Here is a 267,723-nt window from a genome sequence, read left to right as displayed (position 1 = left end):
TGCCACACCACTCTGTCCTGGCACACTTCCTTTGCTTCCTTCACATTCATACATCTTCTCATGCACGCACGTCGATTATTCCGACTTTTCACATGACCACTTTCAAGAATTTGTTGTACTTAATCATGCCATGTCTTTCTCGGCCTTCCTCGACTTCTACAACCAGACACATTCGCATCATAAATCTTTTTAGCCGTTCTTTCATCATTCATTTGCTCCACATGACCGAACCATCGCAAAAGACCTTTCTTAATTTTGTCGATAATGCTTAACTCAGCCTTGCATTCTGCTCTAATTTCGACATTAGGGCACCTATCATACATTGTTTTTCCGCACATTCGCCTGAGGGATCGCATTTCAACAGCATTCAGTCTACTTTCGTCCCTTTTTTTCCAACTCCATGCTTCGCTTCCATACATTAGGGTTGGTACCAGAACTCCATTATGAACTGCTAATTTAGCCTCTTGCGATAAACACTTATTTGCTACGACAGACTTTAAGGCACCATTAACTCTGTTACCGGCACTAACCCTCCTTTCAATATCCTTATCCATATTTCCATCTCTAGTAAACATACTACCCAGATATACAAATTCTTCGACCTGTTTCAAACTATCTCCATTTACTACAAGCTGAAGTTCCTCATTCTGATATTCTGAATGAATTCTATCTATTTGTCCCTGATCTTTGACAAAGGCAACACAGGCTGTTCTACATACCACGATACAGAACCAACCTGCCAATGGTTATGCCAGTAGGTAGAGCAATCGTGTTATTCAATCATATCGCCTCGGATGTCGATATATTTCATGACAGTTGGATTACTCTTAGGAGGGCAATTTCCAAATTGTAATATGTGTGTCAATTTTACATGACTTTTTTTTCTCTTTTCTATTTAATAAATCCGATATGTATAGTTTGTAATGTCTTGAGAATTAATTGGATACTCTGTAATGTTCTCAATGTAACTAAAAAATAAATAAATGAAATAAAATAAATAAATGCAGTCATCAATAGACTTCACTCTCCAGGCAATGAGTACCAGGACGTTGGTGACTCATTTCACATGAAATTTAGTACATATAGAACGGCTCTTCTTCTTTATTTCATTGGTAATAGCTCTAGGTAACTATTTGTTACTATTGTTAAGAATTGTTTTAAACTTCTTAATTAGTGTTTTTTTTCTCTTTTTTCGTTTCTTTTCTTGAATTAATTTATAAGTACAAAATATTTATGTTCATCATTTTTTTTACATTTATATTTTCAAACATAAATATATACTATTTACCTAAGTATTAGTTTTAAATAATAATACATTAAATTTTTTTTTTTTTTAATGTTATTCAAAATTGTTTTCTTAGTTTTTTTTTAACTGGTTCACCGATAATTCTACCGATAATTCTATAACTGGTAATATTTTATTCTTTTATATAGTTTATCTTTTTTAGACTTAATTTGTTAATTAATAATATTGTTTTAAATGCTCTGTATTACTTATGCTTACATGTATGTATATTAAATTGTATTTGTAACTAATATGTAAAAGGCACTAAGTGCCGTTTATTTCAATAAAAAAAAAAAAAAAATTTCGATATGCAATTGTAAAATTTCCTAAATTTGCTTTTCAGAATAAATTACGTGAGTGCTAACTTTTCATATAATAGTGCTAATTTTATCAGAAAATGTCGGAATATGCTAATTTTAATGGGAAGATTGAGTTAGATGGATGGTTTATTTTTGCTAATTTAGCCTTGAACGAAGATTAATTTCGTAACTAAGGTAATTTAGGACGCTTGTGTGTAATGCACACACTGACGTTTGATAAAAAATCACGTTATTCCTTTATTAGAAATTCACATACATCAAATATACAAATTTAATATTGCGTTGTCCTCTACAATTTGAAAAAAATATAAAGCTTTAAATTAGTTGTGACGGAAGGGGAAAACATTTTTGAGAAGGGAATATGGAAGTATAGGCATTTACTAGGCTTATGACATGTCACTGGCTGGTTTAAGTGGCCACTTTACGCACTGTGTTCATAAGCCCTGTAAATGCCTAAACTTCTATAGTCCCTTCTCAAAAATGTTTTCCATCTCTGTTGCAACAAATTTAGATCTAAATAACTCCCTAGGGAGGAAATCCAGCCCGTCTACAAACATTTGGACATGCGCAAAACATTGTTGAATTAACTAACTGGTATAAGGAGAAGTCCGAAAATTGGAAAATTGTTTTCAGGCGTTGCCTAGTAGGTGAATTGGTTCGGCCGGATGAATCTCACCCACATTATATAGGTTTCAGCTTTTTTACTTCACGAAAGTCAACAGATGGAAGAGTTAAGGAAATCTGGCGTTTTTCTGCAAATTTAAAAATGAGAAGGAAAACAAAATTGTAAAGCAAAAAAAATATGTTGTACAAGATATTGAATTTGCTTTTACGTAATACGTATTATTTTATTTGATTACACGCCTTCAAAATGGAAAAAGTAAACTGCTCGCGATTTTTGCGCAGTGCCCGGTAAAAATTATTCACTAATTTATAGTAAAATAAAGAAGGAGAATACACTATTGACTAATTTGGTGTTGTGTCCTCTTTTTCTCTTCATTTGGAAAAAAACGGATACAACTTATTAACATTAACAAATTAGTCAATAATGTATTCTTCTTCATTATTTTTAGTCAAATTAATTAACAATTCATAGCATCTTCACCGTAAACTGCGCAAATATCGCGAGCAGCTTTATTCCTTCGATTAATCGCGAACTTAAGAAGGTGTCGGAAATGCTCACTTTTGTCTGTTGACATTTTATTTTGAAAGCTAGAAACATAGAATTATAATTCCAAATTCTATTGCTAACCAATTTTTTTTATGAAGCCTTTATTCTATAAAATACATATTATTACAATATTAATACATTGTAAAAAGAAAACAAAGTATCAAATCATATTTTGTCGCGATAAACTATTAAATAATAGTTTGTTATCAGGTGCTCAGACATTTGTTTTAATTAAAAATCAAATATAAGAGTACATACATAATATTGTACACATATATAAAATTATTAGTATTTATATGATTTTGTTTTTGATGCTTTGAAAAATAAAAATATTATTAAGAAGATAGAAAAGAAAAAAAAACTCAACAAAACTAGATAAATCGTTTATTATTTTTTTTAAAGTAGGATAATAGAGAAAATTAATATAATAAAAATTGAAGAATTACCATTTACTTGTATAAAGTTTAAACATAAGAAAAAAAAAAATGTAAATATATATACATGTATAAATAGTGGGTGCTCATAAATGTAACCAAAACAAGATAAAAAATAAAACAAATTAAATCGAAAATTTCCAATCATATCTACAGAAAATATAAATAGTAAAAACATAAATTTAAATCATATATGTAACGTAAAAGTAAACATAAAATCTAGCAGAACCGAAAATTTTATTGCGAATGACGAATTTTTACCGTTTTACTGGGGTTTTACTATTGGTTCTATTTTTAAATTTGTAAAAAAAACGACACACGTGCCTCCACTCGTTTGGGAGTGATTTTGGCTCTTAAAAGCAAGAATAAGAAGGTTAAAGAATGTTTAAGAATAAATAAAAAAATTAAAGAATTTATTATTTCATATTTATTCATGTGTAACTCGTTACCATAGATACAACACAAGCTGGCAGCTGTCGAAATGTTGAAAAATGTATACTGGAACCTCTGTTTACACGGGGGATACGTTGCACACAGTACCGTGTAAAAAAAGTGTACTAAAAAATAACAATAGGGTAGGTAGGAAGAATTTGCCTTATGGCAATATGTATGATGCCTGATTAATGAACTAAACGATTGATAAAGATAAGGTGATCGGTCTTACGCTTCTTAATATATGCCTCTTTTGTTACAGATATGAAGGTGGCAGCATTTGGGTTGCTGGTCATGTTGGCAATCTTGCCGGTGTGGTCAGAAGAAATCTATGACTATCCACAAGATGGTGAGAATTCAAATGTTTATGTATGCGTCGCCGCCAAATAGTTTAATCAGCCACTCAATTGGGCGGCTAGGCTCTTTATTAACCCTACAATGCCCAATGTAGACGATCTGCCACATACCGATAATCGGTGTATAAAAGTGATTTCAAACATGTTTATCACTCGGCGGCTAGTTAGTAATATTGTACACATACGAGCCATTATAATTTATTTTAAAAAGTCGCCACCAGGGTTACATTTTTCGATAAAATTTAAAACAAAAAGTCAGTTGCACGTATTCTGTCATTCGTTTTGTTCACGGGCAGTGTATACTTGTAATGCCGTATTAAATAGACTTCATGAACTCGGCGATAGTTATTCCCACGTATCTGATTTATTTTGTGTAGGGTATTGTTCCTATAGAACAAACCTTTTGAACTGTTTCAAAGATGCATTTCATATTTTACACAGTTTTTTGTTCACTTTGCCCAGCTGTATGAAACAGTACCTATGAATTTCTTGTTGCATTACTGTAGAATGTTTTATTATTTAAACTTTCTACTGAATATGCTGTATAATTTTGAGGTTATTTTTTTTTTTAATATAAGTCTTGTATAATTTTTAGGTTTATTTTTTTTTTTATAAATCTTGGGTGTAAGGAATTTTTTTTATTTTTATAAATATACATATATATATATATTAAGCCAAATATGTAGTATTATAAATGTTTGTAAAAGGCAGATTTGCCGTTTATGTTAATAAAAAATATTTAAAAAAATAATAATTTAGCAAAAGTTCAATTTCTTTGTTTTTTTTAAAGATTTGAAATTATAATTGTTTCCGCAACTTTTATTATTATATGAAAATATATTTATAAGAATCGTTATTTCTTATTTTCCTTACATTCTTGTATTTTTTAACTAAAATATGAAATTAAAACTGAAAAATTGAACTTTTTTTCTTAATTATTTTTCCCAGTTTTTGCACCAAAAAACAAACATAAAAATATGTTTTCAGTAAGAATTTTAAAAATTGGGCATTGAAGGGCTTAATGCCGGCATTTAATTAAATGGCTAACGGACGCTTAGCCGAAATGTTGAAAGCAACATTTAACGAAAAGGCTAAACATTGCCTACCCCATTTATTTTATTGCAACAATAACAACAGTTTTATTTTTAAATTTATTTTGTTAGGTTAGGTTAGGATAGGTTGGGTTAAGTTCAATTAAAAAATGATTTTTTTTACTAAACTCAGTCCTTCACATATTATTTTTTAAAAAACTTTAAAAATCTATCCTGATCAAGCCAGGCGACCTTTTTTTATGCCGTTTCCAAATGGCTAGCTTTCAACCAGCCATCCCATTGAACGTTGAGCTGTCTTAATTCGTTCCACGAACTACCCAACCATTCAATCAAATACCGGCATTTAATCAACAGCTAAGCCGCCCAATTGAGTGGCTGATTGAACTCTTTGGCGGCGACAAATTATACAATATGAAGGGTATTGGATATAAAGGATGAACGTCAAAAGAGGAAGTTGTGAGATATAATATTGCTTTTTCAAATTTTAAATATTACTTGCTATACCTGTTATTCTTTCTTTTTTCTTTGCTGCATTGACATGTTTTTGTACTTTTAATTACTTATATTATATATGTATATAAAATCAATATTAAAATATATATTGCTGCTCTTACTATAATGTGTCATTAATTTTGAAGATGTTTTTAAATTGACTTAAATTTATTTTCTTACGTAAAGATTCTTCTCAACGTTTCTTTGAATCTATTAAAATATGTTTGTGTATATTTATGTTTTTCCTTTTAAAAAAAACGATATTATTATTTTATTTTATTTTTAAATCTGAGCATGTTTTTCATTCTTTATTTTAATTCTTAAATTTTAATTACTTTTACAAATTTTCTTCATTTTTTAACTTTAATTTTAATTTTTAAACTTCTATTTATGTTTTCTTTCCTTCTCTTTTTTGTACTTTAATTAATAACTTCACATATAATTACTTTATAATATGGAAACTTGGTCACTGGTCCATTAGAGTTAAGTCTAACTGTGTAAAATATAAAACTATGTAACGGTACTGCATGTTTCCTTAATAAAAGAAAAAATAATAAAAATGTTTATAAGTTTTCAAACCTCTTGGATATTAAAATAAACTTTTAAGTAAAAGGGACCCGCTTAATGTAAATACCCTTTACTGTTTTATATCATCTAAAATTGTTTTTTATTAATATCACATTATCGCTTTATTTTCAATATTCAACTGGCATCCACCCTTTATCCCGTGTGCGCATTTTTTTCTTGTCCAATTATCTTGAAAAGTAGAGCCTTTAAGTCAAATTTTATTATACAGAAATGTAGATCGTGTGAACTGCGGTTGGACGCCAATAATAGTTTAACACACATGAAACTTGACATACATCTTATATATGAGGGCATAAAAAGCAAACTTAGAAACCTCCATTGAAGGAGTACTGAGATATTTGCGAAAAACTTTGAAAAAAGAATACGGAAATATAACGTTTTTTTAAAAAACATTTTTAAAGTAATAAAGGTCTATGAAATACTGTCCAGAAATTTTTTTGTTACTTACAGCATAAAAAATATTTTTAAATTTGTAATTTTGAATTCCCACAAAAACGATCATTCCATTGGCCACGCCCCTAATACGTCATAATTCATGTTTATTTATTCCTGGCCATTCAAATTCGTTTAGAACATTGTCACGAATCTTGACGTCACAACTATCAAGGCCAAACATGTCGCGTTTTTCTAGTGACGTATTTAAAAAAAAAAAAAAATCTAAGTGAAAACATTTCTCCACAACATTCATATTGATTTTAAAATACAATTAATTATTCTTAATCCATTTCAATATATTTTTATCGGTATTCGTAGTGTGTGATATTTTCCTATTTTGAGATTTCTAATTATGCTTCACTAACTCAATGGTGAATGCTATGTTTGCGGTGTCCAGGAGTAAAATTGAAATCTATTTTGCAAGATTTAGAGACAGTTTTGAATTACGCTATTATTTAGGTAGGTACGTTTTTAACTATTTTTCCGTTTTTGGTTGAGATTTCGAAGTTTGCTTCTAATACCCTTGTACCCTTCATATGCAAATACACAGGTCGGTTCCCATTTTTTACCGCAAATATTTACAACATTACTTATTATTTTAACTATTTTTTTTATTATTGTAGTGGTACTGCAAGAAATATTTTTTATGCAAAATTAATTTAAGTGTCTTCACTCGAGAAACCTGTTCAGAGGAATTCTAAGGAATCTCTTTTTTTTACTGGATAGAATTTAATAGACCGATATTACTTTAAAAATGATATTTCCCTATTGAAACAATGCTTTTGATATAAATTAAATAAAAGAAATAGGGACAAAAAAAGGCGATATTGGGAAGGAAAAGAAGAAAAGTAATTAGGAATGGTGGAGGATAAATGAAGGAAAGTACATAGGAGTATAAAACTGAATTTGATTTGATGACGAGAACTAGAGGAAAAGAAGACAAAATGTCCGTTCTCTGTTATTCTAATCTAATTTGATCGTTTTGTGAATGATATATTCATTTGATTTTATCCGTTGCTTTACTGTGAGAATGCCAATTTACTTATGCATTCTTTCTACATTTGAATATGATATTTGTTTTAAGAATTATCATCATTGCACTCTTGTAGAATTGGAATGTTTTTACTTTATCCTTAGTTATGTAAAAAAGTAACAATGATAGTAATTGCTTTGTAGAATAGCAATAGGCTCACCAATTACACTATGCAATAGTTTAAAATATAGAATACATATATTTTTTAAAGACGGTTGTATCGTCACAAAAATATACTTACAAGTAAAATTGAACTGTCTGAATACAAACATTAATTAACGTCTTTTTACAGCGAGTGTAAGACAGGCAAGACAAATACACGCTGACGAAATGGTCCAGAATATATTGCAGTGGCTTCAGGGTGTGTACAAACACAATAATAATAGAAAAGGTTGGTCACAGTAATTCACATTGATTTTTACTTACTATTCATACACAGCACAAGAAACCATGATACAGTTGAATAACACACTTAACTAGGATTGTTAATTATTGTCTTAATGAATTGTATGGTGTGGTGGGCAGGTGGTGTAACACGTATAGACAGGGTTCGCAGTGAGTATATCAGAGAATCGTTCAAAGCGCCACCGATAGCTGAAAAACTGAAAGAAAGCGGGATGAGATGATATGGTCGCGTCATGCGTAGAGATGAGGATTATTCAGTAAGAAGAGCGCTCAATATCCCAGCTAAAACTAGAGGCAGAAGCAGATCCCCAGCAACATGGTGGTCTTTTAATGCGAAGGAGTTGGCAGCACATAATGTTCCCATTGTGACTTTCAGGATAAAAGATCCTGATGCTTGCATATAAGGAGCCCCCGGCCCCGGATGAACTGGGATACAGAGGCAGGGAGAAGAAGAAGATTGTGGTACTGTGGAAACAGATCTTGGGTTTTGATTGCATAGTACTCCTAATTCCTTTGATTGAAAGCACTATTTGTTTAAGTTTCTTTGTGTGGACGATCTCGTAATACATTAAGATACAACCTGTCGCAGTTAACAAGATGAAATCAATTTTTATATTTAAAATATACATGTATATATGTAAGCATTGCACCAACTGTCACACCATATCCGCTCAGTCATACAGAAATAAATATTATGATTGTATTCTACTAAGAATATGGTACGCAATATTTTGCATTGGGTAACTCACATATTTTAACACTGCTTAAATAATTAAGATATATTTTTTTCTTCATGAACTATTTATTTGTCTTTGATATATGAAAAATATTTCAGTAATATAAATTTGCTTTGACTGTCTAACTAGGCTAAGTAACCCTGTTGTAAGACGGTCAAAAACATATTATTTTATTTACCAAAAACACAATATTATGTAATACATTGTGGGGTTTCTGGCACAAGTTGGTAATTTTTTTTTAAAAATGATATGTTTTGGAAATAAACATTTTCAATGTTTGTTACTTGTGACAAAATCAAATCAAAACATCAGAACCAGGTTGTAGTACCGTGACTAGTGCTGCAGACTCACAGATCAGAGGTCCTAGGTTCGAACTCACCCCAACTAGATTTCCATTTTCTAATAGTGAGTTATTTACAACTCGATGAAAATGGCCACCAAAATTGAAATATTTGAGCAAATTATAAGAAAGCTAATATTTGCCAGGGGTCTGCCTGCCCTGGTTCCGATGCAGTGCCCTATACACCTCCGGGTACAGATAGTAAAATGGTGATGAATCTATGTATATATTATGTCCAGTTGTCTGTCACTGTTCCTTAATAAAATAAATATTATTAATATCTATGTGTTAAAACATTGATAAATACGTACTAAAGTATGCTTTTTTTAACATCCACATGAAGTAATCATAAACATACCTAATTCTTCAAAATACAACATTATTAGATGTCCAATTCTTTATTATGGTACCGCAATCATAAATCATTTGAAGAAAAATATAATGTACTTAGAAAAGAATGTTATGTTTTTCAAGGAGACTTTGTCACTTACTTCAAGGTAATGTCCAATGACTATAAAAATGTGAATGGAGCATCATACTTAATCTAATCCTAAGTGCTAACAAAAGATTGAGTATGTAATTGACATTTGACATTTCATAAGAGTAATTTTCCTAATTGAGTATAAATGTTTACAGCTCGTCAAAACCTTGGGTATCTTCCTCCTGCGGGTCAAAATGCAGAGAGGCCGCGTCCATTCCGACCCCCGCCGTCTCAGAAGCCATACAGACCTTCAACATCTGTAACGTTCGAGCCTCCTACTGAAGGACCTACCAACGCCCCTTACCAACCGTCCGGATCAGGATTCTCTCCCGCAGGATCGTCGATTGCTCCTTATCCTCCATCGAGCCAGCAATATCCCGACTACAGCAATTCTGGTTATCCTTTACCCGGCCCATCTCCTCAGCCTCCTTTCATCAGTCCGAATCCAGATTATGACTACTCAAATCCAGATAGCAACAATGATAAGCCGGTGTCGACAAATACCCCGTACAATCCACCGAGCACTCCTGGATATAGACCGACTAATCCACCTACATACCCGACATCGACTTCGCAGCCAGAACAAACTTACGGAACAAGCCAGCCATCGTACAAACCTATTCCAACAGCACCACCTTCAAATCCTTCGTACAAGCCTATTCCAACTATTCCCCCACCTGGCCCGACTTATCAGCCCTCTACTCCAGGATACGGCCCGACCACAACTTACCAACCGAATACCATCCCCGATGATGATAATTCTCACCCTCCTCATATCCACGCTATTGACGTCAAATGCGCTAAAGACATGATGACCATAAATCTAGAATTCAACAAAGTATACAACGGAATCATCTACTCCAAAGGTTTCTACAATAACCCCAATTGCAGATATGTGCAAGAAAACTCCAATCAAATTAAATACTCTTTCACTCTCAGCCTAAACTCTTGCGGTACCGAATTCATCAATGGTTTTGATACCCAAGGAAAATCGTATTTAGAAAACGTACTGGTTCTTCAAAATGAAGCTGGAATTCAAGAAGTTTGGGATAGCATAAGAAGCGTACGTTGTCTCTGGGAAGGAAACATCAACAAACAATTGTCTGTTGCCTTAAGTGTTGGTATGCTTAACCAAGAGATTGTGACATTCAGCGGAGATACAGCCATGGCTAGTCTAGATATTCAAGTTGGCAAAGGACCATTCGCTCAGCCGGCTAATGGATTAGTAAAGATTGGAGAAACGATGACTCTTGTTATTTCTATCACAGGAGACCCGGCTTTCGATATTCAAGTTAAGGACTGCGTTGCTAGGGACGATAACTCTATCAACGTCGTACCTCTAACAGACGAAGATGGCTGCATCTTGAAGCCTAAATTATTTGGCGCATTCCAGAAAACGCGAGACACAGGAAATACAGGAGCTTCAATTCTTGCGTTTGCATTCTTCAATGCATTCAAATTTCCGGACGCGATGGATCTCATCATGGAATGTAATGTCGAACTATGCAAGACCAACTGCGAAGTGTGCACGGAGCCAAACCAAAGACTAGATCCAGGAAAGAGGCGAAGAAGAGATATCTATTCCGCGAATAATACCCTAGTAGATCCAGTCAGAGTAGGAAAATCTTTGAAGGTGATTTTGCCAGAAGACATTGCGTTTTCAGAACCTCTAGGAGTTTGCTTATCCTACTCAGGTTTCCTTTGGGGAGCTGCATTTATCCTAATAGTCCTCATCATCAGTTGCATATCAGCAGGATGCATGTGGCTCAAATTACAAAAACACGTTCATTGCAAAAACCACATGTAATTCATCACTTCACAACGAAAAGCACTTAATTTATAAAACGAATGAATGCAAATGTAGCGATTGAATCATCCATCAAAATCACCCCGAGACTTAATGAGGAATATCAGTGCTAAAAAAAATGATTTTGTAGAGAAGGTAAAAATTAGAGCATTTAATAAAAAAGACCTAATTTGAAATGTCACAGGTTCAGGTGAACCATTATTAACTAAATACAGCGATGTTATGTGTTGTGATACAAACGGGGTTCTCCTTTTAAATGTCAGGAAAACTCACCGACTTGAGCAACGTCGCGCGTGATGTAACTTCAAATTTACAAAATTAAAAAATATCAGAGCGATGATAATACGGTACGTAAAAAAAATTCTTTAGTTTGATAGCCTATTAACAAAGATTTTTTTTTTAAATCACTGAACTTCCACATTATCATAAAAGATTTAATTATATTCGAAGTACAATTAACGAAAGACAGAAAGTATAACCGAAGAGAAAAATCATTAAATTTATTTTTATTGTCGACAACTGATAAGTTAAAAATAACCTCAAAATGGTCAGTATAATATATGTATTTCAAATTACTGCTATATTTATTATTTATAATAACTACATCTTGTACTTAAAAAGCAGCATTTCATGTGTTTAAGACTGCCAATATATACAGTAAAATACAAGGAAAACATTTGTGCGCATTATGCTTATTTTTATCAATTATAATACATTGAGTGATTGCATTTACGTATAAACTTATGATGAGTTGTAAATAATTTGGTCAGTTACCAATAAATGTATATCACAGATTGAATGAACACTGAACCGTCTATGTTTTAGGATAAAGACAGTTTAATTAAACGGTTTACGAAGTAGAATGCTAAAATACACTGCCAGTAAATGAAAAACCAATTAGAATTAGAATTTCTACAGATAACAGATTAGATGACCAGACAGAGACATCAAATGTATATTTTATACTTTTATAAATACCTAATTGTTATCTGTCTGTATATATAGTTAAGTATTTTATTTTAGATGTAAACTGAAAATAAAAATGAAAAAAAAAAATGTCTTTCATTGATTTTAAGCTATTTTATTTATTTGCTTACTTTCCAAACAGTAGAAGATTTTACTCTATTTAATTGGCTGGATGCAGGCGAAAAAATTGTGCAAGCACAAAGGAACAGATTTAACAATGAAGAAGCTCAGTGCTATGGGAAATTGGATATAAGAATGTTTTCTTACACATGATAAAAGTTAAGAGCATTTAATAGTAGGGCGAAGTATCTTGAAAATGTTTGAAAAAATATTAAAAATTAACCACTTTGAATTACATCACAAGTTCTTCCGAATCAATCAATGATAGTGTTGTGATAGATTTCCAGAACTCACTGACCTGACGTCACTAGTGGAGTAATTTTAAAATTACAAAACTTTAAAAAGTCATAGCGCTGAGATATAAAAATACTAAAAAGCTTTTTGGCTTAGTTTAAAAGTCTATCAATAAATAAAATAAAAAAATAACAACACTGAACTTTTCTCTTTGATATTAGGCTTGTGTTATTTGTGAACGATTGAATTTTTATGATTCTGTCATTTACAAATATTTAATGATCGAATCATTCATACGAAAATATTGGATTCTCAAAATGATTTGATTATCTAAAAGATTTGAATCTCAAAAAGAACGATTATTGTGATCGAGTAAAACTTTGATCTACGGATCACTATAGCGAGCGATGAGCGGGACAGTGAATAAGAAAACATTTATTAAAGCGACAAGAAAAGTAAAGTATGGAGTATTAAATTTTTAGAACAGCCACCTGTAAAAAGGGTCCCACTTCATAGAAATAATATGTTAGGCACACATAGCAAATAAGTTTCTTCACTACTAAGAGCGAATGATCGTAGATTGCATTGTTGTCGCTCACGATCAGACCTGGTTAGGACTAAAAACGGTCCAGACTTTTAGCATAGTGCTATCAGTGATCTACAACAACAACAAAAGCAGGGGATAGAACGCCACATCACTCTATATTTGCATACAAATCTCGCTTCCTCTACATTCATACATTTTCTCGTGCACGCGCGCCGATTATTCTGACTTTTGACATGTCCATCTTCAAGTATTTGTTAGATTTGATCATGCCATGTCTTTCTCCGTCTTCCTCTATTTTTGCATCCATCAACATTCGCATCGTAGATCCTTTTAGCCGTTCTTTTGTTGTCCATTCGCTCTACATGTTCAAACCAGCGCAGAGCTCCTTTCTTGATTTTGTTGATAATGCTCGTCTCAGCCTTACATAATGTACGGATCTCAACATTTGTGCATCTATCATACATAGTTTTACCACACATTCACCTGAGAAATCGCATTTTGAAAGCATTCAGCCTACTTTCATCCCTGTTTTTCCGAGTCCATACTTCGCTCCCATACATCAGGTTCGGGACCAGGACTCCGTTGTGAACGGCTAATCTTTCCATATGCAGTGCAAAGTGATAGAACCAATTGACTCAACCATTTTGGGACCAATCTTTTCAAACGAACGAATGACACACGCCACTCTATCGTTCATTACGATTCGATCTAAAAATTATTCAGTGATAGAATCAATTGATTAGATCTTTTCAAAAAACAAATGACACACCCCTATTAGATATAAAAGCAGTTGCCCTAAGCTCGGTAGACCAGCTGTTTAAAGACCCGGGCTTGAGGGTGAGAAATAACTTACGGGGACCAGTGAGAATAAATCTAGACGGGCCGTAGTGACGTCAGGAGCTTATTTAGCATTAACCCCTATCAACAAGAATAGAATAGAGGGGTTGGATACCACTAAAGAATCTAGACAGTCATCAAAATCAAAATTGTTAAGACTCCATAAAAAATGTAAGTTAATGAAAATGTCCATATAAGTAAAGGTAAGTTTATTTTTGTTAATAGTACATCTCGAAACCGGCAGATATAAAGAAATCAGTGGTGCTACAGCCCGTTATGGGCCCTGACCTCCCCCAGAATCTGTCTCCATTCCTCCCTGCACCCTGCGGCTCTTCTTCAATTCGTCAGACCAATTACTCTAATGTCACTTTCCACATTATCCAGCTATCTTAATTTTGGTCTGCCTCTGCTTTGTCTGCCTTTTGGAGTGGCATAAATCTTTTTTGGGGTACGATTATCGTTCATTCTGTGCACATGGTCCAACCATTGTAATCTTCTTATTTTTATGAATTGTGCAATGTCGGGTTTGTCATACAGTGCCTCTAATTCATGATTAAACTGTCACCTCCACACCTCGTTTTGGTTGACAGCACCAAATATCTTCCTTAGTATTTTTCGTTAAAATACTACTACAATGTTTTCATCCTTTTTGGTCACAATCCCGCATTTGACACTATATGCAATGACCGGTCTGAGGAAAGTTTTTTATCAATGGTTTTAGTTTTTGTAGAGAGCAATTTGGATCCCAGGGCCCCGATTACAATAGGAAGTTAACAGAGGTATAAGGAAGAACGGATATTTGTGTATAAAAATGAGTATATTTGCATGAAAATTTAAAGCTTCCTTGTTAACCTATAATTGAACATGTTTAGAAGGAAAAAATGTATGCATATTCTGCTTTTCATACAGAAAACTTAATTTTACTTAGTAGATAAACTTGAAGATAAATGTTAACTTCCCATTGTAATCGGAGCCCTGATGTTTAAACAAGCCATAATAACATCTGTTTGCTGCCGATAGCCATGCTCCAATCTCGGTACCATAATTGTTATTATTAGTCATTTCAGTGGCTATACACATACTAATATTTACTGACATTAGCTCAAATTTATTTAAATTTAACAAAGTAAATGCTTAACATTAGTTATGCTTAAAATTAATATAAATAGCTAAAATTAAATTGACAGTAAAAAGGCTAAATGAGAAAGTTCAGTGCTAAGGGAAATTGAATACAAAAATGTTTCATTAAAGAAGTTACTCTAAAATATATGAAAAAATTAATAAAAATGAAATACTTTAAATTGAAATGATGGCACAAGTTCGTCAACCAACGAAGTGTTGTGATAGATTTCCGGTTTCTGAGTAGCCAACCCACCAATCAGGATAACTCACTGAAGAGAATGTCACATGCGGAGCAATAAAAAAAATTGAAAACTTCAATCAAAACAAAATCGTAGCAATAATAATACGATACATTAAGATAAAAATACAAAAAAATTGGCTTAGTTTGACAGCTCATTAACAAATAAAACCACTGAACTTTCTCATTACTGATGCGCTGTAAAGTGAGATTTTTATTACTAAAAAATGAGAGTAACTTTTTCATTTTGAATAAATTCAAAAACAACGTAGTAAGACAGGTGTTGTGTAAAATTATAAGGGTTATGTAGGATAGACGCCAAAAACGGACTTCAATATAAATTTGAACAACAATGATTCATGTTTACTTTGGGTAACACTGATTTCTAAACGTCATACAAGAGGGTTTTTGAAGCAAACGCCAGAATTTTTATGACACAGCAAAACATTCTGGAAAAGTTGCCAATGTACCCAATTACTAAACATGTGTTAAAAAAATATAAAAACTCTTACACAAATCAAAATGATTTAGTTTTAGGTGGCCATTGAACTTTGTTTTTCTTGTTATCTCTAAACTTGTATTTGGAGATTTTTGACTAATGAACAGGATGATCGATATCTAAAAATAAAACATGTAAAAAAATTATCTTAGTTTATATTAAGGGACATCTTTGTGTTCGATTCTTGCGAGAGCGACGAAACTCTTTTTCGTATTAAGATCGTGATACCCCACAGGACCCATTTCACAATCAGCGCAGCTAAGATATTTCATGTCATCTTTGGTCAGGCAAAAGCCGATGTTTTCAAATGTGAGCATGTCTTCTACTTCCCAAAAATCTAACAAGTCTTCGCATTCTGGATCCAGAAAGTTCTTTTTCTGTGTCATCAGCGGGAGATTTTTCTAGAAAGTAAACGCATAGCCATTTTAATAATGGGATAAGAATGAAAAAATAGAGAAATGCCTGTTGTAACCATTGAGATATAATATATGGAGACAACACTCCGTACAAATTCGAGCTAAAAAGTCGTCGAAAGGGAATGGCCAGCGAGGGATGCAAGAGTCATTATGTCGTATCATATCGACTTTGGCAAGCAAAACACGTAGTACAGTAAAAAGCACTGACTGTTTATATCAGTCTACTGGGAGTTTTATTCAAGCTGTTGCTTCCTTCCGCATACGCGTCACATTTGATTACCGTTTTACGACATATATGGAAAAATACACTTGTGAACGAAGGAGACTGGCAACTGGCAAAATCATGTGGTAAGGAAACTGGCAAAATCATAAGAACATTAGTACTGATAACATAATAATAAAACGTTTTTTAACATCGAAATATCTATTTTGAACAAATATTGATTAAGATGAAAACATTAATTATCGGTGAAAGATTATACCATTGCTTTTTCTGTCTTTTCGAGAACAATTTGCGCAGTGTCTTAGTGTACATGTAGGCATTATAGTAATTTAGAGGAGACACAAAAGTTCAAAAGTAGCCGAGGAATGCTCGCAACAGACTAAAGTCCGTTTTATTGAACACACCAATTGTCCGCAGGTTGAGGGACCATATTTCAAACGCTTATGCTTACTCTAGTTATATGCCTCAATGATTGTAACAGTGAAAGTACTCCCTCCACATACCCGTAAACTGTTATCAAAAGCATGTTTCTCATTTCCTAACAGGTGACAGGAAGGCCAAAAGACATTGGTGGTGGAAAGACGGCTATAGCTTACGTGAAACTGAAGTAATTATTTGGTAGGAGGAGATATTGTGTCCCTATAAAAAACAGACAGCAACAAAAGTGTCTGGGACACGTCACTTATGTAAAGGAAAAAAGATTTACTTTAAACTATGTAAACAATGGTACAATCGGAGGTTAAATATTAAAAAATAAATAAAGTTGAGTCTATATGAGTGTATCCTGTAAGAAAAAAGAAAATGTGTTATTTTAATTTTTATTTATTTATTGAAACCAACAGTCATAAACAATTGAACAACACATTCAAAGTACCTTGTAAAACAATACTAGACTAGATGAAAATAAAGAGAAAAAACCATTTCTAAATTATTGGATATCGAAAGTCGAAAATATGCACGCATACAAAAACATAAAAAGCATTAATCATCGCAAAATTGACAACATAACCTCAAATATAAACATATGATCAATAATACCGTAAAGGCAATGAAAACACACTAGGTATAAGAACAAGGAAAATGTATTCTTACTTCTTGAGATACGTAGGATGCAGATTTCGGCATAAGGATCTTGGATTTACAGTATTTACAAAGAACATGATTTTTGTTTTTGTCATTTTCGATTTCTGCCTCAAATTCAGCAGAAGGCATTGTATCTGATTTTTGCACGGTTCTCTACTATACAAATCAAACTTAGACTTTGATTATACCGTGCGTTGCCTTTAAATAAAATGAAATTTAATAAAATTCTGACCGGTGAGTTTGACAGTTATTCGATTTGACAATAGACAACAGGCAACAATACAACTATATAACCAGTATACAACATAGTAAAAAATATTCATAGAAGTTTGACAACTTTAACTTTACGTTGGTATGACTGGTGAAAAGTTATTATCGCGAATTTCGAATTGTGAGAACAATCGTGAATCATTTTTAAAATTTTGAACGTGTCAAATATTTTCTAACTTGGCAAAATCCTGTGAAATTTCAAGATAATAAAAGTATTTTCTTATTCATTTCATGGAATGAAATTATAAAAAAGTTTATTTGTGCATTATTTTTGTGTTTTTTTATAGACATAATTTATGCATTATTTTTTGTTTAAGAAAAATCTTTAAAAAAAACGACTTTTTTCAATATTAAAATGCAATTGTCTGGTTTAAAACACATGTCTTTGTAAGCTGTGCAGTTTCAAACAAAAGTTGTAAAAATAATCAAATATGTAATTATAAAAAATAAATTTAAAATGCAGTGTCGCGTGTACCTATAAAACCAATAAAAACTGAGCTTTATGAACGTCGTTGCTAATAGCATCAGAGTTTTTGAAAAAACCCACTCTGAAAGCTTTTTCTACCTTTAAGAAAATAAAGAAAAAACAGTTTTTCTTAAATTCCTCAGAAAGGTTCATTATGTAGCTCCACGACATAAATTATTTTACAATATATAGCTATTATTTGTTTTGAATTGGGTTGTTATTCCGTAATAGTGCTGTGTACTCACAAATCAAAGGTCCAGGGCTCAATTCTGACTCAACAACCCTGATTCCCATTCTTTCAGCTTAAGTTATTTATGACTTTTAGAATATGGTCTGAAAATATTTTAATTTGGTAAGTAATAATATACAATCACCATAATATGTATGAGTTAGAGCAGGCTTTGTAAATAAATGTAATATTTTTATATTTCAACACAAAGGAACAGGAATTTTAGATCCAGTTTGAAAATTTTTAGAAACAAATAAATTATGATTACGAGCTACATTCTAGAGAAGATCTATTGTGTTAAATTGCTTGTTGAAAAATGCCACGACATGAATGTGGATGTGTACACATGTTTCATAGACTTTGTGAAAGCATTTGATAAAGTATGGCACCAAGGACTAAGAGAATTTTTAAAATGAAACAATCTGGATTTTAGAAAAATAAGAATAATTGTTAACCTTTAAAGCTGCAGTGAAAGTGGATGATAAATTGACATCGGATATAGACATATGTCGTGGAGTCCGGCAAGGATGCATTCTGTCTCCTCTCCTTTTTAAAATGTACGCAAAAGCCATTTTAAGAGATGCACTAAGTGAACTATTCGACAGCGTTAGCATAAATGGACAAATTATAAATAATATCCGATACGCGGATGATACTGTCCTTCTAGCAGATAGCCACAGATATTATTGGACAAAGTACACACGGCTAGTTTGGATACAAGGCAAGAAATTAATATTTCCGAGATCCACCAACGAAAAATGGTTATTCTGAAAAAGCCACCAACTTTCTCAATGACTTTAAAAATTGGAGCGCAGGTTATTGAGCAAGTCCATCAATATATATTAACCGTGGCTTTATCCCACTGAGTTCCTCCAGGGTATGCTTGGTTACAGCAGTTTGAAGACTAGAGGGAATGTGTAACTACGCACTTCTTTCGATTGTTGCGCGGTATTATTGACAACCCTGAAATTATGCGGAGCCTTAGCTTTTATGTTCCGGATAATTACCTTAGACAGCGTCAGCATAGACTGTTTTACATTCCAATATACAGGACCAGCCTGCCAATGGTTATGCCTGTTGGAGGGGCTATTTCTATGTTGAACAGTATTACTTTGGACATTGACATTTTTCACGTCTCTGAGGGAGTTTTTTGTTACAAAATTCTCTTACTTTTTTAACATATTATTCTCTGGATATTTGTATACTTTTTATAAAAACCATTTATTTATTTCTATATGAATGACTCAAAATATTCCATTTTGTAATGTACATATATATGAATAAATAATATTGAAATATCAATATTTAGGATGCTGGCTGAATGATAAATGGGATCATTCACAAGAGATTAAAGTCAGCATAGAGATGGCGCGAGACTGCTTTTTCAGGACCTGACTAGGCGTGATCTTCTTTGCAGTAGAGATTTTAATTTAGACCTCCGAATGCGTATTGTACGATGTTACGTCTTCTAAGTCCTTTTTTAGGGTGTCGAAACGTGGACATTCATCCGAGCCAATTAAAAAAGATCGAAGCCTTTGAAATGTGGTGCTACAGGAGGATATTAAAAATCTCCTGGGTGGAATGAGTCCGAAACGATGACATTCTCCGACGGATGAAAAAAGATAAAGAGGTACTGAAGACAATAAAGAAAATAAAACTCAAGTACTTTGGGCATGTGATGAGAGGTGGAAAATACAACATTTACAAGTCATTCTACATGGAAGGATTGAAGGAAGACGCATCTCTTGACTAAAGAACTTGTGTAACTAGTTCCATTGCAGCATTCAGTCCTTGTTCAAGGCAGCTGCCAACAAAATGAGAATTGCTACGATGATATCCAACCTCCATCGGGGAGAGGAACGATAAGAAGACGAAGAAGGACGATTGGAGTGGGGTTTTGTAATTCTACAGTTCAATTATTGTTATTAAATAAAATGATTCATGAATTTGTAATTTATTGATATATTATGTAATAAAAAATGTACCAAATGAAAACAAAAAAATGTAAATAAAATTAATAAATATATATTTTTTTTAATGTGTAAAATATTCATAACGATTTTGTAGAAATCCATTATACAGGGAAATTTATGAACAAAACTTTTCTAGTGGTATATAAATAGTTTTCTACAAAATCTTTTAAATAGGACCATATATGAACAGTGATGGATATAATGGGATCTAAAGCACCCTGTCACTAGCATCTTTTCCACAAACCCCTTCCCCTCCCTTACCCACCCGCTTCCATGGTCCACTTCCGGGGTGTATGGCTTCATTGGTCAATTACATTTTCATTCTGAATTATTTTTTTTAAAATAAATCCATTTTTCCAAAAAAAATCGTTGTTTATTTCTTTGTTATTTATTTAGAAAAGAAGAAGTGTGGTAAAATCCAGTTTTGAATTAAAAAAATTACTGCCAACCCCAATCATCAATCCCTTTCCGCACCTAATGGTGCCTAGGGCACTGCATTGGTACACCTTTCGCAGCGTATCTTGATCATTTTTTTCAAGCTTCAATCACGCTTATCAGTTCATGGTTTACCTCTTCGTTCTAATTCTCAAGACACTCTCTTAATACCCATCCACAATTCCTCTTTCTTCTCTAACTCATATAGTGTCCATGCGGCTCGACTGTGGAATCATCTCCCACCCACCATCAAAGATGTTACTACATTATCTCTGTTTAGTCACGTCTGAAAAAACATCTCCTTTCTCTTTCTTGATCTCTCCTCCTTTCCTTTTTTTTTCTCTTTTTTTCCTTTTTTCCATTGAGTAATAGTTTTGATTTAAGGTAATTTATAAACAAATACGTTTATTTCTATTCTTATATATTTTTAGCTTTTTAATCTTTTTTTTTCTATTGAATATGTTCTGTAACATGAATTATAAAAATAAAACTTTTATTTTATTGGTTGGTTGGAAGAAATTGCCATTTGGCAATAAGCCCGCCAATGTACAAATAACATTATGTACAAAAGTTAAATAAATAAATAAGAAAAATCATTTTTGTTACATGAAGGAAAGATGATCAGTCTTACGCTTCAGGTGCCAGTCCAGGGACTACGAAATATTTTAGTGTTGAAACATCATTTTAAATTGATATTTCACATCAACCATGTCAGGAATCGAACCTGAGACCTCTTGCATGGCAGACAAACGCGCTGACCATTACACCACGACTATTTTTAAAAGCACATCATTAAAAATGTTTCTGTGAAGTTTCGCAGCATGGCCCTGAAAAGAATTGTGAAAGAATTTAGCTGTTTTCAAGGGAGATGAAAAACAAAAGAGAAATAAAAACGAATCTTATATTCAAATACCACTTTATTAAAACAAAGAATATTCAATTTACCTTAAACACAATAAAACCACATTGTTCACCTAAAATTAATAATTTGTTAGGATTAACACCATCCTGGATTATGTGATTGTTACAAAAATGACATAAAGTAAGGAACTACTAAATTCATACAGTTTTAAAGTTCTGGGAGTATTTTTACACGAGATATTTGAAAAAATAAAGAACGCATAGAATTATAACAGTCCAGAAACCGCGTATGCGCATTATACTGAAGCCGACTAAACTACTCGTAAATAAATAGTTTGACGTTTTGGTCATTAGCTACTCTCTGTAGACGTCGCTTAGTACGCAACTGCCGATTTAAATTCAATATCGCCATGTCGAGTCGTTTGTAAGTGTCAAAATAATGCTGGGATTAAAAGGGAACAGGGTGGGATCACATTGCATGTGTAAGTAGCGAATTCACAAATAATATTATTTAAGAATTTGATTATTTTACCTTCTGTCAGATTGTTAAATGAAACAAGGTGGACATTTTGTTAGTATTACCAGGGTAGTTGATTTTTTTACCCGGCTTTCTATTAATAAACCTTGGTATAATATAAAACGGTATTAATTTACTTACTTATTAAATGATAATTAAATGGTTTTTTTTACGTTTGCCTAATAAAATATCCTATTTTTTTAGTCCAGTCAATAAAATATTTTTCGTGGCAAAACATAACATAACATTCCACAAAATTATCTTATATTTGTGTCATGATAATATATTTTTCGCGGTCTGGTAACATTACGAGGCTACTTTTTGCATGCGCGCAGGGGGATATCAGACTTTTGGACACAGTGCGATATATGCAAACATGATTCTACCCGACTTTTGGTATATTATAATTCTATGGAAGAACATTTTGTGAGCAAAAAAAATGCAAATATATTTAAGACTTATAGAGTAAAAAATTCTAACGCCATTTTCAACATGTTATATTTAAAAACACTATAAGCCCTTTATTGGACACATATTGCGTTACAATATTTTTACTTTGTCAAAATGTTTGCAGACAAAAGACTGGATTAACCCCCCAGGGAGTCACTAAGATTAAAAAATTACAACAGGGATGGAGAGCATTTTAGAGAAGGGAATATGGAAGTCTAGGCATTTACAGGACTTATGACCTGTTCTTGGCTGGTTAAATTGAGTTTTGTTTTAAAAAAAAAAGTATTTTGTTTGCTAACATTTGCACAAACTCAAAATATTGAAATAAAACCAACTGGTCCAAGAAGTTTAAAAATTGGAAAATTATTTTCAGGCGTTGCATGTAAAATAATTTGATCAGATGAATCTCTTCAGGAATAAATATGTTCAAATATGGGCAGGATAGTGAATGTTACACAGTGTGTAAAGTGGCCATTTAAACCAGCCAATGACAGCTCATAAGCCCTGTAGATGCCTAGACTTCTATATTACCTTCTCAAAAATTTTCTTCATCTCTGCTGTAATATGTACAATTATACCAGTTAGTTTAATCAACAATATTGTTTGTAGACATGGCAGGATTATCATGTTATTTTCAGCTTTTTTACTTCATAAAAGTCAACAGATGGGAAAATCGAAGAAACAACGGAGACTGGTAAACCGTATGTAAAGTAGTCACTTAAACCAGTCAATATTGTAAAGGGTTACGGTCCCGTGGGTAGTGTCGTGGACTAGGAGGTCCGAGGTTAAAACCCTGCGTTTTCACAACTCGTTTTCCATTTTCTAACACGGTTATTTATGACTAAAATAAAATGGTCTAAATTTATTGCAACAGAGAGGGAAAACATTTTTGAGAAGATATATGGAAGTCAAGGTATTTACAAGGCTTATGACCTGTCATTGGATGTGTAACATTTACCATTCTGCCTATGTTTAAACATCCATATTTCCCCAACTCTTCCACCTGTTAACTTTTGTAAAGTAAAAGAGCTGAAATCTTTGTCATGTGGGTGAGATTCATCTGGTTGAATTAATTCGCCTACTAGACAACGCCTACAATTATTTTACTAACTGAATTAACTAACTGGTAAAAGAAGTATAAAAATGGTTTTCAGGCGTTGTCTAGTAGGTGAATTGGTTCAGCCGGATGAATTTCACTTACATGACGAAGGTTTCAGCACTTTTACTTCACAAAAGTAAACAGATGGAAGAGTTGGGGAAATGTGGATGTTTAAACATAGGCAGAATGGTGAATGTTACACAGTGTGTAGAGTGGCTAGTTAAACCAGCCAATTACAGGTCATAAACCCTGTAAATGCCTAGACTTCCATATTCCCTTCTCAAAAATGTTATCCCTTTCTGTTGCAACAAATTTAGGTATAAATAACTCCCTAGGGAGGAAACCCAGCCAATCTGCAAACATTCGGACACACTGAAAACATTGTTGAAAATAAAAAGGTCCATAAATTGAAATATTTGGATAAATCAGAAGCACGCATTTACATCTTTTTTTTAAATAAAAAAAAATTTAAATGCCTGGAATTTCATATTTCCTTTGCGAAAATGTTTTCCGTCCCTGATAAAATATCTAACTCGCAAAACAGGATACCCACAATTTGATAATGCCAGCATAAAAAAAGGTCATGTAAATTTTCAGTCATTGTTATTAATATGTTTTGCCTTTTTTGAGTGATTCAGCGCAGGTTGGATTTGTTCCAACCCTTCGCCTACCAGGAAACATCGGTAGTCATGCAATGGTAGCTGAAAGGTCGAAACGAATCCAAGCTATGGGATACATATTGATAAAGGTTTCGTAGTTCCGAATTTCTAGTATTTTTGAACAGATTTTACTGTATTGAATGTTGATGACGATGTTAACTTCATTTGTTCTATTGTCGACGCCATTTTTTCATTAAGAAGTCACAAATTTGAATAAATCTTTTCACACTCCCGAGAGTAACGGCGGCTTCCGCCCGGGCCAGGCTTCCTTGGCGTATTTCTTCTTCCTCGGCTCGTTGGACGGACCCTGGGATCCTTCCATGGAGATGTCTACAGATCTGTTGACGCTGGAGTTGGCGGTCATGTTGGCAGCTGAAGCTTCGTGCTCTGACAATTCCATACTCTCATATAGGTCAACGTCGGGGGCAGGATTCGGCAGAGATAGACCAAGCCTATAAGGAAACAGCAAAACATGAACATTATTTATTGGTACAACATTTTTTTATACATACACCTACAACGGAAAGGAACATAATATAGAAAGGCCTCTTCATTCACACTTTCAAAGCCCCCTCTCAATTTCAAATAATTTATGTATCGTGTTATCAGCGCTATGATTTTTAAGGTTTTGTATTTCTGAAATTACTCGGCGTGTGACGTCTCGAGTTTTATTACGTTTCTTCTCGGTCAGTTCAGCTGATTGGTCCGTTGACAAACTGGAAATCTTTTACAACCCTCTTATAATGTTTTGATTCATTCATATTCTTCTGATAGAAGAATCCTAACTGACCTAATATTACTTTTTAAGGTGATCAATTCATTAATTGACTGTCCAGATTTGCTGGAGTTGGTGTGTTTCCGTGTACCTGGTCGACATACCCGCCACAGATCTCCTTTTTGTTCTGCAAGTTCTAGGACCAACTATCACATGCACTCGCCTATCCCTAGGCTCCATAGATATGGCAATCAGTATGAGGACAAGGCTGATATATTTGGTTCTGGACTTGATAGTTATAAAACGAGTCTGATTTCTTTTTTTCTCTCGCAATATTATTCTTAAACTTTTCTATATATTTAAAAATGTTTTTCCTTTTTTTGTTTTTTCATATTTATGTATTTATTTCGTTAATATTTTTGGTTGCTTATGTGTATTTACCTACTTGTTACTATTGTTATAGTTATGCAATTTTATAATTTTTTGTTATGTTTTTATATATGTATTTTTTTTTTTTTTTTCATATTTACTCGTATGTTCAATATATGTTAAAGGCAATTTATGCCGTTTATGTAAAATAAATAAATAAATAAATAAATAATGTCGTTCAAAGCAGTTTGTATTTGTCAAATTATTTTTTAATATTTTTTACATACATTAACAAGAAACTTTGTCGCATAATTTCTGTACCTCAGAGGCAGATGGATGCAAATCCAGAATTTGATGAAATGACATTTCGATTTTCGTATCCAGTTTATGATCATGTCCATTGATTTCAAAGAAATGTAAGTCTTATAATGAATGAACCAATGGATTAAGATACTGAATATACAAATTAATGTTATAAATGATAAGAAATCAGTTTGAAAAAGTAGAATCTTCAGGCTTGTGGTGAACATTTATCATTTGGATTTGCATCCGTCTGCCTCTGAGGTACACATTTAACGCTCTAATTTTTACTGCACGCAAGATTTTTTTTTTGTATCCCCGTAGGACTGAAGTTCCTCATTGAATTTGATTTATAATTTGTTGTAAAGGAAACTCACCTTGCTCCAAACATGGACATGCTCCCCGATAATGTGAGGCCAACGTTAGTTTGCGGAGGCGGAAGGTCGTGGTACAGAACTGAGGGATGGAGATGTTTGGAGAGGTCTCGCAAGTGATGAGACTGGCTTACATCTGGAAAAAATACAAATTAATATTCGATTAAAAAATCCCATCATCATGCCTGTTCCCATAGGGGACTGCATTCGTACATCAAGCGCAGTGTTTATAGATAATTTTCATTACACAAAGGTATTCTATTCTTGCAAATGGGGGCCAGAGCTAAAAACGCTCCCGACGTACTGCGACCTGTGCAGATCTATTGTGTAATGTACAGTTTTAGACAGGTGTACAAATTCATAAATTTATGCAATTATTTGGTTAGTGTAGTAAGCCCAGAGATAATAAAGCACAAGCTTTGCTGGACAGTATTCAAATCGCTTCATGAAATGTCTCCAAGATACCCATCAAACCTATGTATTAGGGAAAATGCATGTCAAAGAAAATCTACTCTTATCATTTATCCAAACTCCAGCCATCCAGATTGGTAAATATCCAAAGCGTTGTCAGGAAATAAAAAATAAAAGAGATGTATTTAATTGTGTAATTAACTTTGCTGGACATATTTAAGTAAGTTTTTAATGTGAATCCAATTAGCTGGATAATTGGAATTTCACCGTACTAAGCAAAAATTAGAAATAATTTTGATAGTATTTACTTTCGTCTCCTGTGGAGAGCTTCATTCTCTTGGATCCCAGAGGTCCAGCTGTGGGCACGATGGTAGTCTTCACTAGGTTTCTAAAGCGGCCCACGCTGGGGTCTATGTCCTCGGGGTTAATGATGTCGACATCCTCATTGAAGGAAACCTCTCTCCGATGGCGTTTGGAGGGAGGCAGGTTGGAGGATGCGGCACTCGACGTTCGTTTGCCACTTACACCCTGAGAAATGTAATTCATTATAATAATAATCATCATCAACATCATCATTGTCAACATCGTCATCAACCTTTTCCACAATTGCATGATCACTCCCTAATTAGGAAGTTCAGTGGTTTTTTACGTATTTTTTTATTTGTCAATATTGCTACGAGTTTCACAATTTTAAGTATGTATATCGACCGTGAACTGCTATACCTCTTAACTTGCATTTTTACATATTATTATTTTATGTTATTATATATATGAATTATGTTATTATTTTGTATTTATGTATAAATTATTTTACAATTAGATATTTCGATTACAATAATTTGTACCATTATTAGAAAGCCAAATATTTAAATACATAAGTTTTTAAAAAAAGGAGGGTTTTTCTTGGACCGAAACAAATGGAAGTCAGAAGGCGCTAAGTCTGAACTGTATGGCGGGTGGAGCAGAACTTCCCATCCGCTCTTTTCCAAACAGTTTTTAACGGGTTGAGCAATATGTGGCTGAGCATTGTCATATTGGAAAATCAATGTCTTGTGTCTGGTCTCCCATTCTGGCCGTTTCTCCTTCAATGCTCTCTTTAAACAAATCAGTTGTTTTCGGTACAGCTCTCCAGTAATGGTTTCACCGGGTTTTAGAAGCTCATAATACACAACTCCCTTCTGGTCTTCATCTCCAAACTTTTTCGGCTCTCCAGGCCGCTCTTTGTCTTTGACATCAAAATTGCCACTTTTAAAGCGTTGAAATCACTCAAAACACTGTGATTTTGCAAGAGCATGTTTGCCATACAATTCCACGAGCAAACAATGACTTTTGGCTTCAGTTTTCTTTGCAAAAAAGCGACTCAGCAAAATTTTCCGCAAATGCTGTTTTTTTCACCAATTTTCTAAATTTCCCCTGATCGAAAAAAATATGATGGGCATAAGCAAATCAAACACTGTTAACTGATTTTGACAGCTTATGAATAGAGCTTCAAAATTACGTGTATGTCAATGATTTGCTACAGCACATACACAAGTATTGACATCTAGTGGCAAATTCCGTTTTGTAAGTTATAGACCTAATAATAACGTATACACTGTATAACTGCTAATGTGGACATCATAATATGTATGTAAGATTTATAAACTTAATATGTATCTTACATTTTATTAATTTTAACTATGTTGTACGATTTGGACAAATTGGCTATGGCTGTTATAAATAGATAAAGCGCCGACTATCAACATGAGCCAGTGACGTATTTTGAGATACCAGCAATGAAAAAAATAACTCATCGCATGTTAGTTTCGGCAGGTACCAATTGAATACAACTTAAATTCATATACATTAGAATTTTAAAATATAAAAGAATTTTAATACAAATTTTGCCTTACCTTCATTGTATCCGAAGGATCATCAGTTGATATACCCAACATGGATATTCTTCTGTTATGAGCCGTATTGAATTCTGTTAAATTCTGCGGAAGAAAAAACAAAATTCAATGAAATTGATGAAATTTTTATTTTGAAGCTTCTTTTTGCAGATTTAAAATGGCTATCCATGTTTGCTGAACTGATACTGCCAGATGTTTTGAGGACCGTCTGCAACTCACAAATAACCAACATAGATAAATTATTTGTAATTTAAATATTTTTCACGTAGGATTCATTGAATTCAGTTCAGTGCCAAAAATCGGCATTTATTATAGAAAATAATACAAGTATACAACAAACTACATTAAAAAAAACCTTTTAAATTTCCCACTGTCCAATTATTTAAGAATTTAGGGTTTTAGATATAAAATCTTTACTTAAAAAGAATTGTTTACTTCAAATCTATAAAGACAATATAAATAGTAGTGTTTCTACGTCACAAAAAGTGAGTAAGCGACCTAGAACATTTGGTAACATCTTAATTCCTAAATTAAAAAAAACTACAGCACATCATTATACTTAAGTGGGAATATTTTTCTTTAATGGAATAGACAAAGGAAATAAAAAGTGCAGTCCGGAATACAACATATTTAGAAAGAAGTCAAAAGTTATATTCATAATTCTTTTTTGTTTAGCACTGATTAAAACGCAGTTTTTTTTTTGTAATTTATGTTATACTGAAAATATTTACTAATTTAAAATAAAATAAACACATTATTGTAAGACGTCACTCCCTATTTTGTACACAATTTTTTTATATTTTATGTAATGGGAAACGTTCATGTAAATATATGTATTAAATTTGTATTTAGTTGTAATATTACATACTTATATTTTTTATCTGAATAAACCAAAAAAAAAGTACTAAAAAATGTTCTGCAAAACAGTGACAAAAATATCTAATAAAATTAATCAATATGCAAACATATTAGACACCGTCTATCCTCAGTAGGTGTTTGTAAATACCTGTTCTGAGGTAGGCAGCATTTACATATTTTTTGTAAAATACGGCATTGATCTAGAATTTTAATTTTAGTCTGAATAATATCTAAAGATAATAAAGACTTAAAAAAAAATATATGGAAATCTGATAAAAAAAATAAATTTTTAATTTTTATTTTTTTTTATTTTATTAGGGAAATCAACAGTTCTACATACATATTTTTAGTAAACAAACAGATATAGTGTATAAACTCAGAACCAATAACAGATTTCCACATAGTATACAAAGTTAGTAAAGAATATATATATTACATATCAAATAAATACAAACAATTTATACATATAAAAATGTTATTTTCAAGTACTCAATAATCAAAGATTTTTTAAATATTAATTTTAAGAACATTAAGTTACTGTAAATTGGGCGGGATAAGGACAAGAATGCTTGAAGAGAGGATAAGGAGGGGGGGGGGGGGAGATGTACATATTTATTATTATAATGTCTACTAAGTTACATAATACATTTTTAGTTTAAATTTTAAATCTGACAGAGTGATGTTTGTATAATCTATATTTTTAAATTTTGTATTGTACATTGAAAAAGTCCTACGAAAAAAAGCATTTTTAACATACGATGTCTTATTTGTTGGTACATGAAACAGGTGGTACCGTCTACAAATCCTGGCTGGCACATGTATTCTTATTAAAACAAGCAGCTCTGTACAGTCAACCATTCCTGTCACAATTTTGTAAAGCAGTAGTTGGTCCGCACACACTCTGCGGTATTGTAGAGAAATGATTCCATGGAAGGTGGAGGCAGTGAGAGTAGATACATAAGAAATACCGGTTTTGTATTTAAGGTACTTTATAAATTTGTTTTGAATATTTTCTATTCTACTTATATATATGGCATACTGGGGATTCCATATCTGAGAGGCGTATTCCAAATGGCTTCTGACAAATGTATAATATAATGAAATAAGGGCCTTTGGATTATCAAAGTGTTTACTCATTCGAATTATGAAACCTAACATGCTCAATGCTTTGGAGGTAATTTTATTGATATGCGATTCAAAAAGTAGTTTTGAGTCTAAAACAATCCCAAGATCTTTAATTTCGTGCTTTCTCATTAGTACATTATTGTTTAGTTTGTAATCAAAATTAAGAATTTTTCTTTTCCTTGTGAATGTAATACAGACACATTTATTTATATTCAAAAACAGTTTATTTTCAATACAATAGTCAGTTAGACGATTAAGATCGTCTTGAATCATTAGGCAATCTTCTTGAGATTTAACTTTAGCGTATATTTTCATATCATCGGCATAAAGAAGAAATTTTGAATAACGAAAGCAAACATCAATGTCATTTATATATATAAGAAATAATAGGGGACCGAGTAGACTTCCCTGGGGAACACCAGAGGAGATTTCTGCCCAGTCAGATTTATACCCACCAATTACTACCGATTGACATCGATTACTAATATATGATATCAGCCAGCGCAGAAGATCACCATGTATACCTATAGCCAAAAGTTTGCGTGTTAAGACTGAATGGTCAACTTTGTCAAAGGCTTTGCTGTAGTCAGTATATATAGCATCAGTTTGGAAACCACTTTCCATTGTGTTTAAAATATCATTTGTAAATAAAGTAAGGTTTGTAACGGTCGAGCGTCCGGAGAAAAAGCCATGTTGTTGAGGACAGATATAGGATTTTACTGCATGGAATAATTTTTCATAAATATTTTTTTCAAATAATTTAGCAAATGTCGATAGTATTGAAATTGGCCTATAGTTGTTTGCGTCATTTTTTGATCCAGATTTAAATATGGGTGTGATGTTTGCTTTCAGAAAATATTAAAATCTTACAAAAATGAACGAAGTCTCAGAGTTTACGATGTCTAAAATCACACCAGAATGGTGAATATTACACAGGGTGTAGAGTGGCCACAAAACCAGCCAATGAATAGTCATAAGCCCCGTAAATGTCAGGACTTCTATATTCTCTTCTCTAAAATTTTCTCCCTCTGTTGTAATATGTTAATCTTAATAACTTTCCAGGGCGTGAAATCCAGTCCACGTCTACAAATATTCAGACAAACTCCAAATATTGATGACACATAATTACTTACATCCATTTCAGTCTGAGTTTCGGGAAGTCCGAGAAGAACACCTTCGGAGTCAGCTGCAGGAATATCTTCCATAATACTTCTATTGTTACCGGATGGCCGTTCCCTAGAAATACATCAAATCCATGAAGACATTTACTGTTTAATTTATTATTACTTGAACTAATCGAGGACAGTTTTCACAAAGTCATATATATACCAAAAAAACAAAATGTGTTTTTTTGACGGAAATCGATTCTTCTATATGAGATCTATCAATTGGAGAAATAAAATTTTAGCAAAACGACACATGTGTGAAGTTGCAGTGAGTTGAATTGGATTGAATTATCATTTGATTGTGTAATAATATGAAAATATTTCAGTAATAACATACCTTAACCGTATATGCAAGCATATAAAATTAAACAAAAATCTGTTAATAATGATATCACGCCAAGGTTAATTAATATGTTATATTCCTAACACAAATAAACTTTTCTTTACATTTCTATCACAAAATATGTAGATATATCATTTTGTGAAAATTTGGAATGCTAGGATTTTTTAAAATGATTTTATTCTATATTGTTGAGTTGCAGAATTCTTGAAAAATAGTGTTTTAATTTTTGTTAAAATCCTAGTAGTTATTTTTTTATCATAAAAAAAGCTTTCTTCTGAAAACATGACTTTTTGTAGATATTTAGCTTTGTGAAAATGGTCCTTAATTATGCTAACCCAAATCCGCTTAGTGGGGGCACTGATTTTACTCATATTCTTGTATGGGGGAGAGCCATAGATCATGAAGGCCCAAGAAAGGCAGATGATATATGCCTTCGAAGTGTGGTGTAGGCTAAACTACATACCATATTTTTCGAACCATAGGACGCACTTTTTACTCTAAAAAATTCAATAAAACATTGGGGTGCATCTTATAGTCTGATGCGTCTTATCGTCCAAAATATTTTTTTTTTCCAAAAATTAATAGATAAATTTTAGGGTGTGTCTTATGGTCCAATGCGTCTTATTGTCCGCATAATACGGTAGCTAAAGATGGCTCCTGCAACGGTAACCGAAACATCGGAACGTATCGAATCTACAAGGGATCACCAAAAAAAGACATTACATATTGATAACAGCAACTGTGAAAATCTACACACCTATTTAGTCTGAGAAAGGCAGAGGATAAAAGGCTTCAAAAAGTGATGCTGCAGACGTATGCTTTGAATACCCTGGACCGCGAGAAGGACAAATATATTTTTCTTAAAAGAGCAAAACATAAATGATAGACTATCCTCCATCTGTTTAAAGTGCGTCCTCCAGTTTTTCGGACACATCGCCAGTAGAATGATGAATGAATTATTGGAGCGATGTAGACGAGATACAAAGAGGGACGATGGTTACGACCCTCAACAATGAGGAGAACGATGCACATGATGAATTATCTAAGCCAAAACATTTTTTTTTTTTTCGTATTTTCAAAACCAGTAAATTTAAAAAATCAATACCACCTGATCGAGGCATAGAAGCGAACTTCCCCTAATGATGTGCGACTTGAAGTACGCAGACGATGCGGTTCTTCTTGAAAAGTCTATTGGTGATCTTAAGGAAATTGTTGACAAACTGCAGAAAAACTCCGCTCATCTGGGTGTTAATATTATTAATACCAAAAAGACACAGATTATGTGCTACAAATCCTGTCCTGACCCTGATCAGCCTCTCTATAATAATGAGCAGATGATCGAGAAAGTTCACATAACTGAGGATGGAAGCAAGCATGTCGCCTAGGAATTGCTTGAATAACTTTTAATACGATGTGTGCTATCAGGAACTTTGGTCTATACTGGGTCAAAACAAAATGGTGATTATTCAACTCTTGTATAATGCCAGTGTTCCTAAATGGGTGCAAATCTTGGCACCTTACTAAAACTCAAAACACCAAACTTCTGAGTTTTGAAAGTAAGTGCTTGAGGAGAATATTAGGCAAAAGGTGGTACGATTTCATAACTAGCATTGAAGTTCAAGAACGGACGAAGCAGCGTCCTATAACTAGCGTTTTGAGGGTGTGGCGGTGGACCTGACTTGGACACGTGCTGCGCATGCCTCAGACGAACCTAAACCCAAGTTGCCTCTTCTTTACATTTGCGGGCTCCCGCTATCCTGGAAGACCGTCGATGACCATCTTTTGGCTTTATTCGACGGGATTGACATGGGAGGGGTGAGAGTACTGGCTAGCGATAGGGTGTTCTGGATCTGTCTGGTGATATCCATATGCTCCACTTAGGAGCGATGTGGAAAAAGAAGAAGGTGAAGTTGTTAAAGCGTTTGATTTTATGTGGGCCTATGTTGATAATAATAGATGGGTCCGGTAATTAGTAATGCTTTAAGTGGCCGACGTATATTTATTCTAATAAAACACAAAGTTAGTGCTTCAAATATTAATTTTAAATAAATGAATACCTGATAACATAATTTCTTGTAGAAGCCCCAAAATGAAAAATGGAGTCTATGGGAAGTTGGGTTGGTTTGTTGGATTCTAATCTCATCTGTCCGATAAAGGTACCGTGCGCTAGAAGATAAAATAACATACAAGTATCGTAGTTATTTATTGTAGTATGTAGTTTATTATACGAATAATAACTCATTTACTTACTGCTTCCCAGGTCCACTAAAAAAGCACGATTTAAATGTTTATGATACACAAAGGCCGAATGGACCCTGGAGCAACTGGCATGATCTATACAGAAATCATTCATCTGAGGATTCCTTCCAAAGAGATAGCATTTCTTCTCGTCCAGCATTAGTTTTTGTATCAACTTGTCGCCTTTCAAAACATCCAAATGAAGCCCAGTCGGTGGCTTACCCGCCCTGAATAACACAAAATCTTAATGAAACAGTGCTAAGATTAAAAATAGTTGATACTAGTAGGAACGAGATTTTACCAGTTTGGAACGTCGTAATGATTTGCCATGTTGAAATGGTTTATTTATTTATTTTCATCGTTTAATATAATAAAACTCGTAAAATTAACCCAATACCCCGCAACTCGGTTTGACGTTTTCAACTGAATGTTGCCAGCTAGTTATTCTTGCCAGTTTAAAAATATTAAATAAATTACGGTTTTTCCAACGTACTTACCTATTTGGTTAAGCATAAAATCGTAACTGTGAACCAAAATTAGAATAATGAAATAAATGTATATTGGTAAAATACCTACCTCTAGCCAGTGTGGAGTTTCGATAATATTGTTTCCTTAGTTTCATAACCAATTTGTAAATTTTACTAAAGAAAATTTAACAAATTAAAGTGATTGCGTAAACATATTTAAGAAAACCAAAATGTACTCTGTATTTATTTTAAAAAGTGGTCCCTGACGTTGGAAATGACTTTTTTGCAGTGGTACTCTGAGAAATAATAATCAGAGTAGTTTTATTTTGTCTTCTATCATGGGTTTTCTGAAGGAGTCGAGTTTATTTAACCGGGTGGGTCCCGTTATTTGGCGACGGACATTCGCTATTTGCCCTCTCACTATCTGCATGTCACTGATAAGATGGTAATGTCAGTGATCACGTTGCTCGGAGCCCATCCCGTAATTTGAACTATTTTATGGCAAAAGCGCGTACAACTTTCGCTCAGAGAAATTTATTTTTTGTGTCCCCAAGAGTGTTCAATGTCCTGAATGGACATGTTAAGTTTTGTTAAGTTAAGTTAAGTTAAACAAAACAAAACCCATCTTCAAGAGAAGTGTAAAAGTTTGGATTTTGTCTAAGAGAAGAGACCATTGCAGGGGACTGCTGTAAAGCATTGCATAGATTTATATATACTACTATTAAGCATGTTGTCCAGATGCTTATTGAAATTAATGTTTCTGTAATAATTTTTATTTTAAGTATTCTTGAATATTTTGCATGCTTCCATTTTCTATTTTGTTGTATCCCAACTCAACACAGGGCTCTTGGTCTCACAGAGCTAATAATATATTATGAATCTTTTTGGAATATGTATTTTTATACGAATAAAGAAAATTTAAAAAAACAATTAAAAAAACACCGCTCTTGGATGCTAGTGAGCAAGACTTGTTAGTTACTAGTATTGCTGCTGATGTTACGCAGTTTGGCTTTTCGTGACACTTTGTATTATTTTTATTATTTTTATTATTTATTATCATTTCATATCGATAAAATTAAAAATTTATACGAAGTTTTACCCTGTTCTAAGACAGTAAAAAAAATCAGTAATTAATACACAGAAAAAACAAAGAAAGGCAGTAGACACAGTGAAAATATAATGAAAAACATAGTTTATGATTCATATCATTAATTGTAGTGCTTTCACACTTTTAGATTACGCAGACAGGGTATAGTCTAAGCTTATAACCGAGTTGGACAGTTTAAATCCGCGCTGTGCCAGCGGGTGTTCTGCAAGACATCGGACCCTCCCGTAAAATACAAAGTTTAAAAAAATAATGTAGAAGTATACCTTTTAACCAGGCATACCCCATCACGTTAATACTAACCATTAGGACCCCTAGAAAATATAATGATAATCTATTTATTTATTAATTCCCAAAGAGCTTTTACATACATTATAAACAATTTACAAATATAAAAAACCAACGAAAATACTAGAAAATAAATTATAATTTAAAAAAATTAAGAATAATTTAATCTTGAAGTTTGATAAAGTTACAGCAAACCAATTTTTTTTTTGGTTATTAATGTGTTTGTTTTCGAGAGAGTGAATTCTCGGGAACATAGAAATTTATGTATTTTTATTATGCATAATATGAATTTAATATGTATTTAAATATGTTTAATAAGGCATGTTTCAAAATTATGTAAAATGTCTCCCTCGACACGGGACAACCCAGCGAGAGAACGTTATCATTAATGTAAAAAAAGTAATTCATGCATTGTAAAAGAACAAATAAATAAATACAAATCAGGAACATCTAAAAGATTATTTACAACTTTACACAAAAAAAAACAGATCATTATTATTCTTCTATCAATAATTTTAAATAAATTCAATTTAGACAAGAAAAGATTAATTTAGTTTAAAATTTATGAATCAGATAAATTTATGCAGGATTTTTTAAATTTTGAGGAATAACGAGGAAAAACGTAAAATTTGATATGTATTATTATTATCAAAATGATTATTCAGATCAATTATAATATAATGTGATATATCAATAAACTAGATACATCAGAACATATATTTTTTACACATAAAATTTAAAAAAATTGAATAATTACTAGTATGTACATACACGGTCCATTTGGTGGTTAAATGGTCAGTACGATTGCCTGTCATGCTAGAGGTCTCTGTTTTGATTCCAAACATGGTTGACATGATTTTTTTTATTTAAAAAGGTGTTCTTACACTGCAAAATTTCATAATCCCTAGTCTGGCACATGGAGCGTGGAATTAAACATCTTACCTTCATGTAACAAAAAATGGTACAAATACGCTGCCATTGACGTACCAACGCGGTGCCCTATGCACGATTATATACGAAAAGGGGAATTAAAAGGATGATTAAATACTAGGCACCCACGACAGAAGAGTAATAGGTAGGATAGGTACCTACCCATCAATATAAATAAAACAATGTATTTTTCGGCAATGTACTCGTTTATTTAAAATTACCCGTATACAGTATTTTTTATATTTACGTAAATTTAAACAAAAAATAGTAGGTGTCAATGAGGATGTTTAGTGTTACGTAAATTGGATACAAAAATGTTTTTTTATACGCTGTAAAAATTAGAGCATTTAGTTGTACGGCGAAGTTTTTCGTAAATGTGTTAAAAAAAAAACTACGGCATAGGTTCTTTGGCATCAACCAATGATAGAACGTTGTGATAGATTTCCGGTTTCCGGGAAACCGACTCATCAATCAGCAGAACTCGCCGCAAGATCATGTGACGTCATGGGTGGAGTAATTTAAAAATAACAAAACTTCGAAAAATCAAAGCGCTGATAATACAATACATAGAAATACAAAAAAATATTTTTATTTGATTTGGATAGTCTATTAAAAAAAACAATAAAAAAAACTACCGAACTTCCCCATTGTATAGAATGTGCGGCAAACAGTCAAAATTCACGTCATATGTATTCTTCCTTTTATTTATTTATTAATTTACACGCCCCACGGGCTTTTACATTTATTAAAAATACATTTAAGTGCAGGATTGAAACATAAGTATGTAAATTTCGTTAAAATTAAAGATAACATAAAGTAAACTAAAAGATACAATAATAAGTAAAAATAAGGAAATGTACCAATATAAGTATTTGGGTAGGTATATAGAAAGATATTTACATATAAAAACATACACACATACATACACATGCATACATACACATAAGCCCCATAGATGCCTAGACTTCTGTATTACCTTCTCCTAAATGTTCTTCATCTCTGTTGTAATAGGTTAATAAAAACAGCTCCCCAGGGAGTTGAATCCAGTCCTTGCCTACATAAATTTGAACATACTCAAAATATTGTTGATAAATCCACCTGGTCCATGAAGAAGTACAGAAATTGAAAAAATAACATTTTCAGGCGTTGCCTAGTATGTAGGTGAAATAATTCAATCAGATGAATCTCACCCGCATAAATAAAGGTTTCAGCTCTTTAAATTCACAAACATCAACAGATGAAAGAATTGAAGGAATATAGATGTTCGAATATAGGCAGAATGGGGAATGTTACACAGTGTGTAAAGTGGCCACTTAAACCAGCCATTGACAGGTCATAGGCCCTGTAGATGCGTAGACTTCCATATTACTTTCTCTTAAATGTTCTTCATCTCTGTTGTAATATGTTAAAATATATATATATATATATATTTAAATATACATTTTTATAGAGATACATGAAAAAAATAGTAAATAAAGAACAGTTTTAAGAAATTTTATACATATTAATTTATAACCTTTTGAATAATTAACCTATAATTATATAAAGACAGACGAAATATATCAATTTCACCATACTCGTTACCTAGCCGGTGTAGTCTGGTATTGGTGAATTTTAATAATAATTATGACTGCCAGGAGATTAAAAAAATAACTTAAAAAAACACTGAACTTTGAAAAGAAAATTGTAATTTTACATTTTTACATTTACAGGTATTTTTTTTCGTATTGCATATACCTAGACACTTATATATTGATTGATGTATTATTTAATTAATTTAATCTCTTGTGTTTTTTTGAAAAACGATTTTTTCGTTATTTTAAATCACATAAAAATATTCTTATAATGACTAATAATAACAATGTACATATATTTCAACAATGTTTTGAGTACATCCAAATGTTTGCAGACTGGCTGAATTTTCTCCCTAGGGAGTTATTTAGATCTTAATTTGTTGCGACAGGAAGGGAAAACATTTTAAAGAGGGGATTATGGAGGTCTAGGCATTTACAAGGCTTGCGACCTGTCATTGGTTGATTTAAGTGGCCACTTTACACGGTGTAACATTCACCATTCTGCCCATTTTCAGACATCCACATTCTCGTAACTATTCCATCTGTTGACTTTTGAGAAGCAAAAGAGCTGAAACCTTTATCTTGTGAGTGAGATTCGTCGGGCTGAACCAATTCACCTACTAGGCAACGCCTGAAAAATGTTTTCCCTCTCTGTTGCGATAAATTTAGATCTAAAAATCCAGCCAGTCTGCAAACATTTGGACATACTCAAAAAAATGTTGAATCAAATTTCTTTTCAGTATTGCTCACTTTTTTATATAAAAATTCGACCTTCTAGCCCCTCCGCTTCCCAACCCCCTCACACATTTTTCAACATATCGCCAAGTACTATAACTTAATTTTAGTGCATGTTCGGACATGTTGGTGTTTGGATCCTCTTTAACTCTGCATGTAATTTATGTATTTTTTCGTAAATACTATGTACACTTTATATACATATACAATAAATATACATATAAGGGCGGGCATATTGCCTTAAGGCAATTTCTTCCTACCTACCCAAACCGTTCAGTTTGAGAAAATTATAAACAACAATTTTATACAAAAATTAAAAACAAAGATTTACAAAATAAAAATATATTAAAAAAAAACGTATACTATGAAGAGAGGAGAGGGGATGGGAAGGAAAGAAGAAGGATAAAGTAACAATTTAAATATTTAGGTAGTGACATTTTAATCTTGACTTAAATGTAAATAAAGAACGTCTCTAACATTAGTGGGTAGATTATTCCACAATCGAGCGGCTACTACTGTGAAAGAGGAGGCAAGAAAATTAGAGCGATGTCAGGGTATTAAAAGGGTTCTCTTGTTACTAGAACGAAGTGATAGTCCGTGTTGTGAAAGAGGTTGGATGAGCTCTCTCAGATAAACAGGCGAAGTGGGATTATTAAAAATATTGTGAAGAAGTGATAGAATGTTAATGTTTCTTCTATGCCTGATACTGAGCCAGTGTAGTTGCGTGCGATACTCGGTTATGTGGTTAAATTTGCGAAGATCTAAGATATAACGAATACAAATATTCTGCAACCGTTCTAAATTATAATAATAAAGAACTCACACGAGAGGTAGTATCATACATGTCAATATAGTGCACGTAATTGGTAAAATAAACCAAAGTAGGGAAGAAAATGCCGAACACTCCTCTAACGGAACGGAAGGCCTGTTGACTGCTGCCAACAGGCCGGCTTCTCCTGAAGAGTTTTAAGTGGTTTCCTCTCCACATGAGCAAATGCTGAGAAGTTCCCGATTGGTCTACATAAGTATATCCCTCCTGATCCTAACAGTTTAGATAAATTTAAAGAAATTTAATTGCAGAAAAATCCACCTTTATATATAAACCTTGTATATTATAAGCAAGGTAAATAATAAAACAACTCCCATATAAAAAAAAATATAAAGAAAACTGTTCTAAATTATCAAGTAATTCAGAGTTAGCATCTGGATAGCATATATCCGCATATTCAAGGAGTGGAAGAAGTAAGCTATGGACTAATGTTTGCTTAACATTAATTGGTAAGAAATTCTGTGATCTTTTAAGTATATTACTTGAATGTATACTACGGTGATGGTAGATGTGAAAGTGTATTTTAGTATTTGCATGTTGGTGTAGCGAGTGTCCTGACGAAGAGACGGGTACGTCTCGAAACCGGTAGACATAAAAAGTAGGAAAGTGGTTACATACTAATATTTACTTAAATTAATAATTTTGTAATTATAAAATTTATTTGTTTACGATTTTATTTTTTTCTTAATTACTATACTTTGTACTGGTTACTGTTTATATGGCCGGTTGGGTATTGTACTATACACGCAATCATGCTCGAATAATGATATCATTATTTTTATTACATTTATCATTTATAATATATTCCCTTTTCCAGAATTTGCAGGATTTCATCTTGGGTTTTCCCTTTAGTTTCAGGCAGAAAGATAAACGAGAGTATCCCAGTAATAAAAGACATTATGGCAAAGAAGAAGAAGACGTTTGCTATTCCAAAAATGGAGACGCTCGGAGAGAATAGCATCATCAATCCGAATCCAGAAACCCACATGAATACCATTACGATGGTGTTAGCCAAATCTCTGACCTGCAAAAAAAAAAAACGTCATTGCAACTCTCAGTTATCTGGAGTGCTATCCTGAATCTTCTCGCGGAGGTAGAAAATATTTCTATCGTATTTAACGTCTGTCTGAGAAAATTCAGAATAGCACACCGCACACCTGATTATATTTTTAGACAGAACATAAAAAAACGATAAAATTGACATGCAAAGAACAATTGACATGAAATTGGATACAAAAATGTTTTCTTACACGTGGTAAAAATTTGAGTTATTAAATGCACGGGGAAGTATCTCGAAAATGTACGAAAAATTAATAAATACCGCGTGTTTAAAATAGACAATATATTATAGTGTTGTCATGGAAGTAATCACGAACAGATTTCCGATTTCCAGGGTAGCCTTTTTTTTACGTTTAGCGGGTACAAATTATAACTGTGCGGGATTCAACTTTTAAATACCAAAGACAAAAACAAATTGTTAGTCGTTTCTACAAATTAATCTGATCATGTTGAATGACGTCGTAGAATGCCCGCAAGTCAGCGGTTCGTAAAATAAACGTCAGTTAAACCCGTGTATTTTTCGCTTCTTGTCAGTTACGTTTGATTTATTTATTATTTATTTCCTTTATAAACAAAGATTAATAATAAAAATAATGTGACCTCACTGGGGTTAATCGTGCCGGGGACACTTAATATACTTTAAAAAATATTTTTACATGTGAGAATAAACATAAAAGACTTAATACACAGAGAAAATTAACAAAATATTCGGACAGTTTCTAACACTACGTATATAAGTTTATATTTAATTTATGTCCGCCATTATTATTTTTATCATAAAACGTACAATAAAAGAACAAAAACATATCATAAACTGTACATTTGTGGAGCAGTTTATTCAATATTGGTTTGGGTGAACGAGACAATCCATTTTACTTCTACGCAGCTCCACTATCCATCTCCACTATCCATTTTTTTATAGCCCTTTTGAAATTTTCATTTCTAATTGTTTTAATAGACTGTGGAAGTAGGTTATAGATTTTAATTACATAAATCCCTTTGCTCAGATGACTTTGCGTGTTTTGATTGGTCACCGACCAGAACTCCTGACGTCACGCGGGCGGTGTAATTTCGGTGGGAATTTTAAGAATGAATTAATTACATAATTTAAAAAACAATAATATTCTTAAAAAACATTAAACTTTCTCGTTGGGAAGAAATTAATCAAATTATGTACAAATGTTGCACTTTGGGCCTTTGGTTGTGGATTATATTTGTTGCGATCGAAAGCTCTAAATGATGTTTAAAATGTTAAAAGTAAACAGAGTTTTCAACGATTAATTTAGTACTCATGTAAAATTAAAGAAACAATTATCACAAATTAGAAAATAAAGCTAGAGTTTTGCTTTGGATATTTTATGATGGGAGGGAAGTAGGTTCCTACGAAATCACAAGGAATGTTTCTGAAGGAAAACGCAGCGAACGAAGAAGATTTAGCTCCTGGCTTTAAAAAAATCTATTGTATCCACCGTGGCTCCAAATTCTTGTTTAGAGCGGCTGTCTTTTGCCACTATAAAAAGAAGGAACACATCTGAATGGAAATAAAAAATCAAAGCATTTATTTGAGATCATACCTCGGCTGCAAAATATTCTGTCAGAAATACAAATACGATTGGAGAAGGTCCTGCATTGTACGTGATAACAGATACGGTCAAGGCAATTAAAGCTATCCAAGCCATCCAATCGGGAGCATAATCATTTGAAGAGATGTAGAAAAATACTCCAAGAATTAGTTCTCCAACAGCAACGATAAAACAAGACCCAATTTGAAGAACCTGAAAGAAGTTAAGACGTCAAATCAGGAATGTATGTATAACATAATATTATGACTTAATCAGTTTGACTTGCTTACTCTTCTTCCCACGAAATCCATCATAAGGGTGCCTAATGTGCAACCTATCATCAATATCACAGAATAGATAATAGAACAGATGTCTGAAGATATCTTGAGGTGGACAGCGTCGAAAACAACGCTAGCATATACTGATATTGCAGAAAGCCCCATGAAAGTTTGACATGCTATCTGAGCCAAGCAGATGATCAATCCTCGAACTGCGGCTCTCGAAGAAACTGGAAATAAACATAGTTTTTATTTAAATATCATTTAAAGAATTATTAAACCAATTTAACAACAACAAGAAGAAGAAGTTTCAATTGTACCTTGAGTTATATCATCATTATTTGATTCAATAATCACATCGTTGTCACTTTTTTTTTGTGACACGATCAGTCTTTCGCTTCAAGTACCAGTTTCTAGGTTTTTAGACTGCAGTAATTCATAGTCCCTGGACTATAAAATATTGGTGAATAAAATCACATTTCAATGGATGTCATCCTTATCGGAAATTGAAAACTCTTGCTAGTATGCAAACGCACTAACCATAGACCACAAAGCGAACGGTAGCAAGTATAACACTTTAGAATGTCGGGCATAATTCAATGAATAATTTCTTATTTCTATAAACTTTCAGGCTTGATCAGATGGCTTCGAAGATAAATGACGATTTGTAATTCATATCAGTCAAATATGTTGTCAACTTAAGCACTGAATCATTAGTTTCAGTGATGAAAAATAGCAAGTACAGAAAAAAACGCACTCACACAAGAGTTTCCAAGAGTTTTTTTTTCGAAATGCTTGTTCTAATTCTTCTGGTGTTATACCACCCGGGTATTTCTTTTGAATTAATACTGGATGCTGTTGATTTTTAATTGTAATCCATTCCATTTCTCTCGCTAAGTCATCTTTAGTTGGTTCATATGCTGAAACAGAAAAATACGCAAATAAGATATTTTTTAAAGATTTAATTCCAAAAATATTATAGCTCGTGGTATTTATGTACGCACCAGTATCTAATGGTTCTGCTCCACGAAGCTGTCTTGCAAGGCTCACCAGTTCCATTCGAACATCTGCTCCATTTAGAGGAATTTTCCTTAGCCAAGCAACAGCCCTGGCAGCTGCCTAAAAAAAACCAAATGATCAGTCGTGTGAAACGTGTTTTAATTGCAAATATGAATAAGCTCACCCGATCATCAAATAATTAAAAAAAAGTTAATTAAAAAAGCACTAGGCAAATGAAATTTATTACTGATCATAATGTTTGGATAGTTTTTAACAAATTTTTCACAAACAAGATATTTAAAAAATATTTATTTTATTTATTTGTTTATGAATGAAATCATACAGTCTTTATATAAAATAAGGTACAAAAGAACAATTAAAAAAAGTTAGACCAATAACAGATTTCACACTAATTCATTATGAATGCAGGAGGAGAAGAGAAAAATAATTGAATTCTAAAAAAGTAAAAATAAAAATATTAAATAAAAACTACATAAAAAGGAGAAGACATTGTATAGCTTTTCTACTTTCCTCCCTTTCTCTCTGCTTCCATGAACATTTAAATTTATTTGTAAAAATTCACAACCAACAATAAATTATTAGATGCAGGTAGTAGATGTAAGTAAGTATAAATTAAGAGTTGAAATCAAAAGTTAAAATTGAAATTAAAAGTAACAGTAAAAATTAAAATGAAAAGTTTAAATTAAAATTAAGTTAAAAGTTTAAATTAAAAGTTAAAATTAAGAATTAAAATTAAAAAGTTATATTGAAAGATAAAATTAAAAATCAAATTAAAAGTTAAAAGTCAAGCAGGAGATAAATTTAAAATGTCTTTAACAGATCTGATAAAAATATGGTATTTACAATGTAGTATGTCGATGTCACTAAAACTGTCATTATAGGTAATCTGTATTTTTCGTAGAGTGCTATTTTTTAAATAATTAGTCATTGAGTTAGGAATGTCGAAGAGTACAGATTGACGAGTTCTACGGACAGGGACTCGATATGAAATGCCTTTAACAATTTTTGGGCTATCAATTACGTTATCGACAATTTTGTAGAGAAAGCTCATATCCAACATGGTACGGTACGCCGAGTTGCGAGATTTTGAACCTTGTGAAAATTAGCGGACTCAGTCCTACTTGAAAATGAAACATTATTTTTGAAATCTAATTGTCTAAAAAAATAGTTTTGAATATGTTCAATACGATTTTTGTAAGTATTTTATTGAGGATTCCAAATCGGCGAACCAAACTCGAGGACACTACGTACATATGAAAAAAAATAATTTCTTAATGCGTCAGTTCTTGTGAAAGGTTTGGTTAATCGTATGGCAAACCCTAACATTTTGTAAGCTTTTTCTACAGTATTTTCTATATGTTTGTTAAATGTAAGTTTACTATCAAGTACAACACCAAGGTCACGGACTTCCGTAGAAGAATTTATAGTTAACTCGTTGATTTTATATGAATAATATTTTTTTTTAGAACGAATGCGGAAAAAAAAAAAATTGCTGACGCTTTTTAGTGTTAATAAACAATCTGGTTTTAATGCAATATGTGTTTAATGCATTAAAGTCTTCTTGAAGATTTATACTCATGCATTCGAATGTATTTTAAAACTATGCCTTTGTTAATGCGAATGCTACTTAGATTATCATCGGTAATTACATTGCGTTGGGTATAATCTAAATTAAATGAACTGTGTACGCTTGTTTCTCTATTAGAATTAAAGTATTTACAGAATGATTCACATACGTCATAACAATTTTCAATAGTTTCACCAGCATAAGTCATTACTTTATGATAATATTCGATTAAATAATCGATACCAGGTGAGATCACAATAATTAAATGCGATTTTTTCTCAAGCTGGGTGTTCTATGCTGTAATTAACCACTAAAATTGGACCTCTCAGCCAGCTGTACAATTTTATTTATCAAAATTAAGAGGACATTGGAAATAAATAATTGATTATCTTACTTCTTCATCACCCTTCTTCAGCCTGAATAATGGCGTTTCTGGCATAAACCAAAAAGCCACCATGGACAAAATAGGCGGAGCGAGTTGAATCGCGTTCAGGATATCATACGGAAGTATAGCACCTAGCACGTAAGATGCGAATACTCCAAAGCTGTACTGCACAACTATTATTGATGAGATTGCTCCTCTTGCACGAGGCTCACAAATTTCACTGACGTACAAAGTAGGCAAAGCTAGAGCACCCGCGCCTCCGATACCAATAAAAAACTGAGAAATTAGGATAGCATTGCTCGTCGAGCCGTACATTTTGATGAGAGCAGCCACCTGGAAGTATTAAAAATTAAAAATAATGAAACTACACAAAATTGAAATTATAAAACGAAATAGTTTGATTAAAGAATTGACATTATTTAAAATTATAATATGTAACCACCAACAGCCATTGGGATTCCAGCTGTGTAAACGGAGGGTTTTCTTCCTTTTGTCTTGGCTACGTAATTAAATATAGGTTGTCCGATGAGTGCACCGAGACAGAGCAAACCGCCTGCCCATGCTACTTCTAATTCCGTCATGGGAAACTCAAGTGGACCGCCATCCTTCTTCTGCAGGTCATCTAAAACTGGAGATAGCCAACCCAGGGAACAGCCAAAGGCAAAAACGCCAAGATTACCTGATAAAAACATTAAGGAATTAAGCTTTTTGTAAAAGCATGAAGTTAAAATATCAAAAATTATTCAATTGCTTACAAATAAATGAAGCTATGATTTGATTTTGTAGACTTGTTTTGATTGGGTTGGTTGGAAGAAATCCATCTTCCATTTTAAATTCATCCATAGTTTGAGAAGTATTTTTGCAATAGCTTCCGTCACTGCGACATTATAATCTGGAAAACTTATAATTTTGCGTATATTAATTGAAAACACAAAACAAATAAAAATTTCTTACGGAATATATTGACTACTCTTCACTAAATTTCAGCTTGAGTCCACTCTACTTGAGCCGCACGTTGAAAATAACACGAATGTTTAAGATAGAAATGAAGAATAGCCATTTTTTATTGCAGCTAATATAACTTCTAAAACAGATAAGAAAAAGATATTACTTGATGATTTTGTGTCTTAACTGTAAATCAACAGTGAAAATTTTAGTAATGTAACAGCTGTTCTTTTTCCCCATAGTTATGGGAAAAAGGAAACCAAAATGACATAAACAGACTACAACGAGAGCGAAATAAAATATTAAAGTTGGTACATGATCTCCCTTATCTAACACCAAACTAAAGGACTGTTCAAAAAAACTAAGCAATTAAACGTAACAAAACGTTTATGGTTATAAATATATTCCAAAGTCCTTAAAATGTAACATGATAAGAATGACAGTTGTCAGTAAAAGTGACGACATAACTTTGTAGGCCTCCGTGGTGTAGTGGTCAAGACGCTTGACTCACACACGAAAGGTTCCGGGTTCGATTCCCAGTGAGAACACAAAAAATTAAATGTGATTTTTCTCAAGCCTGGGTGTTCTGTGATGTAATTCACCACTGTAATTGGGCCTCCTGGCCTGTTGTGGTGCAAAAATAAATAAATAAATAAAAAAAAGGAGTTATTTATATTGACACACGAAAAATAATTTGTATCTGGCGTGTTAATTTATTTTTTATTACAATGCTTGAAACATAAATCAACATTAATGTATAAAATCAGATTTAAAACAAAAAAAAAACTAAAATAAACCTAATTATTAACGACGTTCTTACAAGGTTACATCATTTTGCAAAAACGTTAGAGATGAGACAAATTGATCGAATAAAAAAATTATTCGTTTGATGTTGGTCATGAAAAAAGTATAAATGTCTCATTTTTTGGTGAATAATTGTGTTAAAAACACTATACTACGCTTGTTTTTGGGTTTTTTATTTAAATTTTTGGAATCAGAGTTTCATGATTGCATGATATAACTGATAAAATCGATTTGATCAGTAATTAGTAATTTCCCATCACTAATGAAATTAGTTTGACCGCTGTCATTCTAATCAAGCTTTATTTTAAGTACTATAGTTAGAATCTCAAAAGTTTATTCATAAATTAGCCACCAATTTAATTGTAGCCAAAGAACAAAAACTTTAAAATGAAATAGTTAGAGGCACGGACGCCATACGAGAATATCAGAGTAATATAATTGGTAATATTATAAAACGAGACACGGACGAACAGTCGAGATTAAAAAACCAGTAGCTCAATCACAAATAAATATCGACGTGCCAATAATCGTCGTGATAACAATTTCTCACTATGGTTGTTTATCGTATTCGCGATTGCAATGGAACATCCGTGAACACCTAATATTAAATATCAAAATATTTACGTTTCGTGACGTATAATCCTGCTGCGCAATCACATATTTGAATTTCACCGGTGTAAATAAGGAAAATATTCCGAAACTCCTATATTTATTTATTATTTATCATGCTATTCATTGCATGATACTAACCGGACCAAACCAAACAAAAGTCTAAGACAATCTTTACAAAAGGTGTTAAAAATATTATTTTTACAACAGAGCAAGAATTCAAAACGAGAAAGACGTTTAATTATTATTGTTTCCAATCGAAAAAAATATACATGTGAACTTTAGCTAAATACCTGATCAAAACCGTACGTAACCTACCCATAATAGAAGTACAAATCAAAGCAATTAGACAATATACACTTCCGTAGAGACATCAAAGTAAATAATCATAAAATGATGTTATCAACTTACACGGATCTATTTTGTAAATACGCCGGGGAATTCCGATGTCAGAAGTTGTGTTAGAGAAGGCGCAAAATTTACTAAAGGTATTTCTGGAGTCGACATCGTTAAATTCAATCCAAATGCAAATACTGAGAGTACACAGGTACACAGAATGAGATAAAACAATTGAACCATTGCCTTGGTGTAAAATGAGATTTATGAAATCTGATAGTACACTCTTCTGAAACAAAACAAAAATTTAGTACGTTTTTGGGTTTGAAATACATGCAATCAAATATTTCTTGAAAAATCTTAGAAAAAATGTAAATTGGCGTACCTAGGTACTCGTATAGTTGTTCAAAAAGTGTTAGAGTGTTTACATCTATACTCTAAGTCGTCAACATCATGATTGCGTACTCTAGTTAGTACTTTTTATAAATTACGAGCTGAACCCGGCAATGCTTTGCTATGCTAAATTTGAGAACTTGCTAAATAGATTAAATGAACACAATCGAAAGTTTGATTTCAATTACTGTATTAAGTCCAAATTAGATATGTATGTATACATGATTATTTTTGTTTTTCGGTTTAGATAAATAATTGTGAGGACAGAGAATTTTGATAAATAGGTGTTGAAACATTGTTTTCCTGTCACTGTCTCGCAAATGCCTCCCCGATACTGTGCGAAAAAGACATCTGCATGTCCGACCTTTTGTTAGAATATACAAAATCGACGTTTCGCTCTACCGTTTTCCGCACCTCAAAACTGAACCGATTTTGTTATTTTTTTAGACAGAGTATCAGAATAAAATTTTCTGAATTGATATGTTTAACGTTTTTCAAAAATAGTTATATTTGTATACCGTGCGCCGTGCGCCCGAAGACTGCAGATAAAACTGTGCTTTTTTACGGGTTCGAATGGTTCTAGTTCCCATAATAAGTCTTTTTTTTAAAATCGAAACAATATAGGAACACGCCAATTGTAAATATCTATTATGGGTAAAAAAGAGCTCTGGGCTGGTTTGAACATGTAGAGCGAATGGACAACGAAAGAACGGCTGAAATATTTACTATGCGAAGGTTCATGTATGGAGAAATAGAGGAAGACCAAGAAAGACATGGCATGACCAAATCCAACAAATATTTGATGATGGATACGGCAAAAGTCGGAATAATCGGCGCGCGTGCGTGAGAAGATCTAATAATGTAGAGGAAGCGAGATCTGAATGCAAAGATAGAGTGATGTGGCGTTCTATCCTCTCTCCATACCTTCTCGGAGAAACGGCATGATAGTTTGTTGTTGTTGTTGTTATTGGAAAAAAAAACATTTCTCTAATGCCATAATTCAGAGAGAAAATACGTGAATCCATTTAAATGAAAAAAAGTCGGACCGCGTTTCCTCCATACTTTCAAAACTTTACTAAAAAATCTTGAGTAAAACATAAAAAAGATGTTGTAACGATTCATTGGTAAGTAGGTACTTGTTTATGATTGAATTTCAAATTTTATTCAAATATTGAATTTAAATAGGTACCTAAGTACTTGTTTATGTTTGAATTCCAAAACATAAAATAATAAATTATTTTCAAATAAAGAATTCTTTTAGCAAATGTCAAACTCTGCTCAGGGATGCACTTGAGTCAAGAATGCGATTCTCGAAAATGTATAGAATGTCTTTTGATATTGTTTTAGTATTACCAAAAATCCAGTAAAAAAAATAAATGGATATAAATTATAGGGAATTTCAGGAAATAATCTGATTGTGATCCATAAAAAATGAATATTGTTTGTAAACATTAAAAAAACAGCTTTTTTTATCCACAAAAAAATAACTTCCATCCATTTTTTTTATATCCGTATTCTCGGCGATTAAGAAAAAAACATTAACGCTCGTAACTTTTTTTATACTTAATAAATTGAAGATTTTATGAGCTAACCTTTTCGCGGCGAAGATGTACATTTATCTAAAAACCGCACGTAAATCGGTCCGGTAGTTATTGGGTCCATCGAGGACAACCATTCAAAGATTGCTTTATATATATATATATATATGGACATTTTATTCTGCCGAAAAGAAAAAGAACAACAAAATATATCACCCTCAATATTATCAATATGAGAATTCATTCAGTTAACATGATTCGAGATCTAGGAATAACTCTTAACTCACGCTTTTTATTTTTCTCTCATTTTGTAAATATCAAAGAAAAATACCTAATAAGATGTTAGGATTTATATTCAGAATATGTAAACCTTTTCAATCTGTATCATCGATAATTTGTTTATAAAATTAATTAGTTCGTAGTAATTTGGAATTTGGATCTGTAGTCTAGTCACCACATTACATAACTCACATTAATTTAACTGAATCGCAAAAAAAATATTTGTATCCAAACATTTAAATGTAACCTGTGTAGAACCCTTCAGTCTTATGATCAGCGCCTAGAACATTTCGGACTAGATAAATTGGAATTTAGGAGACAGATTTTAGACTTGATGTATCTTTATAAAATAATTCATTGTAATGTTGATTCTACATTTTGTTTAGGGAATGAACACCTGAATGTCCCCAGTCGGCGTTTGAGTTCGTACACATAATTTTATCTTCCAACCTTCAATAACAATATGGCGCACTTTAATGCATTATCACGTATGTTAAGATTGTATAATTATGTAGAAAGTAATGCTGATATTGATATCTTTAACGATACATATGATAATTATAGAAAAACTGTAACGCAATTTATAAAATCAAAGAGTCACTTATGTTAGTTAGGTAAAATAATTTGTAATAACTTTTATAACACAATAGAATTCAATTAAGCTAGCCAATTAAAAAAATATCTATGGTGAACTTTTTTATTTTTTATTTATGCATGCTGTGTTCACATATAATTGATGAACAGTATCTAAAATAAAAATTAGCGATTATTATACCAATGTCGTATGTATTGTTTATTGTTTGAGAACCAAAATAAATAAAATAAAAGCATAATAAGAATAATTTATTTTTCCTCGGTGGAGGCTATAATAAAAATGGTACGTATCAAATTATGGAGTCACTCAACTTTTACACAGTTTACTGTATTCCATCGTTAAAAAAGCAGTTCCTAATAGTAAGTTCCTTTTTATACAAAATAATGTTCCCTCACTGGGGTGTCCCGTGCCGAGGAAAACATTTTACAAAATGTGAAAAAACATGTCCAAGATTAGCTATTTAACAAAGTTAACATAGTAATAACAATAAAAAAACGTAATAAATATTTATTTATTTATACTTTTACATTGTTTGTATTCTTTTTTTTAATACATAATAATGTTCTCTCACTGCCGAGGGAAACATTTTACAAAATGTGAAACATGCCTAAGATTATCTATTTAACAAAGTTAATATAATGATAACAATAAAAAAAACGTTATTAATCTAATTAACATAATAAACAATAAAAAACTAAAATAATCATAAAAAACATAACTAATTTATATAGACCAATAGAACAAATTTCATAAACAGTACACACATTTTACCTATTTGGCTTGATCCACTCATCGATCCGTGCGCAACCCACCTCCACTATGCATTTTTTAATAGCAATTTTATATTGTGAGAACTTACTAATTGTCCTTATGGATAATGGAAGTAGATTGTACACTTAAACCGAGTAGTAGGCCAATCCTCTTTGACCGAAGGTTGTATTTATTTTTTTGCAGCATCAGGGTGAAGTATCTAGTAACTCTTGTATTTGTAACGGAAGGTAGAGAATAGTGTTCACGTGCGTATAGTAACAAAGCTTTTTCATGAAGTTGTTTTATAGATTTTACATTAAGATTTTCAAATATACCAAGAGAGCTAGTTCTGATTGGGACTCGTAAGATAATTTTTATTAAAGCCTTTTGTGCAATTATTATTTGCTTAATCAGTGTGTCATTTGCACTTCCCCATCCAATTATCCCATATTCCAAAACTGATTGAGTTATTGCGTAATATATCTTCACAAGTTCTTTTAGGCTAATTATATTTCTTACAGTTTTAAAAAAGTATATTTGCTTTTTCAATTTATTATTTATATGATCAATTTGATTAGTTCATCTTAAATTCCCATCTATATAAATTCCCAAATATTTAATTGAGTCTACCCTGTCCAACAATTTACAAATACATTCAATATTCGAAATTTGATTACTATAATTACAGCTGTGAATAGGGAAAGATTTGGATTACATATAGTTTTATTATTAATTTTAAATGTTATGTATTTCGTTTTCCAGTGATTTAGTGTTAGATAATTTGAGTGTAACCATTTGTTTTACTAAGTTTAAGTCATTTTCAGCTTTTCTAAATACAATATCCCATGAGCTTCCTTGATATAGTAGCACAGTATCATCAACAAAGCAAATTATAGAGCCTTTTATAGATAAATTACAAATATCATTTATATATAGATAAGAAACAAAATTGGTCCAAGTATGCTTCCTTGAGGGACGCCAAATGAAATTACGGTTTGGTCGCTAGATTTATTATTAATCTTTACTATTTGCTTTCTGTTTTTCATGTAACTCTCGAACAGTTCCAGTCCCTTATTAAGGATTCCTATATTCCTAAGTTTTTCAAAAAGTATGTCGTGTTTAATAGTATCGAAGGCCTTGCATAAATCGAGGAAAATACCTATACATTTTTCTCCTTTGTCAAGATTATCATTTATGTAGCTCGTTATTTATATAATTTATGTACTGTACAGATTTATTAAGGCGCTGCCGGTTCGAGGAATTCTGTGGTTCTGTATCATTTTGGAACAAAGAAAAAGTAATGAAATCTAAAACATACAAGAACATTAATTGTAATGTAATATAGATATATACATAATACGAGATTCACACACAATGAAGGTTTAGTGGTTTTAAAGACAAGCAACAAATATGGAAAATGAGCACTATGTGGTTAAAGTTGTGTTCAATTTGTTGCCAAACGGTTCTAAAACATACAAGAACATTAATAGTAATGTAATATAGATATATACATAATACGAGATTTACACACAATGAAGGTTTGGTGGTTTTAAAGACAAGCAACAAATATGGAAAATGAGCACTATGTGGTTAAAGTTGTGTTCAATTTGTTGCCAAACGGCCAAAATGGCACTTCCAAGCATTGAGGTACTATATTTCTATAACTAGAGTAAACATGAGCGTTCGAAATGTATGTTCCCTAAACCTGCGGATAGTTAGCATATAATGTTTGATAGAACGGACTTTAGTCTGTTGTGAGAGTTCCCTGGCTACTTTTCTCCTCGCAATTACTAAATGCCTGTATGTGCGCTAAGATACTGCACAGATCTGGAAAAGCGATGGTATAACCATCACCGGTAAGTAATGTTTTTATCCATTTAAAATAGCTATTTTAATGTTAAAAAGCGTATTATTAATATTTTACCAGCAATCTCCTGTCTTTGTCCTGCTCAGTTACTCGGGCGTATGGTGAAACGATAAACAAAGGTGAAGCGTATGCGGAAGGGAGCGACATAATGAATAGAACTTATAGTAGACCGATGTAAACAGTCCGTGCTTTTTACTGAACTACTTATTTTGCTTGTAAAAGTCGACGTATTATGACGTGACGATACTTGCTCCCTCCGCTGGTCATTCCTTTCCTTTGGGGAAAACTTTTTAGCTCGGATTTGTATGGAGTGTTGTCTCTATATATTATATCTCAATGCAACCATGAGAGACAATGGCGATATAAGAGGAGTTGGTATATAAATATAGACTATATATTTAAAAAACATATTTTAAAAAAGCTTTATACCTTTTATGTAAATATTTTTATTTTAATTTTTGGTATTCATGTTTTGTATTTCTTTTTTTATTATTAAACGTTCGCGTATTTTGAAAATATATTCGTAAAAATAATATTTCTATTTTATTTTATTTTATTTGGGAAATAAACAGTTCTACAATTGTAAATACATATTTATAGTAAACAAACAGGTATAGTGTATAAACTCAGAACTAATAACAGATTTCCACAAAGTATACAAAGTTAGTAAAGAAAATATATTACATATTAAATAAATGCATATAAGTTTATACATATAAGAGAGGATAAGGAGGGGAAGGGAGATGTACATATTTATTATAATAATGTCTACTAAGTTACATAATGCATTTTCAGTGTAAATTTTAAATCTGACAGAGTGATGTTTGTGTAATCTATATCTTTTGTATTGTACACTGTCCTACGAAAAAAAGCATTTTTAACATACGATGTTTTACTTATTGGTACATCAAACAGGTGGTACCGTCTACAAATCCTGGCTGGCACATGTATTGTTATTAAACTAAGTAGTTCTGTACAGTCAATTATTCCTGTCATAATTTTGTAAAGCAGTAGTTGGTCCGCACACACTCTGCGGTATTGTAGAGAAGTGATTCCATGGTAGGTGGAGGCAGTGAGAGTTGGTACTAAGAAATACCGGTTTTGTATTTTAGGTACTTTATCAATTTGTTTTGAATATTTTCTATTTTTTTATATATATGGCATACAGGGGATTCCATATCTGAGATGCGTATTCCAAATGACTTCTGACAAACGTATAATATAATGAAATTAGGGCCTTTGGATTATGAATGTGTTTACTCATTCGAATTATGAAACCTAACATGCTCAATGTTTTGGAGGTAATTTTATTGATATGCGATTCAAAAAGTAGTTTCGAGTCTAAAACAATTCCAAGATCTTTAATTTCGTGCTTTCTCATTAGTACATTATTGTTTAGTTTGTAATAAAAATTAAAAATTTTTCTTTTCCTTGTGAATTTAACACAGACACATTTAAATTACTGTATAAATAATGTAATTACATTTTTTTATAAAAATGATCGTCACCGACAAGCCATATAAATTCCCTTGGTGAGTCTTGTAATAAATATACAGGGTGTTCATTAAACCCTGTCACATCCGAAACCACGACGATCAGTAATGAGCAAGAAGACATAATGGCACATCAAAATATTTTTTTACAGCGTACAGGGAAAAAAGGGCAAATTCAATGCAGTAAAAAATATCATTTATGTAAATATTAAAAAGAAGAGGACCTAGAATCGATCCTTGGGGAGCTCCTGAGGGGGCACATTTAAATAAAGATACAAACCCAGCTACAACTACGGCTTGAAGTCTTTTTTCTATGTAAGAGCAAAACCATCTATGTAGATCACCGTGAATTCCAATCAGTTTTTATTTTTCTTTAAGAACCGTGTGACAAACTTTGTCGAATGTTTTGGAAAAATCCGTGTATAAAACGTCAACCTCTGTTCTTTTGTCCATATTTTTATGAACGTAGTCAGTAAAATGCACTAAATTGGTTAAAAAAGATCTTCCACGAACAAAACCATGTTGATTGATGTTTAAATATTGTTTAATCGCGGGATACACCTGATCGTAAACGATAGATTTAAACATTTTACTAAATACCGAAAGAATGGATATTGGCCTAGAGTTATTTATTTCATTTTTATACCCTGACTTGTGTCTAGGTATTATTAATGCCCTTTTCCATTGTTTCGGGAATATGCCTTCACGAATATACCATTTAAACAATATTGCCAGTGGTAAAGCCAAAGATTTAGCGCAATTTTTGGCGAATACAGTGGAAATTTTATCACTTCCAGCACCTTTACTGACATTAAGATAACTAAGGTATTTAATAAAAAAAAAATCACAAACATTAACATAATTTATACACTGTGAGTTATTTTCTGGTCTTGTATTGTCTGGTATATGATTTTGGTTATGATTATTGAATGTGGAATAAAAGTATTCGAAGAATTTTTCACATATGTTTATACCTTCTTCAACCATTTTTCCGCAATAACGCATTGTTTTGTAATCGACAATACAAACGCACTTTTGACGGGCGGCATCAACCGGCAAATTTTTGCGTACGCATTTAATTTGTCTCAGCTGGTAGAAGCATGAACCTATCGTTCTACTAATTTAAGCGTCAAGAGAAAGATCAGAATAAGTAAGACTCCCAGTAGTTTAACGGTGGGTAAAGCGGTACACCCTAAATCGGGTAGTGCCGTATCCTGAATCAAATTCTGTCGTCTGGCTGAAGCCACCCATAGTTGTTCCGTTTTTGATGAGTTTAACGTTAGTTTGTTTTCAGCTATCTAGATTCCCATTTTCTTAACGCATCCATCAATAAAATTACTAAGCTCAAAGGGGCGACATTTCTAAGGTTAGGAATACCTTTCTTCTCCCTGGCTCCGTCCCAACTCACTGTATTCATGGTATATTTGAGTCAGTTCTCCTCGACCTCATACTAGGTCCTTCTGTCCCGGACGATGTCCCTCAGGCTAAGTCTCTACATCTGGTTATTTCTTTGCACTACCCACGAATCCTTCGGTCTTCTTCTAGTTGTTATTCAAGGAAGATCCATGGAGATCACCTGGTTCACAATATGATCAGATGATGTGCGTCCAACGTGCCCATACCATTTCGATTGCTTTTCCTCCATCATACTGTTGATGTTTTGCGACACCTAAGCTTCCACGAGCGCGTGTGTAAAATAACAATAAAAGAATAGCGAAATAATTATTTTCATTAATCGTTTATCGTTTTCTTAATCAGCTAATTAGTCTCTAAAAATACTAACGCCTTTTGTTCGGAAAACTTTGTGAACTTTCAATAGTTTGTTGCGGCTTCTTCAGAAGGAACACGCTGCGTTTTTCTTGTCAAAATGGCGGCGATGTCGCTAGGACTTTTCCCGCGTGTTTCAGGAAAAAAGAGAAAGTTAAAGATGAGCCCAAACGCACACACGGACGAGAAGAAGAAGAAAACCACGTGGTCTCCAAAATACTGAAAGAAAATATGACAAATAATAATGTAAAAATAAACAAAACAAAACACATGAGCCAATTTACAAAATAGTTATCTTTACCAGACGCCACAACAAAGGGCAATCTTGTACATATATTTGGTATTTTAATACTTAATCAGTATCTTATTATATAAACAAAAGACGAGTGATACTTTAATCCAAAAAATTGGAATTATCACTTGTCTTTTATTTATATAATAAATTACAATGAACTTCCATAAAGAGGGTTCACTTGCAAACTTAAATGTTTCAATCAGTATTGTTAAATCAGGACCGTCCAGTGTGTCATTTGCCATTTTATAAAAAAATGATAGTGTCGTAAAGAATTATTCGCTTAGATAGGGACGATAAGTTTAAAATGCAAAAATCTTAGTCAATCAGCAAGCTTATTATGTCACAATTTAGTTCGTTCATCGTATATTGATCTCACTCGGACGCAATGAAAACCGTATTTCCCTCTCATGCGATATTAATGAATTTACGAATAGAATAAGTTGCAGAAAAAAGCCACTGTTTTGCTGAAATTTGGAAGCCTTTTACTTATCTGTTTAATTTGGTGATTCAACAGAAATACATAAATCAAGAAAAGACTACTAATAACACTAAAGAAAAAGTAATAATAAGCCTCCAACAATAATTATAGGACGACGAAGATAGTGACATAAAACTAAAAACTCTCCTATCGTGAACACATTGATAATATTGTAAACAAATCTCTCAAACTTCTCGGTTTTATCAATAGAGTGACGGCGGACTTAAAAAATATTGATACCATCAAAACTCTTTATTGCTAACTAGTTCGACCCCATCTAGAATACGCTTCTCCTATTTGGTCTCCATTCTACAGGACTCATATTGACCATATCGAGTCTGTCCAACACCGTTTTTTAAGAAAAGTGGCATGGTTGCTCGGATTACAAAGGGGTAATTATTCTTATTTTGAAATAGAGCAATCTCTTAATCTGTCTTCATCGGAGAGACGTAGAACTGAGATGGACCTTATATGCATTTTCAAAATACTTAATGCTTTAAGTGATGTCCCATCTCTGTTGCAATCAATTTCTTTTCATGTTCCCAACCGTGTCACCAGAAGTCAAAATCTGCTATTTATAAAATCTTCTAAGAGCAACTTTGGTTTTTATGCTCCAATGCCCAGAATGTGTAGACTAGTCAATTCATCACACGACTTGGAATTTTTTGGGATAGATCTTCCGGCTTTTCGTAGATCTCTTCGCGACTAAACAGTGTGGGATGAAGTTGGATTGGCATGGTTTAGCTCAAATTTTTTGGTCTTTCGTTTTTTGTTAATATATCGTTTACTATTATTGTTTTGCCCTTGTTTGTCTTTGCTAAATAGTTTTATCTTCTTTTTGTTCAGCTTCTTGCATTATGTTTCTTCATGTAACTGTTGTAATTAGCTTAGACCGTATATATATAATAAATAAATAAATAGCCATAAACATTTTATTATAATAAAAGTAATATTTGTTAATTCAGATTGATTCCGGAGTGTTATCTTTTAACATATTGAAAAGGGAAATATCACGTTTTATATTTACATTTTGAAAGTAATAAAGGTATGAAATGCTGTCCAGTAAAAAATATTTTTAAATTTACAATTTTTAATTCGCACAAAAAACCGTAATTCTGTTGGCCACGCCCCTAATACGTCACGATTCATGTTTATTTGTTCCTGGCTATTAAAATTAGTTTAGAACATTATCACGAATCTTGACGTCACAACAATCCAGGCCAAACACGTCCTGTTTTTCAAAAATATATATAAAAATAAAATATATAAAAACATGAAGATTAATGGGTCCTTATATATTTGAATTAATGTTTTTTTCTTATATTACAAAACCTAATTGCGTTATATTATTTACTTTCTTTTTAATGGTATTTTAGGTAAATTGTTTTAATAAGTGGCAAATTTAAGGGGTCATTGACCCAATGGATATTAGGGAGAGTTGCCACTGACCACAACCCTATTATTTTCACTAATAAATGAGACTTAACTGCAAAAAGTTTTGAAGATTACTAAATATATGGCTGTTCTGACTTATATAATTATAAAAGACTGATTAGAATACTTATTTTTTCTTCTATTCCATTTTTAAAAACATCCAAAATTAATGTACCTACTCGTATTCAATTAAATTTAAGATCAGCTGGTAATTTTGCAGAATTAATTTTTAGGTCGGCGTTTCTAGTTCGAAAAGCAGTAAATGGCCAGTAATGTCTATTTCATTTAGTTGAGTAGAACCTATTGGCATATTAACCCTAAGAAAGAAAGACCTTTACTTAATTACTAAATAAAAATAGGGTTTCTAGCCAAAAACGTCTTTTCATTGCAGTATAACACATTTTCTTGTATTTTTTTTACTAAAAAGAAAACGGAATTGTTAATTTTTAAATGTCTAACGTAAAATTTATTAAAATTAATATATAATAATAATTATGGATATATTATGTTAATAAAATTTGTATAAAACCACTCACCGACTTATCTGTCTACTGGTTTCGAGACGTTTCGAGACGTAACCCGTCTCTTCTGTGTCTAACCTGCATGTCGACTTTATATTTTTGCAAATCTACTATGGTGAAGGTGTGTAGTGGTATTTGCATGTTGGTGTAGTGTTGTTGTCCTGACGAAGAGACGGATTACGTCTCGAAACCGGTAGACAGATAAGTCGGTGAGTGGTTTAATACAAATTTTATTAACATAGTATTAAAATGTTGGACCACAAAGTTAATGCTTTGAATATTGATAATATAATTATAGATAACTTATATAGCGCCATTTTCGTAAAATAATACCTCAAGGACGCTTTACGAAGTGATTATATAAAGGTATAAATTTAATTTTAACTGTTTAATTTAATAAATATAATGTATATTGTCACCACATGTTACGGATTTTTCAAATGATTTAGAGAACAAGTTAGTTTTAAGATTTTCCGAAAAATCACTTATCTCTTACAGCCTCGCACCTCTGCTGGGAGAGCATTCCATGCCATAGGGCCTGCGACCGCTAATGCGCGTTCACTGAATTTAGTGCGCTGTTTGCGTAGAGGTAAAATAACTTTTCCTTTCGACGTTGATGTAGCTGATCTAAGCGTAAGACGTCTGTCAGCTAGTTCATCTGGAATGCCGAGTTCCCTAAGATATTCTGGAGCAGAGTTGTGCAGTGACTTATATATAAGCCAACTGAGTTTGTATTCCACCCTCTGTGGTAAACGCGGCCAGTGTAATTCCCGAAGTACTGGAGTGATATGACTGAACTTAGAGATTCCAAAAATAAGCCTCGCTGCGGCATTCAATACAGACTGTAAGCGAGTCATTTTATTTATTGGTTCATATATTTTGTTAAGGCAAACCATTATACATACTCTCGCATAATAATATACTTAATTTTTGCAGTATTTTTCACACAGCGAATTTTTCAATTTCCGAGTTATGAAATATTTATTTTCTCCGTTTTTGGTTGATGTAAACAAATATTTTTATTAAACGTTGATTCGGACGAGAAAGAGATAAAACAATTCATTCGGAGGAGAAAAGGATTTTCAGGAAGTTCAAAATAAATAAAATAGTTTTTTACCTCCACAGCGACTCCGAAAAATTGTAGCAAAATAAAACCGGTACTCCATATTACTACAGCTAGTAATGATCCGGCCACTCCGCGTGTCTAAAAATAAAACAAATAATGTTCGATAAAAACGATAAACAACATAATATATTTTCCTATTATTTTATTCACTCGATTCTTTTAAAGATTAGAATCGAATAACTTCATTCTGTGTTCTGGCGATTGAATAATTTATTTATTTACTTAAAGGTAGTTTATTTAAGTCCCAACTCAAGGGACTAAAAGCCCTGTGTTGAAATGGGACGGACAATTAGTTGACACATACACATGAGTATATCACCACAAATATTACTTAGGATCAGAAACACAACACAAATAAAAAACAAAAATACGGTACATCAATATGGTACACAATAAACTCAAACATTAGGAAAAATTATCATTTATAATTTTTTTTATTTTTATTATTTTATTATAAATTTTCTATTTCATTATTACCTATAAAAATAGTAGCCACTTTATGTTAATGTTAACTTATTCTCAACTTTACTTTGATTTATTTATATATAGAACATAATATTTCACAAAACGGACTATCTCTTCGTTCTAGTAACGAGAGAACCCTTTTAATACCCTGTCATCGCTCTAATTTTCTTGCCTCCTCTTTCAGAGTAGTAGCCGCTCGATTGTGGAATAATCTACTCACTAATGTTAGAGACGCCCCTTCTTCATTTACATTTAAGTCAATATTGAAATGTCACTATCTAAATATTTAAATTGTTCCTTTATCCTTCTTATTTCCTTCCCATCCCCTCTCCTCTCTTCATAGTATAGTGTTAATTTATTTTTTTTTGTTAATCTTTGCATTTGATTTTGTATAAAATTGTAAGATTCAATATGTCCATGTATTTATAATTTTCTCAAACTTAACGGTTTGGGTAGGTAGGAAGATATTGCCTTAAGGTAATATGCCCGCCCTTATATGTATATAAAGTGTCAAATAAATTAATAAATAAGATTTTCTCACGTTAATTGTTATCTTTTACTTGTCATCTAAGATTATATGTTATGTTTCTTTTTTATATTAACTCAGTGAAAACCAAATGCCGTCTATATAACGCCTGCATAACACCTGTTCTCCTCTACGGATGCGGATCGTGGCACCTCACTAGGGCCCAAAGCAGCAACGAGACTTTGTGAGGAATGAAGTAACAAGAGAACGGACGCAGCAAACTCCGGTGACAACTGTCATCAAGCGGAAGCGATACGGTTGGCTTGGCCAAGTTCTGCGAATGCCTCCTGAGAGCCTTAACCACGCTTGCCTACTTTACAAGGCATCAGGTTCTCGACGTCCTGGACGTCCACTGCTGACTGTTTGTCAGCAGTTCATGTCAGAGCTACGGGATGCGAACCTGATTTAGGAGGATGCACAGGAGCTAGCAGCCGACAGAGATCCTTGGAGTATCTTTGTGGATACCATATGCTCCAACTAGGGAGCGGAAATGGAATAATGAAATATTTTTGACTCTTTTGTATTTTTAAAATATATTTTACATTCACTTATTTATTTAGTTTTAATTATTCTACTTTATTTAATATTATATAATTCACTGCTGTGATTATTTCTGTACAACTTTTTATTGTAAAAGATTTTTTGAACCGTTAAAATATAAATAAATTCATCAAGTAGTTTCCCAATCAAATCCCTCACACTAAGGAAAATCCAATTCTTAAATCTTCTCGTAATAATTGTTTTTGTCCTTGAGAGCTTAATACGCTCTTCCAAAATATTGAATACTCTCGGTGCGATACAGGTGAGATATCTCTGAGCAAAAGTTGTACAAGTTTTGAGCATGACATGATTCGTGCTCTAGGAAAATCTTGTACGAATATTTTGCTATTTTTGCTTGAGGCCCAGATCTTGTCCAGGGTACGTATTCTGACGGGAAGTTAAAATTTATCTTTAATTTTATCTACAAAGTAAAATTGAGTTTTCTGTATAAAAAATATGATAGAGAGAATAGAACGCCATATAACTCTGTCTTTGCATTCATACTTCTGCTACATTCATACATCTTCTCATGCACGCACGCCGATTATTCCTACTCCTGACATGTCCATCGTCAAGTATTTAATGTACTTGATCGCGCCATGTCTTTCTTGGTTTTCCTTGTTTTCTGCATCCATCAACATTTGCATCGTAGATCCTTTTAGCCGTTATTTCGCTGTCCATTCGCTCTACATGTCCAAACCAACGCAGCGCCCCTTTCTTGATTCTGTCGATAACGATGTCTCAGTCTTAAGCTAGGGTTTCCTAGGACAGCGGTGCCCGTATTTTAACGGCCGTAGTGAACGGTGATGCAGTGGACAGCCGTCGTAAAGGTGACTAGAGTGTGGTTTTCTAGGAAAACGTTGTTATTAACACCATTTAGCACCGTTTTCCTAGGAAACCACTCTCTAATCACCTTTACGACGGCTGTCCACTGCATCACCGTTCACTACGGCCGTTAAAATACGGGCACCGCTGTCCTAGGAAACCCTAGCTTTACATAGTTCACGGATCTCGACATTTGGGCACCTATCACACATCGTTTTACCATTCGTCTGAGGGGTCGAATTTCGACAGCATTTAACCTACTTTCATCATTATTTTTCCAATCGCATACTTCACTCCCATACATTAGAGTTGGCACCAGAACTCCATTGTGAAGTGCTAGTTTTGCTTCCTGTGATAAACATTTGTTTGCCAAATAGTACACCGTTCACCCAGAAAATTAAAATATTTGAGTAAATAATAATAACTGAAAATATTCATATAATTGGAAAAATCTTACTTTATCGGCGAACAGCTCCATGATGGATATGTAGTTGACAGATCCCAGACCACAAAAATGAGCAAATACGGTGATACACAGGACTACAATTGGAACATAACCGAGCGCTGCTCCAGATGCTGATATGTCCACTCCTTGGGACTGAAGTAACTGGAATGCTCCTAAAATTGCCATGCTGATTGCCAGAACTGAGCAGGATATACCAATAATTGCCTGAAATAATATGATATCAACATGAGGTTTAATTTTACTCTTAAAAGACTGTGGTAAATAATTTATTTGCGCTCAGTGATGTAGCATTGTGTTACCACAAGCAAAATACGGAATATTCTAAAGATCCGATATTGAAAAAAAAAACACGGAGACATGCTTTTTTCTAGATAATTTATAAAAATAAATATATAATTAAGCCCCGTAATAGTAAAACAAATTTAAAATCACAAATAGGCCGTGTTATTAAATTCGTGCGCCCCCATCATTACATGTGTTTTTTATAGGCATGTAAAATCTATTCCTCGGCACGGACACCCCAAGTAATGGATTATCAGGATAGAAAAAGAGTAAAAAAATATTTGAATAACATGTAAAAAAATAAATTTAACAGGTGAGCGTCCCTGTCGTGACGGGCTTTAAAATTATTTCATAAAGAAAATATTTTACAAAGTAAATAAAATAATAATAAAATAACAATTTTTTTGTAAAATGGTTTTAAATAATAATTATTGCAAAACGAAATCCATCTCTAAACACGAGCATCTGAAATGTGAACATATAAAATTATGATATCTGAACACATTGATAATATTGTAAACAAAATTCTCAAACTTCTTGGTTTTATCAATATGATGAGGACGGACTTCAAAAATATTAATACCATCAAAACTCTCTACTGCTCACGAGATCGACCCCATCTAGAATAATCTTGTCCAATTTGGTATCCATATCAGGTCTGTTCAACACGTTTTCTAAGAAAAGTGGCATGGTTGCTCGGTTTGCAAAGGGGTAATTATTTATGTTTTGAAACAGAGCAATCTCTCGATCTGTCTTCATTGGAGAAACATATAATGGAGATGGAGCTCATATGGATTTTCAAAATAATTGCTGCTATAAGTGATGTCTCATCTCTGTTGCCATCAATTTCTTTTCATGTTCCCAACCGTATCACCTTAAGTCAAAATTAGCTATTATTTTATTCTTTTAAGAGCATCTTTCATTTTTTGTCTCAATGTCCAGATTTAGGTTGGTAAATTCGTCACACAAGTTAGGATTCTTTGGAATAGATCTTCCGGCTTTTCGTAGGTCTCTTCGTCATTGACACAGTGTGGGATGAATAGGGATTGGAATCAGTTAGCTCGAAATTTTATAGGTTGATCGTGTTTTTAAATATATTGTATGCCATTATTTTATTCCCTTGTCTCTCTCTACTTCTTTTGCCTTCATGAGGTCTCCATTCAACTTCCTTATAAGTCCATTTTTGGTCTTTCAATCTAGCAACAAGTATCGCAAATTACCATTTAAGCTTAGCCAATATTTCGACTACGTCCATTACTTCCGACCTTTTCCGTATCTCGGTGTTTCTTATCTGGTCATAGAGTTTTATAAGTACCATGGCTCTTTCATGTTGCTCTGTGCTACTAAGAGCTTCCTTATAGATGAGTATGATCATTTAGAGTTGCACGATCAGGTTAGAAAACGAAGTTAGTCGTAAATTTTATAGCAGTTTGCACTCACTTTAAAGATTGCATAATTTAAGCCAACATTACAAACAACAAAGTGAGGGTCGAAGTGTGTGCATGAGGTATGCATTAAGATGTGAAAGTGAGGGTAAGAAAGTGCGTACGAGTATATGTGAATCAGTATAAATTTTGTCTGAAAAAATTAGTGCATAAGTTAGTATTTGTAAACATTATAAAAATTGCAAAGTTAAGACATTCTTCTTCTTCTCATTTGCCGCTCCTACCGGAGGTTGGCGACCAACATTCTGAATTCATCACAATTCTGGGTCAGTCTAATCAGCGCTGCTGCATCTGGCACACGGGACCACTGTCTGAGATTGCTCTTGAGAGCCATTATGCTATTTTCCGTCCCGCCTGCTATCTATCTTTCCTTCCATATCAAGTTGGAGAAGGGCATACTTCTCAATGCGGAATATGTGACCAAAATATGAGGCTTTTCTTCTTTTAACAGTGGTCAGTAACTCCCTCTCTTTGTTTGTAATGCTTAACACCGTTTCATTGGAGACACGATCAGTCCATGATATTCAAAGCATTCTTCTGCATAACCAAATTTTGAAGGCCTCAATTTTGTTCATCGCTGAAACTAAAAAAGTCCAACCCTCCACTTCATACAGCAACACTGGCAATACATAAGCTTTTTTGCTCTCCATCTTGTACTTAGTCTCAGATCTTGGTTGCACAAGAGTTTCTGCATTTTATAGAAGGTTGATCTCGCAATTTCAATTCTGGTCTTTATTTCAGAATCCGTATTCCACTCATCATTTAGCCAGTATCCGAAATATTTAAAACAGGTAGCCGGTTCGATTTCATTACCATCTATAGTGAAATGGATGTTTATGAAAACTTTGTAAGAATAATTTTTAAATAGAGTAGAGTATGTAAACGCACATAAACAATGTGAAATATCAACAAGAACATAAAGACTAGCATCATGTATTAATTTTAGAGCTCGCATTTTGAAATTCATTTTATTACAAGTGGAGAGGTCAAAGCGCACAAGTGGAGAGTTCTGGGCATAGTTTGTAGGAACGGATGGTACATGGAATTAACAATTAGATTTGTGACGAGAACGGTGTAGCCAGAATTTTTAATAGAATTTTCTGGATTTTTTGCAAATGCGGCTCTTTAGATCTCGCGGTGCGGTATGTTTTTTGAGTTTGACTTCTGGCAGGTTAAGATTAATAATATGTTTACCTTTCTCGGTATGCTGTCTGCAATGATCGGAGGCAGCATGCTCCCAACAACCATCACGCTTCCATAGATGATGGATCCAGTGGTGACCGAAATCCCTCCACCAGATCTGCTGATGACGGTGTTGGCGTACGACAGAACAGCAAACACGCCGCTGAATGTCTGCACTGACATCATCACCACCGCCAAATATAAAGCCTTCTTCGCTGCAGCATCCCCAACTGCGAGGAATCAATAATAAAAAAAATACAATTTTCACCAGAAAGAAATTGGTGTCGAGGGTTTGATACCCGCCAATTGCAGAAAAAAAAACTGAAATGTTTGGGTAAATCATAACAGTACAGGTACGAATTTTTTTTAAAACTCCGTATTTATTTATTTCATTTTATTTTTATTTTATTTTATTTGGGATTTTTACAGCTATTACATAAACAAAATAAGTAGAAAAATCCTTACAATGCTAAAGCCAATTAAAAAAATCCACTGTAAATATAATGACACATAATATATAAGAAAAGAAGTTAAGTAATTGTATTTGTGTGACGTTTGTATTCATGTGTATGTGAATGTGTGTATGCGTGAATGAATGAGGGAGAGGATACATGTGCGTGTGGGAATGAATGAGGGAGAGGGTGCGTGTGTGTGGGTGCGTAAGTATAAAAAAATAATAGTTTAAAACTTGTAAATTGTATTAAAAATGGTACAATAAAGAGCTGAGTAAAAAGTTAGAAACCTTTTTGTTGAAATTTAAATGACGAAATGATATAAATTGTATTTTTTTTTTAAAGTATGTTAAATTTCAAAACCGTATTATGAAAACAAGAAAAAAGCATTTTATTTTAAAATTTAACTGATACACATCGAATGAATAATGTGCGACGAGTCAGATCAGTCAGTCAGTAAAAAGACATTACCATCTCGGTAAGTGGTTAAATATAATTATATTTACCATTACCCGATTCGTTGTTATAATTAAAGAAATGACTTATCTATATGAATAAAAATCATGCCTTTTAGCATGCTTTCCTATTTCGAGATAACTGACACTATCATTAATACTACTCTCGACTCAATGCACAGTAACATAAAGCCAGCTTTCATTGGAGACATCCATCGGTACAGTACTCGATCAAAAAACAATATATATATTGGATCTGTGAAGTCTACGAAGTTTGGTACTAGATCTTTACAATACATAGGTTTCAAGGAATTTAATAAATTACCACAAAAATTTAAAGTACCTATTTCAAAATATAGAAACAGGGGATTGCGATTTGAAGAATTATTTTTTCCAGAAGTACTTTGAATAAATAATGTTAGTTTATAGAAAATGCGCATCTTGAACATATACCTTTTAATATTTCACCGTTTTTGCTTGTATATGTAATTTTTAATACTATTTAAATGTTATTTGTGTTTTTTTCTTTTTATATACTTTTTTTGGCTTGTATACATAATTTCAATTTTTTCAACGTTTTTGATAAAAAAAATTAACCTGTACTGGGTGTGCGCATATTTTGTTAATTAAAAAAAATGATTTTATTTTGTACTAGTTCAGTATGTATATATACATCCATGTAATTTTTAAACTTTTTCAATTTTCTTTCCCAGATTGCATAATGTAAACATTATTTTGAATTTATTTCCATGCCTAGTATTCTGTTTATTCTGTTATTTTCAAGTATTTTTCATACCCTTTTTAATTTGTAGTATATCATAATTTTAATTTTTCTGCTTTTGTTAAATAATATTATAGTTTAAAATTTAAAAACGTCTCTAAAAAAATTATTATCTGTATGTCCCTAAATGAGTTTTTTTTTAAAAAACTCCTTGGGAATATTGTATATAATTATGTATAATATGTTTTCAATATAATAAAAAAAAAATATAAAAAAAAATATTCGATTCGGGTTGTGGTCTCGTGGTAGTATCGTGAACTAACGGGCCAAAGGTCCGAGGTTTAAATCCCTCTCTAAAAAAACTCGATTTCCCTTTTCCAGCACTAGTTATTTACGACATTTAGGAAATGGTTAAAAATTTTAATATTTTAGTGAATAATAAGAACTCGAGAAATTTTTTTTTCATAAAAAAGATAATGTCGGCTTCATGGTGTAGTGTTCAGCGCATTTTGTTTACCGTGCAAGAGGCCTCGGGTATGATTCCCGACATGGTTGATATAAAATATTTATTTAAAAAGGTTTTTTAAGACTAATCATCTCACCTGTATGTAAAAAAAATGGTCATAATACGCTGCGATTGGTGCCATATGCACCAGTGCCCTTTGCACCATTAGGTGCGGAAAGGGAATGAGGATGATGATGATTTTTTTATTTTTTTATTTAATGTTAACGCTGTTGATGTCACGTGTCATTGAACAGAAATAAGTTTCAGCGTTGCCACTGAATCTTAATATCTACTTCTAAAAATACCTATATTTAATAAAACAAGATTAAAATATCGAAATTGACTTCCTTACCTAACACATGATTGTTTTAATCCATTTGTTCAAACTTCCCTTTAAGTTTTAGTTCAATGCATAAAAATGTTTGCCAATAACTTGAACTCCTTAAGAACTTACAAAATTGTTTCAATGATGCTGGCTTTACAGCTCCAGCCTGTTCTTTTTTTAGTCTTTCCAATCCTTCTTCCGCAAATCTTCCATTAGTTCCTAGTAACCACCTCAGAGCATTCATTGCTTCCTAAAATAAAATGACGATGTTTGTTATCATGCGACTGTGAGAGAACGAAGAAATCAAATAATGTACGTAGTAACTTTCGGTGATAAGCTAAGGATCGCATACTGCAAATGCCGTCTGAGAGCTTGAAACCCTTGCCTACTTTACAAGGTATAAAATTCAAATCAAAATGAATTCGTTTTTCCAAAATAACATTACAAATAATAAAATATTTAAGGCGTTATATTGGAATAACAAATATTAAACCAGGAACTCTTGAGCGATGGTTCGACATTATTAAGTTAATAGTTCCACCGCTGTGAAAGATGTCGATCTCCGAAGTGATAATGTTCAGCTGCCTGACTGCTCTTCCAATCGGCATAACCAGAGGCAGGTTGGTTCTGTATGTAAACTATGTACGAAAGATGAACAAATAATTTATTTATTTATTTAACTTTTTGTACATAATGTTATTTGTACATTGGCGGGCTTATTGCCAAATGGCAATTTCTTCTTACCAACCAATATAATAAAAGTTTTATTTTTATAATTCAAGTTACAGAACATATTCAATAGAAAAAAAAGATTAAAAAGCATAAAATATATAAAAATAGAAATAAACGTATTTGTTTATGAATTACCTTAAATCAAAATTATTACTCAATGGGAAAAAGGAAAAAAGAGGAAAGAGGAAAGGAAAAGAGATTAAGGAAGAGAAAGGAGATGTTTCTTCAGACGTGATTTAAACAGAGATAATGTAGTGACATCTTTGATGGTGGATGGGAGATGATTCCACAGTCGAGCCGCATGGACACTATATGAGTTAGAGAAGAAAGAGGAATTGTGGATGGGTATTAAGAGAGTGCCTTGAGAATTAGAACGAAGAAGTAAACCATGAACTGATAAGCGTTGAAATTTTTCACGCAGCTATATAGGAGGAGTTATCGCAGTCAATAGTCAACGCGTGTATAATCTCTAAGTCAACGCTCGTGTCGGTTTGTTTTTTGTTTTCTTCGTAAATAATTACAGTTCATTGCCGAAAAATCGGCGTTTATTGTAAAAAATAATACAATACATTGCATTCGCAAAATAGTAAAATTGAATTACAAACAATTACCATGGCGACTGGTTTTGTTGACATTTGGTTTGCCAACCGCCGACTAAATGCAATAAATAGCATGATAAATTGTGAACAAACAATTAAAACTTTATATAACTTAATAATTTGGTTTTAAAAACAGTTCTGAAATTTATTATATAAATAAAACACGAGTGATACTTTAATCCACAAATTTGGAATTTTTTTACAATAATAATTCCTTGGCTAATTTGTTGGTAAATACTAAAGACAAAGAAGATAAGTTTTCCAACTCAGGAACTTACCTTCTTAATTGTAACAACTGTAAAAATACATGCTACGTAGGCCAAACGGGTAGAGCCTTTAAAACACGCATAAAAGAGCACATACAATCATGGTCTAGTAATAAAGATAATTCAAATTTTGCCAATCATTTAATAGAAAATAAACATTCCTTCGAATTAAAAAATAATGTAAAAACAATTCATATTGCACCTAAAGGCCATAAACTTGACAAATTAGAAATTCTCGAAATTAATAGATTAAAATATAAACCCGACGTAGAATTACTTAATGAACAGATAACACATGTGCATTCTCCATTACTTTACCCATTGTAATAAAATTTTACTAATGACTTTTTACCCTTTGTTTTTCAGAAATCATTATTTACAAAACCACACTCACGAAGGATGGGACACCAAAAATAAAATAATATACTTAAACTCATTAAAATAACATCATATCAATTCATTAGTTAACCCAAAGAAAATTTGTTGATAATGATCCTTAAGATAAAAATAACTTTATTTAATTTACTTACATATAACTTTGAATTATCTATCCTTACCTCTGTTCTGTATAAATACATTTAACTCTTTAATAAAGATACCAGTCTCGAAGATGTCGCGAAAGCGATGAAACCGGTCACTGGATATTCAAAATTTGTGGATTAAAGTATCTCTCGTGTTTTATTCATAAAATAAATTACAATGAACTTCCATCAAGAATTTTCACTTACAAACTTAAATGTTTCAGTTTTGGAATATTTTCCATATTTACACCGGTGAAATTAAAATATGTGATAGCGTTGCAGGATTATGCGTCGCGTAACGTAAACATTTTGACATTTAATATTAGGTGTTGCCAAGGTTGAAGTGTGACGATGTTTTTTTTATTTTTATTATTAATAAAACATATAATACAAAAAGTACATATTATACTCCTAGGAGTTATTAAAGAAACTCATTTGGGACCGTACATGAGAATTTTTTTTTTTTTACAATACATAATATTATACAAATTAATACATCCGAAATTGAAAGAAAACATTATTGTATAAGAAACATATAACACCATCTTATATAAACTACAATAATAATTATCAATATCAAAAAGATTAAAGAAATATGTTTTAATTGCGACACTTCTGGAATTTTAATTCAGCTTTTCGTGTCTTAGCTCATCAGGCAGTTTATTATATTCGGAATGGCCAATATTTTCCAAGGACCTCTGCCAAACTTTGTTGAGCGAAACTTAGACACATGAAGATTCTCTGAATAACGCGTATTGTAATTATGAATATTATGACCAAATGTGTATTTTAAATTTGAGTGAGCAGAAAAGTTGATGATATTTAAAATAGTATTGGTCATGTCATGCAGTGGCATTACCTTCAAAGGAAGTATCTTTGTTTGTCGATAGATATCCTTGACATGGGAATCCCATTTTAGTTCAAGAACGTTTCTTCTAAGAAAGAGCTCTAGCTCTGTTCTGAAGAACTTGTATTTCCGAGATCTGATTTTTGCTGGCAAAACCCCATATGCATGATAAATAAGATAGGTGAGAATGAATCATAGCGTAGTAGACGGCAAACAAAATGGAATGAGGAAGCAAGCCTCGAAGTCTATGCAATACGCCAGTGATTGCGAATACGATAAACAACTACGGTGAGAAATTGTTATCACGTCGCTTATTAGCACGTCGATAGTCATTTGTGATTGAAGATATGCATCGGTAACTAAAGTCAACTTTACAATAAGTTTCGTGCAACACAAGAGTATAATAAAAAAACTTTGATGTGTTCTTCTTTGATCTGATGATTCCATCTCGTGGGTACTTCTACTAATACTGTTTTGAAGTACGGAATGGCAAACTAAAAACACAACATAAATTACCTTATCGTCTCCTCGAAGTACAAGATATCCAGGTGTTTCTGGCATAAACCAAAATAACGGAAAGAAGGCAGCTGATATACAGATGTATATTATTATAACGTTGTTGAATGATACCCATGCACCGATTATATAGGAAAACAAGATGCCAAAGGCATTGGTCATCACCATCAGGCCAGCTAAAAAAAGACAAGAAAACAATACAAGAACTCAATAAGGTACATAAACGCTGATTGAAAAATATATGGATATTTTTAAAGAAATGGCTATAAATAGTAAAATTAAAATAAAAAATTTACAAAAGAGATAAAGCTCATTTTAGAGAAGGTAATATAGAAGTCTAGGCATTTACAGGGCTTGTGGCCTGTCATTGTCTGGTTTAAGTGGCCACTTTTCACACGGTGTAACATTCACCATTCCGCCCATATTTGAACATCTATATTCCTTCAATTCTCTTATCTGTTGATGTTTTTGAAGTTAAATAATTAAAACCTTTATTTGCGTGGGTGAGATTAATTTGATTGAATTATTTCACCTACATAAGCAACGCCTGAAAATCTTATTTTTTAAATTTCTGTATTTCTTAATAGACCAGGTGGATTTATCAACAATATTTTGAGTTTGTCCAAATTTTTGTAGACGAGGACTGGATTCAACTCCCTGGGGTCAATATTAACATATTACAACAGAGATGAAGAACATTTAAGAGAAGGTAATTTAGAAGTCTAGGCATTTACAGGGATTGTGATCTGTCATTGACTGGTTTAAATGGCCACTTTACACACTGTTTTACCATTTACCATTCTGCCCACATTTGAACATGTATATTCCTTCAATTCTTTCATATTTTGATGTTTGTGAAGTTAAAGAGCTGAAACCTTCATCTTCATCTCTGTTGTAATATGTTAATATTAACAGCTCCCCAGAGAGAAAAGCCAGTCCTTGTCAACAAAAATTTGGACAAAGTCAAAATATTGTCGATGGTAAAAAAATTTATTAGTAATTAAAACAGATCAGCAGGAAACAGTTGTCTGTCTTCAACACCTGTCACATGCAATAACATTTGTATACCAACTATTACCCATTTAATATTTACAATTATTTTCACTACTTCGGGTCAAACAATTCAGTTTTTGTTGTTCGGAGGAATGGAAATACAAAAAAAAACTGTTATTTTAAATAATGCTACAAGAATCACACAAAATATAATAATATCCATTCAAACATTTCGGTTATTGAGGAAAAAAACTGCATTAGGGAAGAAAACTTCCTTTAAAATAATGCTACCAGCACCATACAAAATATTCAAACTTATTTTGGGTATTGTATTTATAACAGCTTCACTGTACTCTACTGTTTTTTTTCCATTCAATTAATTTATTTTAAATAAAACAAATACATTACAAACATGTATTCAATACGTACATATTATAAAAAAGAAAAAATACATGAAAAAGACTCATGTCAAAGTATTAGGAGAATCCTGCTCCGGAAAACCCCTTCGGATACATGGAACAGATCAATATCCAGAGCGATGTTGTTCAGCATAGCGGTAGCCCTTCCAACAGGCATAACTATAGGCAGGTTGGTCCTGCATATCGGAATATGAAACAATCTATGCTGACGCTGTCTTAGGTAATTATCAGGAACATACAAACCAATGCTCATCATAATCTCAGAAAAATCTATTATACCGCGCAACAATCGATAAAAATGTGTATTTAAATACACATTCCTTCTAGTCTCTAAACTGTTTAGCCAAGCATACTCTGAAAAAACTCAGTCGGGTAGAGCCAAGAATAATACCCGCACTCTGTCATGTAGAGATATCTCAGAAACTTCTTTTGGATTTTCTCTATCATTAGGGAGTACTTCAGTTCATGTGGCACCCAAATCATCGAGCCACTCTCGAGTTTACTTCGCACCAAAGAGTTGTAAAGAGTTCTCAGTACGCGGATATTTTCGAAAACCCTGGCAGTACGCAGAACAAATCCTAACATTTTCAATCCATTTCCACTGATTGTCTCTATGTGTTCATGAAATGTCAGGGTGCTCACAAATCTAACGCCCAGATCCTTAACATTCGATGTTCGTATCAGATTCTGGTCATTTATTTTAGTTTATACCATGCACATGCACAGGTTGAGTCAATCATATTATATGCAGTGAGTTGTTACAGGCTAACATTCAAAACGCATGCAAATATGATAAAAAATTTACAAATTAGATTCCCAAAAATGTTAGCTTGTAAAACCTACACGATGACTTGTCAAAATGGCTACGAAGTCTTTTCCCAATGAGTAAAGTTTTGACCGTACAAAGTATGATATGGTATCGCCTGGTAACAGAGGACATTATAGATTTCTACAAAACGCCGATATCCTATAAGTATGAAACGCGTCAAAAAGTGAAAGGAATTTTTACGGAAAAAAGAGCTCTAAATGCGCATGGAGAGAGGACCGGGAGCTTTATGCTGGAAAGATGTGACATTTTGTCACCCACTCGACAATAGTCGATTGGGCATTTCGATTACTTTGTCATAATCTTCTTTCTGTGCCATATCAGGTCTCCCCGACGTTGGCAATCACTCTAGAGTAGGCATTCCGGTCCTGCGCCAACTGGAACAGCGCCTCGACCCCACGCACTCCCGTCCAGTCGCGGATGTTTCTCAGCCAGGACATCTGTCGCCTTCCAACCCCACGATCCCTCGATCTTTCCCATCATAATAAGCTGTAGAAGCGTATATTTGCTTCCGCGCATAATATGGCCCAGATATGCGAGTTTTCTCTGTTTTATTGAGGACAGTAGTTCTTTTTCGGCACTGGCTCGTCTCAACACCTCCACGTTGGTCACTAAATCTGTCCACGGGATTTTCAGCATTCTCCGGTGAAGCCACATTTCAAAAGCCTCTAATCGGTTCATGGAGTTCACCTTGAGAGTCCATGTTTCAACCCCGTAGAGCAGTATTGACCACACATAGCACTTGACCATCCTCTGTCTCAGTTTTAAATTAAGGCTATCACTGCAGAAGAATGATTTCATGCCATTGAATACTGATCGTGCTATTTCTATTCTGCATCTAATTTCCTTATCCGGATCCAGATCAGAAGTGATTTGACTGCCGAGGTATTTAAAGTTAGTCACTCTCTCTATTGTTTGACCATTTATTCGCAATACAGCATTATTGTGAGGGTTTCGGCTAAACACTATCATCTTTGTTTTGGCCACATTGATGTTCAAGCCCATTACTCTACCAGCTTCGTCAATTTTATTAAGAAGTTCTTGAAGGACACATGCGTTGTCAGCCAGGATAACGGTATTGTCAGCATATCGGATGTTATTGACAATTTCGCCGTTAATTCTTATTCCCTTTCTGACATCAGAGAGAGCATTCTTAAATATCTTGTTCGAGTATAAGTTAAAAAGTAAGGGCGATAATATGCAGCCTTGTCTCACTCCACGCTTAATTGTAATATCTCTCGTTACATTGCGACCTAATCTTATCACAGCTGTCTGCTGCCAGTAAAGGTTCTTTATGAAATTAACATCCTTGTCATCCAGCTGGCATTCCTGTAACAGTTTCAGTAATTCTGAATGCTTTACTCTGTCGAATGCCTTCTCGTAGTCAATAAAGCAAGCAAAAACGTCTTTTCGCTGATCTCGACATTTTTGTAGAAGGACATTCATTCCAAATAGTGCTTCACGTGTACCAAAAGCTTTCCTAAATCCAAACTGGGCATTGTCCAAATCCTGTTCACATTTGCCTCTTATTCGTCATAATGCATTCTTTAAATATGCTTTTTGCTATACAACATACATTATTTTTTTTATTATAACTTTAAATATGTTTCTTACTATGTATTCTGTTTTTATTTCGCAATTTACTGAGTTTCAAAATATTTTTATAGACATATTTATATATTTTCATGGTTTTTTTTTTTTTTACTTTGTTTTCACTGCATTTATTACTTTTTTTTATAATTTATTTTTTTTGCTACGTTTTTTTTACTACATTTTTACTATGTATTTACTACATTTTTACTATGTTTTTACTACAATTTTACTATGTTTTTATTACATTTTACTATGTTTTACCACATTTTTTACCATGTTTTTACTCCATTTTTTACTTTGTTTTTCACTTTGTCCTGTATCTTTATATCTGTTTCTATAAATTGATTACTGTTTTTTATATTTTTTGACTGTTTTAGAACGGGGTAAATAACTTTAGTTAGACAGTCAAAGCAACTTTACATAAATTATAATTTTGTGTATGTAATATAATGATAATAAATAAATAAATGCTATACTTGAAAACCCTCCGATAATTTAATTACAAACACGAATGAGAAAGTGGCAAAACTAACAAATCCGTATTTATCTATGGCCTATGGCTCTCCTGCCACATGTAAACTTTTATTATTTCTTGTCAGACTTCTTCCGTTGAATGTTTTGTGTATGGAATATTATGAAAATATATATGAAAATGTTTTACTGAGACACTGCAACATTTAAAATTAATATTTACCTTCAACGTAAAGCACATCTACATGTTATTAGAAATATTTCGTATGCATTTAATGGATTTTAAAAACATATTAATTTTTATTTTATTTTAATTTAATTTTATAAACATAAACGGCAAATCTGCCTTTTACAAACATTTATAATATTAACATATTAGGCTTAATACTTTTAAAAAAAAATGAATTGCCTTTTCCCAAGATTTATAAAAAAATAATTAAACCAAAAATTATACAAGATTTATATTTTAAAAATTAACCTAATAATTATACAACATATTCAGTAGAAAGTTTAAATAATAAAACTTTCTACAGTAAAACAACAAGAACATTATAAGTACTGTTTCACACAGCTAGGCAAAGTGAACAAAAAACTGTAAATATATATATTATGAAATGCATGAATAAATAAATATAATTACCATTCACCATCTTTGAAAAAGTTCAAAAGGTTTGTTCTATAGGAACAATACCCTACACTAAATATATCAGATACGTGGGAATAACTATTGCCGAGTTCATGAAGTCTATTTAATACGGCATTACAAGTATACACTGTCCGTGAATTGTTGCTATAAAACGGTGGCACCTGTCTAGTTATTCTTCCAGGCACCCTGAAGTTGATGAGAGATAATAGTTCAGGGCAATCCCATATTGAATTTACAATTTTCAAGCAAAATAAGAAATAAAAATGTGTATTTATGAAATGCGTATTTGCCAATACTACAATGCAATTTGATATAATAGTAAAAAATAAAAAAAACAAGTATTTAGTAATAAAAATAAACAAGTAAGTATTTTTTTAATTTTTGGAATCAAATTGTCAATAATAGTTTGACGAGCAGCTACAAATAAACTTGATATTGTGGACTTGTAAGATAGTAAAGAATTGGACAGAATGTCTGCAGCCGTTCCATAAGTGTTACCTAACCTATGCAGTCTCGGTATCAATGAATTGTTTTGTTGGTTGGAAGAAGTACTGGAGCAACGAAACAATAAAGTACTCCTAGTATTGACAGCAGGTGGTCTAAAATTAATCAATTCAAGTATTTTTGGTGCGTCAAAAAGAGAGTTTACAATTTTATACAGTACAATGAGATCATTAATAGTTCTTCTTTACCTAAGTGTGAATGTATTTTTTGTTAATAAGACATGATTATTATTGGCCACGCCCCTAATACGTAACGATTCATGTTAATTTTGAACTTTGTTCCTAACCTAAATGAAAACATTTCTCCAGAATATCCAAACTGATGTTTAAAATACAATTAATTAGTTATAATTCAATTCATATGTTTTTATCGGTATTTGTAGTATGTGATATTTCCCTACTGTTGACAACGACAGGTATTGCATTGAATACAAAATTGATTATATCTATGAAAAAAAACGGATTTTACAGTAAAGTCGTGGACTTAAAATAAATGTGGAGAAAGGCAAAAACGTTAAAATAGACAAGCACCTTTACCTAATGAAGCTTTGAGACGTGGCTCAGCAGATTCGTTATTATATATAGACACAACTGTGATCGACCCGGCAGCTCCTATTCCAGCAAAAAACCTGGCGACGAGGATGTACCAGAAATTTTGTGCAGCGACCATTAGAATCCAACCAATCTAAAAGAGAAAAAATAAAAATGAAGTGTCATTTTTCAGATAAAACCATCGCAATTGTAGCATTATACCGAAGGAATCTTGACAATTATACTTCTTACGAATAGTGTACTCGATAATTGTAAAGTTTCTGTAGCTAAATCACAAATAACTATTGACGTGCTTAAAAACATGCTAAGCATTTGAGCGATCACAATGAACAGTAATGAACGTCAACAATGTTTTAAATATGTCCAAATGCTTGCAGACTGGCTGGATTTTCTCCTTAGGGAGTTGTTCATATTTAAATTTGTTGCAGGTCATAAGCCCTGTATATGCCTAGACTCCCATTTCACCTTCTCAAAAACCTTTTCCCTCTCTGCTGCAACAAATTTAAATATGAACAACTCTCTAAGGATAAAATTCAGCCAGTCTGCAAGCATTTGGACATTCTCAAAATATTGTTGAATTAACTACCTGGTAAAAGAAGACGTATACAAAATTGGAAAATTGTTTTCAGGCGTTGCCTACTAGGTGAATTGGTTCAGCTGGATGAATCTCACCCGCATGATAAAGGTTTCAGCTCTTTCACTTCACAAAAGTCAACAGATGGAAGAGTTGAGGAAATGTGGATGTTCAAACATGGGCAGAATGGTGAATGTTGCACAGTGTAAAGTGGCCACTTAAACCAGCCAATGACAGGTCATAATCCCTGTAAATGCCTCGACTTCCATATTACCTTCTCAAAAATGTTTTCCCTCTTTGTGAAATAAATTTAAAGCTTTAATAATACTTGAGTTATCGAATTAAAATAGGTATATGGGGTATTCGAATCCCCCCTTCGGTCCAGCTAGGTTAAATTGTATAGTCTGATGTGCGACTTGATTAAGTTGAAGTAGGAAATAAACTTAAAATCTCTCTTTTCAATCCGTGCCTCATGTCTGAGGATGGAAATTTCGCCTGACTCCAGGCATGGCTCGTCTGCGAACAGTCTCCCTCCATCTGGAACGGTCTTGTGCTCTTCTATGGGCATTCGTCAGTGATGATTCTTATGATTCAGTGACTAGGTTGCTCCATCTTGTCGGTTGACGTTCATGTGATCTTGTCCCTTCGACATTTCCCAGGAGAATAGGTTTCTCCAAACTACCGGAGTTCCCCCTGGGAATATGTCCAAAGAACTGCAGGATTCTTTTCTCGCACATGCGTGTAAGTTTTTCTTCTATGTCCAGTTCCTGGAGTAAAGATGCATTTGTACGTCTGGCCATTCACGGAATCCGCAGCATTCACCGCCAATATCACATTTCAAAACCTTTGATTTTTTTATTTTCAGATTCCCTCAGTGTCCAACACTTCACACCGTACATGAACACTAAGAAAACCAAGGCCTTCACCAGTCTCTTTTTGGTGTTAATGGTGAATATTAAAATAAACCATGTTTATTACATGATTAAGGAACTAATCTTTTCGTGGTTTGTATTCATGATGGGCACCTGAGTCAAGTATTTTTTAAAGAAATCGTTATTAACAATCCAACTTAATCAAAAATACAAAATGGATATAGATTTTTGTAACTGAATGTAATACAAGTAAATTAACACAGTTATCGCTGCCATTCTTGTAATTACAATATGGTCACGAAGAAGAATGTCAATTTTCGATATAATTCTTTCATGAAATTTCCAAAACTTATAAGGAGAGCAGTTGAGTTTAATAAAATTAAAATCGTGGTTTACAAAATTGAAAAATTTTAATGTGTTATTTGTTGATGTCAAGAAACATTGTTTTTTAGTATGAGCGAAACCGATTAGAAGATCCAAGGTCTTAAGTACGGTTTTCGGAAGAAGAGCTTTCACTGTACATATAAATTCCCGGTCTGTAATAGTACAGATGATAAGAAGAGATAGAAAAATTGTTAAATTGAAGAAAGAAAATAAATTATCCGTATTAACAAAACTGTTGTTTAAACTTACAAGAAACGCTGAGCCGACTCCATAAGCAGCCATTTTGCGTCCTTTGGCATCAGCTAGGAGGCCATGGAATGCTGAACTGACTAGAGCACCGATGCAATAAGCACCACCAACCCATCCTAAAAAGAAAAAAAAATACTCGAAATGAATTGTCACTTTCCTTTTTACCACTGTGCCATGTTAAGATCTTTGCTAAGGGTTTGCCAGCATTGTATTGATAATTTGATGTTCAAAGACTTTTGGAAGACAAAGTGTTTTGGAATGCAAATTGTTGTTGGTGTTCGGTTGCATTAGGGAATTTGATGAATGCTTCCAAGGTGCGATGTGGTCAAGTGTGGCTGTTTTTTTTGTTTGTATTATTAATGTTTTCTTTCGAATTTTTCTTTTCTTTCCTTTCGAAGCGGGATCTGGGAAGTATGGTCGCGGTCCCAATTTGGAACTATCACCGTATTCCTCCACTATCGTACGAGGAAACTAGAATGAGGTGAATGTACTCTGACTACGTGGGTTTAATTGACCACAAATTGACGACAATGCAGCGATGAGTGCAATGAACGCTTTTAAAGTTTAGAAGTATGTTATTTTCGCGGTTTGATTGTAAAGAAATATGAAATTTTGGCCAATTTTTTAATAGAAAAATAGATAATAAATGTACGAACTGAAGACACTGTGCATAAATATGCACAGTTTCTAGAAAGAACAGGCGCTTTCATTGTATTCTCTTTCAATATAATATGGTATTAATAATTGTTATAATGAGATGATATTATGTATCTGTTTAGGGAGTTGTTCATTATAAGGTATCTCATAATTTCAAAGAAATTTTCGCTAACAACAGAGAAATATTACGATATTTATTTTTTACATTTGTAAAGTAATAAGAGACTATGAAAAACTGCCGAAAAAAAAAATTTTGCTTATTAGTAGCATAAAAAATATTTTTACATTTGTAATTTTGAATTCCCGCAAAAACGGTCATTGCATTGGCCACGGCCCTAGTATGTCACGATTCATGTTAATTTTCAACTATGTTCCTAACCGTTTAAGTTGTTATAGAACGTCGTCATGAACCTTGACGTCACAAATATCAATGCCAAACATGTCGCGTTTTTCTAATGACATATTTTTTTACAATTTATTTTTTAAAGTTATAAACGAAAACTTTTTTCCACAATATTCATGATTTTGAAAAAACAATTATTTTAATTCCAATATATATATTTTAATCGTAGTATGTGATATTTTCCTATCATATTCCGGCGCCTTCAACATCATCGGAACAGATGTCAAGGAACAATGTCTTATCGCACAAATTTTACACGTGGACAATGGTCGGTTCCTGGGATAGAACTTAAGTTTAGAGACATTTCGGTGCGACATAATTTTTACACACCGGTTTATTTTACACACATGGAACACATTAATCAATTAGATTTTAACATTGACTATAATGTTCTAAGGAGGTATATTTTCAATTATTTTTCTTACTGGGGGAATTTAGTTCATTCATGTCATTTGTTTGTTCTTTCTATTGTTCTAATTCTTAATCTTATCCTAGACTAGTACCTGAAGCGTAAGACTGATCACCTTATCTTCATGTAACAAAAATGATCAAGATACGCTGCGATTGGTGCACCAATGCAGTGTCCTATGCACGATTCGGTGCGGAAAGGGAATGATGATGATGAATTCTTAAAGCACCCTCTTAATACCCATCCACAATTCCTCTTTCTTCTCTAACTCATAAAGTGTCCATGCGGCTCGACTGTGGAATCATCTCTCATCCACCATCAAAAATGTTACTACAGAATCTCTGTTTAAATCACGTCTGAAGAAACATCTCCTTTCTCTTCCTTAATCTCTCCTCCTTGCAACTTTACTCTTAATTTCTTTTTCCCAATGAGTAGTAGTCTTTTTTTTTTTAAAGGAAACATTTAAATTCTTAATCTTTACCCAAATATTTAGATTTTTGGAGCCATTTTCACTGAGTTGTAAATAACTCACTATTAGAAAATGGGAATCAAGTTGGGGTAGAGTGGGATTTGAACCTCAGACTTCTAATCCGTGAGTCCGCAACACCAGCCACGTGACCACAACCCGATTCATATTGATATTGATTTAAGGTATTTTTTTTATTATTACGCGGTCCTGCCCGAATGTTGGCTTGCCTGCTATTACATTGGAAAAGACTTTTCACTGATAAGTAGGTACATTAGTAGGTACTTATTTACATTTGAATTCCAAAACTAAAATTTTTAATATTCAAATATAGTAGGTAGCTAGGTACTTGTTTATGGTTGAATATCAAAACATAAAATCATTAATTTTTAAATATAGATTTTTTGCAAATGTCAAACTCGGCTCTTTTCACCAACAGGGGTGGACTTTATTCAGGAATGCGATTTTAAAAAATGAATTGAATGTCAGTAAATTATTTAAGTTTTAAAAAATCTCCAGTTAAAATAAATAAAGGGGAATAAATTATAAGGCATGTAAGGAAATAATCTTATTGGGATCCATAAAAAGCAAATGTTGTTCGTAAGCATCCTAAAACCAACTTTTTTTAAATACAAAAAAACAACATCTTTCCATTATTTTTTGTACGAGCATTCTCGTCAACAACCCTGGTAGGTTGATGAAAAAATATTTGTGCTTCTAACTTTTTTTTTACTTATTCGATTGAAAATTTTAATGTCTACGAACACGCGGAGCGCAAAGATCTACATTTCTTTGAAAACCACACGTAAACAACTATTAATAAAAAAAATAATAACTATTAAAATCACACTTAACAAATCGGAAGCAGGGTACTTTTGTAAATGAAAAAAAAGGAACATACAAATAGTAAATTTTGGAGTCCCACAAGGATCTATTTTGGGTCCACTATTATATATTTTATATATTAATGACTTATTACTGTAAAATTTTAAAGGAAAACTTATTATATATGCCGATGACATTGAACTATTTTATAAAAATCAAACAGACGTATTAACAAACAATGACATAAACGAAGACCTAACTATGTTGACTAAATGGACAAACACAAACATACTTACACTTAATGAAAAACAACGCTTTATTATCCATTTTGAATCTTGAAAAAAACGTCATAAAGTAGATGTTTTCATAAATAATAAACGACCGACTGAAATTGAGCATGTTAAATACCTAAGACTAACAATAGACAGACAATTGGCATGGACAATTCATATCAACAATTTAGTTAGCAAAGTGGCGACATTATCGAGTCTTTTTTTAAAATTAAAAACTTTGTTCCAAAACCGGAAAAAATTCTAATGTACGAAGCCTATGTGAAAACTAACTTATGTTATATGCAACTACTATGGAGAACAGGAAATCAAAAAGACATAAACACACTACAAAGACAGCAAAATAAAATATTAAAGTTAGTATATGACCTACCCTATCTAACAGCAACTAAAGAACTTTTTAAACAAACCAAACAATTTAATGTAACTGAACTTTTTAAACTAGAATCCTTCAAATTTATTCATAAATTAACCACTGATGTAATTGTAGACAAAGAATTAAAACTGAAAAAAAACTTTAGTAAACATGAACACAATACGAGAATATCAGAAAAATATCATATACAACCTTCTAAAACGACAAAAGGACAATCGAAACTATTATAACATGGACTGAAATTATACAATAAACTACCAGACAAAACTAAACAAAAGACTCAGACAACCTTTACAAAAGATGTTAAAAATATTATTACCAACAGTAGAACATGAATCTTAAAAGTAAAAATATTTTTTTTAATGTATGTAACCCGTAAGGGTTTGTCAATGATAAATTTAAAATAAAAAAAATATCGGGTAAGCCGTTTAGGAGGAGTTCAGTGGCACGTACAGAAGAATTATATACATAAAGATACAATTATTTCTATTTTTGTACGTCTTTAGCTTTTTTATTTTTATTTTCAATTGAAGATGATTTGCGACTTGAATTATAAAAATTAAACTTTTATTTTATAGGTTGATTGGAAGAAATTGCCGTTCGGCTATGAGCCCGCCAATGCACAATTGACATTATGTACAAAAAGTTAAATGAAAAAAATAATAAAAATATATGTAAATATGCAATGTGTTATTTTTTATGATATTTTGTTGTAAAAGTACATTATTATTGTCCCAACTGAACTCGCGGAGTTGGGACTTGTCCACAAAAATAAAAATAAAAGTGGAAAAAAAATAATTAAATAAATATATTTTTCTACCTATGCTTTCTGGTGATACGGGTCCTGACGCAAGGACTCCTTCTTGAAGTTGTGGAACGGCAGCTGATGTCCAAGCTGCAGTGTTTCCATAGATAAAGGCTAGCATACTACCTGAAAAAATATTGACTAAATGGGAAGTTCAGTGCTATGGAAAATAGCACGCGATAAAAATGAGAGCATGCAATAATGAGGAAGTTCAGTGGTTTTAAAGTTTCGTATTTTTTTAATTACTCCGCGTGTGACGTCTCAAGTTCTCTTTCCCTTCTTGTCGGCGAGTTCTGCTGATTGGTCAGCTGACTTACCGTAAACCGGAAATCTGTCACAACTCTCTTATCATCAGTTGATTCGGTAGGGTAGCGTATGACCACTTGTCAGCTCTCCGGCTATCCCTATGCAGAAAATTACGTCAGTCGCTTGTTCCGTTGCGACGTTAAGGAAGAATTCATTTTTTTACTTTAGAAACAGAATAAAAATGTTACTTCGCCATAGACTAACGAATTGTCGTCTATTTGCATGGCAATAGTTGGAGGACCGGCAATCGATACAGGCTACATTTTACACCGAAAAAATACATGATTCCACTTGGAAAATTGCTAATTAATTAAGTAAGTTCTTCTTATACCACGCGAACGAAGCCACAGGTAAAAGCAAGTCATTTATAAGTAAAAAATATGTAATCAATTGTTTTCTTGCTGGATAGTAATGGTAGATTTAAATTACTCTTCAAAAAATGGTTAAAAAAGGACTTACATATTAACGCGGCCAAATATTGGTTGAATATATTAGCTTTTCCTTTTTGCGGAACGAGGATCCCATTTTCAATGTTTTCTTTGTACATTTCAGTACTAATGTGTCATTGCTTTTATTTCATTTGATAATATTTACTTCAGTACATATAAAGGCGACGCAATTTTGCCAACGAAATAACAGCGACTGAAATAAAATGTAAGATTTTTATCATATATTATTTGGTTTATTCAAGTCGGAAGTTTGAATAGTAATATGAGGCAAGGTGGAGGCAAACCAAATAGTTAAGATAATACTCAAATAAATTCATTATTTGAATACGTATTTAAAAATAAACTCGTACTAAATAATCAACGGCAAACGTTATTTATTTTGGCAAATTACATGAGACCTTTAAGTAGTTACACAATGAATTATTTATTCCGAGAGATAGTGGAATCCGTTTACACCCCGTGTCATTGGGTAAAACCGGATACCGCATTTTGTTCAGGGAGGTGCGTACAATGAGGAGACAAGCAAACATAGTAACGCCACTCTTAAAGACATTCTGGATACTGACACTCTCAGAAGTGTGTACTTTGCTCTGTTTCAATCCACGGCAACTTATGGAATAGTTGGCTGGGGGGGTTGTGCGGCATCCATTTTTAAGCCGCTCATAATTTCACAGAAATTATAATTGAGAATAATGTTCCGGCGCCCTCCAACATACCCGTCAGAACAGCTGTTCCAATACGTGAAGGTGCTGGATATGAGACAACTGTACCTAAAAGAAGCACTACACACTTCTGGCCAAACAATAAGGAGAGGTCTCAGCAAAATATACGTACTTATGTCACACCCAAAACCCGTATGACTTTTGCTCAGAGACATCTATCATTTATCGCACCGAGTGTTCAATATTTTAGAAGAACGTATTAAGCTCTCAAGGACAAAATTATTTTCAAGAAAGAAGTTTAGGACTGGATTTTCCTTAGTGGGAGGAATTTGAGTGGGAAACTCCTTGATGATTTTGCGAATGTTTGAGTTTACTGTTTACCATATTGCGCCATTTATATGTTTTTAAAAATATTTTTTAATATTTTTTTTTTATGTTTCTAATCCTATATTTGTGGTGATATACTCATGTGTTTATGTCATATAATTGCTCGTCTCATCTCAACACAGGACTTTTAGTCCCATGGAGTTGGGAGTTATTGTTTCAAATAATGTATGTACAATGAAATTATTTATGTAAATAAATAAATCGATTCAATCGCATCGATATTCTTCGTTTGGTTCACGTGTACCACTAAAATAAGTGTTTTATTTTATTAAATTTACTATGGTTTTTTTATTAAGTTATAACCTGTTAAGCCTCTTCTTGAGAGGCTTGTCAGCAGATGAGAAATAGGATATAGAAGAAAGTTACGAAAAATATACCACAACACTACAATATGGACTTCTTACTAAAGCTGTCACCAAAATTCTGTGGAAAGAGTCTAAAAAAATTCTTAAGGTACATTAATATTAAACTTGAAATTAGTCATGCATTTTTAAATTATGATTTTTTATTAAAAACATAAAATTTGTAAAAAATTAGCGATAGAAAAAAAAATGAGACTTTTCAAATTTATTCAAAATTGTAAATTCAATATAGGATTGCTTCAGGGTGCCTGGAAGAGTGACTAGACAGCAGTGGTAAATTGTGATTTTATTTATATGTAAGCTACAAAAAAACATATTTGTACCTACATAGGATGTACACAATATAATATAAGTAATATAAACTATAAATTGATATTTTTCTGTGGTTCTGTGTAATGCAATAACTCTCATCAGTGAAATCCATTTTAAAGATGTAACTTCGTGATATATTATAATATATAGATATATCATCCATTACTTTAATCTATAATTAATTAAAAAATAAATAAAAATACCACCATGGATTCAGTCGATATTAGGTATTCAATTGAAGTGTCAACTGGCCGAATCGTCCTAGTATTTAATAGTGCTAAAAACGGCCGCGTAGAGCGCTATATGTCCTGCAATATGACGCATGAAAGTAGTTTTGGTGTTATGTCAAAAGTACCATCTCAAAGAAAAATAGTCCTTAAGAAACAATGTTTTCAAAATCAAGAATCTTCAAATAATTTATGCAATCTGCAAGTTTAATCTAGGAGAAAAAACCCGCACTGGGGTTAAGACATTAAAAATTTAGTATACTTATTTGTATGAAAAAATAAGCTCGAATAATCGGTTAGTTTCTTAGCTCACCTCAGGCGCTGGGCGCGCTATATTAAATTTTATATTTATATTAGGATAAAATACAAACGGTGGAAACGATTTAAAATAAATGGTAATTATTATGGTTAGTCAAATGTAATGGTAAGCTGCGCATAATCGCTTTTTTACACGGTTCACCCCTCTTAGACAGGTGCCATCATTTTATAGCAACAATTCACGGACAGTGTATACTTGTAATGCCGTATTAAATAGACTCCAGGAACACGGCAATAGTTATTCCCACGTATCTGAAATATTTAGTGTAGGGTATTGTTCTTAAAGAACAAATCTATTCAACTTTTAAAAGATGGTGAATGGTAAATTAACCTCTAGTATAATGATTATATTTATGAAACATTGCATTATTATTTTTTTGTTATATTAATCCTTTAAAATATTTTATAATCTATTTTTATTTTTACATTTATTTTTAAACTGTTTTAAACTTCTTTTGAATGTGTTATATAATTTTAAGTTTTAATTTTTTTTTCTAAATCTTGGGTAAAAAGTATTGTTTCGTTAATTAAACCAAATATGTTTTAATTTTAATTTATGTAAAAGGTTTTTCTGCCGTATATGTTAATAAAATAAAATAAAACACCCATACAAATTGAGAAAAAATCTTTCTTGGATTTATTTCTTGCAACTGGCGGGATCGAACCCGCGACGCTAGTTTCACAGTTGGCTTATGGTCTTATCAACTGCGCCACGACGCCTGTCACAAACAATGAAAAATACATGTCGTTGGTATAATAATCACAATTTGTTGTGATTAGATATTGTTCATAAATTATATGTAAACACATCACGAACAAATTAGTAAAAAAAGGTTAAATGTATTAACAAATTTCAACAGAGATGGAGAACATTTTAAAGGGAGGAATATGGAAGTCTGTCATTGGCTGGTTTAAGTTACTTTAACCAGCCAACGACAGAACATAAGCCCTGTAAATGCCTATACTTCCATATTCCCTCCTGTAAAATGTTCTCAATCTCTGTCGTAATTTGTCAATCTTAATGGCTCCCTAGGGGGTGAAATCCAGTTGTTTGTCTACCAACATTTAGACAAACTCAAAGTATTGTAATAAAACTATCTAGGCCAATAAGAAGTTTAAAAATTGTAAAATTGTAAAATTGTTTTCAGGCGTTGCTTAGTATGTGAAATAATTCGATCAAATGAATCTCTTCACAACGATTTCAGCTCTATTACTCCACTAAAATCAACAGATGGAAGAAAATAGATGTTCAAATATGGGCAGAATGGTAAATGTTACACAGTGTGTAAAGTGGCCGCCTAAACCAGCCATTGACAGGTCATAAGCCCTGTAGATGCCTAGACTTCTATATTACCTTCTCTTAAATGTTCTTCATCTCTGTTGTAATAGGTTAATATAAACAGCTCCCCAGGGAGTTGAATCCAGTCCTTGTCTACAAAAATTTGGACAGACTCAAAATATTGTTGATAAATCCACCTGGTCCATGAAGAAGTATAGAAATTTAAAAAAATAACATTTTCAGGCGTTGTCTAGTATGTAGGTGAAATAATTCAATTAGATGAATCTCACCCGCATAAATAAAGGTTTCAGCTCTTTAACTTCACAAACATCAACAGATGAAAGAATTAAAGGAATATAGATGTTCAAATATGGGCAGAATGGTGAATGTTACACAGTGTGTAAAGTGACCACTTAAACCAGCCAATGACAGGTCATAAGCCCTGTAGATGCCTAGACTTCTATATCACCTTTTCTGAAATGTTCTTCATCTCTGTTGTAATATGTTAATGTTATCAGCTCCCCAGGGAGTCGAATCCAGTCATTGTCTACAAAAATTTGGACAAACTCAAAATATTGTCCATATACCTATGTTACATACCTATGTACATTTTCTTATTTTTACTTATTATTGTATCTTTTAGCTTTTCTTATGTTATCTTTCATTTCAACTAAATTTGCACACTTATGTTTCACTGCTGCACTTGAATGTAATTTCTAATATATGTAAAAGCCCGTAGGGCGTGTAAATTAATAAATAAATAAATTTATTAAATAAATAAAAGACGAGTGATACTTTAATCCACAAATTTGGAATATCCAGTGACCGGTTTCATCGCTTTCGCGACATCTTCGAGACTGGTATCTTTATTAAGGAGTTCAATGTATTTATACAAAACAGAGGTAAGGATAGATAATTCAAAATTATATGAAAGAAAATTTAATAAAGTTATTTTTATCTTAAGGATCATTATCAAATTTTTTTTTGGGTTATCTAATGAGTTGATTTTTATTTATTTCATTTTATTAGGGAAATCAACAGTTCTACATACATATTTTTAGTAAACAAACAGATATAGTGTATAAACTCAGAACTAATAACAGATTTCCACATAGTATACAAAGTTAGTAAAGAAAATATATTACATATCAAATAAATACATACAATTTATACATTCAAAAATGTTATTTTCATGTACCCAATAATCAAAGATTTTTAAATATTAATTTTAAGAACATTAAGTTACTGTAAATTGGGCTGGATTTGGACAAGAATGCTTGAAGAGAGGATAAGGAGGGGAGGGGAGATGTACATATTTATTAATATAATGTCTACTAAGTTACATAGTACATTTTTAGTGTAAATTATAATGGTATTTTAATGAGTTTAAGTATTTTATTTTTCGTGCCCCATCCTTCGTGAGTGTGATTTTTGTCAATTATAATTTCTGAAACACAGAAGGTAAAAAGTCATCAGTAAAAATACATTACAATGGGTAAAGTAATTGAAAATGCACTTGTGTTATCTGTTCATTAAGTAATTCTGCTACGGGTTTATTTTTTAATCTATTAATTTCTAGAATTTCTAGTTTGTCAAGTTTATGGTCTTTAGGTACAATGTGAATTATTTTTACATTATTTTTAAATTTAAGGAATGCTCATTTTCTATTAAATGATTGGCAAAATTTGAATTATCTTTATTACTAGACCATGATTGTATGTGCTCTTTTATGCGTGTTTTAATGGCTCTACCCGTTTGGCCTACGTAGCATGTATTTTTACAGTCGTTACAATTTTGAATTATCCGTCCTTACCTCTGTTTTGTATAAATACTTTGAACTCCTTAATAAAGATACCAGTATCGAAGATGTCGCAAAAGCGATGAAACCGCTCACTGGATATTCCAAATTTAAGTATCACTCGTCTTTTATTTATATTATAAATTACAATGAACTTCCATCAAGATTTTTCACTTACAAACTTAAACCAAGATATTTGATTTGGTATTAATCTTGAAATACTCATTTTTCACTACACATCAGTAGAAATTTATTTTTGTTGAATTTTTTAATGCAACTGAAATATTTAAATTGTAGACTCAACTGGCAAAAAATTACGGGCGATTGTTTTTTTAGTAAACAGTTTGATTTAACATTTTTAATATGCTTTAAATTAATTAGTTTTGCACGAGTATCATTTTTTGGGTACATATTTTTAAGCCCATAAGCGGATACGCAAATTTAATGGAAAAGATGCCACAAATGATGACAAGTCTGTGACAAAGTCTAAAAAAAGTAACAAATATATCTTCTAATATCTCAATGTCACTGTTTGCGTTGGAAAAGCATATTTGTATAAAGATTTAAGATTTCCTTATCGGAAAATCATCCCACAAACTTATGGAGGTTAAAGGTTCAGATGTAAAAAAAAATACACAAATTTAAGGTCTGTTGTTAATTTATTTGTTTTAAAAAAAATCGTTTCTATTCAGTAACATATTCTGATATATTAAATTTATCACTACCTAACTACGTAAATAAAATTATGAATTGGTATATTCTTGGCAAAAAAAGGAAGGCAACTTAAATACATAGGGTTAAAATCTCCGAGTAATAATTCGTCAACCTATAGAGAAGCCCTATCACTATGTTTCATAGAACGCAAGCGATGATGGTTAGCAACAAATTGGCGGCCATTTTGTTTTGTTTGATAACATACGCGTAAGGGTTCTATCTGATGCTTTTGTCGCTGTGCTTGTAAATAAATGGATATTTGTGATAAAATAAATATAAATCGACAATGGTGAATTGTTGCAGTAATTTGGTTACAACAATAGGAGCGTCAAGGTGTTAAAGGAGTCAGTTTCCACAGGTAATTGATTTAGAATATTTTCCTATGATTTACATTGATTTTTGGCATTTATTGTCCCGACACGTGTACTATGTTGCTTAAAAACTTTCCTTGTATCAACATATTTACTTCAGATCCTATTTTTTTCAATTTAGGGGATACATTTGTGAATTGAAGTATGTTAACTGTTGATAATGACAGTTAATTACGGGCAATATGTCGGGGCCGCACTCGGCATCCATATAAAGTTTGAGTCTTTATCGAGTAGAGGTCGATTCAAATTTTACTCGAAAATAGCAACGTTAACCTTGAAATCGTTTCTAAAATGACATGTCCAAGTTTCAGACTCGTTGTTTCGGAAATGTGACGGACAAACAAAAAAACTCAACACAGGACCATGGAGTTGGAATTTATGTCTCAATAAATGTAACATAAGTATATTGTAAATAAAACGAATAAATAAAAAAAAGTAAACAGACACGTATTTTCAGTTTTATAAAATAAATATAGGCGAACTATAGAAAAATAAATCGGAATAACCCTGCAATAATAAATACACAGGTACATATTTAAAAGTATTTACAATCAAAATTAATATCCATTTGGCGATTCTCGACCTGAGTACGGCCAATTGTTTTGCTGCGAACTGTGGCTAACTTAATACCCAATAGTCATAGAATGGTTTTCCTACGTTTGGGCTCCTCTATAGCTTGGCGCATTATTACTCCGAGATTTGACTAGTATAAATGATTTTTAAAGTACCGTAAGATTTTTCTAGTGCTATGGATGTTTTTTGAGAATTGAAAAATGCCGTTTTTGTGATCAATACCATTTTTAGAAGGAGAATGAAGGCGTTCTGGCTGTTTTTAGCAGAACACATAATTGACCTTACTGCATCCGATAACATCAATATCTAATTTTTTCAGAATTGTGGTCTGTTTTCCGCATAACTACGTTCATCAATACTTATGTTAAGTAATAAAAAAATATATTACATACATTATAACTATTTTAACCCCACTTATTTAAGTGACTCTTTTTTACCAAGAATATATGCATAACTTGGTTTTTGTAGTTGAGTAGCGATAAATAAAATATATCAAAATATGTTACTAAAAAGAACCTAGATTAAAAAAAATATAAAAAAAACTAGCAGACCCAACAGACGTTGTCCTGCCCGAACGTTGGCAAAAGACTTTTCATTGATAAGTAGGTACCTAGATACTTGTTTGTGATTAAATTCCAAAACTAAAAATTGTCGAGATTAAAAAAAAAACGAATTTAAGTAGGTTCTTGTTTATGGTTGCATTCCAAAACATAAAATATTTTTTTTTTCAAATATGGCATTCTTTTTGCAAACGTCAAACTCCGGTCGTCTCATCAACAAAGGGGTGTATTTAATGGGAAATATGATTTTTTTAAATGCTTTAAATTTAATTTTATTTTAGTGTTACCAAAAATCCAAAAAACAGAAATAAATGGGTAGAAATCATAATGAATTTAAAGAAAGAATCTGATTGAGATCCACAAAACACAAATGCTGTTTGTAAACATTCATAAACAAACTTTTTTTATACGCAAAAAAACAATATCTTTCCATTTTTTTTCAAACGCATTCTCCTCGAATGCAAGCCTGGTAGATTGATGAATAAAACATTTATGCTCCTAACTTCTTTTTTACATATTCGATTGAGATTTTTAATATCTACGAACACGCACTGCGCAAAGATCTATATTTCTCTGAAAACCGCACGTAAATCGGTTAAGCCGTTTAGGAGTACGGTGACATCACACGTACAGAGGAATTATATATAAAGATAACCAACGGTACTTCACTGTGCAAACCTCCACAAGTTTGTGTGACGACAAAAAAGTCTGTGTTTCTTTTATAAATTAATATATTATTTCATATAAGTTGTTCAATAAAACTTATTTAACTCAACGCGTTTTGTGTATTTTGAAAAAAATACAAAAAATAATAATGCTTAAAATTCACTTAACTTTTACCGATGCAACTTTTCTTAGACGGTATTCTAGAATCACGTTTCACTGAATTGAATTTGATGGAAAGTAATAAATAATAAAAATGATTTTATACAGTTTGTCACTTTCGATACAGGTTTACAAACTGCAATTTGGAATTAATTCAGACTTAATAATAAATAAAAACAATATGAAACCTTACGCGTGAGTAGACTTTTTGCGACTGAATCCAATCTTGTACTTATTACGAGTATGTCACAGTTTAATAATACCAATTACTGGCGTCACAAGATAGTTAATATTTCCATCTGACTATTTGACACATAGGTTCAAATGTCAAGTTTATGGTCAACAAAACTATGGAACTAGTTAATGGAACTCAAATAAAGACATTGATGTACGGTGGTTTTTAAACTGTGGATTGAAAAACAACTGTTAAACCCCACGGGGTCGCGAAGGCTTGCTTGGGGGTCGTGGTTGCAAGCAAGGCAAACATAAATCTGCGCTGACTCAGAAAAGGGGCATAGGTCCGGTTCTTTGCCAAATTGAGTTATTTATATAATTTGATACTCCACTTACAGATACACAAGTAAAATAAAGAAAAGTAAAATATCCTCATCATACCCTGCTGTCAACACTAGGAGTACTTTATTGTTTCATTGCTGGTGTACTTCTTCCAACCAACAAAACAATTCATTGATACCGAGACTGCATAGGTTAGGTAACACTTATGGAACGGCTGCGGACATTCTGTCCAATTCTTTACTATCTTATAAGTCCACAATATCAAGTTTATTTGTAGCTGCTCGTCAAACTATTATTGAAAATTCAATTCCGAAAATTAAAAAAATACTTACTTGTTTATTTTTATTACTAAAAACTTATTATTTATTTTTTACTATTATATCAAATTGCATTGTAGTATTGGCAAATACGCATTTCATATTTACATATTTTTATTTTTTCCTTTTTCGCGATAGTAAATGCTTGCTTGTTTATTAATTTAACTTAAATTTGTCTTTCTTGCTTACCGTAACATTTTTTTTACTGTGTTTGCTTTATAGAATTTATTTAATAAGCTTTGCGTTTTTTGTTTATATGCGTACTGTTTTTTCTTGCATACCTTTGTTATTATTGTTTTTTTTTTACTTTGTAAAACTTTTTATTATATCCTTTCTAACTAATTTTACATATTTTTTCTGTATATTCTGTGTTTATTATTTAGTATGTTAGCATGTTTTTTTTTTTATTTTTTGTAAATGCCTTTTGGGCGTTAATGAACAAAATAAATAAATAAATTAATTAAAGTCACCATGGTTGTTCAACATATGCATCGATAACTGTATGAAAGAACTGAAAGATTTAAGAATGGGAGCAAAAATGACTGGTATAACTGTTAACTGTCTTCTGTATGTGGATGATGCCGTGCTTCTTGCTAGCAGCAAAGAAGAACTGCAATTCTTGGTAACAAAAGTCTACGATGTATGCAAGAAAAGCGATTTGCTTATGAATGTTGATAAATCGAAAGTGGTGGTTTTTAAAAGGGATGAAAACATAACTAAATGGGAGATCGGCGTGAACGGAGATATTCTGAATCAGGTAGAAGATTTTGTGTACCTGGGAAGTATGTTTACTAGGGACGGAAAGGCCGAGAAAGATATTGAAAGGAGGGTGAGTGCCGGGAACAGGGTAAATGGTGCACTAAAATCTACTTTGGCAAACAAATGTTTATCGTAGGAGGCTAAACTAGCAGTTCACAGCGGAGTTCTAGTGCCAACTCTAATGTATGGAATTGGAAAAATAATGATAAAAGTAGGTTGAATGCTGTCGAAATGCCATCCCTCAGGTGAATGTGTGGTAAAACGATGTATGATAGGTGCACAAATGTCGAGATCCGTGAAGTGTGCAAGGCTGAGACATGCATTATTGACAGAATCAAGAAAGGGGTGCTGCGAAAGTTTGGACATGTAGAGCGAAAGGACAGCGAAAGGACGGCTAAAAGGATCTACGATGCAAATGTTTATGAATGCAGAAAACGAGGAAGACCGAGAAAGACATGGCACGATCAAGTCCATCAAATACTTGAAGATGGACATGTCAAAAGTAGGAATAATCGGCGTGCGTGCATGAGAAGATGTATGAATATAGAGGAAGCGAGGTCTGTATGCCAAGATAGAGTGTTATGGCGTTCTATCCTCTCTGCCTACCCTTACGGGGAGACGGCGTGATGGTTTGTTTGTTTGTTTGAAATAAATACCGATTAAAAAGCGAATTTTCATTTGGGCTTAAGTCAATATTTGTAAAATAGTATCAAATAGAATAGATCTGACTCGAGTCGTGTTTTCTCACAAATATTTTGATCAAATTTGTAGCACAGGATGTGATCACTAGTAGACTTGTGCCCGCAGTGCAACGCAATAATATCAATCTATAGCACAATTTGTTTCTTTGGTCGATCGGCTTCCAATATGAAATTTTAACATCAAACCTGAATCTTCCGACTTCGTAGGGTGATCGTTGCAGCTTGCAGCATACTTCATGTTATTACAAGAAAAATTCCAAGATAACGCAGTGCCGAAGATGTCTAGGGCCAAAAAAATAGCTCCGTAATTACGTGATGAGAAAAAAATTAAAAGGTTCAGTGAGTAAAGTAATGATACATAATCCCCGTCACACGTCGAGCTCTCTATTTCATGTGCCAGCGGCTCGTACGAACTATGCCCAGAACTCTCCACTTATACGTTTTGCTAGTGAATATAATTTGAACTTTCCCCTTATTGATCCATTTGATTGTAAAAAAATAACATTTAAAATGCGCGTCTTAAAACATACTTTTTTGTCTTATACTTAGTTTCAATAATAAAGTCTTATTTTATCTTATTTTATTTTATTATATTTTATCTCTAATTCTTAATATTTTATATATATTTATTTTTTCGACACTTGACACTTGTGCAATATTTACACACATGTCCACCCTCATTCCAATATTTTTTTATTTTTTTTTATTTAAATCTTAAAGTAGGGCACACATATCACACATATTGTTATGTGTGTTCTAATAATAACATTGCAAATATATTTAATTTATAAATTGTTTATCACATATGTCCTGACCATTATTTTAAATTTTGATATGTTTTTTTCTTCATAAATATTTTTTTCCATTTCGTAATACTTTTTAATTGCTTTAAATAAAATTAAATTTTGTGACTTTGCCTTTTTCCTAAATGGAAGTCTAATTTTGTTCTTTTCTCTAGTATTGTGATCGTGTTCATGCTGGTTCCGATCATTTTTTTTCCAAAATTCTGTTTTTTTATTAGAGTTTATAATTTTATGAACAAATATCATTGTATTGTAAAATATTCTTTGTTTATATGTTAATAATTTCATTTCATTTACCATCGACTTTACCCTCGTATATCTGTTTTTTTTCAAAATGATTCCAAAGGCGTTATTTTGTAATACAGTTAGTTTATCTATGTTTTTTTTGTTTGATAAAAATAAAATTCTACTACAGTAGTTAACGTGTGGTTCAATAATTGCTTAACACAATTGCTTCAATATAACACCCACTCACCCACCCTCTCACTCACTTACACTCACACAAACACACTAGTATGTATTGTACGTGTATTTAATGTATTTCTGTGGATATCTGTCATTGGTTTTATTCTCTGTATATTTTATTTGTTATATTTTTGTTACATGTATTACTGTTGATATCCCCAATAAATTAAATGTCGGTAAGTATGTCAGTAAGAGCAGAGGAAGGTTGAAAGCCGAGTGAACGCAATTGAAATGCGATTTCTTAGACAAATGCGTGGGAAATCAATGTATGACAGGGTTACGAATTATGAAACCTGGCGAGAGTGTAAATTTGAGTGTCAGGTATAATTGATAAAATTAAGAATACATTTCTGAGATGGTTCGGTCATGAAGGACGAATGGATGGCGAAAGAATGGTAAAACAGGTGTATATGGCGAGAATGAACGGTAACGTGGGACGAACACGACCAAAAAAGACGTGGCATGTTCAGATAAACCAAAACCTTATGTCTGGTCTTGTCAAAAGCAGACAGATCCAAAGGGCGTGTATGACAAGATGTATTTATTTATTTATTTATTTATTTAGTCTTTCACAGTTTTAAAATGTACAGAGTTTATTTGTTTCAGGTCCCGACTAGCTAGGAAATTCCTGTGTTTAGGAAGGACCTTATTTTATTCATGTGTTTTTTTTATTTTTAATTTCATTAAATGATGCTTAATAAGTTCAAAGAATAATAATAACAATATAAAAAATCAATATAAATTTAAATTAGAAAACATGCAAGTAATAATAATAAAAATTGAATCATAAAAATAGATTAGAAAATATGCCATTAATAGTAAATAAATGAGACACAATTATTATAAATTATAAAACATACCGATAATAATAAAAATTGAACCACAAATACACATTATAATATATAAAATGAGTAATTAAGAAATTAAACAAAAATATAAATTGGAAAACATACCGATAATAATAAAAATTGAAGAACAAAAATAAATTACAGAATATACCATTTATATTTTTTTTTAAAAATAAGATACGGTTAAAATACTAGTTTTAAAAAGAAAAAAAAAACATATTTAAATGAATAAACATAAAAAGTAAAAATGAAATATACATAAAAATGTGATGTATGAATGTGGAAGAAGCTAGAAATGTATGCCAGGATAGACGTGTGTGGGGGTCCATTCTCTCTGCCTAGCCCCATGGGAAATGGCGTGATGGTAGTAGTATCAGTAATACAGCAAAGGGCAGAACCCTCGAGAAAAAATTCCAGTGAGCTTGAGAAAGAATAGATAAGTCGGTGGTCAGATGGCAAAAAGGAACATTTGTAATTCTTTAAAATGTTCAGGAGAGCTGAAATACGTCTCAATTTCAAGACTTTAATCCTAAACTAAAATATTTAAGTGTGGCTTACAATATTTGAGTTTGTCCAAATGTTCATAGACAAAAGACTGGATTTCACCCCCTCGGGGGTCATTAAGATTAACAAATTACAACAGGGATGGAGAATACCTTAAATAAGCGAATGTGGAAGTCAAGGCATTTACAGGGCTTATGACCTTTTTAAGGACATATAGAAAATTATTATGAAGAAAAGTAGAAAGACACAATGGTATAACGTAGACTCGGTGGGAGTGGAAGCGGGAGAGAAGTGTTTAAATTTGAATTTGATTCAGTGATCGTTTGAAAGAAGACAACTTGTTATTAAAGAAAAAATCAAGACTGGTATGTTTGTTGGCAGACCTAAGAATTTTGGGAATAAGATAATGAAAACCACAATTAGTTCTATGGTTATTAGTAAGGGGGATGTTAAAAATAATATTTATCTTCTTTTCTGTTTAGATCGGTTGATCCGTTATCGGCTGGAGGGTGATTCCTGAGATGCTGAGTTCCAGTTGTCCTTCCACTCTTTGGTGGTCTTCCAGTCAGACGGCGACCAGTTGGGATTTCATAAACCACGGTATTGAGGATTCTAGCGCTGTCCATTCTATCAACGCAATCTCTCCAGAATATCGCAAATCCGTCTAATTTCTTGATTCCGGATTCTGTCCCTTAGGAGTTTCCCTGCTATTGCCCTTAGTACTTTCATCTCTGACGTTCTGAGCAGATTTTTTGTTCTCGCCGCATCTCGTCACACCCGTCTCTACTGCATACATCATGATTGGTCTGACACACGTTTTGTATATACGGACAATGCTTCCAATCCACATGTGTTTATTGCGGCTTACGATATTTTACAATTGATTCTTTAAATTTCTTTAATTTATTTGCTTTATTAAGTGAGTTCATAATTTCTCAAGAACAGAATTTTTTAAATCAATTTGAAATTTTTCGATTCTTTTCATTTCTTTAATTTCTTCAGGTAACTCACTGTACAACTTCAATCTCTTGGTCTATGAGTTTTTAGTCTCCGTTTTTCTCTTCATTGGTAATCTTTTATTTATCCCTATGCTTCATATGTAAGATATTTCTGGTTATATTTGACTATACGAGTAGCTCTGTTACTGTACGCAAAAAAACATTATTCTCTACCTTCCATAACTCATTTCACAAATACAAGAGTTACTAGATACTCCACCCTGATGCTGCAAAAACAACTCAAAATCAATACAAGTTTCGTTCAAAGAGGATAAGCCTACTACTCGGTTAAAGTGTACAATCTACTTCCATTGCCCACAAGGACAATTAGTAAGTAATCTTAATATTGAATAGCTATTGAGAAATGGATACTGGAGGTGGGTTGCGCACGGATCTATGAGTGGATCAAGCCAAATAGATAAAACATTGTTGCCTGATTATGACATTTGTCTGCAAGATTAAATGAATTTGTTATGTTTTTTACGATGATAATTAGATTAGTTAGAATAATTACGTTTTTATTTTCTTATTTGTTTATTTTTTTATTTATTTAATACCATAATTATACATTTTTAAAATTAAAAAAAAAATTCACTTGTTATATTTTTACTAAAACTAAAATCCCACCAAGCCACTTTTTGTAGCTTGTTGGTGGTGTTAAATAACTAATTTAAGGCATATTTCATTATATTTATTGTAAAATGTTTCCCTCAGCATGGGACACTCTAGTGAGGAAGCATTATTCTGAATTAAAAAAAAAAACAAAATTGTAAAAGTTTAAATAAATAAACACATTTATTTCCCCTTATTATTTTACGCATAAAAATACATTATACTTTATTTGTTGTTTTATCTATGGTTAGTTTGATTTTATGGTAGGATTTTGGATTTGTGAACAGAATAATGGCACTACGTCGCCACAGAAAAATTGATGGTTGTATTTTTTAGAGCGAAATTTGAAGGGCCGGCAATCGATGCAGGCTACTTTGATCGGGTTGTGGTCCTGTGGCTAGTGTCTCGGACTCACGGACCAAAGGTCCATGGTTCGAATTCCACCCTACCCCAACTCTATTCCATTATCTAATAGTGAGTTATTTACAACTCGTTGAAAATGGCCTTCAAAATTAAATATTTGGGTAAATCATAAGAACGCTCTTTTATAAAAAAAACAAAAAAAAAAACTTTTTATTTCGAATAACTATATCATCAGCAAAATATAATCCTCTATTTTGAGGCTTGTCAGCAGGTGGGATAGAGGGGATATGGAAGGAGGTTATGAAAAATACACCACAACACCCAGACCGATTGAAGAAAAATCTTTCTTGGATTTTTTTCTTGCAACTGGCGGATTGAACCCGCGACGCCAGTTTCACAGTTGGCCGTCTTACTAACTGTGCCACGGCGCCTGCAACAAAATATATATTCTTCTTATGCATTAATTCATATTTCATAAAATAATTTATGCATATTTGATTGCTATAAATTTCCTTCGAATCATTTTGGTTATTATTTGTTAAATGACAAGTTTGAATGTAGTATGAAGCATGTGGACAAACGTGTGTTATTTCAGATGGCCAAAACAAATATCAGTATTTGTTCTACAATAGCGGAGTAATTATTTATGCGTCAAAAATACACAATTAAATGATAACAGAATCAAAATTTCAGAATGGTTTTATAATACCTTAATCAATTTGATCACGTCAAGATATTTGTAAGTTGTGAAGCACACGTGATTACCTAGACAAAATATCAATACCACAGGAGTAGAAAATTAACAATTCTGCCACCCTAAACAAAATCAACGCACTTGCATGAAAGGAAAATCCTAGAAAAATGGGTTAATTTTGTTTTTGGTTTAATGCAGTGTATGCAAGGGAAGCGATTTGCTGATGAATGTCGATAAATCGAATGTGATGGTTTTTGAAAGAAATGAAAGTATGACTAAATGTGAAATCGCCGTGAATGGGATTGTTCTAAAACAGTTAGAGGAATTTGTGTATCTGGGAAATATGTTTACTAGGGATGAACTGACTGAGAAAGATATTGAAAGGATGGTGAGTGCCGGAAACAGAGTGAACGGTGCACTTAAATCAACCTTGGCAAACAAATGTTTGTCGCAAGAGGCAAAATTAGCATTTCGCAAAGGAGTCGCGGTCCCGACCCTGATGTATGGGAGCTAAGTATGGACTTGAAAAGCAGGGATGAAAGTCGGCTGAATGCTGTCGAAATGCGATCTCTCAGGCGAATGTGTAGTAAAACTATGTACGAAAGATGCACAAATCATTTATTTATTTGTCTAACTTTTTGTACATAATGTTATTTGTACATTGGCGGGCTTATTGCCAAATGGTAATTTCTTCCAACCAACCAATAAAATAAAAGTTTTATTTTTATAATTCAAGTTACAGAACATATTCAATAGAAAAAAAAGATTAAAAAGCATAAAATATATAAAAATAGAAATAAACGTATTTGTTTATAAATTACCTTAAATCAAAACTATTACTCAATGGGAAAAAGGAAAAAAGCGGAAAGAGGAAAAAGGAAAGGAGGAGAGATTGAGGAAGAGAAAGGAGATGTTTCTTCAGACGTGATTTAAACAGAGATAATGTAGTAACATGTTTGATGATGGATGGGAGATGATTCCACAGTTGAGCCGCATGGACACTATATGAGTTAGAGAAGAAAGAGGAATTTTGGATGGATATTAAGAGAGTGCCTTGAGAATTAGAACGAAGAGGTAAACGAACTGATAAGCGTTGAAATTTTTCACGAAGGTATATAGGAGCGTTAGGACTATGAAGTACATTGAACAGAAGTGAGAGGGAGTGATAGTCTCTCCGCTGTCTAATTTTGAGCCATTTCAGTTGCCTACGATGATCAGAAATGTGGTCATATTTCCTAAGACCAAAAATGTACCTTATGCATGTATTCTGAAGTCGTTCAAGTTTATCGAGTTGCTCACAGCTTAAATCAGTCATGGAAACATCAGCGTAATCTAGAATGAGTATTAGTAATGCTTGTACAAGGGTGCATTTAGTATTAATGGGTAAGAATTGTTGCAACCTTCTTAGTGAGTGTAGACGGAAAAATATTTTGCGGCTTAATTCATTAGTAGTAAATGAAAATATGAAGTTCTGCTGTAGAAAAAAACAATGAACTAATTGCATGATGTGATAATGTCTAAACAAATAGGTAGAGAATGAAAGTTGTGGTAACTTACATGTTATAGCAGCTACGTATTGATGTGGTCATATAATCAGAAATGTGGTCATATTTTGCAGGTCTTGAACTGATAAGCGTTAAAAAAAATTACGCAGGCATATAGGAGCATTAGGACTATGAAGTACATTTAACAGAAGTGAGAGGGAGTGATAGTCTCTCCGCTGTCTAATTTTGAGCCATTTCAGTTGCCTACGATAATCAGAAATGTGGTCATATTTCCTAAGACCAAAAAAGTACCTTATGCATGTATTCTGAAGTCGTTCAAGTTTATCGAGTTGCTCACAGCTTAAATCAGTCATGGAAACATCAGCGTATGTAAGGCTGTAAGGCGTATATTAAGAAATCATTAATAAACCAACAATATGTTCATATACCACTGATTTTCTCAAATTGAACGGTTTGGGTAGGTAGGAAGAAATTGCCTTTAGGCAATAAGCCCGGCCTTATGCATATGTTTGTAAACCGTATATGCATAAAAAGGTTTTCAGGGCCAGACCGCGAAACTTTTTTCCAAAAAATCATTTTAATTTATTTTTTTCTCATCTCAAAACGGAGTGAATCTTTTATTTCTCAGAAAAGCATCCCTTCCGCAAACCCTACCACTTCCTGACAAAAAATTGCGATAAAAACGTATTTGACCAACGAAGTGATACGCACCAGACGCGAAAAGGGAAGCGGCTGGGTAGGAGGGGTAGGGGTTTGTGGAGAATGACTAAAAGAAAAAAAAAATAAAGCTTACCATGATGAATGTTCCTCTGAAGTTTCGTGGTCTGGCCCCGAAAAACCATATACAAGGTGTTTCAATAAATAAACAATAGAATACCTTTAACCCTTTAACCGAGGAAGTTATTAAAATTGGTGGATACCTTAAAAATATGAGGTATCAATCACCATCTTGAGAAGGAAATATAAAGTGTAGCAATTTAAAAGGTATATTTATTTATTTTATTTTATTGATTTAATCATACATTTCATATTTTACAAAATGGCATAAAAACACTGTTTTCAGTAGGAATAGGCTCAGGATGTGAAGTGTCAGCAAGCTAGAAATAAGCTTAAAATCAAAAAGAATGAAGCAACATTATTTTGGTGGCAGCACTTTTAGATATGCTATTCCGGGAAGTTTATTAAATTTGGGAATGGTCAATATTTTCTTGAGGCTTTTCGCCGAACTTTTATAATCGAAATTTGGATGCCTCAAGATGTTTTGAGTTTTGTGTATTGTGGTTGTGAATATCATGATTAAATGTGTATTTGAAATTTGTGTTGGCAGAATCCATTAAAATATTAAAAATCGTGTTGGTGATGACATGCAGTGGCATCACCTTGAAAGGAAGTATTTTTTTCTGTCGGTAAATATCCTAACCATAGGAATCACATTTCAGTCCAAGAATGATTGATTCTCAGAGCTCTGTTCTGAAAAACTTGTATTTCCGAGATCTGATTGTTGCTGGTAAAACCTCATACATGATAGATAGGATAGATATGATAGGTGGGAATGTATCATAGCGTAGTAGATAGCAAACAAAGCATTTTCTTTTGCTATTGTTTGATGTGTATTTTAAGCATCGTGATGTTTTTTAAATATCAAGTAATTGAAATTGGAAGCATGTGATTTTTTAAAGATAAATTATTTGTTATAATTACTTATATCTATTAACAAAAAAAAAGAAACATAGTTTTTTGTTAACCTGTGCATTATGAACTAAATATTATACTTAAACTAAGTTGTTTTTGACAATCCTCGATGGAATTCCATTGTAATTATATAATTATTTAAAATAAAATATAAGTTATAATTTTAAATATACTTACTATTTGTGATGGTAGAAACGCTAATTGGTCAAATAAATAAGTGAAAAAGTACCAAGTACCAAGTACCATTAATTTTTAACTCATATTTAAGTACAAGTTATTATACAGAGTGGCTGGAGAAGAAGAAGAAGTGCTACTCGTGTCGTCATTTTATCTCTAACAGTTATTTTTTGTTAGTTTACACACTTTCTATCATAATTATCCTTGGGAATTTTCCACTTCAGTATTTTTAAAGGCTGATTTCAGCGAGTAAAAGCCTATTAAGTCCTACGTTTTTTACATTATTCCAAAAGTTTAAAGTAAAGCGCAGTTTTAAACGTTACTCAAAAAATAAGAAATTGCATTTTTAGATTTTTTATTTTAAGCTGAAAGCCTTAAGTCTGATTTTATTGAACTTGAATTCGGCATTTTAGGTCAAAACTTCTGTAGCTTCCATTAATGTTACGAAGCTGATTATTTTATGAGTAAAAGTACATTTAAAAGAAACCTGAAAAAAGCTTTCAGGAATTAAAAAAAAAAAAAAACCGATCCGGTCAAAAATTTTCAAAAAAATCATAATTCTAAAATTACGCGAAATCGCGGAACGGATAATTCGGATACACATCAATATGAGGCACCTACATATACATATTATATCGACGATCCTTGTGTATACTATCGAAATTTAATTTTGCGAGGTTTACAGGAGAGCAAAAACAAACCTTGATATATTTTTAAAAAGCTATCACATACGGTAGAATTGCCAAACACGTGTCTATCGACATATAAGTCCTTAATTGAGTTAAAGTTACTCCTGGAAAAGTATTTAATTTGTATTATATGATTTATTAACGGAATTAACGTATTAATTAAGTACCTGATCAAAATATTTGGCAACTAACGTTATTTTTTTAATCTCCTGGCAGTCAAAATTATTATTACAATTCACCAATACCTAGACTACACCGGCTAGGTAACGAATATGGTGAAGTTGATATATTTCGTCTGTCTTTATATAATTATAGGTTAAGTATTCAAAAGGTTATAAATTAAAATGTAGAAAATTTCTTAATACTAATCACTTTACTTTATTTACTATATTTTTGCATGTATCTCTATAATAATGTATATACCTATTTATATGTATATATATATTATATATAGAAACTAAGAGGGGTAGGGGGGAGTCTGACACTGCGCCGCGCTCCCCCCACTTCTCCCCTGCAGAAGTAAGCAACCATTTGTTTTTATAAATATTTTCTTTGTTCTAAATATTTTTTTAAATATGCTAATATGTCTTCTTGCCCATACTGATCATTGTGGTTTCGGATGTGACAGGGTTTAAAGAACACCCTGTATATATGTAAACATGCATGTATGTATGTATACATGTGCATGTGTATGTATGTGTGTTTGTTTTTATATGTAAGTATATTGATTATATTTTTTTATACTCATATACCTATGTTGGTACATTTCTTTATTTTTACTTTTTTTATTTTTTTTATTTAATGCACAAAATACATAATTTTACATAGACACCATTACATGTTTTTTATGTCCCGACTTGTTAGAAAATTTCGTGTTAAGTCGGGGCTCTTATTTTTGCAACAATCAAGACCCCAGCTGACGTCTTTGATCTGCAGTTAGATCTCGACCGTCTAGAGGATTACTGCAACTCCAACTGCTTTGACCTTAATCCTTCTAAGTGTTCAGTTATTACATTTAGTCGCAAAGTATTTTTTTTACGTACTAACTATGTGCTAAAGGGTCAAAACCTCCAACGCTCATTATGTGTAAAGGATCTAGGTGTCTTCCATGATAGTAAATTACTTTTTGACGCCCATGTTGACAGCATCATAAAAAAGTCATCGCGTGCGCTTGGCTTTGTTATGCGTAGCTCTACGTCGTTCACTATGGCAAAGACACTTAAAATCCTTTACTGTACATTAGTGCGAAGCAACTTAGAATATGCATCACAAATATGGAATCCTATGTACAATGTGCAGATATCACGCATTGAAAATATTCAAAAAAAATCGCAAAGTTCATGTGTTTCCGGTTGAAACTTGAGTTTAAATCTGACCAGTATATTCATATATGTAAAAAAACATCACCTACTGCCTCTGCAAAAACGTCGTGAAATAGCGGATATTATTTATTTACTTAAAATTGCCTCTGGTTCAATTGACTGTCCTGAACTACTTTGCAAACTTTCTATCAATGTTCCTTCCAAAGTTTTAAGAAATAACCCTCTTCTTCACATACCTCTTGTTTCATCTAATTATAGGCAAAATTCATATTTATGGCAAACTTTTAATAATTTTAATGTAATAAATAAATCATTTAACGTAGATTTATTTGCAAATAATCTTAATGACGTACGGCGTTTGCTTTCGAAATAACTCGTAGTATTTTTTCTTTTCTTTTAAATTTACATTTAATTACTTTTCATTTTATGTTCGAGAATCTTCTTTAACTTACTGTGATATTACTTGTGAAAACCTGTAATTGGCTTATTTGTTATTTGTTTTGTTGTATAAATATGAGGTAATTATAGCTGTTGGTTATCCAAATAAATAAAATAAAATATTAAAACAATATACAGGTAATCTAAACAATATGCAAAATAATCAAAACAATATACAAAATAATAATAGAAAAATATACAAAATAAAAGTAGAAAAATAAAAATAATAAAAATTTATAATACATGTCGAAAATGGAATCAAAAGTTATAAAATAATACGTATGACAGTGATGACATACACATATACGATATACGTATATGGATAATAATGAAAACAGCAGCGATGTTATGCATTTATTCCCGAAACAATCTCAAACAGTGGTCTCTACCCCTCGAGACTATACTTATTATTATATTAATTGGTTTTATTATGTTATCTTTAATTTTAACTAAATATACATACTTATGTTTCACTGCTGCACATAAATGTATTTCTAATAAATGTAAAAGCCCGTAGGGCGTGTACATTTATAAATAAATAAATAAAAAATACAAAATAAAACTTAGGTTATTTACTTCGCGATGTGTTTCGTTTGTGCAAACATTTGAGTAAAAGATAAGAAGTCTAAGGTCTGAAAAACTCGCAGTTTTTGTTCCTGTTAGTAGGAATTATATCTTTATTAGCAATCATGTATATAATTTTGTTTTGCTTTCTTAATCAATGATGTTAATGTTAATGTTTTTACTGTTTGTGTTAGGAATTAATGGAAATACAATTTACATTGCGATATTGCGTAATTTTTCGTATCCAAACAAAAGTGTCTCAGGTTTAAGTGACCGGCCGTTGATTATGAAAATATATAAAAAAATATCGACTTTAATGATGTGTTTATAAACTAGTAATTTTTAATCAATATGTTTCTTTTTTGGGTGATACCATTGCAGGAGCCATCTTCAGGTTAAACTCAGGTTTTGTATAAAAAAGTATGTGTTATTTGTAACATTCCGCAGTCGACAGTAGGCACATTCCGTGTCATTTTTGTGCCCCTCATATTTTTTTATGTTATTTGACTGTTTGTGTATTTCAATTTGTTTTTTTTTTTTATTCATCATTATCATTCCATGTCCGCTCACTAGTTGGAGCATATGGTGTCCACAAATAGCCTCCATGCATCCTATCGGCTGCTAGCTCCGGCGCTCCCTCCCAGGTCGGGTTCGCGTCCCGTAGTTCTGACATGATCTGCCGACGAACAGTCGGCAGAGGACGTCCAGGACGTCGAGAACCTGATGACTTGTAAAGTAGGCCAGCGTGGTTAAGGCTCTCAGGAGGCATCCGCAGTATATGGCCAGGCCAACCGTATCGCCTCCGCTTGATGACAGTAGTCACCGGAGTTTGCTGTGTCCCTTCTCTTATTACTTAATTCCTCACCAAGTTTGGATAAAAATTATCTCAAGATATCGGTTTGATAATACCTACCAGATTGTCCAAATTTTTGTAGACAAACTCAAAATATTGTTGATAAATCCACCTGGTCCATGAAGAAGTATAGAAATTGAAAAATAAAAATTTCAGGCTTTGCCTAGTATGTAGGTGATATAATTCAATTAGATGAATCTCACCCGCATAAATAAAGGTTTCAGCTCTTTAACTCCACAAACATCAACAGATGAAAGAATTTAAGTAATATAGTTGTTCAAATATGGGCAGAATGGTGAATGTTACACAGTGTGTAAAGTGGCCACTTAAACCAGCCAATGACAGGTCATAAGCCCTGTAGATGCCTTGACTTCTATATTACCTTCTTTAAAATGTTCTTCATCTCTGTTGTAATATGTTGAATCCAGTCCTTGTCTACAAAAATTTGGACAAACTCAAAATATTGTTGATAAAATGTTGTAATAACTTTTAAGAAAAGAATCATTCGATGGCTAATATATGTCGGCCTTGTTGTGGTCATAATGGTCAGCGCATTTGCCTACCATGCAAGAAGTCTCCGGTTCGATTCCCGACATGGTTGATGTGAAACATTTATTAAAAAGGGTGTTTTTACTCTAGAATATTTTCATAGTCCCTGTACTGGTACCTGAAGCGTAAGCGACCTTACCTTCGTGTAACAAAATTGATCGAGATACGCTGCGATTGGTGTAACAATGCAGTGCCCTATGCACCATTAGGTGTGGAAAGGGAATGATGATGATGGATATAAGCCTAAAAGGCGTTTAAAATGTAAATATAACAATTTTATTTTTAATTTTTTTTATGGATTGTTTAAAGGATGGCAAGCGGATGTATGATTTGTATAATGTATTGCTTGCTATCTTATTTCAGTTTTTATGTACATATTATTACTTGTTACTTTATTACTATTTGTTGCTATATTATTGTTGTTAACATACCTATGTGCAAATATTTTTCTGTCCCAAAATGAGTTTGTTGTAACTCCTGGGAGTACAAAAAAAAATTGTATGATTTAATGAATAAAAAAAAAAAAAATAAATAAGTATGTAAAAAGGCTTTATATTGATTATTATTTTATGTTAACAGTGGACTATTTAAATTTTCGTAAATTTATTTTGTGTGAAAAATACATATGCTTTTAGTTCTTAACAATGTTTAGAAAAATTTTTAAATTTATATAATTTCTTTAAGTTTTTCCTTTTATATTTTCTGTTCATGTTTACCTTCATAAAATAAAAATAAAAAAATCAAACCACCGCACACCCAAGATTCTTCTGGGCCCCCTTTTCTCAAAACTCACTATTTTGGGCCCCAGTGAGGTGCCATGATTCGCATCCGTAGAGGAGAAAATGTGTTATGCAGGCGTAACTAGTACATAAACACATATTTTTTCTACAAAACACACAGTTTACCCCGAAGATGGCTCCTGCAATGGTAGCCGGAACATCGAAGCGAATCCAGCGTACACGGTATCACCCCAAAAATATACATATTGATAACAGTGAAAATCGAGGTACTTATTTAACAAGCACGTTGATATTTTTCCCTTAATACTGAAGCTAATAATATGAAAAATATTATAAAGCCCATTGAAAAAGAATAAAAAAGTGTAATTATTTATTCATTTCAAATGACTTTTGGCTTTTTAGGCAGTGCCGTTGTGAGGCCATAATAATAAACATAAAAAAATAAACTAATCAAAAATAAATAATACTTAGAAGCTAATAATATGAAAAATATTATAAAGCCCATTGAAAAAGAATAAAAAAGTGTAATTATTTATTCATTTCAAATGACTTTTGGCTTTTTAGGCAGTGCCGTTGTGAGGCCATAATAATAAACATAAAAAAATAAACTAATCAAAAATAAATAATACTTAGAAGCTAATAATATGAAAAATATTATAAAGCCCATTGAAAAAGAATAAAAAAGTGTAATTATTTATTCATTTCAAATGACTTTTGGCTTTTTAGGCAGTGCCGTTGTGAGGCCATAATAATAAACATAAAAAAATAAACTAATCAAAAATAAATAATACTTAGAAGCTAATAATATGAAAAATATTATAAAGCCCATTGAAAAAGAATAAAAAAGTGTAATTATTTATTCATTTCAAATGACTTTTGGCTTTTTAGGCAGTGCCGTTGTGAGGCCATAATAATAAACATAAAAAAATAAACTAATCAAAAATATATAATACTTAAGTACATGTAAAATAATTAATATCAATAATATTTTTTCTGTCATTTACTTACGCATAGTGAATTTTTATTGATTTAACCGATTTAACGTAGTAAATCGAATGAATAATTATTAACTGTCAGAAGTATTCTTTTTGAGACAAAAATATTGATGCATGAAGGACGTCGCGTCGCTTGAGGTATTTTTGATAAAACTTCTTACAAATAACGTGTTTTGGACACCATATATTTTATTTAGCTATTTTCATTTATTTCACAGTTTTGTAAAGTACAAAGGTTCTTTGTTTTAAGTCCTAACTAGCTAGGACATTTCTGTGCTAAGGCGGGACAATAATAATATTGAAAAATAAAAATTAAACGGATGAATTAGAAATCAAAAATTGAAGCATAAATATAAATAAAAACATATCGCAAATGATATCGGTAAATCAATCGCAGTGTATCTTGATATTTTTTGCAACATAAAGGTAAGATGATTGATCAGGTGTACGCTTCAGGTACCAGTCCAGGGACTATGAAATATTCTAGTGTAAACACACATTCAAAAATAAGTATTTCATGTCAACCACGTCGGGAATCAAAACCGAGACCTCTTACATGGTAGGCAAACGCGCTGATCACTGCACCACGAGGCCGGCAAAAACATATACCATTAATTAAAAAAAGAAACATAAATATAAACACTAATATTTTCGGAGTTTTTTGGTTGTCAAAATAATGTGGAATAAAAATTATAATATTAAATCTTGTATAACCATAGTATACAGGTTTGGAATAGCGCTGGTCAACTCATGTTCTTACTTAAGCTAGGGTTTCCTAGGACAGCGGTGCCCGTATTTTAACGGCCGTAGTGAACGGTGATGCAGTGGACAGCCGTCGTAAAGGTGATTAGAGAGTGGTTTCCTAGGAAAACGGTGTTAAATGGTGTTGATAACACCGTTTTCCTAGAAAATCACACTCTAGTCACCTTTACGACGGCTGTCCACTGCATCACCGTTCACTACGGCCGTAAAAATACGGGCACCGCTGTCCTAGGAAACCCTAGCTTTACAGTTCATTTTCTCAAGAATTTGTTTCTTTAAACCACCAATCATTAAGATGACATTTTTTGCTCTCATCTTTATTTTTCAGTATTCAAAAAATAGCATTTTGGTATGGATGACTTTAATAATGTGCCAGTAATAATCCATAAAAAAGAAACACCAGACGTTTTTCATCAATACGTAGCTGCTATAACATGTAAGTTACCACAACTTTCATTCTCTACCTATTTGCTTAGACATTATCACATCATGCAATTAGTTCTTTGTTTTTTTCTACTGCAGAACTTCATATTTTGATTTACTACTAATGAATTAAGCCGCAAAATATTTTTCAGTCTACACTCACTAAGCAGGTTGCGAAAATTCTTACCCATTAATACTAAATGCACCCTTGTACAAGCATTACTAATACTCATTCTAGATTACGCTGATGTTTCCATGACTGATTTAAGCTGTGAGCAACTCGATAAACTTGAACGACTTCAGAATATATGCATAAGGTACATTTTTGGTCTAAGGAAATATGACCACATTTCTGATTATGGTAGGCAACTGAAATGGCTCAAAATTAGACAGCGGAGAGACTATCGCTCCCTCTCACTTCTTTTAAATGTACTTCATAGTCCTAATGCTCCTATATGCCTGCGTAATTTTTTTTAACGCTTATCAGTTCAAGACCTGCAATTCTTGGTAATAAAAATCTACGATGTATGCAAGAAAAGCGATTTGCAAATGCATGTTGATAAATCGAAAGTGATGGTTTTTGAAAGGGATGGAAATATAACCAAATGTGAAATCAGGGTGAACGGAGATATACTGAATTAGGTAGAAGAATTTGTGTATCGGGGAAGTATTTTTACTAGGGATGGAAAGACTCAGAAAGATATTAAAAAATTATTAAAATGGACAAACAAAAACTTCTTAACACTAAATGCCAAGAAATGCAATATAATACATTTCAAAACACAAAAGAAGAACCATAACATGAACATCAAAATAAAAAACGAAACTCTTAAAGAACTAGAACATGTGACTTACCTAGGACTCACAATGGACAGACAATTAAAATGGACAAAACACGTAGACGGACTCACTAAATTAATGGCATCACTACATAGCCTCATCTACAAAATTAAAGATTTTATACCGAGAAAGGAAAAAATTATGATGTACGAATTATGAACCTTTATTGTTGCGAAGAGATTCATCTGACTAAATAATTTCACATACAGTCCGTACGTCAGATGAATCTCTTCGCAACAATAAAGGTTTCAGCTCTTTAACTTCAATAAAATAAAAAAATGGAAGAAATGAAGAAATATGGATGTTCAAACATAGGCAAAATGGTGAATGTTACACAGTGTGTGAAGTGGCCACTTAAACCAGCCAATGACAGGTCATAAGCCCTGTAGATGCCTAGACTTCCATATTCCCTTTTCTAAGGTGTTCTTCATCCCTGTTGTAATTTGTTGATCCTATATATGTTTTGCAGCCATTTTATAAAGGATGGCTAAACACTCCAAAAACCGATTGGAAAAGCTGATTAAAAACGGTTTTATTATCTATTAGGCAGCATGTTGGCTATGATGTACGGGCACTCCGTAGGATGGAGTTCCGCCGCCGTACTTCAACTTCAAGATGGTATTCTTCCAGAAGGACCGGTTTCACAGTCTAACATAGGTAACTCTCTACCCCTTGTGATTTGTTCGTGCATCCCATTCTGTATTTCAGGACCAGTATACCAATTGTGTAAGAACACTAAACTTGTAGAGACATGTTATCATATCCCCTTGTTTTTAAATAATTAATATTTTAATAAGTGGACGTAGTTTTTGCTTCTGCTGGTCGTGTTCTGCTCTTTTGTGGTAATGTCTCGATGTTGTGTTGGACCGACTCCATATACGAGGTATATCCAGAAAGAAAGTTCCAATTGTATTTCTTGTCATCGCATCGCAGCGCTGACGATGCAGTTCTGTTAGCAAGCAGCAAGGCTGATTTGCAGCAAATAGTCTCTAGAATGTATGATGTATGCCTGGAGAGCGAATTGGCGATGAACGAAAGTAAGTCAAAAGTGATGGTATTTGAAAGGGATAGCGAGGTTACTGACTGCATAATAAATGTAAACAATGAATGTCTCGAGCAAGTAGAAGAATTCGTGTATCTGGGAAGCATGTTTTCAAGAGATGAAAGAGTAGAAAAAGATGTTGAAAGAAGAGTGAATGCGGGCAACAAAATGAACGGAGCACTAAGCACAGTAATTTCTAATAAAAATATGTCAATCGAAGCTAAACTGGAAATGCACAACGGAGTTTTAGTCCCAACACTTATGTATGGAAGTGAAATATGGAACTGGCAGAGGAAGGATGAAAGCCGAGTGAACGCGGTTGAAATGCGATCTCTTAGACGAATGTGTGGGAAATCAATGTATAACAGGGTTACGAATGATGAAATCAGGCAAGAGTGTAAATCTGAGACAAGTATAATTGATAAGATTAAGAAAGGGTCTCTGAGATGGTTTGGTCACGTAGAACGAATGTACGACGAAAGAATGGTAAAACAAGTATATATGGCGAAAATGAACGGCAACGTTAGACGAGGACGACCAAGGAAGACGTGGCATGATCAAATAAACCAAAATCTTAAGTCTGGTCATGTCAAAAGCAGACAGAGCCGAAGGGCATGTATGACAAGATGTATAAATCTGGAAGAGGCTAGGATTGTATGCCAGGATAGACGTGTGTGGCGGTCCATTATCTCTGCCTACCCCTACGGGGAAATGGCGTGATGGTAGTAGTAGTAGTAGTAGTAATAGTAGTCATCACAGCGCTGCGGTCGCGTAGTACTTACTTATTGAAAAGAAGTTGACGCCAGTACGATTAATAGTGGCTGAGTGTTGTATGCGCTTCGGGATGCTTGTTTAAAATGACGATTTTTTTTTTAAATCCCACTGCTTGGGAGATAAGGAAGAGACGTTTCAGCATACCTCATTCACTGCTTAACAACTGTTCTTCATGTGCATTTTCTGTTATCTTTGAGGTTTGTTTAATTATGTTTCCGGTTGGAACAAGTTCATGACATGTATTTGTAAAATCTAGTTTAGAAGTAGTTATTAAACTAATTTAAATAAGAATGCCTTTCATAAACGTGATATAACCTTTTCAGGTTGGGTTGGGGGGGCTCTTTGCCTGGGTGCATTAGTGTCTTCTCCTTTCCATGGTTTACTGGCTGATGTCAAAGGAAGGAAATTTGCTTCATACCTTGTTGCACTTTCATTCCTTGTAAGTTTTATTCTTTCTACTTTATCAGCTTGACTGTGAAATCTTCTGCCATCCAGTAAAAAAATGTTTCTACAGCATCACTGTTAGAATTTTCAATTAATTAGTTTATCATGTCTAAAGACACATTTCTAATCCATTCCGTTAATATTTAAACAAACACTATGATTGAAGATCTTGGCAGAAAAACAACAAATGACCAAAATTTTATCAAACTGTTTTATTGCCTTAATATTATCTAGTGCCTACCCTCTTTCCGATACAAGTTTATAAATAAGGTCAAAACAGGCAATATCCACTAACTCCTAGATAAAAATATCGTGTTTGTGGAAAAACAACAAAATGGCCTTCACGATTTGTTTAAAAAGAGCATTTTTCTTTCGAACTGTCATTTTTAGTGTGCAGTTTGAAAGTGAACGTTCAATTTAAGGCTATTTTGTACTAAAGCTGAATTGTTTAATTTAAAATGGATGTTTTGAGTGTGCAAGTATCTCAGAAACCTAAAAAAAGGGTTGTTAATGAGTGTAAAAAATAAAACAATAAGATTTGCAAAGTAAAAGGATTGACGTATAGTAAATTAGTCAAGCCAGAATCATCGGATTTTTAAGAAATGAAAGATTCCTTGATTTGGAAAAAACTTTGAGTTAAGCAAAATCAGAAAATACAAAATAGACAAAGATAGAGGGGACGAAGTTCTTGCCAAGCAAAACTTTATGGTCAATGGGACTCATTTTCAGTCTGAAACAAAAATCCCCGACAAATAACACTAAAGCCAGCATACACTGGCTTGGTACCTATAAAGGTCGCAAAAAAAAAAAAAAACGATTTGATAATATTGACAAAATATTTACAAAATCCTGAAAGTAAAATATTTTATGAAAATTTAATAAGTGATAATGATGTGCAAGACGGCATTGAAGTGGATAGTAAAGGTGTTAGCGATTAGTTTTTAAATCATTTGTTTTACAATTTTTCTTTTTTCTCTTTTCCTTTTTTAATAATTTTGTTCTTTTAATAAATTTTCATCGTCCATGTAATACAAATCAGTGTTTTATTCCTCCTCAATACACACCGCAAGTTAAATTTTAATGCTTGATTAGATAAATTAAGCATTTTCCTATTTTTTTAACAAGATTAGTGCATTTTTTATCCACCAATTTGGTGGAAAGACAATAAATGTGCCTAATTTTTGGAAAACAACAAATGTCACACTATAATTTTCTTATGTATTTTCAATTTGAAAGAGATATTGAGAAAAATGAAACGTTTTTTTATGTTTTTATTGTAAAGCCCACATGTGAGCCCGGTACAAATGGATGAACATATCTGCTGGCGTGCTCATACTAATGAATTAAGCCGCAAAATATTTTTCAGTCTACACTCACTAAGAAGGTTGCAAAAATTCTTACCCATTAGTACTAAATGCACCCTTGTACAAGCATTACTACTACCCATTCTAGATTACGCTGATGTTTCCATGACTGATTTAAGCTGTGAGCAACTCGATAAACTTGAACGACTTCAGAATACATGCATAAGGTACATTTTTGGTCTTAGGAAATATGACCACATTTCTGACTATCGTAGGCAACTGAAATGGCTCAAAATTAGACAGCGGAGAGACTATCACTCCCTCTCACTTCTGTACAATGTACTTCATAGTCCTAACGCTCCTATGTACCTGCGTGAAAAATTTCAACGCTTGCCAGTTCATGGTTTACCTCTTCGTTCTAATTCTCTAGGCACTCTCTTAATACCCATCCACAATTCCTCTTTCTTCTCTAACTCATATACTGTCCATGCGGCTCGACTGTAGAATCATCTCCCATCCACCATCAAAGATGTTACTTCCTTAATCTTTCCTCCTTTCCTTTTTCTTCTTTCCTCTTTTTTCCATTTTTCCCATTGAGTAATTGTTTTGATTTAAGGTACTTTATAAACAAATACGTTTATTTCTTTTTTTATATATCTTTAGCTTTTTAATATTTTTTTCTATTGAATCTGTAACTTGAATTATAAAAATAAACTTTTATTTTATTGGTTGGTTGGAAGAAATTGCCATTTGGCAATAAGCCCACCAATGTACAAATAACATTATGTACAAAAAGTTAAATAACATAAATACATTCAAAGCGCGCGCTGCTTTCCCGTGAATGGCTCCATGGCAACTAAAAATTCCACAAAATAGCGTATCTAACGCTACCCTTCGCACCGCGCCCGCCCTACGTATTAATAAAAAAATGACGAAACAAACCACGAACACAGTTAAAGCCCACCCTGTATATACTTCCAGAAATCAGCTTATAGAAATATTTCTTAAGAAATATTTGACGACGAGATTCGAGGGTGTTATAATCCAGCATCCCTGCTAAAAATAATGATGGATACAAGATTGGATATTTTTTTTCTTTAAAGATAAAAGTATCGCAAAAAATTGATTTTGAATCTTCTCTATTCCGAGGATGTGGTTTAATTCAGAAGAAAGGAATATGTATTTTGTTGAAGATTTTTTTTCCTTGCAGGTTAATTGGATTATCATGTATACCGCACAAAATTTGTGGTCAGTTCTGATAGCCAGATTTTTTGCTGGGATCGGAGCTGCGGGATCCATTACTGTAGTATCTATTTATAATAATGAAATTGCGGAACCGAGATTGAAGTCCACTTTAGGTAAATCAAAATTAAATATGGTAAGGAAATTATTTTTGAAAAAATAAGATAAACTTCTTTTCAAACAGTCAAAATAACAACAATCGATAAACACACATTAAAATCCATTTAAGTAAGTATGAAAATAGTCGTCATACAGTCATACATAAACAAACAATTTTATGTGTAACATACGTAATATATTTAAATAAATAAAATTGATTTGTATGAATAAATAAAATAAATAAATCCGCATTTAAAAACGACTTTTTGAAAGACACAAAAAATACTAAATTATTATTTTTCTTCTTCAGCCTTCTATCCTCTATTGCTGGATATAGATTTCTTTCATATCCTTCCATATCCTAATTTTTGCCTCCCACAGAGGCTATATCGCCGGACCATCATTTTTGAAGTCTTCCAACGCCTCTCTTATTCTCCCAAGGTCTCCATCTTAAAATTTTAGGGGTCCATCTTGTGGGATCTTTTCTCGCAACATGTCCTGCTCATTGCCACTTCAATCTTGTTAAGCGATCTACTATTTTGTTTCTAATTTTCTCATATCTTATTCTGTCGCTTAAGTTAATTCCAAGCATGGATCTTTCCATGAAATAGATTATTTAAATACATAAATTAATTGAATAGCTGCACTGTTCTAAAAAGGCTAAAATGAACAAACGTTTTAAATTGTAAGTAACAAAAAACAAATGTTACCAGGTTTGGGATACGATTTTTGCCATTGTAGAACAAAGATACGTTGGCTAGAAGTAATAATTTCATCTCGATGAAACATTCATTAATCGTAATTTTAACGCATTTTGTAATATTTTTCAGGCAGTTTGATGACGCTAGTATATACATCTGGAATTTTATGTGGCTATATGCTGGGAGCCTGGGTTTCTTACGACTACGTTATCCTTATTTACCTTTGTGTAAGTCTTATCTTCTTGCCAGTTTGGTGGTTCATGCCAGAATCACCTGCCTACTTAGTTCTAAATGGAAATGATAAGGTTTGTCATTAAGTTGTTGATCAATCTACACCAGTGGTCGGCAAACCGGGGCGCGCGAGCCACACGCGGCTCTTTAGTATAATAATATATAAGTTCGTAAAATAAACCTATCCTAAAAAATTGTGTCCCACCGAAAAGTTTTTAGACTAAGTGGGTAACTACTTGTATTATTTTTCTAAAAATGTCAAATAAATGCTGTTCTGCAGCACTGAAACTAAAAAAATGAAACTCAGTAAAATTGCTTCAATTTCAACACTGCAGATGGAGCTAAAAGTATGACGGTAATGAGAAAACGATTTGTTTATATTTTGAAAGAAATAAGATACTTGTTTGCTATTGCATTATTCATAAAAAAGAAAAAAAAATCAGACATTCCCAGAAAAAGTTGCAATGTTTTAAATTAGTGGTCAAGAAATCAAGATCATCAACATTATTGTTGCTAAGGCTTTTTGTCATCGCTAATTTAAAGATTTTTTTGGTAAATACGCAGATCTTCTGCTGCATAATGAGGTACGTTGTTTTTCAAGAAGAAACGCTTTTTAACGAAAATAAATTTGGCTCTCAAATGGTCCTGCTGATCTTTGGCTCTTTCGACTAATAAGTTTGCCGACCACTGGCCTAGATAAATGATATTGTTATAGAAAAAGCGTTCTTATTACTTGTGATAATATTTTAGGAAGCATTGCTGGTTCTTGAATGGCTTTTAGGACCCCAGGGTGGATTCGCAGAAAGCTCTTTTGAAAGATTGAAGATGGAACAAGGTGGAGCAGTTAAAACAGTTTCAATCAAAGAATTTTGTATGTAACCGTTGTCTTTTTTGTATCCAATCATATTTGGTTCGTAGATCATATGAACGGACCAATCCTTAGCCATTCTTGTCAGATGTCAAAATGTAAAATAGTTTACATTTTTTTCCAAGAGGGAAAAATGACACACGAGAATTGATATTTTCAAAATCAAAATTGATGTCGAGGAAAAATGTTAATATTCATAATTTAAACAAAATATGTCTCAACAATGTTTGAGTATGTCCAAATGCTTGCAGACTGGCTGGCTTTCCTCCCTAGGGAGTTGTTTATATTTCAATTTAATTTAATAGAGTGGGAAAACATTTTTGAGAAGAGAATATGGAAGTCTAGGCATTTACAGGGCGACCTGTCATTGGCTGGTTTATGTGCCCACTTTACACACTGTGTAACATTCACCATTCTGCCCATGTTTGAACATCCATATAATAATAAAATAAAAAAAACACATTTCGTCAATTCTTCCATCTGTTGACTTTTGTGAAGTAAAAGAGCTGAAACTTTTATCACGTGGGTGAGATTCATCCGGCTGAACTAAATCACCTACTAGGCAACGCCTGAAAGCAGTTTTTAAATAAACTTTAAAAAAATATATCTCCACAAAAACGCGACATGTTTGGTATTGAAATTAGGGAATTAAGTATGACGTTTTTTTTAAAAAACTATTTTATAATCATAATGGTCTATAAAATACGGTCATGTACAAAAAAAAAATTGCTACTCATTAGAAGCATAAAAAATATTTTTAAACTTGAAATTTGAAATTCCGTCGCAAACGGTCCGTTGGATTGGCCACGCCCCTAATACGTCACGATTCGTGTAAATTTCGAACTTTGTTTGTGACCGTTTAAATTTAAATATGTAGAAAATCGGCACGAATTTTGAGATCACAATTGTCAAGGTCAAACATGTCTTGCATGTAGTAAGGACATATTTCCTAATAATTTATTTTTTAATTTTATGTATAAAACATTTTTCCACAATGATTTTGAGAATACAATTAGTTTTTCTAAATCCATTTCATATGTTTTTATCGCTATTGTACGTGATTTATTTATTTTGTTTATTTTTTTACACCACAACAGACCAGGAGGTCCAGACGCACAGAATCGTATTTTTCATCCGCCTTTTCTGGTGATGAATGTGGGAAAGAATTAAAAAGATGTTACATTCATCCATTTATTCCAATCCACTAACTAATATTTCATTTGAGTTGTTTTTAATTTACCTCCCGGATTGAGTAGGCAACACTAACCACAGGACTTGGGAACAGTTCAGTTTAGTACATATCATCTAGTTACATTAGATTTTTAAGGTCCTGTATTATATTCACCACGTAATAATTACACATCGAACATCAGCATCGTTTCTTCTGTCATCTCCAACGGGTGTAGAACCTTCCTTTATCAACATATTACAAAATCTTACAGAAGTATTACTATTTACAATCACTGCTTCAATTTTGCAATCCATATTTACTGCTCTTTTTAATGATTGTTTTTCTAGATATTTATCATTTCAAAACTAAATTCCAGGTCAAAACCCTGCAGCCAGAAAAGCGACATTCTACGCGAATGTCATGTTGGTAGTTCAGTGCTTTAGCGGTGTTTTCGCCTTCCACTCTTATGCTGGGGGGATCTTTAGCAGAGCTGGTGATGGAATATCTCCTACTACTGGTACTCTGTTGTATGGAAGTTTATTGGTGGCTGGAGGCATGGTTCCACCTTTGATTGCCGACAGAATACCAAGAAAAGTAAGAAAGTCTGATTTCATTTAATTACTGAACGTAATGTAATTTGTTCAACTCTTGTATAATACTAGTACCAATATATACATGGATATAAATTTTGGCACCTTACTAAAACTTAAAACACCAAATTTTCAAGTTTTGATAGTAAGTGCTTAAAGAAAAATATAAGGTGGTGACGATCTTTCTGCTTTATTTGGTTGCATTAAGGAAAGCGATATTCACGTGGGAGGAGGCAAGAGTGCTGGTTGGTGATAGATTCTTCTGGAGACATCTGTCCATGATGATGTCGTTATGCTCTAGTACGGATATAGAATAAACAGTCAAGCAGTTGGTGCAGAAATTGAAGAAGAATTTCAAGTTTTGATCTTGCGGTGCCGGGGTTTTTAATAAGTTCTGAGCTCTGTATCAATTGAATATTTTTTATGAATACAATAAAAATATGAATTCTACGTTATCATAACTACGACTATTGCTGCTATATAATCAAAACATCGGTTATATGATAATTATTATATTAATTATCATATAACCGATGTTTTGATTATATAGCAGCAAAAACGCTTTGGAATTATAATATTTCCTGGCGAACATTCTTGCAATTTGGCTGTTACCCTAAAGATTTTTTTACGCATTTCTCTTAGATGATTATTTATGAGTTTTATTAACTCAGTAATTAAATGGCCATTTTTTGGTATAAAGTGCTCTGGTACCCGTTTGAATATTTTTTTATTGACCTATTTTGTCTTATTTTGGAAAATTAAATTACATACAAATTATGTGAGTAGTTATAATCTGGTTGATACATCTGTCATTTATGAATATACTTATTTTATCTGGAGGAACAATATTGTCATTTTGTTTACGATTTTTACTAACTTCGTTAAAATTTTAACTGAATGCCTAATGCATTTGTTTGTGTAAAATTTTAGGTTCTCCTGTGTACTTCTTGTGCTGTTTTGGGTATAGCATTGGCAATTTTAGGCGCATTTCTGTATCTTCAGTCTCGTGGAATGATTGTCGCGGAACCAGGATCTATTGTTGGTCTTATACCAGCATTGGCATTGTCAACTGGAGCATTCTTTTACTATACTGGAATGGGATCCATTATATACGTGGCCATTATGGAGCTTTTTACAGATGAGGTAATCAAGAGTCAAAGTTTGTTTATATTTTCAAAATGTGTATATTTCAACACTATGGTTAACTGTGTCCTTGGAAAGATAATGACTTCTTCTGGACCTTAAAACGACTCTTCAAAAGGACGGAAATCTCATCGAGAAGTTTTTTTATTGATTTTGGTAATATTTTTGATAAACTGCGTCATATTTTGCAATATTTTGAGAATATCCCAATTTCACTAAAAAAGCACCGAATTCAATCAATGAAAGAATATATTAAAATTAACGGATATCTTAATAGAAGGTATCCGTCACCTTTTTGAGAAAGGATTATGACATTAAGCTTATGACCTATCGTTGATAGGCTTAGGTGATCATGCATTATCTATTTGTCTATATTTAACAATCCAAAGTTTAGACATTTTTCTATTTTTTGATTTAAGTTTGTTTCATTTTACCTCACCATTCTGCCCTGTATTTGAACATACAATTTTTTTCAACTCTTCCATCTGTTGGCTTTTGTGAAGAAAAAACGCTGAAACCTATATTGACGTAGATTCGATTCATCTGGCTGAATTATTTTTCTTACAAGACAAGGTCTAAAAAAATGAATGCGGTTTGGTAAATTCAACCTAATTCATTGTTTTGGGTATAATGTTATAACATAACATAATAATTTAACGCTTAATTTTCAGTATGTCAAATGCGAAAAAAAATAATTTACAAATTAACTAGTCTTTCACTGTTGCCAACCTTCATCGAGCTTAAATCGGTTGATTATGAATAATAAATCAACAAAACAGTTTCACAATTTTTTTTAACTGCTACTTGTGAGGAGTCTCGCTGCAAAAAAAAGTTATTAAAGAAAAAAATGGATAAGGGGGTGGTCACGATTTTTTATTTATTTAACTTTTTGTCCATAATTTGATTTGTATGTTGGCGGGCTTATTGCCAAATGGCAATTTCTTCCAACCAACCAATAAAATAAAAGTTTTATTTTTATAATTCTAGTTACAGAACATATTCAATAGAAAAAAAAGATTGAATAGCCAAAGATATATAAAAATAGAAATAAACGTATTTGTTCATAAATTATTTTAAATCAAAACTATTACTCGATGGGAATAAGGATAAAAGCGGAAAAACGAAAGGAGGAGAGATTTGGGAAGAGAAAGGAGATGTTTCTTCAGACGTGATTTAAACAGAGATAATGTAGTAACATCTTTGATGGTGGATGGGAGATGATTCCACAGTCAAGCCGCATGGACACTATATGAGTTGGAGAAGAAAGAGGAATTGTGGATATGTATTAAGAGAGTGCCTTGAGAATTAGAACAAAGAGGTTAACCATGAACTAATAAGCGTTGAAATTTTTCAACGTTTTTTGCCACACTTCTCTTAAAATGGTTTATTTACAAAACTGTTTCGCATATCACATTCCTGTAAGATTCTGTAGAATCTGTAGGATTTGATTGTTGAGGGTTATTAAACCTCCCACCCCAGTAAGAGATTGACAGAAGACACCAGATGCTGCTTAATGCGTATTTAATACATAGCGAATAAATCTGGAATTATGTCGCGCGAGTGTTACGGCAATGAAGAGTTGAACTGGCTGCACTTAAACTTGGAACTGAGTGACTGCATTGAGCTGACTCCTCAGGCTGGCTGGGCTGACCGGGCGTTACCACGACCTATGGTCTCTTTATATACCACATTCCTTTGTTCTTCATTTACCCATGGTGTAAATGTACTGCAGAACGTTGCTATTATCTAGATGGACGTTTTCTGTGCAATAATGTTGGTTTGACATAACATGTTGTATTGGATTCAATAGAAAACGCTGAGTTTGTTCTTGAAGCCGTTACACTATATTTAAGTAGCTCAATCACAAATAACTATCGACCTGCTTAAAAACATACTAAGCATTTCAGCGATCGCAATGAACAATAATGAACATGCTTAAGTTATCGCAGTCATAAGTCAACGCGTGTGTAGTCTCTAAATCAACGCTCGTGTCGGTTTTTCTCGTAAATAAATACAGTTTACTAGTGAAAAATCGGCGTTCACTGTAAAAAATAATATAATATATTGCATTTGCAAAATAGTAAGATGTATCGAATACAAAAAAGTGAAAATTAAATTACAATTACTGTGGCGACTGCTTTTCTTGACATTTGGCTTGCCAACTGCCGGCTAAATGCAATAAATTGCATGACAAATAATTAGTAAATAAATAAATAAAAATAGTAGTTTTGGAATATTTTCCATATTTACCCCGGTAAAATTCAAATACGTGATTGCGCAGCAGGATTATACGATATTGCATTGCGATCGCGAATACGATAAACAACCATGGTGAGAAATTGTTATCAAGTCGCTTATTAGCACGTCGATAGTTATTTGTGATTGAGCTAAAAGTGAAATTGTTTAGCACATGTTTGTGTCATTAATCAATGGACAAAACTAGAAACTAGTAGAATTGCCAGCGCTGCTTTAGTGGGTAGATAAGCTTCAGAATAGCACCCGGCTGATATTTCGAACGCAATCATTGCGCGGTATAGTGTGGTTTTACGTACCAAATACGCGTTATAGCGCGCTGTACATGCGTTCGAAATACCAGCACAGGCAAGACCTAACATGACTTGACATTATAATATATGTTGGTAAGCCGAACGGGTGTTTTAAAATTATAAATATCTACAATATTTGAGGTTAATTTTAATTGTTTCCATTTTTGCATTTAAGACACGTGGTGTTGCCGGAGCAATATGTGCTATTACTATTTGGAGTACAGCATTTATCTTACTTCAATTTTTTGGCGTAGCTGTTGAGGTAAAAACTTTGTTATATTTATTATTAAATTCACTTAATTGTTTAAATTTATTTTTAGTTATTATTATTCGATTTACTAATATTTTTAGTTATTATTATTTGATTTATTTATTTAACTTTTTGTACATAATGTTATTTGTACATTGGCGGGCTTATTGCCAAATGCCAATTTCTTCCAACCAACCAATAAAATAAAAGTTTTATTTTTATAATTCAAGTTAAAGAACATATTCAATAGGAAAAAAAAAGATTAAAAAGTTAAAAATATATAAAAATAGAAATAAACGTATTTGTTTATAAATTACCTTAAATCAAAACTATTACTCAATGGGAAAAAGGAAAAAAGCGGAAAGAGGAAAAAGGAAAGGAGGAGAGATTAAGGAAGAGAAAGGAGATGTTTCTTCAGACGTGATTTAAACAGAGATAATGTAGTAATGTCTTTGATTACGGTTTAGCTTTAAATTATTAACGATATCTCTGTCACAGGAGGCAAAACTAGCAGTCCTCGATGTTCTAGTGCCAACCCTAATGTTTGGGACTGAAGTATCGAATTGAGAAATAATTATGAAAGTAGGTTGAATGCTGTTGAAATGCTATTTTTCACGTAAAGGTGTGGTCAGACTAGTCCTAAAACTAATCCTATTTAAAACTCTCAACTCACTCTTTGACGTGTCTGAACTACTGAGCTCACTCAAATTAATTCTTCCAAGAAGCCTCAGACAAAACTTAATTTTTCATACCGATAACCATAGAACTAACTATGGATTTCATTCCCAGAAGTGCCCAGAATTCTTAGGTCTACCAACAAACATACTAGTCTTGATTTTTTCTTTGATAACAAGTTGTCTTCTATCAAACGATCACTGAATTCAATTCAATTATAAACACCTTTCTCCCGCTTCCACTCCCACCAAGTCTACGTTATACCATTGTGTCTTTCTACTTTTCTTCATAATAATTTTCTATATGTCCTTAAAAAGGTCATAAGCCCTGTAATTGCCTTGACTTCCACATTCGCTTATTTAAGGTATTCTCCACCCCTGTTGTAATTTGTTAATCTTAATGACCCCCGAGGGGGTGAAATCCAGTCTTTTGTCCATGAACATTTGGACAAACTCAAATATTGTAAGCCACACTAAAATATTTTAGTTTAGGATTAAAGTCTTGAAATTGAGACGTATTTCAGCTCTCCTGAACATTAAAAAAAATACAGATGTTCCCTTTGGCCATCTGACTACCAACTTACATTTTCTAATAAATGTACTGAAATGTTGCAGGATGACTTTAATATTTTACGAATTTGGTGTCATGATGCGGGTCTTTTAATAAATGCCAAAAAAAATCAATTAATGCATGTTAGATCGCCACACGCCAAAACAAATATGTTACCTATTGTAAAAACTCATAATTTTGAATGCCTTCATAACTCTACCTTTGATAGAGCTTGCTTATGCGATAAATTAAAAATTGTGAATGAATATGTTTATTTAGGTTTAACTATTGATAACTTTTTTAAGTGGAATATTCATGTTATGAAAACATGCAAACGGTTAAGATCTGTAGTTAGTCAACTACACAAATTAAAGTTTTTAGTTCCTCTCTCCACACTTAGATTAGTATATTTTTATTTATATGTATTTGTATAAGTCTACTATATACCATTGTGTCTTTCTACATTTTTTCTTATTCATAAATTTAATAAAAACATATAGTAGGCAGAGAGGATAGAACGCCACATCTTCGCACACAGATTTCGATTATTCCGAAATTTAACGCGTCCATCTTCCAGTATTTTTTGGATTTTTTTTATACGCCTCCACTCGTTTGCGAGTGATTTTGATTTTTTTAAAATTTTTTTTTTGGATTTGGTTATGCCATGTTTTACCACACATTCTCCTGAGAGATCGCATTTCAACAGCATTCAGCCTATTTTCATCCTTGTTTTTCTCACTTTATTTGGAATGACAATAATTATTTAGTATTGTCATTTCAAATAATACGAGTATGCGATAAACAAGTCAAATATGATATATATATATATTTTTTATATAAAACATTTCCGCTCAACCCGGGTTTTTACCCAAAGAGCTGAAATGCTATCCACCTTATAAAAGTGTGTGTTTTTTATGTTGCAATAAACAATATTGTGAAGTAGTGACAGAATGTGAAAGATTCGTTTTAGCCTGATACTGAGAAAATGTAGTCGCGTGCTGTATTCGGTAAGAAAAAAATGGAACAGTTACTAACCAAATGTTAATACAGAATTTTCTATGTCTACCGGTTTCGATACGTACCCGTCTCTTCGTCAGGACCCTCGCGTCACTCACACTAACAGACTAACACACCCATCCGTTTCTTATCATTATGAGACTCGGAGTTCCAGTAGCGATCTGATTTCCCAACAAATAGTTAGAACTTCTTTTGCACAGACACAATACTCTTACAAAGGATAAAAGCTATAGTGAAATTGGTCGCGGAGAGTCTGAGGGGTTGATGGCTGTTAGAGGGTTAAGACATGCCCTTATTCGAATTGTTTATTGAATTTTTGAGATCTTTATTACTTTGTACTTGGTTTTTTAGTGCTTTTTTCCCCATGTATTTTACTATATTTTGTATTATGTTTTTGACCGTGTTTTTATGTTTTTTTTACAATGTTTATTAAAGCGTTTTTTACTATGTTTTTTATCGCGTTTTTAAAAATGTTTGTCCTATGTTTTTTTCTACGTATTTAAATATGTTTTTTTCCATGTTTTGTACTATGTTTTTGAATATGCTTTTTTCGTGTTTTTTATACGTTTTTTACTATTTTTAATAATACGTTTTTTTACTATGTTTTTACTTCTATTCTAATAAATACTTGTTTTTTACTATGTATGATTATAAGTTTCTTACGTTGCTTTTTTTACTATTTCAATAAATAAAAAAATGCCATTTTTTAACTACTATGCTTATTAAAATATCTGTTTTATTATGTTTTGAAATATGTTTTTTGCCATGTTTTTTTAATAAGCTAATTAATATTTTTTTTTGCTATTTTTGTAAATATGTTTTTTTACTATGTTTTTATTATGTTTACTACCCTTTTCAAAACATATTGTTTTCAATTGGTTTTTTGTTTGTTTTGATTATTGTTTTAATATTTTGCCTGCCTTAGAACGGGGTAAATAACCCTAGTTCAGTCATTGCAATCCTTTTGTATAATTTTATGAAAATAAAATGATAATAAATGAAACTAAAAAAATGCATATCAGGGTTACCTATTTAATGTATGTAGTTTCAAATCAGTTCGTTGGTGTTTTTTTGTGCAACAATTATGGTGAAGCTGTATAGTGGCATTTTCATGTTAGTTTAATTGGTGTCCGGACGAAAAGACAGCTACGTCTCGAAATGGGTATACTTAAGAAGTTCGGCAAGTGGTAATATACAAATATTTAATAACATTTTGAAAAGTGTTTGCGATCACAAAGATAATAGTATAAATAGTTATTAATTTTATTTTTTTATTAGGAGTTCGGAGACCATACAGTTTTCTTTTTCTTCTCTGCTGTGAGTATCTTTGGGATGCTGTTCATCTGTGTTTTTGTTCCCGAAACGCGCGGGAAAAGCGTCGAAGAGATGGCGGCCATTTTGGGAAACAGAAAATAAAAATCAACATTTCTTTATGTATGTCCAAATGTCTGTAGACAGGCTGGATTTCAATCCCTAGAGAGTCTTAAGATCTAAATTTAAAGCAACAGGAAGGTAACTAACACAACGTGTAACATTTGCCATTCTGCCTATGTTTAAAGATGCAAAGTTATAAAGGTTAATGTTAAAGTTTATGTTGGCCACTTGAACCAGCCAATGAAGGTCATAAGCCCCGTAAATACCTAGACTTTCCTCCCTGTCGCAATAAATTCATAAAATAAAAAAATAAAAAAATAAAATGAGTATATGAATGATGGAAGACTGTATATTTATTTAATATTCAAACCCGCTGTCCTATTAATATTAATTACAGAGTACCCACCACATGGCACAATCACTTTAATCTAATTTCAATGGACACTGGATTAATGGTTCTTTATGTTGAAAATAAAAATTTTAAATTTGACAATTTGGAAATCTTAGAAATGAAAAAAGTGATTTATAATGAAAAAACTAACTAAAAAACCAAATAAACCATAGGGTCAAAGTACCAGTAAATGACCATTGGTTAATAAAACACAATATTTTATTTACAATTCTTAGAGAATCTTAAAGAATTGCTCCACGAGTCCAGTCAAAAAACTTTTAACACTAGATACTATGACAAAAGCAGTAGGCGGACACATCTTTTGGTAAGAAACAAATATACCAGTTTTGAACTGTAAATTGTCAAAAGGTAATGGTGCGTCTTCCCGTTATTGTTCTGAGATTGATAGTGTTTTTATAGGAAAGGTAAGTGTTTTATTTGATGCTATTTCTTATGCAATTCTTTGAATATATACATATTCTAATGTGTTAGGATATTTATAATGTTATGATGTAACTAAATCTGAGTATAATTTTTACTGGGGTAGGTAGTGGTCGATTACTGGTGATTCTGCTATTTTTTTAGAGTAATATTAATTATAATTGCAATACTCGTATTTCAATAAAAAGTAAAAGTACTTAGAAAAATTAATGGGTTTTTTATTGTTTTCTTTTATTTTGTACGCTTAAATAATGAAATTCATACCTATAATGTGGATTTCACTACAAGCTCAACCTAAAACGATCATTCATTGGTGCTTTGACCCTATTTCCTTTAGTCCACTTCTGTCTAGTTTTGAGCGCATCCATCTCAAATTATGCTTTCCATACTTATAAGACAAAAAAACTCGATTTATTACTTCCATTCAAAGCACAATATTGATAGAATAATATGGGACAGAATTTTTCAGTTAAGTATACCTTGATAAAGAAAATTGTATAGCTTTAAAAATAAAAGTAGAAAATTAAAAAAAGTGATTAAAAACAAAGTTGTTTTGTTTATTTTATGACAATATAAACGTATGTTTGAAGAGCCATCTTTCTTCAATTTATGTCAACAGATTGAAGAAGTATTAATGTTCGAATCGGTAGAATTGCAAATATTACATAGTGCGTAAAGTGATCACTACTGCCAGCCAGTAAAAATAGTTTCTTTACTCGGAGAAGTCAGACATGGAAGTGATGTCCTATTTCTTTGTTATCAACTTCTTTTCATGTTCCCAACCGTGTCACCCGAACTAAAAATCTGCTTTTCATCAAATCTTCTAAAAGCAACTTTTTTTTTATGCCCCAATGTCCAGAATGTGTAGATTAGGCAATTCGTCACACAACTTGGAATTCTTCGGGATATATATTTCGGTTTTTCGTAGATCTCTTGATGTGTATTGGCAAGGGTTATATTATGTTAATCGTGTTTTTAAATATATTTATACTACAGGGTGGGCCTTAACTGTGTTTGCAGTTTGTTTCGTTATTTTTTTTATTAATACTTAGAGCGGGCGCGGTGCGAAGGGTAGCGTTAGATGCGCTATTTTGTGGAATTTTTAGTCGCCATTGAGCCATTCACGGGAAAGCAGCGCGCGTTTTGTGATCGCGCATATTACATAAACAATTATTCCGTGACGATTTCGAGCCGAATTTACCGGGCTCACTTCGGTTTACGAGACATTAGTCAAGCACCAAGCGCAAAGTCTGTTCGGGAAATAATCAAAACGTTTAAGACAACCGGTTCAACAGTAAGAATAAAGAATGTTGGCCACCCGAAGTCAGCTAGGATACCAAAAGTTATTCAGCATGTTAGTTAATCAGTAAGGGAAAATCCGCAACAATCAACTCGAAAGAGAAGTCAAGCCTTAAACAACAAGACGACCACTATACGAAGAATTTTAACGCCACTGAAGAATGTTGAAGCCGAATGATACATAGTTTCAACCGTTTGAAGGAGATATTTCCGGGAACTCATTTCACGAGGAGGAGCCATCGAATGGCTTCCACGGAGCCCGGATCTCAGCCCATGTGATTATTTTTTTACAGGGATACTTAAAATCAAGAGTCTATGAAGACAATCCAACAACAATAAATCAGTTAAAACAAAAAATCGTACGGGAAATTAACGCCATCCCACTGGAAACTTTACAACGTATTTTTTTGAGAATTTTCGAATCCATAACAATGTAAACAAGTTGGTGGAACTCACTTGGACAATATAATTTTTAAACTTAAATGTAATTAAAATTTCCATTTATTGTTGTTTCTGAAAAAATAAATAAAACATCTGAAAGTTCGACAATTATAAAATTTTTGGTAATTGAAACTAGGCATACATTTAAGGCCCACCCTATATTATTTAATTTCGTTTGTTTGTCTTTGCTACATAGTTTTATCAGGGCCCGGACAGGATTTGTTGCACATAATCTGAGTCTTTTTTGTATTAATATTAAGACCCAGACGAGTCAAGTTTTCCGGAAGTTTGTCAACAATTTCCCGAAAGAGAGTCATCATTATTCCCTTTCCGCACCCGATGGTGCATAGGATACTGCATTGGTACATCAACCGCAGCGTGTTTTGATATTTTTTGTTAGACGTACATTGTTTAAGCGGACATAAAATAATGAGGAAGTAGACAGCAATTTTTACGTAATTTCCACACATTTCAATAAAAAATCCATTAAAATCGACAACAGTTAAGACAATTACTAGCTACAGATGATTTAGCATCAAAAGGTACTTAATATGGGAAATAACTAATATTTTATGCTAATTCAATTTTTTTAAATTTTAATGTGCGAGTTATTTGAATAATTGCAAACGTTTTCTATTCATACAGAATCATTAGAATCAAAATTTTACATCGATTAAATTTACACAAACTCGTCAGAGAAGGGGTTAAAATGATAACATATATTATAGATGTTCATTTTTATATATATATGTAATTCCTCTGTACGTGTAATGTCACCGTACTCCTCCTAAACGGCTTTACCGATTTACGTGCGGTTTTCAGAGAAATATAGATCTTTGCGCTGTGCGTGTTCGTAGATATTAAAATCTTTAATCGAATATGTAAAAAAAGAAGTTAGGAGCATTAATGTTTTATTCATCGATCTACCAGGGTTACATTTGAGGAGAAGGCAATTGTTTTTTGTGGATCTCAATCAGATTCTTTAGTTAAATTCCTTATAATTTTTACCCATTTATTTCTTTTTATTGGATTTTTGGTAACACTAAAATAATATTAATTTCAAAACATTAATAAAAATCGTATTCCTACATAAGTACACCCCTTTGTTGGTGAGACGACCGGAGTTTGACGTTTGCAAAAAGAAAGCTATATTTAAAAAAATATATATTTTATGTTTTGGAATTCAACCACAAACAAGTACCAACTTAAATGTAATATTTGAATATTAACTAATTTTTGTTTTGGAATTTGATCACAAGCAAGTACCTAGGTACCTGCTTATCAAAAAAGTATTTTCCCAAGGCAAGCCAACGTTCGGGCAGGACAACGTCTGTTGAGTCATCTAGTATATATATATATATGAAGACACGAGTGGATAAAGGTGTTATGTGACTAAAACAAAAATGAGATATCTGGGGTTAAAGTTTAGAACACCAGTGCAATAAATTTTAGATAAAGTTACACCTTTATTCGCTCTCAGAATCGTTTTTCTGCTACTTTTTGACTGTGTAGTTATTCTGATTACTAGAGGTAAGAGCAGAACTAGCAAGCTCAAGACGTCACAGCAACCTGTGAACATCAATTGTGACAGGTTCCCGTGAATAGTTCTCGTCCTCTTAACCATGCTTGCCTAGTGCCTACTTTACAAGGCATCCGATTCTCGAAGTCCTGAACGTCCACTGCTGACTGTTCATCGGTAGTTTATGTCAGAACTTCGGGACGAGAACCTGACTTGAGATGACGCAAAGAAGTTGGCAGCCGACAGAGATGCATGGCAGCTCTTGGTGGGTACCATATGCTCCAACTTAGGAGCGGAGATGGAATGAATGAATGAATGGATGAATGGATGAGTAAACACTTTGATAATCCAAAGGCCCTATTTTCATTATATTATACGTTTGTCAGAAGCCATTAGGAATACGCATCTCAGATATGGAATCCCCAGTATCCCATATATTAAACAAGAATTGAAAGTATTCAAAACAAATTTATAAAGTACCTAAAATACAAAACCGGTATTTCTTATGTATCAACTCTCACTGCTTCCACCTACCATGGAATCACTTCTCTACAATACTGCAGAGTGTGTGCGGACCAACTACTGCTTCACAAAATTATGACAGGAATAGTTGACTGTACAGAATTATTTAGTGTAATGACAATACATGTGCCAGCCAGGATACAAATCCTACGTCTACAAAGACTGTACCACCTGTTTCATGTACCAATAAGTAAAACATCGTACGTTTAAAATGCCTGATAGAGTTAGGAATCCGTTATTATTTGTTTGTAATATTATGTACCTTTGAATGCATAAATTAGTGAACGAAGACTAAGGTCATATAATAATGGACAGAGGATCGAGAAAGTTGACAGCTTTAAATGCTTGGGAGTTCACAAAACTGAGGATGGAAGCGTGCACAAAGAGCTCGCAACCCGACCACTAACTGATGGAGCAACTTTTAACATGATGCGTGTTGTCTGGAACTCTAGTCTATACTCGGTCAAAACGAAATGCTAATTAGTCATCTTTTGTAAAATGCCAGTACTCCTATATGGATGCGAATCTTGGCACCTTACCAAAGCTCAGAACGCCAAACTTCTAAGTTTTGAGTGTAAATACTTGAGGAGAATACAGGGCATAAGGTGGTTCGCTTTTATAACTTACATTGAAGTCCGAGAATGGACGCAGCAGCCTTCTATGACGAACGTCTTGAGGATACAGCGGTGGACCTGGCTTGGACACGTGCTGCGCATGCCTCAGGAGAGCCAAAACCTAAGTTGTCTCTTCTTCAAACCTGCGTGATCGCGCCTTCCTGAAAGGCCGTCGAAGACGATCTTTCGAATTTATTCGGTGGAACTAAGGGGCGCTGGATTGGCGATAAGGTCTCCTGGAGGCAATGGTGATGTCCACATGCTCCATTTAAGAGCGGACGTGGAAAAGAAGAAGAAGGTAATGTACAATGCGTGTTATATTAATTAAAAATTAAAAGGTTTTACGTGAAATAAATCTTATGAAAACTTAGGTACATTTATAACGCAATACTAACATACGTATGCCCCCATCTTCAATATTGCATTGCTATCTGGCCCTGATTATACATAGAATATTAATAAATTCAAGAGTGTTTACAAACAATTCCTGAAACAAGTAGAATTCAAATTTCATTTGCATTTTCGAAATTATATAGCTTCATTAAAATTTCATAACCTTGATTCATTAACACACAGAAGAGATATTTTCGAACAGATCCTGCTTTACAAAATTTTTAATAATAAATTTGATTCCCCAGAACCAATTCATCTACTTGCTTACCGTGTCCCCTCTAGACCAACTAGACAGTCTGATATTTTCTATATTCGTAGTATTAAAACTAACCATCGGAAACATTCTACCACCCCCCATATATGTGAAGCTGAAGCATTTTACAAGATTTTTTTTCAAAGCCTTGATATATTAATATTAATAAGTTGTTCGAGGAATTCGATAGATAAGATATAATTACATATATCTAGAATAATTATGTTAGTGAAAGGAAATTATTCGACCAAATCCCAAAAAGGAACACTTCCACACTACCAGAAGTAAAACTAAAGGATGGGTCATAGGGTCTACTACAAACTCTGAGTTCGGACAAAGAAACTTCAGGTTTCTGGGCCCCAAAATATTAAATATGTTACCCGAACATTACAAAATCATCACCCGAATTCTATTAAATAAATTTGTAATAAAATGGTTACTGGATTTAAGTAGAGAAAAATCGGAAAACTTGTAAAATAATAAATGGTACATTTATTGTATAACTTAATAATAAATAAACTAGTAAGTAGTCATGTTATTGTTTATTTTTGTCATAAAAATGTCTGCCTTAAAACAGGTTGTACCTAGTTAGGCAGACTAGACATAATCCAGAGAAATCTATAACCTAAGTATGTGTGTAGTAGATAAAGAAATTGTATTTTTTTGTTAATAAATATCATATTATTATTAATATTATTCACTCCATATATTAAGTACAGAATAGAACTAATAGATTCAGAATAACAGAGAATATACGGTTTGTCTATTTTCTTGCTCTTAATCACTAAATCAAATGCAATTTTCCACTCCTACTTTCCTTCAATCATCCTTCACCACTCCTCATCAATATCCTTATTTCCTTCCCACTATCTCCTTGTTTTGTGCATTTTTCTTTTATTTTAATATATCGTATATTTATTATTTATAGTTTAAACTGCCGTCGCTTTCTAGTAGTATAATTGAGTAAATACATATTATTGGATGGCAAGCCCTACTATGTTTACATTTTTTATAGCTTTTGTTTATATTTATTTAACCTATTTGTATTGAAAATAAATAAAATAAAATAAAAAATAATACTTTTGATGCATCAACTGACTTAAACCTCCCTGTTGTTCTGACAACAATGGTCTTTGTAGCTTCATCAACCATCTCATTTATAGAAGGAACAAACGGTAATTTATTATCAAATATGATAACCCAGATAATTAGTTCTCTGTACAATGATTATGTCAAGGTCGTTTTATTGATTATCGATGGATAAGGAACGTTCAAACAAGATTATAGATTATTATAATTTCACATGCATTGGAGCATAATGGATATAAGAAGAAACAAATTGACAACATTATTAAATCGCAAGGGACAAAGAAGAACAAGGAAGAAGATATTACCAGAGGGACTGCATACCTGCCATATGTACAGAATGTAACTGACAGGATAGCCAAAGTGCTGAAGAAACGAAATATTGCAACAACGTTTGGGACTGTGGGAAAAATAAAAGACCATTTAGTAAACCCAAAAGATAAAAATCCTCTGGAAACTGAAGCCGTGTACAAACTAAGTTGCCAAGGGTTGATGTGTATATTGGACAAACAGGGCGCACAGCAAAGAAGAGAATTGACGAACACAAAAGAGCGTGTAAACTTGGGCATCCAGACAAATCCGCAATAGCGGAACACTTTATAGACACAGGACATTTTTTCGCCTTTGAACCAAAAATTCTACATAAACCTAGTAATTATAGTGCACGAATAATAAAAGAGGCAATTGAAATACACAGACATCCAGATAATATAAACAATGACGACGGGCTTAAATTAAATTCAACATGGTTCCCAGCACTACATATGACAAAAACGAATAGATATGTGCCTACTGCCGGCTGCGACACAGTACAAATTACTAGTACATAAACATAATTATTCTTTCCTACAAAACTAGAAATGTGCCTACTGCTGACTGTGACACGGTACAAATACTAGTACATAAACACATACATTTCTTTATAAAACACACAGTTTTCCCTGAAGATGGCTCCTGCAATGGTAGCCGAAACGTCGGATCAAATCCAACATACACGGTATCACCCAAAAAAGATACATAATAAAGATTATAGATGTTCAAATATGATTATAAATGGATTCTGGATGATCAGACATGAGTATGAAGAGATCCTGGAAGATCAAACATGATTGTTTGGAAGTGAGGGCTTGTGACCTGTATTTTTTTTTTTTTTTTTAAAGAAATATTTGCGTTCTTATGAGTTACCCTAATATTCCATTTTATGAGCCATTTTGAACGAGTTGTAAATAGCTTACTAGTAGAAAATGGGAATCGTGTTGGGGTGGAGTGGGATTTGAACCACATACCTTTGATCCATGAGTCTGAGACACTAGCCACAGGACCACAACCCATTGGCTGGTTTGAGTGGCCACTTTACACACTGTGTAACTTTCACTTTTCTGCCCGTTTTTTCTGTGCCTAGACAGCGCCCATAATGATAATGAAATGTTTTAGGTAATGCTTATAATCGCAATAATATTCGAAATGAAAATCGTAATTTTTGGTTTTACTAGTTCGTATTTATTTCATAATCTGAGTGTGGCCATTTATGACACAAAGGGTAGCCGCATGCAAAAAATAAAAATCTACAAATTGACCACTATCTAGAGAGTAGAAAAGATTAAAAATTGCACCCCGGGGCTGGTATTCTAAACGCTCTCGTACTATCGTGGCCGTATTATATTGTGTATTGACATACAAAAAAAACGAGAAAAAACGGTTTTCTTGAGCCACGAGAGTGGTTCAGAATAGCACCCCTGGGCCCCGATTACAATGGGAAGTTAACAGAGTTATCTTCGACTGTCTATAAAGAAAAAGCGAAATTTGTGGACGAAAACGAGTATATTTGCATTAACATTTAAAGTATCTTCGTCAGTAACCTATAATTGAACATGTTTAGAAGAAAAAAATGAATGCATATGCTGCTTTTCATACAGAAAACTTAATTTTACTTTGAAGATAAATATATGAATAGTGTCAATTTTTTTTTCTAAACATGTTCAATTACAGGTAACCTACGAAGATACTTTGAATTTGAATACAAATATACACATTTCCGTACAAAAATATCGATGTTAGTTTTTACCGTCTCAATATGTGTCTACCGATAAAGATAGCGTTCATAATCGCGTTGCAGAACTTTTACCTGAGAGCAGCTTTCACGTCGAAATCACTCGGCCAGGGTAGTGGTTATATTTCACACAAAATACTGTATTTTTCATCCACCGGGACATAGAAATTGAGGGGTTACAGCAATCAATATAATTTCGCAATATTTTTTTTTTTTATTATAATTTTTTTTTTCACGCCCATAAGACTTTTACATACATGAAAGTTTTACAAAATATAAATGTATAAACAACATTAAATTAAAAAAATACAATGTAAAGCAACAAAAGATAGAACAGTGTTAAGAAGTAAGAAGTAAAGTTGGTATAAAAAAAGAGGATGAGTATATAAACAACATAGATTTAAAAAAAAAAACACAATCTAAAGAAATAAAATATAGGAACAGTGTTAAGAAGTATAGTTGGTATAAAAATAAAAAGATGAGTGTATTAACAACATGAATTTAAAAAAAATACAATATAAAGTAATAAAATATAGAATGTGTTTAAAAGTTAAGTTGGTTTAAAAAAAAAATTGGTAATCTTTTGTTTTATTAAAAATATTAGGACATAAAATTACAATAAAAAACTTTGTTTTTAACCACTTGATATAAATCAAATTACAGACCGGTTTCAAAGATAAATATCAAGTTATTATGTTAATAAAAGACAACTTATACTTGAATTAACAAATCTGGAATAACCAGTGACCGGTTTCATCGCTTTCGCGACATCTATATTATAAAATTCAATGTCATACAAAAACAGTAAAGACTGAGAAATCAAAATTACATATAAATTTATTTTTTAAAAGACATATGAACGTTCTTATCTTTTACCCAAACATTTCTATTTTGGTGGCCATTTTCAACCCGCTGTAAATAACTCACTATTTTAACATGCACATCAAAGGTTAGAGTGGGGTTCGAACCTCGGACCTCTGATCTAATTTTTGCTTGTTGATGTTTTGTAATTTATTATTAATTTAACAATGTTAGAGTGTGTCCTAATGATTGGTGGCTGGATTTCCTCCCTAGGGAGTTATTCATATTCAAGTTTGTTGCAACAGAGAGGGAAAACACTATTGAGAAGGGAATATGGAAATGTGGATGTTTAAACATGGGCAGAATGGTGAATGTTACACAGTGTATAAAGTGGCCACTTAAACCTGCCAATGGCAGCGATATGTTAAGACCACCATAAGTGCTGCAATATAAAGTTTTATTTTATGTTTATATTTATGTTTATTGTTATATTTATGTTTATTGTTATATTTTTGTTTATATTTACATTTATGTTCATGTTTATATGTTTATATGGTAGAATTGGCTCTGCACTTTATAGCCATTTTTCTGGAATAAAAATTTAAAAAAAAATTTAAAAAAAATGACAGGTCATAAGCCCTGTAAATGTCTAGACTTCCATATTCCCTTCTCAACAGTGTTTTTCCTCTCTGTTGCATAACTTTAAATATGAATAACTCCATAGAGAGGAAATACAGCCAGTCTGCAAGCATTTGGACATACTCAAACATTGTTGAATTAACTACCTGGTAAACAAAGTATAAAAATTGGAAAATTGTTTTCAGGCGTTGCCTAGTAGGCGAATTGGTTCAACCGGATGAATCTCACCCATGTAATAAAGGTTTCAGCTCCTTTACTTCACAAAAGTCAACAGATGGAAGAGTTGAGGAAATGTGGATGTTTGAACATGGGCAGAATGGTGAATGTTACACAGTGTGTAAAGTGGCCACTTAAATCAGCCAATGACAGATCATAAGCCCTGTAAATGCCTAGACTTCTAAATTTCCGTCTCAATAGTGTTTTCCCTCTCTGTTTCAATAAATTTTAATATAATTAGTTTCTTTAATAATCTTCGACCAAGAATTTTCACTATCAAACTTGAATGTTTAATGAAGCAATCGTTAGAAACGATGTTTTGTACGTTTAATTTAATTATGTAATGCTTCAAATATAAATTTTATATTGGGTTTTTGGTTCATGTCTAAAAAAATATATATAATGAGGAACTTCAGCCCTACGGGAAATTGGATACAAAAAATGTTTTCTTACGCGGGGTAAAAATAAGAGCATTAAATTGTACGGCAAAGTTTCTTGAAAATGTACAGAAAAAATAATGAAAAATATTTTGATAAAAACGCACTACTTTAAATGACGTCACTGGTTCATGTGAATCAACCTATGATCTGAGAGCTACGGAAGATTTCCGGTCTGCTTGTCGCTTCTGGACCAATAGGAAGAACTGAATGAGAATAAGCGGAAATGAACCTCTGACGTCACACGCGGAGTTATTTCAGATATACAAAACTTTAAAAAATCGTAGCGCCGATAATACGATATGTAAAAATTAAAAAAAAAAATTTTTGACTTAGTTTAACAGTCTATTAACAAATAAAAAATTTGAAAAAAACCACTCAACTTCCTCATTACCATATAATCTTCGACCAAGAATTTTCACTAACAATCTTGAATGTTTAATGAAGCAATCGTTAAAAACGATGTTTTGTGCGTTAAATTTAATTATGTAATGCTTCAAATATAAATTTTATATTAGGTTTTTGGTTCATGTCGAAAAAAATATATATAATTACCAACCATAAGCATACACAAAACACTTGCCACCAGATGAGTATTTGTGAATTTTCTTGGCAAACATTAGTACCATGTAAGCGGTCGCATGAGCCACATCGTAGATATTAAGAAACTGGATTAAATTAATAATATTAATACTAAAACAAAATGACGCGTGAATATAATACGGAGATAAAAAAAGAAAAGATCAAGTACAAATTTCCGATCCATCAAATTTTCGCGGCTTTTGTATGTAAGTATAAAAATCGTTATTGTGAAAAATCTCGTTTGACAATATGTGAAGTGTTGGTGATAATTTTATTGTGTTGCAATGTCAAGCTTATTCTTCGTGGAAAAAGCGTGTGTAAAGTTATTGCGACGAATATTTCTGTCTTCTTTTTCTTTTTTCGGTGGCTTGTCGGATCTGCCCGATGTTGGCGATCACTGCAGCGAAAGCATTTCTGTACTGCGATATTTTTATATTCCGCAGCCAGGACGACTGCTTACTGATGTAACTGATAAACGATGACCAGCGTGGTTTCCCATTGCCTCTCGGTGTATTTTTCTGTCGGGGTTACCTTCCCTTAGCTGGTTGGTTCTGGTTCGGAGGTGCCAGAAACTCGCCTTTCATCCTATCGCTATCTGCTGTGATCACACCGCTATCCCTTTGCCCAGGGTCCGCGACGTGAACGCTAACGAGCTGGACTAGTCAGTAGTGTTGCCGGTGGAATACAAATGGGCGTAGAAAGCATTTAAAAGAATCACACCCTCCAACAAGATGTGACTCATGGCGACCCTACTGACAGTTTGAACCGCAAATAATTCTATATGTTATGAATATTTGTATCGAAACAAATGGCAGAATAAAGTTCGACGATTGATTTAGCGCAGCGTGTACGCCACATACCACCCACCACATCTAAGATATAATTTTTACATGTCTTCACTTTCTTTACCTCTTAAAAGGCTGTGCTACGAAATTCCTTTACACACGGTGATGTAGTATCATGTTGCCTCAACCAAAAGACAGAATATTTTAAAGTTCAGGCGTTAAAAAAAAAACAGACGTACTTTGACAAATTACACATTACACTTTTTCATAAATTATCAGAAGGTTGTTTTTACACCAGAATATTTAATTGTTTCTGGACTGGTACCTGAAGCGTAAGACTCATCATCTTATTTATTTATTTATTGACGGACTTATGCAATCTATTCTAACATTGGTAAATACAATTTCTTGTAATAAATACAGGTACTAATCAAATGAAATCCAACTAAATAATATTAAAGCTAGCTTTATCTTAGTGATTTTTTAAATCTATAAAGACTTACACCAAAAAATACCAGATCTTGTCTCGAGTTTACAACATGACACAATCGAGACATTGGTGCATGCAAGCCATAGTTTGTGCTGTGTTGATCAAGGAACAGCACATTATTATTTCGCAACCAGTGGATTGGAACATTGGATGCCGCTTGTTCCAGTAACGATGGTACATCAATTAAGCCATTTAGTAAATTAAACATAAATATGAAGTCAATGTTATTTCTACCTTTATGTAAAAAAATATATTGAGATACTTGGCAATTGGTATACCAATGCAGTTCCCTATGCACCATTAGATGCGGAAAGGGAATGATGATAATTTTTCGAAATTTTAATATAATTTAGACAATGATTTTTTTAAATCATTAAAACACCGGTCATATAACTGGCGTGCACTCACTGCCAATAATTAACCGATTGAACAAATTACTTCTTTTGTTTTTGTATCTTTCACACAAACACCGGCCACAGAGCAGCGTTTCTGTCTTCCTTGTTATAAGTCCTATTCTCATGCTCTTTCTAATACAGTAAAACAGATTTATTGAGAGATTGGCATAATTTTCATTCGTAGTAAGTACAGATATTTTTTGTATTATAATTCGGCATATTAATGCAAATTTTGCTTTCCAAATCCAATGTGAAAATGTCTTTTTGAAAATTACAACTTCATCAATTAAATAAATGAGAGAGATATATTACGTCTTGTATTATATTATGTAGACTCGTGTTTAACCACAGCCACAAGAGTTAAGAAATACACTTTATGTTTCTCAACATACCAAAACGTTCAATACGTATCTTTTTTGGGTAATCCGTGTAAGTTGGATTCGTTCCGACGTTCGTTCATCTTCAAGGTAAACTGTTTGTTTTGTAGAAAAAATATGGGTTTATGCACTAGTAATTTGTACCGTGTCGCAGTCGGCAGCAGACACATTACATGTGATTTTTGTAGTTTGTAGTGCCGGGTACATGTTCTTGACAAGGCGAAGTACATCATTTTTTTGTGGCGAAGCCTCTTTAAATTTTGCTTAGATTTTTTCCTTTATATTTATGCACGAAAGGAATATCGTTAGACGAGATTTTTCTGTTTATTTAATAGTATGATTTGGTTTGTGTCCAGGGAGATACAGAAAACTACAATAACAGTTTGTGATGATGATGTTGATGATGATGATGCTGCTGCTGCTGATGATTCTGATGAGGTGATGATGCTGATAATGATGTGATGATGACGTTGATGATGATGAGGATAATGATGATGAATGATGCTTTTGATGATGATGATTGATGAAAATGAAGATGAAGATGATGATGATCATAGTAATAATGATGACGATGATGATGACAATGATTATAAATGTGAAGATGATGAAGATGAAAATGATGATGATGATACTTTTGATAATGATTATTGATGATGATGATGATGATGATGATGATGATGATGATGATGATGATGATGATGATAATGATGATAAAGATGGAGTTGATGATGATTATAAAAATTATGATGATGAAGATGATGAAAATGAAAATAATGCTTTTGGTGATGATGATTGATAATAATGATGATGACGATGAAGATGAAGATGATGATGATTGTAAAAATGATGATGATGATGATTATGATGATGATTGATGATAATGATGATGTAGATGAAGATGAAGATGACGATGATTATAAAAATGATGATGATGATGATGATGATTATGATGATGATTGATGATAATGATGATGATGATGATGATGATGATTATGATGATGAAAATGACAGCAATACGTAAATAGGATTTATGCAAAAAAGTACTGACAGTTTTTGAACGACCTACTCGAATTAATCTCCGACAAACGCGTGGTCTGTCTCAAAAATGAAGATTTCTATTTGAAATATTTTGGTCAAACGTCTTTGAAAGTCAATAATTCATGTGCCAAGTTCCTTAATTTAGTTTCTTGGCAATAAGCCATAGTCTTTCATCTAGGAGTATGCTCAAGTGCAAGTTCAATGTCTTTTACAAACTTAATCACAACTAAAGCATTAACTTTGTAGTCAAACATTTCAATAAATGTTAGTAAATATTAGTACAACCACTTCGGACTTTTCTACGTCGACCGGTTTCGTCATTTTTTTGTTTTACAATAACCCGCAAATCCCACTACACACATTCATCATACATAATACAATAGTTGTGCGAAAACATAAATTTTACATGCTGATATGACACATGCTAACACCATAAAACACATAAAAAGCTAACACCAACGTACACTGATTGCTGATTATACATGCACCTTGGATTCAGCTTCTAATATCATGTATCCTAAAATAATATTAGTTTTATATTTTCGTACATCTACTGTATAAAATAAATAAATTAAATGTATTCTGGGATTTGCATGTTAGTTTAATTAGTGTCCTGACGAAGAGACGGGTACGTCCTGAAAACGGAAAATAAACAAGTCTGCAAGTGGTATAAACAAATAATTCTTTATTTATTTAAACACTTACATTATATACAAAAAACAGTTCACATACATATGCATCAGGGTGGGCATACAAATGAATTTTTTTCACGAAGTGAAAATTGACTAAATATCTACACTATACTATGAAGAGAGGAGAGGGTAAAGAGGGAGAGAAAGAAGGAGGAAAAAAAAAACTTAAATATTCAGGAAGTGACATTTCATACGTGATTTAAATGTAAATAAACAGGGGCGTCTCTGACATTAGTGGGTAGATTTTTCCATAACCGAGCAGCTACTACTGTGAAAGAGAAAGCAAAAAATTAGATCGGTGAATGGGTATTACAATATTTATTAATATATTAATCATTCCCTTTCCGCACCAAACGGTGCATAGGGCACTGCATTGGTATGCAAATCGCAGCGTATCTTGATTATTTTAGTTACTTTATGGTAAGATGATCAGTCTTGCGTTTCAGGTGCCAGCCCAGGGACTATGAAATATATTAGTGCAAAACCACTTTTTTAAATAAAAACTTCATGTTAACCATGTCGGGAATCGAACCCGAGACCTCTCGCATGGTTGCATGGTTGAAAGGTAGGCAAACGCGCCGACCACTACACCGCGAGGCAGTGGATAGATTAGCAATAGGAAGTATAATTGTTTTTAATTTCCTTTCCCGAGAGGCATGCATGAGTGCCATCCTGTCTGATATTTTATAAATATAAAAAATTATTGCAACAGAGAGGGAAAACATTTTTGAGAACGGAATATGGATGTTTAGGCGAAAAAATATTTTTGCAATGTAAAAAAATCACAATTTATTTTATATTAAATAAATTAGGGTCAATAAAAAACAGCAGAGTAAAAAAAACTTGTTCCTTTAAAATCAATGTGGATATTGTGGAGAAATGTTTTCATACATAATATAAAAATATATATATATATATATAAATACGTCACTAGAAAAACGCGACATGTTTGGCCTTGATATTTGTGACGTCAAGATTCATGACAATGTTATTAACAAATTTGAATGGTCAGGAACAAATAAACATGAGTCGTGACGTATTAGGGGCGTGGCGTGGTAAAAGAGCTGAAACCTTTATTTATGCGGTGAGCTTCGTGTAATTTAATTATTTCACCTACATACTAGGCAACGCCTAAAAATATCTTTTTTTAAATTTCTATACATCTTCATTTTCTTCTTTCAATTATTTAGTGATCGTTTAAATCTTTGTACACCTAAACAAAAAAAGTCCAGATCTTGTCTTGAGTCAAAAATAATAATTAAATAATATAATAATAAGGATAACAAGAATTAAGGCCATAGTTTGCTCGATGCTGATCGATGAATTGTTTCGCAACCTATGAGTCCCAGTGTATTTGTGTGTTAATACTCGTAAATGTTTGTAAAATAATTTTTAATTTTGGTATTGTTTAATAATATGCATGCTTCCACTTTTTGTTATATTTGTATTATTTATTTATTTGTTTTATCTAGGAGTTGCTTTATTATTTACCTTGCTTATAATATACAAGGTTTATATTTCAAAAGTAGATTTTTCTGCAATTAAATTTCTTTAAATTTATATAAACTGTTGGGATGAGGAGGTATATACTAATGTGGGCCAATCAGGAACTTCTCAGCATTTGCTCACGTGGAGAGGAAACCACTCAAAACTCTTCAGAAGAAGCCGGCCCGTTGGCAGCAGTCAACAGGCCTTCCGTTCCACTAGAGAAGTGTTCGGCATTTTCTTCCCTACTTTGGTTTATTTTACCAATTTCCTGCACTATATTGACCATGTATGATAGTACCTCTCGTGTGAGTTCTTTATATTTTTTGTTATATTGTTACCAAACTCAACACAGGGCTTTAGGCCTCATAGAGTTAGGTATATGGTTGATTTTATTTTTGTAATATATGTATTTGGATGAATACAAAAATATAAATAAAAGTGAATATATAAATTATTGGAAATACTAAAAAATAAAATTTTATATGTGGGTATATGTATATGTGTATGTGTGTATATGTATATATATGTATGCATTTGTTTGTATGTATATGTGTATGTATCAATATGTGTATACTAGTAAGTTTATATTTTATTGGTCTGTTTTTTATTTTAACTTGTAAATTATTATAACAACAACAACAACAAACCATCACAATGTTTCTTCTTTTGACATGTCCATCTTCAAGTAGTTGATGGACTTGATCGTGCCATGTCTTTCTCGGTCTTCCTCGTTTTCTGCATCCATCAACATTCGCATCGTAGATCCTTTTAGCCGTTCTTTCGCTGTCCATTCGCTCTACATGTCTAAACTAACGCAGCACCCCTTTCTTGTTTCTGTCGATAATATATGTCTCAGCCTTACACCGTTCACGGATTTCGACATTTGTGCACCTATCATACATCGTTTTACCACACATTCGCCCGAGGGATCGCATTTCGGCAGCATTTAATCTACTTTCATTAAATTATTTTTATGTATTAAAATGTAGTTTGGAACAAAGTATGTGCTCTTGTTAGCTGGGCAAAGTGTACCAAAAAATGTATGTAATAAGATAAAATGTATTAAAAAAAAGAAAAAAAAAAAAAAGAATTAAATTGTTTCTACCTGTTTTTTTTTTCAGGTAACTTAGGTTCGTTCAACAGTGGCATGGGCATCGGGTGGCTGTCTCCAGCCATTCCTCAGATGAAGGCCGGGGAAAATGCTGACCAGCTCACCCCCGCCCTGATCTCGTGGCTGGCTGCTATGTTCCCTCTAGCCTCGCTGGTCTGCACACCCTTAACCGCCCTTATAGCGGAGGCGCTTGGCAGGAAGGCGTGTGCCATGGCAGCGGGAGTACCCTTTGCGGTGAGGATATTTCAGTGCCTTTTGTGTTGAAGCTCTTTTTTTAAGTTCTCAGATACCCAATCAAGGGATACAATATACTAAATGTAAAAACAGATTCATAAATTTTAATTTAATATATTTTAAACAAAATACAACTGAGACGGCGAACATTTTGAAGAAGATGGATTAAAAAATATTCTATCGGCATTAAAATAATATATATATATATATATTATTACTTATTTAAAAATAGAAATATATATATATATTGCTTTAATTTTTTTAAAACCAACTTAACTTTAAAACACAGTTCTATATTTTATTACAGTATATTGTATTTTTTTTTTAAAATTTATGTTGTTAATACACTCATCTTTTTATTTTTATACCAACTATACTTCTTAACACTGTTCCTTTATTTTGTTCCTTTATTTTATTTCTTTATATTGTGTTTTTTTTAAAATCTATGCTGTTTATATACTCATCTTCTTTTTTTATACCAACTTTACTTCTTAACACCGTTCTATCTTTTGTTGCTTTATATTGTATTTTTTAAATTTAATGTTGTTTATATACTTATATTTTGTAAAATTTTCATGTATGTAAAAGCCTTATGGGCGTGAAAAAAAATAAATAAAAATAATAATAATAATAATTACTGGTGATATAAATTTAAACATTGCAAACTATTATTCTTCAAATAATGATAAAGATATTTATTTATTTTATTTTTATTTGATTTATTTGGATAACCAACAGCTATAATTATTTTTTATATATACAACACAACAAATAACAAATAAGCCAATGACAGGTTTTCACAAGTAGCATCACAGTAAGTTGAAAAAAATTCTCGAACATAAAATGAATAGTAATTTAATGTAAATTCAAAAGAAAAGAAAAAATACTACGAATTATTTCGAAAGCAAACGCCGTACCCCATTAAGATTATTTTCAAATAAATCTAAATTAATTGATTTATTTATTACATTAAAATTATTAATAGTTCGCCATAAATATGAATTTTGCCAATAATTAGATGAAATAAATGCATACGCAAAAATTTGCCGGTTGATGCCGCCCGTCAATTAATAAATGCGTTTGTAGTGTCCAGAGTCGATTATTGTAATGGTATCTATGCAGGTCTACCAATGAACAAAATGACTCGCCTACAATCTGTATTAAATGCCGCAGCGAGACTTATTTTCGGAATCTCTAAGTTCAGTCATATCACTCCACTACTTCGGGAACTACACTGGCTACGTTTTCCACAGAGGGTCGAATAAAACTCTGTTGGCTTATGTATAAGTCACTGCACAACTCGGCTCCGGAATATCTAAGGGAACTATGCATTCCAGATGAACTAGCTGACAGGCGTCTCACGCTTAGATCAGCTACGTCTACGGCGAGAGGAAAAGTTATTATACCTCTACGCAAACAGCGCACTAAATTTAGTGAGCGCGCATTTGCGGTCGCAGGCCCTATGGCATGGAATGCTCTCCCAGCAGAGGTGCGAGGCTGTGAAAGTGAAGTGATGTTTCGGAAAAAACTTAAAACCCACTTGTTCTCTAAATCATTTGAATAAATCCGTAGCACGTGACAACAAAATAAATTGTTTTAATTAAATTACAAATTTAAAAGCTTCAATTAAATTAATTTAACAATAGAATTACCATGTGAAGCGCCCTTGAGGTATTTTATTACGAAAATGGCGCTATACAAGTTATCCATAATAATAATAATAATAATAATAAACAAGAGGTACGTGAAGAAGAAGGTTATTTCTTAAAACTTTGGAAGGAACATTGATAGAAAGTTTGCATAGTACGAGTAGTTTAGGACAGTCGATTGAACCACAGGCAATTTTTAGCAAATAAATTATTTCCGCTATTATTCGGAGAGATTATTGTTAGCAGAGTTAAATTATTTTTCATGTATAAATTCATTTACTAGAAATATTCGAGGTCTGGATCATGTATTCACAAATATTGCTGACTTTGAAAATATTATTTCTGTAGTTATTTATACAACAATAACGGACCATTTTTCTTGTATTTTAAATTATAATTATACGATAGAAGAAAAATTACAGACCTTTAAAATTTATTCAAAATTGTAAATTCAATATGGGATTACCCTGAGCTATTATCTCTCATCAACTTCAGGGTGCCTGCAAGAATGACTAGACCGGTGCCACCGTTTTGTAGCAACAATTCACGGACAGTGTATACTTGTAATGCCGTATTGAACAGACTTCATGAAATCGGCAATAGTTATTCCCACGTATCTGATATATCTACATATCAGTGATAAAGGATCCCGGGGTATTTTTTGATGAAAAATTGTCTTTTGTATATCATGTCAATGAAATTTCAAGCGAGGCATTAAAAATGTTGGGCTTTATTTTGAGAAATACGAAAAACTTCAAGTCCATCCGATCATTGAAAATATTATACTGTTCTCTTGTAAGAAGTAATTTAGATTTTAATTCATCAATATGGCCACCCTGCTATAATGTTCATGTTTATAATATAGAAAACATTCAACATAAATTTCTACGATATATAAACTACAAACTAAACATTCCAATTCAAAATGTGAATTATGACTATTTATTAACACTGCTTAACCTAACAACACTTTCTGAAAGAAGAACTATTAATGATCTCATTGTACTGCATAAAATTGTAAACTCTCTTTTTGACGCACCAAAAATACTTGAATTGATCAATTTTAGAGTACCTGCTGTCAACACTAGGAGTACTTTATTGTTTCATTGCTCCAGTACTTCTTCCAACCAACAAAACAATTCATTGATACCGAGACTGCATAGGTTAGGTAACACTTATGGAACGGCTGCAGACATTCTGTCCAATTCTTTACCATCTTATAAGTCCACAATATCAAGTTTATTTGTAGCTGCTCGTCAAACCATTATTGACAATTCAATTTCATAAATTAAAAAAAAATACTTGTTTATTTTTATTACCTTATACTTGTTTTTTATTTTTCCATTATATCAAATTGCACTGTAGTATTGGCAAATACGCATTTCATAGATACATATTTTTATTTCTTATTTTTTCGTGATAATATATGCTTGCTTGTTTATTAATTTAACCTAAAAATGTCTTTCTTGCTTACCTTAACACTTTATTTATTATTTGCCTTACAGAATTTATTTCATAAGCTTATATCTTTGCATTTTTTGTTTATATGCTTACTGTTTTTTCTTGCATATCTTTGTTATTATTGTTTTTTTTTTTTTACTTTGTAAAACTTTTTATCATATTCTTTCTAACTAATTTCACATATTTTTTCTGTATATTCTGTTTATTTTTTAGTATGTTAGCATGTAATTCATTTTTATTTTTTGTAAATGCCTTTTGGGCGTTAATGAACAAAATAAATAAATATCTCGTGTAGGGTATTGTTCCTATAGAACAAACCTTTTGAACTTTTTCAAAGATGGTGAATGGTAATTATATTTATTTATTCATGCATTTCATAATATATACTGCCTCTGAGGTATAGAAATATCTGTAACTTAGAGGCAGACGGATGTAAATCCAAACGTCAAATGTTCAACAACGGCCTAAAGAATCTACTTTCTCTAAGTGATTTCTAATAATTTATAATGTTAATTTGTATTTTCAGTATCTTAATACATTGGTTCTTTTATTATTAGACATACATTTCTTTAAAATCAATGGACACGAGCATAAACTGGATACGAAAATCGAAATGTCATTTCATCAAATTCTGGATTTGCATCCGTCTGCCTCTGACGTACAGATTTATAATCCCAACTTTTGAAGCGAATAAAAATTTAGCTATTTTGACATCGCGCTTTTTACCATTATCATTGGGTAAAATATATTTTTTAAATCGACTTATGTTTTCCAGATAAACGCCATTATAATTATCATCACAGACAACATCTACTGCCTCCTCGTAGGGCGTTTTTTCGTGGGTGTCGGAGTTGCCTTCGCCATAGGAAATATTCCGACTTATACGGGAGAAACTGCCGAACCGAGAATCCGAGGGGCTTTAGGCTCACTGCTGACACTAACGCTTACTCTTGGTATGACTACGTCTTATGTCGTCGGAGGATTCGTCTCCTACAGAGCGGCAGCGATGGTGATGCTGGCCACAGCTCTTCTCAGCACTCTTCTATTCCTGATGGCTCCGGAGACACCGGCATGGCTGGTGAAAAAAGGGAAGATGGAGGTATTTAATTTAATTTATTCGAGATATTTTCCTTATTTCTACCTGAATTGATAATACAGTATTATATCAGAAGCGTGTGGTGAAAATTTTGATTCGGTCAACAGTCACTTGGTACTATGTACATTGATAAAATATGTACCTACAAGTAAGATAATATTTAGTTTTATATAAATTATCTTTACAATGTATAATATTTGACAGCCTGAAGAGGGTGAAAGCGCTAATTGGTCGAACAAATGAGTGAAAGTGTACTAAATATTTGGAATTAGTAACTGAAATATGTCTTAAATAAAATAAATAAAACAACTTGGTTTTTAACCACTAATTTTTATTTTTCGTAACTATTTACGTAAACCTTGACAAAGAAGCTTGTTTGCTTTGAAACCGGTCGGTGAAAAATAAAAATAAGTGGTTAAAAACTAAGTTGTTTTATTTATTTTATTATAATGAATAGCCACAAAGTTAGTGCTTGAAATATAAACCTTATATTAATTGACTACTTTATGAAGTACCGTTTTTGTGGTAAATCACCTTAAAAGCACTTTACAATTTTGGACTTATATTTAGATATATTAGAACTTACATTGATACTTTTGATAACTTTATAAAAAAATATAAGTCATTTAAGTTTGTAAGTGAAAATTCTTGATGGAAGTTCATTGTAATTTATTATTTTCATTTATTTTTGCACCACTACAGGCCAGTAGGCCCAATTACAGTGGTGAATTACATCACAGAACACCCAGGCTTGAGAAAAATTCATTTTTGATTTTTGTGTTCTCACCGGGAATCGAACCCGGAACCTTCCGAGCGTGAGTCAAGCGTCTTGACCACTACACCACGGAGGCCGCCAATTACATAAATAAAAGACGAGTGATACTTTAATCCACAAATTTGGAATATCTAGTGACCGGTTTCATCGCTTTCGCGACATCTCCGAGACTGGTATCAAGGAGTTCAATGTATTTATACAAAACAGAGGTGAGGATACATAATTCAAAATTATATGAAAGTAAATTTAAAAAAGTTATTTTTATCTTAAGGATCATTATCAATTTTTTTTTCTTTGGGTTAACAAATGAGTTTATATAATGCTATTTTAATGAGATTAAGTATGGGACACTAAAAATAAAATAAAATACTTAAACTCATTAAAATAGCATTATATCAACTCATTTGTTAACCCAAAGAAAAAATGTTGATAATGATCCTTTAGATAAAAATAACTTTATTTAATTTACTTTCATATAACTTTGAATTATCTATCCTTACCTCTGTTTCGTATAAATACATTGAACTATTTAATAAAGATACCAGTCTCGAAGATGTCGCGAAAGCGATGAAACCGGTCGCTGGATATTCCAAATTTGTGGATTAAAGTATCACTCGTCTTTTATTTATATAATAAATCGAAATATAAGTAATTACATCATTATCTTCTTTATATAAATATAATTCCTCTGTACGTGTGATGTCACCGTACTCCTCCAACAGCTTTACAGTATATAACAGTATACAACAGTTACAGTTACAAATATCAACAAAAAACATCAAACATCCTTGTCTTTCAAACTTTTATTTATTTTCATTAATGTTCATAATGTAGACGTTTGACATTACTAGATTTAGGGCCGGTTGCATCGACAAAAGTTATGTTAAAGTCAGGGCTAAAGTCAAATAAAAGTTACTTTTATGTCAAAATGCGTTGCATAAAAAAAAGTTAACTAAATATTAACAAAAAAGTTACTTTTATTTGACCGGCCGCCAGGGGACCGTTTAAAGTTAAATGCGATCTGCCATCTGTCAAAAAAGCGTCGGGAGTGTTGAAATCTATTGATCGATCTGTGAAAAGTTGCACAAAATGTCAATTTTATCTGATTTTTCGTCTTCCGATGACGAATTTATCATCGAGTATATTCTAAACCTAAAAAAAAAACTGTTCAAACCACAAACGGACCATTTTTTGTGGGAAGAGTCCTACTTTATCGCCAAATTTCGAATGTCAAAAAAGTGAATAACTTATAATTATTTGAATTTTTAATTGTTCACTATTTTTCAAAACACAGGACTTGATCATCAGCGGCGTGGTGTAAAATAAACCTTAATCATGACTGTATTGAAATGTTGTTTATTTATTTTTAAACAGAGTTAGATTGAGGTCAGCTAACTCTTTCTGGGCATTTAAGGCTGCAATAGTTGCCCGAAAAATGTCCTTTTTTTGCTCTACTTCTAGAGTAAAAAGTTCTTCATTTTGTTTTAGCTTTTGCTCTTTTAATTTTTTATCTAGTTCAAAAAGGACGATGTCCCTTTTGTTCTTTTCTTCTCCGAATGCGCAGTGTTGCTTCGCCCTTTCGCACACACTGAAAATTGGAACGAAATTTAAACGTTTGTGCCCAAAGACGCGTCGCGGGGCATGTGTATTGCTACATGTAAATAAACAAGTTCGTGCTTGCGCAAAAATCCCAACAATTTTTAGGGTGAAACTTGAACCTTTACAGTGGCAACATTCTTAACTTTAACTTAACTGAAATAATGTTGATGCAACGGAATTTTTCAGTTACCAGATTTTGAGCCTTAACTAAGTTTAAATATTTAACTTTAAACTAAATTTATACCAACTTTGATGCAACCGGCCCTTAATGATTTTGATCAACCTGTATTTCTTAGTAGTTTATATTTTGTCTGATCAATTGGAATCAATGTTGGATTGGAATATCTATAGGAAGTTGACTTATTTCAGAGAGCAGCTAAATCAATAGCTTGGCTGCGAAGAGTCGACACAAAGCATCCGGAGGTGCAGAACGAAATGGATAGACTTCTGGAAGCAGCGAAGCACGCACCAACATCTCGGCTAAAAGCTGCTAAGCAACTTTGTAAGTTTAGGAGTAGATTTTTTTCTATGCTATTTCACATTTAAATCGAGTTTGGCGAATCAAGTACCTAACCGGGTGGAACTTTTTTATTTAGAATAAAAAAAAATAGAATTTTTGACGATTGTCAAATTAATGTAGCCGACTGAAGTCAACTGTGAGATGTTTGGAGATACTACAAGATAAGCTTGATTTTTGTCAATCATTATTCTTATAGGCGGGGGTCAGTGCTATGCAAGACGCTGACGTCACGCGACCTGTGAAGATTTATTGTGACGTGACGGGTCCCCGTGAATAGTTCTCGCCCTCCAAGCCCAGGCCTATAAAGAGCCTGGCTACTGTGTGGAAGGCGAGAGATCTCATTTTGATCAATCTTCCCCTTCAAGCCAAGATCCGTTAAGTATCGGGCAATTAGATAGAAGGCGAGCTCTTTACTATCCTCGGGTTTAACCAGTGGTCCCCAGAGGATGAGGCTCCTTTTATGATGTAAAGCATCACATTCGTATATATTGTTCATAGGTGTTTCCTCATCTGCACTGCAGAACTTACATCTAGAAGTTTCGGAAAGGTTCATTTTAGCAAAGTGTTTGCCCAATCTGCAGAGCCCTGGGCGGGCTCTAGTGATAACCCTCAGATTTCGGCTGAGCTTAATTAGGTCAAAAGCAAACCTTTCTGAGTACTCTTTTATCAGTTCCTTCGTATGGTGCTAACCAGGTACTTTTTGGAGTTTTAACCATGGTCATTATATTATTTCGCCGATACGTAGCCATCAAATACCCTTAATATTTGACGATAGTCACAAGTCGGTGACAAATAATTTCAACAGTGGAAATTAGTCCGCCATTTAATCATATACATGTTTTCGTTTTCATGTATTGTATGTAGATATGATGTTTATTATAGTTAATAATTATTTTTTATTATTTTTATTTTTTTACCGACGTATGTGAAGGCACTTTAGGTTAATCATATTTCTATGTTTGAATAGTGTTCGTGAAGCCAGTTCGCCGCGGGTTCCTCTTCAGCGTGATGGCGATCTGCATCCAGGGCTGGATGGGCATGATAGCAGTCCATAGCTACTCCGTCTCTATCTTTCTGGAGAGTGGGGCTGCTAAACTGACTGCGGAAGGAGCAGCAGCGGTCTATGGGTGCATCCAAATCTTGGGAGCCTTGTTTGTCACATCGCTGATAGAGCGAGCTGGACGAAAGGTATGATTTGACTGATACCCTTTAACATCCTCACCGTTTTTCTGTCACATCTCAGTTAAGTCATTCGTTTGTCCATTACGTTCATTTTCCTTTCAGGCATGGCTGCGGTCTCACTGTATTCCTTCATCTAGGAACTGGTGCTACAACTGTATATTTCATTAAAATCATCAATATCTGAGACAATATTTATTGTAAAAATGCACTTATAATCAGTAAAATAATGCAAAAAAATACTATATGTATAATGAGAGTGATTTCTTAAAGTAAAATTGTTATTTTTCTATAAATAATATCATACATGATATTTTTTACTCTAGCCTTAAATTTAAAAATTCTTCAAATTTATATTTATCCCACCCATTTCCAAAAAAACATACCCAAAAAAAGTCAGCACAGTCAAACTTTAATTTTTGGGATCAATGAGTGCCAGATTTGATTGCTTTTGAAATAATACTTGTTATACCGTATTAAACAGACTTCGTGAACTCGGCAATAGTTATTCCCATGTATCTGATATATTTAGTGTAGGGTATTGTTCCTATGGAACAAACCTTTTGAACCTTTTAAAAGATGGTGAATGGTAATTAAATTTATTTATTTATGCATTTCATAATATATACAGTTTTTTGTTCACTTTGCCCAGCTGTATGAAACAGTACATATAATTTTCTTGTTGTTTTACTGTAGAATGTTTTATTTATTAAATTTGTTTTTTACATTTATTCTTGAATTATTTCAACTTTCTACTGAATACACTGTATAATTTTTAGGTTCATTTTTTTAAATATAAATCTTTTATAATTTTTAGGTTTAATTTTTTTTATAAATCTTATGTTTAAAAAAAATAAAAATATTTAGCCAAATATGTTATTATTATAAATTTTTGTAAAAGGCAGATTTGCCGTTTATATTAATAAAATAAAATACAGTGGATTGGAATGACATTCAAAGCTTATTTAAATATTTCCAGCAAAGTTAATTTTTGCTTTGACGCAGAAACTCGTCTACGAGCAGTGAGGGCACGCGAGGAACGCTTTTTGTTTTCTGATAACGATGCGTAAATTTAGCAATCCGGATAACTGGAGTTTGGAAACGGAGTCCTACTTAACATTTATGAATAAAATGTGCAACACTTATTCTAGTTATATATGTATATATTACTTATATAGCGCCATTTTCGTAATAAAATACTTCAAGGGCGCTTTACAAAGTGCATTTAAAAATAAATGAATTTAATTAATAAAATGTTATTAAATATTGGTATATAACCACTTACCAACTTTTCTATGTCTACCGGTTTCGAGACGTACCCGTCTCTTCGTCAGGACACCAATTAAACCAACATGCAAAACCCTCTATACACCTTCACCATAGTTGTTGCACAAACATATAAAACCAAAACGACATGCATTTTAATAATATTTTCATAATTAAATCGGTGCATGTGCTTATTAAAATTCATGTCCTGTTAGTTTTGTATTTTAGTGCAACAACACTGGGAAGGTGTATAGTGGGTTTTGCATGTTGGTTTGATTATTAGTGTTCTGACGAAACCGGTAGACATAGAAAAGTCAGTAAGTGGTTATAAACAAATATTTAATATATTATTTATATTTAAAGCATTAACTTTGTGGTCAAACATTTTACTAAATGTTATTAAATATTTGTATATTACTACTTACCGACTTTTCTATGTCTACCGGTTTCGAGACCATACAAGCAAAAACGGTAAAATATTAAGAGTTATATACTAGTTCGTTAGTTACTCAGATACCAACATAATATTAAAATTCCTAAATTCCATACAAGTCATGGTCAAAATAGCTTTGTCTTTAAAGGTGTAAAAAATTATAACAATCTTCCCAATAAACTAAAAACTATTAAAAATAATATACCAATAAATAAATTTAAAGTTAATCTAAAGAAATTTTTGAACACGTGTAAAATCAACAACTAACTTTAATTAGTATGAATGTATTATTGTTTTATATTTTTTCTTTATAAATACTATGTTTTTTTTCTTTTTCATGTACTCGTATTGAAAATTATATAAACTCCTATAGATAAACAACTAAAACAGTGTAAGTCACTTTCCAAGCACAAGAGTTAGTCTCTTTTTTTGGAGAGTTACAGTGATAACATTTCCATGATGTGTTAAAGTAGATATGTTTAGGATTTTACAAAAACATGTACTTTTTATGAAATTTATTATTCATAATAATGTTTATTTTTTCTTACTTTTATTTATTAAAATCATTTTTACTAAATTAAAAAAATAATTAAAATTAAATATGTTCAAGATCAACTAACTTCTGGAAAAAATAATTCTTCAATGTTTTTATTATTATAATGAAAATGCAGTTTCACCAAGGAATGTCAGTAGAAAAACTCAATCTATTACAGTAGATTGAGTTGTATAAGCATGTTTTTTAAAATCCCATTTGACTATCAGCTCGAAACAAATTCGATCAAAACTTTTTTATTTTTTAGGTCCTTATGTCTTGCTCGTGCCTCTGTGTTGGAGTCTGCATGATCACCATGGGAACATTTCTTCACCTCCAGACCCTCGGGTTCGACCTCAGCCTTGTACCCTGGATTCCAGTTGTTGCTCTGTCCCTCTGCGTGTTCACGTATACTATCGGAGCTGGTTCTGTTCCATTCATTCTTATGTCAGACCTACTAACAAACGAAGTAAGACATATTTTAGTTATTTTTATTTTGTTTTATTCGAAACTTCAACAAGTAAGCATTAGTATAATTCTTTGTACATATCCTCAATTATAAAACTCCACCATCTTTCATAAATTATATAAAATAAGCGTGTAGGTCAATGAAATAAATTTGAGTAATAATAATAAAATTATTTATTGATGCTGCATTTTCAAATGGCTTGGATATTCTGTGGTTGATTCTTTTTAACAATATTGAAATGATTGGAAAAAGTTAAATGTGAGTTAAAAGTAATTTTAAAATCTCAAATTGTGCTAACTGAATTACGGTTAATATTATTAATGCTATAAGTAAAACAGCTTTGAGTCCCTTTTCTTTTAAACGTTATTTTGTGGCATTTTTAATACATAATAAGCAAGACAAGAAATAAGCAACTCCCATAAAAAAGAGCATTTAGGTGCATATCATTCAGTTCACACCTTTTATGAGCATGAATATGAGAGGAATCAAGATCCTTTTGAAGTATTGCGTGGTCAAATGTTGGTTCAATTTTCTGAAATGTTTTAAAGTTATCAGCAGAAAAGATAATTACACTCAAACAGGGAACCAAGATCGTTAATAAATTTTCAGATTAATGCTTTGTGTCAGAGTTAATGGTGATAATTCAAATATATTTATGCTAATATTTATTATATTTTATCTGGGTTCTTTTCTTCAAATAAGATATCATCCAATTTCTGAAATTAGAAAGAAATCTGTATTTACAGCAAAACTTTGGCAAAACATGAAATAATACAAATATGTTTAATATTCCTTTTGCAAAGCTTACTTCTTCTTCTTAGGATATATGTATATATATTTATATATATATATATATATATTAATTTCCCATACACACCACTATTCTCAAACTAAATAAACGCCCTTGAAATAAAAAAATATTTTTTAAAACTATAAAAGGTTGAGCGGTGAGCCCTCTCACTCCACACTTCAACAAACACAAAATGCTTCTTGACATAAAGGCTTGATTTAACACCTTCAAATGAATTTAATGTAGGTAGACAGTGTTAAAACATTTAAGTTCGTAAGTGAAAATTCTTGATGGAAGTTCATTGTAATTTATTATAGAAATAAAAGACAAGTGATACTTTATTTATTTTTAAGAAACAAACAGTCGACAATGATATAATAACATTAAAAAAAATACAGTTTAAAGACAGACCAGCAAAGTTTCTTAAATAAAAATCATGCATATTATTAAATTGTGTTACAACAAAAATGTGTTTATGTGTATTTGTATGAGAGTAAGTGTAGATGTGTGTTTATGTGTATTAGTGTGGGAGTAAGTGTTTAGGTGTGTGCATCATTAAATAGTAAGTGGGATCGTATCGCAACCAGAAATAATAAGTCTTAATTTATTTTTAAATAAATTAAGGGGTATGTAAAATATATTAACAGATAAAAAAAACATTAAAGTTAGAGCAAGAACGATAGAGGAAAGAGTGTTGTGCATAGTTAGTGCTACAGACTGGCAGATGGAATAAATACGTATTTCTTGTCCTGCGAATGGGGACATTAAGATTAACTTTGGAGAGTAGGTTAAAAGAGTCTACTTTATTATTTAATAATTTATGTAAATAGCATAATTCAGGTACAGTGCGTCTATTTTCAAGGGTAAAAAATCCATTTTGTTTGGCAGATTGGCTGTATGTGCAAAGCGTTTTATTGTTTTTATAATCTAGGTATTTTTAAAAATTTCGTTGAACATTTTCAATCCTTTCTATGTTTGTTATGTATTGTGGGCTCCACACAACGGATGCAAACTCCAATCTACTGCGTACAAAAGTGTTGTATGCAGTTTTTCATGTATTTGGTTTTTTAAAAGGCTTAGAAATTCTTCAAATGAAGCCCAGCATTTGGTAAGCTTTTTCAACAATATAATTTTTATGAGACCCGAACAGCAATCTATTATCAAAAATAACTCCTACGTCTCTAATCTCGCTACATCAAAGATAATATTTACTCAAAGATATAGCGAAAGCGGTCACTGGACATTCCTTATTTGTGGATTGAAGTAGTACTCGTCTTTTATTTCTATAATAAAAGACAGTGTTAACATTATAAAATAGGATAATTTATTTTGAAATTATGCTAAGAAAAAGGGCACATAAGAATTCGGAAACCAGTCAGCAATGAATTAAATGATAATTCATTGAAAATGCTTTAATTTTCATTTTTTAAATCAACTTCGAATAATCTGGATGAAAAAGAATCATAGATAATTTCTGCTGTTCCTGTTCACTTGCTTGCTTGAAATATTTGCTTGTGCAAGAAACACTTATCCTCAGAACTTTCATATCTTTCAGGTCCGAAGCGTCGCTGGGATGGTGGTTGTTCAGGTCCTCTTTCTCAACACCTTCATCGTTCTTCGCTTCTATGGACCAGTTGCGGCAGCCTTTGGAAGCTACACCATCTTCTATTTCTTCGGAGTATCAGCAATAGTCGGCGGATTCGTGACGATGCTGCTACTTCCAGAAACGAAAGGAAAATCAACGCAAGAAATACAGGATTATCTGAATAGATAATTTAGTCGATTTAAATAAATATTTATGTAATTCTACTGACGAAAGGGTAACTAAAAGACAATGTATGGATGGATGCGATTGCATGATTTGTGCAATAAAATTAAATATAATAATATGATTAGGCAAAAATGATGTCACAGAACCATATTCTTATAAATATTTATTTTTACTTATGTATTATTTTTATTTTATTAAAAAAAAATGTACACACAATAATCTTAAAATAAGTCCAGGTGAATTGTAAGTATACAACTAGTCAGCAGGTTATTATATACTGCTTCGATTGTTTCATACTTAACCTAGATAAATAATAATTTATGATTATATTATTACAAATGGAAACTATCATTAATACAAAAACTTTTTTATTACTCATTTAAGATTAAAATGAAAAACCACTAAAAACCATTCAATCTAAGACAAAAAAAATCTACCCGGAAACAAGGTCTGGTCTATTTTAGTGATTATATAAATCAAGAAAGAATTACACCAAACAAGTCCAGATCTTGCGTCAAGTTTACGATACAATCGAGACATTGTAAGCTATAGTTTTTGCTGTGCTGATCGAGGAACAACGCATTATTATGTATGTCTTCTGAGGGTCTTCACACTTGCCCACATTTTAAGAGTCTCGAGTCGGGACGTCTACTGCTGACAGTTCATATTTGAGAACAACAAGACGCTGATCTGACTCGCTAGATAGAGATATATGATGCCATAAGCTTCATCAGGTAGCTGGTAGCAGATATGGGATAAATTATAATAATCATTAAATTATTACTTTAGCAAGGATATCTGCTTGGACGAAAGCGCACTATGTCAATGAAGAATACGTAAAAACTGGATCAATAAGTTTTATTGATGCTCAGAAAATACGTTTTAATGTCTGCTGAAAATGATGATAATTTTTTTGCAAAATAGCAAAAAAAAATTACAACTCGCCTATTTGCTTAAGAGTTGGCGTATCTGCTCTGGTGATTTTCCCTTTGTTTCCTGAAGCAGAAGGATCGTCAGGAGACCGCCCACAGCAGAGCTGGATCCGAAGAAGAAGAAAACCGTATGGCTTCCAAAGTACGCCACAGCTGGAGCGAAGAATCGAAGGGTCAGAAAAGTGTTGAAGAGAGAGACTTGGATGGAGAACATTGTAGCAACTCCCCTAACCTGGAATTAGAAGAGCTGAAATTACAAACAGCCTAAGACCTCTTTGTCGGTTGTTGACCTTTTCGCACTCTTCCACGTTAGGCCTGCTTCTGACGATTGAGACAAAAATTGTCGACGGAGATCATTCAGAACTAGAGAAGCTAAAGACATGAACAATTTTGGGAGCAAGCTTTTGGGAGGCATCTCGTATACCGGACGTTATAAAGATATTTTTTTCAGAAGAGAACATGAAAGTCACTGAATTTCAAAGGCTTAACCCGCTGTTGGCCGTATTGGCAATCAAGAAATTTGAAGTTTGTGAAGTGAACAAAAATAAAATTTATTGCAACAGAGAGGGAAAACATTATTAAGAAGGGAATACGGAAGTCTAGGAATTTACAGGGCTTATGACCTGTCGTTGGCTGGTTTAAGTGACTACTTTACGCACTGTATAGCTATTACAATATTTTTAGTTTGTCCAAATGTTCGTAGACAAAATACTGGATTTCACCCCCTCGGGAGTCATTAAGATTAACAAATTACAACAGGGATAGAGAATACCTCAAAAAAGGGAATATAGAAGACTATGCATTTACAGGGCTTATGACCTGTCATTGGCTTAAATCAACAAATGGAAGAATTGAAGAAATATGGATGTTCAAACATGGCAAAATGGAGAATGTTACACAGTGTGTAAAGTGGCCACTTAAACCAGCCAATGACAGGTCATAAGCCCTGTAAATGCCAAGACTTCATATTCCCTTATTTAAGGTATTCTCCATACCTGTTGTAATTCGTTACTCTGTGTAACATTCACCATTCTGCCCATGTTTAAACATAACTTCACAAAAGTCAACAGATGGAAGAGTTGAGGAAACGTGGATGTTTAAACATGGGCAGAATGGTGAATGTTACACAGTGTGTAAAGTGGTCATTTAAACCAACCAATGGCAGGTCATAAGCCCTATAAATGCCTAGATTTCCACATTCCCTTCTCAATAATGTTTTTCCTTTTCTGTTGCAATAAATTTAAATATGAATAACTCCCTAGGGAGGAAATCCAGCCAGTCTGCAAGCATTTGGACACACTTAAACATTGTTGAACAAAATTAAGTTATCGCTTTAAATTTCTCAAATATTAAATCCAGTTAGTATCAATTTGAAATCGTAGGGTACTCAAATAGTAAGTCTAAAAATATAAAAAAAAGCTGAAATAACAATAGAAATTTTAGAAAAATAAGTAAAGGTACAAGCTCAATTAAAAAAATTAGATTAAATTTATTTTTGTTTAAAATAATGTAAGCTTTTACCTCATTAGCTAGAAGATCTGAGACCAAGATAAAGGGAATTGATCCAGCTCCAATAGTATAAGTGAAGACACAAAGAGTCAAAGAGACCACTGGAAGCCATTGGACCATGCTGAGATCTACTCCCTGAGATTTCAAATAAAAGTACGCCCCCATACTGTACATGCAAACAGAAACACTGAGGCTGGAAGCTGCCATCAATACCTGGAGAGAAAATAAATGCAAAGAATATCATTCAGAAATTCTTAGACACTACTCATACAGTCAGAAACGTTTATTCTGAAAAATCGACACTCTCAACGAGTCTCATCTTATTTTATGTACGCTTTAGTAAAGTTAAAGTTTAGTTTTATAATTTATTTTGTAATATATATATTTGCCACTGTTTTGATATACTGTTGTGTTCACATATGACCCGGAAGTTTGAGAACTACGCTCAAGATATTGGTATTTTTTTTCTTCCTAACGTTGGTAGGCTGTCATAGACACCTGTTTTTTTTAACGCAATCTTTCATGCAGTTAATATAAAGCGAGATGTGGGACTTTGTAAGTTGTAGATGTAGCTGATCTAAGCGTAAGACGTCTGTCAGCTAGTTCATCTGGAATGCAGAGCTCCCTTAGATATTCTGGAGCAGATTTGTGCAGTGACTTATACATAAGCCAACAGAGTTTGTATTCCACCCTCTGTAGAAAATGTAGCCAGTGTAATTTCCGAAGTAGTGGAGTGATTTGACTGAACTTAGAAATTTTAAAAATAAGTCTCGCTGCGGCATTCAATACAGACTGTAGGAGGTGAGTCATTGGTAGACATGCATGTTGATTTGATTGATATCCTAACGAAGAGGCGGGTAAGTCTCGAAACCGGACATAGAAAAGTCGGTAAGTGGGTATATACAAATATTTCACAACATTTAGTAAAATATTTGACCACAAAGTTAGGTCTTTAAATATGAGTAAAATTCAATCAAATATTTTTGTAAAGCCATTACTCACCTTTCTTCCGGCGTGTTCCACCAATGTGGTAACCGAAATTGCTCCCAGGATTTGTATGCAGCCGTACACGGTAGCTGCTTCTTCAGCAGTCAGGTCTGCAGCACCACTTTCCAGGAATATGGAGACGGAATAGCTGTGGACTGCTATCATGCCCATCCAACTCTGGATGAAGAGCATCATGAGGCAAAGAAGAAAACCACGGCGAAGAGGCTTAGACAAAACTAAAAAAATATCATACGAAAGTTGTGATTAATAAAATCAATCGTTATATCATGGCATTTCATCGTCCTATAGAATAGATGTTCGGGAGCTGATTTGTGGTTATAATGAAAAATATATTCCCGGATTACATTGTAGTTATTTATTAAGTAAAGTAACACACTGGTTACATCCTATACTTCGTACAAAAGGATTTTACAATGACAATTTACAGCAAACACTGATGAAGAACTCGCGGCCAGGCGACACGAACGGTTGAGATAAAATTTAGTGAATTCTTTCGATTCGCGGTGTTATGTAGAATCGTGCAGACTGATGTTGCAGCGAACTACGCGTCGCGGGCCAAAGTAGGATTCGGGCCAGCCAAATTTACGGCTGTTGGTATTGATAAAAGTGTTTTCTACGGCCGCGAGAGCGTTCCAAATATCACTCCGGGCGCTGCATTAGCTCAGTGCTGCAGAATAGCATTTGTCTGGTATTTTTAGTAACATATTAAAATGAATTAACCACTAAGTTTTACTGATGGAGATCATGTGAACGTAGTTATGCAGAAAGCAGCCAGCCATAGAAAAGTGAAACTGAGATAATAGCACTTTTGTGAAAAGGGTAAATAATCGAATCTACACAACAGTTGGAATGTTTTTCGACTTTCAAAAATGATAAACAATAAAAACATTAGTTTTTTTTACAACAAACAAGAATGCAATTATGTATTTGACCAGTTATATTGATTTTTAATGTACCGTAAGATTTTTCTAGTTTTGTGGGTCTTTTCTGCAAATTTAGAAATGCCATTTTTGAGATTAACACCATTTTTAAAAGGTGATTTTTATAGTTTTTTGTATGTAAGCGGTTTGGCAGTTATTAAGAACATAGAATTGACCTTAATGCACCCGATAACATCAATATCTCATTTTTACAAAATTGTATTGCTTTCTGCATAACTACGTTCATGTATGGATGATACGAGGCTTACGAAAATCATAAAGTCTGAAAACCCCTTGCAGCAGACGACTACCAGAAAGGCCGCCAAAAAGATGGAAGTACAGTTGGATGTCATTATCCGAGGACAGGCCGCCATCACAAATAGGTCATATGACCTAAACCAACAGGAAAAAAAAGAAGCAGAAGAAGACCCACTAAGTCTAAAGACCTTTGCTGGGACACAATTTTATAGTACAGGTTTTTTTACACTTTTTTTTAATTATAAACATGAATTTAAGTGTATTTTAAGTAATTTGTAACTCGGGGAATGACCAGGGAAATTTTAGTATTTAATCTAGTGTTGTGAGAGTGGGAAACTTTTTTGTTATTATTCATTAATAATGTTTGGATAATTTATATAGCGCCATTTTTGTGAAAATCACCTTAAGGGCGCTGTACAATAAATAAATATCCCAACACGTCTTGCCGATGCAGAGCGCATGAACGGTTGGGATTCTGGTTCCTCGTCTCCAATTATGATATAATACAATTGTGATATATAAGAGCTAGATAACAGAACGTCTTGCAGCTACAGAGCGCATGGACAATAAGACATAGAAATTACACCATCAATTGTAATAGAAAATGAAAAACTTAATGAAGTCACTGAAATTAAATATTGAGGTGTAATGTTGGATTCAAAACTTACATTTCACCAAAACGCTAAGATGGTAATGAATAAGATTGCAAAAAAAATATCTATTTTGGGAAGGATCAGAAAATTTATTGATAAGGACTCTTGCAAAACCATTTACAAAGCAATTATTGAACCACATGTTAACTACTGTAGTAGCATTTTATTTTTATCAAACAAAGAAAACATAGATAAACTAACTGTATTACAAAATAAAGCCTTTAGAATCATTTTGAAAAAAAACAGATACACGAGGGTAAAGTCGATGGTAAATGAAATGAAATTATTAACATATAAACAAAGAATATTTTACAATACAATGATATTTGTTCATAAAATTATAAACTCCAATAAAAAAACAGAATTTTGGAAAAAAATTGATCGGAACCAGCATGAACACGATCACAATACTAGAGAAAAGAACAAAATTAGACTTCCATTTAGGAAAAAGGCAAAGTCACAAAATTCAGTTTTATTTAAAGCAATTAAAAAGTATGAAAGTATGACGAAATGGAAAAAAATATTTATGAAGAAAAAAACATATGAAAATTTAAAATAATGGTCAAGACATATGTGATAAACAATTTATAAATTAAATATATTTGCAATGTTATTATTAGAACACACATAACAATATGTATGATATGTGTGCCCTACTTTAAGATTTAAATAAAAAATTTAAAAAAAAATCTAGCCCCTTTTTACATTTTTATTTTCAAATTTTTTATTTGACTATGAAGTTTAGAGTTTAAGTTATATTTTAAAAACAAAATAAAATTCAAATTTATAAAATTAGAATTTAGATAACAACAAGTCTTGCAGCTTCAAAACGCGTCGAGAAATGGAATTCCAACAACATAAGAATGATTTTAAAAAGTTAATAATAAAAAATAATTTTAAGAAACGCAATAATAATACATTGCGCAAAGAACTAGTAAGTATTTTATTTTTATTTTTTTATTTATTAATTACATTAAACATACATTTGTTAAGGACAGAGACACAGTTTATAGCGACACAATCAGGAACGACCCATGTCTGTGAACTTGCTCCGACTCGCTGAAAAATCGGTGTTGAGTCGGGGCACTTGTAATGCATTCATAACCATACATTCACACACATATATATTCGCACACACATATTCATATTATATTTTATACATATATATAGGTATATATACATAAGTATGGCAATTAACTGAACATGTAACAGCACAAAAAGTAAAATATAAAAAACTAAACAAAGATACATTCCTTAACTTATTATTAAGGTTAACAAGACAATAGACAATACTCAAACTCATCCCTGTTTTATTTTGGTGTGCAGTAAACAGGATCTATTGTCTTTTTCCTAGTAAATAACTGTAAAAACACTTGGTTCACATTTGGCTGTTCCCTGGGAGATGATAGTAGAAACGCATCTGTGTGCGTAGTAGTGTAGAGTGTAGGTACCAAGGAATATATCCTTTGTACAAGTATGTTCATGCTACAGGCGCTAGTCTAGGGAAAGTGAAATAGTGCAGTTTGTAACCCGGGACCTCAAAAAAAGTGTCATTGTTTGTAAGAGTTCTTCTGGTAGAGTTTTTGAAGATTTGTCAAAGATAACAACTATTATGTGTTTTGTGGTATAGTCATATCATCATCATTTTCATAATTACTTTTCAGTACCTAATGGTGCATAGGGCAATGCATTGGTACACCAATCGCAGCGTATTTTTAATATTTATTTATTTATTTTATATATACGGCAAAAGCCAATTACAACAGTTACATGAAGAAACATAAATGCAAGAAACTGAACAAAAGAACATAAAACTATTTAGCATAGACAAACAAGGGCAAAACAATAATTGTATACAATATATTAAAAAAAACGAAAGACCTAAAACTTTGAGCTAAACCAAGCCAATCCAACTTCATCCCACACTGTTTAGTCGCGAAGAGATCTACGAAAAGAAGGAAGATCTATCCCAAAAAATTCCAAGTCGTGTGATGAATTGACTAATCTACACATTCTGGACATTGAGCCATAAAAACCAAAGTTGCTCTTAGAAGATTTTATAAATAGCAGATTTTGACTTCTGGTGACACGGTTGGGATTTCTTCTCAGAATTTCCCCTTAGCTTTGCTAAACGCTGTATAAAACAAAATACGCAGCAGCGTTGGGAGGATCATTACCGCGCTTCTTCTACAGGTAAAATCACTAAACCCAACGCTGGCTGATGCAGCAAACTTCCGTCATCATCACCAAAGTACTTTCGAAACGACCCAAATTTTTACCGTACACGGAGCAGGTTTAAAATAAGGAATGATGACTATTGTCCATGCGATGATATTTCTTCACAGAGTATGGAACATCTGTTATTTCAGTGCCCATTTTTCAGTTTGCAACGCCATAGTCTTGAAGCAGAATGCAGGAAATATGGAATATCCTTAACAGATATCCACACTGTAGTTAAAAGTAGTTATCATGCGCCATTGTTCTTGAACTTTGCAACAATGGTGATTGGACTCATAAAGGTAATAAACCAAAATCAGTGATCGAACATCCCATTTCCAAGACAAACAAAAACTTTTTTTTTCCGAGTACCTTAGCCTTGTACATGACACGTAAGGCTACTAAATACAGGGGTCCAAATATATATAAAAAAAAGAAAAAAAGACACGGTTGGGAACATGAAAAGAAATTGATTGCAACAGAGATGGGACATCACTTAAAGCATTAAGTAGATATTATAGATATATTTTGTTACACAAGGGTAAGATGTCTTACCCTTATACCAGTCCAGCATGCGCGGTCCGTTCATATATTGGATGGAACCAATGCTTCCCCAAAAAATTGACCTCTAAATTTTTTATTATTTGATCAAATCAGCTATACGAGTAAGTAAACTAATTCTTTGAATAACCACAAGAAATATTTTATTATTGGTTTGTTGTCTTGATCGAAGCCATCTGAGAATGTTTATTCATCAATAACGTCCAAAAATTTGCGACAACTCCACACACATTATAGTAGTAATGCGCGAACTGGTATAAATTGTAAAATACACCGCGCTTTGTCTGATTCTGGACTATGGAAGTACGCAAGCACTCTAGTTCCTTTGGGGCGGGACGTCAGTACCAAATTTTACAAGCCCGCGCATGCATGCAGATCTCAGATCTTGAATGTTTTTGGAACCAATCCTAACAAACACATCCAGGTTCATTTTCTATGCATTGTGACGATTTCTAACAAATAAGGCACTTAAATCGGTTGAAACGACGGCATTTTAATGTTAAACTATGACATATGACTATTTTAGCACCTAATTTTAATTTTTGTGTTAGTAGAAGGTACAAATGTTACCTATGTTTGAATATACCTAGGACCAAATGACTGCCTCCTTAATCGAAAACTTCACCGCACGCTTCTGCAGTCCAGGTATTATGAAATATTCTAGTATGAAATACTTCTATATCAATCATGTTTGGAATCGAATCCGAGATCTCTTGCATGGTAGCCAAACACGCTGACAATTACACCACGCCGATATAGTCATATAGACCAACCAAAATTAACTTCTCTAGATTCGAGTCCCCCAGTTAAAAAAACTTACACTGTTTTTCTGACATAATAAACGTTCTTATAAACATACCCAATTGTTTTGCTGCTTGAAGTTTTGACGGAGATACAACGTTTACTTCGTTTTTAAGCTTTTCCAGCTCTTTTTGTACTGAAGGATCCTGAATATCGTATATTCTCCAAAGCCATGAAATTGACTTTGCCGCACTCTGTTGAATCGAAAAAAATAGATAGTACATAAGAATAAGGGCTGATTATGATGTATGTGACCCAAAATTTCAGTTTTTCAATTAATGTATTTATAATTCCAATAATTTTTTTAGGTTAAATAAACATAATATAAAGTCAAGCCTTATTATGTCGTGTCTGTTTAGTGAAGTCATCACGTGGTTTCCAATGTTGATTTAAAATTAATGGCTAACATAATTTTTCAAGTAGTCAGGTAAGTCATTGTAGTGTTAAAGTTCGTCTATGGTATTTTTGACTCTTCTGCATTTTTCTTTGCTTTTTTATTGTGGTAGTGTTGTTGGCTGGTAATACTGAAGGAAAATTAATGAAGGCATTACATAACCGTTATTAATAATAATAATGCCTTTATTTATAACGGTTTTTTTTAACTTTACCCCATTCTCAGAGAGCGGTAAAGACCTTTTTGATAAAGCTTACAGTTGTCATTATTGAGAACAAAGCAAATAGTAATTGTGAAAAACAAAAACTTGAAAACAAAATCTTACCTCGTATTGTTTATTTCGTACTAACCAAGCTGGTGTTTCTGGTACAAAAAAGAACAGAACTATATTCAACACCCCACAAATTAGCATTAGCATTGCACCAGCGTAGTATGAGATAAATCCTCCAACAATATAAGATAAGGTGATTCCAATTGTGTAGAAAATAGTTAAGCCAGCTCCCAATACACCCCGAACCCTGGTTTCTGATATCTCTCCAATGAAGGTTGGGATGTTGATCAATGACAAGGCTATGCCAAAACCCATGATAAATCGTCCTATCAAAAGGTGGTAGATGTTGTTAGAAGAGAGAATTATAATGCTGTTGACCTACGTTAAAAAACAATCAATTATAAACGTTGTTCATTCAACAATATTTTAAAACCAAATTTTTCTCGAAATTGTCATAATTAGCAAGATACAGGTACTGATGGATTAACTTACGGCAAATGGCACTCCCGTTATCAAACCACACGCTTTTCTTCCTCTAGCTTCCATCAGCCATGTAGCTAGAGGTGTGCAGGCCAGAGCGGCTAAAGGGAATATCCCTGCCATCCAGTAGGCTAAAGTATTAGCCTCTTCAGAATCCAGGGTAGAGAGTAATCCACCCGGAGCCAACATTTGGGGTAGAGCGGGGGATAACCACCCGATTCCCATACCAGAGTTCAATGAAGCTAAATTACCTTGAATAATAAATAAATGCATAAGGTAGTTTTGATAACATATGAACACATTGCAAGTAAAATATATCCCCATGTATTTTCTACCAATATGTAATAATTTTTATTTTATTTTTGTTTTTCTTTCTCTTCTTAATTCATTTTTATTTTTTGCTCCTTTCTTTGTGTAAAATGCATTTCTGTCTTCATATTTAAAAATGCACTTCTGTTCTTTCCACTTTTATACTAATATGTAAAGAAGATATTTTTGAAATTTTTCTTTTTCTTCTAAAAATCATTTATATATTTTTTGCTACTTCTTTGTAAAATACATGTCTGTTTTTATTTGTATATATGTAAGTAAAAACATGTAAAAGCCTAAAAGGCGTTTGAATAAATAAATAAATAGTTAAAATAAACCAACTGATAAAATAGCCAAACATTTTGTATTCAAAATTTTAACTCATGAGCTTTTTGACTATTTAAAAAAATTAAAGATGACATTTTGGTCTCTATCCGAACATTATTTTCTCTTAAATGAATCTTAAGGAATAAATCATTGAATTTTTCCTTCGGTTGTATTGGAAATGTCAACCGTTCCTGTAGAAGATTGAGGAATCGTCGATGAAACAATTTGTTTGCCAGAAGTCATCGATGAAATCAGAAAAAATAATTAAATGCGTCGCCTCATCCAGTCAGTTGTTTATAACTCGTTAAACACAAACTGAAATATTTGACAAAATCAGAAAACCAAAAATATTTCTTAAAAACAAAATTCAGCTACTAAACTATTAACAAACTTGAGTAAAGCTCATCACAAAATGATGAAATTGGAAATATAAACTTTCTTACAAATCATTGCCGCAAATATTTGGTTAAATGGAAATTTGAGTTTCTTGGCATTGCTTGTATCTTCCCCGGTATCCACGTGAGCTTTCATTTTCACTTTTTCTGCAGCTTTACAGGAAACTATATAATTTAAAAAATATTTTGTCTACGGCAAAACTGTGTTCGTTTGAGTCAAACTTATTTTACAGCTCCACTAGTCATTTTCAAGAATGAGATTGAACTGAGATTTCCCCAGACAATATACTATATACAATTAGACAATTATTCTTATCTGTAAAGTAGGCAGGTAATGCTGCTTAGTAAGTTGCACATCTTCCTTATCTTGTCTTATTACACTATTGACATCATAAAGATAGTCAGTGGCATGGTAATTGTCTGTTACATTATGTCATTGACATACATTTCATATGGCATAGATGTAAGTATATTTAAATGTTTTAAAAATTAAAAACAAAACTTCTTTTTGCAGTGCCTTGTCAGGTCCCCCTAACTTTGGCGATCACTACAGCAAAAGCATCACGGTCCTACGCTACTCTTATATTCCGCAGCCAGGACAACTGCTCATTGGATGCACTCGTTATAGTGATTCCTGGGAAAAGATGACCAGAGCGATTTCCCGTTGCCTTCTCTGGTGGATTTTTCTGTCGGGGTTACCTTCCCTTAGCTGGTGGATTCTGGTTTAAAAGCGTCGGAAACTCGCCTTTCATCCTCTCGTTATCTGCTGTGATCAAACCGTTATAAGTGTGATCCCATTGCCCAGGGTTCGCGATGTGGACGCTAACGAGTTGGACTAGTCAGAAGTGTTGCCGGTGGAATGCAATTGGGCGTTTGCAGCATTTTATAGAATCACACCCTCCAGACAGAACCCGAAAGAAACGAAACGCTTAGAGAATGATTGAATGAACAGTCCTAAGTCAAAGTTTATGAATTTCAAGTAAGAATGTCATTGTTATCACAGTTAAAAACTGAATAAATAGCAAAAAAATTGATCAATAACTTTCACTGACCCCGATAATATAAAGTTTTAAAATTTTACATTTTTCCCGAAAATGACCCCAAAAATCCTTATTTTAATAAGCATTTAATGATGGCAAAGTAATGTTTTTTTAATTGGTCTGTGAAAAAATAATTTGATCTGATAAAAACGGGCAGCATACAAATAACTGATGTTCTCTTATGAACTATGTTTTTTGACTTAGACCACTCTGAAAAACACTCTTCAATTTCACTTTAAATGTACCTTTTTACCAATCAGTACTTTCACATTGGTAAGTGTATTGAACTTCAATGTATGCACACAAAATTTTCTAAAATATGTACAACAGACAGTTTGGGAAAAATAAATTATATCTCATTTTTTATATAAATTAAATTCTTATAAATCAAATTGACAGTGTTCATTAAACACTCAAGAAAAACAGTTTAACCTGCAAATAAAAAAATGTTCATTAAAAACATTTTTTTTCAAAAAGCGTATTCGCGTAAAAAAAATTAAGCCCAACGGGTGAAACTATTCGAATATTTTGAGATTATCTAATTTTTTTTAGACAAGAACTAAATTAAATCCCCTTAGAAGTGATTAATGTATATAAAAAAAGATACAAAATATTTTATCAAAGGAATGTAGAAGTTTTTGGAAGAATTGCTAAAAACTTTTTACATTCGCCTTAGAAGACGTTTTCAAGACGCTAATTTGGAATAATAAAGGCATAAAAATAGATGGTTAGTAATTAAATCACCTCCGTTTTGCAGTCGGTATAGTAATGATAAGTGAAGAGGATAATGAACTAGACACTAAGGTAAATGAATTATGAAAAATTAATATTTAGAAAAATATGTACTGGAAATAAAACTATTGGTGCTGCTGATGTGCACCTTCGGCACAAAACCAAATTGGAAAAATTAAATCAAATTGGAGAGCTGCCCAGACGAATCGAGTTAAGTTGGGCTAGTTTTGGAAAGGTGAAACACGTTTTCAAAAATAAGGAAATCCCAAATAATCTGATGGCCAAAGTCTACTACTTTTGTGTTCTGCTGATGAGAACATACGGTCTTGAAACCATGTCACTCGCTGCCAGAAGTGTTCATAAAATTAAGTACGCACTCAGCAGTCTTTAGAAAGACGAATGTTTGACGTCTCCTTAAGAGACCGAATAAGAATGAGGAGATAAGACGTACAAAGGTGACCGATATTGCAGAGAGCGTAGGAAGACAAAAATGACGGTGGGCGGGCATGTGGCTAGACAAGAAGTTGATGGGTTGACCCCCAGAATACTAAATTGGAAACAAAACAAAAAGAAAGTAGGGAGACCACAGATGAGATGGACCAACGACATCTCTGAACTCGTAGGACATAAATGAAAACACAAAAAAACACAGCCCAGGACCGAAAAACACAGAAAAAATTGAAAGAGTCCTATTCCAGCAGTGGAGAGAAACGGACTGATAAATAGAAGATGAAGATGGAATAATTGATGGAATATAATTGTTCAAACGGGCATAATGGTGAATGTTACACAGTGTTTAAAGTGGCTACATAAATCAGCCAATGACCGGTCATAACCTTTAGAGCTAATGACCTGTTCTAGAATTAATTTTGGGTCTGAGAAAAGGGAAGATGTTTCGTAGGAAAGAGTTTATCGTAACAAAACTCAATTTTGCTAGTTTTAATAACGAAGTGACGACGCCTTTGAAAATTACTGTCTCATATTGACTATAAACAGTAGAATTTCCACGGAAGAAAACAGTAAAAAATTTGTTAAACATGCATTATAATATTATATATATTTACAGAGTAAATTAAATAAATTATGTAATTTACAATGTCAGATAGGTGACAAAAGGTAAATGAGTTTCAATCATCGCCATCGTGCATACGACACTGCGTTAGTAAATCAAATTGATCATTTTATACATGAAGGCAACGTGATTAGTCATATGGTTTACAGGTTTAGCGGGCGAAACACCCACCCAAGCTTTTATTTAACAATCAGATCAGTCTAGTAAAAACAAAAGTCAAAACCAAATGTAAACCAAATATGTATTCTCTCTCCATGGGCCACTGACCACAGCAAAATGCTATTTCATCAGGACAATGCTCCAGTACACAAGACGTTAATGTCAATGGCTGCTATTCATGATGCTGGGTTTGAATTGTCCGAACACCCTTTATATTCACCTCATTTGACCCCCGTGGTTATTCCCAAAACTCAAGAAATATTTGCGTGGAAAGAAGTTTTTGACGACAATGACATCGTGAGCGATGTAGATGAGCGGTTGCCAGGGGTTGGACAAATGTACTACCAGGAAGCTTTGGAAATGTTGGAGCATTGCTGGGAGAAGTGCATACAAATCGTTAAAAGGGAATACGTCGAAAAATAGGAAACAACAATTTTTACTGATCTTATGCTTTTTTTATACTGCATTTGTAATATAATATTAATTATAAGATGGTTTGATTTTATTTTCATCATTGAAGTCCGAAAATGAAAACAGCAGCCTCCTATTACTAGTGACTTGACGGTGCGGTGGTAGACCTGGATTGGACATGTGCTGCGAATGCCTCAGGATAGCATTAAACTGTTGCCTCTTCCTTCACACCTGTGGGCTCCCACCATCCTGGGAAGCCGCCGATGACGATCTTTCGGCATAATTCTGCGGAACTTAAGAGCGCGTGATTGACGTGGGAGGAGGCAAAAGTTCCAGCTGGTGATAGGGTTTTCTGGAGGCGTTTGGTGATGTCAAATGTTTCATGTTTGAAAAAAGAAAAAAATGATTTACCAGTGGGGATGAATTAGACAAAAGCGCTCGTTGGCAATTAAACAAAACATTGAAATTTCGTTGTCATTTTTATTAAAAAGGAGTTATCAAGAAATATCAAATTTCAACAAATAAGGAATGAACATTAATTCAAATCTAATGTTTCCTGAATTTTGTGATTTTGATAATATTATGTAGGACGTTGATGTATGTTTTTGTTTTAATCCATGTTAAATGCTGAAATGATTTTTTTGTATAGGATATTTTTGGGTTGCATTTGGCATCAGATTTGCAAAATTGTCAGTTCTCGTAGTATCAAGAGATAATCGAAGAGGTTTGCTTTCAACATTGTGAAACTGTGCCAAAACCAAGTAAGGATTATCACTAAAGCCCTTTTAGAGCCCTGCAAATTGAACAAACACCTTGCAGGATGAACCTTTTGAAAACTTCTAGATGTAAGTTTTGCAGTACAGATGATGAAAAACCTACACATCATTTATGTGAATGTGATATTTGAAATCACACCAGAAGCCGCGTCCTCGAGGAACCACTGGTTAAACCTGAGGATGTTAAATTGCTCGCCTCCCTACTTAATAGTCTGAGCCTAGGAGGACCTAGGTTTGGAGGGGGAGATTTAGCAATATGAAAACACTCAACCTCCGCGCTTGGAGAGCGAGCAACAATTTATGGGGATCCGTCATAAAAGATTAACACAGGTTGCAGTATCGTTAGATACTTATATAGCACTGACCCCCATTTTTAAGAATAACAATACATAATTTATTTCTTTTTCTTTTTTTTTAGTTGACTAACGAACTGGAGGGTTGATTTGTATATAAAATACAATAATGTTAATTGAAAAAGTTGAACCCAGTTTTATTTGTCAACAATAATTTTTATATTCTCATAATACTGATTTTTTTAAAATTTAGGTTTTTCCTAGTACCCAGGTAAAATGATTATGTAAAATCTCATCCACATATAAAAATAATTTTGGATTTTTAATTCCTCCTATTTGCTGAGTATTCTCTGAATTTCTTCCGTAGACTTGCCCTTGGTTTCTGGCAGCAGGAGGATAGTCAACAAGCCCCCGATGGCAGAACACGAGCCGAAGAAGAAGAAGACAATGTGGATGCCGAAGTAGATCGCTGCAGGGGAGAAGAAGCGAAGCGTGAGGAAGCTGTTAAACATGGAGATCTGAACGACGAACATGGTGGCAAATCCGCGAACCTGAAAAGAGAAAATCAATCAAATTAATATTTCAAGCTATGCGTCACTTTGCAATTTCGTGTCTGGGCAAGTGAAAAATAAGTTATGTGAATGAAACAAACACACAACTCTGGACATGTGTTTTGGAATCAACTGCTGCTATGAAATAAAAATCCCGAAAATGAAAAGGCTGCCTTGTAATGTAGCCGATCGTGCCTTTGCCCGAGTCATGGGTTTAATTTTTTGCAAGTTCGAAGTATAATATTTGTTTTGAGTATGTCCAAATGTCTGTAGGCAGGCTGAATTTCCTCCCTAGGCAGTTATTTAATCTAAATTGCTTGCAAACCAGAGTATAAAGTGGCCACTTAGACCAGCCAATGACAGGCAATAAGCCCAGTGAATGCCTAGACTTATGGAATATGGATATGGTAATCTGGATATGGTAATCTAGAAAATATGATGGATTCCCTTCTCAAAAATGTTTTCCCCTCTGTTGCAATTAAATTTTATCTAAAATATTTCTTCTTATCTCACCACATTGATAAAGGTCTCAGTTTTTTTGCTTCACTTGCCCACTGCCGCAAAAAAGAAGTTCAAACATAAAGGTTGGAAGAAACCCAGTACAAGGTAGGTAATTGCATTAATTTGTATTGGAGTTCGGTGACAAAGTAACTAAAGATAACACATAGCAACGCCAAAATCCCGTGAACCTGCGAAACGCAATACTCTAACTATCTGGCGAGTGACACAACCAAAGGGAAAGAATACACATGCACCACTTATGCAGATAATATATTTAATTTTGATGAAAAAATCTCACCTCGTTGGTCAAAAGATCTGACAAAAGAACGAATGGAATAGAGGCAGCGCCAACAGTATAAGTATAAACACAAAGAGTCAAGGAGGCTACTGGAACCCATTGAACCATAGTCAGATCGACTTCCTGGGATTGCAGGTAAAAATATGTTCCCATACTGAACATAAAAAATGCCACACAAAGACTGGAACCAACCATCAGTATCTGAAAATATACAAAGTCATCTGGGATAAAGCAATGCTTAATATTCGCATTAAAGTATATGACCAAATACAACATTACTTGACGACAGACACCTCAAAAGTTGGAATAATTGGAATGCGTGTATGAGAATAAGCGTGTGTTAAGTACAGAAATAGATTTTTATGATAACAACTATTCTTCTTCTAGTGCCTTGCCGGGTCCCCACGACGTAAGCGATCACTACAGCGAAAGCATATGTATCTGTCCTGCGCTAATTTTACATTTCGCAGCCAGGACGATTGCTTATTGATGTACTCGCCGTAGTGATTCTTGGGAAAAGATGACCAGAGTGGTTTCCCGTTGCCTTCTCTGGTGGATTTTCTGTCGGGGTTACTTTCCCTTAGCTGGTTGGTTTTGGTTTTTAGGCGCCAAAAACTCGCCTTTCATCCTCTCATCCTTTCGTTATCTGCTGTGATTACATCGTTATGAGTGTGATCCCATTGCCCAGGGTTCGCGACGTGGACGCTAACGAGTTGGACTAGTCAGTAGTGTTGCCGGTGGAATGCAACTGGGCGTTCGCAGCATTTTATAGAATCACATCCTCCAGCAAAATGTGACTCACTGCGACCCTACTGACAGCTCGAACCCCAACTTACAACTCTTACAAGAATGTAAATATCTGATCCAACCCATATCCTAATTTTCTACATCATTGGCTGTCCGTTCTTTATAAGTGTTGGTCCTATATTAGTTCTGTGAGCAAGTCACATGTCGTTTTTGAAGTGTTATTCTGTTAAGTTTATTATTTTATCTACATCTGCATAATTTTGAACGAAGTGAGCAAGTAAGTAGTGTAATCTGAATGGCCACAAACATATATTTTTTCATCAAGATCAACACGATAAGATAAAAAGTGATCCGTTTAAGAAAAGCAAGAGGAAGAGTTATACTGTGAGTATGATCCATTTTATGCAATCCACACTTTGACAGATAGATGGTTTGTTTGTTTGTTATTCTGAACTTTGGGTTTGCTGGAAGTTTTTGGTAGCGTCTCAATGCTTTTCCTAGGAGCAAATGTGAAAAACGAATAGAAGAAGATAGCTCAAAAGTTGCTTGGCAATGAGTAGATTTGCAAAAGGATCGTTCTTTGTCAAATTACCATATGAAATAAAATAACATAAAACAAGACCTGTAAAATGATGGTGGTCTGGTTTATTCCAGAGTAAAAATTAAATTGTTAAAATCGTATTAATATAAATGATTCTCACCTTCCTTCCTGCCTGTTCCACTAAGAAAGTTGCAGAAATGGCTCCCATGATTTGTATGGATCCATAAATTGATGCTGCTCCTTCTGGAGTCAAATTGGCAGTTCCACTCTGCATGAAGATGGTGACAGAGTAGCTGTGGACTGCTATCATACCCATTAAGCTTTGAATGGTCAAGGTCATGACGGAAAGAAGAAACCCGCGCCGAAGGGGCTTAGAGTGAACTGAAAATATGCGAACACACTAAAATACACTATAAAATTGAATTTTTTATATAAATCTATATTATTTTATTATTAACGTTAATCACGTCTCCTCGAGTTGTTATAAAATGGGATTCACTGTAAGTTAACTCATTAAAAGTGATTTCAAATATTTTTTTAGTGAAATTCAATATTATTATTATTTGAAGCATCAACTTTGTGGCCAGTATATTTATTGAATTAAATACTTTGTTATGAAACCACTGAAATTTATTTTAGAGCACAGATCTTTACAGGGGGGCAATTACAAACGCTATATTCATCGACAAATACCAGGACGGTATATTTAACCTCTCTACTATCTCTATCTACCTCGGTATGCTCTACAAAATTGTTATTTCTGACGTCATATGATCAAATTTACTTAATAAGTGACGCTGAAACTTTACTTCGCGCTTCTTACTAAATGAAAAAATAAAGTTCTTCTCTTTCGTATTTTAAAAAAGCTTCTGTGATTAGTTCTGTGAAGTGGTCAGTTCAAAGCGATTGTAAACTCCAATGAATTCCAATCCAAGCCAAATCTGCTATTTTGAAATTAATTTTTTACATGACGTTTCTAAATTCCTAAGACGGTATGCTCAACTTTTTGTATGTATTTATCTACCGAGGTATTACAAAGCTGGCTATTTCGGCATATACTTACTCTTAGGAAGATAGTGAAAAAGGTGGAAAAAATGTAAGAACTAAATTGATTTTTATGGTAGCTATGTTTTTACGGCTAGATGCTTGTAAATGTTGTTAAAGGCAGCGTCTAGCCATATTATTTCTGCATTTCGATTAAAAATTGAAAATATAATATGTAAGAATTAAATTTTGACTTTAAAATTGACTTATTTCTACTTCGTATTTTAAATACGCCTTTAAAAAAAACTGGCCACCTCCTCCTCCTCTAAAACCTTTGTTGATGCGGTGAGATTCATCTTATTGATTGTACATGAAAATATTTGTCATAATTTACACTTCTTTTTGGACTATCTTCATGTTATATGTTAATATAAACAGCTCCCTAGGGGGTTCAATCCAGATACAGATTTTTTATAAACTCAAAACATTGTTTAAATAATAAATTGTAAGTTAATATTTACAAATAACCCCTTAGATACTTTTCTATGCCCAAAGGTTTTAAGACATGCCCGTCTCTTCGTCAGGACAATAATTCACTAACAGAGATCTTTCCTTACTCATTTGTTTTGCAGACTGTAGTTTTGAAGAAGGTTCATCGTTTGCTGAATCTTGAAGGATTTTCATTTCCTTTTGTACTATGGGATCATTGACATCAATTTTTCGTAGCCACGCAATAGATTTTATTGCTTCCTGTGAAATTTAAAAAACATAACTTTTTACAAAATAGGTACCAGTAAACTTGAACGACTTCAGATTGCATGCATAAGGTACATTTTTGGTCTTAGAAAATATGACCACATTTCTGATTATCGTAGGCAACTGAAATGGCTCAAAATTTGACAGCGGAGACACTCTCACTTCTGTTCAATGTACTTCATAGTCCTAACGCTCCTATATACCCGCGTGAAAATTTTCAACGTTAATCAATTTATGATTTACCTCTTCGTTCTAATTCTCAAAGCACTCTCTTAGTACCCATCCACAATTTCTCCTTCTTCTCTAACTCATATAGTGTCCATGCAGCTCGACTGTGGAATCATCTCCCATCCACCATCAAAGATGTTACTACATTATCTCTGTTTAAATCACGTCTGAAGAAACATCTCCTTTCTCTTTCTTAATCTCTCCTCCTTTCCTCTTCCTCTTTTTTCCTTTTTCCCAGTGAGTAATAGTTTTGATTTAAGGTAATTCACAAACAAAGGCGTTTATTTATATTTTTAAATATCTTTAGCTTTTTAATCTTTATTTTCGATTAAATATGTTTTGTAACTTGAATTATAAAAATAAAACTGTTATTTTATTGGTTGGTTGAAAGAAATATCCATTTGGCAATAAGCCCGCTAATATACAAATAACATTATCTACAAAAAATTAAATTTAATAAAATGATCAACACCACCGTATCCCATTCCATACTGTTTTTTCAATTAAATTCGTGTACTGAAATTTTACATCACTTTAATATTATTTTTTTACTACTTTTGATTTAAAATCTTCTCTTAATATTGCTTTTTAAAATTTTAAGAAATACTCGAAATAATGTTTTTTTTTTGTCTCTGTCCATGTTACTATATTTTTTTATTAATTTTTTAATTGTCTTTTAAAAATAAAACATTGCTTTCCTGTATTTTTTTATTATTTTAAAACATTTAAAAAAAGAAAACTGTAATTTGTTTTCTTTTTATTTATTTTATTGTTGCTTCTCACCTGTTCTTTTTTCAATTCTTAAAAATATTTTTTGTTTCTTTTTGAAAATGTTTTTTGCGTTTGATAATATTTAGTTATGTAAATACTGATTAGATACTTTTAACATAATTTTTTTACTCGTTGTTTTTGGGTTACTTTAAATAGGGTTTTTTCTTGTCATTACTTTGAGCGTGTTTTTGATTGGATATTTTTAATGATTTAAATTTTTATCTTTAAACTGTTTTCAGTTTCGATTTTTTCCGTCATAATATTGCCAATATCAAAATTCAAATTCAAATTTGATTGTTCATTTCTATGTTTTTTGCCGATGTCTAAAACATTACTTTTTATCTGTCAAGCCCAAACTAGCTACGTTATGGTTTTAAATACAAACGAGTATTATACATTAATTACAATACTTGATATAAATTAAAGTACTTGCCAATTTTGAATTATTCAAACTTAAAGTTTTAAAGCATTGTTAGGCGATTGCGGGCAATTGTTACATTATATAGACAAAAAACGGATAGGTCTATTTTATTGCGCAACATAATAATATATTTCTCGACAAATTTCAAAAGGCAGTAAAATTTTGTGTTTCATAATACATTTAAACCATCCACTGAAATTACATTTATGTCCTGATTTGATCTGAGAATATTGATTTCTCCTCATTTAACGCCGGCCCAAGTCAAATGTAACGAGGGGCTCGCGCGAGCCCCTCCGAGCCCCCTGCAGCTCACCCCTGCTTCTAAGTATTAATCGCAATAAAAATATTATAAACACATCTCACCTCGACTTGTCCATTCCTTACTAACCAAGAAGGAGTCTCTGGTACAAAGAAGAATAGAACCAAGTTCAAGATCCCGAAAATCAGCATCGTTAAAGCACAAGCCTGGTACGATATAAATCCTCCAATGATATAGGAGAGAGTTAATCCAACTGTATAGCCCAGGGTCATGGCAGCACTGAGGACTCCTCGAACTCTTGTTTCGGAAATCTCTCCAACGAAGGTAGGGGTGTTGATCAGTCCAAAGGCTATACCGCAGCCCATGATTAATCGTCCAATGAGAATATGATAGGCGTTGTTGGTAACGATGATGATTATGCTGTTAACCTGGAGACAAAAAAAATGCAAGATAATTTCATTGGCTTAGATTATTCAGCCGTTTACCTCTCTAGCATTTCAATACCTTGAATTAGAACCTATACTGTTTATTTTGTATGTGAATAATATTGAGAAACATGAAAACGAATGTGGAATTAGACTTTTTGCAGATGATACTTTGATTACGTCACGGAAAATAGTCTGTTTGACTGTGTGAATGTAATGCAGAGAGAATTAAATATTATTTCCCACAGTAATTGAACAAGAAATTGATTGATTTCAGCCTTCCTTAGGTGATACTGACTGGAAATAAAAAAAAGCAATGTTTAATGACACCCGTAGCTCAATCATAAATAACTATCGACGAGCTAATAAGCGATGTGATAACAATTTTTCACCATGGTTGTTTATCTTATTTGCGATCACAATGCAACATCTGTGAACACTTAATATTAAATGTCAAAATATTTACGTTTCGCGACGTATAATTCTGCTGTGCAATCACATATCTGAATTTCACCGGTGTAAATATGGAAAATATTCAAAAATTGCTATTTTCATTTATTTATTGTTGTTTTTCGTGCTATTTATTGCATGTAGCCGTCGGTTGGCGAGCCAAGTGTTAAGAAAAGCAGTCGCCATATTATTTGTAATTTGATTTTCACTTTCTTGTATTCTATACTCCTTACTATTTCGCAAATGCAATAAATTGTATTATTTTTTATAGAAAACGCCGATTTTTCGCGAATGAACTGTATTTTATTTACGAGAAAATAAAAAAAGCCATCGACACGAGCGTTGACTTAGAGATTACACACGCGTTGACTTATGACTGCGATAACTTAAGCACGTTCATTATTCGAAGAAGTATAGATATTTAAAAAAATGTTTTATTTTGTTTAGTCGCAGTGAATTTTTCCGATGGAGGGCACGTCGCGAGGCAAAAGGCAAAGACAGTCGGTGGGCACAGTCGAGGCGGAGAACGGGAAAGCGGTCTCCCTTTTACGCCGGGACCATTGAAGTAAGCGGCCAGCGACGAACCAGCACAATAATATATAATATACGTTGTATCGGTCTTTTTTAGACCTGCAACACATTTATCAACATTTTTTTCATATCATTTTCCACAAATCCCATTCAATATTTGCCGCGGTATCGCTAAGGCCACATCCGAAAGCGAATTTTTGTCTTTATTGACGGTCCATCATTTGTAATGTAATGTATTTATTAATAAAGCTGTAAAGGAAACCGCAACAGCTAGTTTTAGCTTGCATTATACTCAGTATGTAAAAAAAACAGTTACAATTTTACAAGTTATTAAATTCAGACACATTTGATTCCTACGTTCCCTTTTTCTTTAAACGTATTTTCCATTCTTCTTAATTTAATTTTAACATACAATTTTTACCGCGTTGACAAACGCTGTGATGCCATAAGAAAAATTGGCAAAGAATTCGCACGACAGAAGTAATATAAACCAAAAAGAACTATAGAACTCGAAGGTTTTAATATTATATTAACCATATAATTAATAATAGTCCAGAAACCGCATACGCACATCAAACAGAAGGCGACTCAACTACTCATAAATGAGAAGGTGTACGTTTTGACCAATTGGTTTCATTCTAGACGTCGCTCAGTACGCAACTCCTGATTTGAATTCAACTATGCCGTGTTGTGTCCTTTTGAAGTTTAGAAATACTGCTAGGATCTTAAAGAAACAGGATACAATCACATTTCATCTGTAATTTGCAAATTAATGTGTATAAAACAAATGCATTACTTAAAAATTGAATTATTTTTCCACCTGTCAGATTGTCGAAGAAACAAAACGGAAATTTCGTTAGTGTTGCCAGGGTAGTAAATTTTTTTACCCTACTTTGCTCATCTAATAAAAAAACTAATGAAAATTAGACCTCGGATTAAAAAACGCCGTGGGGGACATTTGAACGACATTATCTTTAAAACATCAAATATTATTTAACATGATATAAAAATATCCGTTTTATGTCAAATAAAATTTGTTTAAAATTTTAAGTTCAAATTTAGTTAATTCAATTACTCTTATGAGAGGCCTCTTTACTTATCTAATCTATTGTGTCAATCAATGTTTCCGCATGCACAATAAAATTTTAGAGAAATTAACAGACTACTTCTTTTTACCTTACATTTGTGTTATGATTTTTTTTTCCCATCAAGCAACATTACCCGGTGACTTCACGAATACGCGCGGCGAAAGTAAGCCGGAGTGAGGGAATTATTGGACACAGTCCGATGTATTCAAATATGATTCTACGCTCCTTCTGGACTATTCTTAATTCTATGATACTAACCATAAAAGGTATAGCAGTCAAAATCCCGCAGAATTGTCTTCCTCTGGTCTCCATCACAACTGTGACCAGAGGTGTGCTGATCAGGGCTGCCAGAGGGAAGATTCCTGCTATCCAGTATGCCAGGGTATTGGCTTCATCAGGTTCCAAGGTGGTCAGGAGACCTCCGTCGGCTCTCATCTGGGGAATGGCAGTGGACACCCATCCGATGCCCAGCCCCGAGTTTATAGCCGCTAAGTTACCTGGTCAATTAAGAAGATAACAGTTGCACACAAAATTGCAATGGGAAACATGTGAGACGATCATATAACTGTAACCGATGTTGCTGACATGCACAAATATAAAACTAGTTAACAACAACACTACTATATCAATATAGCCAAATACCAAATACGGGACAGTTAAAAATGTGGACTTATCTGACTTTAAATTATTTTAATTTTTTTTAAATTTAAAAAAACTTTATTCATGTTACATGGATTACTTGGTTACATAGGTAAAATTATTTAACGAGTCATATTTGTTAACAAAATGCGTATGGATTTTATTGAATAGTAACATAATTAACGATAAATTCATATTAAAATTTAATCTACGGAAAAAATTAACTCATCTGAAACTTTACTTTAATATATATATATGCATATTTTTTTTAAATAAATTTTTGCGTTCTTATGATTTACCCAAATATTAAATTTTGAGTGCCATTTTCAACGAGTTGTAAATAAATAGGTGCGAAGGTTTTCACGGTCACTGTTATCAATATTATGTATCTTTTAATCTTATAAAACTGTGTTTTCCCTAAAGATGGCTCCTGCAATGGTAGCCGAAACGTCGGATCAAATCCAACATACACGGTATCACCCAAAAAAGATACCTAATATTGAGTTGTAAATAACTCACTATTAGAAAATGGGAATCAAGTTGGGGTAGAGTAAGTTTCGAACCACGAACCTTTGGTTCGTGAATCCGAGACACTAGCCACAGGACAACAACCCGACCTTAGATGGAATATAATCTTTGGAATCTTCAGACGAGGAACCATAAACTTAATACTTTATTTATTTTTTTGTTCCCAGTCTTGATAAAAATCGCATTTAAATTTGTGTGTTTGCACAGGGAATTGAACCTGGAACTTCCCACTAAACCACGAAATGTTTTTTATCACTTTTTATACATGAAGTTTTAACGAGATTTTTTTTTTCAAATTCATGTCCCATTTTTGTGGAAACACCCTGCATACGAGGCTCATCCACAAAATATGGTAACAAAGGCCCCTGAGGTCGCGGGAAGTTTTGTTCCAAAGTTGGCGCACCTGCGTTTAGGGGATCCTTATTAAAAAAAATAATAACATATTATGGTAGGTATGTTAATGCATATGCGTTTATGTTTATAAAATGCATTTGTTCTATGTACACTAATACAATCACCAAAAAATAAATCATAGAGTAAAACAACAACCAACCAATTAATCAAATTTTCGATTGCCATTTTCTCCGCGGGTGTAACGTGTTCATTTAATTAAACAGCGTTGGGTATAAAAAAGCAGATTATAAATATTTTTCCAATATATCAGAATACATATAATAATGAATTATTTTGCAATATATCATATTTATACAATACCGTATTGGAGAGACATAGGCAATGTATCATATTGTGTCTCTTTGTAACTCTGTTGGCTTATGTATAAGTCACTGCACAACTCTGCTCCGGAATATCTAAGGGAACTATGCATTTCAGATGAATGGCTGACAGGCGTCTCACGCTTAGATCAACTACGTCTACGGCGAGAGGAAACGTTATCATACCTCTACGCAAACAGCGCACTAAATTTAGTGAACGCGCATTTGCGGTCGCAGGCCCTATGGCATGGAATGCTCTCCCAGCAGAGGCGCGAGGCTGTGAAAGTGAAGTGATGTTTCGGAAAAAACTTAAAACCCACTTGTTCTCTAAATCATTTGAATAAATCCGTAGCACGTGACAACAAAATAAATTGTTTTAATTAAATTACAAATTTAAAAGCTTCAATTAAATTAATTTAACAATAGAATCACCATGTAAAGCGCCCTTGAGGTATTTTATTACGAAAATGGCGCTATGTAAGTTATCCATAATAATAATAATGTGTTGCTGCTTAGTTTCTTCGACCCTGGGACTGTAAAACAATGTCTACCTTTTCGCGAAAAAGATTTAATTTATTTAAACTATTTGACGTTATGTTTTAAGGGTGAATCCTGGGATAAACAAAAAGGATAAAGACTTACGATTTCCTCCCTTTGGCACTGGTCCAGAACACTACTGTTTCTGATTGCATAAAATCAATTTTACGTTTCGTTTAAATTTGGGTAATTCAACAATGTGTTCTATGTTATATTTTATCCATCTATTTTACTATCCTTCTGAGTGTACGAATCTAGAAGTAAAAGGAGCCGGCCTTGCAATCGCTCAGTAGATAAATACAGATGATCGTTAAGCATACCGTCTTGGTTATTGTCAAAGTGGTATAAAAATCATGTTCCAGCGTGCGTTTTTTGCTTGAGTTGGGATTTATTGGCGTAAATAATCGCTTTGATGTGGGCTCTTTAAGCCTATTCTAAATATAAATGAGAACTATTTTAAATGTTTATGAAGTAAGGAAGGCGGACTAAGTTTTTGGAGTCATTCATTGGTTGGACTCGATTATATGACGTCAAAGCAACAGGCTGGTAGAACATTCCGAGGTCAATTCAGATAGTACAGAAGTTAAGTCGATATGTACAGATGAAGATAGCGTTTATTATCGAGGCCCTGAGACAATGAAATTCTGCCATGTAGAACAACCTTAAAAAACGATTTTTGACATCCACTCAGCCCGGAATCAAACCATGGACCTCAAAAAAGGCTGACCTACCTCCACTCAATTGCCACCGTCAGGATTTTTACCCGAGAGTAGCCTTTGAGTCGAATTCGATTCAGGCTTGATTTCACAGACAAAACCGTATTTTTCCTCCGCCTGATCACATACATAAAACAACTTTAATATTTTTTAAAAAATCTCACACACTAACGCCGCAAAGCATTGATTGGTCGGAAATTTTGGTTTTTCATTTTCTTTGTTTTCACTTTTTTCGTTTTGCATTTTTTCACTCGTTTCCCGCAAAATCCAATAGTATAAAATAGCGATATGCTATCAGTAACCTTGCTTCAACAATGCGAGAAGAAAAAATACTATTTGTCTTAAATATGCCAAAACTTACACCAGTGGCGCTCTTAAATTTAACGCTAAAGCGGAATAAGTAAAGATAATGTATAATGCCTGCGGGCGCTACCCCCTACCGTTACCACACCATAATGTTACAACTTGCATCTATCTTGATACGGGTTTACCTACATAGATAGATGCAACAAAAAAATATATATTGGAAATATACAATGCATATTTAATTGCGAAACTTTTGAACACAGTTCGATGTATCAGATGAACACAGTTCGATGTATCAAAATTACACTATCTATTAAAGTTTTTAAAATCTTTTTAAAATGTTTTGCCATTTTTAAAAATGTATGAAAAGATGCCTGAATGTATGAAGAGTGAAAATAGTTTAAATGAATGTAAAATAAAATGTTACAGTATTGTGGGAATTAATGGAATTAGAGTAATTTTTGTCATTTTTTATGTAAAACAACACTCATTTGTCAATTTGACAGTTGTTAAGCGCCAAAAATTATGACTTATAGTTAATAACATTAATCCTCTGGGAGCTAATATTGGAGCTTCTGATGTTTGTGAAGTTAAAGAGAAAAAAATAACATTTTCAGGCGTTGCCTAGTATGTAGGTGAAACAATTCAATCCGATGAATCTCACCTGCATAAATAAAGGTTTCAGCTCTTTAACTTCACAAACATTAACAGATGAAAGAATTGAAGGAATATAGATGTTCAAATATAGGCAGAATGGTGAATGTTACACAGTGTGTAAAGTGGCCACTTAAACCAGCCATTGACAGGTCATAAGCCCTGTAGATGCCTAGACTTCCATATTACCTTTTCTTAGATTTTCTTCATCTCTGTTGTAATATGTTAATTATTATTTTAATTGAAATATTTTCACGACACGCCAATTTAATGAGATAAACAGAGTAAAATTCTAGTAAATCTATCATAAACAAATAAAGAATCACGGTGATAAACAGAATGTAAATTTATTAATAATTTTATTTGAGTTAAAAAATAGATAAGATTGTCTAGTAACCGCAGTAGAAGTTAAAAAAACTGATCGACATTGTCATTTTAAGGATTGGTAATAGCAGATATAACATTAAAAAGGAATGAAATGTTACAGTAAAATTTGCCTTTCAAAGTATTAAACAGGTTCGGTTCAACAAACAATAGAATTATAAATAAATATATATATATTTTATTTAATACACAATACGCCATTCTTTTATAGCACGATTATATATTTTTTACGTCCCGACTTGTTAGAAAAATCCGTGACAAGTCGGGACTCTTCTGTACTAAAATCAATACATTTATACATCAATATACAAAATACGTAAAAGATTTATGCATGCCAAATAATACAAATACAATACAGATAAGTAATTTAATAAAACATTGCGTAGAAAGGTATATCATATATTATTTATTGTTTCAGGATTTACTTTGTGGAAAAACATTTTGAAATTATTTAAAATAAAACACTTTGTAAATTTACCACACAAAGTTTAATACATTAAAACACGACTAGTTTCGGTAATCAGTATTACCCATCCTCAGGTGTAAATATAAACTAAACTAAAATATGTACATACACAGATTAATACTTAGGTACTGTTAAGGTCGCCGGAAGGGGGAAGGCAATGTGAGGTGGAGGGGGGGGGTTTCCAAATTATGGGGAATATTGATAGCAGGGATGATGAATTTTGAAATATAATATTATTAATTAAAGTTTTCTCTGAATTCAAATTTTTATGTATTTCAATATTTTCTAAATTGTTCATTATGATCCCTTTATTTATGATCGTATTCAAAAGTTTACTTCATTCACACAATATTAAGCAGAGTTTGACATTGGCAAAAAGAATTCCATACTTGAAAATGAATTATTTTTTGTTTTGGAATTCCACCATAAACCAGTACCTAGGTACCTACTTATCAATGAAAAATCTTTTTCCTTTAATCCAGACAGTTTTTGCACGCTTCCGCAATAATGTCAGGCATTTTTCATTTAATTTCTTTTGGTTTCGAGTTAAATGTCAAGCTCGCGTCAAAACCCGGCTGGCGGTTAAATAATGACTAAATTCAGGTTGGGCGTGAGTTGAGAGTCATAATTTAAGAGGTGTCAGGGTAAAACGTTGTCTGACTTTTCCTTATTTACATGTATTCCCGTATTGTATCCCTTTATTATGGCACTAGAGCAGTGATTTTTGCATGAGGACTCTTAGCAAATCACACGAGGAGATAAAACAAAAATCAAACCCTTATTATGAATGTGTAAATAACAAAAAAATACAAAATTAAATAACATGTGTTCTTATTGCATTATTAATCTGGTCATATAAATTCTTATGTTCGCGTGTATGTCACTGAACTCTTCCCAAACGGCTAGACCGATTTCGATTAATTTTTTTATGTGTATTTGAGTGGGTCCATAAAAGGTTTAAATTCACAATTGGACCTGGTATGTGGCGCTGCATTCTCAATGTAAAATGTCACTCAAAGTCCTTAAAATGTAGCTTGATTAGAATGACACCTGTCAAACTAATTTCATTAGTGATGGGAAATCACTTATCACTGATCAAATCGATTTTATCAGTTATTTCATGCAATCATGAAACCCTGTTTCCGAAAATTAAATAATAAAAAAAACAAGCTTATTATAGTGTGATTAACACAATTACTCACCAAAAAATGAGACATTTATAATTTTTTCATGAACAAAAAAACATGATTTTTTTTTCGATCAATTTACATTGATCAATTGGTCCCATCTCTAACGTTTTTGCAAAATGATGTAACCTTGTAAGAACGTCGTTAATAATTATGTTTATTTTAGTTTTAAAGCTGATTATAAAGCTGATTGTTTTCCCGAGATGATGAGGCCAACTGAACATAGTTAGTTATGCAGAAAGCAGCCAGCCATAGTAAAATGAAACTTAGATAATAGCACTTTTTTGAAAATAGAGTAATCAAATCTACACAACAGTTGGAATGTTTTTTACAGACAAATTATACTCGTAAGTTATGCATACATGTATTTTTTTAAGCTACAAAAAAAAGGTAATAAGTGCATTGTGTTCGTTTTAATGATATTAAAAGCTGGCTGACCACACAACAAACAGAAAACCTTTGTTAAACTGTGATGTACGTTGTATTATATTTATATTCAGGTACTTAATTGTAAAAAATAATTCATTTGTTATTATAACTTTCAAAATTATTTAACTATGTGTTAAATTAATTCCGGTGAATATTTGAGCCTGGCTGAGCACATTACCAAAAATATGCATTTTACAGAAAACAGCCGATAATATTGAACGCGATACCTCATACAAACTTCGAATGTGTGAAGTGACATTCTGTATTTTTATTAAAGTTGTGTTTTTTTTGGAGCTTTATTTACAGTTATGAATTTTTATAATTAAATACGAATGTATTATTTATTTAGGATATCTGCATTTTTGGAGACATTAATTTTTTCATCAGCATCTGGGATTTTTCCAGTGCTGTGGGCTGTGGGTGTTTTCTGCAAATTGTGACATGTCGTTTTTGTGATCAACTTCTGTTATAAATTTTGGTATTCCGGTTTTGTATTTATTTTTTATCTTATAATTGCGATATCACATCCTTCTTTTTTGCTTTTTTTGCATCTTTCTAAATATTATTTGAAAACATAAATTATATGTATATTTTTCGCTCATTATATTTAAGTTAGTAGTAATTATTATTATACAACTATGTAGTGTTATATGTTTTGATGTAAAGGATCTTTACCGACATTCCATATTAATTGGCTTGCTGAGTCCTGTAAAAAAATGCATTGAAATGTCATTTTGTGTGTAAATTAATAAATTTAAAAAAAAAAAACAGTACTTTTAAAAGGTGATTATTATGTTTTTTTGTATGAAAGCGGCCTGGCTGTTTTAAGCAGAACATAAAAATGATCTAACAGCATCCAAAAACAATTTTATCTTATTTTTCCGAAATTGTGGACTATCTGCTTTCTTTATAACTACGTTCAACTGTCCTTCATCTCTTAGCTGGCCTTTTAGGCGGACGTTGTCCATATAGAATTCCATTGCCAGTAGCATGCAAAAGTCTGTCACTGCTCATTCTGCTCACATGGACCCTCCAGTACCTTCGACTAGCTCTGCTCCGTCTCACAATATTCTTCATTTTACACTTGCCTCTTATTCAGTATTAAGGTTACCAAAAACGTAAATAATATTTTCTCTAAAATACGTTTTAAAAATTAAGTAAAAAAAGCCGCTTAGGATCATGTAGAATGGAGAAAAAAGGTCACGTGTTTTGTGCAAACCACTAGATTAGAGGAAGGTAAAGAGGAAATTGTAAAAAAATAATATTTGAAAACGAATGTGTTTATTGACAAAAATAATAATAGTTTACATCCTTTAAATTAAGCAAGTTATGTTCTTTTTGCCATCTGAGTCTATAAAAATCACAGCTTGAAATTTCCAGCATCAGTGTACATTACCTGCTCAGCATTTTCTGTATTTCTTCAGTTGATTTTCCTTTGGTTTCTGGTAAGAGCAAGATGATTAGAAGACCTCCGATAGCAGAACTTATGCCGAAGAAGTAAAACACAGTGTGGGTGCCGAAGTATGCCATGGCGGGAGCAAAGAATCGGAGTAGTATAAAGGTGTTGAAGAGGTAAATTTGGACAACGAACATAGTGGCGACACTTCGGACCTGGAAATGAAAGTATTTAAAAATTGTAAGACGAAATAAATAAATGACTACTGTTTGCTTTGACAGGATTTCAGATTGTTAGGATACACTTTTGGGATTTAAGAGTTGAAAAAGGTATTGTCAAATATATTGTAATAGAATTTTGAAAGACTGTTTATTCAGAGTGGCGATGACAGTCTTTGCTATTTGTCAGAGGTGTTGATTGTTTGGTAATGAAACCATTCTTTTTGGATCCATAATTGAACACAAATTATTGAGACTATCTTCAACCTTAACTACATATCAATCATGAATTTTAATACGTTTTTTATTTGCTTTCCTTTCTTTTTCATTCTTATTCCTGTTAATGTTTTCTCTTCTTAATCTTGCAATCGATTTTTTTTTACCAAAAAATAGTATTATTCAAAAATTCCTTCAAGAAACATTTTGAAATATCAAAAGTGCGAGTGGCTAGATTGGGTATAAAATTGCAAAAACTAGTGAAATACCAAGAGGGTACTTGTTTAAGTTTTTTTTAATGATAGCGTTTAAACTTACCTCATTGGTAAAAAGGTCTGCCATTAAAACAAAGGGTACAGATGCAGCTCCAACAGTATAAGTATAAACACAGAGTGTAAGGGAGACTACTGGAAGCCATTGGACCATACTTAGATCCACTCCTTGGGACTGCAAATGGAAGTACGTTCCCATACTTATCATAAACACGGCAACGCAAAGACTAGAACCAGCCATCAAAATCTGGAATAAATAACAAGGATTACTTTATAAATTTTTCATCATTCCCCTATCCACATTTAATGGTGCATAGAATCAATCACTGAATCATTACAGGTTGTCCACCAAATACCGCATCTGAGGACCTAAGTCTCCTTGGCGGTGACGATTTCCAATGTTAAATTGATCGTTGCCGAACAAGAAGAGCTGTCCGTAGAAGCTCTATGTCATCCGGTAGTTTTAGCGTCTTTATGCTGAAAGAAGGGAATACGGAAGTACTTTACATGTGCTTTATTGGATTGAGGAAAAAAGAGAAGGGAATTCTTCACTAAAAGGGATTTAATTGATTAGACATGGTAAGAAAACTTTTTGGAAGCCTAGAAATTATTTTTGGAAGCCAACAGATCTTTATCAGTATACCAAATGGTAAACATAATATTACATTCGTGTTAAAGATGTTCGGTAAACACTGCATTTATTTTAATAATGCAGTACCTTAACCTCCATCTTGTGAAGAAAAGGGTACGTTTGATGACCTTATCATAGCTAACCGAGTAGTATTAAAATTATAAGGACTCCAACAATTTCTTACTTTTCTTCCAGCATGTTCCACCAATGACGTAACAGACACTGCTCCCGTGATCTGGATGCATCCATAAATTATAGCTGCCCCTTCAGCTGTTAGATTAGCAGTTCCACTTTGTAGGAAAATTGTGACGGAATAACTGTGAACCGCTATCATCCCCATGAAGCTCTGAATGGTCAATCCCATAACGCTGAGGAGAAAACCACGACGAACTGGCTTCGAGTGGACTAAAATAAAAATAAAGCGCAAACATTATCATCAATTTACTATCTGCACCAAATGCAACAATCAGCCTTACGCTTTGGGTGTTAGTAGGATCTAAATCAGAAAATTTACTTCCACTCTGCAAGGAATCAAACCTAGGACCTCAAAAGTGGACCTGTCTCCACTCGATTAACTTTTTTAGATTGATTACCCGAGAGAAGTCACCGAGTCAAAAACTCTTGTCAAAGTTTCTGGTTCTACTTCACATACAAAGGATTGTTCTTCTTCCACCTCGAAACACAATATAATAAAATTTGGGAGTCGCACTTCTCCAAGAAGAGCGACTGTCAGTCAACCCTTGTTGGAATAGTCGAACTGTCGTCTTGATGGTATAATTTTATGACAAATACAACAAATGGTTTACACCAAGGAGAAATTCACTTACTTATCTGTTTCAGGGCCTGTAGTTTCGAAGGAGATTCAATTTCTGCTGCATCTTTTAATTTAGCCAACTCTTTCAGGACTATGGGATCATTGACATTTGTTCTTCTTAGCCAAGCAAAGGATTTAGCTGCTCTCTACAAAAAAAGATATATAATTTACTGACTTTTAAACAAACAAACCATCACGCCGTTTCCCCGTAAAGGTAGGCAGAGAGGATAAAACACCACATCTCTTTATCTTTGCTCCTCGCTTCTCTCTCTCTCTCTCGCTTCCTCTAGATTTATACATCTCGCTTCCTATAGATACCTACATATTCTCATGAACCCGCGCCAATTGTTCCGAATTTTGACATGTCCATCTTCAAGTATTTGTTGGATTTGGTCATGCCACGTCTTTCTCGGTCTTCCTTTATTTCTGCATCCATCGACAATCGACATTGCATTGTAAATATTTTTAGCCGTTCTTTCGCTGTCCATTCGCTTTACATGTCCAAACCAGCGCAGAGCTCCTTTCATATTGAGACTCTCATCTTTAATTCGGAAGCTTTTAGGTATTTTCTTATCGAATTCAGAAGCTTTAGGATAATCTCGTTTCTAATAATTGAATGGTTTTCAGAGACTACTATCCCGAATTGGAAAGCTACAAAAAAAACTCTGATTTCAGATTGAAATCATTTTGACTCTTACCTCAAATTTTCCATGGCGCACTAACCAAGATGGCGTTTCTGGCACCAAAAAGAATAGAAATATGTTCAAAAGCCCGAATGCCAGCATCATCACGGCGCTGGCGTAATACGAAACGAACCCTCCGACGATGTAGGAAAGAGTTATTCCAATTGTGAAGTTCAGAGCCATTGACGCTCCGAGGACTCCTCTTACTCTTGGTTCACAGATTTCTCCGATAAAGGTTGGGCTGTTGATTAATCCAAAAGATATTCCGATACCCATCACAAACCTTCCAAGTAAAATTAGGTAAGCGTTGTTAGAAATCAGGATAATAATACTGTTTACCTGGAATCAAAAACTTTTATGAAAGAAATGAAAATAGGAAGAAAAAAGTACGAATCAACAAAATAAAAAAAAACTCATAAAAATAAGACACAACAATAAAACAGTAATGTCTTTATAGAGATATGGGCACGCACTCACGCAATCATTTCAACCGCGAGCAACACCGCGCAAGGCACACCGAAACTGCTTGACGCCGTCACGATCGAGGCACGCCAGAATCTCCGTGTCCCTCGTCGACTTCAGTTCGTTTAGCGTTTTGCTCTTATTCATTCAGTGTTGTGAATTATTTAATCGCTTTTTGTATAATCTTGTATTTATCTATTATTTTTTAAACATCAGAACAATATAAGTGAACTCTTCATTTAATTTCACGCAATCTTACAACGAAACAGCGGTAAGTCAAATCAACCATTTCATTCCAACAAGAGTTCACTGCAGAGATTTTAATATTTGTAAAATTAAATACAAAAACTTTTTTTTTAAATTTTGGCGTTATCATAGGCTCCAAGCTCTATGGAAAATAAGGGCAATGAGGGATTTTAGCTCACAATATTTTGAAGAGATTTCAATACTTAGGCATTAAAAAATTGCATATATACACTTTTACAGGTGAAATACAATCAATGATGAATCTCATTGAGATAGAAAAAGTGAATCTAATTGAGATATAAAAGAGATACAAAAGTTCATTTAGAAATCTTATAACCTGTCCTTGAATAAAATAAAAAAAAGGTATGACCCGCAGGCCTCAATCAGAACTAATCAATGTTTTGCATACCTTAATTGACTCAAATACTAAAAACTGACACCCCCTTAACTCAGTCTTACGATGTTTGATACAGAAGCATGGATGCAATTTATGGATTTCATATTCTTCAATGGGGATTTAAAATGGAATTGACTATTGGATTTGTATGTAAAAACCAATGTTAATATAGTAATACCCAAAAATCACCTTGTGCAAACTAAGAGTATCATTAAAACGCTAGTTTCATAAAAGTTTGAAACGTGGACACTAACAGAAAAGTTTGCTGATATGCTGGACATTTTTGAGAAGAGAATTGCGTAAAATCCTATTTATTTATTTATTTATTTGACACTTTATATACATATACATTAAATATACATATAAGGGCGGGCATATTTATTTATTTTATTTATTTATTTTATTTTATTTGGGATTTTCACAGCTATTACATAAACAAAATAATTAGAAAAATCTTAACAATACTAAAGCCAATTAAAAAAATCCACTGTAAATATAATGACACATAATATATAAGAAAAGAAGTTTAGTAATTGTATTTGTGTGACGTTTGTATTCATGTGTATGTGAATGTGTGTATGCGTGAATGAATGAGGGAGAGGGTGCGTGTGTATGGGTGCCGAAGTATGAATATAATATATTTGCTTAAAACTTGTAAATTGTATTAAAAATGGTACAATAAAGAGCTTAGTAAAAAGTTAGAAACCTTTTTGTTAAAATTCAAATGACGAAATGATATAAATTGTTTTTTTTTTTTAAGTATGTTAAATTTCAAAACCGTATTCTGAAAAAAAAAAAAGCATTTTATTTTTTAATTTAACTGATACACATCGAATAAATAATGTGCGACGAGTCCTATACAATACAGTAGGTAACCACAAAATGCAGTAAATACGAAATAATGACAACAATAAAATAAGGTTTGACAATACGCGAACGTTGATTCAAAACGAACACACAAATGCATATTATATGCACCTACATAATATATAAATAAGAATAACATATAAGTTGTTGCCTTAAGGCAATTTCTTCCTACCTACCCAAACCGTTCAGTTTGAGAAAATTATAAATACATGGACATATTGAATCTTACAATTTTATACAAAAATTAAAAGAAAAGATTAACAAAAATAAATATGTATATAAATAAAAAAAAATAACACTATACTTTGAAGAAAGGAGAGGGGGTGGGAAGGAAAGAAGAAGTATAAAGGAACAATTTAAATATTTCGATAGTGACATTTCAATCTTGACTTAAATGTAAATAATGAAGGGGCGTCTCTAACATTAGTGGGTAGATTATTCCACAATCGAGCGGCTACTACTGTGAAAGAGGAGGCAAAAAAATTAGAGCGATGACAGGGTATTAAAAGGGTTCTCTCGTTACTAATCCTGGGTCCCGTGAACAATTTAGCTGTACAAAATATTATATAAAACTCTCAAGCTCTCTGTATACATTCGAAGAAATGGCTGAGGTAACCAAATCACGGATATCTCAAAGAATCTTAGATGGGCAACTTGAGGCAAAAAAATGTCGGCAGATGAGACTGCAATAAGAATATAAAAAAGTCTAAATCCCAACTCTTAGAAGTATCTAACTGGAGAGTTGCAGCGGATGAAAGAAGGAGTTGGAAGCGAATCGGAAGTTGAAGAAGGCCAAAAAACAATATGGAATGTAGTTCCATTGAATAAGAAAAATTATACAACATTATTTTGGTACGTGTATTTGTACATACACAAATCTGGATTTCTCCCAAGGGGGAGTAGGTATATATTTTTATTTATATATAAATAAAAATATATACCTACTCCCCCTTGGGAGAAATCCAGATTTGTGTATGTACAAATACACGTACCAAAATAATGTTGTGTAATAAGATCTGGTCAAATATTTGACTTATATATATAAGTAAAAATAAATTGCAGAGTCATCTGCAGGCGATTACTAGTACTTAATTTAACTCGGAAGAGTCTTAACTACATAAAATAAAGTAATCTGCTAATTAAAATACTTAACTTCAATATCAATACATAGATGGCGCTCCAACTCGCTTGTGAATGGTTTCTCGTTTAGCAACATATATACAAAAATCAAAAATGTTACCTGTGTGGATATTCGCTAATAAGCGAAATGGGGAATGTTGTAGTACCTACTTAAAGTGGCCACTTAACCCAGCCAATGACAGGTCATAATCCCTGTAAACGCTCGAATATCCATAATCCTGAATTTAGAAAAAAAAATTCTACCTCATCTCTGTAGGGATATAAATAAAAAAAAATAAAAATTATAACTATTTTATCTTACCGTAAATGGAATAGCTGTCAATATACCACAAAACTTTCGTCCCAGAACTTCTATCATAAATGTAACTAGAGGTGTGCTGACCAAAGCTGCCAGGGGATAGATTCCTGCTATCCAGTAAGCCAGGGTATTCGCTTCACCAGGTTCTAAGGTAGTCAAGATTCCACCATCAGCTTTCATCTGGGGAATTGCTGTAGACAACCATCCGATACCTATTCCAGTTTGGAATGATGCCAAATTACCTGGAGGGTGACAAGTAAATAAATAAAAATATCAAGTAATACAATTCTTCAAAATAAATTCTGTTTAATAATATTTTTAATGTGTTAAAATCGTGGACAAATATTCATTTCTTAAATTTTGTTATTTAAAAAAAAGTTTTGTAATTTAGAAATTGTAAAGCGTTCATTTTCGATTCTCAAACATATAATAAAACGAAAATTCCACGAAACATATTAATAGAGAAGCACCACTTTTTTTGCAATTTAAAATAAATGAAGGCATTTGAAATATTGCAGAGTAAAAAGAAAATTTACACTTACAATTTAAAATTTCCACGAAAACAGTTACGATTCAGTATTTCGAACTTTGTGACATTGTGAATGTTTGAAAGCATTTCTTCCCAATATCCATATGAATTTTTAAAATACAATATTTTTTTCTAAATCCGTTTCTCGTATTTTAATAGGTATTTGCAGAATGTTATATTTCCTTTTCTCAAAACAAATGAACCAGCCAGGAGAGCTGTCAAACTAAAAAAAAATTTTTTTTGTCCAATACGGACTACTAACATAAGCAGAAAAAAATGTGTGTACTTAGGGATAGCTTTAATTATAAACCTCTTCGCTTTTTAATTTCTTTTTTATTTTTCGGGAATGTATAAGTAAAAAAATCTTGTATACTTGAATGAACACCCGTGCGGAAAGGGTAAATGAAGAAATTTGGGGAAAGCATTGTGGAGTCCCGGTATTTACAAAGTTTTTGAACGGGTCATAGTCTATTTAGTGAAAGCTCTCACCCCACATACCAAAACGAGAGCTTTTCTATCGGTTTCGCTCATACTAAAAACATTTTTATCAACAAATAAGTACAAAAAACAAGCAAACAAACCATCACGCCGTTTCCCCGTAAGGGTAGGCAGAGAGGATAGAACGCCACAACACTCTATCTTTGCATACAGATCTCGCTTCCTCTACATTCATACATCTTCTCATGCACGCGCGCCGATTATTCCGACTTTTGACATGTCTATCTTTAAGTATTTGTTGGATTTGGTCATGCCATGTCTTTCTCGGTCTTCCAAAATTTCTGCATCCATCAACATTTGCATTGTAAATATTCTTAGCCGTTCTCTCGCTGTCCATTCGTTCTACATGTCCTAACCAGCGCAGAGCTCCTTTCTTGATTTTGTCGATAATGCTTGTCTCAGCCTTACATAATGTACGGATCTCAACTTTTGTGCATCTATCGTACATAGTTTTACCACGCATTTGCCTGAGAGATCGCATTTCGACAGCATCCAGCCTACTTTCATCCCTGTTTTTCCAAGTCCATACTTCGCTCCCATACATCAGGGACGGGACCAGGACTCCGTTGTGAACTGCTAATTTTGCCTCTTGTGACAAGCATTTATTTGCCAAGGTCGATTTAAGTGCACCGTTTACTCTGTTCCCGGCACTCACCCTCCTTTCAATATCTTTCTCAGTCATTCCATCCCTAGTGAACAAATAAGTAAATTTTTAAAATTTAAATTTTATAAACCGCGTCCATCATTTAACTTCACTTCTTTTACTACCCCCTTCACTGTGAGTTTCGTTAATTATATAGAAGGCTAAATTTGGACATAGTAATTTTTTCTCATGACCGAATTACAATTATACGCTTGATGGCGACAAATTGTTTCAGAATTGAAGACACGATGCGTTATGTCACAATTTTTTAAAAATGTGGTATTTTAATTCAATGAAAATATTATGTAGGTACAGCCCTTCAACAAAATGTCAACTACATCGTCAACGAGTAGCGGTAAACTGATTTAGAGAGTGATTTTTAAAATTATTTTTTGCATTTTACAATAAGCAACAAATACAAAAAAAACTATAACATTAACACAAAAAAATATCTCACAAAGGCAAAGCCTGTGTGAAGGTATACATTTCATTTTAAATTTAAATAAAGGCTACTGGAAGAATACGACAGATATAAAAAAATAAGCAAACAAAGCCTACAGATACACTTAAGTTGGCAAAAAGGGAGAGCGCTGTGATCTGTTTTAGTATCGACAGTTTAAAATGTTTTCACTATTTCATGGTAATTCAGAATGAGAACACCATGAATATATTTTTATTGAATTATTTTATAAATCAGCATAATTAGTGGTAAAAAATAAGTTAAAACAATTAATGCTGTCAATGTGTTCAACTGCAAAGTAATTCATAAAAAACATTACGAATGGTTTACACCCTAGAGTAATAAACCAATAGAGTCGCCTGTACGGGAAAAACCATTCTATGATTATTGATCACGAACTTAGCTACAGATTACAGCAATACAACGGGTCTTTGGTAAAATGGGTTGAGAATTGCAAGCGAAAACCGAAACTAAAAACCAAATCAAAATCAAATCAAGCGATAATTTAAGAACACATTTTTTTTTGTCAATTAAAATGAGAAAATTAATAATAAAAGAATTTGCTATTCATTTAAAAAATAAGTTTAGTAACAAAAATTTAAATTTAAATAAATTCAAATAATAAATTAATCTCTATAATATTTTCTTTGAAATGAAATGCATGTGTTATTTTATTAATAATTATACTGGTGTTCAAAACTTAAACCCCAGATATCTCTGCTTTTTGCTTTTGTCACACAAGATCTTTATCCACTTATGTCTTCAATTATTAACGATTGCGTCAATTCAAAAAAAGTAAAAAATATTCTCTACCTTCCGTTACAAATACAAGAGTTACTAGATACTCCACCCTGATGCTGCAAAAAAATAAATACAGCCTTCGGTCAAAGAGGATTGGCCTACTACTCGGTTAAAGTGTACAATCTACTTCCATTATCCATAAGGACAATTAGTAAGTTCTCACAATATAAAATTGCAATTAAGAAATGTATAATGGAGGTGGGTTGCGCACGGATCGATGAGTGGATCAAACCAAATAGGTAAAATGTGTGTACTGTTTATGAAATTTGTTCTATTTGTCTATATAAATTGGTTATGTTTGTTATGATTATTTTAGTTTTTTATTGTTTATTATGTTAATGATAACTAGGTTAATTGGATTAATTAAGTTTTTTTTTGTTGTTATTTATTTATTTATTAATAAAAAAAAAGTAGGACCAATTACAGATTTCACACAAATTTATTAGAAATGCAGGAGGAGAAGGGAAAAATAATTGAATTCTAAAAAATTAAAAATAAAAATACTACATGAAAAGATCATAAAAAGGAGAAGACATTGTAAAGCTACTTTACTTTCCTCCCCCTCTCTCTGCTTCCATGAACAAATTTATTTGTAAAATATCACAACCAACAATAAATTATTAGATGCAGGTAGTAGATGTAAGTAAGTATAAATTAAGAGTTGAAAACAAATGTTTAAAATTAAAATCAAAAGTAAAAGTTAAAATGAAAAGTTAAAATTAAAATTAAGTTAAAAGTTTAAATTAAAAGTTAAAATTAAGAATTTCAATTAAAAATTTAAATTAAAAGATAAAATTATAAATCAAATTAAAAGTTAAAAGTCAAGCATGAGATAAATTTAAAATGTCTTTAACAGATCTGATAAAAATATGGTATTTACAATGTAGTACGTCGATGTCACTAAAATTGTCACTATGGGTAATCTGTATTCTTCGTAGAGTGCTATTTTTTAAATAATTAGTCATTGAGTTAGGAATGTCGAAGAGTACATGTTAACTTTGTTAAATAGCTAATCTTAGGCATGTTTAACATTTTGTAAAATGTTTCGCTCGGCACGGGACACCCCAGTGATGGAACATTATTCTGTATAAAAAAAGAATACAAACAACGCAAAAGTATAAATATGTAAATAAAAGTGAATTTTTGCGATGTAAATTCAATAGCTGCTTTGCTATGGCAGACGCGATGAATTTATCACGTCAACGGTCCTTTGAATGTCTAGATCGTCGTTCCTTTATATCGTTTAATTAAAGTTGATCTTTTGAACCACCTTGAAGCATTTGAAATGTGGATACAACGTAAAGTTTTAAGAATACCTTGGACCGATATGAACCAACACTGAAGTATTACGCAGAGCCAATATGAATAGAGAAGTATTCACCACCGTTTAGCTCCGTACGATATCATATTTTGGCCAAGTGTTGAGGGTCGTAAATATGCCATACATCAGCTTGTCACGAAGAAGAAGATCGAGAGACGTAGAAGAGTCGGAAAACAGCTTTCCTGGCTTCGAAACATCCGAGCATGGACCAGGATTAGAACTGCGAAGGAGCTGTTTCGCACTGCTCAGGATAGGGAAGCTTTCTCCTGAGTGGTCGTCAACGTCGGGGGTACTCGACATGACACGTGAGAAGAAGACATCGTTTGATATTCAAAACTAAACTCTTTATACGCCCGGACAATAAATAAAAAATTATACAAACTAAATCATTTAAATACATTTTAAAGTCTTTAAAAAAAACTGTTATTCTTACACACACACGCCGCGAATATTTGGGTTGATGGGAATTTCAACAAGCTTTTTTTTCCATTTTGTATCGTCATTTTGATGTAGATTCCTTTGTATATTGTATAATATTGTTTTCCGTCTTGTAAAAGTAACTAATGGGATACATTTACATAATTTATCTTATGATAACTGAGAGTCAAAAAACATTAATAATAATTATATAAGGTTAAAATTCACTTTTGTTCCAGTGGCGATTCTTTTAATTCACAAGTTTTTTACCTCAAAAAATATGTTTTTTTGTGTTGAAGATCCCATTTTTTCTTATGTTTTTGATAGTTTTCAATTTCATACTATAATATGCTAATAGAGTGAACTAACAAATCCATTAATTGCCATAAAAATATTTCATTCCTGGATTTTCATAAAAATGTATATTTTTGTGAAAACATCAATATTTTTTTTTTCCGAGAAAATTTAATACTATCACCTGAATTTAATTTTTAAAACATGTGACCATTTGATAGAAGCTCACAGATTTTGGACAAATAAAACTGACCAACACACATAGTCACTTTTATTAGTAAATTTAAGATCCAAAGAATTGACCAAGTAACAGTTAGTCAATTTTACTTGTAGGTGATGTCACCAGTGAGGAATTAGTTAAAGTTTGTAGTAAGTAAGTTAGCATACGTTTTTTATTTGACAAATATGTTTTTTTTTATAAGTTAATTAATAAAATTTATTCTTTAGATTATTACGTAACACTTCTTAACTATTTGTTCTATTTCGTTTATTTTGTATTTCTGTGTTTATTTATCCTTCATAAGTATAAAAAAAATGGATTATTGAAGTAAAAAAAATGCCAAAAACATAATTTATAGTTAAACTAGTTATTTGAAAGTCTACCTCCATCAATTAACGAAAAAAAATGATTATCTGCAAAATTTCATGACAAATTTTACGGATTAAAATGACAAAGTTTTTAAATTTTTTTTTTTATATAAAAGTGATAATATTTTTTAATATATTTATAATTTCCATTAGAGTTGAAAGTACTTTGCATATAATGTAAAATTACCAACCACCTACTTGAAAAATCTGATCTTTGAGAAGCAATTGAACTCTAGAAAAACACTAAAATGGCTCCCCTTAACATTATTGATTTTGTAACTTGGTCAATTTCTCTTATATGCCCACGATTTTTTTGTATGTAGAGCCAAAGATTGTGAGAATATTAAATGCTAGTTTTTTTTATGCGTTATATGTGTCAGACGTCAGATTCTGCTTTGGGCAGATGTTTTATGGCTGTCCACTTGTGCTGAGAAATCAAATTAGATTTCTCTCTTTAGAGCGTGGTTTTTCGAGTGTGGTCAAATGTCACTGCGTGCGTCACTGTATAAGGACAGCACAGCATGTGTGAAGGTGAATGGGTCATTCACATCGTGGTTTAATATTCCGAAAGGAGTCAAACAGGGATGTGTAATGTCACCATGGTTGTTCAACATATACATCGATAACTGTATGAAAGAACTGAAAGATTTAAGAATGGGAGCAAAAATGAATGGTATAACTGTTAACTGTCTTCTGTATGCGGATGATGCCGTGCTTCTTGCTAGCAGCGAAGAAGACCTTCAATTCTTAGTAACAAAAGTCTACGAGGTATGCAAGAAAAGCGATTTGCTTATGAATGTTGATAAATCGAAAGTGGTGGTTTTTGAAAGGGATGAAAATATAACTAAATGTGAGATCAGCGTGAACGGAGATATTCTGAATCAGGTAGAATAATTTGTGTACCTGGGAAGTATGTTTACTAGGGACGGAAAGGCCGATAATAATATTGAAAGGAGGGTGAGTGCCGGGAACAGGGTGAACGGTGCACTAAAATCTACTTTGGCAAACAAATGTTTATCGCAGGAGGCTAAACTAGCAGTTCACAACGGAGTTCTAGTTCCAACTCTAATGTATGGGAGCGAAGTATGGAATTGGAAAAATAATGATGAAAGTAGGTTGAATGCTGTCGAAATGCGATCCCTCAGGCGAATGTGTGGTAAAACGATGTATGATAGGTGCACAAATGTCGAGATCCGTGAAGTGTGTAAGGCTGAGACATGCATTATTGACAGAATTAAGAAAGGGGTGCTACGTTGGTTTGGACATGTAGAGCGAATGGACAGCGAAAGAACGACTAAAAGGATCTACGATGCAAATGTTGATGGATGCAGAAAACGAGGAAGACCGAGAAAGACATGGCACGATCAAGTCCATCAAATACTGGAAGATGGACATATCAAAAGTAGGAATAATCGGCGTGCGTGCATAAGACGATGTATGAATGTAGAGGAAGCGAGGTCTGTATGCCAATATAGAGTGTTATGGCGTTCTATCCTCTCTGCCTACCCCTACGGGGAAATTGCGTGATGGTTTGTTGTTGTTGTTGTTGTTGGTCAAATGGTATGCCGTACGAGTTGAAGTTTGTTTGGTGGGTCTATCTAAGTTTAAAGGTTGCTTGAGATCAGGTGAAATTGGAGTTTATGTCCGAAGGGGGCGAAGAGCCGCTCCTGCCGACCTCTGGCATAGGTCATAGAACAAAAGCGTTCTAAATGTTTTGTTTGGTTTTAGTTTGGTTTTTAGTTTAACAAAAATGTGTAATGGGACGGCTTCGGCCCGTTGTACTGCTGTAATCCGCAGCTAACTTCGCAGTCAATAATCGAATAATGGTTTTTCTCCGTATAGAGATGTCAGCTGAACATTTCAATGCTCGCTTCTGTGATGGTTGCGCCAAACCACCTATGAAGGCTGGTGTGTCAGATTTGGATGAACCTGATCAAAATGCTGCAACACCGCTTGTGACAATACTTTTTTCTAGGGTCATAAGGCACTGGCCGTCTCCGTGAGTTCTTCCGCATCCCCGCACAAAAAGCCGATGAGATATTTTAGGATTGCAATAGTAAATTTTAGATTCTTGCACCGCGCAATGTGGAAGTTCAGTGGTTTTTTTAATATATTTTAATTTGTAAATAGGCTATCAAACAAAGGCAAATAAAAAAATAAAATATTATGCATTCTACGCCAATGCCTTTCATTATATACATAATATATATGTTTGTAATCAAACAATAAATCTTTGTAAACTCTTTGAAAGCACGATAAGAAGATTTTTTCTTAAATTTCGATTACGTCATAGTCGTCGTAAGAATGTGATTATTTGAACAATTAAGAAGTTCAGTGTCTTTTTTAATTTTTTTCTCTTTGTTAATAGACTATTAAACTACGCCAATTTTTTAAATTATTTATTTTTACATATCGTATTATCAGCGCTACGATTTTTTTAAGTTTTGTATTTCTGAAATAACTCCACGTGTAACGTCAGAGGTTGTTCTATGACAATTCTTCCTATTGGTTCGTTTACGGTGACCAAACCGGATATTCTTCAAATCTCTCATATCATTGGATAGTTCGTATGAACCAGTGACGTCATTCAAAGTAGTGCGTTTTTATTTAAAAAAAATAATTTTTCAAGAAATTTTACCGTACAATTTAATGCTCTAATTTTTACCGCGCGCAAGAAAACAATTTTCCGTAGGGCTGAAGTTCCTCATTGAGCAACAATTAGGTAAATATTTTTGATAATACGTAATGAAGTATTTAAGGGGGTTCTAATCTCCTCCTTCAAAAATACGTATATTACTATTTATTTATTTATTTAAAACTTCAAGAACAAAGAAAAAGTACTCTGGCGGACTTATTGCTACAAGCAATATCATCCAGCCAACCAAAAAACAGACTGGTCAAAAGAAAAGTTGGCTGAAATTTTGTACTAAAAAACCGTAAATAATTATCAAAAGATACATACATAAAATATAAACAACCAAATTAATTCAAACAAACGGCTGTTTTTTAATTGGGAGATAAGACTTGCACATATTTACTTTTTTTAAAGTAGATTCTGTTATACATATTAAATGATGAGGAATGTGGAATTAGATAATGAGTTTGAGAAGAGAGAAGGAGGAACCAAGGAAAGAATAAGAGAATATATGTATATAAAAAAATAAATAGTAAAAATTCTGGGGATACATAATAATGTTTCAGTCGTTTCTTAAAGGTGGCTCGAGAAAGTGCATTTGCGGAAATGGTACTAGATATTTTATTTGACTTATTTATTAATTCATATTTTTCTCTAACAAACTATAATTAAAAATAAAAATAATGTGACTTCACTGGGGTTACCCGTGCCGAGGACACTTAACAATATACTTTTTTGAAATGTTTTTACATTTGAGAATAAACAAATAAGACTTACTTAATAAACAGAGATAATTAACAAAATATTCTCAGTTTTTAAAACGACGTATCGTTCTTCTATATTGTGTATATTAACAAAACGCACAATAAAAATTCCAAAAACCTAACATAAGCCATACACTTGTGAATGAGACAATTCATTTTACTTCTATCTAGCGCATTTTAAATTTATCTCCTGCTTTACTTTTAACTTTTAATTTGACTTTTAATTTTATCTTTCAATTTCAATTTTTTAATTTCAATTCTTAATTTAAAATTTTAATTTTAAGTTTTAATTTTAACTTTTTATTGTAATTTTTACTTTCACTTTTGATTTTAAATTCAAGTTTTGATTTCAACTCTTAATTTATATTTTTATTTACAGAGATGAGGTAGAATTTTTTCAAATTCAAGATTCAGTATTATGGATATTCGAGCGTTTACAGGGCTTATGACCTGTCATTGGCTGGGTTAAGTGGCCACTTTATGTAGGTACTACAACATTCCCCATTACGCTTATTTAGCGAATATCCACACCAGGTAACATTTTTGGTTTTTGTATATATGCTACAAATCAAGAACCCATCCACAAGATATATACCTACTCCCGTCTTGGGAGAAAATCCAGATTTGTGAGCAGGTACACGAACCAAAAAAAAATGTCTTAATTTATACTTATTCATATGTACATCTACTACCTGCATCTAATAAATTATTGTTGGTTGTGAATTTTCACAAAGAAATTTAAATGTTCATGGAAGCCGAGAAAGATGGCGGAAAGTAGAGTTGGAGCTATACAATGTCTTCTCCCTTTTAAGTACTTTTTATTTAATATTCATATTTATACTTTTTTAGAATTCAATTATTTTTCCCCTCCTTTTCTCCTCCTGCATTCATAATAAATTAGTGAGAAATCTGTAATTGGTCTTACTTTTTTTAATTGTTCTTTTGTACCTTGTTTTATCTTAAGACTGTATAATTTCCTTAATAAATAAATATATGGTCAAGTCGACCGTATCCACTACGCTTGATGACAGTCACCAGTGTTTGCTTACAGAGTCAAACCACCGCACTCCCAAGATTCTTCTGAGACACCCATAATCAAAACTCAGTGCTTTGCTGTTTTAAGCCCAAGTGGGGTTCTACGATTTGCAAACGTAGAGGAAAATAGGCGTTATGCAGGCTTTATAAATAACCTTAAATAAAGAGAGGCAATGAATGAATGACCTCATGCCTACAGATAGGAAACATCATGATGGTTCAAAAAATTACAAAATTGTGAATTGTAAAAGTCTCATTGTTCTTGAGTTGAAATTGTTGTTTGAGTGAATATTTCAGCAACTCTTTTCGATGGTAAGATTGCAAATCGAGGTATTTTTCTAACCCGTCTTTTGGATAGTAGTCATGGATGCATTTTATTTAAACATTAATTTATTTTATTTATTAACATATCTGCGTGTGTATCTTAAAACCGGAAATTTAGGGTTTATCTCCCTGTTGCGTTGAGCTGGCGATGTATGCGACTTTAAGATAATTGCCTGAAAATCAAACTGTTAGTATTAATAAAAACTTTAAAAAGCATTTTTTAATCAGTGTTTTTTACGAAAACTCAACGATTCGATGAAATAAGCTCTAAATTTACTTGAAAATTTTTAGATCACTTTTTTATTTTCATAAGAATGAACAGTCAAAACTACAGTTTCAGTATTTCTCTACTAAAAAAATTAATATAATTTACATTTCAAAGGTGCCGAATCGTATTTTATGTTTTTTATCTTTTACTTTTAATCATATTGCGAACACAATTTCTGAAATTGGCCTTCTTGTTCAAAGCACTGTCTTCTAAAATTCTTACACACTTAATTTTTTTCACGGTTTTGATTTGGCAAGGTCTCCAAGTCGATCGTCCACTATAAGGTAAAATGAACATTCCTCTGTAATTTGTGGTTGCCAGCTTTTGAAAGACGCAATCCTTATTATTAGCGCAGCGAACTGGTACTTCCACGATACTCTGGCTCCAGTGTATATCTTGAACTTCCAAACTATATTTACAAGACTGCGTTCTTCTGTCTTTAAGGGAACTCGCAATTGTTGACTGAGTAGGAGGGCGGAAGCCACTACATCTGGGTCAGTCCAAGTGATATTCAGCCACTGTGGAAATCAAGTTTGGATTTGACTGAACTAAAGAGTGTTCTATTGATGAAGCCATTTGAGATTTTATGGGTGATGATGATTTGATTAGACGTTTAGGAGAAGGTGATGAGAAATGCAACGTTTTATCAGATTTTGAAGACAAACGGGCAGCATGAGAAGAACACTTGATAGGAGAATCAAGAAATGGATCGCATTCATTGACATCATCTAAAGAATACGACGTTCTTATTGGAGATGTATTATGCGATTTAACAGACGATAAAGATAAACTCTTAGATGGATTAATTAAATGCGGTTTCTTTGATCTGTTTGAAGATGGTTTTACAATCGTAACAGTAGATCGTTGCGAAGCGGATGATTCTGGAAGACCTCGATATCTTGCTGAATTGCAAGAGTTGCAGAATTTTTCTTCCCTGATACACGCGTGGAGTCGTGCGAGAAAGGCTGAAAGGGTGGCTGCTGTACCAGCCCGCATCGCTCTCGCTCTGGTTCTCGGAGGTTGTAAGACTCCTCGAACCCTGACTCCTTGCTGGGTGAGGGCACCCGCCAATCTGCGGACTAAAGCGGCTCGGGCTTCGCAAGATATAGCTCGTAGACGAGAAACAGTTCTGATCAGATACTCGACCAGAATCGCATCTTCCTAAAAAGAAAAAAATAAATATATTGCATTTTCAGCACTGACATTATGCATATTATATAAAAACAGAAGTGGAAAAGGGAATATGAAAGTTTTGGCATTCATGGGTGATTGTAAAGTAAAGGAGATATAACCTTTATTGTTGTGTTCTAGCAAATAATTTTGTGGCATTTAGGTAAATAAATATGTCACAATTAGCTGATTGTGTACGGAAGTTACAGATTCTTATTGATTTGATTATTTTAAGTACATTTTTTGGCGATATTAACTAAGCTCCTTATAAAATTTAAATGCGCAAACTTCCGAATGAAAAATGTGAAGCGTTCGCATTGTGTTTTTTCTCAACTTTGTGTGTTGAATTGTTAAAGGTAATTTTGATAGGTACCGGATACATGTTTACCTAATATTACTTTCGAATTAAATGACGTCGACCTATTATATTGTCGACGATTGCAGAATATTTGTATTCATTGTATCTTTGATCTTCGCAAATTTGACCACACAACCGAGTATCGCACGCAACTACACTGGCTCAGTATCAGGCATAAAAGAAACATTCACATTCTATCACTTCTTCACAATATTTTTAATAATCCCACTTTACATGTTTATCTGAGAGAGCTCATCCAACTTCTTTCACAACACGGACTATCTCTTCGTTCTAGAAACGAGAGAACCCTTTTAATACCCTGTCATCGCTCTAATTTTCTTGCTTCACAGTAGTAGCCGCTCGATTGTGGAATAATCTACCTACTAATGTTAGAGACCCCCCTTGTTTATTTACATTTAAGTCAAGATTGAAATGTCACTATCTAAATATTTAAATCGTTCCTTTATCCTTCTTCTTTCTTTCCCATCCCCTCTTCTCTTCATAGTAAAGTGTTAATTTTTTTAAATATATTTTTATTTTGTTAATCTTTGTTTTTAATTTTTGTATAAAACTGTAATATTCAATATGTCCATGTATTTATTATTTTCTCAAACTGAACGGTTAGGGTAGGTAGGAAGAAATTGCCTTAAGGCAATATGCTCGCCATTATATGTGTGTATATATTGTGTCAAATAAATAAATATCTTAGTGAAAATAAATAAATTTTCCCAACTTGAAGCTCTCCACCCAATCTTTCGTATACTTTGTAAAGTGGAACTTCCTACCTATGTTATTTTCTCAATTTAAGAGGCATGTACCTGTTTATCTGAATGCCACATAATTTAACCAAAACGAAGGTTAATATTTTATTGAAACTATAAGTATTACCAATTCTAGTCGTAATAAACAATCTTGAGGTCGCTCTCCCCATATGACTATTGTAGCAAGATCTTGGGCGTCTAAAACAGGCATCTTTAGACCTTCAAGCCATTCCATCAGAAGTGCTGCTATTATTCTTAAGTCATCCTGAAATCACGTTCAATCAATCAAAATACTGCGTCACATTTACAACAAAATAAGATGTACATAAATATATTTTTCTAATCAATTAAAGATAAATGAAAGCCTCCTGAACATGCTTCGATGGATAAAAAATCATAGGCACTTTATTATGAACTTTACCTCAGTTGTAATTCGTAAGAAAGCTGCTGCTCTTGTATTTAGATCAATTTGAAAGTTCCGGAGATATTTTTGCCTTTCTTCTGGAAGAACCGAATGATCCATCAAAAGCGCCTTAAAAAAAACTAAAAATTATCATAAAGACACAATTATACATACCAACAATTATATACAACCGAGTGTAATTTACCTCGGCAACTTGTGATGGAGTAGCTACTGGTTTATCTTCAGGAGTTGGAGCCTCTGATGATTCTTGGTTGTCTTCTTCATCGGGATCGTCTACGGGTGTTGTTGTAGGAGCAGAAGTTAACGGACCCATAATTAACTGTGTGGATGTTTCTGCTAAAATTAAGATATTTTTAAAAATTGTACGAAAATCATGCATGGTGTACGTTTTTCAAAAAAAAATTGGTTTTGAATTTTCTTTTTTCTCAATAATGTGGATGCTATGGATATAAAATGATATATTTTTCAAGAGGAAATGCTAGAATGATGAAAACATAACTTTTTTCGATTTATTTGTGAATTAAAAATTTGTGTATCTGGGAAGTATGTTTACTAGAGATGGAAATACCGAGAAATATATTGAAAGGAGGATGAGTGCCGGGAACAGGGTGACCGGCGCACTGAAATCTACTTTGCCAAGTAGTGTCAACTCTAATGTATGGGAACGAAGTATGGAATTCCAAAAAATATGATGAAAATTGGTTAAATGCTGTCGAAATGCGATCTTTCAGGCGGATGTGTGGTAAAACTATGCACGATAGGTGCACAAATGTCGAGATCCGTGAACTGTGTAAGGCTGAGACATGCATTATTGACAGAATCAAGAAAGGGGTGCAGCGTTGGTTTGGATATGTAGAGCGAACGGACAGCGAAAGAACGGCTTAAAGGATCTACGATGCGAATTTTGATGGATGCAGAAAACGAGGAAGACCGAAAAAGACATGGCACGATCAAGTCCATCAAATACTCGAAGATGGATAGGTCAAGAGTAGGAATAATCGGCGTGCGTGCATGAGAAGATGTATGAATGCAGCGGAAGCGAGGTCTGTATGCGCAGATAGAGTGATATGGCGTTCTATCCTCTCTGCCTACCTCTACGGGGAAACAGCGTGATGAATTTTTTTTTAATTGAATAATTTTGTTTTTACAAAATACATTTTTGAAATACAAAATAGGTAAATATACAGAACATCTTATATATAACGTTTCTACCTCTCTAATAAAGTAGATACTTGTGTTTAGAGAGGGAGTTCTATTCACATTTTTTTATTTTTTTTATAAACAAAGTAAATTAAAACAAAGTAAATTTAAATTAAAATTAAAAATTAACAAGGTAAATTAAAAATAAAAAATAAACATTCTTTGGTATGGAGTCTAGGAAGGGGTGAGTCTTAAATGTTTTTTAATTTTAGTTTTAAAAGTTTGATAATTTTTTATAGATTTTAAGTTTTCCGGAAGTTTATTAAAGTTTTTTTTACCTATGTAGTACGTATAATGGTTTAACGCTGTTGTTGTTTTACATCTGTGCAAAATTAAATTATTAGAAAATCTAGAGTTACTTGAATTTTGCACTTCAATTCGAATTCGGTTCGAATCCCCCTCTACCCCAACTTGATTCCATTTTCTAATAGTGAGTTATTTACAACTCGTTGAAAATGGCCCTCAAAATTAAATATTTGGGTAAATCATAAGAACGCAGATATTTCTTTTTTTTTAAAAAAAAAAAAAAAAATGTTTTTTCTTTAAAAGTTTTGTTGTTAAAATGCGTTAAAAATGCCCACAAAATTTTGGTTTGGTTGTTTTAGTGATTCTGTTTGTATTTATAAGGTTATTTTTACCATTTTTATTATGTATATCTGCTGCGTGTACTGAGATCTCTTCCGTTTCTTGGCTCTTCCTGGTACACTCGCATGGGTGGACAGCAATGCCTGTTTCGCAATTGCTTTTAGCTTTTTTAGCACGTAAAACTAAGAAAGCAGAAGTTGGTGGTCGTATCGCGTAACCATTCCCTGACCCTTCACAACCGCATGACCTCAGGAGCTTTTCACAGAGGCAGTACACTATCTGGAAAATAAAAGTTGAATTAAATCCAGGTTGGCAAATGTAAAATAAATCTAAAGAAATTTTTGAACACGTGTAAAAACTACACTAAATTTTAATTAGTGTGAATGTATTATTGTTTTATGTGTTTTCTTAATATATCCTCTGTTTTTATTTTTTTCTCACGTACTCGTATTTAAAATTATATAAACTCTTATAATAAACAATTACAACAGTGTAAGTCACTCTCAAAGCACAAGAATTAGTCTCTTTTTTAGAGAGTTACAGTGATAATATTTACTAGATGTGTTAGATATATTAATTTTAAGATGGGTTTTTCTACTAATCAATTAAATTATAACTAAATTTTAGACTCTCTTAAATTAACTAAATTGCAAGAACGAAGAACATCGACCGATCTTATGATTTATATAAAATAATAAAACCAACGTTTGATACCCCTGATCTACTGAAATTGATTTCATTCTATGTACCACCTAGATTAAGCAGAACATCTACAATATTTTATTGTCAAAATTCTCGAACGGTAGCTCAATATAACTCACCTATTGTTAGATTACAGAATACCGGGAATGAATATGCATCACATTTTGATATATTTAGTTTATCTCTGCCTAACTTAAAAAATAAAGTGACCAACATATTGTTATCAAAAAGAACAAATCATCTTCAGAAGGTGGGTTGGAATAGTTATAATTTGATTGATTAATGTATTTTGTCATTGTATAATTTCTTTAAAATATATATGTATTTCAAGTAATTCATAATGTGTACAGTACGAGTATATTAATATTTCATACTCGATTTTTAAAAAAATATTTTTATTTTTAAGCACTCTTTATACCACATATGTGTAAATGGCAGAAATGCCGTATATAAATAAATAAAATAAAAGTAGTAGTAGTAAGTATAGAACTTAAAAAAAACATGAACCTTTTATGAAATTTATTAATAAAAAAATAAAAAATAATGATAAAGACTATTTTAGTAACGCAACTTATCTACGTGTTAACATACTACAATAGAGATGAAGAACATTTAAGAGAAGGTAATTTTTTTTTTTTTTTCTTTTATTTAGGAAACATACAGTACAGTTACAAAGTTTAATATTTTACACAATTAGACTTAATTCTAATGGACCAGTGAAGTTTACATATTATAAAGCAATTATATGTTAGGTTAATTATGAAAGTATAAAAAAGAGAAGGAAAAAGAAAAACATAAATAAAAGTTGTTTAAAAATTAAAATTTAAGTGAAAAAAAGATATTTTAAAGTTTGTAGTTTGTAGTGAGTATTTACAAATGGAAATAATATTAAAAATGAAAAAAATAGAAGTCTGGGCACCTACAGGGCTTATGATCTGTCAATGGCTATTTTAAGTGGCCACTTTATACACTGTGTAACATTTACCATTCTGCCCATATTTGAACATCTATATCCCTTCAATCATTTCATATGTTGATGTTTGTGAAGTTAAAGAGCTGAAACCTTTATTTATGCGGGTGAGATTCGTGTAATTGAATTATTTCACCGACATACTTAAATGTTCTTCCCCAGGGAGTTGAGTACAGTCCTTGTCTACAAAAATTTGGACAAACTCAAAATTTTGTTCATCTTCTTGCTATTAATAATGTATTACATTATTAAATTGTTTTATTGATTGCACTAGCTAGAGGATACAAGATTTAACTTAAGTCTTTATGATTCCAGATGATTCTTTTATATTCCAATGTTGTTAAATAGAGACTGTGAGCAATTTTTGAATAAAAAATATATGTTCAAAACAGCGCTACGAAATTACGGATATAATATTGGATGGTACCTATATCAGTTCTCCAGGCAAATCTGGATAAATTGGGTAAATAGTGTAATGAAAATATTATCGTGAGTTGGTAAGTGTCATTTTATATCGTTTCATAGAATTAAAACTTCTATCTTATCCCAGTATAGTTTTAATAATATTGATATTAAAAGGGTATCATAATTTAAAGATCTTGAAATCCTCTTTGATAAAAGTCTTACTTTCATTCCTCATATTAATGAAATTACTACCAAAGCTATGAAATGTGTGGGTTTTATACTTCGAACAGCAAAAGATTTCAGTTTATTTAATTCTTTCAAAATTCTGTTTGTTGTACTAATTCGTAGTAATGAGGAACTTCAGCCCTACGGCAAATTGGATACAAAAAACCTTTTCTTACGCGGGGTAAAAATTAGAGCATTAAATTGTAAATCAAAGTTTCTTGAAAATGTACAGAAAAAATAATAATAAATATTTTGATAAAAACGCACTACTCTAAATGACGTCACTGGTTCATGTGAATCAACCTATAGTCTAAGAGCTATGGAAGATTTCCGGTCTGCTTGTCGCTTCTGGACCAATGGGAAGAACTGAATGATAATAAGCTGAAATGAACCTCTGACGTTACACGCGGAGTTATTTCAGAAATACAAAACTTTGAAAAATCGTAGCGCCGATAAGACGATATATAAAAATAAAAAAAATAAAAAAATTACTTAGTTTTAACAGTCAATTAACAAAAATTTTTTTTTAAAAACCACTGAACTTCCTCATTTAGAATATAATTCCACAATTTGGTCTCCATTTTATATGCCTCATCAATATATATTAATGATACGACAGGCACCGTGGCGCAGTTGGTTAGACGGCCAACTGTGAAACTGGCGTCGCGGGTTCGATTCCCGCCAGTTGCAAGGAAAAAATCCAAGAAAGATTTTTTCCTCAATTAGTCTGGGTGTTGTGGTGTATTTTTCATTACCTCCTTCCATATCCCCTCTATCCCACCTGCTGACAAGCCTCAAAATAGAGGCTTAGCGAGTTATTCCTTTTAAAAAAAAAAAAGATCTTTGTAATATAGCTGTCCCTGGTAAATTAGTTTATTATGCAGATGAACTGCAATAATTGTACAAAGTAATACCTGGGATAATACTTTTAAAAATGCAATATATGTGTAACTATTATCAAGGAGTGGTTAGATCGAAATCTTTTCTCGCTAAATTGTAATTAAACACTGTTTATTCCATTTTAATACTCAAAATCATCTTCCCCTTCTTCCCTTAATGTAATGTTTCATAATAAATATTGTAATCTTGATGGATGTAATAACTACGAAAAAATGAAGTCTGAAAGGTGCATAAAATACCTGGGAGTAATCATTGACTGTCAACTTAAATGGACCAATCATCTTGAATTAATTATTAATAAACTGAGATTTTAACCTATGTGTTCAAAGGGCTAAGTATTTATGTCCATCTGAATACTATTAAAATGGTTTATTATTCACTTGTACAGTCATCGCTTTCCCAAAGAATAATTGGATTTATTTTTTATTATTTTATTTATTTATTATGTACATACAATATTACATTTTACTTATTTTAAGACATTTTTGACATTTTTTTTTTTTTTTACAGGACTCACCAAGCCAATGAATATGGCTTGTCGGTAAAGATCAAAGATCAAAGATGGGGAGGAACTTACAACAACCATATTAAACCATTGGAAACTGTTCAAACATTTATATAAAAAAATAATGCTTTACAAAAATCGCACTTTTCCCTCTTTCCAATTGTTCCAAGAAGCTAAACTATTAGACATAAGACGAATATATTGTTTTCAATGTTTAAAATATAATATATTTAAAAACCAAAATCTATTTATATTTAATTCAAATATATCAAGTCATAGAAGCAATCGTGTGTTAGAAATAGCGCATTGTAAAACGAAGCTCGCACAGAGACATGCATATTGTACAGGCCCAAATTTTTTTTATTATTTTTTTTTCTGATAATATTTCATTGCTTCCAAACTTTTAATTTTTTTTTCTTTATACATAGAAAATTATTGTAAAGGAAAGTAGAAAGATACAATGGTAAATAGTAAACTTGGTGGGAGTGGAAGCGGGAGAGAGGTGTTTATAATTGAATTTGATTCAGTGATCGTTTGCAAAAAGACAACTTGCTATCAAGACTGGTATGTTTGTTGGCAGACCTAAAAATTCTGGGTATAGAGGAATATAAACAATAGTTAGTTCTATGGTAAGAGTAAGTTTTGTATGAGGTTTCTAGTTGGTATATTTAATCTTCTTGAGCTCAGTACTTTAAAGTTTATATTTACTATATTCGTGTATTGTTTATAACGTTAAAGCCCACTAGGGCGTTTAAATAAATAAATGAATCAATATTATATACAAAATATTGAAGGTATGTTTTTTGTTTAGAATATTTTAACGAAAAGGTGGACTGTAAATGAACATCGAATTTCATTCAGTTTTGTTATTGGGAAGTATTTGAGAAAGGATAGGAACATGGAATGGATACCTACCTTGAATATAATCTGTATGTTCTTCAATTACTGGCACTGGATCACAAAATTAACCATAAAATATAACAATGTTTTCTACGACGCGCGACGATTCCAACCACTTTTTATCCGATTTTATGTGAAGTCAAAAATGTTGTTTTGTTTTGTTCTAAATCCGAATCTTCTAATTTTAAATATCTTCTATCTTGATGTTAGGTAGGTACCATAAGGATGGGTCAAAGGAAGGATTGGAACGAAAGGTAATCGGCCAGGAATAGTATCGATAAATGCTGTTATTTAATTAACAGAATATTTTATAAAATAATACCTTTGGAAGATATCTAAAAGCTCTTTCTTCTAGGCCATGGAGGGTCACCTTTTGTCTATGAAGGTGTTGCAGAAGTCCGAACTCAAGCTGCTTATTTCTCTCTTTGAGCGGTTCCCTTAAAATCACAAAAAATATTTGCACAAAATAATTTCTTCCGTTTGCAGTACAGTTTTATTTCTCTTCTACTTTTCTATATATTTTTTGTATTAAGTTATAAATAAGGCATTGCATTTTTCAGTAACTGACGCGTATTTATTATCTCGATTTGCGTGAAGGTTCCTTTTTAAAATGTTTACATCCTAAAGCGATGGTGATTATAAAAATCGATAAATAAAGAAAAAAGTAATTGGCAAGTAAGGAAAAAAATCGGTCATCTGGAATTGATGGGATTCCAGGATAAGCGTGCCCCAAAACTAAAAATAATGTCTTCTTATTTCTTGAGTTCCTAACGATTCCACGGTAAGAAGGAATAGTTGCAAGCTGAAAATACCCTAAAAATAAAAATAATTAGAATGTCCAGAGAAAGCGAACGTATGAAAAATTCTGTTTTTGATGCCTCTTAACAGTTATTGTATCATAAGACAGATCATCTCGCCTTTATCAGCAAATTGCGGAGTTTTGTTCCATGCTTTTACATTAAAAATTTGAAAGTTTTACATGATTATCGCAGGAGGCAAAACTAGCAGTTTGCAATGGAGTTCTAGTGCCAACTCTAATGTATGGGAGTGAAGAATGGACTTGGTAAAAAAAAAAATGCTTGTGGTAACACAACGCTACATCACTGAGCGCAAATAAATTATTTACCATAGTCTTTTAAGAGTTAAATTAAACCTCATGTTGATATCATATTATTTCAGACAATTATTGGCATATCCTGCTCAGTTCTGGCTATCAGCATGGCAATTTTAGGAGCATTCCAGTTACTTCAGTCCCAAGGAGTGGACATATCAGCATCTGGAGCAGCGCTCGGCTATGTTCCAATTGTAGTCCTGTGTATCACCGTATTTGCTCATTTTTGTGGTCTGGGATCTGTCAACTACATATCCATCATGGAGCTGTTCGCCGATAAAGTAAGATTTTTTCAATTAAAGGAATATTTTCAGTTATTTTTATTTACCCAAATATTTTAATTTTTTGGGTGAACGGTGTACTATTTGGCAAACAAATATTTATCACAGGAAGCAAAATTAGCAGTTCACAATAGAGTTCTAGTGCCAACTCTAATGTATGGGAGCGAAGTATGGGATTGGAAAAAAAATGATGAAAATAGGCTAAATGCTGTCGAAATGCGATCCCTCGGGCGAATGTGTGGTAAAACGATGTATGATAGGTACACAAATGCCAAGATCCGTGAACTGGGTAAGGCTGAGACATGCATATCGACAGAATCAAGAAAGGGGCGCTGCGTTGGTTTGGAAATGCAGAGCCAATGGACAGCGAAAGAACGGCTAAACGGATCTACGATGCGAATGTTGATGAATGCAGAAAACGAGCAAGACCTAAAAATACATGGCACGATCAAGTCCATAAAATACTTGAAGGTGGACATGCCAAGAGTAGAAATAATCTGCGTGCATGCATGCGAAGATGTATGAATGTAGAGGAAGCGAAGTCTGTATGCAAAGACAGAGTGATATGGCGTTCTATCCTCTCTGCCTTTTTTACTATTTTTATATGGGAGTTGCATGATTTTTTACCTTGCTTATAATATACAAGGTTTTTATTTAAAAAAATGATTTTTATGCTATTTATCATATTACTTTATTTTAGCTAAACTGTTGGGATCAGGAAGGATATTTTAATACCCTCTCTGCCTACTACCCCTACGGGAAACGGCGTGATGATTTGTTGTTGCTGTTGTCGTTTTAATGAACAAATCTTTAAACGATTTTACGGACGAAAGTATTTTGTACTTCTTACTGAAATTTCATTAGGCATTGCAGTGTTAATTATAATTTATGATATATCACAATGTAACCTCGAATTATGCAGAGTAATAAAGGCTTCTCTGCAAGGTTTTAAATCAATTTCAGGACAAGACGATCCCGTCTTCAATACCTGATGCTAAAGACTGCAGTTTGTGGAAGAAGGTATCTTTCAAAATGGTGTACAGCAGAGACTTGTACCGCTGTCTGCACTGCCCTGGACCTGCGTGATCTCACTCTTCTGATGGCTTCATCAGCACTGACCCGCAGTGCGTGCACGAGGTAGCACGCCACGAGCACGCCTGTTCTTCCAAGTCCTTAAACACACCGAGTCATTATTTTCTTCTCCCAACAATCTAAAGATAGAAGTAAAACAATAAACTGTTAAACAATAATCATTCACTTATGTGCACCTAATGGTGTATAACCATCAATAACATTGTTTTTCATTGCATGCATTTTAGTTTTTTATTCTGTCAAATCATTTTTAAACGAAAATATGAAACTTTTTATTCATAACCTTTGGTCAAAGAGGATTGGCCTACTACCCGCTTAAAGTGCACAATCTAGTTCCATTATCCATAAGGACAATTAGTAAGTTCTCACAATATAAAATTGCTATTAAGAAATGGATAGTGGAAGTGAGTTGCACACGGATCGATGAGTGGATCAAGCCAAATAGGTAAAATGTGTGTACTGTTTATGAAATTTGTTTTATTGGTTATGTTTTTTATGATTAATTTAGTTTTTTATTGTTTATTATGTTAATGATAATTAGGTTAATTGGATTAATTACGTTTTTTTTACTGTTATTTTTATGTTTAAATCCTCTTCTTAATGCTTGGCAATCGCGATGGGAATCTTCCCCTTCAGGGAGGGTTACCTTTCTTTTTTTCTTCAATCCGTCAGCGCTTAGAATCTTCTTGGGTTATCCCCAATCACTGGACTACGCAGTTTTTATCAGGTCATGGTAAATTTAATAAAAAAATATTTGTCTTTAATATTGTTGACTCCCCTTCGTGCTGCTGCGGATATCCTAACCAATCTTCTGAACACATCCGGTAGTCTTGTCCCTTTCCCCTTCTCTATGATTACCGAATGGAGCTTCTCGCTACTATTCGTGGCCCTGTTATAGGTCCTGTCAGATATACAGATCTGGTAGCTTCCAAAAATAATTTCAAGGATTTTAAAAAGTTTTGTAATCATTTCGGCGAATTAATCATGTCCAATCAATTTAATCCCAGGCAGTAAAGAATTCACTTCCCTCTCTTCTCAATCCAATGTAGTACATATTATGTACTTCTGGATTACTTTCTTTCAGCACCAAGATGCTAAGGCTACCAGATTTCAGAGAGCTCCTTAGGGCAGCTTTTGTCGTTTGACAATGAGCAAACTTTCCGTGTATGTGAGCACCGCTAAGGAGACTTAGACTTAGACTCCTTAGGTGCGGTGTGCGGTATGTGGTGGGTAAGCTGTTATTATTATGTTAACTTTGTGAAATAGATAATCTTAGGTATGTTTCACATTTTGTAAAATGTTTCCCTCGGCACGGGACACCCCAGTGAGGGAACATTATTCTGTATAAAAAAAGAATACAAACAATGTAAAAGTATAAATAAATCAATAAAAAGATGGCTCTTTTATAATTTTTTATTGAAAAATGCCATTTTTACGTTTAGTTTCAATAATAATTTTACAAAACTTGGTTTGCGGAACCTTTATACTGTATTGATTGTAACAAATACTATAACGATATAATTAAGGTCCTTTTCACAAAATGGCGTACAAAAAAAATATTTATCTTATTTTACAATATAGTGTCAAGTTTCCGCAAACCAGGTTTTGTAAAATTTCCATTGAAAATAAACTTATAAATGTCATTTTTCAATAAAAAGTCATGAAAGCGCCACCAATGAATAATTAGTTTCTTATTTTCGTTTAGAATCACCTTAAAGGAGCATTTGGACATCACTAGAAGATACTCTATCGCTAGCCGATACTCTCATGTCCTTTATGCGTTCACGTCCTGCCGAGAAAAGACTAAAGATCTTCCTCAACGGCCTTCCGAAACGGCAGGAGCCCACAGGTGTGAATAAGAAGCAACTTAGGTTAGGCCTCTCCTGAGGCATGGGCAGTGCGTGCCCAAGGTCCAGCTTCAAAACGGTCGATAGAGAAGACTGAGACATCCGTTTTCGGACTTCAATGTTAGTTGTGAAATTTTTTGTAATTACCTTGAAAGTACTTACTCTCAAAACTCAGAAGTTTGATGTTGTGAATTTTGGTGAGAGATTCTGGTTCAATAGTTAAAAAGTCTTAGGTTCAAACCCCGCTCTGCCACAACTCATTTACTATTTTTTAATACAATTTTTTACGGCTTTAAGAAAATGACTTGAGAAGTGAAAGTTTTTGATAAATATGTCGGGATATGATCCGTTTTATGGTTATCCAGATTTAATATGATTTAATTACAGAATTCAACCTATTATTTAAAGAAACTGAAGTATTTGATATAAGAAAAGTTTATTACGTAAAGGCTTTGAAATTTATACACACGCCAAAAAACGTATTTATAACTAATCAAAATCGAACCAGTCAGAGGCTTAATCTTAAAATCAAAGAATTCTGTAAAATTAGACTAAGACAGAGACATGCACTCTACTTCGCTCCCTTTAAAAAAAAATGCTAATATAGAAAGAGAAGTTCTTGATATCTTTAGCTAAATTGCTGCAAAATATGTTACTTTTTGGTTTTTTGTACTAAAATATTTATATACCATATATTTGTATGCGTATATACGTGTTTGCAAGTATGCGCGTACATACATATGTAGGGTGCGTATGGATATGTGTGTGTGATTGTTTGTATCAGTATATATGTGTAATTTTGTTCATAAATTCATGCTGTCACGTTTAACTGATTAAACAAGGTATATACCCACGCACAGGCTATGCCTATATGGGATTGTTTTCTTCTTATCATTGCGTTCTATTATTATTCACATGTACTGTAAACCAGGGGCGAATCGTCTAAATAAGCGATTATGCACAGCTCACCATTATATTTGACTATTGATTATAATGTTTTATAGTAACTATGTTTATGGGAAAATAAACAAAAGAATTGTTATTATCACCGCCACCGCTTAAATCTTCCTACAAAAAATATATTTAAAGTGCGACCAGCGCCCAGCTCGTTCTCAGTGAATGATAAAACAAGTCGATTACCTTAGCTTATTACTCCATTATAATAATAAAAATACTTTGTAGTTTTATTATTATAATTAAAATGCAGTTCCACCAAGAAATGTCAGTAGAAAAGCTCAATATAGTATTACTACATACAAAAAAGTACACCACATTTTACAACTTTAATCCCAGTCAGGTTTTTTAGTACTGAAACAAGCTTGCAGATTACAAATATTATTTGAAGAGTCTCTATTTGGAAACTAGCATTTCCAACGTTATTTCCGAAGGACTATTATTCTTTGATGGAATCCGTTGACATAATATTATGTATCACATAGGACATATGGCGTTTGCAGTGGCCGTTTTTGGCATTATTTATTTTAAAAGGAATCGGCCAGTACTCAGTGTTGACAGTTACTGCCGAAAGTCATTGTGGTATATTTAAATAAATTTTTGTACAAATATTGTTTTGAAATAGAGTAGAATAAAGCTACGTATATCGCATAGTTAATAATGATTGTTGTTTGAGTTGATTTTGACAGGGCCACATATAAAATATTCATTCAAAATTTTGTTACAACTTAATGAACATTTTTTGTAGATTACCTTTAAAATAAAGCACGGCTCGCCATTGATTTTGACCAATGTAATTATAAGAAAAGTAAAGTAAATAAATAAATAAAAAAACAATTTATTAAATATGTGGGTTATGATTATCGGATAATAAGTAATTAGAATGACTTACATGACAGTTATTTTTGAATTTACGGTTTTTATCAAAATTTACAATCAATGGCTTTGGAGATAACACATCACATATTTTTTAGTTCGAAGGACGTCGGCGTCGAAAAGAAAAGAAAAGAAAAACGATTTCTCTTGTGTTCATTTTTTACAACATTTTGACAGCGCCCTCTGTTTGCCAGTCTCTCATATTGCGCAATGTTCAGGCACAAATAATTAGAAATTAAATAGTTGTTTCTTTTTTAAATACCTGCATGGCAGTGTATTGCCACTCTGCCTTCCCCAACGGCGAACACCAATACCTTCACAGCGTCCAATAGTGCCCTGAGACCCGCTGCTCCGTAGTCTCGCCAAGCAAAGTTGTAGTAAAAAACTGCAATGAAAATATTATTAACATCTCAACAAAGACGGAGATTAAGAGGGAATATCGTGGGCAGTGGCGGTTGAAGGGATTAAAAATAGGGGGGTAATTTTTTTTACGGAATACATAAGTACGTATTATGTATTTCACAATAATTTTCACAAATAAAAAATTGTTATAGTATCTACATGAATATAATCTATGTCTATATAGATTTTTACAATATGATACACAAATTTACAAAATACCCAAAAAAACGAGGGCTCATACAGCGTCTTAACTCTTGTGTGCGTGTGATGTCACACTAGTCGACATAAGACACAAGACTTGATATATCTCTTATGATTATGATAAAATTATAAATAAACTTATCAATGAAACTTGTTGGTTTAGTTTTATTTTTTATTATTTTGACCAACGAGCGCTTTCGCCTAAGTAGGCATCTTTAAGACTGGTGAATTGTTTACAAATTTTACAGTTTTTATACTATTCTTAACATATTTTGGAGATAAGATAAGATCGGACTAATTGTGCCTAACTAAAATCGACATAATCGAGATTCCGTTTGTTTTTTTTTGAGAAAGAGTATTAAAATAAACTTGTATGGGTCGGTGTAAACCTTTTCTGTTGGGCTTAACTGATCATCTGGGCATGAGTTAAGTGTCATAATTTTAGAGGGCTCAAGGTGCATAAATGCGTATTAATAAGACGATGATTTTATTAAGGAAAATCGAACTCGTTTCTATGGCTACGTAAAAGCATTATGAAGTAAGGTTTTGTAAGTAGGGGAGACCGAGGAGAGTTGTAACAGAGGAGAGTTGAAACAATGGCGATTTCGAGATATCTATGATCGATAGCGAACTGAAAACATCGCGCATTTATTGTTTTTTTAACGTGCCACTTGATGAAGTCGGCAACAGCAGTCTACAGGGAGTGGTTGTGTGTATACGACATCTGGACGGAAAAAAATATCAAAAACAAGTTTTTGTCAAGAATTTTGATGACCTGTTATTTGATACGTATTACGTGAACGCTGATGTGGTATTATTTACAATTTGCACTGACTATTCAAATTTCAAAGCGTGACATTGTTTTTTGTGGCTCGCCTCTAGTTTTTAGGTTAAAAGCCGTTATTCTGAACAAGGCCTGATTTTTTGGGCCTAGGAAAGTTGAAACAGCTTGTTTCAACTCTCCTCTTCTATTTATTTTATTGCTATTATGTTTCGTGGTGTGAATTTGCACACCAAATTGTTAATTTTTCTTGTCTTAGAACGCCGAATTAATAATGTACGAAAAACTTTTTTGCTATAATGTATAATTATAACACGATAAAGCCTAACCAATATGTTTTTATTGATTAAAGCAGTTAAATTTGTTTCACGCTTATTTTTCCAAATAATTAATCTTATTTTTAAAAATGGTATTGTTTTATTTTTAAAAATAATTATAATCCCCACATCGGGTTGTGGTCCCGTGGCTAGTGTCTTGGACTCACGGACCAAAGGTCCGTGGTTCGAATCCCACTATACCCAAACTTGATTCCATTTTCTAAATGGTGAGTTATTTACAACTCGTTGAAAATGGCCCTAAAAATGAAATATTTGGGTAAATCATAAGAACGCAAATATTTCTTTAAAAAAAAAATACCAAATAACTGTTACAACTTACCTTGACCTCTGTTTAAATTTACCTCGGTACTAGGAGAGTTGTAACGTAGGGAGTTTTTTCAGTTTTAGACGATTTTCTCATTGACCCCGATTATTTTTTCCTGTTATTTTATTAATACAATATAGTGTATATACTTGACTACGCTAAAATACAAAGTTCATTGAGGTAGGTCTATTTTAGGCTGAGATATACTAGGTATTGTAAAAATTGTTTCAACCACCCTCGGTCTCCTCTATACTAAATTAGCAAAAGTATCAAATTTAATGTAAAACGCTTTTTTTTTATTTTTAAAAAGGTGTACTTAACAATAACAACAAACCATCACGCCGTTTTCCCGTAGGGGTAGGCAGAGGATAGAACGCCATATCACTCTGTCTTTGCATACAGACCTTGCTTCCTCTACATTCATACATCTTATTGATTGATTTGGTGTTTATTTTGTAGAACTCCATATTTAAACTTATAATTAGAAATCAAACACTGATTTGAGTCTACTGAACACTTTATTTTATTTTTACAAATTTAAACATATAAAAATAAAATAAAAACTTCGTGACAATTGTTTCGCCTTATTAGGGCATTTTCAAACGAATGAGAAGATTATTTGGATTGAATGTCCTTATATAGTATTTATAAAATTATTACTTTCTTTGTTTGTAGTTACCTGTATATTTATTTTTATACTTATAAATATATGAAAATGTATTTATTTTTTTGTTTGAATTCTTTACAAGTTACTTACAATTTGCTTTTTAATTCAATTACTTTTATTATATCCATATAAAATAATTTTTTCTTTTTACTATGTAAAGTTTCACTTTTTATTTTGCATGGCAGTATGCTTCTTATTGTTTCTAAATGTATTGTTTATCTTTTAAATTTTTACGCACTATGTTTGTACTTAACTGTATATTTTTTGTAAATGCCCCTTGGGCGTATTGTAAAATTAAATAAATAAAAAAATAAATAAAAAAAATAAATAGTTATATAATTCAAGGTACTTAAGTAGAAAATAAAAATAATCTTATGAACTATAGCATGTACACTGAGGGAAAAACCAATGGTTAAGGGTGAGGCTACGTGTTTAATAGGTAATGGGGAATTTAGGTATTTATATTTGAATTTCGGGGAAAATATAACAAAATAAGTATTTATCGACATACACGTATGTATTGTGAGATAATTAATGAAGCTTTATAGTTTTGTAAATTGAGATAATAGTTATATTTTCCCTGAAATTCAACTATAAACACCTAAATTCCCCATTACCTATTAAACACTTAGCCTCACCCTCAACCATTGGTTTTTCCCTCAATTACGATTAATGTACATGCTATAGTTCATAAGATTATTTTTATTTTCTACTTAAGTACCTACCTTGAATTATATAACTATATAAGGACATTCAATCTAAATATCTTCACATTCGTTTGAAAATGCCCTAATAAGGCGAAACAATTGTCACGAAGTTTTTATTTTTATTTTTATATGTTTATATTTAAAAAATAAAATAAAGTGTTCAGTAGACTTAAATCAGTGTTTGATTTCTAATTATAGGTTTTCATACATCCTAAATATGAACTTAATAATGTTTAATCGTAAGAGGAAATGCGGTAAACAATCTTTGGTTTTATTTTTTTAACGTAGACATACTTTAGTTATTACTACTTAAAGTATACTTACTTTGGTTGTGATTAAATGACGAAAACTCACATTGGTTATTATGACACGATGAAAAGTTACTTGGTTATTACAACTTACTTTGGTTATTCATAAATAAACATGGATCATAGGTAAATCCACTGGGTTCTAAATGCGGTCCACAATAAGCATGCTCCCCAGCTGCTTGTAAATTAATTACGCTTTTTATTCCCCAGCTAAAAAATAAACAAATATATTAATGTGTTGACACTCTCAGAAACAATTAATTTACATTTTCATTATCAGTGACTGCGCCTCTTCTTTCAATATCCAAATAGGATTTAAAATATACGTAGGGTAAAGATACAATGATTGCCCACCTTCTAGTGATTGCCCGCTATCACTTTGATCGTTTTTTTATCAAAAACACATTTAAACAGTTGACCAAAATATCAAATAATGACTCTTTTGTTTTAATACAAACACAAAATCTACTTTACCGACAGGAAGCGTGTCTTTGCCGAGACGTGAAAAAACATCTTGTGAAGCTCGCCGGCCTTTTTTCAATTTATCAAGCATTTCTAACGGAATTTGCTAACGTTTTACTTTTGTAAATATGTTTCTCATTATGTTTTTTCAATAATAAATTCATGTTTTTATTGTTAGATAAATAGTACCAGGGGGTAATCGGTTAATTTCTAACTTATATAACTATCGTACTTTAAATTTAACTGGGTGGGCAACAACTGTCTCATAAACATTTTCAGATTTCAATGATTGCCCAGCTGGACAATCATTGAAATTTGTGGTGGGCAATCATTATATTTCGATTTTTATTTCTTTTCAGGAAGGCATTTCAGAGTCTGTTTAAGAAATGTTAAAAATTATATAAACTCCCTTTTTCCCCAAATTTTATATGTTCACATATATTTAAAAAAATATTTTTAAATTAAAAAAAATATTGTAAATCTTATTTATGTTTATGTGTGTTTTTTTTTCATTTTTAGCTTAATGTAAAAGTTTTTGTATTTAAAAGTAGTTCAATTCATAGTTTTTTAATGATAATACTAAAGTAGGCAATCACTATCTTTAGTTGTGGCAATCACTATCTTTAGTTGTGGCAATCACTATCTTAAGTTGTGGCAATCACTATCTTTAGTTGTGGCAATCACTATCTTTAGTTGTGGCATTTAATATCTTTAGTTGTGGCAATCACTATCTTTAGTTGTGGCAATCACTATCTTTAGTTGTGGCAATCACTATCTTTAGTTGTGGCAATCACTATCTTTAGTTGTGGCAATCACTATCTTTAGTTGTGGCAATCACTATCTTTAGTTGTGGCAATCACTATCTTTAGTTGTGGCAATCACTATCTTTAGTTGTGGCAATCACTATCTTTAGTTGTGGCAATCACTATCTTTAGTTGTGGCAATCACTATCTTTAGTTGTGGCAATCACTATCTTTCGTTATGGCAATCACTATCTTTAGTTGTGGCAATCACTATCTTTAGTTGTGGCAATCACTATCTTTAGTTGTGGCAATCACTATCTTTCGTTATGGCAATCACTATCTTTAGTTGTGGCAATCACTATCTTTAGTTGTGGCAATCACTATCTTTAGTTGTGGCAATCACTATCTTTCGTTATGGCAATCACTATCTTTAGTTGTGGCAATCACTATCTTTAGTTGTGGCAATCACTATCTTTAGTTGTGGCAATCACTAGAAAAAAGTAGGCAATCACTGTGATGTTATGAGCTTTACTCTTATTGCTAAAAAACTGTCGCTTTAATACAGTGGAAGCGATTAAATGCTAAGACATAAGAAATAAATAGATGATGATTTAATGCTCAACTATTTTACTGTTTAAATTTATTTCAACAGAGAGGGAAAACATTTTTGAGAACGGAATATGGAAGTCTAGGCCTTTACAGGGCTAACGACCTGTCATTGGCTGGTTTAAGTGTCCACTTTACACAATGTGTAATATTCACCATTCCTCAAATCTTCCAAGATTGATTTGGTGTTTATTTTGTAGAACTCCATATTTAAACTTATAATATTAGAAACCAAACACTGATTTGAGTCTACTGAATATAAAAAATAATAAAAACATGCACATGTATGTCAATAAATACTTATTTTGTTATATTATTCCCGAAATTCATATATAAATACCTAAATTCCCCATTACCTGTTAAAAACTTAGCTTTGTTCTTAACCATTGGTTTTTCCCACAATTATGTTTAATGTACATAGGTACATGCTATAGTTCATAAGCTTATTTTTATTTTCTTCTTAAGTACTTTGAATTATATAACTATATAAGGACATTCAATCCATCTAATATTCACATTCGTTTAAAAATGCCCTAACAAGGCGAAACAATTCGCTAAGTCAAAGATATTGGATGTGAGACAATTGTTTGTGAGGTGCCTACTACTTAAATTTTATGATAAATTAAGTGAAGTCAAAAGAACCCAACAGAATATAAACACTCGTTCAGCAACACAAATTAACTGTATTGTCCCATTTGTATCAACCGCCTTTGGTAAAAAGAAATACAATTTAATTGCTCCAAAAATATTCAATGATTTATTGCCAAATATAAAAAACTCAAAATGTAAAACAAATTTTAAAATAAAAATAACTGCACATATAAATAGTGTAGCGAGAGATTTTTTTGAAAAATATATGTAAATCATTAAGCGTAGTACTTTATATAATTGGTACACATATTATTTATATTTTTATGTATTTCATTGCTTTATATTTGTTTTATATTACTCTATATTCTTTATGTTTAAGTTATATGTATTCTTGGCACATATATATACTTTATATTTGTATAATAATGATTTTTAATTTCTTACATTTGACTAGCTAGGCATTTATAGTTAAGTAGTTTTAGTTTTTCTTTTTTATGTTATTGTTTTATTAGTATAGAACTACTCACACTCTAAAGATAAAAAATCTCCATCTTAGAACAGGCTGTGCCATGTTAGATGGAGACTATCATAAACAGAGAACACTCCGTTTTCATTTTACATTAATTGGTTTTATATAGATTCCCTGTTATTAAGTATGCATATTATTTTTTTGCAATGAATTTATATATAAAATATATTAATAAATTGTAACGAAATTTTTGTTTTTATATTTGTAAAAACAAAATAAAGTGTTCAGTAGACTCGAATCAGTGTTTGATTTCTATAATTATAAGTTATAAAAAAAAATCTACTTTACCCTCCATCGAAATAGTATACAATAATATTTTTTTTAATGCAATAATATGCGAATAAATAATGCGGGTATTTAGGTCATACCTATGGAATTGTTGAATAATGTTCCATGTGGCTATTGAAGTCGTACTAGGTCGAGCCATCGCTAAAATATCTTCAGTTATCCTGAAAAAGAAGCAACACAATTAAAATATTCAAACGTATTGATCGGCAAAAATACTGTAGCAACTGTACTCATTCAATTTTGCTTTTCCTCAATCAATTCATCATTGAAAAACGTATTTTTCCATACTTTTAAGTTTTGAGATCCTTCTGAGACACAACTAAAGCAGTATCATCGGCGTATACATGGTGTTTGGCATTATTAAATAGTTTATGCATAACTGTCACATATATTATATACAAGGTTGGGCCCAATATTGATCCTTGTGGCACCCCCGAAGAAACGTGTTCTATTTCGCTTTTTTCATTTAATACTTTGACACATATTTTTCTATTAGTTAAATTACTTTTGAAAAGTTTCAAGAGGTTTTCTCTGATTCCAATGTCATCTAATGTATCTATTAATTTTGAATGGTTAATTGTATCGAATGCATTTAAATTGTCGATAAATAGAACAAGGTGTGATATTTTTATTATTTATTCCATTTGAAATTTTTTTTAATAACGATTCCGTACTCTTTTTCTTTTGGAAACCATATTGATTTTGACCTCAATCAATTCATCATTGAAAAACGTATTTTTCCATACTTTTAAGGATATTTAAATAACTCGATAAAATATTTTGGGAAACTGGTGGCATTGGCCAATATTATACGGCTTAATTCATATCTTAAAGCTTAATCTTTCAATACGCTTTCATTTGTTATTAATAACATTTAATAAACCTATTCTTAATAACTACTAGGCTCGAACTTTCAAAGAAGTTATGGTGGAACCATAGAATTAAGAACAGTCCAGAAGGAGCGTAGAATCATATTTGAATACATCGGACTGTGTCCAAAAATCCTCCCACTATGCCCCACTTTCGCCGCACGCATTTGTGATGTCACCGCGTAATGTTGCACGATGGGAAACAATATAATCATAACAAATGTAAGGTAAAAAAAAATGCAATGTGTTAATTTCTCTAAAATTTTATTGTGCACGCGGAAATATTGATTGACACAACAGAGTAGATAAGTACTGGTCAGACAGATAAGACTAATTGAAGTAATTAAATTTGAACTAAAAATATAAAACAAATTTTATATTACATAAAACTGATATTATAAATAATATTTTATGTTTTAAAGATAATGTCGTTCAAATGTCCAACACAGAGTTGTTTAATCCGAGGTCCAATTTTCATTAGTTCTCTCTTTAGATGGCCAAAGTAGGGTAAAAAAAAAGTACTACCCTGGCAGTTAGCTGACGGATGGAATAATAATTAAATTTTAAAGTAATATATTTGCTACTAACACATTCGTTTGCTAATTACACGTGAAATGTTATCCCATCCTGTTTTTTTAAGATCCTTGCAGTATTTCTGCTTTTTAAAAGGACACAACACGGCATAGTTGAATTCAAATCAGGAATTGCTTACTGAGCGACGTCTACAACGAAACTTATGGGTTAAAACAAACTAATACCACTTTCGGACAAAGGGATTTTGAGTGTTATTCAATTAAAATCTATTAACCTACTTCCACTATCTATTAAAACAATTAGCAACGAGAAAATGTTTAAAAAGACTATAAAAAAATGGATTGTGGAGCTAGGTAGAAGTCAAATGGATTGTCTCATTCGCACAAACCAATATTGAATCAACTGCTGCACAAGTGTATTGCTTGTGTTAGGTTTTTTTTTTTATTTTCATTGTGCGTTTTGTAATGTAAATAATACAGATGTACATATATACCTAGTTTTTAAAACAGTCAGAATATTTTGTAAATTATCTCTGTTTTTTAAGTCATTTCAGAAAAGTATATTGTTAAGTGTCCTCGGCACCGGTAACCCCAGTGAGGTCACATTATTTATATTATTGTTTATAGTTTGTAAGAGTAAAATATGAATAAATAAACAAATAAAATATACAGCTTTAGAATACGTATTTTTGTATCTAGTTTAGCTGCTAGGAATAAAACTTATTTTATTTTATTTTACAATTAACGCCGTATTTAATCAACCAATTAATTTTAACACCAAATTGAACTGAACGCGGACACGAGGAATCATTAAAATTATCAACACGACAGCGCGCAGTGGTTCAAATGAGAGTTTCGAAAAATTGCCTAAAATTTACCAGAGCAAAATAGAAAAGGTTAAACTACTGAAGTCAATAATACACGAAAAATACTATAAACAATAATAAAAATAATGGGACCTTACTGGGGTTACCCGTGCCAAAGACACTTAACAATATACTTTTTTGAAATGTTTTTACATTTGAGAATAAACAAAAAAGACTTACTTAATAAACAGAGATAATTAACAAAATATTCAGAATGTTTTAAAAACTAAGTATATTATATATATACATTTATATTACAAAACGCACAATGAAAATAACAAAAACTTAACATAAGTTATACACTTGTGGAACACTAGATTCAATATGTTTGACACGATAATAGTATTTTATAATAACAATGATATAACTGCATTGTAATAAAAATGATGAAATTTCAAAAGTAAAAAATTATCAATACATTTTATTACATAGTTTAAAAATTAAAAACATCGAGAAAAAATAACAAACGAAAAAAGAAATAAAATAAAAAATAACACATAAATAAATTAGTTAGTTAGGTGATTAGTTTTACGCATCAGGTACCAGTCTAGGGACCATGAAATATTTTGGTATAAAAACACCTTTTTAAATAATATTTTATATACAAAGAAAAACAAATAAATGAAAAATTAACATTGATTATGGAAGGCAGAATTAAACTCTTTTTCTTAGTGCCTCATCCAGCTGACTTCTTCCTAGTCTGAGGAGTCACTGTTTTACTTCAACCAAGAATTTATTTTTAGAAGAATTAATAATTTCTTGAGGTCCTGGTGTTTCATTAAGCTTCTAACAGATGTTTCCAAGTGTACGAAATCCAAAATCGTATGAAATACTTAACCTCAACACGTAACAGAAAGGGTGAGTGCCGGAAACACAGTGAACGGAGAACTGAGATTAAATTGATCAATTGGCCGCAATGATCACAAAACTTTTTCAGAGCCTTAAAATTCTTTTTAGAAGCCACGAGATCTGTATATCCGAAATGATATATAAAGGCCACGGATAGTAGCAAGAAGCTCCATTTGGTATTTATAGAGAAAAGTAAAGAGGCTAGACCATAGGATGTGTTCAGAAAATTGTTTAGTATATTTGAAGAACCACGAAAGATAATCAACAATGTAAAAAACAAACCATTTTTCATTAAATTTACGATGAACTGATAAAACAATATGTAATCGTGTGATCAGAGACAGCCCAAAGATACTTTAAGCCTTCACAGATTGAAGTATAAAAAATATCCCTGTTTAAGGTATTTAAGATAATTTAAACAACTATTACCAGTGAGAATAAATTCCTTGCAACGCCAACTGTTCTGGCGGCCATCTATGCGCGCATTCATATTTGCACCCACTGCCTCCGCACAATAGAGCGCACTGGAGTCCAGCAGGGGCGAGGTGTCGGGCTTTTTCTCCCGCTTTAGAGTACTGCGGCTTGGCCCGGTAGGGTTCCAAACTAGAAGACCGACCGTCTTCCACAGCAGCTTGAGATGCTGCAGATCCCATCGCGGTGCTGGGAGGAGACTCGTCCTCCAACACGTGGCTGACGCGCTTGCAAATCATTTGAGGTAATCTGGAACACATGGTCTATTTCATTCAAATATTTTGTATGTTTATTCTATCGTTTGTGGATATAAGAATATGTAAATGTTTACGGAACTAAACTCCCTAGAGCAAAATACACGAATCATATTTTCAAAAACCTTCCAAAAACAAGCTCTAAGCCAGGAATATTTTCAACAATGTTTGAGTATGTCCAAATGATTGCAGACTGGCGAGATTTTCTCCCTAGGGGGCTAGTCCATCCAGCTAGTCTGCAAACATTTGGACATACTCAAACATTATTAAATTTACTACCTGGTAAAAGAAGAAGTATAAAACTTGGAAAATTGTTTACTTCTTCTTATAACTTAAAGCAAATAATAATCCTTTTTGTAGTTCTGAGCAGCAACCCATTTGGCTACATCGACTTTAAGCATATTGAAGCTGTTCATGGCTTTCAGAAAAATGTCCAGCTGACTATTCTCCCATTGTAATACAACGCACTGAAAGAGTCCATACACAATTTTCAATCAAAGAAATTTTACAAACTATGGAAGCATTTTTTGCATCGTCTGGTACGGGCATAACACGACAAATTTTAATTATTACTCATAATATAGAGCGGTAATTTCAGAAGTGCTTTGTCAATGTTGAAATAAGCGTTTTAACTTCGATGTGAAATAATGGTGGGGCATTTTAAGGATGTTAATTATGTAAATGGCCTAAACTGACAAACCTGCCACAAAAATTTCGTTGTTTGTAATTGTACTTATGTAAACATCATCAATAATAAATTTTGTAACTGTTAATCGCGAAGCAATCACCATAATATGTCGACGTTTTAATGGTGAAATAAACTAAGACTTTAAGGGCGCGAAATAGGCAAACAAGATATACTCATACTGTAGGCGTAACTGATCGGATATAGAAAAACAGTGTTTTTCAACCACCTAAAATGCATAAACACAGGGTCGCAAAAAACTGTCTTTGTTTGTTTTGGCAAACTCTCAGGACCTTACGTTCATTATACTAGAAGCTTCTTCTTCTTGGTTTAGATCGGCTTATCTGTTTTCAGCTAAAAGCTGAGTTTCAGCTGTCCTTCTGTTTCCTTCATGGTTTTCCACGCATATGGCGAGCAGCTAGGATTTCGTGGGCCACGCTATAGGAGATTCTGGAGCTGTCCATTCTATTGATGTTCTATTATCTGTGATGTTCTGAGCTATATGTTGTTTGTTCTCAGAGTATCTACCGTCATCACTATTGCATACACATTGGTCTGACACACGTTTTGTATATCCAAATCTTACTTTCAATTCGCATGTCTATCGTACGACATGATGTTTATCAAGCATTTAGATGCTGAAGACTTTACTCGTTCGTTCCCTGACTTTTTGACACTTGAAACTTGCGTAACATGCGTTGTGAATTATTTTCTGATTCTGTTACTATGGTTGCATCGAATGCGTAATATGTGATGTTAACGACCATAATATCTCCCTCGATCCAATATTTTCCACTTCCTCCATTCTTGAAAGCCTTTTTGTTTATTGACTTTGTTTGTGTACGAAACTGTTCAAGTTATCTGATGTATATTATGTTGTGATATATTTCGTCATAATGGTGTTAAACTTGATTTACTTCTTTGTTATTAAGAATATCTACTTAAAAAAAATAGTTAGTATTACTGTATTCTTTTCTTTTTTTTGCACCACAACAAGCCAGGACGCCCAATGAGGAATTCCACTGTTTTCTAAGTTATTTTTTTCTATTAGCGTACTATTTAACTAAGCAAAAATATATATATATATATGTATATATTTTTCTGCGTTCTTTACAAAGCTATGATTTTTTAAAGTTACATTTATCAAATACCGCGCCAAATGACTGTAATCAGAGTGTCATTTTTCAGTAGTGACGTCATGAAACGGTTGGCGTTCTTACTTTCACTGACCTGACAAGAATCTATGGAATATTGCTTTGATTACTTCATTTAGTTGATCGTAATTTGCTCATTTCTATGTTACGGTTGTTTTTACGAACGTTTCGATTTAGATAAACCTAGAAAGTTGACATAATCTCTGGTTGAAATGCCAAATTATACAAATTATACTCTTTTTTCCTATGGTCAAAACGTTGCGGGGGCTTTAAAGCGGAAACCGGAAATACCACACGTAGATATAAGGCGTGACGTCATTATTTACGATTTTAAAATGAATACTATTTTTAACATTTTTTATTTATTTTTGCGTGCGTTTTTGAGATATTTTATCCTACTCCAAAATTTTTAAATATTCACGTGTACAAGAAAACAATTTTAAAATGTAATTCCGGGTTGGGCTGGAATTCCTCATTACAGAGGTAAATTACAGAACACCTAAGCTTATGAAAAATCAATTAAAATTTTGGTGTTCTCACTGGAAATTAAGACCAAAACCTTACGTTCATGAGTCAAGCGTCTTGCTCTCAGCGAATTGAGTTGTAGTAACTCTTGGATATAAGATTCATTTGTATAAGAGCTGGATTACCTCTACTAAGGGCCGGTTGCATCAAAGTTGGTATAAATTTAGTTTAAAGTTAATATTTAAACTTAGTTAAGGCTCAAAATCTGGTAACTGAAAAATTCCGTTGCATCAACATTATTTTAGTTAAGTTAAAGTTAAGAATGTTGCCACTGTGAAGGTTCAAGTTTCACCCGTAAAATTGTTGGGATTTTTGCGTAAGCACGTACTTGTTTATTTACATGTAGCAATACACATGCCCCGCGACGCGTCTTTGGGCACAAACGTTTAAATTTCGTTCCAATTTCCAGTGTGTGCGAAAGGGCGAAGCAACACTGCGCATTCGGAGAAGAAAAGAACAAAAGGGACATCGTCCTTTTTGAACTAGATAAAAAATGAAAAGAGCAAAAGCTAAAACAAAATGAAGAACTTTTTACTCTAGAAATAGAGCAGAAAAATGACATTTTTCGGGCAACTATGGCAGCCTTAAATGCCCAGAAAGAGTTGGCTGAGCTCAATCTAGCTCTACTTAAAAATAAATAAACAGCATTTCAATACAGTTACGATTTAGATTTATTTTACACCACGCCGCTGATGATGAAGTCCTGTGTTTTGAAAAATGATTAACAATTAAAAATTCAAACAATTATTAGTTCTTCACTTTTTTGACATTAAAAAATTTGGGATAAAGTCGGATCCTTCGGTGAAATATAAAACCAGCGTGATGATAGGACACATGTTTTGTCATGTCGTACACAAGAGCGTCCAAAACAATTTATTTCCGTTATTTCATGGATGGAGTAAAGCTTGAACGAGCGTCGACGTCCACGGATCTCGGGGCGCTGTTTGGCGCTAAGTTATAATTTAATCTACATTTAATATCATTATGCAGTAACACTCTTAAAATGCTCGGATTTGTTCTTAGAAATGCCATTTTTTTTTCAAATATTCAGGTTCTGAAAACATCGTATGATTCCTTGGTAGGAAGTCGCTTGGAGTTTAATTTCATAATTTGGTCGCCAAATGAAACCACGTATTCCTAAATGATAGAGAGGGGCTATCTGTATCTCAGGGAGTGTGGATTTTAGCCGTGCTTTTTTCCGACTGACTTCTTACTAGGAATGCTGGGCTACCAATCATTGCTGGGGAGAAGGGATATTCATTTGGGCGTTCACTTTTTTCAACGCATTGGTGGTCGCGTACATAATTCCGATATTCTGAATGAATTCGGTATATTTGTCCCTTATATTTGATACGAGTGATAATAGGTCATGTGAGATAAGTATGGTAGAAATAAAGAGTGCGCTGAAAAGTATGAAAAACGGAAAATCCGTTGGGTATGATAAGGTTGCTGTGGAATATCTGAAGAGTGGTGGCCAGATCGTGGGTACATGGCTGCGCAGACTTTTCAATCTCTGCCTAAAGGAAGGACATACGCCGTTGGATTGGAGGAGGGCAGTTGTCATGCCTTTATATAAGGGAAAGGGATCTCGTGCGGAATGTGGAAACTATAGGGCCATCAGTCTTCTGAGTTCTGTCGGTAAACTGTATGGGAAAATTATAATCGAGAAAGTAAGAAAGGTGACGAAAGACAAAGTGTGGGACGTGCAAGGAGCCTTTATGAGTGGACGTGGATGCACGGATCAAATTTTTGCGCTGCGAATGCTAACGGAGAAGTTTTTGGCAAAAAGTCAAAAACTATTCTGCGCATTTGTCGATTTGCAAAAAGCGTATGATAAAGTAGATAGAATGAAATTGTGGGGCGTGTTGAAAAAGTATGGAGTAAACAATAAACTTATACGTGCAGTATCGTCTCTCTATGAGGAGAGTTCAGCGTGTATAAGAGTTAATGGGGGATTTACATCTTGGTTTGCGATCTCAAAAGGCGTGAAACAGGGATGTGTAATGTCACCATGGTTGTTTAATCTATACATGGACAACTGTATGAAAGAGATAGAATGTATGGGTATTGGAGCAAAAATGGATAATTTTTCAGTAAGCTGCTTGTTGTATGCTGACGATGCAGTTCTGTTAGCAAGCAGCAAGGCTGATTTGCAGCAAATAGTCTCTAGAATGTATGATGTATGCCTGGAGAGCGAATTGGCGATGAACGAAAGTAAGTCAAAAGTGATGGTATTTGAAAGGGATAGTGAGGTTACTGACTGCATAATAAATGTAAACAACGAATGTCTCGAGCAAGTAGAAGAATTTGTGTACCTGGGAAGCATGTTTTCAAGAGATGGAAGAGTAGAAAAAGATGTTGAAAGAAGAGTGAATGCGGGCAACAAAATGAACGGAGCACTAAGCACAGTAATTTCTAATAAAAATATGTCAATCGAAGCTAAACTGGCAGTGCACAACGGAGTTTTAGTCCCAACACTTATGTATGGAAGTGAAACATGGAACTGGCAGAGGAAGGATGAAAGCCGAGTGAACGCAGTTGAAATGCGATCTCTTAGACGAATGTGTGGGAAATCAATGTATGACAGGGTTACGAATGATGAAATCAGGCGAGAGTGTAAATCTGAGACAAGTATAATTGATAAGATTAAGAAAGGGTCTCTGAGATGGTTTGGTCACGTAGAACGAATGGACGACGAAAGAATGGTAAAACAACTATATATGGCAAAAATGAACGGCAACGTTAGACGAGGACGACCAAGGAAGACGTGGCATGATCAGATAAACCAAAATCTCAAGTCTGGTCATGTCAAAAGCAGACAGAACCGAAGGGCATGTATGACAAGATGTATGAATGTGGAAGAGGCTAGGAGTGTATGCCAGGATAGACGTGTGTGGCGGTCCATTCTCTCTGCCTACCCCTACGGGGAAATGGCGTGATGGTAGTAGTAGTAGTAGTAGTAGTATATTTTTTTTTTTTTATTTTTTTTTTTTTTTTTTATATTTTCTTTTATTCAGGAAACATACAGTACAGTTACATAGTATAATATTTTACACAATAAGACTTAATTCTAATGGACCAGTAAAGTTTCCATATTACAAAGCAATTATATTAGATTTAATTGCTTTTTAATATGGAAACTTCACTGGTCCATTAGAATTAAGTCCAATTGTGTAAAATATTAAACTTTGTAACTGTACTGTATGTTTCCTGAATAAAAGAAAATAAAAATAAAATAAATAAAATAAATAAAATAAATAAAATAAATAAAATAAATAAAATAAATAAAATAAATAAAATAAATAAAATAAATAAAATAAATAAAATAAATAAAATAAATAAAATAAATAAAATAAATAAAATAAATAAAATAAATAAAATAAATAATAAAAAAAAAAAAATAATAAATAAAATAAATAAAATAAATAAAATAAATAAAATAAATAAAATAAATAAAATAAATAAAATAAATAAAATAAATAAAATAAATAAAATAAATAAAATAAATAAAATAAATAAAATAAATAAAATAAATAAAATAAATAAAATAAATAAAATAAATAAAATAAATAAAATAAATAAAATAAATAAAATAAATAAAATAAATAAAATAAATAAAATAAATAAAATAAATAAAATAAATAAAATAAATAAAATAAATAAAATAAATAAAATAAATAAAATAAATAAAATAAATAAAATAAATAAAATAAATAAAATAAATAAAATAAATAAAATAAATAAAATAAATAAAATATATAAAATAAATAAAATAAATAAAATAAATAAAATAAATAAAATAAATAAAATAAATAAAATAAATAAAATAAATAAAATAAATAAAATAAATAAAATAAATAAAATAAATAAATAAATATGTAAGGTTAATTATGAAAGTATAAAAAAGAGAAGGAAAAAGAAAAACATAAATGAAAGTTGTTTAAAAATAAAAATTTAAGTGAAAAGAGATATTTTAAAGTTTGTAGTTAGTAGTGAGTATTTACAAATGGAAATAATATTAAAGATGAAGAAAATTTGTAAGAGTAATTAAAAATTAAGAATTGAAATAAAGAATGAAAAACATGCTCAGATACAAAAATAAAATAAAATAGTAATAATATATTTTTTTTAAAAGGAAAAACATAAATATACACATATTTATTTTAAGGGATTCAAAGAAACGATGAGAAGAATCTTTAAGTGAAATATAAGACAGTAAATTTAGGTCAATTAAAAAAACATCTTCAAAATTAATGACACATTATAGTAAGAGCAGCAATAAATTGATTTTATTTACATATATAATATAAGTAATTAAAAGTAGGTTAAAAGTATAAAAACATGCCAATGCAGCAGAGAAAAAAGAAAAAAATAAAGAAGGAATAACAAGTATAGCAATTAATCTTTAAAATTTGAAAAAGCAATATAAGGAGAAGATTTTAAACAAAGAGAAGTCGGTAAAATTTCATTAAAGCGATTTTAGTAGTAATAAAAATTTCAAAAGACAAAGGCAACACAGGTTGTTCTACCTACCACGATGCAGAACCAACCTGCCAATGGTTATGTCGGTAGGTAGAGCAATCGTGTTAATCAAACGTATCGCCCCGGATGTCGATATATTTCATGACAGTGGGATTACTCTTAGAAGGGCAATTTCCAAATTGTAATATAAATGTCAATTTTACATGACAATTTACATTTATTTATTCTGTTTTCTATTTAATAAATCTGATATGTTTATTTTGTAATGTATTGGGAATTAATTGGATACTATGTGATGTTCTCAATAAAACTAAAATAAATAAATGAAATTAGAAGCTGTTTGATCTTGAACAAATAAATGTTAAATCTTGCGGAACGGTTAAAAAATATGTATGACGATTACTTGTACGCTTCAGACGTTAGTGAAGGGCCTTTTTAATATTCTAGAGCGAAAAACCTCTGTAAGTCAATAGTCTAGTTCAACCATGTCGGAAATCGATCCCGAGACGTTTTGCATGGTTGGAAAATGCGCTGACCATTTGACTATGTTGCGTACAAAACAGTTTCTGCTTAAAATATGCATGTTTATTGATCTACGCTCATATTCGGGCTAATGATTAGTTAATGGAACTACCTTCCTTATGGAACATGGCATTACAGCCTGTTATCGCTATCCGAGATCTAAATGTACGGTGAGCTTAGACTTCTACGTCAGCAAAAATCGTTTTAGAAAAAAAAATGAATGAAACACGAAGTAAAAGGTGTTTATTTCCATTGACTTTAGCTGAATCTAATTTTAGAATGTATAATGTATTGATACTAAATGACACTTGTCAAACCATGAACAAATGGTTATGATATGACAAAAGCTATGACATCATTATCATTATTGGGTTTTAGTTATTTTTATTATTTTTTTTTTTTATTATATTGAAAACATATTATACATAATTATATACAATATTCCCAAGGAGTTTTTTTAAAAAAAAACTCATTTAGGGACATACAGATAATAATTTTTTTAGAGACGTTTTTAAATTTTAAACTATAATATTATTTAACAAAAGCAGAAAAATTAAAATTATGATATACTACAAATTAAAAAGGGTATGAAAAATACTTGAAAATAACAGAATAAACAGAATACTAGGCATGGAAATAAATTCAAAATAATGTTTACATTATGCAATCTGGGAAAGAAAATTGAAAAAGTTTAAAAATTACATGGATGTATATATACATACTGAACTAGTACAAAATAGAATCATTTTTTTTAATTAACAAAATATGCGCACACCCAATACAGGTTAATTTTTTTTATCAAAAACGTTGAAAAAATTGAAATTATGTATACAAGCCATACAGTTATATTTTTTATTTGTTTATTTAACTTTTTGAACAAAATTGTTATTTGTACATTGGCGGGCTTATTGCCAAATGGCAATTTCTTCCAACCAATCAATAAAAAAAAAGTTTTATATTTATAATTCAAGTGACAGAACATAATATTCTGAAATACCTTAGAGGCAGACGGATGCAAATCCAATCATAAAATGTTCAAAACAAGCCAAAAGAATATCATTTCTCTAAGTAATTTCTAACAATTAATAGCATTAATTTGTATTTTCAGTATCTTAAAACATTGGATCTTTCATTAATTATTTATTTATAAGGAAAATCATACGGTCTTTATATAAAACATGGTACCAAAGAACAATTAAAAAAAGTAAGACCAATTACTGATTTCACACAAATTTATTTTGAATGCAGGAGGAGAGGGGGAAAATAATTGAATTCTTAAAAAATAAATATTTGAATATTAAATAAAAAGTACATAAAAGGGAGAAGACATTGTATAGCTCTTTCTATTCCTTCCTTTCTCTCTGCTTCCATGAACATTTATATTTTTTTGTAAAAATTCACAACCAACAATAATTTATTAGATGCAGGTAGTATATGTACATATGAATAAGTATAAATTAAGAGTTGAAATTAAAATCAAATGTAAAAGTTTAAATTAAAAGTTAAAATTAAAAGTCAAATTAAAAGCTAAAAATCAAGCAGGAGATAAATTTGAAACGTCTTTAACAGATCTGATAAAAATACAGTATTTACAATGTAATATGTCGATGTCACTAAAACTGTCATTGTAGGTAATCTGTATTCTTCGAATATTATTATAAGTCTTACGTTTCTTCAAAAATAATGGATATGATCATAAACTGGATACGAAAATCAAAATGTCATTTCAGCAAATTCTGGATTTGCATCCGTCTGCCTCTGAGGTACAAATATATTGAAAGGAGGGTGAGTGCCGGGAACAGAGTAAACGGTGCACTGAAATCAACCTTGGCAAATAGATGTTTGTCGCAAGAGGCAAAATCAGCAGTTCACAATGGAGTCCTGGTCCCGACCCTGAAGTACGGGACCGAAGTATGGACTTGGAAAAACAGGGATGAAAGTAGGCTGAATGCTGTCAAAATGCGATCTCTCAGGCGAATGTGTGGTAAAACTATGTACGATAGATGCATAAATGTTGAGATCCGTACATTGTGTGGGGCTGAGATAAGCACTGCCGACAAAATCAAGAAAGGAGCACTGCGCTGGTTTGGACGGCTAAGAATATTTACAATACCTCGTACGGACATTTTACTGAGACCTCTCCTTATTGTTCGACCAGAAGTGTGTAAGTGCTTCTTTTAGGTACAGTTGTCTCATATCCAACACCTTCATGTATTGGAACAGCTGTTCTGGCGGGTATGTTGGAGGGCGCCAGAAATATCAATTTAAACTACCATTAACTCTTTTTTTCTATGATATATTTTGTTCTCCTTTAATAATATGGTATATTTTTACGTGTCTTTAGATTTTTTCATTATTTTCTTATTTACTATAAAAAAAAAAAGTACCTTCTAATATTTTACAGAACATTTTCTTTTCTCTTTCTTATATTAATTAACTTATTATTGTCGGCCTAGTGGTGTAATGGTCAGCGCGTTAGCCTGCCGTACAAGAGGTCTCGGGCTCGATTCCCGACATGGTTGAAATGAAATATTTATTTAGATGGGTGTTTTCACACTAGACTACTTGATAGTCCCTGGACTGGCACCTGAAGCATAAGACTGATCAACTTACCTTCATGTAACAAAAATGATCAAGATACGCCGCGATTGATGTACCAATGCAGTGCCCTATGCACCATTAGGTGCGGAAAGGGAATGATGATGATGAAAAATTCATTTCATTTCATTTCATTTTTCTTTTTTTTTTTTTTGCACCACAACAGGCCAGGAGGCCTAATTACAGTGGTGAATTACATCACAGAGCAACCAGGCTTGAGAAAAATCACTTTTTTTTTTTTGTGTTCTCACCGGGAATCGAACTCGGAACCTTCCGTGCGTGAGTCAAGCGTCTTGACCACTACACCACGGAGGCCGCCAATTCAAGCCTACGAACAGGCCATGCCTTTGTGGGACTTTTTTGTTTACTATTCTTACTGTTAATCTGTATTTCCATGCTTTTTAATTATTCTTTATTTTATAAATACTCTGTTTTACCTCTTACGTATATCGTAAAAAAACATTAAAATATTTAAAAAAATAAAATTTAAAAAAATAAATAACTCTCTATGGGATAAAATCTAGTTCTTGTCTACAAACATTTGGACAAACTCAAAACACTTTTGATGTACAAGTGAGTTGTGGGTTTTTCGTTCTAAAAATAAAACCTGCTTACCCTCAAATAATGTATGTATGACGCAATGAAAACTCCCATGTTCTTTGCTATCGAAATATGGCGTGCGGTTAAAATATACAATTAACTGTTATACATTTTAAAATAATTTTCATGCATATAAAATTAACAAGAAAACATTGTAAACGTGAAACACATTATATTATTCGAAAGTTTTAACACCGCTTTTTAATATTACAGTGAAAGCCCAATAATGCGAGGCTTAACCGTAAGTTCGCTTAAAACGGGTTTTAAATTAAATAATATAAAAGGTCAACAATGTTTTGAGTATGTCGAAATGCTGGCAGACTGGCTGAATTTCCTCCCTAGGGAGTTGATTCATATTTAAATTTGTTGCAACAGATAGCGAAGACCTTTTTGAGAGTTACACAGTGGGTAAAGTGGCCACTTAAACCAGCCAATGACAGGTCACAAGCCCAGTAAATGCCTAGACTTCCATATTTCCTCCACAAGAATGTTTTTCCTCACTGTTGCAAAAAAATTTTACTTTAAAATGTTTTTGTTTGAATAATAACTTTAATTGCAATTCCACAATTGCTCATTTTTGTTTTTTTTCCAAATCTAAAAGTAAAGGTCACGTCATTCGAAAGATAATTTTCTAATGTTCAATAAATTGTGTTTGCTTTTGCCTTAGATGTTTTGTTTTATTTTATCCAAAATGGAATGTCAAGTAGTCAAAAATCTGCCCAAGCTGCTCGCAATATTTGGGTAGATTAAAGTGAATACGCTAAATTCGCTGTATTTTTTGTTGCGTCCCCTTGTGTTCTTCATTTAGAAAAAAACGGACACTGTTATGTTGACACCCAATACACAAAATTTATAAAATCATTAAAAAAAAAACGGTATTGGAGGAACCTTTACAGAAAATTACTTTAATATACAATACATTTTTTTGAAGCGGATATGTCTTTTGACGTCAACGCGTCGTAGCGCCGCGACGCCTACGCGGCATAACCTTTTAAATATATTGCAGTATCAGACTTATATTGTACCAAGTCAAAAGTTTGACATTAGTATATATTATTTATTATATTTTAAAAACGACTCGAGAATGCTTTCTAAGTACAAACAATGGTAGTATATTATTATCCATCTACCTTTATTGTTTATATAGAATGGGGCCGTTGATGTATGCAGTATTTTTATATTGTTTAGACATCAAAGCGAAAGGGGTCTTAAAAGTTGCATTTTGGGTCACGTTGAAAGAAAAAACTATTAAAAAAAATATTCCATACTACTTTTAGCCCTCAACCGAGGTTTGAAGTTCATAACTGTATGAATGTTTTTTTAATTATCTTTATTGATAATTTTTTTTTGTTAGTAAAGACACAACTTAATCATATTACAAATTCAAACACGTTTTAAAACTACCAAAATGCAAAAAATTTACACTCCGCGGAACTGATTCCGTTGAGCGCCTGGCTAATATTGTCAAAAATAATTGCTCATTAAAACAATGCTACCCATTTATTACAAAACAAAGTGCAACTCACGGCCTTAGATGGTTCAATGCACATTAAAAAGTTTTATTTGACCGATTTTCTTACTTAAACACAAAATGACAGCCGGTTTAGCGCAAAAAATATACTTTTTCGAAAATTTCAAGCTCCAGAGCTTAACCAGTTAAGGGCCAAAAGTAGTATCAAATATTTTATTTCATATTTTTTGTCTTTCTAAATAATCCAAAAAGCAAGTTGTTTCATAATTCGTAAAATAAAATCATCTTCCCACCCTATTATTCAGTTATCTGTTATTTTTTTTTATTAATAATAAAACATATAATACATAAAGTAGATATTACACTCCGAGGAATTATAAAAAAAACTTATTTGGGACCGTACATGAAAAAAAAACATTTTTGTGAAATACATAATATTATCACATCAGCACGGTTTTCTCAAAGGCAAATCAACCGCGTCTAACTTAATTGAGTTTACGAACTTTGTACTTCGTTGTATGGATAAATGTGAACAGGTGGATGTGGTCTACACTGATTTTGAAAAGGCATTCGATCGTGTGGATCATATCATCCTTCTGAGAAAAATTCTTAACCTTGGAATACGAGGTGACGTATATCGATGGATATCATCCTACGTAAGCAACAGGAGCCAAGCTGTCGTACTTGGAGGTTTTCGATCCAATTTTATAGATATTACATCGGGAGTTCCTCAGGGTTCACACTTGGGTCCTTTGCTCTATAATGCTTACCTTTATGATATATATGCAGTCATCCATAATTCAAATTTCTTGATGTATGCTGACGATAAAAAAATATATTTGAATATTAAAGATACTAGTGACTGCTATAATCTCCAAGACGATCTTCACCGATTAACAGATTACTATGAAAAAAATTTCATAAATGTAAATGTCTCAAAATGTTTACTCATTTCTTTTTCACGTAGCTCCAAACCTATTTCACATCAATATTTTTTAAGTAATCAAGCTATACAACGATTTGAAAGTGTTCGTGATCTTGGTGTGATTCTAGATAAAAAACTTACGTATGAAAACCACATCGAAAATATAGTGAACCGGGCACACAGAAACTTAGGTTTTGTTATCCGCACTTGCCAAGTTTTTAATGATATTGGTAGTATCAAATTAATTTATTTCGCTTACGTTCGTAGTCTCCTTGAATATGCCTCCTCTGTGTGGTCTCCCCAGTATTCCATACACAAGATAAGGCTTGAAAATATTCAGAAAACATTTTTGAGACATCTCAATTGGAGATCCAGATTTACGGACCTTAACTATAAAACTTCTTGTCATAAACATAATATACTTAGTCTTGAGGATCGTCGTTTGTTATTAGATATGGGTATTTTACATGACATTCTTAATGGACGTCTTGATAGTCCTGTTCTGGTTTCTGAGTTGGCCCTTAACGTACCTGGCTACCGCACCCGTCACACGAATCTATCTCTTTTCCATGTACCCACAGTTCGCACCAACTATGCTCAGAACTCTCCTCTGATTCGCTTGACGCGTAATTATAATTTATTTTTCAATAACATAGACATATTTAATTACAGTAAACTCACTTTTAAAACCAAAATTAAAAAACTATTATTTGAAAAAAATTATGTTTCGTTATAAAAAAAAATATATTTATATTTTTACATTATAATTTTAAATTGTTTCTATTCACTCATATCAAATACACACTTACCCTGTCCTTAAACCTACCCTCACACCCATATACAATCACACACATATTCACATACCTACCAAAACCACACTCCACTTTTTTACACACGCATCCTCACACACAAAAAAAAACTCGCACACATGCACTTCTATAAATTATATTTAACTGAACTGGATTTTTATAATTGTATTTATGTGAAAAACTGATTTGGCTTTATTTTCTGTGTTTTTTTATTATGTTGTGTATATTTCTTTGTATTGCTGTTGTTTTTCTTAATAAACAAAATAAAAAAAATAAAAATAAAAAAAATAAAATAAAAAAAAATCATACATAGTCAATAAAATCCAAAAAAATCCAATATTTTCCAGAGACTTTTTGCGAACTTCGTTGAGCGAAATTTAGATACATGAAGATCTTTTGAGTAACGCGTATTGTGGTTGTGAATTTCATGATTAAATGTGTATTTTAAATTTGTGTGATCAGAAAAGTTTATAATACTTAAAATAGTCTTGGTGATGTCATGCAGTGGCTTTGTTGTTCTCAACACGTGTTTATTTTTTTATGTTAATATTAAAACTGAAATAAGTCCCGAATTAAGTTGTTGTAACTCCTGAGAATAAAATTCACGTTGGGAATGTAACTTGTAAAATAATTATATGTATTTTTAAAAAATTTAAAATTTGAAAAATGCAAAATATCTGGTAGTAGATATTACTGGGTTAAAAATGATTTTCGTATTTTTTTTTACAATGATTTATAATTGACTTATTCTGGGCTTATTCTGAACCTGTTACATGTATATTATGTAACATTAATCATCTAGATTAAAAGCTCCGCTTAATAAGGGTTTATATAAATTCCAGGTTGAATAATGAATGTTCAGTAAATTATTAAAAGTCCTTGACCATTACGCTTGTGAACCACATTCTGGAAAGGAAATTAATTGGTACCAATTTAACACGATACAAAAAAACAAACAAGGTTATTGTAGAAATTATTTTTACAGAATAACCCTCATTGTTTTACTTCCGCTCGAATTTCCGAATGTAGGGGATTGTAGGCTAATATGACCTGGCTGGACTAAATGGCGCACTAGGGCTAAATGACAAGATATTTTTACACAACAAAAATTTTACGAAAAAAAGCCTTGTTCCATTTTACGCAGATAAATACTATTTTTCAACTTTTATACACCTCTTGTGAAACAAATAAAATTAAAAAAGGAAAAATAAAATATAACTCCTTACACAGAGGCTTGTTAGCAGGTAGAAAAGAGTATATGGAAGGAAGTTTGAAAAATACATCACAACAACGAGGTCAATTGAGAAAAAAATCATTCTAGGATTTCTTTCTCGCAACTGACGGGAATCAAAACCGTGACGCCAATATCACAGTTGGTCGTCTAACCATTTGTGCCAAAGCTTGTCTAGTATAACTTCATAATAAATTATTATGAAAATAAAACTTTGTTATCAGTGTTACACAATTTTATTCTTTTACAAGAACACAACTATAGTTTCGGGAGAGCACTCCTCCCATCGACGGGTGATATAAAACTAATATAATAAACACAGAATATTGTTCACAATGTCATCGAATCTAAACAAAAAATAAACAGATTAATCAGTGAAACTTAGAGCAGGGGGGTTTTCTTCTTATCTAAGGTGTTGGCATATGAATGGATGGTTATCTTAAGTACAGATATGAAAACCTGGACAAAACATTAAGTCGAATTTATTTCTTCAAATTTAGCACATAAGTGGAAGTTGCAATAAGTAAGTCTAAGATTTAATGTGTGGGAAGACATCTCTCGGCTAAGAGAGTGTTAACAGACGCGGGTCTAAGAGATTGGGTGCGGTGAGGGTGGTCGCAAAGGGAACATAGTCAATAAAGGCGAGGGGTGGTTGAATGTGTGATTATTAATTAGGTTGTTTTCAGAATTTAAATTTTTGTGAATTTCTATAATTTCTAAATTATTCATATTACTGCCTTTGTTATTTACTTGGTGCAGGAGTTTTAGGGTGTGATTATGAAATGAGTGGTTACTGTCTATTATATGATTGTCTATTATATGATACGAATTAAAGTTTTATTTTCATAATAATTTATAATGAAGTGTTACGAAGTGAATGCCGATTCAATTAAAAATATAACTTCATAATCATTGTTAAATCCATTTAGCTTCAAATCGATTAGATAAAACTAATTTCAATAAATGCATCCCATTTAAACGAATTAAAACATAATTACGACGAATCGAAAGATAAGGCTATTTTACACGTAAAAATTAAAAGTGAATAAATTAGAAATTTTACAGACAAAAAATAAATAAATCTAACAAAATTTTTATTAATCAGCAGACAGAATTTAAAAAGTATAAGCCTCATTAGTTTGATCCTGTACAGGCAGGTTAAGGACGACAGTAAATATTTTTTATAAACGAGGCATATCCAGAAAATAAGAGTAGTGTTTGGCTTTCGTGCTGTGAGAATTTTTTTTCCATAAGTTAGCAACAGTGATTGGTAGTGGGGGTGTCCTGAACACAACGAGCACCAGCAACTCTCGTTATTACCAAAACTTGCCTTTTAGTTTTTGTATCTGTGAAAGATGTCAATTAGAAATCCCACCAAGTTCGATGTGCGCGCTGTCATATGGTTCCTTCTCGCGGAAGGAAAAACTCGACTCGACTTAATTTTTTGCAAAGATCAAAACTGTTCATGGCGAAGGTGCTATGAACTGTACAAACTTATTTAAGTGGTGTCATGAGTTTGATGAAGGAAAAACGAATGTTCATGACGAGCAAAGAAGTAAAGGATCTTCAATTGTGACCGATGAGTTGGTGCAAAAAATCAACGAAGCTGTTCGTGAAGACCGCCGATTGACAGTAGATGAAATGTCTGCGTGTTTCCACATTTTTTTAGTCTTATTCAAAATAACTACAGAAACGCTGGAATATTGTAAATTGTGCTCAAGATGGGTCCCAAAACAACCAACAGATCAGCACAAATTGAATCGGGTCGCCAGCGCTCACGAGTTCGTCCCTTTGATCTCGTTTGGTTAGGACATTTTGAACCACTGCATACTTCTCCGACTTAACGCCTTCAGATTTTCATCTTTTCACCTCCCTAAAGACTCACATGGGTAGAAAACCGATGAGGAGGGTAAACAAGAGGTCTTGAAGTGGACGAAGGAGATGTCGGGAGAGTTGTGTGAGGAGGGCATCAAAAAGCTTGCGCCACGGCTTACAACCTGCATATAACAAAACGGCGACTACGTGGAAAAATAAGTAATATATATACAAACAATGCCCTGTAACTTTTTTATATATACATATTTTTTTTTTTATTACGAAAATTGAGTACTCTTACTTTCTGGATATGCCTCGTAATAAAATCTTCCATTACTGTACGAGCACATATTAGCATATAACATTGTCCTTTTCTCTCTTATTTAAGGTATTCTCCATCCCTGTTGTAATTTGTCAATCTTAATGACTCCCGAAGGGATATAATCCAGTCTTTTGTCTACAAACATTTGGACAAACTCAAATATTGTTATGAAACCAACTGGTCCAAGAAGAAGTTTAAACATTGGAAAATTATTTTCAGGCGTTGCCTAGTATGTGAAATAATTCAGTCAGATGAATCTCTTCACAACAATAAAGGTTTCAGCTCTTCAACTTCACTAAAATCAACAAATGGAAGAATTGAAAAATATGGATGTTCAAACATAGGCCACTTAAACCAGTCAATGACAGGTCATAAGCCCTGTATATGCCTAGACTTCCATATTCTCTTATTTAAGGTATTCTCCATCCCTGTTGTAATTTGATAATATTAATTACTTCCGAGGGGGTGAAATCCAGTCTTTTGTCTACAAAAATTTGGACAAACTCAAATATTGTTTTTGTCCTTTTCATTTTTGTACCTTTTTCTACTTTTTTAAATGTACTTCAAATAATCTCTCCTTAATGATAGAGAGGACGCAGAAAAATAATCTGCGTTATCTGTACCTCAGGGAGTATGGCTTATGATGAGTATGCCCGTGGCTTTTCCCGACTGACTCCTTACTAGGAATGCTGGGCTACCAATCATTGTTGAGGAGAAGAGATGTTCATTTGTGTGTTCACTTTTTCAACTGATTGATGGGCGCATACATAATTCCGATATTCTGAATGAATTTGGTTAATTTTTTTTGTGAGAGTGGTATGAGGATTGATTTATCATTTTGTATTTTATTAGAACGTAAATATTTAATATATGGTGTATTTAACAAAAAAATATAAGTACCTACACATATATAAAACAAAGCAACATACCTTTATTTTATACTCGTGTTCTTTTACAGCTAATTAATGTCATTTGTAATAGTTTCTGTTGATTCACTTCCTTTTTTTTTTGAATTATTACCTAATTACAACATTAAATAATTTAAAACGCCGATAATTCCATCTTAATTTTTTAATTTGAAAGAAATCCATTATATTCAACATGTGTTTAAAAAGCGCACAGTAAAACGGTAGGATTGTACCATGAAAATGTCAGAAAAATCATGAAAATACTGTATTTTTATCTCATTCATTTGAATAAGAAATACTTTTGTACAATAAATATTTAACTATTTATTTAATGAAATATAAACTTGTAATTGAAAGCTTTTTGAATGCACTACTGAGTTTAAAGTTTATGTTGTTCAAAAAGGTACCCATCTGTTAGGTGGTTGGAGCGTGACTGCTTAGCTTAATAGTTAATCGAGTAAAGCTCTGAGCTTTCCACCCAGCATAAAGTATGCACACAGCAGTCACACAAATTATTGCTAATTTATACTTAGTTTTAATAGCATGCTAACCGAAATAAAATTAATTTTAAGATTGTTTTTTTATGTGGTACCTTTCAGTTAATGGGGCCATATTTAAGAATTTGTAAATAACTATCTATTGAACAGGAATAATTACATTGTATATATCGACGCTGCAAAGGAAAAAGTTACTAAACGACAAGTAGCAACTTTACAGAAGAGTCAATTAAAGTTTTGTTGAATTAAAAAGAATCTTGTATTTTAAATTTTGATTAAAATTATGTAGGTAAAAAGTATCACGTCAAAATATCAATTTTGTAAAACATTAAAATATAGGAAAAAATAAAAATAATTCACTTTAAACTTGACACAAAAGAGTCAGGCTTTTGTTTGGCAAGTTAAAAAAATATACAAAAAAAACAAATACTTTTTAAAGTTAGAAACAAAATGCCCAGCAAAAAAAAAAACTAAAAAAAGAAATAATTAAAATAATTAAACCAAATTCATATTATTATATATATATATATATATATATATATATGTATACATAGAATACATAACACAAAAAATTAGAAAACTTTCCCATATCTTCAAGTTAATACGTAACATCTTATCTCTAATTAAACTCAATAAACTTTATTTTATTTTATGTAACTCAATTATAACTTATGCCATAATAGGATGGGGAGGCACTAATAAATCAATATTAAAACCTCTCGAATCTGCTCAAAAATCAATAGTTAAAATGATTTTTAAAAATCCCTTCAGGTACCCCAGCATCAAGTTATTTGAGGAACTTGTGATCTTAGATATAAGGCAATTATATGTTTTTAGAATAATAATGTTTGTGAAAGGAAATTATTCTATCAAATCCAAAAAGGAACACTCCCACACTACCAGAAGTCAAACTAGAAGATGGGTCATGGGGTCTTTCACAAACTCTGGTTTGGGGCCCAAAAATTTCAGGTTTCTGGGCCCCAAAATATTTAATATGTTACCCAAACATTGTAAAACCATGACACGGATTCAATTTAAAAGAATTGTAAAAAAATGGTTACTGGATTTAGGTCGAGAAAAACCGGAAAATTTACTTAAAATACATTCTTAAATAATAAATGGTATAAATTAATATTGTAAAGGCGACTAAACTACTCATAAATGAGTAGGATTACGTTTTGACCTATTAGTTTCTTTGTAGACGTCGCTCAGTACGCAACTCCTGATTCGAATTTAACCATGCCGTGTTGTGTCCTGTTAAATCGTAAATATACTGCTAGGATCTTAAAGAAACATGATGCAATCACATTTCATGTGTAATTATCAAATGAATGTGTTTTTCACAAATGCATTACTTAAAAATTGAATTATTTTTTCCATCTGTCAGATTGTCGAAGAAACAAAATAGAAATTTCGTAAGTGTTGCCAGGGTAGTAAATTTTTTTACCCTACTTTGCTCATATAATAATAGAAATAATAAAAATTGAACCTCGGATTAAACAACGCCGTGGTGGACATTTGACCGACATTATCTTTAAAACATAAAATATTATTTAACATGATATAAAAATATCCGTTTTATGTAAAATGAAATTCGGTTTGATTTTTTAAAGTTCAAAGTTCATTAATTCAATTACTCTTATTAAATTACCATTAACTTATTTACTCTGTTGTGTCAATCAATGTTTCCGAGTGAACATAAGAATTTTAGAAAAATTAACAAATTGTTTTTTTTTTTACCTTACATTTGTGTTATGGTTATATTCTTCACGATCTGGCAATATTACTCGGTGACTTCAAGTGTGCGCGCGGCGAAAGTGAGTCTGAGTGGGGAAATTATTGGACACAGTCCGATGTATCCAAATATGATTCTACGCTCCTTCTTGGACTATTCTTAATTCTATGATAAGGATATGTGTTTGCCATTTCTTTAATGGACTTAGTCCGTTAATAAATAAATAAATATGGAATCAAAAGCAGAATGGTAAATGTTACACAGTGTGTAAAGTGGCCACTTAAAGCTCGCTTTTTCATGACATTGGTCGTAGGGAGTCAGAAAAGTTGATGCATGCCACGGATTGGAGATTCTTACTGGATGTCGAAAATAAAATAAGGAATAATTTAAAAAATATATATTTATAGATGACAACCATGAAGTTTCGCATACATAAATTGTCTATGTTTTTATGAATGTATGTTTGTGTATGCGCATGGGTGTATGTACGTGTGTGTGTATGTACATGTGTATATATATATATATATATATATATACATGTGTGTGTATATGTGTATGTCTGTATGTATATGTATCAAAATGTGCATACGAATATGTTTATATTTTGTTTGTCTGTGCTCTTTATTAATTTGACTATTATAATATATTAAAATGTAATTGCCTAGCTTGGAACGGGGTATGTACCCTTGTTAGCTGGGCAAAGTGAACTTGGAATTGTATTTTGATAAAGAGAGTAAATAAATAAATATAGCAGACAAAGACCGGATTTAAGCCCTGTAAATGCCTAGACTTCTATATTACCTTCTATAAAATTGTCATCATCTCTGTTGTAATATACAATGATTGGTATGAAATTTATTTATTGTGTTATTAAGTTTATTAGCAATTCATGAGATATTAAGCAATATTAGTTAGCATTAACTAAACAAATATTATTTTGATAAATTTCACAACGCTATTGCTAATTATTTTAATACCATTAGTAAACCTACCTTTGCACGCATTGTTCCTTCATACGCGAAGCTTTGACTTTTTATAGGTCACATAATAAAAAATAGGTTAAGATATCTTAATAAGGTTTTTGCTACGTTGATAGCAGAGCGTATAATTTTAATTTTAATATATACCAGTTGAAATTTTCTACTTCTTAAGGTTTTATCAACAATATTTTAAGTTTGTCCAAATTTTTGTAGACAAGGACTGGATTCAACTCCCTGGGGAGCTGTTAACATTAACATATTACAACAGAGATGAAGAACATTTTAGAGAAGTTAATATAGAAGTCTAGGCATCTACAGGGCTTATGACCTGTCATTGGCTGGTTTAAGTGGCCACTTTACACACTGTGTAACATTCACCATTCTGCCTATATTTGAACATCTTTATTCCTTCAATTCTTTCATCTGTTGATGTTTGTGAAGTTTTATTAGAAAGTGAATTGTAAAAATTGACTGCTGTATACAAAAAAACTGTTTCTTTTTCCGTTGGTCCTAGGTTGTTCGCTGATGCTCTTGTATTTATTTTATGTATGTTGTAGTTAAATTAAATTAAATATTTTAATTAATTTTATTATTTTCATTAAAAATCTTTTTTTTTCTGTGTAGATCAATTCCTTTATATTGAGCATTTTTGTTATTCTATATAAATCTCTGGTTCTAGTATATATATCAAGTTTTAATGTTACTTTAAGTTGTTTTACTTGTTTATTTTATTATCTTTAAATAATTGTGTTTATATAAGAACCAATAGTACCTAGTTAACTATTAATTACAAGAGGAGAAATCTGCTGGTCGCTTGTAAAGATATTTTAATTATATTTAATTATTCAGTATATTTTTTTTCAGAAATACCTCAGAAATTCTTATTTTTATCTTTTGGTATTTTCTTTAACGGCGTGATTTAAAAAAAGCTGCGTTTTAAAATACCAAAATCGTATGATTTATTTACTTTATATCAGCCCTTAACCGCGACAATTTAAATGCGTTTATATCAATGTTGCGTGCAAGATTTCCTGTCACGAAAATTGCGTAGATGACCTCATTTATAATGTTATGGAAAACTGTCTTATGTCAAAGCTCAATAAAGGTTATATATTTGTATTATAAAACAAGAAACTAGGCTAGGTCAAATCATTATTATCATCGTCATATTTTAAAAAAATTAATTGTTTATAGATATCTCAAAAGTAATATGGTAAATGGGTTGCATTTTTTTTTTGCACCACAACAGGCCAGGAGGCCCAATTACAGTGGTGAATTACATCACAGAACACCCAGGCTTGAGAAAAATCACATATATATATTTTTTTGTGTTCTCTCCGGGAATCGAACCCGGAACCTTCCGTGTGTGAGTCAAGCATTTTGACCACTACACCACGGAGGCCGCTTATAAAGGTTGTTCCGAAACTCCCGCAAGATTAAAACTTTGCGCCATTTGTGCGATAATTGCCTATTTAAAAAAAATACCCTGTGACAGCCGACAGTTCGGGGTTGTAAAAATAAAATTCTACGCGAAAAAGCAACGCTGTTTTACCCCTAAAAAATATATTTTTTAAAATACATGTGAACGTTGTTTTTTTTAAACAAATCGCAGTGTGTAAAGTAAAAAAATTAAACCAGCCAATGACATGTCATAAGCACTGTAGATGCCCAGACTTCTATATTACTTTCTCTAAAATTTTCTTCATCTCTGTTGTAATATGTTCAAATTATTTTTAGCGGTGAGGCTCATTTCCATCTTGTTGGCTTCTTTGATCGTCAAAATTAACGGTTTAGAAAATCCATTGGTGATTTTCGAGAAATAAATACATCCACAAGTGTAGATGTTTAGTATGGATTTTGGGTTAGAACCATCATTGAAACAATTTTCTTCGAAAATACGGCTGATCGTGGAGGTTCAGACACTTGCCTCACGCACGGGAGGTTCCGTTTTCAATTCCCGGTGAGAACACAAAAAATCAATATGATTTTTCCCGACCCTGAGTATACTGTGCTGTAATTCAAGACTGTAATTCAACATATCTATGCAGAAAGCAGCCAGCCATAGAAAAGTGAAATTGGGATATTAGCACTTTTGTAAAAAATTGAATATTTATGACTTTAACAAATGATAAACAATTTTTTTTATTTTTTATATAACAAGCAAGAATCTTATTATGTATTTGACCAGTTTTCATGATTTTTAAAGTATCGTAAGACTTTTCTAGTGCTGATGGGTGTTTTTTGCAAATTAAGGAATGCCATTTTTGTAATCGATACCATTTTCACAAGGTGATTAATGCAATATTTTTTTTGTATAAAAGCGATCGTAGTGCAAAAAAAAAAGAAAATAAAAGAAAATCACAGTTGCTAATTTAAATCGGGTTGTGGTCCCGTGGCTCAAAAAAAAGCATTTGGACATTGGAGGAAATCCAGCCAGTCTGCAAGCATTTGGACATATTCAAAACGTTGTCTAATTTTTGGTAATCAAAATATTTTTATTTATCTTTAAGCATTATTTTTGTAATTTTTAGTTTTAAACTAAAATGTCAATAAATATAAATACACAGCTACTAATTGACTTTTTATGTGTACTAGTTTCGAGAGTTTGATAATTATTATGATATTTCATAAATGTACACGATTTTAATAAAGATTTAAGAGACAAGATTCTACATTCAAATACTAAAAAAAGACACACATATAAATAACAAAATAATTAAATAGAGGTGCATCACGGAAAAAAATTGAAAAAATACTCCCCTACCCTAATAAATAAGTAAATATCTTTTTAATATGGCCCACTTTCTTATTAAAAAAACTTGCAACCTCCTAGTTCCTCCCCTTACTGGCCCCACACATTTTCCAACATACCACTGAATATTATTGCTATTATTTTTAGTGCATGTTCGGACGCTGTGGTCATTGCATCATCTGCATTTAATTTATATGTGTGAAGGTAAAAGTTTATTTATGTATTTGCATGGTAGTGTAGTCAGTGTCTTGACGAAGAGACGGGTACGTCTCGAAACCGGTACACATAAAAAGCCAGTAAGTAGTTATAAACAAATATTTGCTAACATCAGTTAAAATATTTTTAATATGTCGATTTGGTAAACTTCTGCCTTTTAACCCTAAACTACCATAATCCTAATATATTACGCCTCAACTCTTATGGGTCAATTTGGATAATAATTTCAAATTGAAAGGAAAGAACACTAATTAAATTTAATAGAGCATATAAAAATTAAAATATAAAAAAAACCACGAACAATGTAAAATCTGACATGGTCGTACATAATTGCTGATTAAACGCACAAATATTTTTTTTAATATTATTTTTTTTTGCAAATAAAAATAGTGACTAAACATAAACACAGTTGTCGTTTAAAAATAAATTTAAAAGCCAAAAAACTGACAAAACATCTATTAAGGCATTATATTCGTGTAAAAAATATCTTAAGAGATATTTTTCATTTCTCCAGGACATTTCTTACATTTCATCAATGTTTTTAATGGGTTTTACAAACATTTACGCTTAGATTTTCTATCATTATATTTATCATCACTTTATCATTTGGCAAGGGACTGAATTTGTTTAATTTGTATCCATTTTCACTATACAAAACCACAGAAAAAGACCGACGTACATACTATTTATGTGTCAAAATAAATCTCACCCTTTTTTTTAAATATAAAAGAATTTTTAGCGTTCTTTTGATTTAAACAAACATTTCATTTTAAGGGCCATTTTCAACGAATTGTAAAAAACCCACTGTTAGAAAATCGGAATTAAGTTGGGATACAGTGGGATTCGAACCACGGACCTTTGAGCCTTTCTTTTTATGTACCGTCCCAAATAAGTTTTTTTATAACTCCGGAAGTATAATAACTTGTTCATGTACATGTAAAAAAAGAGAGTCTAACAGGCTTGTTAATTTACTAAACACATTTAAAAAAAATCACATATTTTTCAAAAATACTTACATAATAGTCTTAAATTAAAGTCTTGCTGAGTTGTATACATTCAACTCGTCAGCAGGTTCTTATAAATTGCTTCGATTATTCATTATTAATATAATTTTACAATATATATATATATATACACATATACAATTAATATATATATATATACAATTTATGTACATAGAAGAGCCGGCATATTGCCGTATGATAATTTCTTCCAACTTACCCGAACCGTTCAACCAAAATTACAAATATATGGACATATTTTAAGTAATTCATTATACAGAATCTTATAATTGAATACAAAATTTACAACGAAAATTGACTGAAAATCTTTACTTTACTATGAAGAGAGGAGAGGGATTATTCCCTATCCTCTCTTCATGAAGGACAAAAGAAGAAGAAAGGGATAACTCAAACATTTAGATAGTGACATTGTAACACGTAGGCGGCCCCTTTACACACGTAGATGCTCATAAGATCACCTACATGGTATAAATGGCCACTGATCCACGGATCACGAGTCCGATACACTAGCCACGGGACCACAACTACTAATAATTATGGGTCAAATGTGATCATACACATTAACTATGAAACTGACAGTCGCAATATCAGAATAATAATTCGTTAGAGAAGTCCCTTAGCTGTATTGCACAAAACAAAAGCGTTCCAAATTTTTGATTTGGTTTATAGTTTAACAACAAACGTGTAGCGGACAGTTACAATTTACGCTTGAAATTCTCAATCTGAGTACCTACGGCCCGTTGTATTGCTGTAAACTGTAGCTAACTTCGTGGTTCATCATCATATAATGGTTTTTGTCCGTATGGGTGACTATATAAGCCAGTAGCGTATTATTACTCTTAGGCCGCAAATCTACCCCATTCGACCTATCAATCACGAGATCGATAAATAATAGTTCGATTGGATTGTTATGGGCCTTTTTATTTACTTATTTATTTATTTATTTATTTATTTATTAATTAATTAATTAATTAATTAATTAATTTATTTATTTATTTATTTATTTATTTTTTTATTTTTTTATTTATTTATTTATTTATTTTTTTATTTATTTATTTATTTATTTATTTATACATTTATTTATTTATTTATTTATTTATTTATTTATTAACGGACATTGGTCTATGTATTCAATTTATAGGGTTTAAATATAACAATAAAAGAATAGTTTAAAACATTAAAAAAAGAAAAGAAGCATTGACAAACATAAGGGACATCGAGACAAGATCCGGACTATTTATTTAGTTTGGTAATGTATCCAAAATTACAACAAGTTTATTGGATTATAATTCTACTTTATTTTTTTATAAAATATATGAGTTTTTTTGAAAATGTCCTAACAAGACGAAATGCGTCACAATATACCCTCTGTATATTTTATAATTTACTTGTTTTATTTTGGATACATTACCAAATTAAATATGGAATTCTACCAATTGTCTGCATACACAATAAATATTTATTTAGTGCTCGTTTAAATCGTTGTAAACTTAAACCAAAAAAGTCCAGATCTTGTCTTGAGTTAACGATGCGACAAAGACGGGTCATTGGAGAATTAAGGCCATAGTTTGTTCTATGCTGATCGATGAACAGTACTTCATTGTTTCTCAATCTACGAGTCGGAATATTGAATTTTACTTGTCCCAGTAATGATAAAACATCGATTATACCATTTAGCATGCCGAATATGGAGTCAAAATTACTTCTACATTTTTGTAAACTAGAAATATTTAACATGTCTCTATTTCAACATAAGAATAATTATTTCTCTCTAGTCCGAGCATCCACGCTATTTTTCGAAGCAAGCAATGTTGGACTGATTCAATGTGATTTATGCGATTGACATAGAATGGAGACCAGACCACGGAGGCATATTATAAAAGAGGGCGAACAGTTGAGCAATAAAGAGTTTTGATTGTACGGACATAAGTAAAATCAGAGGATATTCTGTTAATGAAGCCAAGTAATTTCAGTTTAATTTTAATTTTTTGACTCATGCATAGTAGTTGGGGGTTGAAATTAAATCAATGGCGAAAAAATATTTTAATAACAATGTTTGCAAACGTTCGTGACGTTGAAAGTCTCCCAAACTTGCATATTGTGCCAGACACGAACAGTTCTGGGGACAATATCGTCATCATACAATACGAAATACAAAAAATAAACCGAATTTACTTGGAGGAACACGCTAACATAAACATTCCAGAAACAATAAAAGCGTGTGCATATTTAAGAAATATAGGTTAACTGGAACGTAAAATTAGTTATTTAATTATTATTTCATATTTTCTATTATTCAGGAAACATAGTAGGGTTACATAGTTTTATATTATACACAGTTAACTCTAATCGACTAGCGAAGTTTCCATATTATATTATAATTATATCTAAGATTATCGACAAACAATTTTTTTTTTTTTAGTACAAAAAAGAGAGAAAAAAAAACGTAAATGGAAGTTGTTGAAAAATTAAAATCAAATCACCAGTTTGACATAAACTACTTGACTAAAATTGAGACCTTAAAAATTGTGCACAAAATAACACTGGGAAACATACAAGACGACGACATAATATTAGTCAAAAATGCTGACATACAGAAATATAACACCAGACAACAACAACACTATCATATTGAAAAAGCAAAGACAAACACAGGACAGTCAAAAATACTATATAATGGACTTAAACACTACAACGACCTACCTTACTACTTGAAAACTTTTACTGGAGACAAATTTAAAATCAATCTGAAAAAGCACATGATGACTGAACTAACTAGACTAGACGAGACATAAAATGACTAGACAATATTAAATTTCTAATGTAACCCTAACGGGTTTTTTTTAAATTGTAAATAAATAAAAAAAAAAAGTAAAAAAGTTGTGTAAAAATTTGTAGCACGTATTTACAAATGGAAATAGTTAAAAATTAAGAAATTTTTATTGTAAATGTAATAAAAAGCATAAAGAATTGAAAACATTTTCAATAAGGAAAAAAATATTTATATATATATATCTATATATATATATATATCCGTGCCTCATGTCTGAGGATTGTGATTACGCCTGACTCAAGGCATGGCTCGTCTGTGGACAGTCTCCCTTCATCTGGAACGGTCTTGTGCTCTTCTATAGGCATTCGTCAGTGATGATTCTGATAACTCAGTGACTGTGCCGCTCCATCTTGTCGGTTGACGTCCACGCGACCTTATCCCTTCGACACAGACGACAGAATAGTTTTCTCCAAACTATCAGAATCTCCCCTGGAAATATGCCCAAAGAACTGCAGGATTCTTTTCTCGCACATGGATATCAGTCTTTCTCCTATAATCCAGTTCCTGGAGAATAGATGCAATCGTACGTCTGGCCGTCCACGGAATTCGCAGCACTCGCCGCCAACACTACATCTCGAAAGCTTCGATTTTTTTCTTTTCAGATTCCCCCAGTGTTCAACACTCCACACCGTACATGAACACTGAGAAAACCAAGGCCTTCGCCAGTCTCTTTTTGGTTTTGATGGTTATACTGCGATTCTTCCAGATCTTCACCAGCCGACTTATAGCACTTATATATATATATACATAAATGACTATGGCAGCATCATCTGCATGGCATGTGATGTTAATGACCTTATCTCCCTTAGAATATTCACTACTTTTTTATATTTTTAAAAACGTTTTTTTATATATATTTATTCTGCTTGTGTACGAAAAGGTTTTTGGCGTATATATTGTTGTGCTATATTTAGTTATTAAGGTGCTAAACTTGCTTCGTTTCTTTGTTGTTCTCAATATGTGTTATTTTCGAAATGTTAATACAATTTATGTCCCGAATTAAGTTGTTGTAACTCCTGGGAATGTAATTTAATATATGTAAAATGTTGTAAAATGCCTTGTGTTATATGATTTATAAATAATACAAAATAAAAAATATATTATAGGGATTCAAAGAAACGACGAGAAGAATCTTTAAATTAAATCTAAGACAAAAAATTTAAGTCAATTTAAAAAACATCTTAAAAAATATTGACACTTTATTGTAGGAGCAGCAAAATATTGATTTTATAAACATACACTATTGTAGTAATTAAAAGTAGTTTCAAATTATTAAAACATGCCAATGCAGCAGAGAAAAAAGAAAAAATAACAGGTATAGCAAGTAATTTTTAAAATTTGAAAAAACAATTTTTAGAAATGAAAGACGAATGATATTTTAATCCACAAATTTTGAATATCCGGTGTCCGGTTACATCGCTTTCGTGACATTACTAAAATGTTATAAGCCCTGTAAATGACTAGCTAGACTTTCATATACAATCCGTTCCATTTCTCAAAAAAAAAGTACAACAAAAGGTGGTAATCCGTGTAAAAAAAAAAGAAAAAATAGCAGATGAAGGCATTATGTCGCAAATTATAAAAAAATGTACTTATTTTTACATATTTGAAGATTTTATGTACAGCTTTTTCACGTGAAGTGTTATTTCAAAGACTTTAGCCCCAGATATATCTGCTTCTTACTGAAAATCTGATTCTTTGATCCAGATGGATGAAGAATATAGTTTTGTGTACAATATAATCATAGCCCCGGTCGAGTGTTATCGGCTTAATAACTGCTTTCAGGTGAAATCTGAGTAATAAAATCGAGTGGAAATCTAGGTAAATCCCCCTCCTTGAAATTTTAAATTCTGTTATGTTTAAAACACATTTTTTTACCGCTTGACGGGTGTGATATCTTGTAAAATCAATAAAAAAATAATTAAGAAACATCCAAGTAGGTACATTATAGTCTTTCTCGTAGCTTTGGTGTGCGTCTTGGATAAACATTATTTTGCCATTCCCATTTTCAGTATGTAGTTGTGTTAGTTTTGGAAAAATCCAAAAGATGACACTGCTCTTTGTCAAAATCGTGTAAAAATTAAAAACACAAATGCTTATTTGTTTTTATTTTTTTAATAAGAAAGTAATATAACAGAATTTATTTACAGATTAAAACTAAATTATTAAATTTATTGTAAGGAGATGTTCTACATTTCACAGAGTAAAGAAGAGTTTTCTACAAATTTAAGCAAGTTTTCTAGTATACTTGTATAATTATATTTAAATAATTAAGTAGCAGATTATAAAATATTTACGTAGGATAAAATAAACATTTCACCAATGGATAATCTTGATCAGTTAAAAAAATTAGTTTATGCGCCTTTTTATCTTTAAGAAATAAAATTAAAAGCTGTTTCTATGTTTTTTTGTAATATTGCTATGGGCAAAGTCTGTTTATCCCTTTCTTGGCAATATATTCTATCATTATCCATATAACAGCATTACCATAAACTTTCATTCTTAATTAAGATCCAATAATCCAATTAGAGTATCACTTTTCACAATAAATTTAATTCAAACAGATAAAGTTGTTTGGAATTTTGAAACCTTTTCAACCATCAAATGAGTAAAAAAAATCCCATACTGCTAAGCTAAGGGTTAAAAACCTTGTTGTATTTCTCCAAATAAACAATGTCAACCCAAAGAGCATTTAAATGTATCATAATTGAGAGTATAAAATATTAAAATAACTATTCAGTTGAATTGCAAAATCCGCTCCGACTTTTTTCGCATTGTACGTATATTTTTCCAAAGTCATTTTATGTGATTTGATCAAAAGTAGAAAAACACGAAAAGCTGGTTATGTAACGACATGAATCAACGTTATGTATTTTTAAGTACTGTTATGTTTTAAGTAAAGGTAATAATCTTAGGCATATAAATAATTATGACGTTTTAAATCGAATAAAAATATTCCATTGGTGAGCATGTTTAAGTATCGAATATCTTAAAATTACAGTTCGCACTTATAATTATAAATTATTTATAATAATATGAATCACGGCACATTTCGTATAATATCTAGTTATAAAGAAAAATAAATATTATAGTAAAAATTATGAATACAATAAAAATAATAATTATCGACTCATAAGTACGTTTAGATTCAAATTTCTAAATTATGTGTTTTTAAAAATATTGTTTTATGAAAACTTATTCCAATGGTAATACAGAAAAT

The 267,723-nt window shown here is 32.4% G+C and overlaps 11 protein-coding genes across 25 annotated transcripts; 3 read left to right on the top strand and 8 right to left on the bottom strand.

The window, feature by feature from the left end:
- The first annotated feature begins 3,906 nt into the window (after positions 1 to 3,906).
- Positions 3,907 to 12,261, top strand: LOC148278339 (uncharacterized). The gene is made up of 3 exons (XM_088231554.1): positions 3,907 to 3,991; positions 7,891 to 7,989; positions 9,717 to 12,261. Exons 1-3 carry the CDS (start codon positions 3,907 to 3,909, stop codon positions 11,366 to 11,368), a joined length of 1,836 nt encoding a protein of 611 aa, XP_088087680.1. The 3' UTR covers positions 11,369 to 12,261.
- Positions 12,262 to 14,870: 2,609 nt separating this feature from the next.
- On the bottom strand, positions 14,871 to 17,943 carry strat (RAB interacting factor STRAT). The gene is made up of 2 exons (XM_088231553.1): positions 17,663 to 17,943; positions 14,871 to 16,332 (listed from the first exon to the last, which is right to left on the bottom strand). Exons 1-2 carry the CDS (start codon positions 17,780 to 17,782, stop codon positions 16,090 to 16,092), a joined length of 363 nt encoding a protein of 120 aa, XP_088087679.1. The 5' UTR covers positions 17,783 to 17,943; the 3' UTR covers positions 14,871 to 16,089.
- A 6,783-nt stretch (positions 17,944 to 24,726) lies between these two features.
- NiPp1 (nuclear inhibitor of protein phosphatase 1) lies at positions 24,727 to 34,834 on the bottom strand. The gene is made up of 8 exons (XM_088231561.1): positions 34,705 to 34,834; positions 34,416 to 34,630; positions 34,223 to 34,331; positions 31,790 to 31,892; positions 28,674 to 28,757; positions 27,090 to 27,309; positions 26,374 to 26,506; positions 24,727 to 25,064 (listed from the first exon to the last, which is right to left on the bottom strand). Exons 1-8 carry the CDS (start codon positions 34,731 to 34,733, stop codon positions 24,836 to 24,838), a joined length of 1,122 nt encoding a protein of 373 aa, XP_088087687.1. The 5' UTR covers positions 34,734 to 34,834; the 3' UTR covers positions 24,727 to 24,835.
- Positions 34,835 to 37,879: 3,045 nt separating this feature from the next.
- Positions 37,880 to 49,039, bottom strand: LOC148278336 (solute carrier family 2, facilitated glucose transporter member 6-like). 2 transcript variants are annotated; one of them, XM_088231573.1, is made up of 9 exons: positions 48,974 to 49,039; positions 46,958 to 47,094; positions 46,649 to 46,881; positions 46,212 to 46,535; positions 44,235 to 44,349; positions 43,992 to 44,150; positions 43,243 to 43,460; positions 42,965 to 43,165; positions 37,880 to 41,355 (listed from the first exon to the last, which is right to left on the bottom strand). In XM_088231573.1, the coding sequence occupies exons 2-9, from the start codon at positions 47,043 to 47,045 to the stop codon at positions 41,122 to 41,124; spliced, it is 1,572 nt and encodes a 523-aa protein (XP_088087699.1). In that variant the 5' UTR covers positions 47,046 to 47,094; positions 48,974 to 49,039; the 3' UTR covers positions 37,880 to 41,121. The 2 variants fall into 2 exon arrangements, with proteins under 2 accessions (XP_088087699.1, XP_088087701.1); XM_088231575.1 differs by having other exon boundaries at positions 46,958 to 47,102; positions 48,974 to 48,990.
- A 6,698-nt stretch (positions 49,040 to 55,737) lies between these two features.
- On the bottom strand, positions 55,738 to 86,365 carry LOC148278335 (facilitated trehalose transporter Tret1-like). The gene is made up of 10 exons (XM_088231572.1): positions 86,181 to 86,365; positions 85,431 to 85,541; positions 81,185 to 81,300; positions 79,091 to 79,238; positions 73,103 to 73,278; positions 69,751 to 69,871; positions 67,176 to 67,393; positions 64,246 to 64,458; positions 61,424 to 61,510; positions 55,738 to 57,797 (listed from the first exon to the last, which is right to left on the bottom strand). Exons 1-10 carry the CDS (start codon positions 86,266 to 86,268, stop codon positions 57,624 to 57,626), a joined length of 1,452 nt encoding a protein of 483 aa, XP_088087698.1. The 5' UTR covers positions 86,269 to 86,365; the 3' UTR covers positions 55,738 to 57,623.
- A 22,229-nt stretch (positions 86,366 to 108,594) lies between these two features.
- Positions 108,595 to 130,050, top strand: LOC148278334 (facilitated trehalose transporter Tret1-like). 8 transcript variants are annotated; one of them, XM_088231568.1, is made up of 12 exons: positions 108,620 to 108,652; positions 111,682 to 111,800; positions 112,753 to 112,860; positions 114,234 to 114,344; positions 115,827 to 115,942; positions 118,462 to 118,609; positions 119,423 to 119,598; positions 120,275 to 120,395; positions 121,940 to 122,157; positions 123,084 to 123,296; positions 126,018 to 126,104; positions 129,612 to 130,050. In XM_088231568.1, exons 3-12 carry the CDS (start codon positions 112,776 to 112,778, stop codon positions 129,747 to 129,749), a joined length of 1,413 nt encoding a protein of 470 aa, XP_088087694.1. In that variant the 5' UTR covers positions 108,620 to 108,652; positions 111,682 to 111,800; positions 112,753 to 112,775; the 3' UTR covers positions 129,750 to 130,050. The 8 variants fall into 8 exon arrangements, with proteins under 8 accessions (XP_088087695.1, XP_088087690.1, XP_088087694.1 ...); XM_088231569.1 differs by lacking the exons at positions 108,620 to 108,652; positions 111,682 to 111,800 and adding an exon at positions 108,595 to 108,619; XM_088231564.1 differs by lacking the exon at positions 111,682 to 111,800 and having other exon boundaries at positions 108,595 to 108,652.
- An 11,380-nt stretch (positions 130,051 to 141,430) lies between these two features.
- LOC148278333 (facilitated trehalose transporter Tret1-like) lies at positions 141,431 to 161,715 on the top strand. The gene is made up of 7 exons (XM_088231559.1): positions 141,431 to 141,597; positions 147,778 to 148,001; positions 151,887 to 152,210; positions 154,951 to 155,083; positions 156,069 to 156,289; positions 158,780 to 158,980; positions 161,326 to 161,715. The coding sequence occupies exons 1-7, from the start codon at positions 141,513 to 141,515 to the stop codon at positions 161,542 to 161,544; spliced, it is 1,407 nt and encodes a 468-aa protein (XP_088087685.1). The 5' UTR covers positions 141,431 to 141,512; the 3' UTR covers positions 161,545 to 161,715.
- On the bottom strand, positions 158,829 to 172,852 carry LOC148278332 (trehalose transporter 1-like protein). Of its 3 annotated transcripts, none has more exons than XM_088231556.1 (8): positions 172,625 to 172,852; positions 171,558 to 171,796; positions 171,120 to 171,443; positions 170,459 to 170,594; positions 164,985 to 165,205; positions 163,995 to 164,195; positions 162,487 to 162,705; positions 158,829 to 158,965 (listed from the first exon to the last, which is right to left on the bottom strand). In XM_088231556.1, the coding sequence occupies exons 1-7, from the start codon at positions 172,710 to 172,712 to the stop codon at positions 162,487 to 162,489; spliced, it is 1,428 nt and encodes a 475-aa protein (XP_088087682.1). In that variant the 5' UTR covers positions 172,713 to 172,852; the 3' UTR covers positions 158,829 to 158,965. The 3 variants fall into 3 exon arrangements, with proteins under 3 accessions (XP_088087682.1, XP_088087683.1, XP_088087684.1); XM_088231557.1 differs by having other exon boundaries at positions 158,845 to 158,968; XM_088231558.1 differs by lacking the exon at positions 158,829 to 158,965 and adding an exon at positions 161,346 to 161,481.
- Positions 172,853 to 176,450: 3,598 nt separating this feature from the next.
- Positions 176,451 to 189,061, bottom strand: LOC148278331 (facilitated trehalose transporter Tret1-like). Of its 4 annotated transcripts, XM_088231549.1 has the most exons (8): positions 188,908 to 189,061; positions 188,133 to 188,281; positions 185,869 to 186,107; positions 183,221 to 183,544; positions 181,299 to 181,431; positions 179,858 to 180,078; positions 178,410 to 178,610; positions 176,451 to 177,610 (listed from the first exon to the last, which is right to left on the bottom strand). In XM_088231549.1, the coding sequence occupies exons 3-8, from the start codon at positions 186,043 to 186,045 to the stop codon at positions 177,392 to 177,394; spliced, it is 1,275 nt and encodes a 424-aa protein (XP_088087675.1). In that variant the 5' UTR covers positions 186,046 to 186,107; positions 188,133 to 188,281; positions 188,908 to 189,061; the 3' UTR covers positions 176,451 to 177,391. The 4 variants fall into 4 exon arrangements, with proteins under 4 accessions (XP_088087675.1, XP_088087674.1, XP_088087677.1 ...); XM_088231548.1 differs by lacking the exon at positions 188,133 to 188,281; XM_088231551.1 differs by lacking the exons at positions 185,869 to 186,107; positions 188,133 to 188,281; positions 188,908 to 189,061 and adding an exon at positions 185,319 to 185,356.
- A 4,372-nt stretch (positions 189,062 to 193,433) lies between these two features.
- Positions 193,434 to 204,660, bottom strand: LOC148278330 (facilitated trehalose transporter Tret1-2 homolog). Of its 2 annotated transcripts, none has more exons than XM_088231562.1 (7): positions 204,495 to 204,660; positions 199,813 to 200,051; positions 196,415 to 196,738; positions 195,730 to 195,862; positions 195,087 to 195,307; positions 194,318 to 194,518; positions 193,434 to 193,780 (listed from the first exon to the last, which is right to left on the bottom strand). In XM_088231562.1, the coding sequence occupies exons 1-7, from the start codon at positions 204,562 to 204,564 to the stop codon at positions 193,562 to 193,564; spliced, it is 1,407 nt and encodes a 468-aa protein (XP_088087688.1). In that variant the 5' UTR covers positions 204,565 to 204,660; the 3' UTR covers positions 193,434 to 193,561. The 2 variants fall into 2 exon arrangements, with proteins under 2 accessions (XP_088087688.1, XP_088087689.1); XM_088231563.1 differs by lacking the exon at positions 204,495 to 204,660 and adding an exon at positions 204,057 to 204,126.
- A 5,742-nt stretch (positions 204,661 to 210,402) lies between these two features.
- Positions 210,403 to 236,411, bottom strand: LOC148278329 (uncharacterized). The gene is made up of 11 exons (XM_088231555.1): positions 236,126 to 236,411; positions 232,660 to 232,740; positions 229,455 to 229,570; positions 225,915 to 226,037; positions 221,872 to 222,055; positions 219,814 to 219,928; positions 214,938 to 215,163; positions 213,284 to 213,435; positions 213,097 to 213,207; positions 212,803 to 212,940; positions 210,403 to 211,547 (listed from the first exon to the last, which is right to left on the bottom strand). Exons 1-11 carry the CDS (start codon positions 236,404 to 236,406, stop codon positions 210,882 to 210,884), a joined length of 2,193 nt encoding a protein of 730 aa, XP_088087681.1. The 5' UTR covers positions 236,407 to 236,411; the 3' UTR covers positions 210,403 to 210,881.
- Between the last annotated feature and the right edge of the window lie 31,312 nt (positions 236,412 to 267,723).

This window comes from Micrasema longulum, unplaced genomic scaffold (assembly GCF_059751315.1).
Source record: "Micrasema longulum isolate JH-2025_06_02 unplaced genomic scaffold, ASM5975131v1 h1tg000892l, whole genome shotgun sequence".
Classification (NCBI taxonomy): Eukaryota; Metazoa; Arthropoda; class Insecta; order Trichoptera; family Brachycentridae; genus Micrasema; species Micrasema longulum.
Note: the sequence above shows the minus strand (reverse complement) of the source record. Positions and strands in the feature narration are given on the sequence as shown.

Coding starts and splice junctions, on each gene's coding strand:
- LOC148278339 (XM_088231554.1), top strand. CDS start 3,907: ATGAAGGTGGCAGCATTTGGGTTGCTGGTCATGTTGGCAATCTTGCCG. Junction 3,992..7,890: donor CTATGACTATCCACAAGATG/GTGAGAATTCAA, acceptor GTCTTTTTACAG/CGAGTGTAAGACAGGCAAGA. Junction 7,990..9,716: donor ACACAATAATAATAGAAAAG/GTTGGTCACAGT, acceptor AAATGTTTACAG/CTCGTCAAAACCTTGGGTAT.
- strat (XM_088231553.1), bottom strand. CDS start 17,782: ATGCCTTCTGCTGAATTTGAGGCAGAAATCGAAAATGACAAAAACAAA. Junction 16,333..17,662: donor CATCCTACGTATCTCAAGAA/GTAAGAATACAT, acceptor TTTACTTTCTAG/AAAAATCTCCCGCTGATGAC.
- NiPp1 (XM_088231561.1), bottom strand. CDS start 34,733: ATGGCAAATCATTACGACGTTCCAAACTG. Junction 34,631..34,704: donor CATTACGACGTTCCAAACTG/GTAAAATCTCGT, acceptor TGTGTTATTCAG/GGCGGGTAAGCCACCGACTG. Junction 27,310..28,673: donor ATCCTTCGGATACAATGAAG/GTAAGGCAAAAT, acceptor TACATTTCTCAG/GGTGTAAGTGGCAAACGAAC.
- LOC148278336 (XM_088231573.1), bottom strand. CDS start 47,045: ATGGATGAATTTAAAATGGAAGATGGATTTCTTCCAACCAACCCAATC. Junction 46,882..46,957: donor AATCATAGCTTCATTTATTT/GTAAGCAATTGA, acceptor TGTTTTTATCAG/GTAATCTTGGCGTTTTTGCC. Junction 43,461..43,991: donor AAACTCTTGGAAACTCTTGT/GTGAGTGCGTTT, acceptor GTTTATTTCCAG/TTTCTTCGAGAGCCGCAGTT.
- LOC148278335 (XM_088231572.1), bottom strand. CDS start 86,268: ATGTACAAAGAAAACATTGAAAATGGGATCCTCGTTCCGCAAAAAGGA. Junction 64,459..67,175: donor CAGACAGCATACCGAGAAAG/GTAAACATATTA, acceptor ATATTATTTCAG/GCAATTATTGGTATATCCTG. Junction 57,798..61,423: donor TTTTCGGAGTCGCTGTGGAG/GTAAAAAACTAT, acceptor ATTTTCTTTCAG/TATTTTGGAGACCACGTGGT.
- LOC148278334 (XM_088231569.1), top strand. CDS start 112,776: ATGGATGACTTTAATAATGTGCCAGTAATAATCCATAAAAAAGAAACA. Junction 112,861..114,233: donor ATACGTAGCTGCTATAACAT/GTAAGTTACCAC, acceptor ATTATCTATTAG/GCAGCATGTTGGCTATGATG. Junction 119,599..120,274: donor TTCTAAATGGAAATGATAAG/GTTTGTCATTAA, acceptor ATAATATTTTAG/GAAGCATTGCTGGTTCTTGA.
- LOC148278333 (XM_088231559.1), top strand. CDS start 141,513: ATGACGCGTGAATATAATACGGAGATAAAAAAAGAAAAGATCAAGTAC. Junction 148,002..151,886: donor CAGCGGGAGTACCCTTTGCG/GTGAGGATATTT, acceptor TATGTTTTCCAG/ATAAACGCCATTATAATTAT. Junction 158,981..161,325: donor CAGACCTACTAACAAACGAA/GTAAGACATATT, acceptor CATATCTTTCAG/GTCCGAAGCGTCGCTGGGAT.
- LOC148278332 (XM_088231556.1), bottom strand. CDS start 172,712: ATGAAAGCTCACGTGGATACCGGGGAAGATACAAGCAATGCCAAGAAA. Junction 171,797..172,624: donor AATATTTGCGGCAATGATTT/GTAAGAAAGTTT, acceptor TTATTATTCAAG/GTAATTTAGCTTCATTGAAC. Junction 170,595..171,119: donor TACGAAATAAACAATACGAG/GTAAGATTTTGT, acceptor TCGATTCAACAG/AGTGCGGCAAAGTCAATTTC.
- LOC148278331 (XM_088231548.1), bottom strand. CDS start 188,986: ATGCAAAACGAAAAAAGTGAAAACAAAGAAAATGAAAAACCAAAATTT. Junction 180,079..181,298: donor ACAGTCTGCAAAACAAATGA/GTAAGGAAAGAT, acceptor GCATATTTTCAG/TTCACTCTAAGCCCCTTCGG. Junction 177,611..178,409: donor CAGATCTTTTGACCAACGAG/GTGAGATTTTTT, acceptor TTCTCTTTTCAG/GTTCGCGGATTTGCCACCAT.
- LOC148278330 (XM_088231562.1), bottom strand. CDS start 204,564: ATGACGATACAAAATGGAAAAAAAAGCTTGTTGAAATTCCCATCAACC. Junction 200,052..204,494: donor AATATTCGCGGCGTGTGTGT/GTAAGAATAACA, acceptor GTCACCCTCCAG/GTAATTTGGCATCATTCCAA. Junction 194,519..195,086: donor TGGAACATGCTGGAAGAAAA/GTAAGAAATTGT, acceptor TATTTATTCCAG/ATTTTGATGGCTGGTTCTAG.
- LOC148278329 (XM_088231555.1), bottom strand. CDS start 236,406: ATGATTTGCAAGCGCGTCAGCCACGTGTTGGAGGACGAGTCTCCTCCC. Junction 226,038..229,454: donor TTTATTTATGAATAACCAAA/GTAAGTTGTAAT, acceptor TTTTCATTGCAG/TTTTTTACTACAACTTTGCT. Junction 212,941..213,096: donor TCTTACGAATTACAACTGAG/GTAAAGTTCATA, acceptor ACGTGATTTCAG/GATGACTTAAGAATAATAGC.